This window comes from Geotrypetes seraphini, chromosome 10, assembly GCF_902459505.1.
Source record: "Geotrypetes seraphini chromosome 10, aGeoSer1.1, whole genome shotgun sequence".
NCBI lineage: Eukaryota > Metazoa > Chordata > Amphibia > Gymnophiona > Dermophiidae > Geotrypetes > Geotrypetes seraphini.
The window spans coordinates 75,274,679-75,504,875 of record NC_047093.1 but is presented as its reverse complement, the minus strand read 5'-3'; the positions used below and the strand labels follow the sequence as shown (position 1 = coordinate 75,504,875).

At 43.1% G+C, this 230,197-nt stretch overlaps 1 protein-coding gene and 1 long non-coding RNA gene across 5 annotated transcripts; one reads left to right on the top strand and one right to left on the bottom strand.

The window, feature by feature from the left end:
• Nucleotides 1–3,708: 3,708 nt before the first annotated feature.
• Nucleotides 3,709–228,960, bottom strand: NR5A1 (nuclear receptor subfamily 5 group A member 1). Of its 4 annotated transcripts, none has more exons than XM_033961132.1 (7): nucleotides 228,844–228,960; nucleotides 217,941–218,059; nucleotides 177,262–177,403; nucleotides 135,719–136,359; nucleotides 54,633–54,752; nucleotides 41,429–41,576; nucleotides 3,709–7,419 (listed from the first exon to the last, which is right to left on the bottom strand). In XM_033961132.1, the coding sequence occupies exons 2-7, from the start codon at nucleotides 218,040–218,042 to the stop codon at nucleotides 7,172–7,174; spliced, it is 1,401 nt and encodes a 466-aa protein (XP_033817023.1). In that variant the 5' UTR covers nucleotides 218,043–218,059; nucleotides 228,844–228,960; the 3' UTR covers nucleotides 3,709–7,171. The 4 variants fall into 4 exon arrangements, with proteins under 4 accessions (XP_033817023.1, XP_033817022.1, XP_033817025.1 ...); XM_033961131.1 differs by lacking the exon at nucleotides 228,844–228,960 and adding an exon at nucleotides 220,396–220,588; XM_033961134.1 differs by lacking the exons at nucleotides 41,429–41,576; nucleotides 228,844–228,960 and adding an exon at nucleotides 220,396–220,610 and having other exon boundaries at nucleotides 7,277–7,419.
• LOC117367975 lies at nucleotides 220,792–229,109 on the top strand. The gene is made up of 3 exons (XR_004540889.1): nucleotides 220,792–220,947; nucleotides 223,529–223,631; nucleotides 228,870–229,109. It is a non-coding gene; the product is annotated as an uncharacterized LOC117367975 (long non-coding RNA).
• Nucleotides 229,110–230,197: the final 1,088 nt, after the last annotated feature.

The window sequence follows — 230,197 nt, the reverse complement described above, 5'->3', positions numbered from 1 at the left end:
GATCTATTTGCATGCACTGCTTTCAATGCATTTTCATTGGGGAAATCCTGAAAACCCAACTGGATTCCGGCCCTTGAGGACTGGAGTTGCCCACCCCTGGGGTTAGACACTACTATCTGTCGTTTTCAATCATTTTAAAATGTCACCCCCACAGTATTTTTTCCCAGATAGTAAGTCATATGTATACCAAGTTTGGTTGAAATCTCTCCATGCATTTCAGAGTTATGCTGGAAAATCATCTCAGCGAGGCCAAAAACTATGGGATAGAGACAGTAATATCTGTCGTTTTTGAGAATTTTTACATGTCACCCCATTCCCACCCCCACAGTGTTTTTTTCCCAGCTAGTAAGTGATATGTATACCAAGTTTGGTTGAAATCTCTCAATGCATTTCAGGTTATGCTGGAACATACATACACACATCCGATTATATACTGTATATATAGATTTGGCCAATACAGAACAGTAGCTTATCACTCAGTTTTTTGGCACAAATTATAGAATCTCTCCCTTCCTCATACCAAAAATATTTCATATAATGGTGTCTTTAGCAAATCGGTAAATCATTCGCCAAACAATCATGTTGGTAAAGGAACTGGCCAGAAAGTTAAATACCCTTCATCCATGCTATACAGAAATGCTTCCATTTTACTACCAAATAAGGGCTCTTTTTTATTAAGCTGTGGTAGAGGTTTCTACTCTGACACTCCTAGAAATTCTAAGAGTGTCAGAGCAGTTACCTCGCCGGGCCACAGTAGAAACCTCTACTGTGGCTCAGTAAAACCCAGCGTAAATGTTATTTTCTTCTGTTTCCTTTCACCTGCTCATGGGATTCACTGCACCTTCAGCACAAGCATCCACCAAGGAGGGAAGAAATACAGTCAAACCTTGGTTTGCGAGCATAATTTGTTCCAGAAGCATGTTTGTAATCCAAAACACTCATATAATAAGGTGAATTTCCCCATAGGAAACAATGGAAACTCAGACGATTTGTTCCACATCCTAAAAAGTTTAATACAAAATACTATACTTGTATTGCAAGACCTCGCTCAGTTAGAACAGTCACTACACTCCTGCAGTGTCAGAGACAGAAGAACCATCGGCTCAGTTGTGATGTGACGCTTGTATACTGTATGTACTTGTATTGCAATTTAGGGAATACTAGCCTTAAAAAAACCTATGTAAAGTTCAACGGGTGACACATGTTGGTGTAACTATCCCTGTAAGAGAGCGAGACCGTACAGCTAAGTACTTTCAGTACATAAATATTAAGTAAATGAAAGTAAATAATTGAAAACATTATATAAATAGATCCAATGACGAGTTGGTGCATAAAGCCACATACTATGAGATTCATTTGAATGTGTACAGTGAAAGATTAGAGAAACTGGGCCTCTTCTCCCTCGAACAGAGGAGATTGAGAGGGGACATGATCGAAACATTCAAGGTACTGAAGGGGATAGACTTAGTAGATAAGGACAGGTTGTTCACCCTCTCCAAGGTAGGGAGAACAAGAGGGCACTCTCTAAAGTTGAAAGGGGATAGATTCCATACGAACGTAAGAAAGTTCTTCTTCACTCAGAGAGTGTCAGAGAGGAAAACACCCTCCAGGGATTCAAGACAAAGTTAGACAAGTTCCTGTGAAATAAGTACATACGCTGGTAGGGCTGGTCTCAGTTAGGGCGCTGGTCTTTGACCAGATGGCCGCCGGGTGAGCGGACTGCTGGGCATGATGGACCACTGGTCTGACCCAGCAATGGCAATTTTTATGTTCTTATGTGTGGTGAGGATCTGGGAGACTGTTATTGATGATAATAAGGAGTAGGATGAATGTGTGATGACATCAAGCATTTCTACGTGGGTTATAAACATTGCCCTTATTAAAGTTTATGATTTAAGAGTTAGAGTCACCAGCCAATTAATTATAGAATAAGGGCATTCATTCTTAAATTTAGGAGTGTCACAAACATTTCCATAGATTACTCCTGACCCTATCACCACTTAACTTCATCCTATGCCCTATGCTTCCTTTCAAATGAAGGAAACTCTTCTCATGCACATTTATGCCACGTAGGTATGGACATAAGTTCTATCCCATAAACTGTACCTAAATTTACATGCAGCTTATAGAATAACACTTTTTTCAGCTGAATTTTTGGCACCATATAAAGAATTTAGCCTTTTGTACATACTTAGATGACATATAAAGCATGATGACCACCTTTGCCCTATTTACACATGGCGTGGTATTTGCTATTTTTTCTTCCTTTAGCATACCTTGATTTGTGCATTCACTGTTGTTTTATGGAGAGCTTTAAATTGCATATCAGTTGCTGATACTGAAAGTAATATATGCACTGTGCCTTAGCTTCTTACAGTTCAAAAGGGTCATGGTACTGACATCCACAAAATGTTTTTTAGAACATTAATTAAGGATACTCCCTGCACAAGCTTAGTTCATGCCAATGTCATAACATTTTCTCCAGCATAATATCTGATACTCACGTGCAGAATCAAAACCAGAAATGTCAACAATATCACTCGAAGACCACCTACTGTTTTCATAGTTTCCACCTTTGATATCCACTGAAGCAAAGGACATGCAAAAACTTCAAGGTCAAACTCAAAACAGATGAGTCTCAGCCTGGTTTAGGTTCAATAGATTGCCTCTCGGATTCAGTGGGGAAATTTGGTGAGATTTGCCCTAGTAAATAAAGAAAAATCTGAACTAATTCATTGCAGATTTACAAGCAATTGCAACAAACTTCTTTGCCCTGGTCCCTGCAAATTGGGCAGATCTGTTCAATCTCTGGAGGCTGATTTTTGATTCAAGGAATCAACATTTGAGTTATTTAGTATGGGGAGAGGGTCAATATTTGCCGAGCAAACTGAATGTACAACCTTTTTATGGGTTCACTGATTCAGTACTCAAACTGGGAAATTATTATGGACATATTGAATGCCTCTTGGTCACAGTTTCACATATTACAACCTGCCTTTGCCCCTTCAAAATAAATTAAAAAGGTAAGACCTGTCAGTTTATTTTATATAAGCTATTGGACTTACTATAACAGGTTTATGGAAATACAAAGATTGTACAAAAAGGATTCAAAGGGGACCCAATTTATGAAGAATATTCTTTACTTATGTGGGGGAAGAAATCTTTGATAAGCCTCGGTAAGGCATAATCAGAGCTGAATTTAGTAATAATAGAAGATTTATGTGCAATAGGCTAGGCTTCTCCCTTTCTTTAAGTAAGTGACAAACTGCATTCTCCTAAACACAAGAGAGTAACTATTGAATAACCTATTTTTCAAGACACAGACTCATTAGAGCTGGAAATTTGCATTAGCGGGAGGGATATTGTCTTCCTCACTAGCAGTTACTAAAGAGGACAGACATAGTATGTGCTGCTCTACAAAACATATATATTACAGTCCTTATGGCAGATTATGTTATCAAGCTCCTTTTGCTTTAGAAATGCTAGGAGTATTTTTAGATAATTTGCTTACAGGTGAAAGAAAATCCAAACCACTGTTTTACCCCAATCCATAATCTGTGTGTGCATTAAGATATGCCTAGCTCAGCTTGATGATAGAAGCATTGCTCTTGAAAACAATTCACAGGTGGGTTCAGTTAGTCTAACAAAATTTTATCTACAACTCATTTGTTGGTTTTTATTTTCTGTGCATCCAAGAGGACTAAGATAGTAGATAGAATTCTTTATTGTGCCAGATTCAATTTTTACATTCATGCCAATCAAAAAGAGGTGGGTTACTTGTCACTTTTACCCATATGCATCAGATACAGTCAGCATTTTTCTGATTCTTTGACACGGCACCCACATTCATACACCGCTTGGGCACATGAGTGTACAGAATACTGTCACTTTCACAGGCACATCCTGTAGGCAGTCAGTCGGCCCTGACGACTCTCCTCCTCGCCGGCATCTCTTCTCCTCTCCCCGTACCTCCCCTCCTCCAGGATCCCCCACCGAAGTGTCAGGTTCAGGATCGCGGCCAGATGGGCCTCTGTACATGCATGGATGCTGACATGATGACATCACGCATGCATGTGACATCATCACATCGACATCCGCGCACTTCTGGGTGCCTTCCGGCTGGGGCACTGGGTTTAGTGTGCTGCCAGCCGAAAGGTTTGCGGGACACTGCCGTAGAGAGAAGGAGCGGCCTTGGCCTATGACTCAGCACCTGCTCTGAACCATAATTTTTAGTTCTCCGATAGTTGCGGCAGTGAGTGTTTTGCTGCCCCACTGCCAGCATTGCTCTTGGATTTTCAATGACAGGCCCTGTATGGGCTTTGGCACTGACTATCCATTCTTTTGAGAAATAGTCCAGAGTTTGTTAGCTATAGTTTAACGCTAAAAATGCAAAGTCATATACTTGGGCTGCAACAACCAAAGAGACTGGTATAATAAAACAAAGGCACAGTTTTTCTATGTAGAAAACTAGGACAGGTTCTAGGGAGTGATTGAATACAATGATCTTAAGGTGCTTAAAAAGGTAGCTAAGGTGGCAGCAAAAGTGAGAAGGATGTTTGGGTGCATAGGAGACATAATGGTGGGGGTGGGGTGAGTGTCAAGTGGTGATATTGTCTATGTTTAAGTTTCTGGTGATAATTAATTTTGGAGTACTATGTGCAACGCTGGAGGATGAACCCTCAAAAGGATATCAATTATCGTAGATGGAATCAGCCCAGAGGGCACCTACTAAAATGATCAATGGCCTTAGTTATTTAAAAAAAAAAAAAAAAAAAAAAATTAAGGATAGACTTAAAAGATCTAAATGTGTATAGTTTGGAAAAAGGCAAGAGAAGGGAGCTACAATAGAGATTTAAATACTCCAAAGGTGTAAATACACAGGAGATTGGTCTAGAAACTCTAGAAGGAGAGGGTCATAGGATGAGGTGAAAGGAGATCGACTCAGGAGTAATCTAAGGAAATATTTCTTTATGGGATGAGTAAGATAGTGGAGATAGTACTGGTAATGACATTGTGGATAGGCAGATTAGATTGGCTGTTATGGTCCTTTTCTGCCATCATTCCCTATAACAGGGGTAGGCAATTCAGGTCCTCGAGAGCCGGAGCCAGGTTAGGTTTTCGGGATATCCACAATAAATATGCATGAGATAGATTTGCATCTTAAGGAGGCAGTGCATGCAAATCCTTCTCATACATATTCATTGTGGATATCCTGAAAATCTGACCTGGCTCTTGAGGACTGGAATTGCCTACTCCTGCCCTATAACATGAGAAATGGTAAGGTACTGCACATATTCACTCCCAAACTGGTACAGTGCCTCTTGTTATAGAGCAATTTCATGGCCAAATGCATGAACATTACAAATACCCTTTACTCTGTGTTTCTTACTGTGATCCTTGCACCACCTCTTCAGTGACAAATGTGTGATTGCATATTACATAAGCGGATCAAAAGGCCACCACAAACACAGTCTGGGAACAAACGCTGCCAAGATGTGACATGTTTTACTAAAGAAATATTAACATTTAACCTCCAACTTTCACTCGAGACACATTTCACGACCGCACTGTGGTTCAAAACAACAAACCTTCACATTAATATTCTGGAAGTCAACATAGTGACCTCACACATAAACATGTCTGGGTAGAAGGGAGGAGTGGAAACGCTTGAGCCACAGGGCAGATTAAGAAGGCCATGGTATCAATAAAGATTTTCCAAGTAGCTGGACTCCAGGAATGTATTTACCTTCCTCAAAACATCCGCTTTCTGTTCTTTGTATTCTTTATATAGACATCTTTCTTCTTTCTTGTTCAACAATTAAATTTCTCATATCTTTACAGTTTGGTAAGTTAAAGCTGAGCACGCTCTATTGCAGCCTTATGTCCATTTTGGAAAGTTCAACACCCTTGTCGGGTTGATTCAGGGCGGTAAAAGAATAGATAAGTGTCAAGTTGTATAAAAAACCCCACCCTGAGCTACTGAAATTCAGAGGGCATGGAGGAAAGAGTTAAATAAGCTAACACTTTACAAACTGCAAATGGCGACTTAGAACATAAGTACATAAGACTTGTCGTACTGGGACAGACCAAAGGTCCATCAAGCCCAGTATCCTGTTTCCAACACTGGCCAACCCAGGTCCTAAGTACCTGGCAAGATCCCAAGGAGTAAGACTTTCCCTCCACAGTCAAATGGATCCCTCAGAGGAAAAGCAAGGATGATAAAGTTTTCTTTTGTTCACAGTGTAAATGATATTAAACAGATTAGAATAAACACAGAGGTTGCCTAGTAGCCAAGTGGTGAAGGAGAACTTCAGAGATCAGTTGGAGTTTATAGCATTACAACAGGAAGTAAAGCAGATTGAGTAGGTAGGCCTTACACACCTTGTCTGCCATCATAGTCTGTCTCTATTGGAAAAAACATAGGAGGCAATATTCAACCCACAGAGGTCAACAGTTTGGCTAATGCTAACTGCCACAGGCTGAATTAGACCCGAATATTAAATGCTAGCATCTATGGGTACCAACCCTGAATATCTGGGTATTTTGCAGCACTGGATATTATGCCATACTCAGATAACTAACTGGGAATAGTTTGGACAGCATTATATGTGGTCCAACGTACCCAGTTAGTTACTCAAGCACTGAATATCTAGGGTGTTCTGATCACTTTGGGTTCCCCATCCCCCAACTCCACCTCTAGGCTGCCCTGGAATTAGCCAAATAGTGCCATGACTATCATTGCTAATATTCAGTGGCACTATCTGGTTAAGTGCTCCTCCTGCCAATTTACATCATGTGAATATCGACCCCGCAGAGTTTTACCATTGTGGGAGTTATTTTTCGATCTAGTATATTGCCAATCTAGTATATATTGTTACCAGTAAAGTTGCTATCATGTGGACAGATTACAAACCAAAGGCATGAAAATAATGCAGACATATTTAAAGATCAGTATATATATAACATAGTCATCTCAGAGCAGTAAAATCAGTTATATTAAAATAAATCATCTGAAACTTTTCAATAGTACAGGTTAAATACAACACAGAGAAAACTCTTTCATGGATGGGCAGCCATAATAAACCATCTTATAAATCTGTAAGAGTTCGCATAGGCGATGCTCTATGTCTCTAACAAGCTATATTAAGGGAGTCAATGGTTTGTGCTCCATTCACGCACGTTTAGCATGAAGCATTTCAATGAGCAGGTTATTACATGGCACCTCCCCACTCAGATGCTTTTGGTACAGGTACTCCTCTGCTTGCATACTGATGGAACGGACATCTGTCAGCCTCAACAAGAGTTGCCGGAACTTGTCCACACAGTGAGGGTAGTGGCACATGGTGTATTCAAGAAGGGCTGCATTGATTTTCTCCTGAGCGCTCTTAGCTAAATTGTGATTTTCAAGAAATTTCACATCTGAAATGAAAGAAAGTTTTATATTATGTGAGTATCAGTTCAACATTAACACATCTAGAGCAAGAAGATTCAAATTGACACCATTCTATATATTGTTAATGGTGCCAAAAGTAGAAGTTCTCTTTCTCCAGGATATAAGGATGCAAGATATATTTTCTTGCTTCTCTCCATCAAGTCAGGGAGGGAGCATAAGAACTCTTGATAGGAACACAATATTTGGTTGCAATTGACCTGTTTTACCTCAGGCATAAATCTGTTAAGTTAAACCAGAGAAATGGTATGATCCTTCCAACAGTAAATGTACCAGGATCCTAGACAGCATTCTAGGTACTTCCAAGGGCAGAAAGAGTCACCACATGTAAGTATGCCTGAGGAGTTAGGAAGACATTTGAGAGTCTCCAGTTTTAGTGGGTCTATGGACATTTGCAAAATTTGGTTGGAAGAACATGGAACATGGGTATTGATTAAGCATGGGTTTTATAAGAACCATAGAAAAAGATGATAGACCTGGTGTAGTATCTTAGCTAAGACCATAGCCTAGTAAGGCGGCACAGAAGACACTAGGCCAGCCTTGCACACAGCCCATGTGAATTGCCACAGCATCAGATGCATAAGGAGGAATCAAGTTGAAGCAGTGAGTTAAGGCACAAAGGCATTGTTCCAGGATTCTGTAGTGAGAGGCAAATTCTGTAGTAATTTCTATAGCTATAGAAATCATGATTAACTGGGGGCCAAAACCAAAGTGATTGTGGGTGTAAAAGATTTAACTGGTGAGCATTCAGATCCTCTCTCAATCTCTCATTGCACATCTATATTTCTAGTTCTTTCTTTAGAAAAGCAAAATCTCATTTGGCCAACATCATTATTTTTCATGCTTTTCACCTATATAAAAGGTTCTTCTACTTCAATGTATTTTGACAGAAGGTTGGCCCATCTTTTCTATCACCTGCATCTCTTAAACCTTCTTAATTTCTACACATTGGTGGATCCAGAGACTGAAAATTTGTTCATATAGTTATTATTGTTTACATACAAACTTTCAATTCAAAATTTGTTATTTTTGGTCTAGACTCATTGCTACTTGTGTTCACATTCAAAGGAAGGATGGAGACAGTCCTAAAGTAATTGATTTCACTTCAGGGCACTGTTTCATTCCTAGATTAGCAAGGCTTCTGATATTCTCGATGAAGGAATCAGTACCAGAATTCAGCTTGAACACAACCAAAAGTAAATTAACATTCAGGCCCTGATTCTAGCACAGGTGCTTTAAATTATGAGGTGGCAGGCATCCTACTACCATCTAACTTAATTGTTTTAATTTAACAGGAATTGACCACGTCATTTAACACCAATTAAAAGCTGATTTTTTTAAAAATGGAGGAACCTAAGATCACCTCCAAAATAGCCGTCATTCTCCCATCTATGGAGGCACTTTACGAAATCTAATGCCACTGTAGGCATGGCTAATGCTGGATGAGGTGTTGTTGCAAGTATCAAGCTAAAGATAAATGCATGATTACAAAACAAAAATATTTAAAACGAAGAAAAATTGAAAACACATGGGTGTACTATAAAAAAAAATAAAAAAAGTAAAACATAAATTCAGTTCACTTCAGTGTTTGGATCTACGATGATTCCAGCCAGCCGAAGTTACACCACTTTGCAGGCATTCTGAGGACCCAGCTGAAGTCGAACCAACAGTTGCACTGATATTTTAGAAGGTGGAATTGCTTGCATTGATTGAGTAATGGTAGAAGTGGCATTAGGCATTGTAAAGTGCATTTGTAACCGTGATTCTCGCAAAAGGTAGGCATCGTAAATATAGGCCTTTAAAACCCTGGCCTACATTTCTGGCACCTATCCTTCACGAAGCCACGATTCTAGAAACGGCACAGGTGTGTGATGGACATGCGATTGGCAGCCGTTTTTTTAGGCGGCTGCTGGCAATGGCACTGTTTATAGAATCCAGCTCTCCATGAAAAGTCAAAGCTTTGGAACTCATTACCAGAGGATTTGGTAACAGCGGTTAGCACATCTGAGTTTAAAAAAGGTTAGACAAGTTCCTGGGAGAAAAGTCCATAGTTTTCTATTCAGATAGAAATGGGGAAAGCCACTGCTGCCTCTGGGACTGGTTATATGGAAACTTGGAATTATTTGGGATTCTGCCAGGTATTTGTGTCAAGAACTGGTCACTGCTGAAAGCAGGAAACTGGGCTAGATAGACCATTGGCCTGCCCTAGTATGTCTAGCCTTATGTTCATATGTAACAATGGATTAATTTACCAGTATGACCAGAATTCAGGCTTTTTATTCCAGAACTGAACATTGGCCTAATTAATCCAGGAATAGGAAGCTTTCGTTCAAAATCAGCTCAAATATTTTATGTTATTTATTAGGATTTATTTATCTCCTTTTTGAAGAAGTTTACTAAAGGTGGTGTACAGCAAATATAATATGGCCATAGGCAATGAAAATAAAACCCAAAGAGTAGCAAAAGTCCATGCTACCAATCCAGGGCAAGCAGTGGCTTCCCCCATGTCTGTCTCAATAACAGACTATGGACTTTTCCTCCAAACCTTTCTTAAAACCAGCTACGCTATTCGCCCTGACCATAACCTCTGGCAACGCGTTCCAGAGCTTAACTATTCTCTGAGTGGAAAAAAAAAAATATTTCCTCCTAAATAGTTTTTAAACCAATAGGAGGAAATATTTTTTCACTCAGAGAATAGTTAAGCTCTGGAACGCATTGCCAGAGGTTGTGGTAAGAGCATAGCTGGTTTTAAGAAAGGTTTAGACAATTTTCCTATTTCTCCTACTGTAAACCACGTCGAGCTCTACGAACGTGGAGATGATGCGGTATACAAACCTAAGGATTAGATTAGATTAGTCTGTTATTGAGAAAGACATGAGGGAAGCCACTGTTTGCCCTGGATCAGTAGCATGGAATGTTGCTACTCTTTGGGTTTTTGCCAGGTACTAGTGACCTGGATTGGCCACCATGAGGACGAGCTACTGGGCTAGATGGACCATTGGTCTGACCCAGTAAGGCTATTTTTATGTTCTTATGTACATAAATATAACTATTTACACAAGAGTACACATGATGACATAGTACACTACTTACAATGTTAACACAATACACATTAAAATATCTTAGTAGACAGCATAGATTTGGTAAAGGTGCACGTTGCTAATTCAACCATTACAAAGCAGGATAACTAACAGGCAGTCTCAGCAGAGAAACAAATAGAACGGATGTGAAAAACAAATTAGCTGCTATCCTCTAAACGATTCTTCTACAAGAGGGAATTAATCGTGTTTTTCCACTACTCAGGTCCCCTAGATTCAAGTTTAGGAATCCAGCATCTTTTACAAGCAATGAATTTGCTAGGAAATATGTGTTAAAAGAAATAAAAGGGCTCCTTTTACGAAGCCACGTTAGCGGTTTAGCGCACGCAGCTTTTTGGCGCGCGCTAAACCCGCGCTACACGGCTAGAACTAACGCCAGCTCAATGCTGGCGTTAGCGTTTAGCACGGACGGCAGTTTAGCGCGCATTAAAACGCTAACGCGGCTTCGTCAAAGGAGCCCAAAATGCGGGAAAAAAATTGCACAGGAACTGAAAACAGGTTCTAACAGTCTGCGGCACTTTCTAATACTAAAGCAATTCTACAACCAGATTATAATTCTCAATACATTCTCTGCATGGTATTTCAGCAGCGATAAGACTTATCTTTATCAGCGTAAGGTTGCGATTGATGTTATACAACCAAAAAAATTGTTACATTGATAAATGGCAAAATTATAGCCCAGGTTGGATCAACAATAGCCAGATCTGCTTGATGAACTCACTAGGTTCTCAAAAAGACCCTATTCACTGTTTAATTGAATATTTGAATACACTTTATATTCTTACAAAGAATAAAGAATATTGTGCAAACAACATTGACTCACTTCATTTAGCGACACACAAGCAGTTGTAAAGATTCCCTCCTGTGACAAAGCAGCCTACCACACATACAGACATGCTGGGATTATTTCTGTGCCTTCAAGTATTCTCGTTATTCAGAGCCCCTTTTGTTTGGGAGAAGCTGTTGATAAATTGCAAAACGCTTAAGGGAATGTGGGCTATAAAAGCCTTCTCTCCCCCTTCTCCCCCCGACCTCCCCAAACAGTAGCTTCTTCATGAATGGAAGTCATGAAATCAGAATAATAGGTCAATCCATTAAGGCTCTATTAGGGCCTCCTGTAGAACAAAAGTAACCTGTGCCATCTTCATAAATATTGCTATTTTGAGGTGCTCTAATTTTAATTAAAACCCTTTACCTGCTCAGGAAAGAAATCTATTTAGAACACAGATAGAAAGCTCTTTTATGCATGCATTTTCTTCCATTGTGTTGAGCCAAAGTGATAAATGTGGAAATTCTCCTGCTAAAGGCAATTACATCCTACATATAATATGGAATCCAGTTCTGCACAGCTGAGCCTATGACTAGATATTACTTCAAGTGACATTCTTATTATGGATAATAGAGAAGAGTTGCCGACATGAGCAAAAACAGCACAAATATATAAAAGACAGTCTATCATCTGCTCCTTCCACACACATATACACCCTCCCCCCCTTCCTCAAAAACATTTCAGTGAAGATGGAGGAGAAATTGAATTTGTCATGCACCTGATTAAGTGATACCTCTTTCAGTAATCCAGGTGAGAGGTTTTTTTTTAAACGTGATGAAATAATGTGAGTTTAAAAAATTTCAAGGTAGAAAAAGAAGAAAAAATTTAAAAAGCAGCCTTCCCAAAGAAGTTGATGGTTCCTTAGCTGGAAGGTGAACTAACTATCATTTCATTTATATTCCATTAATAAATTAGGGAAGATCAACAATTTCAACTGATCCGTGGTATAGCTTTGGTATCTCAATATTCACACGTTCAGTAGCCCTATTGTAGCCAATAGTCATTGAGTAAACAGAGATCATACCAGGCAACACATGTACAGTTCTTTTACAGCCAACCACTGCATTGGGTATATCATACCCATCTCCTCTCTTGGTACTGCTAAAGAAACTAGAGTGTGTTTAATGTCTCCAACGTGTAAACTCAGCCTCACTCACTGCAAGAATATCTCATTTTTGAAGAGTCATTTGTTTGACTTTGGTGTACACTATTTAAAAAGTTCTACCTAGGAGCAGGTGTGTGTAAACTTAAGGATTTTTATTTTGTTGTGCAATGGGAGGGAAAGAGGCAAGAGCAAGGAAGTAATGATACGTCTGTAATAGATAGGAACTTAGAAAGAAGAAATAAAACAGGGGAAACAAAACCACAAACTCAAATACACAAAATAAGGAGTGAAATTGTCCTAATAAGATTGGTGAACACAAGCTTATTGCGAAAATGTCCTTTTATTCATCCAATGGTTCAAAGACTCGACATGTACATGTTTCAGCCAAACAGGCCTGCTTCAGGAGTCTTGAGAGTCTTCTATGTTATACCAAATGATGTTTTGAATAATAAATAAATACTCAAGTCAGTGCATCGGTATGGAGTCTTCTGCAACAGGACTTTTCGGCTCTGAGCACTGTTGCAGAAGACTCCATACCGTTGGTCGGAATTTGATCGGTGGGCTTAATGAATCTAGCCCAAAGAGTAGTGTTTTCAGTTTCTTTCGGAAGAGGGTGTGCTTGGCTTCTGTTCTTATTGTCTCTGTGAGTTCGTTCCAAATCTTGACTCCTAGGAAGGTGAACATGGATTGGAAGATTCTTCTGTACTTGAGGTTTTTTGTGGAGGGGAGGTATAGCTGTATCCTGTTGAGAATTCTGCGTGAGGCGGACCATGCATTTGAGAAGAGATTGATAAGAGGGGCAGGAGAGGTACCATAGATTATGTGATGCATGATACATGTTGTTTTGAATTTTATTCGGGAAACGATGGGTAGCCAGGGAAGTTGCAAGCTGAAAATGAGTGTTTTGAATAATCTGCATTTTGTGCATTAGGGTGGTGTTGATTCCCATGTAGGCAAAATTACAGTAATCCATCTGTGAGACTGTATCATCATCATAATATATCACTCCTCCCTCCCAACCAGGTTTTACATTACAGGAAGCACCTCCCATAGATTGAAGAGTTTTGTCTGCTCCTATTTCTCTCAGCCATGCAACCAAATTATCAGTGATTATTTCTGCACGAGTCTTCTTTTTAATTGCTTTTGCAGGAACAAAATGCCACAGATATCTGCCTCCTGGCTCCAAACTAACTGTGTAATGTTCCTCTTTTACCATACTTGAATACATTTGCCACTCTCTTTTCCCTTTAACATGACTCTGGTATCATGTGGGATCACTTAGGGAGTAGAGGAGATGGTGGATGCTACGGATGGGCCAATGAATGGGCCATTTGATCTTTATATGCTTTCATGTTTCTAGCATGACAACCATCAAATAAAATGCAACTGATTCCACTCTGCTGCACTTCTTCTTCAAACTGTGCATACAATTTTTTCATGGTTCTCAACTGAGCTCTCTTCACCTTGTGAGCAATCACCAAAGCAGTGTTCAAGTGAGTGGCGAGTCCTGCATCAATCCAGGCAGCAGTAGCAATCTCTGTTGTCTCAGTCCAGTATGGTGTCTTAAACTGGCAAGGGCTCTTTTGGTTATATCCTCAGTATTATATTTTGGCCTCTCCCTAGCTTTCTCTAGGGCAACAAGAGCTTCCTCCATTGGTTCTTGCAACACATCATCTGATTCTCACTGTTCCACTTCAAGCACGGATCTCTCCATCATCTTTTGCTCTTCTGCTGGGGTGGGTTTTTTTTTCCACTCTTCATTATACACATTTCTTCATCCTCCTTGCATTGTGCCTGCCTGTAATTCTCGTCTTGATGACATCCAACTCTCCCAACTTTTTCTCATTGACCTTTTATAACTCAATCACAGGAATATTCTCTCTGCTGAAGTCACAAAGTAAGTGCATTCCACTGACACATGCAGAATTGCATCCCACATCAGTTCAACTCTTTATTTCACACTTGCAGGTACATATGTATGTTTATCAGTGCGTCAGGTTTCTCCATAAATCTTTCTGTCTCCTCCAGTTTTGCTCTGCCCACAGAAGCTTTGCTGACTTGTTCCTCCATGGATTTCAACTCTGCTTTAATCCTAACATGGCTGTTTATAACAGGACCACTGAATTTGAATTTGCTTTGCATCACTGAGCAAGTATCCAGTTGTTAGGTCATTGAATAGTGCTTGTTTTTGCCCGACAGTTGTTCTTGCACATACAGACCATTTCTGTGTATGAATTTATACACCCAGTTTATAATTTGAAATCAGTTGTCTTCATTTCCTGAGCCATTGTCTTAGCCTTTTGCTTAATGGAGATGATGGAAACAACCCGTTGATTTTCCCTTTGTGAGAGAGGATCCAGCTTTTCACGTTTTCCTCCAATTTCGTCCATTTTGCAGTCTTACCTCTTCACGCTCTTTTACGGGGATGTAAAGCATTCAGACTTCTTCTTTGCGCCACTTGTAAACAGATTTCTATCAATCGAAAATTTTCATCCAACTGCTCGGTTCCTGTGTTCTGTTGCATACTCTACAACAGTAAGCTTGAAATCCACAGTATAGAACTTGTGCTTTCACATCTTACAAATATTACATCAGTTCTATCGTTCACTTGATAAATTTTGAGGTCAAATGAGGACAAATGGATTTTGTACACTCTTCTGGCTTTCCTTTGTGCATAAGAACATAAGAAGCGCCATCTCCGGATCAGACCTTTGGTCTATCAAGTCCGGCGATCCGCACACATGGAGGCCCAGCCAGGGGTACACTTGGCATAATTTTTAGTCACCCATATCCCTCTATGCCTCTTGTAAGGAGATGTGCATCTAGTTTGCTTTTAAATCCTAGGATGGTCGATTCCGCTATAACCTCCTTTGGGAGAGCATTCTAGGGGTCAACCACTCTTTGCGTGAAGCAGAACTTCCTGATATTTGTCCCCCTTTAGCTTCATTCCATGTCCTCTTGTCCGTGTCAAATTGGACATTGTAAATAATTTTTTTTCTGCTCTATTTTGTCGATTCCTTTCAGTATTTTGAAGGTCTCGATCATATCCCCTCGCAGTATCCTTTTCTCAAGGGGAATATACAGGTGCAGGCTATCCATAAACATTTTTACTAAACAGCTTGATTTTTGCAGGTTATACATAGGAGCAGGTTATACCTGTATGTAGGGTATATATGCAATAATGCAGTACCTGGACAAATTGGTAGGTGCATAGCACAAAACCATGGCCATGATCCACTCCTAACCATGCCCCCTTTTAGATACATTCATTGGACATAATGCATAACACTATAACCTCAAGGTCCCTCTCCCCATCCGTGCATATCAGCCTCTCACTTCCTAGAACATATGGCTTCTTTCGATTTCTAATCCCCAAATGCATTACTCTGCACTTCCTTGCATTGCATTTTAGTTGCCAGATATTAGACTTCAATCATATCAACTTATTGTCCATGATGACACCCAGATCTTTTTCTTGAGCGCTGACCCCCAAAGGTAGACCCTAGCATCCAGTAACTATGATTTGGATTATTCTTCCCAATGTGCATCACTTTGCATTAGTCTACAATAAATTTCATCTGCCATTTGGACACTGGGCAGTGGAAGTTATCTGAGTACCACTGATATTTAAGGGTTCAGGACTTAGATTGCTATCCAGGTAAATTAGGACAGGAATCAGAACAGGAAATAGGACAGGAATATCTGCAGTTACCCAAATAATTTCTTATTTCACTTTGGCTCTACCCCCAGACTGGATAATGTCATGTCACTTAAAATTCAGGTATGACTCCAATGAGTGGCATTTATCTGGCTATGAACTGTTTTGTGCTTCAGTGTCCAGTGTCGAGCCAATTTTTTTTTAGGGTCTGGAAACAGCATTGTTATTATTTATTAAAATTTGATATACAGTACTGTCATCTTCTGACTAGCAGGTTGATGTGATATACAAGTCAGTAAAAATAAGAAAAAGATCATAAAGAGCTCCGTGCATGTATCCCTATGTGATGTTATTATGAATGTCAAATTGTAACCTGTTCTGAGCTCTTTGGGGAAGACAGGATATAGAGTTAAATGAATCAAATAAAATATAGGAACGACATCCATTCATAACAAATGGTAAATTATATCACAAACAACAAGGAAGAAGGTACCAAGCCTCAGGGCAAAACAGAACAGAGAAAGAAGAGGCACCGGAGACGTCAATACCAACCTTCAGTTACATGCACTTTATTGATAATTTTTCAAAGTCCAAAAAAGTCCTATGCATTTAATTTGTATGCTTAGGACTTTTTTGAACTTTGAAAACTTAACAATAAAGTACATGTAACTGAAGTTTGTTCTTGACGTCTCCAGTGCCTCTTCTTTCTTGGTTCTAGATTATATTACAAAGCAGGCCACATCCCAACATGAAATAAAAGGAATATTGCTGGCATTTTCAAAGCTGTCATGAACAATTTCATATCCTTCGTGCTTGGCTTCATGCCTTTCTCTTTTTAGTGCCAATGTCTATGCCTCATGACATTTGATTTCTAATTCTTGAATGGCCTATTATAAGCTTCATCAGGGTCATCGTGTTGCGTGTCAGATGACCCCTTGCCTCAGCAATCCAAAAGCCTAGGGATCAGTCATTACTCGCATCGACTGTCTACTAAATCAAAGATACTATGCCATGCTGTTTTGACCCAGCCATTTATGGAATATAATTAAGTGTTAAATTAAATGAAATAAAAAGATAAGGTAGCAGTGTTTAATGCCTAGATGAAAACCTGATATTCAACAAGCGAAAGCCTTCCAGCTGTCCTCCAGCCATTAGTGTAAAAACAATCAGAGCTCCCAGAACAGAAATGTCCTCCTAGACTTCTTAAAGTGACAGCACATTGACAGTCAAGTGAAATTCATTGATCCTTTACCACCTACAGGTGCTCTATTTGCAGGCTGTCATTTAGTCATCAGTTGAATGCTCTCAACCTGAGCAAAGCACCTCTTAGAAACTGGATGTTATCCCCGTATAATTTTCTCCTGTTACCTTGCCTATTTCTGCTTAATGTGGAAAACAAAACTACAAACCTATACTTTAAACCCCATATACAGCATTTTTAAAAATGCCAGCCATGGCGTTCACATATATTCAATGCTTCTAAACATATAACATACATAACTTACATAACTGAATAAATTAGCAGCTGGATTACACATGGAAAGTGATCTTATTGTGGTTTAGAAAACTACAGTATTAAGGCCTTTGCATTTAACATGCATTTAACATGGATGCTAGCATACCTCACCCTTCTCAATCGTTCCCAGGCAAAAATTGTGAGGCAAAACCCTTACATCCCAAAACTACCTTAACAAGAAGCTTGTACATATTAAACCCATAAACCCGTAAACCATACACAATATCTCATAATCTGTAGGGAAAGCACAGTTACTTACCGTAACAGGTGTTATCCAGGGACAGCAGGCAGATATTCTTAACGCATGGGTGACGTCACCGACGGAGCCCTCGGTACGGACCTTTTAACTAGAAGTTTCTAGTTGGCCGCACCGCGCGTGCGCGAGTGCCTTCCCGCCCGACGGAGGAGTGCGTGGTCCCCAGTTAGGATAAGCCAGCTAAGAAGCCAACCCGGGGAGGTGGGTGGGACGTAAGAATATCTGCCTGCTGTCCCTGGATAACACCTGTTACGGTAAGTAACTGTGCTTTATCCCAGGACAAGCAGGCAGCATATTCTTAACGCATGGGTGACCTCCAAGCTAACAAAGAGGGAGGGGGGATGGTTGGCCATTATGAAAATAAATTTTGTAACACAGATTGGCCGAAGTGTCCATCCCGTCTGGAGAAAGCATCCAGACAGTAGTGAGTAGTGAACGTGTGAACTGAGGACCAAGTGGCTGCCTTGCAAATTTCCTCGATGGGCGTGGAACAGAGGAAAGCTACAGAAGCAGCCATAGCTCGGACTCTGTGGGCTGTGACAGCTCCTTCCAGTGAGAGACCGGCCCGAGCATAGCAGAATGCAATACAGGCAGCAAGCCAATTAGAAAGCGTCCGTTTGGAGACAGGACGACCCAAACGGTTAGGATCGAAAGACAAAAAGAGCTGAGGGGATGTTCGGTGAGCTCTGGTACGATCAAGGTAGTAAGCAAGGGCACGCTTACAATCCAGCGTGTGTAACGCCTGTTCCCCAGGATGCGAGTGAGGTTTAGGGAAGAAGACGGGCAACACAATGGACTGGTTGAGGTGAAAAGCCGAGACCACCTTGGGAAGGAATTTAGGGTGGGTACGCAGAACAACCTTGTCATGGTGAAAAACAGTGAACGGTGGGTCAGCAACCAGTGCATGCAGTTCGCTAACTCTCCTGGCAGAGGTGATGGCGATGAGGAAAAGCACCTTCCAGGTAAGAAGCCTGAGCGAAGTTGTGGCAAGAGGCTCAAACGGAGGTTTCATGAGTGCAGATAAAACCACATTCAGGTCCCAGACGACAGGAGGAGGCTTTAGAGGTGGCTTGATATTGAAGAGACCTCTCATAAATCTGGAAACCAGAGGATGAGCCGTGAGGGGTTTTCCGAGGATAGGCTCATGGAACGCCGTGATGGCACTGAGGTGGACTCTGATGGAGGTAGACTTGAGGCCCGCATTGGACAGCGAGAGCAAATAATCTAATACAAGTTCCACCGCTAAAGAGGTGGGTTCATGATGATGCCGGAGACACCACGAGGAGAATCTGGTCCACTTCTGATGGTAACATTGGAGGGTGGCCGGTTTCCTGGAGGCGTCCAAAATGAGGCGGACCGGTTGAGATAGATTCTCTGGAGAGGTCAGCTCGAGAGAAACCAAGCTGTCAGGTGGAGGGAAGACAGATTGGGATGCAGTAGAGACTGATGCTGCTGTGTAAGTAGAGTAGGAAACACAGGAAGAGGAATGGGTTCCCTGGAGCTGAGTTGGAGCAGGAGGGAGAACCAGTGTTGACGAGGCCACCGAGGGGCGATGAGAATCATGGTGGCTTTGTCCTTGCGGAGCTTGGACAAGGTCCGCAACATCAGAGGAAGTGGAGGGAAGTCATACAGGAATCGATCCCTCCAATCGAGTAGGAATGCATCCGGGGCCAGACGGTGAGGAGAGAAGAGTCTGGAGCAGAAGTGGGGCAGCTGATGATTGTGAGGTGCTGCAAAGAGGTCCACCTGTGGAGTGCCCCATCGAGCAAAGATGGAGAGTAGAGTCGGAGGGTCCAACGTCCACTCGTGAGGTTGAAGGATGCGGCTGAGATTGTCGGCCAGGGAGTTCTGTTCGCCCTGGATATAGACCGCCTTGAGGAAGAGATTGCGGTCCGTGGCCCAGGTCCAGATGCGTAGAGCCTCCAAACAAAGGGGGCGAGATCCGGTGCCGCCTTGCTTGTTTATGTAGTACATGGCGACTTGATTGTCTGTGCACAGGAGGAGAACCTGAGGGCAGAGAAGATGTTGGAAAGCCTTGAGGGCGTAGAACATGGCTCTGAGTTCCAGGAAATTGATGTGATGTCGACGCTCCTGTGGGGTCCAAAGCCCCTGGGTGCGTAGATCTCCTAGGTGAGCTCCCCACGCATAGGGGGACGCATCCGTGGTGATGATCATAGAGTGAGGGGGCAGATGAAAGAGCAGACCCCTGGAAAGATTTGAGGAGTTCAACCACCATTGGAGAGATTGCTGAAGAGATGATGTCACAGAGATGGGATGAGAAAGAAGATCCGTAGTCTGTGACCATTGGTTGGCGAGAGTCCATTGAGGCGTGCGGAGGTGGAGACGTGCCAGAGGAAGGACATGTACTGTCGAGGCCATGTGTCCCAGGAGGACCATCATTTGTCGAGCAGGAATGGAGGGGTGTTTGAGCACCTGACGACAGAGGTGGAGCAGAGTCCACTGACGATCGGAGGGAAGAAAAGCCCTCATTAGAGTGGTGTCCAGAACAGCTCCGATGAATTGAAGTCGCTGGGTGGGAAGTAAGTGCGACTTGGGGTAGTTGATCTCGAACCCCAGGAGGTGGAGGAGAGAGATGGTGTGATGAGTAGCCTGTAGCACAAGTTGAGATGAAGGTGCTTTCACCAACCAATCGTCCAAGTAGGGGAACACCTGGAGGTTGTGAGACCTGAGGAAGGCCGCAACTACTATGAGGCATTTGGTGAAGACTCTGGGTGAGGAAGCGAGGCCAAACGGTAGCACCTTGTACTGATAGTGGTGGTGCAGTACTTGGAACCGCAGATAGCGGCGAGAAGTCGGATTGATGGAGATGTGAGTGTAGGCCTCTTTGAGGTCCAGGGAACATAGCCAGTCGTGCTGAGAAAGAAGAGGGTAGAGTGTGGCAAGGGAGAGCATTCTGAACTTCTCCTTTACCAGACACTTGTTGAGGTCCCTGAGATCGAGAATTGGACGGAGGTCTCCCGTCTTTTTGGGTACCAGGAAGTAGCGGGAGTAGAATCCCTGACCCCATTGATCCGGAGGTACTTCTTCGATGGCATTGAGAAGGAGGAGGGATTGAACCTCCCTCAGGAGGAGGGGGGTTTGAGATGAGTGTGAAGCAGACTCTACGGGAGGGTTGTCTGATGGAAGAGTCTGGAAGTTGAGAGAGTAGCCGTGGCGGATGATGTTGAGGACCCACTGGTCCGATGTGATGACCTCCCAACGGCTGGAGAATATGGTGAGACGACCTCCGATTGGTTGTGGAAGAGGTAGCGAAGGTGGAAGACTGGCTATGCCCTGGAGAGAAGAGTCAAAAGGGCTGAGACTGCTTGGCAGGCTGAAGAGGCTTGGAGGGTTGAGTGGCCTGAGAACGAGCCTGGGCATGGTGCTGTTGTTGACGGGGCCGCCGAGGTTGTTGAGGAGGCGGATTGAGTGGCCTGGCTGAGAACCTGCGCTGATAAGACGACTGAGGTCGATAAGGTCGGGCAGGCGGAGCCTTCTTCTTTGGTTTGATCAGGGTGTCCCACCTGGTTTCATGGGCGGAGAGTTTCTGGGTGGTGGAATCCAGTGACTCTCCAAAAAGTTCATCCCCGAGACAGGGGGCGTTGGCTAGACGATCCTGGTGGTTGATGTCCAGGTCGGAGACTCTCAGCCAGGCCAGGCGGCGCATGGCTACGGCCATGGCAGAGGCACGGGAGGTGAGCTCGAATGAGTCGTATATCGAGCGGACCATAAACTTGCGCAATTGAAGAAGGCCAGAGATGTGCTGTTGGAACAGTGGAACCTTGCGCTCCGGCAGGTACTTTTGGAGGGCGGACAGCTGTTGGACCAAATGTTTCATATAAAAAGAAAAATGGAATGAATAGTTGTTCGCCCTGTTGGCCAGCATGGCATTCTGGTAGAGCCTCTTGCCAAACTTGTCCATGGTCTTACCCTCTCTGCCAGGAGGGGTAGAGGCATAGACACTGGAGCCCTGAGTCTTTTTTAAGGTGGATTCAACAAGAAGGGACTCATGGGGCAATTGAGACTTGTCGAACCCTGGGATAGGGATGACACGATAGAGGTTATCCAGTTTACGGGGGGCCCCCGGTACTGTAAGGGGGTTCTCCCAGTTTTTGTAAAAAGTCTCCCGTAGGATGTCATGTACGGGAAGCTTGAGGAACTCCTTAGGAGGTTGTTCAAAATCTAAAGCCTCCAGGAAGGCTTGAGATTTTTTTGAGTCAGATTCTAGAGGAAGGGATAGGGCTGCAGACATCTCCCTAAGAAATTTCGAAAAGGAGGACTGCTCCGGTTTGGAGGTGGCATCGGGTGCCGACGGGTCCTCATCAGATGAGGAGGGATCCTCCTCGGTACCGGGAGGGGACTCCTCCCATAAGTCAGGGTCCCGGACCTCTGGTGCATGCCGAGACACCGGGGTGGAAGGTGCGGTATGGCGGGTCTTAGATAAAGATTTTCCAGAGCGCACCGAAACGGTACCAGGAGAAGAGGACCGGCGTCGATCCCGGTCCCGGGAAATATGACGCTCTGCCTGGTGCCGAGGAGGATCCGTCGTGGTATGGGAGTGGACCACCGGATGGGTATGAAGTTTCTCGGCCGAAAGAATTGGCATGGAGGTGTTGATAGGTACCGATGGGGTGGATACCGGGGGCTCGGTACGGGGCTCGGGCCGGTCTGGTACCGGAAGGAGCGGTGCCAGGATAGTGGGCAACAGGTGCTCGAGTTGTCGCTGTAACTGTTCCTGGAGTTGAACTTTTAAGATGGCCGAAATACGGTCATCTAAGGGTGGCATCGGAACCGCTTTCTTTTGCTTCGGTTCCTTAGATGCCGCTCCACGCCCCGGCAATGAGGAGGCCGATGATGAGGCACTCACCGAAATCGGGGCGGAGCGCTTGCGGGGTCGGCGCGAGGCCGGCAAGGTCGGTGTCGCCACCATAGTTGGAGGGCGCTCGAGGGAAGAGGGAGGCTTCTTAGCCGGCTTACCTGGCGCCAGAGACGCCGATGCGGGGTCGGGCGGTGTCGAAGTAGACGGTGCCGATTTCTGTGGTACCGCTGTCGATGTCGAGGAGTCCATCGCCGACCCGGTGCCGAACAAAAGAGTTTGTTGAATTTTTCGGTTTTTAAGTGTTCTCTTTTTAAGAGTGGCACAGCGGGTGCAGGAGTCCGCCCGATGCTCCGGACCCAAACACTGCAAACACCAATTGTGTGGGTCAGTGAGGGAGATCGGGCGTGCACACCGCTGGCACTTTTTAAAACCGACCTGCGGGGGCATGAAGGGGAAAACAGCCTCCGCAAAATCGAACCCCGAGGCCTGTATAATGGCAACAGGCCCCGCCGGGGCAAAATCGAAAAAAGGGGAAAAAAAGCAAAGTTTTTTTATTTTTTTTTTTTTTACAAATCAAAGGAAAAAGAAACCCGAAGGCAAAAGAAGAAAAAATAGGAAAAAAAGCGCGAGCGGGAAGGCAAAAAAGTGGTTTCAACGGCCGTTGAAAAAACACACGCGTCTTCTTCGCTCCGCGGAAACGAAGAAACTGGGGACCACGCACTCCTCCGTCGGGCGGGAAGGCACTCGCGCACGCGCGGTGCGGCCAACTAGAAACTTCTAGTTAAAAGGTCCGTACCGAGGGCTCCGTCGGTGACGTCACCCATGCGTTAAGAATATGCTGCCTGCTTGTCCTGGGATAAAAGGGGATCTGAGAGTATTTCTCCTACCCAGCGTGCCTCCCGTCTCTCGCCTCCTGGCACTCCATTGGCATACCCCTTCTCCCTGTGACCCCCTCCCCCTTTTCCCTTAGCCTGCCTCAATTCCCAACCCGCTTCTACCCCTCCCCTCCCCCAGCCCTCGTTGGCCCGTCCTCAGCCGTTTTGTCGCCGCTGCCCACCTCACGTGGGGGGGGGGGGGGTGTTAGGGCACTCTACCTTATTAAACCCATAAACCATACACAATATCTGGATAGTTAGTTATGATCTACCCAGATGATGGAGACCAATGCCTCCTTTGTGGATATCTTCACACCTGCCAGTAAAGCGGTTCCTACCAGATCTGACATTTGACTTCCACCCTTATTCCAAGTATTTGGGCCCCAATTTTCCCCAAATAGTATAGAATACTTGTACAATTCCTCATATTAAGGTCAATAAACATGGGATCAATCTTAAATATCTCCAACTCTGACAAAACCACCCTAACTCAACCCAAAATGCTATAAAATTAAACCAAATTTGGGAGGGAGAGCAGGCAATGCGTTCCTCCCATCAGGGTTCAGCGAAAGAATGCTAAAAGAAAGATTCCTGCGCATCGAAGTTCCTGTTGGTTCAGAACTGATTGGCTGAACCTAACTCTAAACTCCAATCAGTTCTGAACAGGCACTGTGTTAGCCTACTAATTAGCCCTTAAATAGCTAGACCTCTCACACAAACTTAACCCTGCTGACCATGTCCATAAAGGTTGGATAATTGGCTTGGCCATGTTAATAAGCTCCACTGGTAACATTGATTCATTCATTTTAAAACTAATCGTAAAACACAATGAATGAAGCATTTTCAGCGTATGCACTTTTAAATTAAATAAATGCCCGTGAGGCTGGAATAAACAGAATCCCTATTAGTTTTAGTTACCCTGTTATCCTGCATAATCACTCTGTTCCTCCTCCAAGTTTCCTTGCATCACTCTGTTCACATTTACATTAATAGGAAAAGATTATTCAGTGTACAAGTTCCTTCCTCGTGGAACTTTATTCCGTTAGATCTCCATCTGGAGCTGTTTTTATAACTAAGGAGTCCTTTTACAAAGGTGCGCTACGCGTTTTAGCGCACGCACCGGATTAGCGCACGCTATAGCCAAAAATGTACCACCTGCTTAAAAGGAGGCGGTAGCGGCTAGCGCGCACGGCAATTTAGTGCACGCTATTCCGCGCGTTAAGGCCCTAACGCGCCTTCGTAAAAGGAGCCCTAAACTTAAAACATATTTGTTTTGCAAGGCATATGGGTCTTAGGAGCCAAGTGCTGCCATTGTACAAAGATTTGGCCATTTGCACTATGTAGTGTCAGTAGTTTCTATTCTTGTATTTTCTTTTTTTTGTTCTGCTCTGCCTTGGCTCTCCTTTTCTTGCCTTTCTGTTTTTTGAATTTGGTTGTGAACTGATTTGACAGCGTTACTCTAAAGTGGTATATTAAGTTTGAAACTTGAAAGTTATCTGTTTTACGTGCTGTACTGAATATTTGTATGCAATTCAGTTCAGCCTCGACAAGTGTCCTGAATACATGACTTGTATTTGGTGAAAAAGTGATTTAAATTTAAGTGCAAATAATCCAAGGCTCTACTGTGCTGCATCGTACTGAAATAAATTTAAGAATATCGGAATACAGAATGGGTCAAACCAATGGCCCATCTTGCCCAGTATCCTGGTTTCCAACAATGGCTAATCCAGGTCACAAATACCTGGTCACAAATAAACGACTGATCTCTAATTTCATGTTGCTTCTTTTATTATTTTGCTATGTTATAGCCGAATGTCCATTATTCGTATTTGGTATTCGTATTGAGACAAATAATATTTTTCATTATTCATATACAGCCATATAATAAAATATGTTATTCAGTACAACCCTATCTGTTATGTTAATTGCACTGATTGATGTTTTGTATGTTTAACGTGAGGGCTGCTTAGGAATTTTATTGTTTGCAGCATAAAATTGTTAAATATTAAATAATAAATATGGCTGCTGAGTTGTATGTTCAACAGCAATATTCAGCCGTTATCGACAGTGGCGCAGCAAGGGTAGGAGGTGCCCCCGCCTACTTCTATACCCCTTGCTCCTTCCCTGCTTCCTGCCGCGTGAGCACTTTCCCTTCCCCAATACCTCTTTAACTCTTTGCCGGCACAATCAGCTTCTACAACCTGTTACCCATGCCGGCCTCGGCTCTCCTTCTGCGCTAAATTATTAGTTACCACATGGTAAACTGCGCTTTGGATGCTTTTTGTGTCAGGGAGCATGGGCATGAGTGGAGAGTGGATGAGCACGCTGTCTGGTAGTCAAGGTGTCGCACTTGCAATGTGCCTAATGCAGAGTTAATGTGGGACCACTTACCACTTCCTAAATAAGAGGCACTAACACCCAAATTCTATATACGGCGGTTAAAACATCTGCACCAATCAGAACAGCACTTTGTACGATTCCATAAAAGTCACCTGCTATATACAGAATCATGCCATGTTGGTGGGGTGTTGGCAACCCTCCTCCTCTCTACCCCAGCCTCTTCCCACTCTTCCCTCACCATGTGCACTCCCCTTCCCTTCCCCCGTATCTGTAATTATTTGCCACCATGAGCAACATCTTCAACGTGTTCCTCGCGACAGCGTTGTCTCTCTGACTGACGACAGAGGGAGAGCCAACGGAGTCACGAGGAGCACATCGAAATTCTTGTTGTTTGCGGTGGTGAACAACTAGAATTTATGGGGAAAGGGAAGGGGGTGCACAAGTGGCAAGGGGAGACTGGGGGAGGAGTGGGGACGGAGACGAGAGCGGGGTGCCACTGCCCCAGGCACCTCTCACCCTCACTACGCCATTGCTTAGCGGTCGAACACAACGTAACATTTAGGTGCGTTGATTTAGGCTAAGAGAAAGCCAGGCCTAAATACCTGCACCTAACTGCGCGGATTGGACATAGTCTAACAGTGTGCCTAACTTTTAGGAACACCCACTATCCACCCATGCTCCTCCCCTGGCAATGCCCTATTTTAAGATTTGTGCACTAGAAGACACGCACACCACTTTATAGAATGTGCCTACAAAGGGCTAGGTTCACGAACCTGCCCGATCGGGACCGATCTATATCCGATCTGGGCAGGTCCAATGTATTCTTCAATTTCCAATATGCAGATGGAGCGATCGGAGGAACGCCCCCATCTGCCGACATGGATCGCTGGTGTGTGATCCGGAATCATGTGCAGACCATCTTTTTTTACTTTTTAGCCCAGCGAGCCCATGGTTTTAACCCACTTTAAACCCGCAGGTTAAAACCACAGGCTCGCAGTGCGGGGAAGGGCAGGAGAGATTCATGGCAGCAGGCAGGAGAGATCTGGGGACTAGCAGGGTGGCGATTTGGGAGAGAGCAGGGTGACAGTTTGAGGGCAGAGCAGGCAGGAGAGATCGGGGAAGAGCAGTGGGGCGATTCGGGGAGGAGCATTGTGGCGGCAGGCAGGAGAGATTCGGGGCAGCAGAGAGCAGGTGTGAAGCAAGCAGGGCAGAGAGCAGGGCCTCAATGGAGCTGGAGAGTCGGAAAGACGTTTGCGACTGGTCCCCAGCAGTCACTTCTTGGGTTGATCAGCCAAGGTTTTAAAAATTTTGTTGGTGAATCGCGTCCCTGTCTACTTTGCATGCATTTCCCCTCATTTGCATGCACGGATTGGAAGAGGATCGCAGGAGAGATTAGTGAATCGGGCTGGAAGGAAATCTGTTTTCAAAGGGGTCGCAAACCGATCGGTTTGCTTTGTGAATCTAGCCCAAAGTCGTGTGCGTAACTTTCAATGAGTGCCAATGAGAATCAATTATTAGATGTTAATTGCCAAATATTGGCACTAATTGGCTTCTTAAACAATTAAATTGTGCATTCAAATTGGCTTTGCACATTGATTTGTGCATACAACTTAGGACGCCATTTACAGAATTTGGGCCTAAGTGCTTCTGCGTTAACTGGGAACAGATACCACACATTAATATGAATGTTAACACATGACTTGCAATAGAATATACTGGGCTCCCCTAATAGATTCCAAATTATCAAACCTCGTTAGTTTTTTTTATCACCAGCCACTGCGGTAAAAGCTCCGATGCTCATAGGAATTCTATGAGCATCGGAGCTTTTACTGTAGCAGGCGACAAATAAAAACCCCTAATGCGACTTGATTAAAGGGGGCCTAAATTTGCAGACACCTGGGGTAATGTTCCATGTGACTGGATCTTTTTTCTTAAAGTATGAATAAGCATCTAGATTTTCAGAATTCATTTGATAAAGACCTTCATGAAGGTGTCCTTAAAGTCATGAGACATGATGCATTGCTTTACTGTGGATAGGTAACTGGATAAAAGATAGAAAGCAAAAACCAGAGCTAAATGTTCCATTTTCTCAGTGGAAAAAGGTGAAGAGTGGACTGATGTCGCTTAATTTATTCATTAACCATCTGGAAACGGAGGCAATGAGTTAATTGATCAAATCACCCAAAAATATTAACTCCCAATGCCTCTTTTAAATCCCTATGGGCTTTGGGGCAGTTACCACAGGGGCAGCTGCTAGTGCAGCTTTGTTAAAGGGGGAGTAAAGTAGTTAGAATTCAACTATACTGTGAGGAGGTGCTAAACTGAAGGATTGGGCATGCGAGGGTTAATTTTATAAAAAAAAATGCCCATGAGAGATGTCCAAAAAAGACATTTAACCCTTGCAGATTGTTCTGCTTGTTTTGCTCAACATATGTCGATCCATGGACAATATTTGCCAATACACAAGACAGATACAGTATTGGCTAGAATTGTAACTCCTGAGGCAGCTGTTTATCAGCGACATACAGATCTGTGTCGAGTATGGTGACATTTTCATATGTAGAAAATTTTTAGCATCATTGATTTTTAGTCTGTTAATAAATAAAATACTACTTTATGTCTATTCCTAAACCTCAGTAGTTTGTTGGATTTTACTTGGTCCTCTCCTACTCCCTTCCCTGAGACTTGAATACATTCATATGGATTTTTCTCTTTCTTTCTTTTGCTTTTTACCTATCTCATAAAGGCAAGATATGCCCTTAGATGCCTTTAAAAACAGTTCCAATAGTGTGCAAATCCCAATTCACATAGGGGTGGGGTTTTGGAGGGCTGGGGGATTTCTTGAAGGGAGGGGGCGTTGGCGGTTTCAGCAGGAGGGAGTGAGCATCCCTCCTGCTGGGGGATTTGTCGGGGGGGGGGGGGGGGGGGGGGGTTCTGGGGTTCCGGAGGGAGGGAATAGGAATCCCTCCTGCCAGCCAACTTTGCGATTGGGGATGGGGGGTTCCTTCTGTGGCTACTCAGCTGATCGTGGCAGGGAGATTTCCTTGCCTCTAGCAGCTCAGTAACCTTGTTTATCTGAAATGTGGGCTATGTATAGAAGTAAGGGGATGGTGTCCGGTTGTGCCTTTTTTATAGGATTGTTGTAGGAATATACGGATGATCAGGATTGTTGGGTTTAATTATGAAAGTCTTGGTGGCAGGAATCTAGGGGCCTGGAAGTTAATTGAAAGGGGAAGCAATAAAGCTGAAGGTTCACCTGGAGCGCGCAACACATTTGTACTTGCCCTGGTAGAATTATGGAGTCAACATTACGTATGAATTAACCATTTAGGAGGGCTCCTACATTGTTAAATCACACTACCTGGTTCCAGCACTGATATTCAGCTGCACTGAACCAAAGAGTGTCACTAAATATCAGCAAAGAACACCAACACACTCTCTGGTTAGTGCCAGGGCAAATCAGAGGTGGAACCAGAAATTATCCAGGCACCAGCGCTGGTGCAGGACTATGTACTTGCTTACTTGCCCAGATAGCTATATTGTACCAGTACTCAATATTACTGGTATATGGAAGTGTCCAGGAGCTACTGAAGACCCAAATATTCTGACACTACATATCTAGATTTATTTCAGGCAGCAGTCACCAGCATTAACAAAAACACTGCCTAGCATAGGCTCAATATTGCCTGATATTTTGTCGTGATTGAGATGACTCAGCAGAATATCTGCTCACCAAAATAATGTGCAGAATGGGAAATATGCTGCAGTACGTCTGAAATGAAAAAAACAACTGGAAATTTAGGTGCTGCAGAAGTTATCTCCTTGCTGGGGATGAGGGAAGCCACTATTTCTACAGTTGTAGCAAATGGCAAGGTGGTAATTAGACACCTGTCTAAATTAAAGTGGCAGGATCAATACCTGGCACTCACAGAGCTGCCTCATCTGTGCAGATGCTATCAAAGTCATGCATCTAGTGGCCATCACTATAGCAACTTAGATTAGGGATTTAAGAAGATCAGGATGGGGAGGAGGAGGAGTGAAAAAAGGGAAGGATCAAGGCTATATAAGCTAGATAGCTTTCTTAACTAGGGTGAGGACCTAAAAAAGTGTGATACACAGAAACCCAAATCATCACTGTTGAAAGACTCAGAAAGTTGGCAAAGGGACTCCTCATGGCCCCCCCTCTGGTGTGAAGCCCACTTTTATTTTGTCTATGTGGGAAGCAAATGTGTGAAACAGCCAAAGTTGCTTTTACCACAGACTCTGCGGCAGTGCACAGTCATGAGAATTTGGGGGTTACATGAATTGGCAGCCTTAATTGCATTCCAATGACGCAAATTCAATTTGATATCACCGGTCAGGTTGTGGAATCTTTGTCAACACAAGTGTTTTGCAGGAGAACCTATCAGTGATTCTGTTCCCGTGCCTATTGCCTATTGGAAATTATATAAACATGTGCTATTTTTAAACCCTATTGGGCCTCTTTATTTTGTGTCCTGTGTGGAGAAAAACAGTTCTAGCAACCAGTCAAAGAAAATGTTTAAAATATAATAAAAAGGTTAACACTAAACCAAGGCGATATAACCATTAGGCAAGACTAGGTGGTTGCCTAGGGCAGCAGCTTCTTCGGTGGCAGCAAAAGGCAACAAGTTTAATATTTAATGAAGCTTGATATCCAATTATGTATTTTAACAGGGTGAAATGATCATGATTGTTGAGTTTAATTATCACATTCTTAGGGAAGGGGAAATGGGTTAAAGGCTGGAGATTTAACTGATGGAGGCTCAAGGCTGAAAGTTTGCCTAGAGTGCCTAAGAGAGAATAGCATGGGGACAAAGTTTGTTCCTCCCCACCCCATCCCTGCATGTTCTGTTCCTGTCTGCTCCCCATTCCCGTGGACTCTGTCCTCATTTGGACAAACCTCAAACACTTATGATTTTATACTTAAATCTTTTTAATAAAGTAAAAAAAGGGACAATATTCTGTACAACTGTTTTATAAATCACAAACAGAGCCTTCCATTTCAATTTAATTTTGGTACAACCTTGCAAAGATTCAGTTGCATGGGTTTCTACATCATCTATGACAGTGGTTCTCAACCCTGTCCTGCCCAGCCAGTCAGGTTTTCAGGATATCCCTAATAAATATGCATCAAATATAATTTACTTAATAGCTCCAAATTTATCAATATCTAAATATTCATGCAGTTTTTTTTAATTCTTTCAACGTGCATACTTATTTGTTAATAAATTATGAAATATCAGACATATATATTCACCACACACTATAGACTCCTTTTACGAAGGCGCATTAGGGCCTTAATGCGCGGAATAGCAGGCGGTAGTTTTTCAGTTAGCGCACACTGTAGCACGCGCTAATCCAGTGTGTGCGCTAAAAATTCTAGCGTACCTTCATAAAAGGAGCCCTATATATCAAAATATATACCAACCAGAGCCCCCCACATGATAAATTTCAATTCAATTCATACATACGACAAATGCCCATTAATTTCCTCTTGTGCTCAAGGCCTGAAAGAAGAAATTAATGGATATATGTCTTATTTATCAACTGGATTGCAATTTATCATGTGGGGGGCTCTGGTTGGTATGTATTTTGATATATAGTGTGTGGTGAATATACAGGTATATGCCTGATATCTGATAATTTGTTAATAAATAAGTGTGAACATTGAAAGAATTTTTTAAAAAAAACTAAATATCATAGCTTCTGGAATATTTAGCTATTGATAATAAATATGCATGAGATATATTTGCATGCATGCCTCCTCCATTACATGCAAATCGCTCACATGCATATTCATTAGGGGTATCCTGAAAACCCAACTGACTAGGGGTCCTCCAGGACCGAGTTGAGAACCACTGATCTAGGAAGGTAATTGGTTTGTCTTTCAGACACGGATGTAGAAGAGAACCTACACTGTATAGTGGATGAACAGGAAAATCTATGTCTTTAAAATGTTGGAAGTGCTCCTTCATGCCAGAAATGATGATGAATCTGTTGCAATAACATTAAGATGCTTGAGCAGCTGGGCACATGATGGAAGGATGTTGCAGATGGTAGGAGTCTGATCACCAGATAGACTCTTGTTGCCACCTCAATGGCAGACAAGAAACAAATGATGCTATTCAACAGTAGTTCATTTAAATCCAAAAGCAGCTTCTGCAGTTTTTCTTTACCGTATTTCCCCACATATAGGCCGCCCCCATGCACAGGCCGCAGAAAAGGGTGGCTTATGTTTAAAAACTGGAAGATAAGCCGCCCCATGGTATTAGCCGCGGCCAGTGGCGCACCAAGGGGGGGGCGGGAGGAGCGGTCCGCCCCGGGTGCCAGCCCTGAGGGGGTGCTCCCGGCCTTGCCGTTCAGTCTCCCCCCCACCCCCGAAGGACCGCTCGCCCCATTGACCTTCCTGCACCACCTGTGAAGCAGCCCGCAGCAGGATCGCGACGTCAGCGATACCTGAGCTGCTTGGGCGCTGCTTCCTGCGCCGCGGTCCCGCCCCTCCTCTGACATCAGAGGAGGGGCGGGACCGCGGCGCAGGAAGCAGCGCCTAAGCAGCGCAGGGATAGCTGACGTCGCAATCCTGCTGCGGCTGCTTCATAGGTGGTGCAGGAAGGTCAATGGGGCGAGCGGTCTTTCGGGGGTGGGGGGACTGAACGGCAAGGCCGGGAGCATAGGTAGTGCTGCTTCATAGGTGGTGCGAGGAGGCCAGGGGGGCGAGCGGTCCTTCGGGGTGGGGCGGGCGGGCAGGCAGGCAGGCTTTCAAGGGGGAGGGGGTGACAGGCAGGCAGGCAAGCCTTCAAGGGGGGACAGGCCATCAAGGGAGGGGGCAGGCAGACCTTCAAGGGGGAGGGACAGGCCTACAAGGGGGGGGCAGGCAGACCTTCAAGGGGGAGGGACAGGCCTTCAAGGGGGGGCAGGCAGGCCTTCAAGGGGGGGCAGGCAGGCCTTCAAGGGGGGGACAGGTCTACAAGGGGGTGGGACAGGCCTACAAGGGGGTGGGACAGGCCTTCAGGGGGGGACAGGCCTTCAAGGGGGGGGACAGGCAGGCAGGCCTTCAATGGGGGGGACAGGCCTACAAGGGGGAGGGACAGGCCTTCAAGGGGGGGGACAGGCCTTCAAGGGGGGGACAGGCCTTCAAGGGGGGGACAGGCAGACCTTTAAGGGGGGACAGGCAGACCTTTAAGTGGGGACAGGCAGACCTTTAAGGGGGGACAGGCCTTTGGGGGGACCCTGGTTTAGAAGTACACGGAGGGAAGGGGGTGTTCAAAGAGACGTGCATATGCCAAACTTTTGGGGGGGGGGGAGGAAGAAATAATGGGTCTGAAAATAGAGGAGAGGGAGAGAGATGATGGACCATGGGATTTAGGGAGGGAAGTAACTGAAAGGGAGAGAAATTGGACACAAGGGATGGTGTGGAGGAGGGATAGAGATACTGGATAGGAGGGTAATTGGGAAAAGAAAGGGAGAGATGGTAGACTCTGGGGTGGTGGGGAAGAAGGGAGAGATGCCGGATGAAAGGGTAGTTAAGAAAAGGTGGATCTGTGGAGGGAGATGAAAAAAAGGAAAGATACCAGACTTCCTGGGGAGGGAAGGGAAATGGAAAGGGAGGACAGAGTTGGCAGATGGATGGTTAGCACGCAGAAAGAAGAAAGAAGGAGACCCTGGCAAGCAAGTTATCAGAAGAAAACCAGAGCCTTGGACCAACAAGATTTGAAATATAACCAGACAACAAAAGGTAGAAAAATTAATTTTATTTTCTGTTTTGTGATTATAATATGTCAGATTTGAAATGTGTATCCTGACAGAGCTGGTGTTGGACTGCTAACGTGAGCTAGGATTTAACAGAGAGAGGAAAAGTCCTTTTTGTTTCTTTATTTTATTTACACCACAGCGCCAGTGTGGTTAGGAGAAGCCAAAGGGGGTGAAAAAGCTATAAAACCCACCAGGAGTTTTGAAAAAAATCACCCAACTGGGCAGGAAAATCGAATTGAAAAACCAATTCAATAGGCTGAATCGAATCAAAATTTTTTTTCCTGAATCTGGCAGCATTAGTTTGCGCTACTGTCTTAGACTTTAGGACCTGGGATTGGGGAGAGATGGCATCCTCAGTACTTTATAATGCAAGTGAAACGAGGATTTGGTCAGACTTTTGAAGGGTCTGCAGAAAAAAAATATTGTATAGGCCGGGGACATGAAACAGCAGGAAATGGGAACTTTTCTTCCTTCTATTTTTGTGAATGGAAAGGCTGAGGATGTCAGAGAGTTCAGTTAAAATATGTGCTTTATAAGAAAATATAATAATGTGTTTTATAAAGTTTATAGCATAGCTGGCCTACCCAGTGAGGTGTTTCTAGTGGTGGTGGTGGCAGCGTGTCAATGTGTTGAGAGGAAGAGGTGGTCTGGGAAATTCTGCTGAGCAAACTCCGGGCCCATTTCCACCCCCCAGTTAGTCCACTCCACTCAACTGGTTCACACACTGAGTGGGTCTTTGGGTGTTGTGTTGGGATCTCTTCCAGTGGTTTATCAGTATCTCCTTCTGGTCCAAGGAAGGAAACTTTGTTATCCTTAGCATTGACCTACAGAATATGTTTGTAACAGCGCTGCTTGTGTGGCATTAGGCTATGTAGTGATCGAAAGAAAAAAAACAGACCTTTGCACATTTTTGCATTATATGGTGGGTGTATGAGGAGATTCACATTTCCTGCACAGCTAAGTCCATGTGAAGTTACCTTGTGCTGTATTTGACATCTAGCAAGGTCTCTGTTTGAAAGGAAAGATCTAAACTTAAAAATGAAGTGGCCAGAAGTTATGGTAAAAGCAGATAGTGTAGCTGGTTTTAAGAAAGATTTGGACAAATTCCTGGAGGAAAAGTCCATAATCTGTTATTAAGACATGAGGGAAGTGTATGCTTGCCCTGGATCGGTAGCATGGAATGTTGCTACTCTTTGGGTTTTGACCAGGTATTAGTATCCTGGATTGGCTACCATGAGAATGGGCTACTGGGCATGATGGACCATTGGTCTGACCCAGTTAGGCTATTCTTATGTTATGTTCTCATCTGTAGGGGCCTTTGTTTTCACTTCTTATTTTAATGTATTTTTTTTCTGGGAACTTATCAGTGTTTTGTATAATGGGAACAAAAATGGAAGAGAATTAATGTGTGTGGGATGAGGGGGTAACTAATTTCTTCAGCTAAATAATTCAATCCACTTCAAACAGACATAGGAGAACTCACGCACCATTCACACACCCTCCAACCAAAAACGTCAAAAGAAAAAAACTGTTCGACAACCTCCTAGCCATTCGAGCTGCAACACTCGACCCCCAACTCTACAACCAATTGACATCGACCACAGACTGCAAAACCTTCAAAAAGAAATAAAAACCCTTCTATTCAAAAAACACATAAAAACCGAACTAACACAATCAGAACTGTCCCAAGCATCACCTGCAACTACTCCATATGTACTTCTGATGTCATGACAATTCAGACATAATTTATGTTATGTTATGTTTGGAATATAAGAAAATTTTCACTGCCTGTTTCTATTCTGACCATTTATTCCGTTTCATGGTCATTACAAAAAATATTTTTTTGCATGGGGGGGTGTCAAAAAATGATGGGCCCCGGATGCCACATACCCTAGGTACGCCACTGGCCCCGGCTTATCTTCCAGTACCTCCCCTGTCTTTTTCAATCATCCCCCCTCCCCCATACCTTTGTTGGAGCCCCCTCGATGGACAGCGCGTGACTCGGGTCTCCAGCGGTGCAGGGCAGGCAGCGACGATCACTTTGGCATCCGGCCTGCCCCTGCACAGCTTGCTGAATGGCCGACGTCAGCTCACGCGGGACTCGTGAGAACTGACGTCAGCCACTCAGCAAGCGGTGCAGGCCGGATATCGAAGAGATCGCAATTGCCTGCCCTGCACCGCTGGAGATTTGAACCATGTGCCATCCGCTGTCCAGTGAGGGGGCTCCGAAAAAGGTACGGGGGAGGGAGGGATGATTGAAAAAGGTACCGGGGAGATGATTTAAAATTGCTGCATAGGCCACCCCATTTAACTAGGCCGCACCCCATAAAACCCATGTAAAACCCATGTATAGGCTGCGGCCTATATATGGGGAAATACAGTAATCATTGAATTCAGTTGCCAGTCATCTAAGATGTGTTAATTTTTTTACATATTAATACTAGTCTCAAGTTAGAGAATGACATGAGGACAAAGTTTGTCCTTGTCCCCGCAGTCTTTGCCCCTGTCCCCATCTCCACGCTATATATAAGAACATAAGAATTGCTGCTGCTGGGTCAGACCAGTGGTCCATCGTGCCCAGCAGTCCGCTCCCGCGGTGGCCCCCAGGTCCCACGGGCTCTGTCCCCATCCCCGCCCTGATGAGCAACATAAGTGCTAGAAACCATAAGGGGAGATAAATGAGGAGAGATATTGAGGGGCAGGACTAGCTTGCCACATACACTAACTGAATCAGTACCTTATACCTTGTTTAACCGTATAAACAACTTGTCTTGAGTTTAGCCTCCCATCTGTTTATCCCACCTCACTCTCTACTATACATCCTGTTCCTATCTAATATTTACATTTGACCCCTCAGCTACAAGATAAGTAATATTACAGAAAAGCATTAATGTCATGTCATATCTATGCTATTTGAATGTTCTGATTTGTGCTTATTAGATGCTTATTTGAACCTCAGTGCTGTTAATAAGTATATATTTGAAACGGTTTCATGATAGTCCTATTATTGTTTCAATTGACTGATTTTGACTTTACCTCATTCATTGTATTTATGTTTATATTTGGTCTTTTTACTACTCTTATGCTGTTAACAAAATTGTAAGTTTTATGTTGAATTACACCTGCTCTTCACCACCTTGGGTGAATCTCTTCATAAAGGCGGTTAATACATCCCAATAAATCAATTTGTTCCTGTCTCACAGATCAGGCTAGTGAGCTGGGAGTGTGCAGCTTTTACACTAGAATACAGTGAACCTTATATTCTCTGCAGAAATCTGGAATAGCTCATTGTCAGTCATAAACTTTGGGTCCTTTTACTAAGCTGCAGGAAAAAGTGGCCTTAGTACACCCTTACACAGGTTTGTCCTGCCTGTTAAGGTCATTTTTACCACAGCAGCAAAATGGCCAATTTTCCTATTATTGAATTAATGACCATGAACCAATGTTGTCATTAGTGCACAACCATTTACAAAAAATAGTGTGTGTGCACTTACCAATCCCTATTTTGTATGCCTAGAGGCTCACACAGTAATGTAGCTGAGCTGAGCAGCACAGAAACACCCACTGTCTGCCCCCAGATACCCCCTCCCAGCAAAACATTAATATTTTATAGCACACAGTTAGATTTGTAACTTTCTGCAGGATGCCTGCAATAAAAGCATTTTAAGCTGCAATAAGTGTGTGCTAGCTCATTCCATAGCTTAATAACTTCACATATAACGATATTATAACAATTTTAGTCTCTCCTTTGTATAGTCTGACCGAGCTGGCATTACTGTCAAACTTATATGTGGAGGAGCATTTTCAATATGATATCTAAATCCAATTTTGGACATTTTGGGGAACAAAAATCCAGTAGAAAAAAATGACAATTTTCAAACCAGAAAAACATCTTTGTTTTTTTCAAAAATGGCCATTTCCTAGATGTTTTTGTCCTCAGTGTATCTATCTTTTTAAATCAAAAAAAGATCGCCCAAATGAAAAAATGCACAAAAAAAACCCAACCAGTGGGAAGTAGGAGAGGTCAAAATTCTTAGCAGATGGCCACACAGACATCCCAGCAGTGCAGTGGTGCACCCTAGGGGGCACTGTGGTGAATTTCACATAAAAGGTCCCAGGTGCACATCTCACCATAATCCCCTTAAATTTGGGGTGAGTTTTGGAAGACTCGCCATACAATTTACTGTGCCCAACTGTACATCACAATAATAGCCCTTATGCCTGCAGGTGTCACCTGAATGTCAGTACAGTCATTTTTTGATGTGTTTTGGTGGGTTCCCACTTTCAACCACAAATGTACTGGCTCAATTAGCATCAGTTAGCTATGGGAACACCTTCCCTCTTCCCTTACCTGCTCCTCTCTCTCTTCACCTTGCAATCTTCCACCAAAACTCTACTGAATGTATCAAGTATGTAATTCTATGTCCCTTTCTGTACTCTGTGTGTAAATTGGAACCAATAAGTTTTCTGCTATATCTCTCTGAATTATGTATGCAATACTGTAACCCATTATGAGCTCCTCCGAGAGGATGGGATATAAAACTAACTAAATAATTAATTAAAGTGGAATATGGGCTTTGGACCCCTTCTTTGTAGTCCACTGCACTGACCACCAGGATAACTATATAGACTTATGCCTCTTTCTATCTGGCGTAAGTTTGGCTTCTAAAGTTAGGTGGAACCTGCAAATTATGCTGGTATTCTATAAAGTAGCGATACAACAAAGAATAGAGTTAAATGGTTATTCTATAGATAAATATACATACATCAAAAACCATTAAACAATCAAACTGGTTAGTAGACTATAGATTAGAGTCATGTGTTGATTAAATTCAAATTTTATCTGTGGGGGCCCCCACAGATAAAATTTGAATTTAATCATCACATGACTCTAATCTATAGTCTACTAAACCAGTTTGATTGTTTAATGGTTTTTGATGGGCATTCTATAAAGGCCATTGACTACCTTTCAGGTAAGTCTTAGGGGTGTTGAAAGGGCTGGGAGTTGGGGGGAATGTTTCCAGTGACAGATGTGGGCAAGGCTTGGGTTCAAGAAAGAGCATATCAGAATGATGGGATCAGGGAGGAGAGGGCTAGAACAAGGGGTGTCAGGGAAAAGGTAAACGAAGCCTTTGAACCTCCACTATTTGCTGTGTGATGAACTAATGGACTGCCAGTAAATGACTTCAGTTAGTGTCTCCTCTCGAGTGCAATAAGTAGGGTTACCAGATGCCCAGATTCCCCTGTTCATGTCTTCATTTTCGAAGGCACTTTGTCCAGGTTTTGAAAAGCTTCCAGCTAGCAGCGTCATTGGGCAGCAACTGTGCATGCGCCGATGCAACACAGTGATGTCACGCACACCTGCGCATGCGTGTGACATCATCGTGTCACGCCAGCGCATGTGCAGATGCCCTCCCAAGTGAACAGGTTGATGGGGCAGGGCTGGGGACGGAACGGAGCGTGACTCGAGCGGAATGGGGCGGGGCCAGGCAGAACTAGGCGGACCTGGGGGTGGGGACGTGGGTCCGATTTTCATTCTGTAAAATCTGGTAACCCTAGCAATAAGGGCATCTGTTTCATTGGCAGTCATGACAGCCAGCAAATATACCGACCTATGTCACAACCAACTCCCGCCCCTACCGACCAGCTAAGACAAGGTGTTGTTATCATGCTGCTGGTTATAACATGTGATAGACATTAGCTTGGATTTATCTTAAAGTCTAATGTTTGATAAAATCCAAGCAAGCTGTTTAACACAACTTAGTAAAAGACTCCCTCAGGGTCTTTATGAAATCGACTGGAAGACTGTTGTAAAAGTATGTAAATAGGATGCAGTTTCATCTTAACGTTTGAACTGATTTAGAATCATCAGAGTTTTCCATAGACCTATGTGCATTGCATTCTAACGTTCATTCTGGATGCATGTGAAGTCTCAAAACCAAATCCTTCCTGACAGACGTCACCAGACATATCGGCTGTATTTCTGTTTTCCCCTTGTTCTTGATAAAACTACAAGCTACTTCAGAAAGGTTTTGCCTAATTAACTTTTTAGTGACTCTGCTATCACAGACTTCACAGATCTCTTTAAGCCTGTTTGTCTTGAGAACTTAGTTTAGACTCTACAGCCTAATCGTTAGTCTTAACTCCCACCAAGTCCAAGAGATAAATTGAGGGTCCATTTTCTAAAAAGTCTCCTTCTGAGCAGGGTGATTTGTTTTTACTTTTCTCGCTGTATAAACGTAGCCAGGGGCAGGTCCTACAGTTTGATATATTCAGAGGCTACTTTAACACTCATATCAGGAGAGATTTTCTTCCCAAATGGATCAATTACATAAATGTTAGCAGTAGCATCCCCAACATCTTAACACTATCTGCATTCTGTTTTGGATAAATGGAGTAAAGGAAAATAGAAAGAAGCACTTTTATTTTAGTGGATTTGAAATTTATTATTGAAACCTGTAAGGAGTTTTGTGATTCACAAACCTGATCAAAATAAAGCAGCATGGACAGCTAGTGCAGAGATTCATTAACTACAATTAACAGACCTGAATATCAGACAATATCAATCAAATTACCACTCAGAGGGGAGGAAAAAGCCTGTGAGGGGTTCCGAGGCTTTTTCCTCCCCTCTGTACTTTTTATATATCTCTAAGCGTTTGCACTGTCAGAGACCATTGTAATGTTTGTCCATTGGACATTACAATGTCTGGTCATTACAGCTGTTTAAGGAGTGTGCTATTTGATATAAGGGAGTTATATATATTCAGAAATATCTAAGGTCAGACTGAATAACTGTGAATAATTATCATTTGTGAAGTTTTAGAGGAAATGTAAATGAAGTGTATGGAATTGTTTGACTCTGTCCATGATTTAATTTTATGTTTTATTATGTGATGCGCCTTGAACTGAAAGGTAAAGCAGAATAGAAATGCATACATTAATGTTAATATAACATGTAATCCCTTAACTATGGGGTCCTTTTACTAAGACGCACTAGCTGTTTTAACGCAAGCTGCTAAACGCTAATGCGTCCATAGACTATAATGGACGTGTTAACATTTAGCACGCGCTTAAATAACTAGCACGCCTTAGTAAAAGAATCCCTATGTCTGTAATATTGATGTGAGGAAGGAGTGGCCTAGTAGTTAGAGCTATAGCCTCAGCACCCTGCGGCTGTGGGTTCAAGCCCCATGCTGCTCCTTGTGATCCCAGGTAAGTCACCTAATCCTCCGTTGTCCCCGGTACATTACATAGATTGTGAGCCTGTTAGGACAGATATACAGTACATCTCACCTTGAACGTAAACCAATTGGACAACCTCCATTGATAGGGAGTTATATAAATAATTTAAAAATTAAATTATACATTGATCCAGTTCCGTAATCCACTTGAAACTTGTTTGGTAAAATGGAATATACATATTTACTATTAATTACTTTGCAACTATTGCAAAAATTGTTTTAAAGGTGATGCTGCTATTATGGAATAGGCAATGCATTTGAAAAATCTGAAGGACCCTGGCCCTTGTTTATGATGAGAGGACAAATTTTGGGGATCATGGTAATTAAACACTTGCACCTGTTATTCTCTAGTTCTCAGGGATGGTTCTTAGGGATTTACATCATGAAAACCAGCCACAGATAGGGAGAATAAGACAAAAGGCGTTAGGACATGAGGGGAAAGAAATTTGCATTGTAGGATGTACTTACCAAGGCTGAAGAGTATAAGAAACTTCAGGCAAACAAATTCTTGTCTATCTACCTGCAGCGAATGTAGCTGAATAACCAGGTCTCGTGCCCTCAATACCAAGTTATTCAGAGTGGCTCCAGCCTGTGTGGCAATTGCTGACACTTCAATCTAAAATCCAAGGAACACAAGAGAATGTAGCACTATAGTCAGAATTAGAGAATTTTGTACTGTTATTGTTAGTTTAAATATAATTTTACTCAGTCTAATGCTGTTTTTTCATGTGACATTTGCCTACGGTGAACTAGGCCTCAGTTGGATGTGGATTTTTTAGCCAGCTTTTTTTTGCCCATAAGAACATAAGAATATCCTTACTGGGTCAGACCAATGGTCCATCAAGCCCAGTAGCCCGTTCTCACAGTGGCCAATCCAGGTCACTAGTACCTGGCCAAAACCCAAGGAGTAGCAATATTCCATGCTACCGATACAGGGCAAGTAGTGGCTTCCCCCATGTCTTTCTCAGTAACAGATTATGTACTTTTCCTCCAGGAACTTGTCCAAACCCTTCTTAAAACCAGCTACGGTATCCACTCTTACCACATCCTCTGGCAACGCGTTCCAGAGCTTAACTATTCTCTAAGTGAAAAAAAGATTTCCTCCTATTGGTTTTAAAAGTATTTCCCTGTAACTTCATTGAGTGTCCCCATTGGAAACAGAACTATGAATCCCAGAATACTTTGAGATGGAACATCAGAAACCAAGACTGGATTACACTATCTCCAGGGACATACCCTCAAATTCAGCATAGGTCACCCAAATTTTTGGCACAAATCACAGATAATGTGTGTAAAGTAATTGCCTAAATTGGTTATATCAAATTGGCCTTAACAAGTGCTAATTGGTACTAATTACTAGTTACGTGCATATCTGCTCTGCACCCTATTCTATAACTTGCATGCTTAATTAATCTCACGCTAAACTCCAAAGGGGATATGGCCAAGGGAGGGGCATGTGTGGGGTATGGTGCAGATTTACAGAATACCACCGCACTCTGCACCACTCTACTTTCATTTTTGTACCTAACTTACAGCAGTCACTTATACCAGTCTTTGGCAGGCATGAATGCTCATGCCTTCAGTTACTCATAGGTGCAAAAATGGCTTAAATTAGTATTACTACTATTACTATTTATTATTTCTATAGCGCTGAAAGGCATACGCAGTGCTGTACATTTTGACATACAATAGACAGTCCCTGCTCAGAAGAGCTTACAATCAAATTTAGACAGGACATTTTAGGGTTGGGGAGATTATAGTAGGTAAAGGTGTCTGACAGCAGTGAGGGGGAGTTAAGAGTTGAAAGCAGTTAAAAAAGTGGGCCTTTAGCTTGGATTTGAACACTGCCAGGGATGGAGCACGATGTATTGATTCAGGCAACCTGTTCCAGGCATACGGCGCCGAAAGAAAGAAGTGACGGAGTCCGGAGTTGGCACTGGAAGAGAAGGGTACAGATAAGAGGGGCTTGACCAATGAGCGGAGATCACGGGGGGAGCATAGGGGGAGATGAGTGAGGAGAGATATCGGGGGGCTTCAGAGCGAATGCACTTGTAGGTCAGCAAGAGGAGTTCTATAAAGACAGTCCTATATGGAGCTGCCTCTATAGAATTCATGCTTAGCACACATTATTCTGGCACTTAACCTTGGGCGTCCTATATAGAATTCCCCCTTTATTGTTAGATGCATGGAATAGTCTCCCAGTAGAGGCAGTGGAGACATAGACTGTGTCTGAATTTAAGAAAGCATGGGACAGGCACATGGGATCTCTTAGGAAAAGGAGGAGATAGTGGATGCTGCGAATGGGTAGACTGGATGGGCCATTTGGCCTTTATCTGCTGTTATGTTTCTATGTTTCTAAAATGTTCTAAGAAAGCTTGGTCATTGCATGAATAGTGCCGCCAAGTTAGCCAGTCCTTGAAGGGAGATTTTCAGCCATTCCTAATTTTGAAATTACATCCCAAAACAGCCTGCTATTTGTAGTCCTTCATTCTTTCCTTTGAAATCAGTGCTTCAGGTCTCATAATGCACCAGGATAAGATGTTCAAAAATCCAGGATCAACCTAGAATCTCTCCTGGAACTGGATAACCTGAGAGCTCTGCAAGAAGCAATCAGGTAGCTCCTCTATGTTACAGCTTCCACATCCTGTTCTCTGCCTTTCTCCATCTGGTATTCAAAATCCAAGGTTGGAGGAGTTTTGATCATTCTGATCTGAATGGGAAGATGTCATGCTGGTCAACCAAAAATTGTTGACCATGCATTTATCAGGGGTCTCAAAGTCCCTCCTTGAGGGCCGCAATCCAGTCGGGTTTTCAGGATTTCCCCACTGAATATGGATGAGATCTATGTGCATGCACTGCTTTCAATGCATATTCATTGGGGAAATCCTGAAAACCTGACTGGATTGCAGCCCTCAAGGAGGGACTTTGAGATCCCTGATTTAAATGAAGCATCTAATACTGATCTAAAGCCAGGTACAGGAGTAAGAGTTATAAAATTTTTGTATGTAGTAGAGCTGTACTGAACAGTGTATTCCACTATTTGGATGAAAATGAATAACGAAAAATATAATTTGGCTGACTATGAATACCGAATACTGAGTTTTAACATAAAAATTAATTAAAATAAGAAATATGAAATCAGAGATCAACCTGCTCATATGTTACTCTCAGTTTTTAATGTTTTCTCCCTTACAGAAATCAACTCCTGCTCTTTCCCTCTTTGCTAAGCAATATTCTAGTCCAAGAGTGGGCAACTCCGGTCCTCGAGGGCCGGAATCCAGTCAGGTTTTCAGGATTTCCCCAATGAATATATATATAAGATCTATTTGCATGCACTGCTTTCAATGCATATTCATTGGGGAAATCCTGAAAACACGACTGGATTCTGGCCCTCGAGGACTGGAGTTGCCCACCCCTGTTCTAGTAGGTTCTGATGTTTTTGGGGCGCAATATATAGAATATAGCCCTAAGACAGTTGTGGAGCAGTCACGCATGTAAGTGCAGAATTCTGTAACTTCTGTGCATAACTGGTGTCTAACTTATGCAAGCTGTTACTGAATGAGAGGTATACATGACTGTCTGGGAAAACATGTCTAAAGTCGTGGATCCAATGGACGTTAATACTCAATTCCTCCAAAACTTTCTAAGCATGTTTGAACAACTGTATATTTTTCCCAAAAATATGATCATGTTACTCCCCTTCTCCGGAAAGCTCATTGGCTGCCTATCTCTCACCGTTCTACCTATAAAATATTATTTCTTGCTTTCAAAATAAAAAACACGCATAAACCAGCCTTCATTGATAAACTTTTAATTCCTTATGCATCTTACAAAACTCTCCGATCTAGTAATCAAATCCTGCTCACTATTCCTCCAATAAGAGAACTCTTTTACGACACTACACACAAATCCATCTTCTCTGTCACAGCTCCCACACTGTGGAATGCTTTTCCCACTGATCTTCATCTAGAAAATTCCTTTGATAAATTCAAATCCAAACTTAAAACATTCCTCTTTAAAGACGCCTTTACCTTGTAAATGCAATTCCCTTTGAAATTCGATTATCCTTTTCAGAAATTTTAAGACAACCAAAACGCTTTTTTAGAAGCGATCTCCCCAGCCTAATTGTAACTCCCATTTCTTTTTTTTAATCTCGATGTATTTATTAATCTTTCCTTCCCATCCTTTCCTAATGTATCATGTATGTTTATGCGTAAATGTCTCCCCCCCTTTTTTTTTTTAGTTTAGATAAGTTTTTATTCTTTTAATTTTTACTACATACCTGTATGATAAACAGTATATCAAAAATAAAGAAACTTGAAACCTGTAAAAGGTTGGGGGTTTGAACTGCTGCATTATAAATTACTTGCTCTAATGGAATTCATTAAAACCTCATTTATGTTTCTGGTGATAAGTTTTTGGATTAATACTATTTGGACATTTGTTTCTAATAACACCATTTGAACATTATTGTTTTTGTGGACATTGATATTTTTTTTGTACTTTTTGATTTTCTGATTAGCTTTTCACTAGGGGATGGGTTTTTGAACCGTCTTTTTTCCTTCTTTTCCCCTTTCAATATTGATTGAAGTTTTCACTGGCAGTTCGTATGCATTTTTGCACAGGACTAGATGATGTACAGGGCAGGACTTATTTAGGTTATTAACCTGGTGCTGGTCACCTATGAGTTTCCTTCCTGGAGCTGTAAGTACTATGCATTTATTATTTAACCTTTTGGGCCCGTAATATTAAATAATGATTCTCTGATTGAGTGTCGGTTTTGAGAGGGGATTTGAAGTTTTCCTGCCAAATTCCAGTTGTATAGCATCTGGTGACTTTAGTCATGTTTTCCCAGAGAAAGTCATATATGTCTACTGCATGCATAGAGCATATAAGCATTTCTGTAATGGATGATACTGCAAATCAAGAGTACAGTATACCCAAATGGACAACAGAACTATAATGCAATATATGTGCTTGCAACTTTTCTCTATTAATTAAATAAAAATATGCTCACAAACGGATTCTAAGGGTGTATCCTGGAAACTGGTGTGGAAAAAATGAACTTTTGGGTCTCCTAGAAGAGGGCGACTGTAGCATTGTGTGGGATACAACTTCTCCCGTCCCCCAGCTGGGCAGAGAAAGGTGCCAGGTGGCAGTAAAAATCAACAGCAAAGGAATGAAAGGGAACATGCCCAAGAGAAAGATCTCACGAATAGAGTGTGTTCCTATTTTAGGAAGATGCAATGAAGGAGTCCCTGTTCCCAGAACCGATTAATCCTTTGGTGGGCCCCTCATCTGTTTTCCCTCCTCTAGGCCTCCCCCCCTCCTTATTAATTCTTGATCTCGTTAGCACCAACATAAACTCTCTCCACTTCCAAGCTCAACATACAGCCCTGCTAGAAACACATTCAGGGTAGCAAATCTGCCACAACATATCATCATTAACAAGGACTTAGAGCTGCCACCTTTGCTTTGAAAAGGTGGCATTATACAGTTTCAACAGACCCCAGAGCACCAATATACCTCTTATTGGTCCTATACAGATACTGCACACATGGGATTCAGACTGACCACTGATTGGTCCTATACAGATACTGCACACATGGACTGCAGACTGACCGCTTATTGGTCCTATACAGATACTGTACACATGGGATGCAGACTGACCCTCACCAAATAACAGAAAAAAGAGACCATAAATAAGAAATGAAAACAGACAAAACCTGAGTTGGAAACACCAAAAAGTTTGAATTCTAGTTTTCCCGGGAATTAATTCGGAGGTCAGATTCCTGTACATTTCCCTTTCTATCAACCTTCCTCGCCCCAGGAAAAAACACTGGGATTCTTTCCCTTCCATCTCCGGGACATCAACATTCTTCACTTCCCACCAAATCCCTTCCCCAGGTTGGACATCAGCACAATTCCCTTTCTAGCCCTAGCTCCCTAGGAAGGACGCTAATGCTTTCCCCCTTCTCACACTCGATCCCCAGGATAGACCCCCCCAACATTCTCCCCTCACCCAGGAAGACCTAAACACTCTCCACCATTGCCCCTTTCCCAGCATCCCCTTAGTACAGAGCAAAACTGTCTCAGTATTCCCAGCTGACACTGTAAAATAGATTCCTACTCATGTTGCCTTTAAAACTTTGAGTGACTGGAGCAGCACAAGAGGACTTGGATAACTGTGCTGAGATCAAATTAGGGAAATAGAAGAAGCAAGGAGTTGATGCTCTGCCCTCTGTGTAGCTCAGCAAATGAGGGAACATTCGCACCTCTGGTGCCTTGCGCTACCACCACACAGTACAGTCCACCTACAGCCAATGAGGACTGGCACAGGGGATATGAGGCAGGGGGGACCCAGAGGTAGAATGGGAGGGCCATGCATTTCCCGGCTTTTCTCTACCCTCTCCACACCCCATCTGGGTCCAACATCTATCTCTGCTGCTGCTTACTTGTGCTCCTTAACCCCCCCCACCACCTCCCAAATGTAACCAGTGTTTCTCTGCTTTGAATGCCCCACCCCACCGGTTCTCCAGTCCTGGCTTGTGAATGGCCGAAACAGTGAAACAGACTACGACTGGTCCTGCCAGGGCATTTCCTCTCTTGTGTCTCCCTCATGTGATATAACGTTCTGTGGATGGACATGAAAGAAGAAAGGTCCTGGCAGGACCAGTCACAGGCAATCTGTTTTACTGCCTCTGCTGATCACACTGTGACTAGAGGACTAACTGCTGGGGGAGTGGGGGATTCAGAGACCTGAATCCACATGGTGGGGGGAGTGAGAATCTGCAGACATCAATGCTCAACCTGCATGAAAGGAGAAACGGAGAAGCTGTTATTTTGGAGGGGTCCTGAGCCAAGGCCCCCTAAGCCCCCCTCCTATTCCCATAGCTGCACCACTGGTACAAGGTGATGCTAAAAGCAGGTACGACCCAAGGATAATGTAGAAGATGAGTTACTCTAGCAGCACTTAGCTGAGGCAGGAGAGGGGGCAGCCTCTCCTCCTTTTCCAGGCTTAGGATGGCAGGACAATGTCCTCAACATGAAGGTAGCTCCCGAGTTGCCTGCAGTAGTACATGCACATGCAATGGAAAGGCAGAGCCAATCAATGGAGGTGCAGGGCTGCAATGCTGTGCTGGTAGCAGGCAATTGGACTTGCTGTAGCTGCTAGTGACACGCTGAGGGTGGGCAGGATTGACTCGCTCACAATGGAGGAGGTCTGGAATGCTGAAGATACACGTAGATGGATGCTTTTCAGATTTCTTAACCTTCTGTTTGGCTTCCAGGCTTTAAAGAAAAATCTGCACAGTCTAGAAAAAAAATCAGGGGAATTGGCAGACAATTGTCTAAGTCAGTGTCTCTCAAACTTTTTTAGCTCTGGCACACTAAACAGAGCAAATATTTTTTCGTGGTACATTATAATCAAAATTATAAAATTGCAAAACCAACAAAAAAATTAAATTTGAGAGTTATTTAAAGTTATTTAAGCTACGTATGTATGGGTAACTGTAACAACGGTGAAACTAAAGTACGAGAGAATAGAATTGCTAATCTCCGAGATGGATGTGCTTGTTTTTGAGTTCAAATTAACTCAAAACGCAGCTCCAAAGTTGACAAGCAAACACGCATTTCATCATCCACCATTTGTAGTCATTTTTTATTTTTAAATTTAATTTCTGTCAGAGCTGAAAATCCAAGTTTGCAAAGATAAGATCCAAATGGTAACAAAGCCTTAAATGCTTTGCTGCTCAAGTTGGGATAACTACTGCATAAAAAATAAAACTATAATTACTTGCTGTTAGTTTTCAATGACCAATCACATCAAAGAATGATGCTTATCTAGGCAGTTGTATCCTTACGCACACAGATGCTCATAAGGTTGACAGACTCTTGTGTACATGACATACATGTCATCTATTTTAGTGTATTCTAATGAAGGGAATTTTTAAAAATAAAGTAAAATTCTGGAATTTCTCGTGGCACACCGGGAATCTCTTTGGGGTACATCACTGTGTCGTGGCACACAGTTTGAGAGACTCTGGCCTAAGTATATCTGACAGGGTCCTCTAAATAGCTGGACCATAGGCATGCTGTTTATATCTTAATGTATCCTACTTAGTCATACCACACTTCACTGAAAAAAACCCCACCTGCAGTCATTAATTGCAAATGACAGAGTCAAATCTAACTTGAATCTATGGCCTGTTCTTAGTGGGCCATTTGTTACCACAGTCTCTCATTCATTTTTGTAAATACAGACGAGAAACAGCTCAAGAAACAAAAATTATCCTGTCACTGCTTGTGAAAGCCTGTGTTTTATGGATTCATTGTATTTATCTACAGATCACTGTTGCTCCCCCTTTATGCATCAACAATCCTGAAACCCAACGAATCAAAGCAAAACAAAAAGCATCTGCTTGGGTCACTTTTCGTTCATGCAAGAGGTGCCAGCAGAACACCTAGACACAAATCACACTACAGATCGTCCTTCTTAAACAGAGCTTTAGGAGTTGGCACGGAACCAAATTGGAGAACTGGATTTGATTCCTTAACATGGATTCTGCTCCTAGGCCTAGAAATGCTGCAAAGGAGAGAGGGTCCCAATCACTGCACAACAGCAACATCTAATGGTTAGACTCACAGATTCAGAAAGGATCCCTTGACTAAGGACAATCACTGTGATTACATTACATTACATTAGAGATTTCTGGTTCGCCATTACCTTGCGGTTCAAGGTGGATTACAAAAGAGTTATAGAAGGTGGGTTACAAAAGAAGATGTCTGGTCATTTTTAGTGAAGGTAAAGAGTAGATCAGGTAGTTTCGGGGAGTCAGGAAGAAGATGGGAAGACGGAAGGTACTCGTGGTGTTAAGACTTTTTCAGGGATTTCTTGAAGAGTATACTCTTTATTTCTTTTCTAAACATCTTGTAGTCTGGGGTTGTCATCAGTAGATTGGAGATTTGGTTGTCTAGTTTTGCTGCTTGAGTGGCTAGGAGGCCATGATATAGTTTTAGCGTGAGGGTTAGATAAACAGGGCAAAATGCAGGAGAAAACCCAAATAAGTGGGCCTAGCACCATAGCCCAGGGGATGCTAATTCTGATTGAACTGGTAGCCCTAAGAAGAACTGCTGAATGAACAAAATTACAAAGAGTTCAGTGAATTCACTTGTGAGCTCACATGAATGAAAGAATACACAACATGCACTCCAGCACCATGGTACATTCTAGACATTGACATCTTTACTTGCTATTAAGCTATAAAGATATTTCATTTATTTTGTGGCATTTTACAGGGAATGAAGTCTTATTCCCAGCGCTCACTCCTCATGCTGCTTTCAAAGCACACCTTCATCATGCCCTCGAAATACCTTCACAGACTGAATGAGAGCTAAAGTAACAAGCCAAACTCAACTGGCATCCTTCCAGAAATTACTTTTAGTCAGAGTAAAGCCAAACATCTACATAAGACTGGCCCTTGAAATTGCAAAGAAGCACGGAATCCACATCCACTCCTTCGCGGATGATATACAACTCTACATCCCACTGGGCAGGCATAGGTTACACATTCTGAAGACCTGCCTTGAGGATATTAAAACATGGATGACAGCCAACAAACTCCAAATGAACCCATCTAAGACTGAACTATTATGGATTCGATGAGAGCCTAGCCTCTCACCCATACATCTCCTGGGACAGCACCACTCTGGAATCCAAAGACCAAGTATCCGGCTTGAGTATCACACTGGATGCTAGCCTGACACTATCAGCCCAAATCTCCAAGGTAGTAAGTATCCTTCTCCTTCTACTACCTATGACAACTAAAACCCATCCGCCGCTACTTCTCCAAAACTGACTTCACCCAGCTCTTGTATGCCTTTGTTCTGTCCCATCTGGACTACTGCAATGACCTCTACATTGGTCTACCAGCCAAGGGGCAACATCAACTACAGAGAGTCCAGAATGCAGCAGTGAGACTCCTAAAGAACCTCAGCCCTTTTGACCACATCTCCTCTGCACTGAATCAGGCCCATTAGCTTCCAATACACCAGCGCACCAACTTCAGATAACTAATGCTAGCCTTTAAACGCTTCCATGGCATGACCCCCAACTTTATAGTGAGGAAGCTTCCAATCTACCACCCTCAGTGGCTTCTCCAATCTCAACTTGAACCCAGGCTGTACAATCCTCCAGCAAATTGCTTCCATCTGTAAGGTGCCCCACATCTGGGAGGCCAGTCCATCACTTTGCTGGTCCCTTCCATGTCTAAAAGGTCTTTGTTTAGGCGTTTTACACTTGGATGATTTTTGGCTGAGAATGGGGTATAAAGATAGACAACTTAGTGGTCTGGACTATCAAACGGCTGGACGCAGAAGTAGACTATTCTCCAAAAAAATATTTTGGACGTATTTTTTCGAGAATCGACGCTGCCAACTTTAGATGACTAGCGACTTAGGCCCAAAATGGACTTAGATGGTTTTTTTTTATTATGCCGCTCTATGTATATTGGTATTAGATCCCTAGCATGTGTTAAATTAGGATAAAAATTGCATCAAAAAACTTGTACTGTACTATGGCAAATTGTAACCTGTTAACTGCATATTATGTATGTTAATCTGTAACCTACTGAGTTCTTTGGGGAGAAAGGGATAGAAAATTAATTAAATAAATAAACAATAAATGACAATACATCTGACCCTCAATATTCGCAGGGGTTAGATGCAGAGCCGGCCCGTGAACAGGGAAAATTGCAAATAATTTGGGGGGCTGGCTCTGATCCACTCCCGCCTCTCTCCTGCCTCCCTCCTGAGGCCCCGACCTTACCTGGTAGTCTAACGGCAATGCGGGGCAGGAGCGATCTTCCTATGCTCCTGCCCCATGCAGGGCCTTGCACCTGTGCTGCGCATTCCCGTGGTCTCATGAGACTGTCTCCTGAGACCACAGGAACGCGCAGCATGGCTCTGCACGGAGCAGGAGCGTAGGAAAATCGCTCCTGCCCTGAGTCGCCACTAGACCACCAGGTAAGGTCTGGGGGATGTCCAGGGCAGCGTTTCTCAATTAAAAATCAAGGCGCAAAAAAATTGTGAATAACCAAATTCACGATTGGAGAAACCGCGAGTCGGGAGGGGTTGCTGTACAAGAATCCCTTCCCATATATTTGAAATGCAATAAAGAAAAAAAAAAGTGCACAGGAGGATGTATGCATAAAATGTAGGTGCAAAAAAACAAAGTAGGGACGGATAAATACCACCACTGGGGATCACATAGTTTTACAACTAGGTTTATTCATGTACATAAACAGGAAAATAGACTCTACATGGCCAGTATTTTGGCCCTGAAAAGTGCCTTCTTCAAGCAGTGGCATAATGAGGAAGGTCGGTGCCTGGAGCAGTGGTATCCAGCATCATTGTTCCGTGTGCCCCCCCCCCCCCACTCTTTTCTGCTGCTCGAGTGCCCTCCTAATCTTCCCTGCTGTTCCACTGCCTCCCCGTGTACCTCTTGAAATGTTTGCCAGCTTACACCTGGCTGCTCACACTGGCCTCGGCTCCCTTCTGACGTCAAGTCCTGGGTCCCATGACCAGGAAGCGGCATCAGAGAGGAGCCCAGGCCGGCATGGATGCTCACACCGGCGAACATTTAAAGAGGTATGCAAGGGGCGGGGAGGAGGAGAGGCGCCGGCCACTCCTCGTGAAGACAGCGCCCGGGGCGGTCTGCCTCCCCAATCCCTTTACCACGCCACTGTATTCAAAGGTCAGGACGTGAATGCTGTACAGTTCTTTGAATGATTCCCATTATAACAGGGAATCATTCAAAAAGCTGTACAGCATTCACAGCCTGACTCCTGAAGAAGGCATTTTTCAGTGCCAAAACATTGGCCGTGCAGTCTATTTTCCTGTTGTATATGCACATAAACAAACATCATTGTGAAATTACATGATCCCGAGTTTTGGCATCTATCTGGCCCTGCTTTGTTGTTGTTGTTTTTTACTTTCTTCAGCATGGGGATTGTTTTCCATGGTTTAAAATGTAAATGCAACAAAAGACTGTGCCTATAATTAAATGATCTGCACAGGAACATAACTTGTAAAGAACTGCAATGCATGATCATGTGGGTTGTATTTTTTTTAAATAAAATACACATGTATGCACAGTACATGCATCCATTTACACCTTCTTCAGAGCAGGTATAAACTCCCGTGCTACTGGATAACATTGTAAGAATCTATTTTATAAAGGCACATAGGCACCTATGTTGAATCTGTGATTGGGGGAAAGTTAAATAGAATGCTTTCACAATTATTGGCACCCTGAAGCAGGGCCAGTGCTTGAAATGCGATTGTGTTGGTGCTTCTTCCCTTTTTCAAGATAGGTGGACAGCAGGAGGGGTTAATCATTTTGTTCTATGGACACATAAATCATAAATGAATCACTCGGCACTAAATTTGCATGGTGATTTTAGGATTGTTTTTGCAGATGGCAGCTCCTTAGTAGAATTATTACTTTGATATCTGAAGGCCTTTGCTTGGAAGATCCCACTCACCATATTTTAGCAATTTATTTGGTGAGAGGGTGTTTTGTTGTTGTCTTTTATGTATTTTACCCTATAATTGGGTGGTTTTGGATTGCCTTTATACACAGGCATAAAATACTTGCTTTATTGACTTTTAACTATTTTAAATGAGTTTCAAAAACAAGAGAACAGAGTGTATTCTCCATTAAGCCTGCATTCCAATTGGTTGAGGCTTCTGACTACTCAACACATGGCCAATCAATCCTATTTGGTACAATACTATGCTTACCTTGTAAGCCATGTTCTACTTTGTCTTTAATCCAGTGGGTCTACTTTATCAAATATTTTCCTCAGTCGAAAAGACTCCAAGGTGGTCTCAAAAGCTTATGTGCAGTATTCATTTCTGGACAAATATTTGCTAAAATAAAAAGTATTTATCTTTGTTTGTAAGATTGTATGCACAGATTGAGAGAGAACCTGGGAACCCACAGTCCTTGTGTGTGTGTGGTCATTGCCAACAACTAAATGAAACCTAGTTTCAGTCTTCTGCATCATCATTTCAAAATGATTAGAGTGCCATATATAATACATACTATCCATCCAGGTACTTTAGATAGATTGTGAGCCCACCAGGACAGCTAGAGAAAAATGCTTGAGTAACCAATTGTAAACCGCTTTGATAACTTTGATAGGCGGCATATAAATACCTACATACAAATACATCCTTGGACAAAACTGAGGGAGGTTGCTCAATATTGGAGTGGCTCTTATGGTTTCAGTTATTATTTTAATGTGCAAATACACCCTCTTTTGCTAAGGTGCGCTAATCGATTTAGCACGCGCTAAATGCTAATGCGTCCATTATATTCTATGGATGCGTTAGCGTTTAGTGCACGCTAAATTGATTAGTGTGCACTAATCAGTTAGTGCACCTTAGTAAAAGAGGGGGTAAGTGAATCTGTAAATGCAATAAAGCTTTAGAGCCTATCAAACTTGATAGCTTCTTTGAGGGACAGGAGGAGGAGATAATGGTCCTTTAAAGAAGGCTACTTCTACCCAGATTGAGTTCTCCTACTGCATTCTGTACAGGCACAATTGCCTGGGGCAATGATTTCACTAAGCAAAATGGAGACTGTCTAAAATGAAAGTAAGACAGTTACCTCTTGCCCTGTAACCAGGAGTATGCTGTTCTCCTTCCCGTGCTGCAGCTGTCTAAAGATGTGGTCAAATACCAGGAGCTCACTCCAACAATTCTGCAGCAAGATCATTTGGTCACCTACCTAGAACAGAATGAAAAGGAGATCACCACCTGATGAGGGATTGCCAATGCAAAATTAAACATCCTCAGAAAGGAAGGCTCTGATTGGAATATCATCTCTATAATGTAGGAAATTTCTTCAAAATGAGCAAAGACATTACTGAATTTTATATAATAAAGAAAATTCTATGAGCAGGTGCCTACAGTTAGACCCAAAGGGGTGAATTCTGCAAACGACACCTAGGTTAGGCGCTACTAGGCACCTGGATACAACCAAATTTCCACAAACAACCAAATTTTTTTATAAAATGTAAAAGCCATTAATTTAAGTTGCATGTGCATATCAGTGCAGTACCAACCGACACCCACACTGAGGTGCCTACCTGCATCTACCTGAAAAGTACGCATGGTTAGGTGCGGAGTGTCGGCATGGTATGTGTTAGGTGCCAGTAGGCATCTGAGTTAGGCGCCAGAATATTAGGCCAGGGATTTCCTGGCCTAACATACTGGCACCTAACTCAATGTAGGCACGCAATTCTGCAAATGGCACCTACATTTGACTGGCATGTGGCAGACACCATTTTGTTAGGTACCTGCTGATGAAGGCACCGTTTATTTATTTATTTAAGATTTTTCTATCCCCTCAAATAGTGCATCAAGTAGCACTCATGAGAATAACTGGCATTTACAAACATAAGTGCTAGACATTCTATAAACAGTAGCCTTGATTTTCAGCCATGGGAGGCAGCCCGGCTACCTCCCACGGTTGGCAGCAAACATAGATATTTAATGCCAGAGCTGTATCCAGCTACCGGCATTGAATTTTTGGGTTAAGGTTTAGTACCACGGACCTAGCTGGCCAAAATTAAATTCATCGGCTGTCTGGCTAAGGCCTAGCAACCAAAGATAGACCTGCTTTTTAGGTGGGTCTATCCGACTGCATGTCTTAGCCAGTGAACCAATGAATATTGGTGGTAACTGGATATTTCTTCACTCAACGTGTAATTAAACTCCGGAATTTTTTGCCTCAGAATGTGGTAAAATCAGTTAGCTTAGCAGGGTTTAAAAAAGGGTTGGATAATTTCCTAAAAGAGATGTCTATAGGCCATTATTGAGATGGCTTGGGGAAATCCACTGCTCATTCTTAGGATATGCAGCATATAATCTGTTTTACTACTTGGGATCTTGCTAGGTTCGTGGGACCTGGGTTGGCCACTGTTGAAAACAGGATACTGGGCTTGATGAACCTTTGGTCTTTCCCAGCATGGCAATTCTTATGTTCTTATGTTGTGTGACATAGCCAGTCACCAGCCAATCTGCTGAATGGTATATTCAGTGAGAGACAGCCAGCTATCTCCTGTTGAATCTCCCGCTGGCTTAATGGTACTTAACCATCTGGGAGCTATTCCCAGCAGGCTGAATATTAGGCAGAGCATACCTAGATAGCGTAGCATGTAACTGTAAGGTGGGGGGGGGGGGAGGGCATATTGCTTAGCAACACTGCTTATAAAATAATATCAATTGGATGTGTTGCATAGCACGTTTATCAGTGCAACAATCGCATATGTCCTTCCAATTCAAAAGGAGTTCATTTAGGCATACCCACTTACACCAGCCATTGACCTGTTATAACTTGGCGCACCTAACCTTTGGCACACCACTGTGGCTTTGCGCCAGTACGCTAGAACAGCTAAGCTGCATCTTTAAGCCATCACAGAATTAGAACTAAGCACATACCATTGTGGTACCCGCATCTTGGTAGCAGTTCACTGACTAGCCACCAATCTATTCTAAACTATTTTTAGCACAGAGGGAACAAAGATGGATTTATAAATTAAATACTCTGACACCAAAAGGCCTAGGCCCTAAACGCTGAAAGCAGAAGCAGGGAAAATGAGAATTTTTTTTAGAATGGCCTAACTCTACGTTCAGCTGTTTAAACACCCAGACCACTACTACGTCTACACTTACAACACATTACCAACCAAAAAACAGCCTAAGTCCCAAACGCCCAAAACCAGACCTTTTAGGCGAAGGAGGGGCCAGTCCTTCGCCTAAAAGCTGGATTCTGTAACAGGTTTCTGTCAAAAAGAACACCTGTTACATAATCCACACACACCCCCAGCAATAATCACGGCCCACAGGAGGAGCCTAAGGCAACTGGGCCAATTCCGGTTAGCCCAGGTGCCTAAGGCCCATCCTGTGGGCATGGCCTTAGGCGCCTCGCCCAATCAGGCCCTAAGGCCCACCATTCAGAGGATGGCGGGCCTGCTGGGCAGACGGGCTTGGGAACTGTCCATCTGTCTAACGGATTTTAGATAAAGGGGGTGGGAGGGGGTTGCCGGGTCACAAGGTGGGGGAGGTGTCACGGGGTTCAGTGGGGCTGATCAGGGGTTCGGGGGCTGTCGTGGGGGAAGGCTCATCGTGAGGAGGAGGGGATGGGCTCCCTCCTGCCTGAATCGGTTCGAGGGGGGGGGGGAGAGTCGCCAGGGCAGGAGGGGTTGGGCTCCCTCCTGCCCGTATTTTAGTGGGGGTGGGGGGTTGCGTCTCCGCAAGAGAGATTGGCTATCTCTTCTGCCGCGATAGCAATCCCCCACCGCCCCGAACCGCAGCACTTCGGGGGGAGGATCGCGGTAGGGGAGATGAAGCATCTCTCCTGCAGCGATCGTTGCGGTGGGAGGTGGGCAGGTTGCCGGGGCTGCTGAGCTGATTGCAGCAGCTGTGATCAGCTCAGTGGCCCCTTTTTCGGCACTTATACCTGTTTTGACTTGGTCTAAGTCAAAACATATAAGTGCAGACTAGGCAACCTGTTCAAACTTTTGGTTATACCTGCTGTACGACTATGTCTAGTTCGGCCCACATCCTGCCCACCTCCCACCCGTTCCCCTCCTCTAAAAATGCCTCTTTTCGCTCTATGCGTTTAGAGGCAGGGGAAAAGCCTAAGCTGGTTTTAGATCCATCTAAAACCAGCTTTGATTATCGGTACTTGGCAATCTTGCTTTTTGGTCGTCTAAGTACCGATTTAGGCCACTTTTTAGACCTTTTTTTGTTTTGATTATGAGCCCCAGAATATTGAAAGGCAACATTTTTATTAAATTAATTTAAACAACTAGAGAGAGTTTATACTTTTTTTGTGAAAGGGATAATGCCAAAGGAGAAAACTGAATGGTTGAATCTGACTGAATGATTCTAGAACGCCAGAGATGCTGATGAAAGTAATGGATACAGATATTGGAGTAATGATTTGATTGGTTAGTGGTACTATGATACCACACATCTAGGATACGCATTGGTGCCATTTTGTAGCTATGCGTGGAAATGAGCAGTTGAAATTTGAAAAGACGGTAAACGCTTTAAAGATTTTAATGTAAAAAAGATAGCCCCAATGGCAATTTTATATGGATGTATATGTATAGGGTCAGATTCTACAAACAGCGCTCACAAATGGATGCAGGAAAAGATTGGCGCTACATGCAGCTCTATAAAGGGCACGCATTCTTCTTAGCCCAGATTCCCATGCGGCAGATTGAATTCCACGACGGACAAATCTGAAGCAGCCTGTTTAGAGTGCTGCCAGCCTGACGCTGCTTTGGATGAAGGTAGGACTCGCTCGCGGTTGGCGGGGAGGGAAGGATGGAGGGTCAGCAGGAGTTCGGCTGCGCGGTGGGGGTGCTGCACAAGGGATGGGAGGGAGGGAAGGATAGAAGTTGGGCAAGGGTTATGCTGAACGAGGGATGGGAGGGAGGGAAGGATAGAAGCTGGGCAAACCTGCTGCACAGGGGGATGGGAGGGAGGGAGGGGAGGAAAGATGCTGTACATGTGGGGGAGAGAAAGGAAAGAGGAAGAATTGGGATGGAAGGAGAGGAAGGGAAAGAAGATCATGTGCATACCCCAAAAATAAGACCTAGTGCGTTTTTTGGGCCCCAAATTAATATAAGACACTGTCTTATTTTCGGGGAAACATGGTATATAATTCATAACTTCTGGAATACAACCAGTACATAGCATTCCTTTTCTATAAGAATCCAGAGAATGCTTCAGAAACAATGGCCCAGATTTTATAAAGTCCGCCTTAAGTTAGGTACCCATATCGATGCCTAACTTAATTGATGAATAGGCTTAATTGGTGCCCATATTGGCACTTGATACCTCACAATGGGCTTTAATTGGACTTAATTGAAAATTAGGCACCTAGCTCAAAACTCTACTTTTTATAGATGCGAGGCCCAAAGTGCCTACACCAAATCCCTCTTTTACAAAGGCGCGCTAAGCATTATAGCACGGATTTAGCACGTGCTAAATCACAGGTGTCAAAGTCGGTCCTCGAGGGCCAGAATCCAGTCGGGTTTTCAGGATTTCCCCAATGAATCTGCATGAGATCTATTTGCATGCACTGCTTTCAATGCATATTCATTGGGGAAATCCAGAAAACCCGACTGGATTCCGGCCCTCGAGGAGGGACTTTGACACCCCTGTGCTAAATCAACACATGCGCTAACCGCTAACGCGTCCATAGAATAACATGGATGCGTTAGTGTTTAGCGCGTTCCAATGCTTAGCGCACCTTTGGAAAAGAGGGGGTAAAAGTGGGCATGGTGAGGGACAGATCATGGACGTTCCTTTAGGTTCCAGTATTGGTGCCTAACTTAAGGTGAAGAAAACCCTGGAATAAACTGGGGATTCCTAAATGTTAGGACACTGAGCTCCACCGAAGCGCACTTAGGTAATGCTATGCGGGATTTTATAATGGCACCTAAGTTTTATAGAATCAGTACCGATATCAGCGCCCAACTTTAGGTGGACTTTATAGAATCAGGGCCAATATGCCCAAAGTGAACACCAGGTTACCTCAGATGGTTGAAGGAGTGAACATGGTGTACTAGAGAGACAGCAAAATATGGTAAGCAGATAAAAGCAAATCCAGTGAAGAAAGAAATTAGCCCTAGAAAAACTACTGGGAAAAGATTCAATTTATGGTTTTTTTTTTTTTTCAAATATTGTCATTTTTCCGTTCTCAGGTTGTTTTTAGCGGTAACTAGTGTAATTATTTTCTACAGAACACACACACATAGTATCATGTGGGAAGCAGAACTGAGCACTGGGAATCCTGGTAGTGAAATAAATAATACTCTATTGTCTTTTTGAACATTTGGCAGCTGCAAAAAATTCTTTTCACAACTTTCTGAGCTTTTTCATCAGCCTCCCACTGCTGTCTGATAACAGCTGACAAAGCTGCCTGTGATCTTTGGTTTGAAACCTTCTTTTCTGATTTTTATAGTACAGCTGTATTCTCTTCTCTAGCTATTTTTTTTTCTCTTTTCCTTTGATTTCTCTTTCTATTTTCTCCCATCCTTCTTCTTTCCTTTCCCTTTCTTCTTCATCTCTCCTTTTCTTATTTTCTTTCCCTCCTCTCCATTCTATTTTCTCTTCTTTTTAAAAAATTTTTTCCTCCCTTCTTGCCACACTCAGAGGCACATAATAACTTAAAAAAAAACAACAACAAACATCTAAAAACCTGCCTAAATTGGCACTTGGATGATCAAAACAACAGGTCTTCCAAGTACCAATAATCAAATAGAGTTTTAGAAGTATCTAAAACCAGCTTAGGCCTTTTCCCTGCTTCTGTGTGCCCAGGGCATTTTTGGAGGAGTGGGTAGGGCGGGAGGTGGGCGGGATGTGGGCCGACCTAGACTTAGTCATCCGGCAGTCATAATCAAAAAGTTTGACAGGTTGCCTGAACAGAACTTCAGCAGCCCAGGCAACCCACCCTCCCTTCCCCCCGTAATGATCGCGGCAGGAGAAAAGCCCAGCCCCTCCTGCTCTCCCCTACCCCTGCATTCTTAATTGACAGGAGAGATGCCCAGTCCCTCCTTCTGGCACCTGAGAACCCCCCACAATCTTTGCTGGCAGGAGAGATGCCGAAACTCTCCTGCCAGCACCCACAACCCCCCCCCCCTCCATCTTCACCAGCAGGAGAGATGTCCAATCTCTCCTAATGGCACCTGTGAACCTACCCCAAATGATCGCACCAGGAGACATGCCTAATCTCTCCTGCAGGCACCCCCACCCCCCAAAAAAGTTTGCTGACAGGAGGGATGCCACGTCCCTCCTGACAACACCCCCACCCCCTGAAAGTTTGCAGCAGAAGGGATGCCCAATTCCTCCTGCCAACATCCTCCACCCCCAAAATTTTACCCCCATCCCCACCCCTGAAAATTTCACCTCCCACCCCACCAGGACCCCCCTAACCTCACCTGGACCCCCTAACCTGGTTTAGTTGGCCAGATGGACAGCTCCTGCCTGTGTACGGCTGGCCCACCTTCACTGGAATGGCTGGGGAATGGTTGGAATACACTGGGGAGGGCCTAAGGGCCTGATTGGCTCAGGTGCTTAAGGCCCCTCCTGTAGGAGGGGCCTTAGGCACTTGGGCCAACTAGAATCCTAGGTCCATCTAGGCCTAAGATTCTGGTTGTCCAGTTCCCTTAGCCGCCCCCCCCCCCCTTATAGGAGGCCCTCTGAGAGCAGAACTGGAGGCAGAGTCATCATCCAACCCTGCCTTGTGCATCCATCCATGTCAACCTCAGACATTGTCAAAACAATCACTCAACCCATCCCTTTACTGAAAGTTTGAAAGGCTGATTTTTACCAAAAGTTAAGAATAGTGAAGAAAGAAGCCAGGTTTGTTGACTAGCTTATCCATGTTCTGTATTAAGGTATATTATGGTACTTTCCATATAAAGACAACCAGTGTTTGAACAATGAACATAGCATAATTTCATTGTTTCTTTTCTCTCCACAGTATAAATCGTATTCATGAGCTCAAATGCACTCAGCCCATAATAACTCTACTCACAGCTGTTAGGAAAATTATATTCTAGATAATTGTACCATCAGATTGTTTTTTGTTTTGTTTTTTTTTTACTAGTGAAGAACTCAAGGTCATAAAAAGTCCATTTATGATTGTAAAATGTGAAATATGTCATACTTCAGCTACTCATGTTATATATATATATGTACACACACATGAGGGGGTGCTGAAAAGTTCTCAGCCCAATCAAGAAGAGAATGATGTGGATATGGTTCAATCAATGATCTGAAATAATGTCAAAAGCAAAGAATTTTGTTTCTGCAAATTGGCACTTACCAAAATAAGATAACACTCTTTTCAGCTACAATGGCAAAATAACACTCAAAATTTAGGAAGTTGGTTGATTGGGCTGAGATAGAGAGAAGCTTTTTTTTATTTTAGAAGAAAGTTCAGAAACTGGTAAGGAATTCAAAAGGAGTGGGACAAAAATAGAGGATCCATATATAGAAATAGAAAAACACCAAAATGGCATTGATCATAGGGATGTCAGACCCAAGCAATTTCTTTATGAATGATGTAGAAAGAAAAGATCCTCAGCTACCAAGAGACCACAAAAATGTGGCTTGATTAAAAGGAATTTTCAAGTATTCTGGAGTAAGTTACATCTTATGAGCTGTAGAAGGAAGTTCTCTTTGGCACAATGCAGGTATTATGGGGAGTAATTATCAGCAAATCTGAGATTGATTCACATAAACTGGTCATGGTAACAAGGTAAATGAAGGCAAAAAAAACCCTCAAGGTACATCCAGTCTGCCCAAGAAGATGACCAGAACCTCATCCACCACTCTATGTAGGCCCGGGTCATCCATTTTAAAATTCTGGTTGTGAAGTTACCACCATGCCAACCATGATGGGGATGATATGTGGTGTATTGCTTATAGTATTCAACTTACACCAGTCAAGATGCCTTCCCCTCCTCCAAAGCTGCATAGTTCCTCCATTCTCAGTATGTGATAATAAAGAGATCAACACACTGCAGTTGTTGAACCTCCACTTGTCTCTCACCACGCGCAAAACAAAGACCGCACAAGTCTGTCCATCATTGGACTCCACTCCCCATGCTGGATTTGGCTATTCTTTTTGGCTTTGTTCTGTGTTCTTGCGATGTCAGTTATTAGACCATTTTATGTCTCCTATCTCCCTTGGTTTATCTCTGGAATTCATAGGTTGCATACGCAGGAGCTTCGTCAGCTGTAAGCCTGAAGTCATTATGCCATTGTATAGATCCATGGTGAGGCCCCACCTGGAATACTGTGTGCAATTCTGGAGACTGCATTACCGTAAGGATGTGCTGAGACTGGAGTCGGTCCAGAGAATGGCCACCCGGATGGTCTCGGGACTCAAGGATCTCCCATACGAGGAACGGCTGGATAAATTACAGCTATACTCACTCGAGGAACACAGAGAGAGGGGTGACATGATCGAGACATTCAAGTATCTCACGGGCCGCATCGAGGTGGAAGAAGATATCTTCTTTTTCAAGGGTCCCGCGGCAACAAGGGGGCATCCGTGGAAAATCAGGGGCGGGAAACTGCATGGGGACATCAGGAAATTATTTTTCACTGAAAGGGTAGTTGATCGCTGGAATAGTCTTCCACTTCAGGTTATTGAGGCCAGCAGCGTGCCTGATTTTAAGGCCAAATGGGATAGACAAGTGGGATCTATTCACAGAAAAAGGTAGGGGAGGGTCATTAGGTGGGCAGACTAGATGGGCCGTGGCCCTTATCTGCCATCTATTTCTATGTTTCTATGACCGGATTCACTGCCTGATCTGCTGATGTTTATCTCTGGAATTCATTAGTGTGACCTGATTTCCCACCTGATTGTTCACTGCCTGATCTGCTGACATAAGGGCTAACCTGGAAGTTGCTCGATTTATTCATTCACCATGGTGGCGTTTTGCACCACAACCTGTGCCTTGGGCATGTGCCAAAAAATCACCCCCAAAAGAGCAAGTCATGCTCCTTGGGCAAGCTCCTTAGTGTGAACTCCTGGGATGAATTTGCAGCCAATCTCCTCACTCTGTAAGTAATCTTTGGCTATTTTTACTGTTTGTATTTTCTATTGCCATAAGAATTTTTTCATGAACCCTCATGGCTATCCATCGCTGCCTCTGAGGCCTATCCCAGTTTATTTGGGATGGCGTTCTCAGGGTCATCTTCCAACTCCTAGACCATATCGCTGTCTGTCAAAAGCATCTTCTTTGTATGCTGTCTTTAATATGGCCCTTTTGAATTGTTGCTCACTTCTTACAAAATCAGCCCTTCTTCAAAATTTAATGCTAATCTCTTCTTTAAATCTTCTTGGTCTTACAGAAACTTGTATTTGCTCAGGAGAAGAGTCATATTTGTTTCAATGCCTACCACCTGGTTTCCCCTGTTTCCACTCCTCACGTTTCTCTGGGAAAGGAGGAGGCTTCGCCATCCTTATCCCTGACTCTCAGCGACGGAGGTCTCAAACTCCACATTTAGTTATTCTGAACTGCTAGTAATTCACATCTCCTCCCCAAATCAACTTCATATTCTATTAGTCTATTGTTTACCCTCTGCTACTGCTGCTCTCTGGGACTCACTCTCTCAAGTCTCTGATCGATGCAATATTTCACTATTCTAATCTAGTGATTTTGGATGACTTCAACATTCATGCTGATATTCCCTGCAATCCTAGAGCTTCCTCATTTCTCTCTTTAATGTCAGCCCTTGAATGCAAGTAGCTGGTCAATCTTCCTATTCACAATGCAGGTCATACCTTGGATCTTATTTATATTAGATCCGCTTTTTCTTATACAATAAGTTCAATCTCCACAACTGCTCTTTTGTGGTCTGATCACGTTGGTCACCTTTAACCTTTACCCTCATGGAGGTCCTTCTACTATTCCTCCAACAACCTCAGTCATCTCTTTACAAAAATTGTCTAGAAATCTTTCCAAGCTAGTTTATAATTCATCTCCAGCTTTGGTCAATTTTTTTAACCCAGATTTTGAAACCCATTCACTGGAAGATAAAGCCCTCCTTTAGGACAATTCAATTTGGTTGAGATTAGACGTTATAGCTCTCCTGGTACCAGTTCACAAAAATCCTCAGACAAAGATGCCTTGGTAGAATGAGAAACTTCATCAAGCACTTTTGGTGTAAAAGCTGCACCCCTGATCTATATGTACAATGTAAAAAGGAAAATCAAAATTATAATTTCCTGCTCAAACAAGCCAAATCCTCTCATTTCTCCTACCTAGTGAGTTCTTCTATCAATCCAGCCTGCGGGCTATTTCAGTTTGTTTCTACTGTAAACAAGCTTTCTTCAGAATCATTCGATCAGAGTTCCCTGCTGTCTGCAGGTCGCCTTGCAGAATCTTTTTCTTTAAAAGTACGCAAGCTAAGAGAAGCCTTACCCACCTCCTCTTCAATCCAATCTAACCTAAACATGGTCCCATCAAGCATTCCCCTAATTTCAATTTGAAGCCCTGTGGGTTAATCTATTGGATCCTCATTTGATCTCCCATCTCTAACCTCACTTTCTTTGATCTTGCAACATATGCAACCTATATTTTGTACACTCAAATTGCTACCAGTACTTTGGCTGAAATCCCCTTCACAGAAGCTGCTTCCATGTGTCCTATCCATGATTCAAGATAGTTTAACACAGATTTGGAAAAAGGATATGGTAAACCCCCTTAAAAAAAAACAAAACCCCAACAACTTTCCCTAGATTCTTCAATACCTAGTAACTATTGCCCAGTCTCAATTTTAATTTCTTTTTTATAATCCTTGAAAAGGTTGCTTTACAACAGCTCACCTCTCATACCAAACAGTCACTAGTCCTGCATCCAAATCAAGCAGGCTTCCACCCAATACACAGCACAGAAACAGTAACAACTACTCTTAAGCAATCTCCATGCCACTCAATGTGAACAAAATCACCTTACTGGTGTCTTTAGACCTATCTGCAGCCTTCAACCTGGTCGATCACCATCTCCTTCTATCACGTCTAGAAGAAAAATCCCAGTTTCAGCACGTGAAACATTGGTTTTGCTTCAGAGTACAACACGCCGACAAGTATCTCACTAGTCCCCTGAGGAAGGGACCACTACAAATGAGAGTGTTTCTTTTGTTGGACTAATAAACGTGTCTCATCCGGTTGCTTTCAGACATCTTGCCTCTTTTTTTGTGTGTGTATTTTGGTATTGATTTTATCGAGGCTAGTTTTGTGCTTTTTTCACATTTCAGAAAAGGCATAGAGCCTTTAAACTTTTCTTGTGGAGTCGGATGACAGCGGCCAACCGGGAGACCCTTGATACAGCGCCATAGCGCGAAACATGTCGGGTCTGGCTCCCAGGTTTTGGCAGGATGCAGAGATAAGTGCACAATTATTATCAAATGCATATATGAATATATAAAAAAACAAAAATACCAAAAAATGAATGTATAACAAAGCGTACTAGAAAGCTATATAGAAACTAAGAATTGACAAATGCGGAACGGCCAATGATGATAGTGGCCACGTAATTCTTCCCGCAGTTGCAAGGATTAACAGCGGTGAAGTGGTGGGACTGAGGCGTTCACATTTACTCATTTGAAAACGTTCTGATGAAAATTTGTTATTACCCGGTCCTATATTTAGATGCCCCTATGACTCAGAAGCTCTTCTACCTCTTCTCAGGTAGCTCATCTCTCAGCTGCTGACCTCAGTGCATCCTGGGGGTTGTAGTTCTTACATTACTGAGCCAGCGCCCTCTGCTGCCCAGTGATAAAATAACATCATTATTGAGGGAGAATCCCTGACTCTTATACACTTATACTAAAACAATTTCATATTCTGTGTTCAAGCCATGAGAAATCTACAGAAATAAAATGGAGGATCACAATTCATAGAACTAAGAGGTCAGTTCTATATGTAGGCATGCCCATTTAGGCAATCTGATGCTAAATGGTGAGAGCACATTCTATGAATATTTGGATGCCCAGAGTCCATTATAGAAAACTAGTGTAAACTGGCATTGGCATACCTAAAATCTAGTTGCCTGCAGGTATACCAGCTATAGACCTGCGGTAACTACAGTATATGCCCAACAAAGAAAAATGGGGAAACCCAATGATCCACAGTGAAAACAATCCACCGATGAAAACAAAAATAAAAACTGTGGATACAGATGTTCTGGAGATAATTTATTAAACACTGACATATAAAACCATGAAAATTCAATTAAAAAAGTACAATGATAAAAAATACTGTGATAAAAATCCAACCGGACCCTACACGGTTCATGTTTCGGCGACCATGCCTTCCTCAGGGGTCCAATGGTTTGCAACCTCACATATAAAGAATTGGACTGAAAACAGTCTATTGTCTTTAAACATGTGAGCAAAGAACACCGCAGACAAGCTGAAGTAGCAAAAAAAATGCTTAGCACATGTTTAAAGACAATAGACTGTTTTCAATCCAATTCTTTATATGTGAGGTTGCAAACCATTGGACCCCTGAGGAAGGCGTGTTCGCCGAAACACGGACCGTGTAGGGTCCAGTTGGATTTTTATCACAGTATTTTTTATCATTGTACTTTTTAAATTGAATTTTCATGGTTTTATATGTCAGTGTTTAATAAATTATCTCCAGAACATCTGTATCAACCGTTTTTGTTTACTACAGTATATGCAGCAAAGATGCATGCAGCTTACTGTATTCTACTTTGCCCATGTTCATCTCATGATCTACCCATGAAAATGTGCCCTTGCAGTTATGTGATCTGCTGCTTATGCATGCCCTTACAGAATCACACTTAGGTGATTTGCTGTCTCCTGTGTGCATAAGTGTGCATGCACCCAATGACGTTCTGGTATTATATACATTTATGTGAATGTAAGTGTGAGCACCCAGTTATTGAATTGTTCTTTAATTTTAGACTAACATCTGATTCTATTCTGTCATCTTAGAGGAAATAAATGTTCCATTGACATGATGCACCAGTCAATAGCTTTATTATAGCTTGGGTTTACTGGTATAGTGGCACTATTATCCAACTATATCAGGCTAAGACTTCAACTACTGAAAACTTCCACACAAAGTCAAAAATAAGTCTTGAATTAAATCAACAGATATTTACTATTAATGTGCAGAGAAGGAAACAATTTCAGATGTGCCTTTCTGACATTGCTAACAAAATTAATGTGAGATATGAAAGATGTTCTAATGAATCAGAATCACAATTGAATGAGACAACAATTTTAAGGTTGGTGGGATCAGGCTCCTGATGAAATATTATATGAAATAGAGTGTCCGTGGAGCTGAGTTAGTAAGCTGTTTTAAGCTAAGTAACTGCCTATTATACTAATAAAATAAGCACACATCATTGGTTTTTGAAAGATGAACTGCAATGAATTGTAATCAGTATATTTATAAAAGTATAAAAGACATACAAGAAGATTTTTCTGATTTATGATGGATATGGTGAGTTGACATTAGCAACCCATCTCAGTACGGCATACCTGAAATTGTTTCCTTCCCTGTATGTATCTGTTGATTTAATTCAAGACTTATTTTTTGACTTACGGGTATAGTGGAACATTTGACAAGCACATGCATCTTCTCAAGAGGGCCCGCAAATATCACTATTCATTCAGGCTATGTGAGTACTGTCACCATATTTGCTACAATAAAAATGTAGACAATTGAGTTCCTGACAATTATCTTCCCATTTTCTGAGAGGTGTGTGTGTGTTTGGGGGGGGGGTATTTGTGGTAGGAGGAGAGTGTGGAAGAAGTGACATGAACTGGGACTTTATGTGAATCATGGTTTACCATTGTTTTCATGAAACATATTCTACTTGGTATCTCATGCTCAATGTATGAGTAGTCACAGGGTCAAGGAGAACAGATTACACATCTCATTCCATAGATCAGTATACAAGATCATTAAGGTAGGCCTATGTGGCTGACTAACATTCAAAGGACTAGAATAATATTCCAAACAAGTATAGGAGGCAGCCGTCATAAACACATAAATACCAAGTAAAACAATAAATACCTTTTTCCCCATCATAACTGAACCATTTTGTATCCAGGTTTGGGGATAATAATGGTATACAAAATTTATATTAGATTATGATAGATTAGGTATTTATTCATGCCTGTGGAATTCTATGAGCATTGGAGCTTTTACCGCAGAGGCCGGCGATTAAAAAAAAAACCCTAATGAGACTTGGTAAAAGGGGGGCCTATATGCATTGACATGTCCTTACCCATGTATAACCCACAGAAAACTGTTATATTTACATGATACAATTAAAATACATTTCTCATAGATTTCAATTATAGTTGTTAAAGGACAGTTTTGATAGGACAGCAGGAATAGACCCCCAAGGAAATGAAATACATCAGAAAAGTCCTGTAAAGTCAGTGCAAGTATGGCTCTTGGAGAAAAATATATAGAGAGTGATTGGAAGCCAACTTAATTTAAAGGATAGATTTATTTATATTTGGATTTGGTTCATGCCTTTTCATTAATAGCTCAAGGCATAGTAAGTTACATCCCTGACTCTAGAGAGCTTACAGTCTAATTTTTTGTATCTGAAGCAAAGGAGGGTTTTATTGTGGCTTGATATACCGCTTTAATTTCCAAAGCAGTTTAGATCAAACAATTAAAAATTAAAAAAACTGGGGTAGTGACTTACACACTAAAAGTTTCTATTGACTAGACATGGTACAAGAGGGAAATGGGTAGGATTACATCACATAAAATAAAATGAGATCGTAGAGGAGAAAACGTTAGGGAGAAAGGGATTGACTGGGATAAACCCTTTGTCTAAATCATCTCATATGCATCTTTAAAGAGAAAGGTTTTCAGGTTGGACTTGAAATTTTCCAAGATCACAAGGAGCATTAGTAAGATTTGAACCACTAAACATGGGCAACCAGTTGTTTATCTACATAAAAATATATTTATCACCACCAACAAAAAAAATTTAGGAAAAAAGTATACATGTCCTTCAGGGAAAAGGTCAGTGCCAACAGCTAACAGAATGACAAAAATGAGAAAGGTATAGAACAGCTCCCCTATAGAGAAAGGCTAAAGAAGTGAGGTTTCGTCAGCTTGGAGAAGAGATGGTTGAAGGCAAATAGGACAGTGGTCTATAAAATCAGGAGTGGAATGGGATGGGAAAATAGGAATGGTCATTTACACTTACAAAGACCAGGAGACACACCCCAGAATTTTAAAACTAACTGGAAGAAGCGCTTTCTCTTTCATCGCACAGTTATGCTGTGGAGTTTGGTGCCGGAAAATGTGGTGAGAAATGTAGATAGACTTGGGAATGCTATGCTGATCCCTGGGTGTAAATCAGTGGTTCCCAACCCTGTCCTGGAGGACCATTAGGCCAGTCGGGTTTTCAGGATAGCCCTAATGAATATGCATGGAGCAGATTTGCATGCCTGGCACCTCCATTATATGGAGGCCACATTACCAAAAGGATGTGAAGAGAATTGAGTCAGTTCAGAGAATGGCCACAAGGATGGTCTCAGGACTTAAAGATTTTTCATATGAAGATCGTCTGAGCAGTCTGCGCTTATACTTGCTCGAGGAGCGCAGAGAAAGGGGGGACATGATAGAAACTTTCAAGTACATAACGGGCCGCATCGAGGAGGAGGAGGAATTCTTCACTCTTACAAGAGGACATCCACTAAAACTTAGGGGAGGAAGATTTCATAGGGACACCAGAAAATACTTCTTTACCGAGAGGGTGATTGGTAGATGGAAAGGTCTTCCACGTCAGGTAGTTGAGGCTAGTATCACGCTCGACTTCAAGAGATGATGGGACAAACATGTGGGGTCGCTACAGAGGTATGATAGAAGATAGTTTCTCGAGGGTGGAAGGGATCATGAATGGGCAGACTTGTTGGGCCTTTGGCCCTTTTCTGCCGTCATATTCTATGTTTCTATCTCTCATGCATATTCATCAGGGCTATCCTGAAAACCCGACTGGCCTTGTGGTCCTCCAGGAGAGAGTTGGGAACCACTGGTGTAAATAACAACAAATGGGATCATGCCATTTACTCGTGTCCTGGATTATTCACTGTTGGAAACAAGATGTGGGGCTCGACAGGTGGCTTTCTTTGACCCATTACATTTCCAACTGAAAGTCAACCCTGTAGGGAATATAAAAATTTCAGGGAGGGCAATGTATATAAACAAAGATAAGCACCAGCCCAATTCAGTCCTATGGATGCACCTTAGGGCAAGCTTTGGATAAAAGATTGCTCATTTGTTAAAACAAATCACATAAATTATTGGAATGTGATTCAGAAAATAATCCACTACCCAAATGGAAGGCAACACCGAATCCACTGTGATTTGAATACAAAATATAACCCATTTGTACAAGTATATGCTACTTGTAAGAAAAACAGAAGGCCCATGCATATCACAGTTTCATTGTCTGTTGGTCCTAAAGCACAGATTTACGGTTAGAAAGTGGAAATTAATTAACCAGTGAAAGGGAACAACAGAGGCATGTCTGAATAACTTCCAGACTGCATCTCCAAATCTGAGAACAATTTGCAAGCTATAAGAATTACAGTGTTGAAACAGTTTTGTTTCATTTCTATATACTTATCAGGCCCAACTTCCCCACCCCTCAGAAGATTCATGCCAAGAGAGAACAAAAAGCACTAGCCCAAATCTCAACATTCAGCAGGAAAAAAATCAAATCAATTGTTGACTTATTTGCACAAAGAACATCTGTTTTTTGCAACAAGGTGTTTGATACAGTTGGAAATAGAGAGCAAATTCTTCTGTTTGTAGAACTGTTCATGTATTGTACAGCTTGGGGAGGGAGGGTAATTTCTGATCCATGCTTCCAAAAAGTATCACTGGGAAAATTAATCCAAAAATATTGACTTCAGGTTATAGTGAATATTTCAGAGGTGGGGATTGAAAGCTACTTCAATATACCAGTGATATATTTTATCACCCTGCAAAATGATATTATATTACAGAATGGAGAAGTATCCTAGTGCTTAGAGCAGTGGGCTGAGAGCCAGGGTTCAAATTCTGCATCTCCCTCTGCAGCTCTTTCTGACCTGATCCCCTCACTTAACCCCTCATTGTGAGCCCTCTGAGGAAAAGCAAATGTGTTATGTAATTCTGAATTGTGTATGCTATGATAGATGAATGGGAGGTAACATTTTATACGTAAATGAAATTGACAGGAGAGAAATACTGTCTCTGCTATTCCTTTCCATATCTGGTTCCTTTTCTGTCTACACAAATTACTCTGCAATTTTTTTAAATTAAGTTTTCCTCTGCTCCTTGGCTTTTCTTCTTTTTTTCTGAGTATCTTCCCTTGGTGGTCAGTATGGGCTTTTTATAAATTCATCTTTATAAATGGGTCTCTGCAAGAGCCTTTAATGTAAATATAAAACATAAATATTGTAGCTGATGATGATTCTTAAGCTCTGTCAGCTGAGGACTTCCTCCGAGGGTGGCCAGGCCTCCCTTTTACCAGGGTTGGAGGGCAGCGTCAGCGTCACCTCAGTGATTTGGGGATGCTGACACCTCAGTGATTTGGGGATGCTGCAGATGGCTGTCATGCTTGGTGGGAGGGAGATCCAGCCACCTTTATGAGGAGGTTCTCAGCTGGCGGCGTTTGGTGATCCCACCAGCTACAGCAAGGGTCAGGGTCAGTGTTGGACATGCTGGTGCCTAGCACAGAAAATAAAAATGAGGCCCCATTATCCCCTTTCCTCCAAGCTCCCCACTTGTCATTACTCACAGATCCTCACCAAATGCAGAACAAGGGGTTCCAAATTAGAAACAAAAATTGAACTCGGAGCTGCAAAAAGTTAAACTCAGCAATACTTCAACACTGGAGACATAAAATTAGAAATGCATTTCACTCTTCTAATGCAATCCTTGAGAGCTAACCTAGACCTCGCACAAATAAAACGTTTCACCTAGGCAGACAACATAACAATCATGCTACCTGTAATGGTTGCATTAGCCAACACCATCATCATTGTCATATAATGTGTCCACATCATAGAAAACTGGACCTCAATCCACTGCCTCAAACTAAATAAGAACAGAGCCAAATTCCTTTGGCTAGGACCCTCAACTGACCCATGCTACACTCCAGTGATTACAGTAGATGACGGATTTTCCATTAAAACTACAATCCCAAATCTTAGGTGTAGAAATTGATAACCACCTATCCATGAAGAGCCACATATAATTAATAATATAACAATCTTTCCTTGTGATGAGAAAGCTAAGATCCATCAGAAAATAGTTTGAAACAGAGGATTTCCATATTTTAATGCAATCCCTATCTTGACTAGACTACTGTAATGTAACACTAGTTCTTTGCTCTACAACTAGTTGCATCTACAACTAGTTCAAAATGCAGCAGTAAAGATTCATATACGGACTATGGAAATTGGAACACCTGCAGCCCTACTATATGAAACTACATTGGCTGCCCATAACCACAAGGATCATGTTTAAATTAGGCATCACTGCCTTTAAGAACCTGACAGGTAATGTTCCCGACTACCTAACAGAGTTGGTCATCCTACTCTAGGGCACCTCCAACAGATATAACACCAGAAATCTTTTTGACTTAAAACTCCCAGCATGCAACAATATAAAGTCTACCAGGCGAATTACTTTATCCATCCAATATCAATTAGCAAAGTGCTAGAACCAACTACTACTTACACTATGATCTTGTGATCATTATCTTAGATTCAAAAACTTTTATAAACATTTCTGTACCAAGACAGGGAGCCAACTGTGAAGTAACTGAAATGTTAATTGTAAAAGCCCATTTCTAAACTTTCTAAAACAATTCCCAGAGCAACAAAATCAAAGAAGAAGGGAGGTCCAACCTTGTCTACAGTGAAAAAACCAACCAGGAACAAACAAAACAAAAACTGCAGATATGTACAACGATGTAGGCAAAATTTATTGTGACAAAACAAAGTATATCTAAAAACCTTTTTACCAAACAGGGGACCCAACGCGGTCCGTGTTTCGGACAACCTTCATCAGGGGTCCATGGTAAAAAAGGAAAGAAAAATGTGTCACAAAAAAATTTTCATAAAAAAAACAACCAGATTGTATATATCGCCGAGGATCACCGATAATTGTGAAATCTCGCTAAAATAAAACAATTCCCAGGACATAACGATGAGCCACCGATGACCTACTTGAACTTGTAACTATGTATTTGTAACTATGACCTAACCCAGTGTATCTCAAACTGTGTGCCAAGGCACACTAGTGTGCCTCCTGAGATTTCAAGTATGCCGCAGTATACTGGGGAGGAGGAGAGGCGCCAGCGCCAGCTGACTGTCTAAAGGACATGCCTCTCACCAGTGGGCAGAACAAAAGTGGAATTGTCCCAATCAGAATGGTGCCTTTATTCATCCAAAATTCATAAAATGACTCTGCGACTCGACATGCGCATGTTTCGGCCCAAATGGCCTGCCTCACATTCTTTTGCAGCAACGTCGCACCATTTCACTACGTGACACGTCTCTCCAAAGCAGCATTTTGTGAGTTTGAGCACTTTTTTACACATTTGAAGACTCATAAGAATCCTGAGGCAGGCCATTTGGGCCGAAACATGCGCATGTCGAGTCGCAGAGTCATTTTATGAATTTTGGATGAATAAAGGCATTTGGATTTATCAGATGAGTTGAAAGACACTTTTTGTTGTGCACCATTCTGATTGGGACAATTCCACTCTTGTTCTGTACTTTTGTGGCTGTGGTTTTGTTTCCCCTGTTTTATCCTCTTGCTCTCACCAGTGGGCACCAGCAGCTATCCTTCTCTCTGCCCTCTTCCCTTTTGGCATCCCCCACTGGCATCTCAGGGCCTGCCTGGAGGGCCTTCACACACACGCGGACATCAACATGATGATGTCACGCATGCACATGATGTCATCACGGCGATATCCGCACACTTCCAAGTGCCTCGAGCCATGGCCACTACCTTTAATGTGCCGCAGCTCGAGAAAGTTTGTGGGACACTGACCATATTAACAACTGTACTGATCTACCTGTACTAGCAACTCTATTGAATGTCTATGTCAAACTGTTCATTGTAACCTCCTGGGTAACTGACACAACCTCTTGTAATGTAATACGACCTTGAACTGAATAAGTAAAGGCAGAATAGAAAACCTGAGAAGTTTCTTAAAATTTGATATACCGCTTATAAATTGTACATAATTTAAAAAACTAAAATTATAAAATTAAAAAGTAATCACAATACCAGAGACGGACAAATACGTTCGTAGGAAGAAAAGGGGAAAGAAAGACATTAAAAGGGAAACACAAGAGGGAGGGTATTAAAATCCTGTTGAATAGTAAAATCTTAGAACAATATTAGTAGTCAAAAGCATCCTTAAATAGAAATGATGTAAATTTGATTTAAATTTTGTAAGAGAGTAATCTTCTCAAATGTGCGAGAGCATACTGTTCCATAGCGATGGCAGAAAATAGCGATGACAGCAAGTGACAGAAAAGATTGATTTTCTGGTCTTATCATATACTATATGTCGAGTTGATGGGATCTCTAATAAATTTTTGAGTGATCGTGAGGGTATATATAGAGTAAGATATCTGTTAATGAATCTTGGGGATTGTGTCGTTCTTGTTTTAAAGGTTAGGAGCAGTGGCGTCCTAGTATATGTGACACCCAGGGCCCATCATTTTTTGACACCCCCCCAACCCCGTATAAAAAAACATGATTTTTAGTAACAATCCACACATCGCACAAGAGTGTACCTAGGAAAATGCAGCATCTTACATACTGTAGTGAGCAGTAGAACATCAATACACCCATTGTAAAACTAAACAAGCCAGACCAGTACAGATCAATCCTGCACAGTCAATGCTAACAGAAAAACATGTCTTTCGAAAACACAGAACACCTTCGCCTAGTATGTAATTTGTAATCACAAACTAACCCCTCCCTCTTTTACAAAAATGTAGTGTGGTTTTTAGCCACGGTGGTAACAGCTCAGACACTCATAGAATTCTGAGCGTCAGAGCTGTTACCACCACGGCCGGTGCTAAAAAACGCTCAACAGTTTTGTAAAAGGGGGGATAAAATAAAAATACGTAGACAAAGGTTAAACTGAACCACCAAGAAGCTGGACTCTGCATACAATGCAACACCACAGAAACAGAGAGAGTGATGCATGTCCTCTAATATTGTGCAAATATAAAGATAGCAGATGTAAATTTGAAACAAAAACAGAGAAATAGAACCCCCATTCGACGTCATTTACTTATTCCAAAGCAGAGCTGGCAGATGCAGTCATCACGAGTCCTTGTTGCACCTACCCACGGCTGCCGGTCTACTCCCTCTGACATCACTTACCTGTTCCGGAGCAGAGTCGGCAGATGCAATCATTGCGGGATCTTGCTGCACCTCCCTATGGCTGCCGACTTTGCTCTGGAACAAGTAAATGATGTTGGGAGAGGTGGGGAGGTGTAGGAAGGTCCCGCGGCAGAATAGGGCGGGAAGTTCCTGAATCAGTGTGCCGGCTGTATACCCCTTTAGGGCATGCACCCAGAGCGGACTGCCCACCCCCGCCCTTGGTACGCCATTGGTTAGGAGTAGAATTTTATAAGTCAGTCGATGTGATATGGGTAACCAGTGTGTCTTAATTAAAAGTTGGGTTATATGATCAAATTTTTTTTTTTTTTGCTTTAAATAAAAGTTGTACGGCAGTATTCTGAATTATTTGTAGTCTTCTGAGTTCTTTTGGGGTAATTCCTTGGTATAGGGTATTACAATAATCCAATTAAGACATGACTAGAGAGTGTATGAGAATATTTAGAGAAGGGGTTTCAAGGAGATTAGAGATAGAGCAGATCATGCAAAGCTTATGAAAGCATTTTTGAACTATCGTACTGATTTGTTGATGGTATGATAAGTTATTGTCTAATGTCACTCCAGGCGACCCCTCGTGCAAATAGTGCTTTGCTTATATCTATCATAACAGGAGGAAAAGCTGAGCCAGCTTTGCTGAGATTTGAATCAATTAATCTAACATTTATTTTCACCTCTGTCACCAGTGCTTTAGTAGAGTTTTACCTCCAAAACTGGAACAACTTGAAATCTAGTGGGATCTAGTTTCAATTTAGGGCTCCTTTTACGACGCCGCATTAGCGGCTTTAGTGCACGCACCTTTTTAGCGCGCGCTAACCCCCGCGCTAGCCAAAAAACTACCGCCTGCTCAAGAGGAGGCGGTAGCGGCTAACGCGGCCGGCAAATTAGCGTGCACTATTACGCACATTAAACCGCTAATGCGGATTCATAAAAGGAGCCCTTAATGTCACAACTTTGCTGAAGAATATGGCTTGACTGAAGGGCAGTTAACCTCAGCTGGACCAATGTCCATTACATTTTTTTATTAGAATTTAAATTATAAAATCTCAAAACATAATCAATTATCATACCCCCTTTATTATCAAGCTGTGCTGCCGAGCAGCACGAGCTAAATGCCAAGCCACCCGTTCTATTCCTATGGGCAGCACAGCTCAGTAGCACAACTTGACAAATGTGGGGGGGGGGGGGGGGAGGGATAGTCTTTACAGGATGAATATAGAAATAAAGGAAATACCAATAATAACTTCAAAGAAAAAACACATTCTTCTGTACATGGAGACTATTAAAGAAATGGAGAGAACAGTCAACATACAAAGCAAATTTTTTTAAAAAAATTATAAGATAAGACTCAGTTACTTGATCTCATCTGCATGAAATTTGTTTTATTTTAACTGGAAATCCGTAAAAGGATACACATAATTTTATGCTAGCACAAAACTAGCCAGAAGGGCACAAACATTTTGCTACTCAAACAGAATTTGTTGAGGTGGCAGGTCAGAAATATAAGATGTGATGAAAAAAATGACAATTATTGGGTGACAGGAGTCCATCACAGTCTCCATGATTGAGAAGCAAGCGTGTGGATCGCCTCCCCATCTATGGCAAATGATCAGATCCCTTGATGAGTGGAAGGTGTTAATTGTTAGATCAGAGAGGGTATTGTTTCTCTTTCCCTCTAATGTGATTTACTGTTCAAGGTGGGGTATAGAAATTGCTGGACAGTGCTTTAGATATTTTCAAGCAATGCATTGTTTTGTTTGGGAGTTTTTTCCCCCAGAAAATAGAGTTAGTTTTAGAGGTGAGTTGAAGACGTTATGGCTTCACCAAAGGAAAGAATTTTCATGTTTACTTTTAGAACTTATAACTTTAATAGACTCAAACAGGATGATATTGCTGAGGTGAATCCAATGATAAATAAAGGTTGTTATTTGGCTGAATTCAGGCCAGATTGCTAACCAGAAACCTTCATGAACTATGGTATATTTAAGGTGACCATACGTCCCGTTTTGAATGGGACCATCCCATTTTTAGATCCCCTGTCTTGTTGTCCCCACGCACAGCTTCGGGATGCCGAAATGTCCCGTTTTCAGGGACAGCGTGCGCGGGAACAACGGGACAGGCAATCGCTTCCCCTCCCTCCCTACAGCACCGAAGCCAAAGCCTGCCCCCCCACCGGCTGCTGCTGCCTACTACCGCTTCAAACACCCCCTGCCGCCTCTGCCGACCGCCAACCGCTGCAACTAAAGCAAAGGAAGGTCCGGGTGCTGGCCCACAAACCTTCTTCCTGACGTCAATTCTGACATTGGAGAGGAAATTCCGGGCTAGCCAATCGCTGCCTGGCTGGCCCGGAACTTCCTCTCCGACGTCAGAATTGACATCAGGAAGAAGGTTTGTGGGCCAGCACCCGGACCTTCCTTTGCTTTAGTTGTGGTGGTCGGCAGTCAGCAGCAGCAGCAGCGGTGCCGGGGGAGGGAAGGGGAGGGGGCGTTTGAAGCAGCGGTAGGCAGCAGCGGTGGGGACCGGTCCAGGGCGGTCAGGCTTCGGCTTCGGCACTGGAGGGAGGCAGGCAGGCTGGCTATAGCGCGGCAGGGAGGGAGGGAGGGATGCTGGCTAGCTTTGGGGCAGGGGGTGGGACAAAAGCTGGAAGGCAGTGAGGGGGACACAGGAAGGAGCACTGGGGGCTCTAAGGACATGGGAAGGGGAACTAAGGACATGGGAATGGTCACTGGGGGTACTAAGGACATAGGAAAGAGGTACTGGGGGCACTAAAGACATGGGAAGAGGAACTAAGGACATGGGAAGGAGGCACTGGGGGCACTAAAAACATGGGAAGGGGAACTAAGGACATGGGAAGGGGCACTAAGGACATGGGAAGGAGGCACTGGGGGCACCAAGGACATAGGAAGGAGGCACTGGGGGCATTAAGGACATAGGAAGGAGGGAGAGAATAGAAAGGGACAATTGTTAGGCTTGAGTGCAGAAAGAAAGAAAGGATGCACAGTCAGAAGGAAACACAACCAGAGACTCATGAAATCACCAGAAAGCAAAGGTAGGAAAAATGATTTTATTTTCAATTTAGTGATCAAAATGTGTCAGTTTTGAGAATTTATATCCGCTGTCTATATTTTGCACTATATTTGCCTATTTTTCTATAGTTACTGAGGTGACATTGCATATTTTAAAGTGATCTGCCTTGATATCTTTGAAAACCCTTCAAATATAAATGATAATTAACATTTTCTCTGTGTATAGTGTGCTTTGTGTTTTTTAATTTAATTTTATGGTTACCATTATGAATTAATAAGATATTATGAGTACATGAAAAATGAATGGAAGAAATTGGGGGTGGGATTGGGGGGCGGGGCTAGGGCAGGATTGGGGGCGGGACTGACAATTAATAGATGTCCCGTTTTGATGAAAAAAATAAATGGTCATGTTAGGTATATTGCTTCTTTCAATCCCTATCAGCCACTAGACTAATGCGAGACCTGACCCAATATCATGGCAAGTTCTAATTTTTAAAGGCACCAAAAGATTCCACCCCCCGCCTGGCTTGGCATGATATTCAGCCAGCGGCAGTTAGCATTTTTTTAAATATCGATCATCGCTGGCTAAATTATAACCTGACATTCAGTGCCATGCACAAGTATCATGAACTGCCTTGAGAGGTCATGGTAGCTATTTTCCAGAGGTGTATCAATGGGCAGGAGTGAGGGGGCTACACTCCTGCCCCCAACCCCCACTGGATGACCAGGGAGGGAGGTAAGCTTGGAGAGACCTACCTAGACTTTAGGGGGGTTGCTGGCAAGAGAGGGGAATTTTTGTCTTGGGCTGGGGAAGAAGGAGGTCTTGGGGTTGGGAAGGGAATCAGGGGCTCCGGGGCTGGGGGTTGTTTTGAAACAAACCAAAAGTTATGCAGGTGCCAGCACAATATTCAGTGCTGGTTCCTGCATAACTAAGCAGCCTAATTTAGGACAGCTTTTGAGCTGAATATCACCAGTTGATGGAAAGTAATTTAAGCGAGCAGGAGAGCTTCCTGCTCCTTAAATCATTTTGAATATTGACCCCTTTGTGTTTTTTTTCTGAGAAGAAATGAGTCTTGAACACCAGCTCTACAAGATTTAGTATATGGCACATAGCTTTGGGTGACAAAAATAATGCGTGCTGACTGAATGTTATTCTATAAACTGTGCTCCAAGATGGCACTTTGGACAGAATAACGCATAGTGCTGGGATCTGCACCCAGCTGTGGGAGCAAGGATTAACACCAACTGAAACCTGCTTCAAATCCTCATACATAATTAGGTGTAGATCCCCTGAATTCTATAATACTGCGTATATCATTAGTGAATGCTCCTGACCCGCTCATGCACCTCCCATGGCCACTTAGTCTAGTGATTTTCCACTTTTTTCGTCCCATATTTTCTGTAGGAATGAAAAAAAGTGGGAAAATCGCTGGACTAAGGGCTAGATGTACTAAAGTCAGTTGGTAATACCGACTGGATTGCTGTTGGCCGATTCTCTGGCTGATTGTGGAAGAGTGATCGATGCACTATCAAGTTTGCATGCAAATGATTTGCATGGAGGTGCAAATCATTTGCATGCAAGCCTGACAGTGAGCGACTGTAACGTGTGCAGAGCCCTAAAAGCAGTGACAGGGAAAGCAGCCTCCTGTCACTGCTGTTAGGACTTTTTTTTTTAATAGCACAGATGTTGTGCGTGTGTTACACATGCACAATCAGCCCCATATAAAAAAAGAAAAAAGCCCCCCTGTGCTGACCCCCCTCTCCCGCGCCACCAACTCCCCCAAACCAATCCCCTCCCCTTCCTCCAAAATAGGCAGGAGGGATGCCCACTCCCTCCTGCCATGCAGAACACCCACACACAATGCTCCCCGTACCATGCCCCCCCCAAACCACCATCCCCCATTTTATGCATCAGGTCAGTAAAAGTGATTGTTGCTAAAGCTGTGAAAATAGGTTTAGCGATGATCGCTGACTTTAGTGCATCTAGCCCTCAGTGTATAGCTCCTAATGGAGACTGCCCCAACTTTGTGGGTTAGGCTGAGAACTTTTCAGCAGCCCCTCAAACATGATAAAATACTTGGCTGTAAACTACATATAGTGGATATGTAATAATAATTATAATAATAACATGGAAATTCAATGCCAGGCCATGTGTGGGCCTTGGCACTGAATTTCCAGGTTTCCAGAGCAGGCTAATGCCTAGCCGGTTAAATGCAATGTTCAGTACATAAGCAGCTATGAGTTACCACATAAAGACAGGACTGACTTTTACGCGATCCTGTTTATGTGGTGAACCTGACCTGTTAAGTGTTGAATATCAGCGCTTAACCAGCCAAGTCTGATTCCATCTCTAGAACACCCCTAAAATAGCCAGTTTGCAGTCTGGCGCTAAATGGTTATTTTCAGCAGTACTAACTGATTACGTGCCAATGAAAATCCGTGGTTAGCCCTGAACAAGTGACTTAACAAGCCAGGTGGTGTTTCTGGCCAGTTAAATCATTTTGGATATCAGTTCCCTCGTGTATCTATACACAGATGTCCACACTATTGGGGGGATTTTATATATGGTGCCAAATGTTAGGTAAACAAGAAAGAACACCTTAGCAAGATGAAGCATGCAGAAAAACGGCTCATAGACAACACCGCGAAAGACAAAGGCGCGCGCCGACAACTGAGCGCAAGACGGAGGCGCGCGCCAAAGAAAATTACTGTTTTTAGGGGCTCCGACGGGGGGTTTGTTGGAGAGCCCCCCCCCAGTTTACTTAATAGAGATCGCGCCGGTGTTGTGGGGGGTTTGGGGGGTTGTAACCCCCCACATTTTACTGTAAACTTAACTTTTTCCCTAAAAACAGGGAAAAAGTGAAGTTTTCATTAAAATGTGGGGGGGGTTACAACCCTCCAAACCCCCCACAACGCCCCCACAACACGGCGCGATCTCTATTAAGTAAAGTGGGGGGGTTCCCCCCCACACACACCCCGTCGGAGCCCTAAAAACAGTAATTTTCTGCGGTGCGTGTCTCCACGCTGCGCTCAATTGTCTGGGCGCGCCTTTGTCCCGGCGCGCTTTTGACCTGACACCCAGAAAAAGACAGTGAAGATGACCAATGGTGCTGTGAACTTTATTGACTCAAAAGGACCTGAATGTTAGGTGTTACTTCTGTGCTAAAAATGCAAGCTGCCAAAACAGGGCAGAAACAGCAGCTACACATGAAAACCCACTTATGTGCCCATGTATAGAACATAAGAATAGCCTTATTGGGTCAGACCAATGGACTACCTAGCCCAGTAGCCTGTCTTCACAGTAGCCAATCCAGGTCACTAGTTCCTGGCAAAACCCCAAATAGTAGCAACATTCCATGCTACTGATCCAGGACAAGCAGTGGCTTCCTCCATGGCTGTCTCAATAACAGACTATGGACTTTTCCTCCAGGAAATTGTCCAAACCTTTCTTAAAAACCATCTATGCTAACTGCTCTTACCACAACTTCTGGCAACGCATTCCAGAGCTTAACTATTATCTGAGTGAAAAAATATTTTCTCCTATTGGTTTTAAAAGTATCTCCCTATAACTTCATCGAGTGCCCCCTAGTCTTTGTAATTTTTGACGGAGTGAAAAATTGATCCACTTGTACCCATTCTACACTACTCAGGATTTTGTAGACTTCAGTCATATCTCCCCTCAGCCATCTCTTTTCCAAGCTGACATATCACAGGAGGTCTTAGTGCCCCCTAAATAAGAGTCAGTAAGGGCCTGATCCAATAAATAGTGCCTAGCGGCACAGTTGTCAGTCAACCGCTAGGCACTGCTTCTAGAATCACACTTAGCGGTGCCTAGGTGTGTATAAGCGTCACTAGGCATCCCTGTGGTAGGCGCCGGTATATGAGGTCATGCCTACTTTTCAGGAAGGCGTCATTAGGCATTGCAGGGCGCTTTGACATAGTTGTCGCTAGGCGTCATGCAGTATTCCACATGAAACTTAAATTAATCAAGCTGAAGAAGCCTAACCTCTTTAGTCTTTCGTCATACGAGAGGAGTTCCATCCACTTTATCAACTTGGTCGCTCTTCTTTGAACCTTTTCTAGTTTCACTATAAATATTTTTTTGAGATTCGGTGACCAGAATTGAACGCAATTCTCAAGGTGAGGTCTAACCGTGGAGAGATAGAGAGGCATTATAAAACTGTTAACCATCCCTTTTTGAATAATTCCTAGCATCTTGTTTACTTTTTTGGCCACCGCCACACTTTGGATGGGAGGTTTCAGCACGTGTACAATGACACCCAGATCTTTTTCTTGGATCTGCAAGAAGAGCATGGGCGGGTCAGGAGAGTTCTCTTATAATATGTGCAGTGTTACAGAATAGTGCAGATCTGTGCCAAACTTGCATACTGGGATTTACACCTGGTTTCAGATGATATAAATTCTCATGCCCAAAGGTCAGCATGGATCCTTGCATAAGAACATAAGAAGCGCCATCTCCGGAACAGACCCTAGGTCCATCAAGTCCGGCGATCCGCACACGCGGAGGCCCCGCCAGGTGTACCCTGGCATAGTTTTGGTCCCCATATCGCTCCACGCTTCTCGTAAAGAGAAGTGCATCTAGCCTACCCCTACCCATGTCACTTCATGCCACTCATAAGGAGATGTACATCTAACTTACCCTTAAATCCTAGAATGGTGGATTCTGCAATTACCTCTTCTGGGAGAGCATTCCAGGTGTCCACCACTCGTTGTGTGAAGCAGAACTTCCTGATATTTGTCTTGAACTTGTCCCCCCTTAGCTTCAGCCCATGTCCTCTTGTCCGTGCCACATTGGACATTGTAAATAATGTTTTTTCCTGCTCTATTTTGTCGATTCCTTTCAGTATTTTGAATGTCTCGATCATATCCCCTCGTAGTCTCCTTTTCTCAAGGGAGAACAACCCCAGTCTCTTAAGTCTTTCCTCGTAATCCAGGTTCTCCATACCTTTCACCAGCTTTGTTGCATTACAAACTATTCTATCAAACACTTTCACATCACCCTACGGTGTCCCTCAGGGCTCCATATTAGCCCCTATCTTGTTTAATCTCTTCCTTTTCCCGCTTCTGACATTGGCCCAGTCTATAGGATTCACAATATTTGCAAGCGCGGACAACATCTAACTCCTTTACCCTTTAAATCTGAGAAATACTCTTGAGATCCAAGAAATCAATTACAATTTGAAATTGATGACATTGTGCCTCTAGGACAATTGATTGTCCTTAAACAAATCTCTAAATCAAAAGCACTCCTATTGGCCTGTGATGAGAGTTAGTCACCCCTGTACTTCTCCTAAACACTCCCGTTTCTTCAGTACCAGCGATCAAAGTATTTAGTGCAATCCTCAATAATAAACTCAATTTTTGTCAACAAATTGCCTTAGCAATGCAAATATGCTTCCACAAACTGCACATGATTCATTCCGTATCCTCACTGTCGAACCTTCGTCCATTTATAATGTATACTAATCCACTTTCTTGTCATGAAGTGGAGGAGTGGCCTAGTGGTTAGAGCAGCTGCCTCAGCACCCTGAAGTTGTGAGTTTGATTCCAGTTGCAGCTCCTTGTGACTCTAGGCAAGTCACATAACATTTCATTGCCCCAGGTACAAAATAAGTACCTGTATAAAATATGTAAACCACTTTGATTGTGTAAACCACAAAGAAAAAGCAGTTTATCAAGTCATATTCCCTTTAGGAAACACGTTGATTGCTGTAACTCACTGAACCAAGGAGTAAGACAGAAGGACCTTTGTAGGTTACAACTAATCTAGAACATCTCAGTTAAACTCATTTCAAGAGCCAAAAGATATGATCATGTCACACCACTGCTGAAATCTGTTCACTGGTTACACACAGACTGACATACAAGAGCAGACCCCAGTATTCTTAGATCAATTACTTATTCCATATGCCCCTACCAGAACTCTTCGCTCCAGTCAACAGTTGTGTATTTAGATTTTAGCAAAGCCTTTGACAATGTTCCACACAGACGTCAAATAAACTGAGTGCCCTTGGGATAGGTCCCAAATTGACGGGCTGGGTCAGGAACTGGTTGAGTGGAAGGCAACAGAGGGTAGTGATCAATGGAGATTACTTTGAGGAAAGGGATGTTACCATTGGTGTGCCTCAAGGTTCTGTTCTTGGGCCTGTTCTTTTAAACATTTTTATAAGCGATATTGCTGAAGGGTTGTCAGGTACAGGTAAGATCTGCCTCTTTGTGGATGATACCAAAATCTGCAATAGATTAGACACCCAGGATGGTGTGAATAATATAAAGAAAAACCTGGAAAAGCTTGAAGAATGGTCTGAAATTTGGCAGCTAAAATTGAATGCTAAGAAATGCTTGGCCATGCATTTGGAATGCAGAAACCCGAGGGAAAGGTACAGTTTAGGGGGTGAAGAACTTATGTGCACGACGGAAGAGCGGGACTTGGTTGTGATTGTATGTGATGATCTTAAGGTGGCCAAACAGGTTGAAAAGGTGATGGTGAAAGCTAGAAGGATGCTAGGTTGCATAGGGAGAGGTATGGCCAGTAGAAAAAAGGAGGGATTGATGCCCCTGTATAAGACTCTGGTGAGACCTCATTTAGAATATTGTGTACAATTCTGGAGGCTGCACTTTCAAAAAGATATAAAAAGGATGGAGTCGGTCTAGAGGAAGGCTTCTAAAATGGTGTGTTGTCTTCATGATAAGGCATATGGGGAAAGAATTAAAGATCTCAATCTGTATACTTTGGAGGAAAAATGGGAGGGGGAGATATGATAGAGATGTTTAAATTCAAAATATAACCAAAAATGTTATTAGCCAGATGGTGGGAATACCATATGAAAAACCATTTATAATCAGTGGAGAATAAGCCTCAACCATCAACTATATACGGACAGTAACCCAATGAGTTTTTTGGCCAATTCTGGTCTGTATCATAGGCAAAAAACTCCACTACTTTTTCAATGTTTAAATACCTACGCAATATAAATGTGCATGAGTTGAGTCTCTTTCATTTGAAAGGAAACTCTGAAATGAGAGGGCATAGGATGAAATTAAGAGGTGATAGGCTCCGGAGTAATCTGAGGAAATACTTTTTTACAAAAAGGGTGGCATATGTGTGGAACAGTCCCCCGGAAGAGGTGGTGGAAACAGAGACTGTGTCTGAATTCAAGAGGGCCTGGGATAGGCACATGGGATCTCTCAGAGAGAGTAAAGAGATAATGGTTACTGCGGCTGGGCAGACTAGATGGGTCATTTGGCCTTTATCTGCCATCATGTTTCTATGTTCTCATCTCTATGCCATATCATCTATGACATAACATACCACACCATCTTCTCCGTGATTGCACCCACTCTATGGAATGCTCTTCCGTCATCCCTGCACCTAGAACCATCTTTAGCCAAATTCAAGGCAGGCCTTGAAATCTTCCAGTTTAAAAATGCCTATGACATTACCGCTCCCTGACCTAGAAGACAAGCATGGGTATTCTTATGTTCTTATATATTTTTTCACTCAGATAATAGTTAAGCTCTGGAATACATTGTCATTCGTTGTGGTAAAAGCAGATAGCGTAGCTGGTTTTAGAAAGGATTTGAACAACTTCCTGGAGGAAAAGTCCACAGTCTGTTATTGAGAAAGGCATGGGACAAGCCACTACTTGCCCTGGATCAGTAGCATGGAATGTTGCTACTATTTGGGTTTTAGCCAGGTACTAGTGACCTAGATTGGCCACTCTGAGAATGGGCTACTGCGCTTGATGGACCTTTGATCTGACCCAGTAAGGCTATTCTTATGTTCTTATTGTCTCTTGCCTAGAGTCATTGCCTCTCCGGCCCCTATCATGTGAGACAAATCCCCTTCCATCCTTTCCCTTTTATCCCCTACTCTTTCCTATCAAATATTGTAGTTCTTCCCTTTCTATTCTACCCCTTCTGTGTGTACTATCCATTCTGTTTTCTGCACCTCCTTCTGTGTTTCCTCCCCTCCCTTCATATGAATTGTTTTAACTGTACATCGCTCAGACGCCTTGATGGGCAGTAAATCAAAACTAGAATAAACTTGAAAGGCACTGATCCCAGAATGCCCATAGAATACTGTTCAGTGCTGATTTTTTTTCTGCAGATTTCTGAGTGCCATTAATTGAATCCAAGATTATATGCATGATTCCCTCTCTCACCTTCCAAGTGATATTGTTGTGAGACAGTCCAAATGTTTCAGAACCTGATTATCACATGAAGAAAAATATTCTCACTCCACATGATGACTGGCATGATAAATTAAAGAAAACTAATTTGCATAATATAATCTAATTGTATATGAATCAATAGCTACAAAAAAAAGCTTCACAGACTGTAGACTTGCAATAAAACCTCTACAAATGTACATAGAGCATGATGGCTGACAAAGACCAGCTGGTCTGGTTATCCACATCTCCTTATCTCCCTGTACTTCTCGTCTACAAAGTACTAGTAATATATACAGTAAATCACTATATAACGTTATACAGCACTGCACAAAACCCAGTAAATATTCCTTTTTATCAGCTGTGGCCTTTATAGCTCCACATAAGCCAAAGGGTTCATTATGTAAAAATTGGAAAGGCTAGTCTGGATTCTATATTGGTCAGGATCATGTATCTATCTTTATATTTATGGATCAATATTCAGCTCACTGCTGATAGTGTTATTCCCACATATTCAAAGCCAGAACCTGTGTAGACTTCAGCTTTAAATATCTGGTAAATTTTAAGCCACTTAAGTCAAATATGAGCCGCTTAAGTCAAATATCAGTCCTTAAGGACATGATTCTACAAACACGCATCCCGACAGTAGGCAGCGGTAGTTAAGCTCCTACCACCATTTCACAGCCAATTGGGATGCACTTTTAAAAAAAAAAGGGGGAAGGATGCCTACATTGTAGGCGTATGTTGCATGCCTATGAAGATGCGTAGAGATGCCAAGGTGTGATATGGGTGTGGTTTCCATGGAAGTAGCTATGGGCATTGGTAAGCATCACTATGCATCTCTGTAGGCGCGAGACAGACACCTTAAATGTAGTCATTAAATTCTGGCCTACATTTAAGGTGAGCAAACTAGACATGATTCTCCATAGGATGCTGATGCGTGATTGAAACGAGATCGGCAGCCTATAGGGAATCAGGCTCATAACGGCCATGTGCTGACTCCACTCCTGAATGCCCCCAACATACCTGGCTTTGTTTTTGGTGCTAACCGAGATATTTTGCAGCATTTAACCTGTTAAGTGCAGCTGAATATTACTGGCTAGCCCTGACCAAGTGATTTAAACAGTCAGCAGCTGGCTAAATCACTTTGAATATCAAGCCTTTGATATACATTTTATAGTGAATGCAATTGAAGCCACCCAAATCTGTTCAGCTTCACATTTAAAGGGTTAAAACTCACCATAAACCTTCTGTAGCTTGTCTTAAGCTTGAGCCTGCGAGCCTGCTATCTATACTTCACATTTAACAAATTGCAGCCAAAAGAAAAAAAAAGTTGCCTGAACCTCAAGCCTTGGCAAAAAATATATTTCACAACCCTGCCTCTATTTTTCTCTGCATGTGGAGATGTTGCCAATCTTCTCTTGACACATTTCATCTAGCCTCAGTTAAAGTTTGTATTTATGAGTGTCACTTCTGACCTCTTCAACCTCTGTTCCTTCACCAGTGTTCAGTGTCCCCCTCGCACAGCCACTATAAACAAGCAAAGTCCCCAAACCCCCTTTGCAGAGCACTGATATTAGTCTTGCCTCTGAAGGCCAGTGTAGTCCGTAATTCTCCATCTGATGACAGAAGATGAATGCCAGCGTCTCTCCAGATTGGCAGGTGTGCCCCCATTTGTCAGTGGTGGAGTGACAGAATTACTGGCCCTTAAATGAAACGATATATCTGGGGAAGTTAAATCTGTTTTCAATCTGACTGCTCCGTGCCTTGAGCGGGATGTGGCCCGTCAACTGATGTCAAGAGGTCCATTAACCCACTGCTTGCTTGCCTCGTCCTTCACGATAACAGAACAGCTTGGCCTGAGGAAATCTGTCAAAGCCACCCTCCCAGGCTGTGTGCCACAAAACCAAACAGTGGAGGTTAAAGGCTTGAAAAATACTAGAGCTCCTAGGGAACTGAGAAATTAAATTGGAGTTTTGTTGGTAGATAAGGAACAAGAGAAAGATTCAGCCCTCGACACTTGCATGCCATAAATCTCACAACTAGAGTAGAAAAAGTAATAGACCAAAACAGAGCATCATCTTTAAATAATCCTAAGTGACAAGGAAGGCTCAAGGTGCAATTGGATTGGCTGGCATATAAAAGCAGTTCCTCAGTGATGCCTCTTTATTGATTAATTATAAAATGATTCATTTCCACATCTACCATATATGGCTAACTATGCATCCAGGACAGGGCCAGATTTCTGTACAAACTAGGCAGGCTAAAGCTTAGGGCCTCCACACATCACTAAAAAAAAAAAAATTCTTGCATTTGTAAATCATGCAAATTACAATATGAAATAACCCTATTTATTGTTTTAATTATCAACTATGTCTGTTTATATTTTTTACTGTCTATTAAACCTAAAATTTTCTTCCTGCCTAATCGGCGGAGGCCTCATAAATATTACTGCCCAGTGGTCACAATACACATAAAACCGGCCCTGATCGAGGTCCTCACACTCCATACATAATCTGACTTAGAATAAATAATTTATTTGGAGGAGGTTGGTTGAAAAATTAAAATACTTTAAATCAACTTTAAATCTCGCCTTCAGGGTGTAAAGTTTCATACACACATGTCTAATTCAATAGCAAGTCCAGTGGGCATCTCCTGTCCCCACTTCTCGAGATAGAACGCAAGAATTGAAAATATTCCCAGAGCAGTACTTTCTAGCTCCTTTCAGGATAAAAGTAGCTGGAAGGCTCTATACACAGGTCCAAAGTAATCAACAACATAATAGAGAATGATTCGGTGACTGTTACCTGCGGCTAGCCGCGGGTAACCTGCTGAAATGGGGATGAAAAAAACTTGGTCGCCACAAGTACGGGGACAAGGCTATTCATCGCCCCGTGGAGTGGTGAATGGCCTTGTCCCCGCAGTTAATTGAGGGAACATGTGCAAAATACTTAAAATCCTATCGCGTGGTCTGAGCATCTTCTCCCTCCCTTGCCTTTACCTTTGCTGGCGATTTTTCTCTTAACAAGCAGCTGGAGCATTTCCTGAAGTTGCGTGCGGCTGGCTGCCTGAAACTTCTCTTCTAACGCAACTGGAAACAGGAAGTTGCGTCAGAGCAGAGGAGAAGTTTCAGGCAGCCAGCCAGCCACACGTGACTTCAGGAAATGCTCTGGCTGCTTGTTAAGAGAAAAATCACCAGTGAAGGTAAGGGCAAGGGAGATGCACGGACCATGCCACAAAATGATTATCTTAAGGAAGCGGCAACGATATTGATAAATAGCAAGAGGTGCTTTGGGATTTGATGCCTCACACTTTTTTTTGCTTATATATGCTCACTTCAGAATGGCTCTGTAGATGTGCCACATTCTGCCTGCAATTGTAAATTTCATAGGACAAACAGCATCTCATCACAGCAAGAGACACAACTTAGAATGTAAAATAGTTCATAGAGAATGATTTTACAGAGCACATGGACATTGGTATCCACAATGGCAGTTATTTCTCTTTTATGATCTCAACAGGCTGATGTATGAGAGAGTGCTGTATATGGACATGGGGGGGGGGGGGGGCAATGCCAGACACAGGAGAGAGTATACAGATACAGAGGGGAGATATTAGAAATGGGGAAATAGGAACACAGAAGGGAGATGGTTTTTGCGGATGGGATCAGATGGTTTGCGGGGATAGGGCAAGGGACCGAGCTCGCGGGGACGGGGCGGAGACGGGGACAAATGTTTTTCCCCGTGTCATTCTCTACAATATAACACTTTCTTTTTTGATGTATCTTGCTTTCCTATCACCCTTCTTCCTCCCCTCTCTCCCAGAACTTCAGTTCTTTCAGTAATCTACAGATAGGGAAAAATACTTAAGAGTGCCTGATTACCATTCAATATATTATAAACTGTCACGAAAAGGTAGTTAAAAAATCCCAGTCAATTTTCCTTTTATTATATATTTGGTTTAAATCCTTGATTCCCACAAGGAGGTTTCTTAAAGCTTTTTCTCCCCTCAACAGGTGGACTATATTTAAGAGATTTTCTTCCTTTTTTGTTGCATATTCATTTGTTTAATGATGAATTGAAAAAGATATATTCAGTATTTCTTGTACAATTTTGTATGTAATTATTTGAAAATTTTAAATAAATAAAAAATCCCAGTCAAAATAGATAAATTGTAAACCATATTGAATCCCTTCTAGGATATATTAGTGAGACGTAAACACTAATGTAAGGTTCATAATGATCAAAGAATTCTTCCTCCGAAGAAAATATGGTACTTCCTGGACCTCCACAGAGAGAGACAGATATTATGTTCTCCTGTTTGGAGTTATCCTGTGATTACTGTGTACCAGTAGAAGTGAGAGAGTTACGAACCCAGAAAACAAAAAGAAGGGTGTTGCACTCACTCAACAAGAACCAGCCCACTAAGGCCCTCTTTTACAAAGGCGCACTAAGCGTTTTAGCGCGCGTTTAGCACGCACTAAATCAACGCGTGTGCTAACCGCTAATGCGTCCACAGGATAACATGCATGTGTTAGCGTTTAGCGCATGAGTAGCACGCGCTAATATTTACCACATGCTAAAAAGTATAGCGCACCTTAGTAAAAGAGGGGGGATAAGTCTCTTTTTGTGTCGCTGGAATAGTCTTCCACTACAGTTGATTGAGGCCAGCAGCGTGCCTGATTTTAAGGCCAAATGGGATCGGCACATGGGATCTATTCACAGGGCAAAGGTAGGGGAGGGACATTAGGGTGGGCAGACTAGATGGGCCGTGGGCCCTTATCTGCCGTCTATTTCTATGTTTCTATGTTTCTATTTGCTCCCCTCCTTAATTGGCCAATTATTCAAAATAAATGCTTACTTGGAGCTATTTAACTGCTAAATTTGCTTCACCCTACCCCTTTAGTTTTTTTTCTCCAAAATCTGTGGAGTCCTGTAATCTGTCAACCTCCCCCCTCCCCCTCTCATCTCTAGCCCCAAAATGCTTGGCCTGGTTTTTGCCCACATCGTACACATGAAGATGTAGTCCTATATTTCTTAGGCAGATGAGCATGGCACCACCATGCCATGCATGCAGCAGCTTGGCAAACCTAGAACAGATTAGCCTCATTGGGCTGACTTGGGAGTTTGGCAAGCCTAAGTGTTAGCCTAGGGCTTTCCAAAGCTGCCCTCGGAACCCTACAACGTGTTGGTTTTGCAATATAATCCACAAAGAATGTACGGTATATGGGATAAATTTGCATGTGCTGGGTTTCAAATGCATGCAGGTTTATCTCCTGCACCTTTTTATTGTGGATATCCTGAAAACCTGACTACCTATAGAGACTCCAGGATACGTTTGAGAAGCAGTTCAGTAACCATTAAGAAACAAAGGGGTGCTTTTACTAAGCTGTGCTCAGAAATGTACTTAGTTTCAAGTTTATTTAAATTATTTGATTTACTCGCATACTCCAAATCCAATGCGATTTACATAAGTTAAGAGTTAGGTTAAAACAAAAAACAAACATAACAATTAATATTAATTACAATAATACATTTAAGGAAATAGGGGCCGACAACAATTGGCTTAAATACAATTCTAAAAAAATAATAAACAAAAAAGGAAGGTCTAATGACACAAAAGGTTGGGGAACAAATACCTGCTTGATTTTACTAGATCATCTTCCTAATCTATTGTAACTTAGAATGAATCCATTAAAAAGCGTCCTTAAATAACCAACTCTTTAGGAGACTTTTAAACTTGCTCAGTAAATTTTCTTCTCTTATATTAAGTGGAAGTGAGTTCCAAATTTGAGGGGCTGTAACAGAAAAGATCATATCTCTCCTAGAATATATAAATTTTAATGAAGGAACTACTAATAAAGATTTATCTTCAGATCTTAAAGATTTTATGGGGGCATACGGTATTAGATATCTTTTTAAGAATGTAGGGGCTTTGTTTATAAGTATTTTATGTGTAAGTAATGCTATTTTATAAGTGATTCTGTAGTTTACCGATAACCAATGAAATGGGTGAGCTGGCCGAATGTCATGGCAAATGCACACACATACTCCTGCACTTCCTTATATCGGATTTACGAAAGGCTCACATTATGCAGAGCCTTTTGTAAAATACTGTGGGAAATGTTAATGTCCCATTCTGGATGTCCAGTTTCCCACATAGAAAGATGGGGCTTCACTTGTTATCTGAGACTTATAACATTAAGGCAATATTTGATTGGTTAACCTGCATTATGTAATTAAAAAAAAAAATTAGTAACAGAAAAGGACATATCTATTGTGATTTCAAGAGGCTTTTTAAAATGTGATCTATTTCTTATTTTTAAACAACATTCAGGGTTTTTTGTAGATCACATTAGTACTATTATTATTCACACTGTTCCAAGTTCCACTAGATAAAATCAGTGCACTCTCCTTTTACTTGCATCGACAGATGTGACTTAATGAATGCTGGCATTAAACACTCGAGTGTCACTGGTGGGTCAGTATATCAGATGAGGGATTTTCTAGGAAGAACAATGCACACTATATCTCTTGCTTTGAAATTGTGCTAAATGTGAAGGACCACAGGCTTACAAATGTCTCAAAGGAAGCAGTACATGGAGTCTGTACCTGCTCCCAAATCTTGAAAACCATTGCAAAATTTCACCTTTGAAAAGAAAATTAATTTTGATATCAGGTGCTCAGTAAAGCATTGGGAAAATATAAGTCTAAAAGGGTGCCACAGGAGTGGAACAGAAACACAGTTCACCTCACTTAGGTACCTGCTTCAATTCTCTACTGGCAAGGAGGATGTCTTAACAACCAAATCAAGTCTCTTTTAGAAACAGTAGGGCCCAACAAGGATCCCAGTTTCGGGTAGTCAATTCAGAGCGGTTTACCTAAGCTTATATAATGGTGTTATGATACATGAGCTTCAGTAATAGTGTTACTTTCCCTGAGGTACAATTTATGAGCTTCTATACTGATGTTACAATACCTGTGCTACAATTTATGAGCTTTTATAATAATGTTACGATACACGGGCTTCAGTAATGATGTTAATGCAATCATATTGCAAAACACGGTTACAATAAGGAGATTGCAGAGGGCCTGCAAAATAAATTTATTCCATGTAGATTCATCATATATCTTGTCATAGGAATATAAATAGCTAGGGGGCTGTTGGACATTAAAATTGCTTGGTAACTTGATAGCGTCATGTGAAGGCAGTGGATTTTACCCCTCATCAAGATAGGATTTTACTCAGTGATGGGGAGGAGCTAGATGTCAAGGTATGAGTACCGATGAGATAGGTAGATTTGGGGCAAGGTTCGGAAACCAAGGGGCCCTTTCACTAAACTGTGGTAAGAAATGGGCTTAGTGCGGTAAGGGACTTCCTTGCATGCTAAACCCATTTTTAGTGTAACTATCAAAAAGGTCTTTTTCGCTGTTTGTTGAATATATGACTGTGCACTGTTAACATTTGCACGCAGCCATTTAGGGCCTGGTTCTATAAATGGTGCCTAGGCTAGACACCACTAGGTGCCCTAATCGTGGATGCTTAACAACACCTAATTTAGCTCTGTGTGGAACTCATTTGTTTTTAATTGGTTTTTAAACGGCATGGTAATTGACTACGCCATTAAAAATTAGTTTAAAACATTATTTTAATGATTAATTTAAGTTTCATGTGGAATACTGCATGACGCCTAGCGACAACTATGTCAAAGCACCCTGCAATGCCTAATGATGCCTTCCTGAAAAGTAGGCATGACCTCATATACCGGTGCCTACCACTGGGATGCCTAGTGACGCCTATACACACCTAGGCACAGCTAAGTATGATTCTAGAAGCAGTGCCTAGCGGTTGACTGACAACTGTGCCGTTAGGCACTATTTATTGGATCAGGCCCTTACTGACTCTTATTTAGGGGGCACTAAGACCTCCTGTGATAAGTCAGCATTATTCAGTGAGGGCCAAATTTTATATATGGCACCTAAAAAACTGGTGTCGATCAGAATGGCACTTACTGCGATTCTGTAAGTGGCTCCCACTATATATAGAACTTCATGCTTGGTGGACATATATGACATAACATTAGATGCATCCCTTTAGGCCAAAGAAAACCAGACCTAAATACCTGTGCTTAAGTTCTGAATGGATCAGGCATATTCTGTAAAAGTGTGCATATCCCTGGCCATACCCATTTGAGATTTACACACTAGAAGTGATATGCACTAGTGCTGCCCAATTTGCCGATTTGAATCGATGAATCAATTCACTCTGGTGAATCGATTCTAATTGATTCATTTTGTTGTTGTTGTTATTTTTATCGGGCTCACCAATTCGACCAGGTCTCCTAAAGCAGGAGTGGCAGTGCTGCCTCTTGCTGGCTGTCCACTGACACTGCTGCTCCTGCTTTAGGGTGCTCCTCAGGTCAGTTGGGAAGTGCTGCAGTGCATAGGCGCTCTTTGTAGCATCCTCTGGCTTCCCCCCTGGCCTCCCGGTCTTAACTTTAGCTAATTACGGCAGCCTGCAGAGAGGATCATCGGAGCTGTAGTGATCCTTGCTGGCTGCTGTCGTCCTCCGTAGCACATTCCCTCTGCCATGATCCTGCCCCTGACATCAGAGGAGGGGCAGGACTGAAGAAGAGGGAGCATGCTGCGGAGGCCGATGGCAGCCTGAAAGGATCGCTACAGCACTGGCAATCCTCTCTGCATGCTGCTGTAATTAGCTAAAGGTAAGGCCAGGAGGGAAGCCGAAGGATGCTACAAAGAAGGGGGGGGGGAACATGCAGGCCTTCAGGGGGGGAGGGACCCTGGACCCTGGAGTAGAAGTACAAGGAGGGAGAGAAGGGGGAGGTCCAAAGACACGTGCATATGCTGGACCGGGGGGGAGGGAGGAACAAATAATGGATCTACAAACAGGGGAGAGAGAGAGAGATGGTGGACAATGAGATTTATGGAGGGAAGGAACAGAAAGGGAGAGAAGCTGGACACAAGGGATGGTGTGGAGGAAGGGATAGAAATACTGGATAGGAGGGTAGTTGGGAAGAGAAAAGAGCTGGTGGACCCTGGGGTGGTGGGGAAAGAGGGAGAGATGCTGAATGAAAGGATAGTTGAGAAAAGGAGAGATAGTAGATCTGGGGATGGTGGGGTCCACTGCTGCAACTTCAGGGTTGGAGACGAAAAAAAGGAAAGATACCAGACCTCTGGGGGAGGGAAGGGAAATGGAAGGGGAGGATAGAGATGGAAGATGGATAGTTAGCACAGAAAAAGAAGAAAACGACAAATGGGAAGTAGAGCCTGGCAAGCGAGTTACTAGAAGATGTGTGTTGCAGAGCCTGGGCCCAACATGATTTGAATAATGACCAGACAACACAAGGGAGAAAAAATAATTTTATTTTCTGTTTTGTGATTACAATGTGTCAGATTTGAAATGTGTATCCTGCCAGAGCTGGTATTAAACCGCAAACGTGAGCTAGGATTTAACAGAGAGAAGAAAGTCTTTTTTGTTTATTTTGTTTACACCACAGCACCAGTGTGGGTAGGTTAGGGCAAAGGGGGAGGGATGGGTGAAGAGACTATAAAATAAACCCACCAGGATGTTTGAAAAAAAAATAAAAAAAACACCCAATTGGGCAGGAAAATCAAATCGAATAAAAAAATCAGTTCAATAGGCTGAATCCAATCCAATCAAAATTTTTTTTCCTGAATCGGGAAGTACTAATACGCACCACTTTATAGAATGAGCCTACAAAGTTGTACACACAGGCCCGGATTCTATAAACAGTGCCGTTGTTGGCAGCTGCCTTAAAAGCAGCCATTGATCAGGTGCCAATCACACAATGGTACCATTTAGAGAACTGCGCCTTCGCGAAAGGTAAGCGACAGAAATGTAGGCCAGAGTTTCTAAGACCTACATTTCTGGCGCCTACCTTTAACGGCAATCATGCTTACAGAGGCGCTTTATAGTGCTTAATGCCACTTCCAATGTTATTGAATATAATTTAGTTCTCAAAATTTGAATTTATCACACAAAAAGTTTTTATATATCAAAGTGCAAACTTTTTTTTGCCAGCAATTGTGCAAACTTGCTAATGTTCAACCTCGGGGTCTTCAGAATGCCAGCTGGGTCAACAGACTCAGGCCGGCTAGACTCCTCATTAGTCCCATTGGTTTATTTTATATTCTTGTATATACTTCTAATCAATTTATTCAATCTTTTTTATACTTAGTTATTCATAATTATTTCTTTTATAAATATGTGTTGTTCAATTCATTAATAAAACAGCTAAATGCACTCGATTTTAACCATCGTCTACTTAGCTTGCTTAGCAGCAACACCTCTCCGACGGAGTATCCGTTTCAACCCTTTCTTCAGGGTGCAGGTGAGCTTTTTAAAGCAAAATGCTGCGAAGCCAAAGTGAAAATCATATTAGTATTTTTATTGCTAACAATCACGAAGAATTATTGTTCCATTTTTTTCAACTAAACCACCACCTTCTTTTTAAATATGTGTGCCTATTGGATATCAAGTTAAGTCAAATACAGTGGAACCTTGGTTTATGAGCATAATTCGTTCCAGAAGCATGCTCGTAAACCAAAGTGCTTGTATATCAAAGAGAGTTTCCCCATAGGAAGTAAGGGAAACTCGCTTGATTCGTTCCCCCCCACCCTCCATGGCCACCAGCGCTGTTCCACCTCATCCCGAGGCCACTGGCGCACTTCCATCACCCCCCGAGAACCAGCATCGCCCCCCCCTCCGTTCACGAATGCCTTCCCCGTGAACTGGCATACCCCCCACTCACGAAAGCTCCCCCATGAACTGGCATCACCCCCCCCCCGGCTAGTGATCGCCACCACCACCGTGAACTGGCACCCCCCGGAGAGAGTGGGAGCCAGAAGACCTTGAGCATGTGCGTGCCAGATCGGGGTAAGGGCTTGTGTTTGGGTGGGCGGGGAATGCCGGTTTGGGTGGGTGGGGAGCGATGCCGGTTCTCAGGGGGGGCTCACAAATCAAGTCAACGCTCGGTTTGCGAGGCACAATTTGCTCGAGTGTTTTGCTCGTCTTGCCAAACACTCGCAAACCGCGTTACTCGCAAACCGAGGTTTGACTGTACTAAGTACTAAGCCACTCACCAGGTAAACGCTGCCTAAAACATATTGTTGCGAGTCTGAATAGACATGGCCGCGACATCTCTCCCTCTTATCAGGAAAACCCCGCCCTCATTGTACTTGATCATGTATTCAACAGCTGAAGCACATCGCCAGCTGGACAATGCCACGTTCTATGAACATCTCTCTACCAATCCTACCAGTGACATGATGCAGAAGATTAACTCTCTGATAAACTACGCTTATAAAGAAAAAATAATCACATGTAAGGAATTAAATTTTCTCAGGAATCTGTCCCCTGTTACTCCGAAGATACACTTCCTTCCCAAAGTGCATAAACGACTGAACCAACCACCTGGACGACCTATAGTTTCAATGAGAAATTCAATCCTTGAGTCTCTCTCAAAATTTATTGATTTATTTCTACAATCAGAAGTACTTAAATCTCATATCAAGGATACTAAACTAAACTAAACTAAACCTTAGGTTTATATACCGCACCATCTCCGTAGACGCAGAGCTCGGCACGGTTTACAGGATTTAGGATTAGAAAGGAACTCCAGTGGAGGATTTAAGGATTAGGTGTAAGAGGGTGGGGATGGGTGGGAGAGGCCAAAGAGGGGGAAGTGTTACAGTTTTGAGAATAGCCAGGTTTTTAGGTGTTTGCAGAAGAGTTGGAGGGAGCTTGAGGTTCGGAGCGGGGAGGTAAGGTTATTCCAGAGCTCAGTGATTCTAAAGGGGAGGGATGACCCTAGTTTGCCTGCATGCGAAATACCTTTTGTGAAGAGAAAGATAGTTTAAGAGTTTGGGAGGATCTGGAGGAGGTAGGAGTTGTGGAGTTCCAGGAAAGAGGAATAACGGCAGGAAGGATGCCATGTAGGATCTTGAAAGCTAGGCATGCACATTTGAAGTGGATCCTGGGGATTATTGGGAGCCAATGGAGCTTAGACAGGAGTGGCGAGACGTGATCAAATTTGCTTTTTGCAAAAATAAGCTTAGCCACGGCGTTCTGAATCCGCTGAAGTCTATGGAGGCTTTTCTTGGTTAGGCTGAGGAAGATAGAATTGCAATAGTCCAATCTGGAAAGGATGATGGATTGTACTAGGACGGCAAAGTGTTTTTGATGAAAGTAGGGTCTGACTTTCCTTAGCATATGAAGGCTGAAGAAGCATTTTTTTTACCAAGGAGTGGAGATGGTCGTTGAAGGATAGAGAGGAGTCCAAGGGGACACCCAGAACTTTGTTTGAGAACTCGAGCTGTAGTGAGGAGCTGGAGGACAATGGGATGGAGGAGGGTAAATGGTCTAATTTTGGGCCGAGCCAAAGGAGTTTTGTTTTGGACTCGTTCAGTTTCATTTGTACTGTGAGTGCCCAGGATTGGAGGTTTGTTATGCATGAGGATATGTTGCAGATACTATCGGACTTGGACCAGGTTGAACCTCACTGGCTATTAGTTACACTTGATGTAACATCCTTATACATGAATTAATTAATCAATCTTCGATCAACAAACAGTGACCTCCAGAGTGAATACCTCATTTTTGATGGAATTAGCCAAATTGGTTCTAAAAAGGAATTTCTTCTGGTTCAAAGGCGAGTTTTATCAACAACACCATGGGATCGCCATGGGGATCTTTGGCACCATCTTTAGCACCATCTTTGGCCACACTATATATGGCAGACCTAGAAGAACAAAACTTTTATTATTCCCACTGGTCCTCCAACATAATAGTATGGAAAAGGCTCCTTGATGACGTGCTTTGTATTTGGTCATCCACATTAGATGAATTCAATAATTTTCTACAATGGCTCAATGATTTGGATCCTTGTATTAAATTTACAGCCACCACCAGCTACACTGAAATGTCATTTTTTGATTTAAAAATAACTAAATGTGAAAATGCTCTGCTCACATCTTTGTTCAGAAAAGCAACGGACAGGAACAGCATTCCATAGTTTTCACCCTGTATGTTTAAAAAAAAAAGCCTCCCAACAAGTCAATTTCTGAGGCTGCGAAGAATCTGTTACTCTTTAGAGGAATATCGGTATCAAGAGAAGGAGATGAAAAGAAGATTTTTAAACCGAGGATACCCTAAAGATGTGATTAACCAGGCTTACAGGAGGGCAAAGTATGCTCAACGCCATCTATTACTTCAATATCAACCTGAATTTACTGAGCATGAAGTGATAGCTTTTGTACAAAAATTCTTTCCTCTCTCTCATCAAATTAATCAAATTGTATTGAAGTACTGGCATTTGTCTAAGTTGGGAATGAATACACTTGATGATAAACCTTTGATGTCATATCAACGTACCAAAAATATTAGCGGAATGATCAAACATCCACTATTAGAACAAAATTTAAGACCATATTCAGACAGCCATACAATATGTAGTACATGTCAATGGTGGCCATACGCCATGACAGGCAACAGTTGGACTCATCCAACAACAGTTAAAAGATATTATGCCTGCCACAACTCCACCTGCAATAGTGCAGAAGTCATCTATATGATACAATGCCCCTGTAACAAAATCTATATAGGGCGCACAAGAAGAACCATCAAAATAAGACTCACAGAACATAAATCCAGAGTTCATACACTGAAGGAAAACGCTCCTCTAGTCAGACATTGGCAATTGAGTCAATATACTCTACAGGATTTATGTTTGAGAGTTATTGGTGTAATTGAAATAGGATGGGAGGGAGGTGATATAGATAGACTGTTCGCACACAGAGAATTAAAGTGGATATTTAAAGTGAACACTATAGCCCCTGCAGGTTTAAATGAGGACGCAGATTAACGCAGTACAATTGAAAGTTAGTCTGCTGTTGAATACGTGATCACGAGGGCGGGGTTTTCCTGATAAGAGGGAGAGATGCCGCGGCCATGTCTATTCAGACTCGCAGCAATATGTTTTAGGCAGCGTTTACTCGGTGAGTGGCTTAGTACGTAGTATTTGACTTTACTTGATATCCAATAGGCACACATATTTAAAAAGAAGGTGGTGGTTTAGTTGAAAAAATTGAACAATAATTCTTCATAGATTGTTAGCAATAAGAATACTAATATGATTTTCACTTTGGCTTCGCAGCACTTTGCTTTAAAAAGCTCACCTGCTCCTTGAAGAAAGGGTTGAAACGGATACTCCGTCGGAGAGGTGTTGCTGCTAAGCAAGCTAAGTAGACGATGGTTAAAATCGAGTGCATTTAGCTGTTTTATTAATGATTTGAACAACACATATTTATAAAAGAAATAATTATGAATAACTAAGTATAAAAAAGATTGAATAAATTGATTAGAAGTATATACAAGAATATAAAATAAACCAATGGGACTAATGAGGAGTCTAGCCGGCCTGAGTCTATTGACCCATCTGGCATTCTGAAGACCCCGAGGTTGAACATTAGCAAGTTTGCACAATTGCTGGCAAAAAAGTTTGCAATTTGATATATAAAAACTTCCAATGTTAGACATGCCTTCAGTGGCATTAGGCGTCATAAAGCACCCCCATAGGTGCAATTTCTGTTCCTTTTTTTAGTTGCCAGTAAGCACCTTGAAATTTGTTTCAAAAGCTCTTTTAAACAATGTTTTGGACTTAACTTAGGTGCCAGTAAGATGCCCACCGGCGCCTAAAATAAGGCGCTGTTTACAGAATATGGGCCATAATTTCTAATTAGAGCCAATTAGCATCAGTTATTAGTTGTTAATTGCCAGTTAGCACTGATTGGTGTTAGTTGAGTGCGCAAATCAGCTATGCGCACCAAATTGTGTGCACAACGTAGGACGCCATATACAGAATTTGGTCCTTGGTGAGCACGAATGTCCGCACACTAGTTGAATAGTGCTTTCATGCCCATTCTTCCCCCCCCCCAAAAAAAATATATTTTTTAAAATAAATACCACAAGTTTAGTGCACGCAGATGACAAAAGTAATGCAGCTTTTAAACTGTTGTGCTTTATGTTAAAGAGGGCATTGAGTCAAATATGATGAAAGTTCGGCCTATGTGTAAAGGACAAGAGAATGGCAGTTGGTTAGAATGAACAGCCAGCTAATGAAATGCTAACAGAAAATAGGGAAACTAAACTACTAGATTTGGTAACACAATAATAATGGACAATTTCACTTATCCCATCTAATATTGGCAAGATAACTGTTACATCAGGAGATACAAGGGAAGTAAGAAGGTAGACAAAATAAATGACTGTTTTAAGAAACAGATGGTTAGGACCCAACAAAAATAGAAAATGAATAGATATGAAGAAAAATAGGCAAAAGTATGCGAAGAGGCAAGTTAAGATGTAAAGAATTAATAAAACAGGCTAAAAGAGAATTTGAAAGAAGCTTGCTGTACTGGTAAAAATTCACTAAATTTTTGTTTAGGTACATTTCAAGCAAAAAGCTTGTGAGGGAGTTGGTTGTACTAATAGATGATCAACGGGGCAAAAGGAACACTCAAGAGAGGACAAAGAAAAAACTGAGAGGCTAAATGAATTTTGTGCTTTGTTTTTTTACTGAGGAAGATGTAAAATATATACCCATGCTCAAAACAATATTTAATGGTAACAAATCAAAAGAATTGAAACAAACCTCAATGAATCGAGAAGTTGTAACAGAAAAACTTGTCTATACAGAATAGAAGATCACCTGGACTAGATGGTATACATCCTGGAGTATAATGAAACTTTAGGCATACTAATATTAATTTGTAATTTATCTCTAAAAATGACTAACTTAAAGGTAGGAGAGTCACCAAAATGATGCCATTTTTAAAAAATAGGTTCCAGAGCTGGTCCAGGAAAACTACAGACTGGAGCCTACTTCAACATCAGGGAAATGGCAGAAATTATTATAAGGAAGAAATCACAAGCAGATTGTGAGAAATTGCAGAAAGACCTGGGAGACTGGGCATACAAATGGCAGAAGAAATTTAGGCCCCCTTTTATCAAGCTACGTTAGATATTTTTTTTTTAATCACCGACTGCTGTGGTAAAAGCTCTGATGCTCACTATGATGGTTGGAGCTTTTACTGCAACAGCCAGTGATAAAAAAAACTAATGCGGTTTGATAAAAGAAAGCCTAAATTGAAATTCTATGTTTTTGACATTGTTTCAGATCATTGATTGAACCATAGCCACGTCATTCTCTTCTTGTTTGAGCTACAAACTTTTCTGCACCCCCCTCATAACCCCCCACCCCTCCTTTTACTAAACCACAATAGCGGTTATTAGCACGCTGAATGCTCTGCGCTGCTCCTGATGCTCATAGGAACTCTATGAGTGTTGGGAGCAGCACGGAGCATTCAGCGCGGCTCCCTGCGCTAATAACCACTATCGTGGTTTAGTAAATGGGGGGGAGAAAGTTTCTATCAGCATAATTTTTAAAAATGCAGAATATTGCAAGGAAGACGAAATCCCAGCAAGAAGGTTGAGAAAAACACCATTTCAATAGAGAATGGAGAAGCCACAATAGGAAGAAATTAAATTCCATTTCTATAGAAGTCTGTAGACTAAAAGTAGCCATATTTTTCATGGCCGTGTGCTATAATTCTTCATATTGAAAAGGTTCTGTTCATATTAATATTTGACCCAGAAAGGCTCTATCATTATTTCAATATGAATATACACATATTTCTCTTTCTTTCTTTTTTTTCTGTTGTCCAATTTAGGTGACATTTCCTACGTGTTCTTGTTTGTTGCAATTACTCTGTTACATAACTATATATAAAGGAAACCTTTTACCCTGGCAATAAATGACATATCACCTGAAAATCAAAGTCATAAAGGGGCTCATTTTCAAAAGAGAAAAACATCCAAAAGATGGCATAAAGTAGGACTTAGACGTCTGAATCGCCAAAGCGTCCAAATCACTATTTTTTTAAACCTACTTTCTAGATGGTTTTCTAGGATGTTTGTCTGCAGGGATGAAAGCACGACCACCCGACATTCACCCAATGGTCATTGACCCCCCCCCCTCTCCCATCCCCAATGATGTGAAGAAAACAGTACATATCTGTTTCTATGACAGCTGCAGATGTTATGACCAGTCCTATTAGAGCAGCACACAGATGTCTGGAGTAGCCTGGTAGTCAGTACAGTGGACTCCAGAGAGGGGGACCTAAGGCTAGATGCACAAAATATGGTTGTTAAGACCATGTGAATTGCTGTTGGCTGATTTTTTGGCCGACTCTGGAACAGTGATTGATGCACCAACAAACCTCCAAACAAATTATTTGCACAGGAGGTTTGTGGTAATTCCCGCTGATCAATTGCTCTGAGAGTGACTAACACATGCACATTGCTGGTTTGGGGAAGCCCTAACAGCTGAGTGGCAGGGGAAGCACCTCAGCTGTTGGGTCTTCTTCTTTTTTTTTAATGGCACAGATGTTGTGCGTGTGTTACACACGCACAATATCTGCCCCATTTTAAAAAATGCCATGCGGGCCTCGGAGCAGTAGAGACCAAGCATCTCTCCTGCTCTCACAAAGGTACAAAGGGGGAGGGTCAGGGGATAAGGGAAGATTTGGGAGAGCATCAGGTGGCAGGAGGGAGTGGTCATTCTTCCTGCCTTTTTGGGGCTGGAAAGGAGGATGGTAGGGGATCGTTTGGGAATACCTAGCGTGGGGGGGACCTCCTTTGGTAGGAGGGAGTGGACATCCCTCCTGCCAGTTTTCATTTGCACAGGGGGGGGGCTCTGTTGGCAGGAGGGAGTAGGCATCCCATCTGCCAATTTTCTCTTACACGGGGGGTTGCCATGGCAGGAGGGAGTGAGTATCCCTCCTGCCGATTTTTACTAGTGTGGGGGGATTCCTGGTGCCAGTTCGTCGGGGGGTCATCAGGGAGGGCCGTCATCAGCGGTGTATGTGTGGCTTTTTTCTTTAGTTTTTAAATGGGCAGATATTGTGTGTGTGTGTGTAACACATGCACAGTATCTGTGCCATTTAAAAAAATAAAGAAAACCCCCCAAACAGGCAGACCTGTTGGTTTATTTAGGTCGGTTAGGAGTGATCGCTATTTTTTGTGAAATGTTAAAGCATAGGTCGTTGAACTAGTTTGCATGACATTTTACTATTAATGACCCTTTTACATGCCCAGATTGGAGAATGTGCAATCGCAAAGTAAAACACGTAGTGGGCCATTTTGAACATCGGATCGGCAAATACGATTGGTCGCTAAACTGGTTTAGCGACGATCTTTAGGCAATTGGCGACTTTTTTACATCTAGCCCCTAGGCCCATAGCCCACACTAATTTGTCCACTTGTGGTGGAAAGTGTGAGCTCACCAAAACCCACCTAAAACCTACTGGGTGACACCTGCAGTCTTTAGGGTTATTGGAGTGGCAGACATTTTTTTGAAAATGGTAAAAAATTAATAGATGCACTAAGGTCTAAAGGGCAAATTCTACAAATGGCGTCCCGATTGTAGGCAGTGGTAGGTATCCTACCACTGTCTAACCAGCCAATCAAGATGCATGTTTTCCCCCAAAAAACCCGAGGCAGGTCACCTACACTGTAGGCGTTTGTTGCAGATGCAGGGAGGCGCCTAGGGATGCTTTCCCCCCCTCTTTTATTTATCAATTTTCAAATTAAATACAAGAATTAACTCTTGTCACAGTAATACAGCATGAATTTAAACTAAGGAAATCTTTATACAAAAGAAAATATTCAAAAGCTCCTTAGACCTCAATCAATGAGAGAGGAATCCTTAATAAGTGAAGAGAAACTTGAATTCAAATAATTAATTAATCAAGAAAAAGAATCCCATTAACTAACTACTGTTCACAATTGCTAGACTAAACATTCCCTGTGGCCAACTTCTTCAAATCCAAGAAAGCTCGGAGCTGTTCAGGAGAATAAAACACATATTTAACTCCTAGATATTTAACTAGGGATGCTTGAGCTCGCTCAAGGCTGTATGTGGGCATGTTTTTCACCCGAAGTGGTCTTGGGTGAACTTAAGTAGCTCTAGGCATCTCCCTAGGGTCGTGATAGGCACCTGAAATGTATACCATTGAAATGCTGGCCTACATTTCAATAGACACAGCCGCTAAACTGATTGCAGCAAGGAAATCTCCATACCATGATCAGCTGGGAGGCCGTGGCAGAGAAACCCTGCCCCCTTGAACATCCCTGGCAGAAGGGACACCCAATTCCTCTTGCTGCCATCTCCGAAACAATCCCCAGCAAGAGGAATGCCCAATCCCTTCTGCCGGCACCCCTCTATCATCCCCAGCAGGAGAAATGCCTATTCCCTCCTGCCGGCACCCCTCATACATATGACCCCAAACCCTCTAAAACCCCACCCCCATAAACCCCCACTACAACCCCCCAAACTCTGACCCCTGCACCCCAAAGCCCACCCAGACCCTTGGACCTTTTTCTGCAAGGCAGGCTGGAGAGATGCCTACTCCCTCTGGCTGGTAGGCTTGCCTCTTCAGAATTGCAGGCCTTCCCCTTCTCTGTGCATCCTAGGATGCACCAGAGAGGGGCCTAAGGCCCTGATTGTCCCAGACATCTAAGGCCCCTCCCATAGGAGGGGCCTTAGGCACCTGGGCCAACCGGAGTCTTATGGAGTCTTTGGCTACTCCCAGTGCATCCCAGAATGCACTGGGAAGGAGGCCTATGACTCTGATTGACCCAGGCTCCTAAGGCCCCCTCCCATTGGAGGGGCTATAGGCACCTGGGCCAATCAAGGCTTTAGTCCCCTTCTTGGTGCATTCCAGAATGCACCGGGAAAGGGAAGGCCCACCATTCTGAAGAGGCGGGCCTGTCAGCCGGAGGAAGTAGGCATCCCTCCAGCCGGCCTTGGAGAAAAAGGTCCAAGTGGGCTTCGGGGGGTGGGAGTTTGGGGTTTGGGGTGGGGGTTTTGAGAATTCAGGGGATTTGGGGGGTCATGTGTTCAAGGAGGGGTGGTGCCGGCAGGAGTGAGTGAGCATCCTTCCTGCTGGGGATGTTGTTGCTTAGCAGCGACGCGATTCTCTAACCGGTGCCTGTGACATAGGCAGGTTAGGCGGGGTTAGGTACAATTCTGTATAGGACGCTGGTGTGCAATTCGCAGCCGTCGTTTAAGCGGCTGCTGAGACTGACGTCCTATACAGAATCAGCCCTAAAACATCTAGAAATGGTCATATTAAAAACAAGATAAATGTTTTCTGGTTTTGAAAATGGACATTTTCTCCACCCAATTTTTAAATGCACTTCACAAAACGTCCAAAGTTGGACTTAGACGACAAATCAAAATGGCCTTCCACATAACAAACCGTACGGTTCAAATTGGAAATGCACACATTTTATCAGCCGGCATAAACCCTGGTGCCCAAATCTGTGCTCCGAAATCCCACTATTTAATGCGAACAGCATTCTCAAAAGGTCAATGAAATTTAGGCAGTGGGATGTTGTGTGCTAAGGACAAATTCTATAACAGCACAATCACATAGACCAGCTCAATGACTGCTGTAAACACTCACATCTATCTCCAGGCAGTGAGGCACATAAATGCTAGTATTCACTGACGAGCTTCTGATCTGCCCATGCCACTCCCAGGTCCATGCTCCCTTAGAAAGTGAACACTTTGGATTTTGAGTGTGAAACTTATAAAATAATGACTTTGGCTAGATTCACTAAGCCCACCGATCAACTTCCGACCACTTAGCGACCCCTTTACGACCCGATTTCCCTCCGACCCAATTCACTAATGTCTGTCCCGATCATCCTCCGATCCATGCATGCGAATGAGGAGGAACGGCATTCAAATGCAAGCAGGAAGCGATTCACTTAAATAAAAAAGCAACACCGACTGGGCTGGCTGATCCAAAAATAAGAGACTGCTGATGACCAGTCGCTGAGGTCCTTTCTGACTGCCCTGCCTTCTGCCGCCCTGCTCTCTGCCCTACTTCTCTGCTCTCAGCCCCGATCTCCTGCTCTCTCCTGCCTGCTCTGAATCTCTCCTGCCGCCCCGACTTGCTGCCCTGCTCTCGCCCCAAATCTCTCCTGCCACCCCGACTGGCCGCCCTGCTCTCGCCCTGACTCTCCTGCCCTTCCCTGCACTATGAACCCATGGTTTTAACCTGCAGGTTTAAAGCAGGTTAGAGAATGACACGGGGAGCGATCCCCGCAGGGAGCCGCGGCGTGGCTGCGGTTTGGCTCGGGTTATGGAGACTCCATAGCCAAATCGCCGCAGACACGGGGACAAAAGTTTTCACCGCCCGCAAAAACGGTGAAAAGATTTGTCCCCGCAGGCAAATGTACCCCCTTCTATGTACCGCTATTTACCTTGTCTTCACCGTGTGTCTTTGGTTCGGGACCGGGCGTCAGATTTTTTCCGGCGGCCATGTTTGTCTCCGCCATGTGGTCTGTCTCCTCCAACTCTCTCTACCCGACTTGCACGTTGCCGCATTGACTCCGCCCCCTAATATACAGGCTCTTCATTGGTCAGTTCTTTTTGCTGGATTGGATTCACTTTTCACTCATTTCACTGGGAGGAGCTGAAAGCCTGAAAACTTCGTCAGGTACAAGTAAGTGTTCTCCCCGGCTAATTTAGATGACCGCCCAGCTAATCCTGCACCTTCCCGGGCTGACTCGCGCCGAAAATTTTGTTTGACGCCTGCCTATTTTTTTTTTTTTTGCCAGCATGCTTTTACTTGCTTCGGGCCTTCCTCGTTGCCGGGACCTGCCTACTTTCGGTTTCCGCGAAGGCAGGACCTGGCAGCGAGGAAGGCCCGAAGCAAGTAAAAGCAGCAAGTTGTAAGCTTCCCTCCGGGGCTCTATCGTGTGCGTGCCGGTGCCGGCTTCCCTTCTCTTCCCCCCCGGGACGCTACTTCTGGTTTCAGAGGGAAGAGAAGGGAAGCCAGCACGCACACAATAGAGCCCCGGAGGGAAGCTTATAACTTGCTGCTTTTACTTGCTTCGGGCCTTCCTCGCTGCCGTGTCCTGCCTTTGCGGAAACAGAAAGTAGGCAGGTCCCGGCAACGAGGAAGGCCCGAAGCAAGTAAAAGCAGCAAGTGTAGTGGTATACCATTTGAGAAAAAAAAAACGCACGGACGTCGGACCTGATTCTGCTTGCTCTCGCCACGGACACGGACCGACACGGACCTCAGATTTTTAAGGCGGTACAGGTTTAGATCCGCGAGGTCCGTGAGGTCCGCGTTTTACCCCTTCCCCAACCTTGGTGCTTATTGTGGTCAGCCAGGAAGAATGAAATAAAAAAAGTTCGAGTTTAGTCAAGCTGTGATTTGAACTTTATAGGCTTTTTTTTTTTCATCCTTTAACTGGCAGGCAGAAGAATGCTCCATTTATTAATCTTGCAAAGTCTGATACAGGAAAAGCTAGAAGTACATCAAGATTTAAGGAGCTTGGGGTGTGCAAATCTACTTAATGCAGAGATTACAGTAAAACAAAATCACTTTTCTATTTCACTGCAGCTCTATGAGGTTCTTTTGCCCTTAGCTATAGTCAAATGATGGATAGGAATATGTTTATTTCATTTAAGTTAAGGGAAAACAATATTTTTTCTGAGTATCCTTTAAATAATGGTTCACAAATTAATTCAGCCTGTTTTAAGGCTGGATTTTGTTTTTCACATTATTGCTTCTGTTTTTATAATCCTTAAAAAAAATAAGGGGCAATTCTCCAAGTGGGTTCTTCCTCGTAGGCACCCTGAGACTGTATAGGGAACGCCTATTCTATAGCAGTGAATGGGCTCCCAGGTTCCATTACAGAATGGTAGCATATAGCCTTAGATTCAGGCACCTTACAGTTAAAGCAGCCATAGAGCTGACGTAACTAAGCATGTCCACTTGTGGGAGAAATGATTTTATTTTCAGTTTAGTGATCAAAATGTGTCTGTTTTGAGAATTTATATCTGCTGTCTATATTTTGCACGATGGCCCCCTTTTACTAAATCGCAATAGCGGTTTTTATCACAGGGAGCCTATGAGCATCGAAAGCAGTGCAGGGCATTCAGCGCATCTCCCTGTGCTAAAAACCGCTATTGCGATTTAGTAAAAGGGGAGGGGGTATATTTGTCTATTTTTGTATAGTTGTTCCTGGGGTGACATTGCATAAAATCATCTGTCTTGACCTCTTTGAAAAATGAAACAAATATTAATTAATATTTTCTCTGCATACAGTGTGCTTTGTGTTTCTTTTAATTTTGTGGTTACCATAATGAATTAATATTTTATACAGTAGTGTACATGAAAAATGAATGGAAGAAATTGCATTACAATTAGTACTATTTACTATTATGATGGGGATGGGGGTCAGGGGTGTGCATTCCAGCTACCAGCACATCTTCAGAGAGGGCATTCTCTATTGCAGGAAGGACTGTGGAAGAAAGGAGAACTAGACTGAATCCAAAGATTGTAGATGATTTGTTGTTCATCCACGGGTTAAAAAATAAGGACAATTAAAAGTACAGGTTGTGTTTTGTTTTTGTATAGTTAACTAAGTTGTAAAGTTGTAAAGAATGTTTCCTTTATACGTTAATAAAGATAAGTATATAAAATCATACCTGTTTGAGGCTTTTATGCATGCTGCGGTGACGGTGACGGGGCGGTGAATGGGATGGCAGTGGCGGTGACGGGGCGGTGAAAGGGATGGCAGTGACGGTGATGGGGCGGTGAAGGGAATGGCGGTGACGGGGCGGTGCAGAGGATAGTCGGCCGGGGACGGGGCGTTGACGGGGACAAATTTTTTCCCCGTGTCATTCTCTAAAGCAGGTTAAAACCACGGGTTCGCAAAGAAAAAGTATAAATATTTAAAAAAAAGTTAAAAAAAAAAAAAGGTTCACTGCTCTTAAGCATCTACAGATGGTCTGTGCATGCGTCGGGATCGCTTGGATGGGGGCATGATTCTGATCGCCCTCATTTGCATGAGGGCGATTCGTGAATCAGCTCCCCGGACACGGATCCGATCCGATCCATGCCCTTTGTGAATTTAGCCCTAAGGGCAGTTACATGCAAAAATGCTAACTGGTTTCAGTTGGTGCTAATTAAGGACAATTATAACCTATTACTACTCATTAACACCAGTTATCAACATAAGAACATAAGAATAGCCTTACTGGGTCAGACCAATGTTTCAACTAGCCCAGTAGCCTGTCTTCACGGTGGCCAATCCAGGTTACAAGTATCTGGCAAAAACCCAAATAGAAGCCACATTCCATGCTACTGATCCAGGACAAGCAGTGGCTTTTCCCCGGTCTGATTCCCGGGTCTAGGGGGAGTACACACTGTAGTTCTGGGTATATGGGGAGTACACATTGTGGTTCTGAGCCTCAGGAAAGCACAAATAACACAAACAATGCTAAAGGTGTTCAAATAGCTCAAACACGAATATCCCCACTGAGACATAACAAAAATATAACATGGAGGGCTATGTACGTCAACGCACACAGTTTAGGAAACAAGATCCTGGAATTGGAAACAGAAATAAGGAATGCCGACCTGGATGTGGTGGCGATATCCGAAACCTGGCTCACAGACTCCCACGGGTGGGACATGGTCATACCGGGTTACAACTTGCTTCGCCGGGACAGAGAGGGTAGGAAGGGAGGGGGTGTAGCATTATATACTAAAGATGACATTAAGGTCACGAGAATCTCAGATGTCCAGTATACTGGGGAATCCCTTTGGGTTAATTTGGCCAGAGGGAAGGACAAATGCTTGTATCTTTGCGTAATTTACAGACCCCCAAGACAACAGGATGACCTGGATATGGAAATAATCGAAGATATAGAAAATATCACCTTGCGTGGGGACACAGTATTGCTAGGTGACTTCAACATGCCTGATGTGGATTGGGTTACACTTACCTCTGCTTCCGGCAGCAGCAGGAGGCTATTAAACTCTATGAAAGGAGCAGGCCTCAGGCAACTGGTGTTGGAACCGACAAGGGATCAGGCAATACTGGACCTGATACTTACCAATGGAGAAAGTGTCACAGAGGTCTCGGTGGGCGACACATTGGCCTCCAGTGACCACAACATGGTATGGTTCAATATCAGGAAAGGTTTCACTAAATCTACTACACTAACCAAAGTCCTCAAATTCAAGGACACAAATTTCAAAGAAATGGGAGACTTCGTTCACCAGGCGCTACAAAGCCAAGAAGAAACCGATAACGTGGAAGACATGTGGTCGACTTTGAAAGCAACCATACAAGAAGCAACAAACCGCTATGTAAAATCAGTAAGTAAACGGCGAAGGAACAATAAGCCACAGTGGTTTACTGCGGAGATCTCAGACCTGATCAAGGAGAAGAAAAAAGCATTCATCTCTTACAAACAATCAGGGAAGCAGGACTCTAGAGCAGACTACCTGGCCAAATCAAAAGCCGTCAAAACAGCAGTCAGGGAGGCTAAATTCCTCATGGAGGAGTCTCTAGCAAAGAACATCCAGAAGGGAGATAAATCCTTCTTCAGGTATATCAGTGATAGAAGAAAAAACTCAGGCGGGATTGTACGTCTTAGGAAACCAGACGGAGACTATGTGGAAAAGGATTCGGAAAAAGCCCAACTATTAAATGAATACTTCTGCTCAGACTTCACCCGAGAAGCGCCAGGGCTCGGCCCTCAGCTACAGACAAGGGTTGGCTCAGTTGACCCGTTTAGTAACTTTGAGTTTACGCCCAGCAGTGTCTACGGTGAGCTGTCAAAGCTCAAGGTTAACAAAGCAATGGGGCCGGACAACATGCACCCCAGGGTGCTTAGGGAGCTGAGTGATGTCTTGGCGGAGCCACTGTCCGTGCTCTTCAACCTCTCCCTTAGTACAGGCAGCGTCCCGTTGGACTGGAGGATGGCTAACGTCGTTCCACTCCACAAGAAAGGCTCAAAGATGGAGACAGCAAACTACAGACCAGTGAGTCTAACATCGATAGTGAGCAAACTAATGGAAATTCTAATCAAACACCAATTAGATAAGATCCTGGATGAGGAGAATCTACGGGATCCCCGACAACATGGATTTACTAAGGGGAGATCCTGCCAATCCAACCTGATCAGCTTCTTTGACTGGGTAACGGGGAAGCTGGATATTGGGGAGTCCCTGGACATCGTGTACCTGGACTTTAGCAAAGCATTCGATAGCGTACCACACCGCAGGTTACTGAGCAAGATGAGTTCTATAGGATTAGGTAGCACATTGACGAAATGGGTTGGGAGCTGGCTTGGAGGTAGGCTTCAAAGGGTGGTGGCAAACGGCACCCCCTCCGAAATGACGGAGGTGATTAGTGGAGTACCACAGGGCTCAGTCTTGGGCCCAATCCTATTCAACATCTTTATAAGAGACTTGGCAGAAGGGCTTCGAGGTAAAATAACATTATTCGCCGATGACGCCAAACTGAGTAATGTAGTGGGCAAATGCACAACAGACGAAGATTCAGTGCCCGACAACATGATGCACGACCTACTCCTACTGGAGCGATGGTCTAGGACATGGCAACTCAACTTCAATGCCAAAAAATGCAAAGTTATGCACCTGGGCAGCCAGAATCCATGCAAGTCTTATACCCTTAATGGCGAGATCCTAGCAAAAACGGTAGCAGAACGAGACTTGGGGGTAATCGTCAGTGAGGACATGAAGTCTGCCAAATCAAGTGGAGCAGGCTTCGTCCAAGGCAAGACAAATCATGGGCTGCATACGAAAGGGTTTCGTCAGTCGTAAGGCGGAAGTCATTATGCCATTGTATAGATCCATGGTGAGGCCCCACCTGGAATACTGTGTGCAATTCTGGAGGCCGCATTATCGCAAGGATGTGCTGAGACTGGAGTCGGTGCAAAGAATGGCCACCCGGATGGTCTTGGGACTCAAGGATCTACCATACGAAAAACGGCTTGACAAATTACAGCTATACTCGCTCGAGGAGCGCAGAGAGAGGGGGGACATGATCGAGACGTTCAAGTATCTTACGGGCCACATCGAGGCGGAGGAAGATATCTTCTTTTTCAAGGGTCCCACGACAACAAGAGGGCATCCGTTGAAAATCAGGGGCGGGAAACTACGAGGTGACACCAGGAAATTCTTTTTCACTGAAAGAGTGGTTGATCGCTGGAATAGTCTTCCACTACAGGTGATTGAGGCCAGCAGCGTGCCTGATTTTAAGGCCAAATGGGATCGGCACATGGGATCTATTCACAGGGCAAAGGTAGGGGAGGGACATTAAGGTGGGCAGACTAGATGGGCCGTGGGCCCTTATCTGCCGTCTATTGTTTCTATGTTTCTATGTTTCTATGATTAAGTTACATGCACAACTAACCTTATTCTAAAACTTGTGTGTGCAAATTTGGGCATGCAGCTTTCTAGAATTAGGGGGTTAGTGTGTAACTGCGATGAGATATACATGTGGGCAAAGTATTCAGTGAGTTTTCACGTTTATTTGTGACGCTCGGCGATAAATACAGTCCGTTTTTTTCTACTGAACTTTGTCCATTGCAATTTTTTGTGACATTTGTTTTTTTCCTTTTCTACCATGGACCCCTGATGAAGGTTGTCCGAAACACAGACCGTGTTGGGTCCCCTGTTTGGTAAAAAGGTTTTATATATTTTTTTGTTTGTCACAATAAATTTTGCCTACGTTGTTGTACACGTCTGCAGTTCTGTTTGTTTGTTCCTGGTCGGTTTTCTCACTGCAGATAGAGTTGGACCTCCCCCTTCTTTGGTTGTTGCTCTTGCAAAGTATTGGCAGGCTATGGGTGTGTTGCCAAGTGAGACACTCAACTTATAGAATACTATAGGATGCCATGTTGTATGGCGCATTAGGTGAACCAATTTCGAACAACCTGTCCTAAGTGGGCATGCCTATATTGTGGTATATCAGAGCTACTCTGCATTAGAGTTCTATAGCAGCATAGATGTGCCCTGAAGTCATTACAGAATTGTTGCTATGTATAACCCCATTGTGGCACCTACCCAAAATTTTGGCATCAAGTTATGCAATGGCTCCCATTATGTACATATAGGCCTGAATTTTATACTGTATATTGTACCTATAAATTTGGCGCTGAAAAAAGTTCTATTCTACAAACAGCGCTTAAAGTTAAGCATGGTTTACCAAATAGTGCTTTTGTCTGGGAACCGTGACTAAATTTAGGCATGGCCATTTGCACCAATGAAAATGTAGTGAAAATGCTTGCAACCTAAATTTAGTCACAGATGCTTTTAATTCTATAATTATGCGCTTAACTTAAAGTAACGCCCCTGAGCCCCCAATAAACACCCTTGACCCATACATTTCCATGCCCCCTTTTTTGACTCATGTGCCTAAATTTATACACATACTGTAACTTGTAATTGATTTTAATTAGCTCCAATAATTGCTTGTTAAAATGCCAATTATCAGTGTTAATTAGTGTTTCTAATTAGCTTATTATTTAATTAAATTGCACATGGATTTAATTAAATTGCACATTGGGTACATGACCAAGGGCTAGATTCACTAAGGGCACGTATTGGATCTGATCTGTGAGGGATCCTATCCGTGTCCGGGGGGGCTGAGTCATGAATTGCCCTCATGCAAATTAGGACGATTGGCATCACGCCCCCAACTGAGCGCCCAGATCGCTCTATAGCGATCCTGACGCATGCGCAGACCATCTGAAGATGGTCTGCGCATGCTTAAAGCAGCAGCGACCTTTTTTTTTTTTATTCTTAACTTTTCTAACTTTTGCAAGACAAGCGAGCTCATGGTTTTAACCCTCTTTAAACCCAGCGGGTTAAAACCACGGGCTCGCGCTACGGGGAAGGCGATTGGGGCAGAGCGCTGGAAAGTTGGGGGGAGAGAGCAGGAGAGTCGGGGCAGACAGAGCTGGAAAGTCGGGGGCTGAGAGCAGGAGATTGGGGCAGAGAGCAGGGCAGCAGAAGGCAGGGCAGTCAGAAAGGACCTGAGTGACTGGTTCTCAGCAGTTGCTTATTTTTGGATCGGTCATCCCAGTCAGTGTCCCTTATTTTTTTTGTGTGACTTGCTGCCTGCCTACATTTGAATGCCGTTCCCCCTCCTTTGCATGCATGGATCAGTGGATGATCGGGACAGAGGTGAGTGAATCGGGTCAGAGGGAAATCGGGTTGCAAAGGGGTCGCAAACCGATCGGTACACAATCAGTTTGCTTAGTGAATCTAGCTCCAAAACTGTGCATACAATTTATAGTGCATTTTATAGAATTAAGGGGATAGTACACACATTTCTTTAAAAGTGTGCATTGGTTTACACAGAGTGCGCTTTTTTTCCTAATAGGGGGACAGTGCACCTGTATATGTTACTACTATAAACTTGCAATCTCAAATTTCTGAGTAGTGTTTCTCAACTCGGTCCTGGAGCACCCCCTTACCAGTCAGGTTTTCAAGATATCCACCATGAATATGCATGAACTAAATTTGCATATAATGGAGGCAGTGTATGCAAATCAAGTTTATGCAAATTCGGTGTGGATATCCTGAAAACCTGACTGGCAAGGGGGTGCTCCAGGAGTGAGTTGAGAAACACTGATCTAAAGGATGCCAATCTCGGTGGCCGCCTAAGAAGCGGCCGCTGATCAACTGTCAATCACGCATCGGTGTCCTTTAGAGAATCCTGTCTATTTTTTTTCCTAGCAGGTACCTTAAATGTAGGCCAGCATTTTACAGGCCTACATTTAAGGCATCTGCCTCACACCTACAGAGATGCTTAGTGATGCTTACGGATGCCCATAGACACTACCGTGGAAACCACACCGCCGGCTTTGGGCGTCTGTAAGCATCCCTATGCATCTCTGTAGGCACAAGGCAGACACCTACAATATAGGCTGCAAAGACCACATCACAACATTAACATGGCTGAATTGGCTTAGTGGTTCAGGTTTGATCCCTAAATCAGACCTTCTGTACTCTTGGTCAGCCAAGTACTGAGGATACTGTGGGGGGCAGCATTTACAGCCTCAGGGTGGGTGGGGGAATTAAGGACTTCAGTATTATTCTTTTCTTTTTCCCTCTCTCTATATAAAATAGCGCCAAGCTGATTGATAAAAAGTTTGTTTAAACTGATTTAATAACATTTCTGCATCATATTTGACTAACTTTATCTCATCCAGGCAGGACAAGCAATTTTTAGCACATTGATGACTACCTTGTACATATTGCATCCAGAGTTCATGCCCGGCTGGGTCACAGTATTTACATGGAGGAAACAAATGGTTCTCGGAAGTAGTTTTGCTGACAATAGAAGACCAAGGCTAGTGCAGCGCTCTTAACGGAGAAACAAATCCTCTGTTTACAATACTTTCCAAATCACAACAATCAGCACATTCCCAAAATTGCAATGGAACACTGATATGATTCAATGCAGGACATGAAGAGAACAAAACCTTCTACCACAATGCTGCTTCCTGCTACTACTTCGTGTGTACTTCGCGTGCACGCATGCGTGTGTGTGTGTAATTTTATTTTAAGTAAGTCAGATATCCTGCTAAGGTTTGCTTTCCCAAGTATACACTGCTGGCACAGTGGAAGAGCAGTCTGGTTAGGGCAAGGGAGTGAGAACCAGGGAAGCCACTGCTGCACCTTGTGACTTCACCTTCCATTGTTTCGGATCGGGGGGCACTTTTACTAAGCTGTGGTAAAAAGAGGACGCCCTTATGCAGGTTTTTACCACAGCCACATAAATAGCCTTTCTGTATGTTTTGTGTTAATGGCATGCACTAATGTTTCCTTTAGCAACAGCCATTTTGTAGGTGGTAAAGGCTCACCTGGTATCCGTGAACTAACCATTTAGCACATGCTAATCTAGCTGTGCTAACTGGTTAGCGCAGGAACATCCACTCTCCACCCCCAGATATGCCCCTCCCAAAAATCTATAGATAGATACCGTATATACTCCCGGTGAGTCTGACCTCGGTACCGGGAAAGATGGTAGAGGTGCTGATAAAGGACCATTGATCACCTTGACGGACACAATCTGATGATCAGCAAAAGCAGATCCTATTTGACGAACTTGCTGCACTTCTTCAAGGGAGTAAACAGACAGATAGATAAGGGTGACCCGGTCAACATTGTACATCTGGATTTTCAGAAGGTGTTCGACAAGGTTCCGCATGAACGACTACTTCGGAAAATTGAGAGCCATGGAATCGAGGGTGAAATACGTGGATTAAAAACTAGCTGGAGGATAGGAAACAGAGAGTGGGGGTAAATGAACAATACTCGGACTGGAAGAGTGTCACCAGTGGGGTGCTGCAAGTCTCGGTGCTTGGACCTGTGCTCTTCAACATCTTTATAAATGATCTGGACATTGGTACAACGCGTGAGGTGATTAAATTTGCGAACGATACGAAGTTATTCAGAGTAGTGAAGACACAGGGGGATTGTGAAGATCTGCAACGTGACATAATCAAGCTCGAGAAATGGGCGACATGACAAATGAGATTCTATGTGGATAAGTATAAAGTGATGCATGTCGGTAACAAAAATCTCATGTCGGGGGCAGTACTTGGGAGTTCTGATCGACAAGTCGATGAAGCCGTCCGCGGAATGTGCGATGGCGGTGAAAAGGGTGAACAGAATGCTAGGAATGATTAAGAAGGGGATCACAAAAAGATCAGAGAAGGTTATCATGCCACTGTATCGGGCCATGGTGTGCCCTCACCTGGAGTGCTGCGTCCAGCGCTGGTCGCCATACATGAAGAAGGACACGGTACTACTCAAAAGGGTCCAGAGAAGAGCGACTAAAATGGTTAAGGGGCTGGAGGAGTAGCCATACAGTGAGAGATTGGAGAAACTGGGCCTCTTCTCCCTTGAAAAGAGGAGACTGAGAGGGATATGATCAAAACATTCAAAATACTGAAGGGAATAGACTTAGTAGATAAAGACAGGCTGTTCACCCTCTCCAAGGTAGGGAGAACAAGAGGGCACTCTCTAAAGTTAAAAGGGGATAGATTCTGCACAAACATAAGGAAGTTCTTCACCCAGAGAGTGGTAGAAAATGGGAACGCTCTTCCGGAAAACATCCTCCAGGGATTCAAGACAAAGTTAGACAAGTTCCTGCTAAATAAGTACATACGCTGGTAGGGCTGGTCTCAGTTAGGACACTGGTCTTTGACCAGAGGGCCGCCGCGTGAGTGGACTGCTGGGCATGATGGACCACTGGTCTGACCCAGCAAAGGCAATTTTTATGTTCTTATGTTTGGTGGTACCCTCCAGGGATTCAAGACAAAATTGGACAAGTTCCTGCTAAACCAGAACGTACGCAGATGAGGCTGGACTCATTTAGAGCACTGGTCTTTGACTTGGGGGCCGCCGCCTGAGCGGACTGCTGGGCACGATGGACCACTGATCTGACCCAGCAGCAGCAATTCTTATGTTCTTATGACTGCTGAGAACTTTCCGACTGCCCTGCCTGATTCCACCCTGCTCTCTGCCCCGAACTCCTGCAGCACCGACTCTCCCACTTGCCCCAATCTCCAGCACAGTGGAGGTAAACTTCAGACACAATCTTGTTAACAGCTGGCTAGGCTAGATTACTACAGCTACTGAGCTGGAAAATGAACTGAGCAATCCGGCTTTGGCCTTGCTCTCTTTGAGCCCAAGATTGGCTACTTCAAGGTGTCTACTTTTATGTCCCAAACTCCTGCAGCCCCCTACTTTCCCACCCTTCCCCACAGTGTAAGCCCATGGTTTTAACCCGTAGGCTTAAAGCGGGTTAAAACCACCGGATTGCAAAAACAAAAAAAAAGTTCCTAATGAGAGCATGTGCAGACCATCTCCAGGCAAGGAAGATAGTCTGCGCATGCTCAAGGATTGCTTTCTAGTAATCCGTGCTGGGGGGGGGGGAGAAACGTGTCAACGATCATCCCCATTTGCATGCAGGCCTTTTGTGAATTTGTCAGCCTGCATGCAATCAGGCATGGGTCGAACAGGGAATTGGGGGTTAGTGAATCTAGCCCTAAGTCACGCTCAGCGTTCGGTGTGATTTGGGCGCCCTTTATAGAATCATGGCCTAAGTGTGCCTGAGAACTTCAATGCTCCTTACAAATTAGTACTGTGGGAACATTTAGATCATAATATTCAAGGTCATCCAGAGCAGCAGCAAGCTGTTTCAGTATTCTGACCACTGGACCTCATTACATTTATTAACCAAACACAATTTCTAACTCTGGAGACTTTATATTAGCCTAGAGAGAAGTCTAGCAGGAGATACATGTCCTGGTCATGCTCTATTAGGCTAAAACTTTACGTATCCTAGTGACCCACCGCCAGCCAAGGATTCATACAATGAATATGCACAAGATACTTACATAGGTTGGAAACCTAGTATACATAATTTATCGTGCAAATCTCACCAGCTGTAGGGTTACCTGGACAGGTTTGGGAGTCCTGCATTAGACTTTCTCCTCCTAGGAAGTATTCACAGCTTAAAAACAACACCCTCCTTGGTAACATATGCAGAATTCTTTCTATTGACTGCTTGATTGTTATAGCTGGCTAAAGTTTACAGACAGGCACTTTCTCAGACGAGAGGGAAGCACACGGTTTGACCTTATATGAGTCCATCCACTACCAATATGCAGCTACCCAACCACATCGATTTTCTTCCCAATGGCTGTGGAAAGAATTGTCTCAACTATAATTTCTCAATGTTCCATCTTTCAATTATATCTTTGGCTTGACACGGCAGCTCGCTCGACCAGTTATTGCATTGACACCTGGCCCCTGACACTGATGAATCTTAAATCATTACCCGAAAGGAGACAGACTGGATTGCTTTGTCACCTCAATTCTGTGTTGGCTGTGCAGGCTCTATCTCCTAGTCTGTAATGATCCCAGCTGGCTGCTGTATAGCAGCCGAGTAAAACTATTGTGCAGACAAGACTCAGTAGGAGGTTAGGGGCAGGGAAAGAAAAGGAATTAGATGTGCTTAAGGAGACGAAAAATGAGAAAAGACAGGATGGCATAACAGTGCACAAGCTAGAAGGCGTAGCTAGAATGGTTGATTTTAAGGCACACTGATTCATTAGGTCTACTTGGCATGCACTTAGCCAAATACAATGAGATTGCCATGACCGACTGGTGTACCAAAGGTGTGTACACTGCAATGATTAATAAAGAATGGTACACTAAGGGTGCACACATTGCAATGAGACTGGAAAAGAAAATGCACTAAAGGGCATGTACAAGGCAATGACCTTGAAAAGCTGCTGATTTACCACCGGAAGACCATTTCGGCTCCAACTAGAGCAGCTGAAAGTCTGAGAGCCAAGGAATAAGACAGCAGTTTGTTGATGGTGATTTACAAACGCTGCAGTCCTTTCTTCCTTATTTTCCTTTTCTTCAAGCCTTTTTTTGCCCTACAGTAATAGAAGAACTGAAAGAGATGGTGATCTGTACATTCAAAATGCAGCTGTTTAAGATATTTACTGAATCAGATTACTGGACTGATAGTTCTGTCATGAGATTACTTTTTCAGCTTCAGGACACTTATTTATTCTATTTTATTGCTTATTTGAGGTTACTGGGGGTTTTCTGATTACTTTTAATATGTTGAGGGTTTTTTTTAGGTTTATGACCTCCCATTTGCCTATTATATTTATTTTATTATATTTTATGTATCTCCCTCCTTCCTCAGAAGACGTGATTTAAACCAAAGTACAGATTTTCAATGATGTTACTCACCCTTTTGGATGTGGTAAGAGTGGTTAACATAGCTGGTTTTAAAAAGGTTTGGACAAAGTTCCTTGAGGAAAAGTTCATAGTCTGCTATTGAGAGAGACATAGGGGAAGCCACTGCTTGCCTTGGGATTGGTAGTATGGAATGTTTCTACTATTTGGGTTTTTGACACATACTTGTGACCTGGATTGGTCACTGTGAAGACAGGATACTGGGTTAGATGGGGGTTATGGATTTTGGGGATTATATTAGATCGTCACTTAATGTTTGAAGAGCATATGGATTTTATGGTTAAGAAATGTTTTCTGATCCTCTGGAAGCTTCGAACTATTAAAAGATATTTTGATTTTGCCTCTTTTAGACTTCTGGCACGGTCTTTAATTCTGTCTGTTCTCGACTACTGTAATATTATTTATTTGGCATCCTATAAGAAAAACTCAAAACGCATTCGCTTAATACAGAATACGGTGGTGCGCCTGATTTTTGGCCTAAAGAAATATGACCACATCAGTCTTTTTTATCGGCAATTGCAATGGTTACCTTTCGAGGCACACATCCTTTTTAAATTAGGCTGTCTTTGCTTTAAAGCTCTTTTTGGTTTGGCTCCGGGATACCTATCCTCTGAATTCAATTTTTATAGATCATTAAAAAATACTCATAATAATGTTATGTTTATTATGTTCAGTCTTGTCATTATAAGAGATTTTTAAGACATTTGCCTTTTAATTAGGAAATATAAACTCTTGGTTAAGCCCCTTGATCTTTCAAATGTATTCTAATAATTTTTTTGAAAGTTTTTTAAAACACACTTGTTTGATAAGTTTGTTACATAACTTTGTTCTTAACCGTATATTTTTATTATGTTTTTTTCTGAACGTATGTATATTTCACTGATTGTACAGTTCTTCTTCTTTGTGAACCACCCAGAACTTTTATGGATGGGCGGTATACAAGAATAAAAATTATTATTATTATTATTGGTCTGACCCAGTAAGGCTATTCTTATGTTCTTATGATAAAGATGGTTAGGCATATATCCATTCCCAGCTGCAATGTGGCATAAGATCCTTAAGTTACTTATGCACAAGATTTCAAACCCTTCAACTTGTCCTAAACACAGAGAAGCTGAACTAAATCCACTTTTCTAAATAGGGTGCAATATCCACTTGTTGGAGGTCATTTTACAAACCTTTTTGGCATGTAAAATACTGATTTATACGAGATCTTTTCAAAAAGTTCCAGGACTGATTTTATAAAAAATTTATTAAACAATCTTACAACTTATTCCACTGGGTCCCTTTCAAAATACTCCCTTCCTTATGTATATACTTTTACCAACGTCGTTTCCAATTCTGGAAACAGTCCTTAAGTGCAACTTCAGGAATTGCCAGAAGTTGCTGCACCTAATTTTGCTTTATATTTTCAATGGTGTCGAATCATTTTCCTTTCAGCGTGGATTTAAGTTTAGAAAACAAGAAAAAGTCAGCAGGGGCCAAGTCAGGAGAGTAACGTGGCTGGGGAAGAACTGTCATCACATTTTTTGAGGTTGTTCTTCTGGTCGTCAGTCATCAATTGTGAAACAAACTCTGCCACAAAGCAAGACATCTCCAACTTCTCTGTTAGAATGTTGTGGCATGAACCAATGGAGATGTTGCATTCCACTGCCAATTCTCTAATAGTTAATCACCGATTAGCGCACACAAGAACCCTCACTTGATCAACATGATCATCATCAGTTGATGTTGATTGTCTTCCAGTTCGCGAACCATCTTTCACTGATTCACAACCACTTTTGAAGCATGAATGTCATTCAAAATACCTTCTACAGCTCATGACATGATCCCCATAAGTCACTTTCAACATTTCATAAGTTTATGTAGCAGTCTTATCCAATTTAAAACAGAGCTTCATGCTATAGTGCTGCTCATTGAAGTTGCACATGATGAAAAATAGCTGATCACGAAAAAACACTTTCACAAAAACTGCTGTAGCTTGGAGACGAAAACGGATATCAACAAATGGAAAAAAGGAGGTTATTTATGAGGTTTCATAAATGTCGCCTAGCACATCTCAAAAGAACTTCCCATTGGCACACAATTCAAACTGTCCTGGAACTTTTTGAACAAGGTCTCATAAAATTATGACACACCTAAGCATTCAAAGGATACAAGATGTGTTCAGAGAAGGAGTTCAAAAAGAAGGGGGTGTAATGGATAATTTATATAGTACTTACTTTGAAACTTTACTGACACAACAGTGTCTTCCTTTCATTTATACTTAATATATCATTATTATTAACCCACTATTTTTATGATTCAAATGATGCCCTATTTTAACAATAAAGCTCACCCCCCCAGCGAATCAATTAAGAGGTTGAAGTATCATAAAAATGCATTGTTCTCAGTAAAGAGACGTCTTATAACTTGGATGTTATTTCAAGTCTTCATCCTGAATGCATGTGGTTTAATCATTTACTCCAAACCTCCTTCTTAATCTCAATTTTAATTAATTATTTATTTAATGTAAAGACTAAAAACCCTCAGTTGGTTTTTAGTTTTTACATTAAATAAATAAATAATTAAAATTGAGATTAGGAAGGAGGTTTGGAGTAAATGATTATACCACATGCATTCAGGATGAAGACTTGCTTTTGTTTTACTATTTTTGCTTCGCACACTCTAAGTCAGTGGTCTCAAACTTGCGGCCCGGGGGCCACATGCGGCCCGCCAGGTACTATTTTGAGGCCCTCGGTATGTTTATCATAATCATAAAGGTAAAATAAAAGTTTCTTGATCATATGTCTCTTTAGCTATAAATTACAATATTATTATTATTAAGACTTAGCCAAAAAGAAAGATTTATAAACTATAAAGAGTTTTACCTCATGCAAAATTGTCATTTCTTTAATAAGACATTAACTATTTTTTTTTCTGAGGCCCTCCAAGAACCTACAAATCCAAAATGTGGCCCTGCAAAGGGTCTGAGTTTGAGACCACTGCTCTAAGTGGAGAAGGATACCATACAGACGGCTGGACCTCTGAGGAAGGAGTGTCAGGTCCCTTGGTTTGTTATAAGGTGGTATTTTCAACTGCATAAAATATTTGGCATAATAAACATTGCCTGCATCTGGTACATAGGAGTCTGCAGTTTGTTTTTTGTTTTTGCTTTGGCTTCTTAACAAGCAATGATTGTGCTAATTAAAATTACAAGTTACACATGTAAATTTAGGCATAGGATCTACACCTAAATTTTATGCACAAGTCAAAAAAGGGTGTGTGGAAATGAGCAGATCATAGGCAGACTGGGGCATTACTTTCAGTTATGCCTGTAATTATAGAATATGGGCATTCCTGCCTAAATGTAGGTGCAGACATTTGCAGTATGTTTTCCTTAGTGCAAATGGACGCAACCAAATTTAGCCACAGTTCCTGGGCATAAGTGCACTTCTATAAACTGCACCTAGCTTTAAGCATGGCTTATAGAATAGTGCTTTTTTCAGCACCAATTTGGGCGCCACATATAGATTTTTGCAGTTTTCACACAGAAATACCAGCATTTACATGCATACTGCACATCATATATATGTATAAAAATTGATTTCAGTGTGTCATGATTCGCTATCCTGCCAAAAACTTCCAACCATCCACTGCCTCAGATACAAACAGACTGTGAGCCTTCTGAGGACAGAGAAATACCTAGTGCACCTGAATGTACCTCTTTTTCAACAGATGGTACCCTCGTAGGAAGGCAATCACTAATTAGCATAACATTTGCTCACATAGACTTCTCTGGTGTTACACTTTTAATATCAGAATGTCGCCAAAAGTTTTTTTATTAGCAACTCGAGTTAAAAGACATATAGATACTATCCAGTGGTACAGCCATACAGCCAATTCTGAGCGTGCCTGAGTCCAAAGTGAGTAAGCCTGAGCCCAAAGTGAGCTGCCATCTCTCCTTCTTTCCTATCCCAACCCCAGCTTATGCAGTAGCCCCTCTCTTTCCCTCCCTTCCCCTCAGCCCATGGAGCAGACTCTCCCTCCCTTCCCACCCCACCCCCCTAACCTATGTACCTTTTCTTCAGATCACTGGCAGTAGTTCCAGCACACTGCCCATGGCTTCCCTTTGACACATAATGAAAACATGTTAGAGGGAAGGCTTCCAGGTCAGCCGGTGGCAGCACGTAGAAACCGCTGCCAGTGGCCTGTGATTGCTGGGTTGATGGGCCGGAGTCCAAACTTTGCAGGCAAGGCCCGTCTAGGTCCGCCCATGGCTATGCTCCTGAAACTACCATTCTAGCGCCTTCTCTGTTGTATGAGGTCTGTGGTAGAACCCTTCTTAAATGTTTGCTCTCTGACTTCTGCATTTTAACTTCCTGGGTAACTAACCTAGTCTCTTGTAATGTAATCCGACCTTAAACTGAATAGGTAAAGGCAGAATAGAAAACGTGATTAACATAACATTTCAAAGAGAAGAGGTTGGATAGGACTTGGATCAGTCTGGAATCTACACTATATTCCCCATTTACCAAAGGGAATACAAAATATCCATGCCAGCTTCTACATCTTCTCAAAAGCACATATAGGTTATAAAATAATTATCATTGATCCAAGCTTGGGGAAGGGACGGTTAGTTGAGCGTCCTGGCATAGACGTTCGACTGAGCACTGGCTTATTTGTTTATGAGAACAATTTTTCTTGCATTGCAATGCCAAAAAGAAGAGGCCGAAGCGCCGCTGCAGCCTCGCAGTGTCCCGGCCCAGCAAAATTCGGCAACATCGACAAACTTCTTCGTCGGATGCAGGAAGTGTCGGTGGAAGCGTCGGTATCCCCATTGGAAACACTCGGCAGCGAGTCAGAGATGGTTTCCCTGGGATTGGAGATCTCGCTGAGCCCTGACGCTAGAGCACCTCCCCCTCTTCCTCAGACTGCCAGCTCCCCGCGGGTGGAGGAGCAATCGGAAGGCGGTGAGCTCTTCTCCCGGGAGGCTTTGGACATCAGAGGAGGGAGTTTGGAGCTGGATTCCCGTTTGGAGAGTCCTGTGGAGCCTGAGGTTTCCAACAATAAGAGGGCGTGCTGCGAACAGGAGAGTCGCCAACAGGAGGAGAGGTCAGTTGAACTGAGTGTAAAAACTGAGCCTGAAAAACTTTCTATAATAGAGAAGCCCCGAGAAGTAACCCTATCTGCTATTTGGGATCTAGTGGCGGATCTGGCTAAATCTATTAAGCCACAATTGTGTCAAGTGGAACAAAAATTAAATACTCATGAAACATATATTAAAAATCTTCAAATTGATGTGCAAGACCTTAAAAATTCAAATGTTGCCTCTAAATAGATTACAGAAACATTAATGAGAGATAATATAAATCTGAGAAGGGAATTAGAGGCATTAGACAATATTTCTCGTAACAATAATCTCAGATTAATTAACTTTCCTAGAGTTGCATCAATACCTCCGAGAGATATGTTAAAACGTTATATGATGGAAATATTTGAAATTTCAGAAGAATTGTTGCCACCGTTTACCCAGGTTTATTATCTACCTATACAAAAAGAAGAAGGACAACACCAAAAACCACAAAAATTACAAGATGACCAACATGGTCGCCGTACCTTAAGAAGGTAAGATACTCGAGAGGGTTCAGAGGAGAGCGACACGTCTGATAAAAGGGATGGAAAACCTTTCATACGCTGAGAGATTGGAAAAACTGGGACTTTTTTCCCTGGAGAAGAGAAGACTTAGAGGAGATATGATAGAGACTTACAAGATCATGAAGGGCATAGAGAGAGTACAGAGGGACAGATTCTTCACACTTTCAGAAAATAAAAGAACAAGAGGGCATTCAGAAAAGTTGAAAGGGGACAGATTCAGAACGAATGCTAGGAAGTTCTTCTTTACCCAGCGTGTGGTGGACACCTGGAATGCGCTTCCAGAGGGCGTGATAGGGCAGAGTACGGTACTGGGGTTCAAGAGGGAATTGGACAACTTTCTGCTGGAAAAGGGAATAGAGGGGTATAGATAGAGGATTACTGCACAGGTCCTGGACCTGTTGGGCCGCCGCATGAGCGGACTGCTGGGCACGATGGACCTCAGGTCTGACCCAGTAGAGGCATTTCTTATGTTCTTATGTTCTTAACAGCCACTAAACATTTTGATGATGTTGGAACATTCAGATAGGGAAATGGCGACACCAGCAACATTACTTCTTACAGTTGCCTTAGCACCAGATAAAAACTGGTTGCTGAGACTTTTCTTTAAAAATAAATTAAAAGAATTCTTGGGATATAGAATACAAATGTTTCCAGATCTGGCACGAGATACTCAAAAACGTCGCTGTGAATTTTTGATCTTAAAACCGGGAGTTATTGCTCTTGCAGCATCTTTTTTTCTGCGTCACCCATGTAAATGTGTGATATTGTATCAAAGGCAAAAATATGTTTTCTTTGATCCTACTCAACTGACAACCTTTTTGTCGGCTGCACGCCTGAAAGCAGGGACAACATGAATGCTTAGTGTTTAATTTGGACACTTTCTTCAGTTGATTGAATTCCTTGTTTTCCTTTCTATGATTTATTTTTTAGCATGCTCGCTGATCACACTTCTTGGATCTATGATTTGAGGACTTGAGCTGGAGTTAAGCTTTATTTTTCTTGATTGTGGTTATATATATAACTGGAAATGTCTTGTTCTTTAATTAGCTTCATCTTTCTGTACAAGTGGATACTTGATATGTTTATGGAAAATATGATAAATAAATAATAAATAAATTATCATTTTGGGCAGGGCTTTACATGAGAGATTAAGGAAATCTCTTCAGTATTAATTTCCACCTCCAAAATAAAGCCAGATTAAAATTCGGATTCATTGTATAATTGGTGGCACTTCCATGGACACATTTATAAAATAGGACAGCAATGTTTGGAATTTTCAAAATCACTACTTCCACATATAGTTGCAGACACCTCCAAGTCAGTCTTCGAGGTCCTCAACCCAATGTGGTTTACATGATTTTTCCATGATGATTATGTACGAGATCTATTTGCACATAATAGAAGCAGTGAATGCAAATAGATCTCATATATATTCATTATGAACATCCTGAAAACCAGGCTGGATTGTGGACCTCAAGGACTAGATTTGAGAACCTCTGGTTTTAACTGCTCATAGGACGGTAGGACAGGGAACAAAACACATGATGTTTCATAAACAAGAAACATTTAGGAAACATTATCAAGTTCACAACCAGAGCTAAACTGTGGGATTCAGCCCAAAGGATACTCATCCCACTAGTCCTGAGAAGGAACATTCATTCATCCCACGCCACAGGCTTACCAGGTGGAAACTCTCCTTTTTACTGTTATAGATATCTTAACTTTTAGCTGAATGACTAGTCAGTTAGGGAAAGAGAGAAAAGAACTCTTGTCTTCCAGCTTATTTTCTCTAACACTTAGGACTATGGGCACAAACATTCTCATTATGCCCTCACTAGAGGCAGTCTTGGTCATGCAGAAGCTCTAGGGCAATTCCGGTCCTCGAGAGCCGAAGCCAAGTCAGGTTTTCAGGACATCCACAATGAATATGTATGAGATGGATTTGCATGCACTTCCTCCTTGAGATGTAAATCTATCTCATGCATATTTATTGTGGATATCCTGAACACTTGACCTGGCTCTGGCTCTCGAGGACCGGAATTGCCTACCCCTGCTCTAGGGCAGTGTTTCTCAACTCGGTCCTGGAGTACCCCCTTGCCAGTCAGGTTTTCAGGATATCCACAATGAATATGCATGAAATAAATTTGCATATAATAATAATAACAGTTTATATATACCACAGGACCGTGAAGTTCTATGTGGTTTACAATGATTAAAAATGCTACAAATTGAGTAGAACTAACAAAGTTAAAAAATAGTGACTAACAGCTCTTGAGATCAGTTATTGTGGGAAAGATTGTACAAATCAGCTACCTAAGTACTTCAGGAACAGATATGTTTTTAAGTGTCTCCTAAACTCCCCATAAGTATTAGCAAGCATAAGTAGTTGTTCCAGATATTTACCCCATAATGCTGCCTGATATGAGAAAAGATGTTGATGATGTCTTTTAAATTTCCATCCTCTAACTGGTGGAGAAACAAAATTCAAGTATGAGTTTCTCTTATGTCTATTGGTTGAGCAAGAGAAAAGGTCAGCTATATATTTAGGGGCTAAACCAAATAGTACCTTAAAGCAAAACCATCCAAACTTAAACTTCACATGTGCCTCCATCGGCAACCAATGCAGGAGTCAGTAGGAAGGAGTTACATGGTCAAACTTCTTCAACCCAAAAATCAGCTTGACCGCCGCATTTTGCACCAGTTGTAATCACTGCATATTCTTCTGGGAAATGCCAGATAGGCGATATTACAGTAATCAAGTTGGCTCAGTATAAGGGATTGAACCAAAATTCTAAATGATAAAGCATCAAAATATGCTCTAATGGACCAAAGCTTCCAGAGAGTAAAAAAAAACCCTTTCTAACCAAAGAGTCTACCTGGTCTTTCATAGTTAGGCCCTGGTCCAGCATTACACCCAAAACCTTCATAGTATAATGGAGGCAGTGGATGCAAATCAAGTTTATGCATATTCAGTGTGGATATCCTGAAAACCTGACTGGCTAGGGGGTACTCCAGGACCAAGCTGAGAAACACTGCTCCTGGGTATTCATTGGTTAGTGCATGGAAAATGTATTTAATGCTTATTAACTGGCCTCTTGTTAATAAGCATTAAATTTAATTAAAATTTACTGGCAACACATATACTGTCAATTTGCGTACATTTTTAATGTGTTTCAGAGCATTTTAAATTTTATTAATCTGAATCTGAATGAACAAAAGAATCCCTAAAATTGGGAGAAGCATGAAAATTGTTCAAAAACTAACAAAATATTTTTTTTTCCATGAACACCCTTGCCATACTCCCATAGCAACTTCTTGGAGGCCTAGCAGTGCAAGGGGAGAAACGCTGACATGTCTCAGAATACAGTTTCAAAAGTAGAATTGTATTACTCTGCTGGTGTACTGTTAAGGGGAACAAGCTGAGCTAGGCCTGGTTTTGCCCCATTTAATGAATGAACCCCTAGCACACAATACAGTAAATCCATGAATGGCCTGTTCGTTCCCTTTTGGCTTAGAGCTATGCATTCACCTAGAACTATGCATTCTGTAATGTTGCATGCCCAAACTTTCAACAAGTGCATATGTTATAGAATAGTGCCTAAGTTAATTGTGGTGTTAACTGGTGCTAATTGACAGTAATTTGTAGGTACACGTGTAACAGCACTTAGAAGCTATTCTAGAAAACTAAGAGGTCAATATTCAGCCAGTAGTGCTTAATGTTTTGCTGATCATCGCCTTTGCCGTTATTTCCAGATATACAATGCCAAGCCCTGTCTAAGCTTCAGCACTGAATATCTGATTTTGAGGAGTTTGCTAGTGCATAGCCAGTTAAAAGCGATATTAAGCACTTTCCCAGCTATGAGTTACTCCATAAAGATTGCTCAGCCAGTATAGAAATAAGGGCAAAATATATCATATTCAAAAATAAACTTGATTCATGCATCAATTGGGTTGTCAAATATTTATCATGTAAGAGATTTCAATTCAGTCCCCAAAAATCTGTTTTCAAAAAATTATTTCCACAGGTGACCTTCCTGCATGGGTAGTTGATGGTCACTTGTGGAAATAATTTTTTGGAAACAGATTTTTTTTGGGGGGGACTGAATTGAAATCTCTTAAATAATAAATATTTGACATCACAATTGATGCATGATTCAAGTTTATTTTTTGAGTATGATGTATTTTGCCCTTATTTCTATACTGGTTGAGTGATTTTTGTGGGCCAGATTTTTTATTGAACCCATTCTTCTGTTCCTAGGACTGCAAACAGATAGCCTTTTAAGAGCTGAATACTGGCACTTCACCAAGTGCCAGTTCCACTCCTAAAGTGCCTCCAAATTAGCCAGTTTTCAGTTTGGGGCTAACTGGTTGTTTTCAGAGTGGAGAAGAAATGAGAGTGGAGGAGGCAGCCTGGTGGTTAGAGCTGCTGCCTCGGCACCCTGAGGTTCTGAGTTTGATCCCATCCTGCTGCTTGTGAGTTTGAGCAAGTCACTTAACCCTCCATTGCCCCCAGGTACCACAGTTAGATTGCGAACCTGTCAGGACAGATAGGGAAAATACTTATTACTATTCAATAAATGGTAAACCACTTTGGCTGAATCTCTTCATGAAAAGATAGTTAATAAATCTAAAATAATAAATAAATTTAGAGACACTAACCAGTTAAATGTCATCGAAAATTAGCAGTTAGCCCCAAACTGGCAATTTAACCAGAAAGGAGGCATTTTTAGCTGGTTAAATTTCTTTAAACATTGACCCTTTAATGCCTTAATATTATAGCACTCCACTACAAATGGGGTGTGCACATGGGTGCATCTTGCAGGTGTGTGTGTAAATTAGAGAATACTATCACTTACACACCCAATTGCCAACTTTAGGCGCAACCATTTGCATCAGGTTTTGATGTGGTCATACGTGCTTTAGGCGTGAGCATGCTAACTTACACTCTGTTCTGTAATGGCAAATTTGCGCGCATTCGCTGTTACGAAATTGGTGCTCAGCACTCATAGTTTTTGGTGCCTAATTTTTAACGCTCTTTCTTGAATCTACACCCTAATGTACAGTGGCATATTTTAGCGTTAGAGCAGCCATTCTCAACCCAGTCCTTGGAGCATACCTAGTCCCCGACAGGGTAGTGAGAGAGGGAGGCACCTGGGGCAGTGGCACCCAGTATCGCTGTGCTGTATGCTTCCCGTAATTCTTTCCCACTGTGTGCCCCCCCCCCAAAAAAAAAAAAATACTTCTTCAAAATCTTTGCTGGCAGCAAGGAGCTCCTAGATACTACTCACACCAGCCTCAGCTGTCCCTCTGATGTCACTTCCTTCTGATGCTCATACTCATGTGTCTAATAATAACCACTTAATAATATACTCTGTATCACACTGAGGCCTCAGATTCGGAGCATACGCGAAGTCCTATCACGGACTAGACGATCAGCGTATTCCAAGCTCCACACTCCAGTCATAGGCCTCCTAACTGCACTAGTTTATTAACTTCTATTATATCAAAACGTCTTTTTTCTTATACTTTTTTTCTTTATTTTCTTTACTTATTTTCAAAACAGCACTACTCTTATAATCTAAAAATTTTCTAAGTGCGTCCTAAAATGTTTATACTATATATATCTTCAAGTGAAATACAAAGCATCTGAATTTTTAATAGGCAGACAGATCACTTATCTTAATTGAAACTTGAATGTTAAAGCCTTAGCCTTCGTCTATCTGGGCCGATGCGGCCAGCGTTTCGTGGAAATCAATTACACGCCACTGCGTCAGGGCCACTAGCCACAGGCATTAAGGCATAGCGTGCTTTTAGACCTGCCAATTTTCTCAAGGAGAAAATTGGCAGGTCTAAAAGCACGCTATGCCTTAATGCCCAGATAGACGAAGGCTAAGGCTTTAACATTCAAGTTTCAATTAAGATAAGTGATCTGTCTGCCTGTTAAAAATTCAGATGCTTTGTATTTCACTTGAAGATATATATAGTATAAACATTTTAGGACGCACTTAGAAAATTTTTAGATTATAAGAGTAGTGCTGTTTTGAAAATAAGTAAAGAAAATAAAGAAAAAAAGTATAAGAAAAAAGACGTTTTGATATAATAGAAGTTAATAAACTAGTGCAGTTAGGAGGCCTATGACTGGAGTGTGGAGCTTGGAATACGCTGATCGTCTAGTCCGTGATAGGACTTCGCGTATGCTCCGAATCTGAGGCCTCAGTGTGATACAGAGTATATTATTAAGTGGTTATTATTAGACACATGAGTATGAGTTTTTGTTAAAAACCACTTGGGTTTGGTTATTTAGTTTGTATACTTCCTTCTGATGGCCAGGAAGTGCCATCAGAAGGAAAGTTGATGCCGACGCTAAGGATGGGCTATCATTTGCAATGGCACAGGAATTGCCAATAATATAATTGCATGTCATTAACAAGCAAAAATGAACAGAAAACACACATTGGGGCAGATAATCAGAGTGAAGCTCTCCTGCTCCCTTAAATCGCTTCTTGCCACCTAAGAGGAGATATTCAGCAGCACTTAACTAGTGACGCTTAATATCCCCTCAGACCACCCAACTAAAAAAGTTGGCAGATAGAGGGTGGTTCTGGGGGTGGCACTTGGGAGTAGCCCCGGGTTATACGGGTGCCAGCAGTTTTCAGTGCTGGCACCTGCTTAGCTGAGTGGTCTAATTTAGGACAAATCAAAAAGCTGTCCTAAATCAGGCCACATACCTATGCAGGTGCTGGCACTGAATATCAGGCTGGCACCCATATAACATTTTTTTTTAAAAAACAAACCCTGCTTATGTTTCCCTCGACCACTGCCCCCTTTGCCTGACCCCTCCCCCAGCTCACAACATCAACCCGTCCCAAAGTCCAGGTAGGAACCCCCGGGGCTACCTTTGTCCCTGGTGGTTTAGTAAGGGTCGGTGGGTGCAGGAGCGCAGCCTCCTTGCTCCAGCCTCTTTCAGCGGTTCTTCAAAATGGCTGCCATGAACTCTCATGGCAGCTCGCAGTGCTTCCTCTAGGAGTGGAGGGGCCTTCAGAGGGGTTGTTGTCACAGGCTGGGGAAAGAGCAAGGGGGGGCCATGGTCAGGAGGAGGGCATGATTGGGAAAGTTGTAAGGGTGGTTTTACAAAAATTTTTATTAAAAAAACAAATTATGTGGGCCCGGCCCCATATTCAGTCAGGTCTACATAAACTCTGGGCAGCCAGGTCACCCAGATTTATACAGTAATATTCAGGGTCTGTGCCCAGACATGACCGGGCACTAAATATCAGTGTATAATTTAGTCAGTAACGATCAGCATTTTAAAAAACGCTGACCATCGCTGGCTGAATATCAGGGGGATTATCTGTCTTTTTATTTGCCAATGAGTATACTCTTTTGAAAGAGAGTGCTTTCTTTTCCAAATAGCCCACCCTCTCAAACCATGCATGCATCAGGAAACGAGTATGCCCTTTTCACACATACTCCCCTCAAATCTGTAAACTGTGACTAAATTTGCATGCAAATTTGTGTGTATTCTAATTTGTGCAGGCAACTTAATTAATCCAATCAGCAGTGATTATTGGCACTAATTAAAATTTAAATGCACAACTTTCTAAGCGTATTCTAGGCATGCACATAAATTCTAGTGTGTGGATCTCGAAAGGAGGCATGGTTAGGGAAGGGGCATGGATGGATCATAGGCGCTCATAAAAGTTAGGCACACTGTTATGGAATACGCCCGATCCACACACAATTTACGCGCAGACATTTATGCCAGGTTTTAGTTGGCGTAAATGGATGTGCCTAAATATTAGCCATAGGGACAAGTGATACACATATTTTCTAAGCTACACCTAACTCTGGATGTGGTTTATAGAATAGCCCTAAGCGTGGATTTTTTGGGTGCCAATGTTTTAGACAACACAAATAGAATTTAGTCCACTGTCTGGAGAGAACATGTACGCAACAATTTTCTCCCATGATGACAAAATGATCAAAGGAAAATGAATACAATAAACATTACCAGAAACACACATGAATTGACATGAGATGAAAAATATCCAGCTGCTATCCCTAATTTCTAATCACATTTTTCTCTTTTTAGAAAAGTAACACTGAAAATAACAAAGCCTATACCCACCCCTTACCTCCAGTTCTTTGAAGAAAATGCAGCTTCTTGCCCATTCCACTATGGAGAAGAGCGTCTGATCCGCCATCTTGCACATAAGACCAAAGGTGTTTAGTTTCTCTGTCCGATTTTTACCCTGCTCCTGCTGTAAGCAAGTTATTATCCGTGCTTTCACCTGAGGTTCATCTGGTTCTAGCTGCAGTAGCTTGAGAATCACCTCTGGAATATCTGGCGGTGGACTGTTTGGATAGGCATCCGAGTATGCATAGCTGGGTATGGGCTCATGTGAATTTGTGTAATGATCAGGGTACTCAGATTTAATGGTGCGATTAGGAAAGGAGGAATAGTGGTAACCTGACAATGCCCCGTGGTTTGGCATGGTCATTCCCAGTGATGGTGCACCATATGGACTTCTGTCATAGTCTACAGGTGTCATGGTGGCAGGGTTTGGGGGCAAGTTCTTAGACACAGAATGGATGCCATGGATGTTGGAGGAGAGGGTGTAGTCAGTTTGCACAGGGGACACCATCTGAGGCACAGTCTCTAACTTAAAGCCATTGGCACGTATCAGGGCTTTCTTCTGTTGCTTTAAGGCACGATCGCGCTTGTACATGGGTCCAAATTTATTTCGTCCTCCTCTCATACGGTCTGCACGCACCGCTAGTTAAAAAAGAAAAATCAGTTCAAGAAGAAATCCTGGAGGGAGATGCTACAGTTAGTTTTAACATATAAACAAATTAATTAATACATGTAGACTGATTCCTGCATGCAATCTTACTTCTCTTTAGAAAAAAAAAAAAAAAAAGCAACTAAGCACTCTGGGCTAGATTCACTAAGCAAACCGATCGTGTACCGATCAGTTTGCGACCCCTTTGCAACACGATTGTACTCTGGCCCGATTCACTTACCTCTCTGCCGATCCAATTCCGATCCGCGCATGCAAATGAGGGGAATGGCTTGCAAAGTAGGCAGGAACCCGATTCACTAAAAAAATCTTGCAAACCGACTGGGCTGGCCGATCAACACAAGAAGCGACTGCTGGGGACCAGTCGCAAATGGCCTTTCCAACTCACCAGCTCCATTGCCACCCTGCTCTCTTGCACGCCCTGCTCTCTGTTGCCCCGACAATATTTATCTCTCTGCCCCGATCTCGTGCTCTGCCCCCAATCTCTCCTGCCTGCCATCCCGAATCGCTGCCCAGCTCTGCCCTGAATCTCTCCTGCCTGCCGCCCCAAATCGCCACCCTGCTCTGCCCCAAATCTCTCCTGCCTGCCGCCCTGAATGTCTCCTGCCCTTCCCTGCACTGCGAGCCCGTGGTTTTAACCTGCAGGTTTAAAGCGGGTTAAAACCACGGGCTCGCTAGGCTAGTAAAAGTAAAGTAAAAGTTTTTTTTTTAAAAGTCCCAGCTCAGACGGTCTACAGATGGTCTGCGCATGCGGCGGGATCACACACTAGCAATCCATGTAGTCAGAGGACGTTCCTCCGATCGCCCTCATTTACATTTTTTTGTTTTGGGAATTCGTCGGGCCTGCACGGATCGGCCATGGATCGAGAACGCAGTGGAGGTTAGTGAATCTAGCCCCCTGTCACAATTTATACTATCAAGTTCTACATTAATAATACAAAAATGTAGTTTCAAAATTTAGGAGCCCTTTTTCAAAGCTGTATTGGGCACTAACATGCGCCTAGCACAGCAAAAAGAATGGACTAATGTGGAATGTGTTATAGCATCACCCAGTAATTTTTGAATGTGCACACGCTAACCATATGCCAATTTTTATTTATTTTTTTTTTAGGGGGAATATCAGGATTGGAGAGTAGGCATTCCTGTATAAACCAGTTAATGCATCTACATTACTATACGATAACTGATTCGCGTTATGAATAATGTAGGAGGCCTTAGGGACAGATTCTATAAATAATACTTAACTCGGTAGGTGCCTAGGAAAACAACATCTACCACATGTCAACCATAGGCATCATTTATAGAATTGTGCCTAGCCGCGCCTATATTGGCTTTGAGGTGTGGCCTAGTAGTAGAGCTAATGCCTCAGGACCCTGCAGTTGTGGGATCAAATCCCAGTGCTTCTCCTTGTGACCCAGGACAAGTCACTTAATCTTCCATTACCCCAGGTACAAAATAAGTACCTGTATATATGTAACCACTTTGAATATTTAACCACAATACAGTGGTATACAAATCTCATTCCGTTCCCTTAGGCATCAGTACATTAAGCCAGTTTTTTCTTGGGCTAATATGCCACCACAAACTATGCCTACTTGCTAGTAGGTACATCAGTGTAGACAGCTACATCAAACTGATAGGCACCTACCAGCAAATTGGTTTTTAATGATGCTTTCAAATAGCACCAATTTTTAAAAAAATTAACACCCTCCCCCCCTTTTACTAACTACGGTAGAGGTTTCTACTGCAACCCGAAGCACCAAATGCTCCAATGCTCATAGAATTCTTTGAGTGTTAGAGCAGCGTTGGAGCATTTAGCGCCCCAGGCCTTGGTAGAAAACTCTACCGCAGCTTAGTAAAAAAAAGGCCTAAGTTACCTACCCTGATCTAGGTGCATAATTATAGGTGCCTTTCATAGAATCAAGGCCTTATTGCCTACAAAACAGGTGTCGGTAGGTGCTCCCACAGTAATTTTTAAAAACAGCTGCGTGCTAATGACCATATTAGCACATGGCCATTAAAGCAAAAAAAAATAGAAAATAAGGGTCTTTGTGGCCTCGGTAAAGATGGCTTTAGTGGGAAAGACCTGCGTAAGGGTACACTAAGGCCTATTTTTACTGCAGCTTAGTAAAAGGACCCCTTGCTTAGAAAAGAAAATGTGTGTTCAACCTAAAGATTCCCTACAGACAATTTTTTTCAAACATCAGGACTGCCCCTACCCCCAGGGCCGGCTTACAAAGAATCTGGCGGCTCTCCACTCTCTTACCTCCTCGACGCTGCTATTCTATTTTCTTCAGACTGCCAACAGCTCAGCAACCTGAGCCTGCTGCCATCAGTCTGCCCCGGAAGCCACCATTCTGCAGCAACTTCCTGTTCCCGCAGAGGTGGGACCTGCAGAGAAGTAGCTTCCAGGGCAGGCCAATGGCAGCAAACTCACTTTGCTGAGCTGCAGGTGGCCCGAGGAAAATAGAATTGCAGTGCCGAGGGAGAAAGCCACCAGATTCTTTGCAAGCCGGCCCTGCCACACCCGGACAGACTCCACAATTTTTTTAAAAACATGTCCAGACACACGGACAGTTCTCTACAAAGAGGACATGTCCAGGTTTTCCCGGATGTATGGTAACCCTAATTTCAGTCCTCTGTCTGTACTTGATCTTGGCTTTCTTTCTGTCCTCAGGTTCCTACTTTTAAGGATTCTCTTCCAGTCTTCCTCCATCATTTCTCTTTCTGCCATATATACAGTATTTGTCTTTTCATGGTTTCTCTCTACTTCTCTCAAATCACTTTCTTCTAGTCTTACTCCTTCCTCCTTTTCTCACCTTCATTTCTTTTTTTTTTAAATATCATGTTTATTAAGACAAGAAACTCTGGGACAGCCACCGCCGTCTACAATACAGAGGTAAGACTAGTACATAAGAAAACACATTAGAGATCATGTAGTGCCATACATCGTAACACTGTGCAGAGGCATAAGCACACAGGGTCAGGGGATTGCAAAGTAAGTTGATGTAACGCACTCCCGCTGAGAACTTAGAACTGGCTGTGAGAGAGAGCGGTACGCCACCCAGCGCCCCTCGCCTATATTTCCAATTAAGAGAAACCTCAACGTCTCGGATCCCCAAACGATCCATTGCATCCTGCTGATCAATCACACCCCAGACAAATCAGTCAAACCGTCAATCACTCCACATTCATCTCAACAGACTCACATACTCGCACTCACTATTCAAATACACACGGCAAGGGCATAGTGGTATACAAAATGCAAAAACGCAAATACTCATAAGCTCTGATACTCGAACCCGTGGCAGAACAAACAAATGGAACAAAATACAAGATAGAAAAGAAGCGTAAACATGAACATCCAGTGCATGAGCCAAACCTACAGAGTATCTAAGCAACCTGGGTTAAGGTCGTCCTCCAGAATGAGCAATAAAGTTTCCAGTGGGCCTGGGGTCGGGAGGCATAAGTGTCCAGTTCAAAGCTTGTCTGCAAGTGCATCCGGGACATCCACATATTATATGTCGGTACCTCCTCAGCTGTCCAATATTTCAGGATGAGTTGTTTGCCCACAAGGATCGCGTGCTGCAGGTACTTATGAGCAGGAAAGTCCAGGCCCTGCTGTTTGAGGTCAGTAACATCTCCTATCAGCAGTGCAATAGGGTTCCAAGGCACTGTGCACTTTAGGATGTGCGCCAAACAGAGCTTCACAGAGTCCCAGAAATGCAGTTTGGTACAAGTAAAGAACGAGTGGAGATAATCACCCCTATGAGAGTTACATTTAGAACAGATATCATCACGCCACAGTCCCATATGACAGCCCCGGGCTCTAGTGATATAAGACCGATGCAATATTTTATATTGTGTTTCCTGCAGGCCCGCGGCCTTCACATGCATGTAAAGTGTTTGAAAGAGGAGCCTGAGATCATGTATGGAAACAGACATCCCCAACTCAGTAGACCATTCTCCCCCCAGAATGTGGAGACATCCCTTCCCAAAGCTATCTCTCCCCACCTTGTACCAGGTAGATATTTTGTTAGAAGCAGTAGGGGTGGAAAGGAAAACCAGATCCAAAGGGCCATATCTCCAACGATCCCCATGAGCACGCTCTAAAGAGTGAAAATAGTGATGAATTTGTAAAAAAGTATACATGTGCATGGGTGGGATTCGCCAAGCCGTCCGCATTTGCGCAAAGGATGGGAACCCCCCCCCTCCCAGTTCCAAGACATCACCCACAGTCGTGTCACGTGCATTGCGGTCCCCCAGTCCCGCCAGGCCCCCCGTTCCAGGAGCAAAATCGGGGTTACGTAAAAGAGAAAGAAACGGGGACACTGTGGGCAACCGGTTCTGGAGAGTACGCCACCAGCGCCACGCCCGTTTGAAAGGAAGGAGGAAAGGCAAAATAGCGGGACGTGGCCTCGCTTCCCTCCCCCCCCCCCGTGCCCCATGAAGAAAGGAGGAGAAGGACCAAGGCAGGCAGCAGTCCTCGAGTAAAGATGCAGGGGAATATCGGCGCGAAGATACCAATTGCTCATGAATCCAACGAAGGAGCGCTGCAACGTTGTAAATTCGTAGAGCGGGCAGACCTAAGCCCCCTCGGTCTCGGCTCTGGGACAATTTGATTGAGTTGATACGGGATTTCTTCCCCCTCCACACGAAGGTGCAGATAATGGATTGGTAGGCGCGTTCGTCCGAGCGGGAAATCCAAACAGGTATAGTTTGCAGTGGATAGAGTAATTTCGGAAACATCACCATTTTAACCAAGGCGACACGCCCTAAGAGTGAGAGAGGCAGCGATTGCCATTTAAGACAGAGAGTTTTGATCCGTCCGATGGTGGCAGAGATGTTAGCCTCGTAGAGCTTGCGCGGGTCACGGTAAAGCATGATGCCGAGATATTTCAATTTTCCGGGGGCGAAACCCACGCCAAGGCTTGTACACCAAGGCTCCGCTGGCGAACCCCCTAACAGAAGCGCCTCCGTCTTATCGAAATTAATTTTCAAACCTGAGAAGACACCATAGGCTCGAATTATGGACATCAGAGCAGGCATATTCCTATCTGCATTATTAACATATAAGAGCATGTCATCAGCGAACATACTTATGTGAAATTCATTGTTATCCACCCTAAGACCCTCCAACCGAGCATCCTGACGAATGCGAGCTGCCAAAGGTTCAAGCGAGAGAAGGAAAAGTAGGGGCGAAAGGGGGCAGCCCTGACGCGTGCCCCTACCCAAAGGGAAGGGGTCAGAAATTCTGCCATTCAACAAGAGTTGCGATGTGGGGTAATGATACAGAGCCAGCAACCACGCGAGAAAGTCCCCCTGGATCCCGAAGCGGCCAAGCGTCCTAAAGAGATGTGGCCAAGAGACCATGTCGAACGCCTTTTCTACGTCCAGGCTAGTGATGAGCGCTCTGTCAGAGACCGCTCGAGGGTGTTGTAACACTGCGAGTACTCTCAGTAAGTTCATGGACGCGTGTCTGCCGGGTACGAAGCCGACTTGGTCTTCGTGGATGAGTGTGGGCAAGAATTTATTGAGCCGCGCCGCCAGAATACTAGCCAAAAGTTTCACATCTTGGTTAAGAAGAGAAATTGGGCGGTATGACCCTAGAGCATCTAGCGGACGCCCGGGCTTGGGAAGAACAATAACATGTGCTCTATTATGGGAATCACCTGGGGGAGTAAAGCTACGCAGTCCCATAAAGTATTGTTGTAAGGAGGATAAAGCTGGTGGATCTAGTAACTTATAGAATTCCGGCCCGAAGCCATCGGGGCCCGGCGTTTTAGCTAGCTTAAGCTTTTTGATAGCAACCTGCAGTTCCTCTCCCAAGATAGGTTCATTAAGAGCAAGACTTTGGTCCTCCGTCAAGGAGGAGAGACAAAGACCCTGAAAGAACTTATCGCTAGCATCCTCGTCATAGGGTTGTGCTGCGTACAGATCGGAGTAGAATTGCACAAACTGCTCCGTGACAGCTGAATGAGTGACATCAGTGGCGTACCAAGGGGGGGGCGGGAGGGGCGGTCCGCCCCGGGTGCCAGCCCTGAAGGGGTGCTCCCGGCCTTGCCGTTCAGTCCCCCCCCACCCCCGAAGGACCGCTCGCCCCACTGACCTTCCTGCACCACCTGTGAAGCAGCAAGCAGCAGGATCGCGAGGTCAGCTATCTCCAAGCTGCTTGGGCGCTGCTTCCTGCGCCGCGGTCCCGCCCCTCCTCTGACGTCAGAGGAGGGGCGGGAACGCGGCGCAGGAAGCAGCGCAGGGATAGCTAACGTCGCGATCCTGCTGCGGCTGCTTCATAGGTGGTGCAGGAAGGTCAGTGGGGCGAGCGGTCCTTCGGGGGTGGAGGTGGTGGTGGGGACTGAAAGGCAAGGCCGGGAGCATAGGTAGTGCTGCTTCATAGGTGGTGCGGGGAGGCCAGGGGGGCGAGCGGTCCTTTGGGGTGGGGCGGGTGGGCAGACAGGCAGGCATTCAAGGGGGAGGGGGGGTGACAGGCAGGCAGGCCTTCAAGGGGGGGGACAGGCCTTCGGGGGGGTGTGCAGACCTTCAAGGGGGAGGGACAGGCCTTCAAGGGGGGGGCAGGCTGGCCTTCAAGGGGGGAGAGGTCTACAAGGGGGGACAGGCCTACAAGGGGGTGGGCAGGCCTACAAGGGGGTGGGACAGGCCTTCAGGGGGGGTGCAGGCCTTCAGGGGGGGTGCAGGACTTCGGGGGGGTGCAGGCCTTCAAGGGGGGGACAGGCCTTCAAGGGGGGGACAGGCAGGCAGGCCTTCAAGGGGGGGGGACAGGCCTACAAGGGGGTGGGACAGGCCTTCAAGGGGGGGACAGGCCTTCAGGGGGGTGCAGGCCTTCGGGGGGTGCAGACCTTCAAGGGGGGGGACAGGCCTTCAAGGGGGGACAGGCAGGCAGGTCTTCAAGGTGGGGGGACAGGCCTACAAGGGGGAGGGACAGGCTTTAAAGGGGGGGGACAGGCCTACAAGGGGGTGGGACATGCCTTCAAGGGGGGTGCAGGCCTTCAAGGGGGGACAGGCAGACCTTTAAGGGGGGACAGGCCTTTGGGGGGGGACCCTGGTTTAGAAGTACACAGAGGGAAGGAGGTGTTCAAAGAGACGTGCATATGCCAAACTTTGGGGGCGGGATGAAGAAATAATGGGTCTGAAAATAGAGGAGAGGGAGAGAAATGATGGACCATGGGATTTAGGGAGGGAAGGAACTGAAAGGGAGAGAAATTGGACACAAGGGATGGTGTGGAGGAGGGATAGAGATACTGGATAGGAGGGTAATTGGGAAAAGAAAGGGAGAGATGGTGGACTCTGGGGTGGTGGGGAAGGAGGGAGAGATGCCGGATGAAAGGGTAGTTAAGAAAAGGTGGATCTGTGGAGGGAGATGAAAAAAAGGAAAGATACCAGACTTCCTGGGGAGGGAAGGGAAATGGAAAGGGAGGACAGAGTTGGCAGATGGATGGTTAGCACGCAGAAAGAAGAAAGAAGGAAACCCTGGCAAGCAAGTTATCAGAAGAAAACCAGAGCCTTGGACCAACAAGATTTGAAATATAACCAGACAACAAAAGGTAGAAAAATTAATTTTATTTTCTGTTTTGTGATTATAATATGTCAGATTTGAAATGTATATCCTGACAGAGCTGGTGTTGGACTGCAAACGTGAGCTAGGATTTAACAGAGAGAGGAAAAGTCCTTTTTGTTTCTTTATTTTATTTACACCACAGCGCCAGTGTGGTAGGAGAAGCCAAAGGGGGTGAAAAAGCTATAAAACCCACCAGGATTTTGAAAAAAATCACCCAACTGGGCAGGAAAATCGAATTGAAAAACCAATTCAATAGGCTGAATCGAATCGAAATTTTTTTTCCTGAATCTGGCAGCATTAGTTTGCGCTACTGTCTTAGACTTTAGGACCTGGGATTGGGGAGAGATGGCATCCTCAGTACTTTATATGCAAGTGAAACGAGGATTTGGTCAGACTTTTGAAGGGTCTGCAGAAAAAAAATATTGTATAGGCCGGGGACATGAAACAGCAGGAAATGGGAACTTTTCTTCCTTCTATTTTTGTGAATGGAAAGGCTGAGGATGTCAGAGAGTTCAGTTAAAATATGTGCTTTATAAGAAAATATAATAATGTGTTTTATAAAGTTTATAGCATAGCTGGCCTACCCAGTGAGGTGTTTCTAGTGGTGGTGGTGGCAGCGTGTCAATGTGTTGAGAGGAAGAGGTGGTCTGGGAAATTCTGCTGAGCAAACTCCAGGCCCATTTCCACCCCCCAGTTAGTCAACTCCACTCAACTGGTTCACACACTGAGTGGGTCATTGGGTGTTGTGTTGGGATCTCTTCCAGTGGTTTATCAGTATCTCCTTCTGGTCCAAGGAAGGAAACTTTGTTATCCTTAGCATTGACCTACAGAATATGTTTGTAACAGCGCTGCTTGTGTGGCATTAGGCTATGTAGTGATCGAAAGAAAAAAACAGACCTTTGCACATTTTTGCACTATATGGTGGGTGTATGAGGAGATTCACATTTCCTGCACAACTAAGTCCATGTGAAGATACCTTGTGCTGTATTTGACATCTAGCAAGGTCTCTGTTTGAAAGGAAAGATCTAAACTTAAAAATGAAGTGGCCAGAAGTTATGGTAAAAGCAGATAGTGTAGCTGGTTTTAAGAAAGATTTGGACAAATTCCTGGAGGAAAAGTCCATAATCTGTTATTAAGACATGGGGGAAGTGTCTGCTTGCCCTGGATCGGTAGCATGGAATGTTGCTACTCTTTGGGTTTTGACCAGGTATTAGTATCCTGGATTGGCTACCATGAGAATGGGCTACTGGGCATGATGGACCATTGGTCTGACCCAGTTAGGCTATTCTTATGTTATGTTCTCATCTGTAGGGGCCTTTGTTTTCACTTCTTATTTTAATGTATTTTTTTTTCTGGGAACTTATCAGTGTTTTTTATAATGGGAACAAAAATGGAAGAGAATTAATGTGTGTGGGATGAGGGGGTAACTAATTTCTTCAGCTAAATAATTCAATCCACTTCAAACAGACATAGGAGAACTCACGCACCATTCACACACCCTCCAACCAAAAACGTCAAAAGAAAAAAACTGTTCGACAACCTCCTAGCCATTCGAGCTGCAACACTCGACCCCCAACTCTACAACCAATTGACATCGACCACAGACTGCAAAACCTTCAAAAAGAAATAAAAACCCTTCTATTCAAAAAACACATAAAACCGAACTAACACAATCAGAACTGTCCCAAGCATCACCTGCAACTACTCCATATGTACTTCTGATGTCATGACAATTCAGACATAATTTATGTTATGTTATGTTATGTTTGGAATATAAGAAAATTTTCACTGCCTGTTTCTATTCTGACCATTTATTCCGTTTCATGGTCATTACAAAAAATATTTTTTTACATGGGGGGGGGGTGTCAAAAAATGATGGGCCCCGGGTGCCACATACCCTAGGTACGCCACTGAGTGACATGCATGACGCCCCGTTTATCTTTAATGGAAGTAATAGTATGTCGAGTTTTATGCGGGCGCACCAGGTTAGCCAGCAACCTCCCCGTCTTATCTCCCCAGTGGTAAAGTTTGTATTTGTAACAGTATATATTGCGTCTGGCTCTTTGCTCCAAGAGGAGATTAATCTTTTCTTTAACGGCGTACATGGCCTGTTTAGAGTCATTATCGAGTCGGGAGATGTGAAGAGATCGGAAGCCAGCAAGGTCCCGTGACAGAGCAAGCAGCTCCCCGTCTCTCTTTTTATTCAGGGACGCCGAGTAAGCCAGAACATGTCCTCGCATAACCGCTTTAGCCGCCTCCCAATAGACAACGGGGTTCACGTCTGTCACTGAGTTAGTGTTATGGAAGTCATCCCACCACTTTTGAAAGAATTCACGAAACTCTGCGTCCTTATAAAGGAAAGGGGACATCCGCCAGACCTGTCCCGCGGCTGGGGGACCCGAATTGTAAGTCAAGGCTCAGAAGAGCATGGTCCGATACTAATGGTGGCGACAGGCTCGCAGCCGACAGGTTCGGAAAGAGAGAAGCAGAAATGAGAAAATAATCAATGCGGGAGTGAGACGAGTGAGGGTGAGAGTAGAAAGAGAAGTCAAGTTCGGTAGGATGCAGTGTGCACCAGGAGTCCAACAGTCCCAACTCCTTAATGAGGAAGTGTACCCCCTTGTTGAAATGGCCCCTTGGCACCGGCTTAGCTGGCCTGCGGTCCCACTGAGGGTGTGCTACGAAATTAAAGTCGCCTCCCAGTATAACCGGTTGAGGCAGGAGGGGCGCCAAATGGCCCACCACTGATGTAAAGAAAGCATGTGAGTAAGTGTTGGGGGCGTAAATGTTGCACAAGACTAGTGGTTTGCCCCATAGTTCACCCACCAGAATAAGAAACCTCCCATTGGGGTCAGTAATTTGGTTATGCAGATGGAAGGGTATGTTCTTGTGGATGAGAATAGCCACCCCACATTTCCGAGCTGTGAATAAAGCCGAATATACCTGACCCACCCAGCCTCTACGCAGTTTCCCATGTTCCGTAGTGCTGAGATGGGTTTCCTGTAGGAATGCTATGTCAGTGTGTTCACGCTTAAGATATGCTAAAATTTTTGTGCGTTTGATGGGAGAATGTATCCCATCAACATTTAGAGATTTAACATGCAGTTGCACCATTTAACAGAGCAGTGATACATAGAAAAATCAAGGAATAGAACCAGAACCAAAGTGGGGGAAGCCGTCCCAGCCAATGCCTCCACCCACTCAAAAAATATAATAATATATAAGTATACTTAAGCCCTTTAAGAAAAGACTCATACATACAAAGATACATACCCCAGTCATACACACCGCACATACCCCAGTCATACCAGCAATCATGCACGCATATGGTCCCTGCCATCCCCCCCTCCCGGGTCCCTTCCCATTCCCAATCCCAGCACAGAAACCCATGCTATCCCAAATGTACAAAAAACAAAGTACAGAGTACAACGTACAACGCACAACTCCGGGCCAAGCCCTCATAATACATAACAGAAACAGTGGAAAGTGCACAATGATCAAAGCTCACACTGTAGGGGTGTATACACTACAGGGGGAAGAGAGCAGCAAACCGCTGGTAGTTCTCCAGCCCCTGCAGTATCCCATGCCACTCGGTCTGCAGGCCGAGGGGAATTCAATGCCTAAAGGCACAATGGGCCATGGTCGGAAGAGGCCAAGGGCGCTGGCTCCAGAAGCATGTCAACAGACTAGCCGCTAAGAGGCACCACATGGTCTCAGCACGCCAGCGCCCGCCACACCCCGGCTTCCAGATGTATCCGCTCCACGGTCAGGGAGAGAAAAAGAGTGAGTGAGTCTCCCTGAGCAACCAGCACCCGTTCACACCTCTGCCGGGTTCGCAAAGGCTGAAACTCCAGCAAACCAGCGTGCAGTAAGGTGCCAGGTAGGTGAGAAGTCAAAGCGCCCCCACGACCAGCGCTGGTATCGCCGAGTCCCTCTCATTGAAGCAGGTAAATCCAGGAGGAACTTCAGCAAAAGGAGGGACACTCAATGTTCGTGGAAGATGGAAGATGGTGGGGTGAATCCAGAGAGAAAACACCCCACAGGCACCCCAACTCACCGTCGCATGGAACATTACACGCTCCCCCCATCAAGAGCCAGGATATTGTAGGTGAAAACAGAAGGCTGGTGGTCAGGCATTCCCAGGTCCCGCTCTCGGAGGCGCCGGCAGATCTTGAATAAAGCGCTCAAGCTCACCTGGGGTGTCAAAGTAGTGGACCTTGTTAAAGGACACACGAGCTCTGGCGGGATACAGCAGGGACACCCGGATGTTTCGCTGGTAAAGGGTGTTATAGTGAGGCACCATGGCCTTGCGCTTGGATGAAACCTGGGGAGAGAAGTCCTGGAAGACTAAAATCTTCTGCCCCTCATATTGGAAACCATTCCCTCGCCGAAAGTGAGCGAGGACCCGCTCCTTCGTGGCAAAATTCAAAAATCGGGCAAGGACTGGTCGGGGCCGCTGTTCATTTTCTCTCTGACTTCCCACTCGGTGAGCGCGTTCAATGAGCACTTGCTCCCCCGAGGCGCCCAACTCCAGAATGTCTGGCAACCATTTTTCAAGGCAGGCTCTCAGGTCAACGTCCCGGATAGTGCTGGGCAGACCAATAAATTGTAAATTATTTCTTCGGTTTCTGTTCTCATGGTCATCCAAGCGGTCGAGGCAGGCAGTTTTAGCGGTCTCCAAGACTCGGAGACGTTCTTCAAAGTTCGCTGCACAGTCTTCCTGCTGGGCCACACGGTCTTCCACTCTTTGCAGCCTACCTGCATGAGTCTCAAGCGTCTCCCTGAAGTCTTCCATGAAGGCTTGTATTTTTGCCAGTTTGTCCTCCATAACCAAGGTTAGTGACTTGGTGAGCTCCTGGATCGCTGCCGCTTGAATGGTGAATACAGGCACCTTGTGGCCCTCCGCCATCTTGGACTCGGTATTCTTCACCTTCCCTCGCGTGTCCCGCGGCATTTTCGCCGTCATACCGCGTGCAGGGCCCTAAAAAAAGAAGCTCCGTTTGCACCCTGCAACTTCGGGAGGTCAGCGGCGAAAGATTTAGAAGCGCCTGACTGTGTGCATGTGCTTAGCTACGGGATTTAACGCCGCCCGGCCCGGAGCTGTGCAGAGGCACGTCCGCTTAGTAGCGCGGCATCACGTGACCCCCCTCTCACCTTCATTTCTATTTCTATTCCTCCCCCACAGCTCCACTATGATCCCTTTACAGTTCCTTTCTGCCTCTTCCAATATTGCAGAGCAGCATCCATTCTCCTAACCAGTGATCCCTTTCCATTCCATTCCAGTCCCTTCACCTTTTCCTTGCTCCCTTTATTCCTCTCTGTATTTTTTTAAACCTTAGATTAGGGTTACCATATTTGTGAAGACATAAAAAGAGAACACATGACCCCACGCACACTCCATCCACAGCCCACCCAATGCCCCCTTTCCAAACACACACATTTCACCCATTTCCTTGGTTCTCCTTCCCATCTTCTGTACCCTTTTAGTGCTTCTCTCTCTCTGTCCTTCCAACTCCCCTCTCCTATTGGTGCTTGTTTCTTTCTTCCTTCTCTCTTTCTCTCTCCTTCCAACCTCCTCTCCTGCTGTTTCTGTCTCTCCCTTTGCATCCAGCACTACTCCATGCTTTTTTCTCCAGCACACTCCTGTTTTGAAATTAATCCCTTTGTGTTTCTCTCATGTATGCTTGGATTCAGCTAGTATGTTGCTCTAGACAACTTTCCAAGGGCGTACAACTCTCCCGCTAAAAAGTTCTCACATTCCTTTTGAGCTTTCCACCATCCAATCCATCCTCTATGAGCTTTTATTTTTATAGAAATTCCACATTCTGGTACTTTATTGAAGCTTCTTAGAAATGAATGGTTTTATAGTTGTGCTATCTGGAAAGAATATAGCACTCTAGGTGGATCTCATCAGATGCATGCGCCAACTTCACCCATTAATCTAGGCATAGCACAGGTCCCTCAGAGAATCTGCTTTTGTGAAACTACATCTTCCTTCCAAAGTACTTTCCAGCAAGTAAACAGCAGGAAAAGTTAACTTCTATTGCAAACTATGAACCAAAGCAACAAGTGGCCGTAACTTTCCAAAAGTGAAGTTCTGAAAGCGCAGTTGGAGAGCAAGTGACTGGGGCGGGGAGGCTGACGGCGCTGGAAGGGACACGAAGAGCGTCGCAGGCAGAGAGGGGCAGCCATGACATCTCCCCACCCCTCATACTCCCTCAAGCTCCCCTGCCTGAAGTTGTGCTGCTTTTTCTGCTGGCAGCGGCAATGAGGGGAGCCTGCTGCCACTGGCCTGCCCCAGAAGCCGCCTCTCTGCAGTGACTTCTTGTTCCCGTGTAGGTGGGGCCTGCAGAGAGGCAGCTTCTGGGGCAGGCCGGTGGCTGCAGGCTCCCCTCACTGCCACTGCCAGCTACCCAAAGATTCAAAATTGCAGCGGCCAGGGAAGAGTTAGGTGGGGAAGTCGGGAGAGCTGGATAAACCCAGACAGTCTCCCCCATTAAAAAAAAAAAAAATCCTACCTGTATTGCATGGGGGGAGGGGACTTCGGGGGAAGAGGCATATAGATGACAAATGTCAACCACAGACAAACTTGAGAGGGAGGATGAAGGGTAGAATTACAATTTTCAAGAAAAAGAACATAAATGGGGAAAAAACATTAGGGAAAGGATTAAAAACTGCCTAACATGTGACCGTATTTAAATGAGGCAGGACAGTTATTGTGATGAGCAGGGTTAATCTGTCAATTTAATTCTTGTTATGTATCAAAAGTGTCTATATTATTGGCATGGTTTCTTTGAAATGGCTCCCAATCAACAAAAATCTGTTTCTTCCCAGACCAACAAGGCAACTTGAACATTAAACTACATACTCCCTAGCCAATCAGGTGAATCCACATCTTTCTAGCACAGTGTTCTTCAACCACCGGTCCATGGACCAGTGCCGGTCCACAGAAATTTCCTGCCGGTCCACAGGGCCAGCACGTGCATCAGGCCCAAAACAGTGTTCTTCAACCGCCGGTCCACTGTGCGATCGATGCGGCGTTATCTTTGAGCCAGCTCCCTCTTCCTCACTGATTCAGTGAACAAAGCCACGGGCAGTGGCTCCTACGGGCATCCTGCGCCTGAACTGGAAGCCTTCCCTCTGATGTTGCAACGTCAGAGGGAAGGCTTCCAGATGAGGCACAGGACTTGCAAGGTGCAATTAGTACTGTTATGGGGGTGGGGTCTGGGGTGGAGATTGGGTAGAGATGGGCGGGGTCTGGCCCAAGACTTAGCCCAGTGTTCTTCAACCGCCGGTCTACGGACCGATGCCGGTCCACAGAATAATTCTTTTATTTCTGCCAGTCCATAGGTGTAAAAAGGTTGAAAAACAGTGTTCTAGCATATATATATATTTTTTTTTTTAATACAGGGGCATAGCCCATGTAATGTCAGCAAATGAGGATGTAGCCGAAGTATTCCTGCTCACTTTAAAATCTGTTCGACTACGTTCATTGTACTCCAGCCCTGCAGAATAGCCCTTTGGCCTCAAACAGAGCAGATGGTCTCAAAATGCTAAAGAAGCCCAGGAATGTGTCATCTTGCAAGGAAACAGGTGCTAGTCCTCCGGAGCATTTTGAAGAAGCAGCCAGCTTTTAACATTTTTATTTTCTTTTGGCAATTCCCAAGGGCAGTGGTTTCAGAACAGAACAAAAATGGAAGAAAACTGAAACGTTTCAAGTAGTTTGAAGAACCCACCAAGCCAGATTTACAGACACAATTACATGAGACAAGCATGCGTGCTTCCTCAGTCCAATGGATGAGAAACCATAAGGTATGTGAGATATAAAAGACATCTTTGATGTCACTCCCCATATGACCCTGCCTTACACTCCAATAATTATTGCTCTTTTGTTACTTCTTTTTTTCTGATACTTTGTTTTAAATAGAATAAGCTTACTGTGGACTCCCCAAGCATATCCAGAAGCCAACATTTTTTCAATGTAGTTGCAGTAGCCAGATATAATAACAGAAAGGTTTCTCTTTTTTAATTTGCATGGAAAACAATTTGCTTTAGAAACGTTTTGTCAGGTTTTTTTAATTCACAAGAAACTTGCTGCTGCTCCCTATTTTCAGATGGGCTTGCCCCATTTTATTCTGCAAATGACTTGGGTCTCTAGAGGATTTTTTTTTTTTTTTTTTTTGGGGGGGCTGGGGAAGCTTGAAAGGTTTCCTTCTGCTTAATTGGATTTCCAGCTCAGCCTTCAAGCTGCTTAGATTTCTGCTTCTCTGTTACTCCTCTGAACTGAGCACCAGAGAGCTGTACGGGAATCCTGCAGAGCCTGTGGGAAACCAGTGGAGGTTGTGGGAATCCTGTGGGGATGGAATAAGTTACTGCAGGATTTTCACAGGGACAAGAGGCTGACTGACCAGTCACAGCATAAAAACCAGCCCAAAATCTTTTTTTTCTGTCTGGTTTCGGTTTCAGGCAAAAAGGTTATTTTAATTCTTGGTTGTGTTTCAGTTTTGGCCAAAAATGACCCTGTGTTTCCAATGGAAGTTGAAAATGCGTGCTTTGTCTTCCTCCTTCCCTCCAAAAAAGAGTTGCTCCTCCTCCCAGACCCCTCTGAGTGCCTCATTCCACCTGTTTGTCTCCTGGTGGTCTAAGACTGGAGTTGAGGCAGGGGCAATCCTCAGTTACTCCTGCCCATTCCAGCTCTGCTCTCAAAATGTCTGCCATGACGGGGGCATTGCTTCTGCTCTAACTACATCACTAGACTACCGAACTCTTTGCATTCCTTTCTGGGGTTGTTTTATTTTTTTGTACTGCAATTACATGTAATGCAGTTATGATCTTGCACAATAGTTTATAAGGTAAATAGAGTGATCCAAATAAATTCTTTTAATATGATATTTTAGCAGGAATTTAAGTCTATAAATGTGGAATGATAAACTCTCTGTGGAGTTATGATGTCTGTTTTCATTCCGAGTGTAGCACAAAGTCAGCCACTGTAAAAGCGCTATGGCTTTTAACTTCAGTTTTCATTAGCTGTGGTTCACGTTTGTGAAGGCTATTTTGCTTAGAGGTGAAAAATGCTTTTTTATTATTTAAGTTATATTCTAGCTTGGATGCTGTGACCCCGATGCACAAAAGGCTTCCATGCCAGTAAGACTCATTAAAGCAGTCTTACTGGCAAGGAAACCTTCTTCCCCGATGTTCAAAAGGGTTCTCCGTGATAGCTATTGATCCTCGTAGCAGCCACCGAGAACCCTATGCAAATATATCAGAAGGAGCTTATTAGCGTTTTAATGAGCTCTCCTTGCAATGCACAAAATGGAACACCTTTTGTAATTTTTGTTTTCCAGCAGCTCTGGAGATGCCAGTAACTGTTGTGCATTTGCTGGGCCCGATTAATGGATAAGCTTCAGGGGGGGACAGGCCTTCAGGGGATGGGGGCCCTGGTATAGAAGTATACAGAGGGAGGGAAGGGGGGGTTCAAAGAGACGTGTATATACCAGACTAGAGGGGGAAGAAATAATGGGTCTAAAAACAGAGGAGAGGGAGAGAGATGGTGGACAATGGGATTTAGGGAGGGAAGGAACAGAAAGGGAGAGAAGTTGGACACATGGGATGGTGTGGAGGGGGGTGGGGAATAGAGATACTGGATAGGAGGATAGTTGGGAAGAGAAAGGGAGAGCTGGTGGACCCTGGGGTGGTGGAGAAGGAGGGAGAGATGCTGGATGAAAGGGTAGTTAAGAAAAGGAGAGATGGTGGATCTGGGGATGGTGGAGTCCATCGCTGCACCTGCGGGGATGGAGACAAAAAAAAAAAAAAAAGAAAGATGCCAGACCTCTGGGGGAGGGAAGGGAAATAGACAGGGAGGACAGAGATGGAAGATGGATGGTTAGCACCGAGAAAGAAGAAAATGAAAAATCGGCAGGAGACCCTGGCAAGCAAGTTATCGGAAGACAACCAGAGCATGGGACCAACATGATTTGAATAATTACCATTGTGATTACAATGTGTCAGATTTGAAATGTGTATCCTGCCAGAGCTGGTGTTAGACCGCATATGTGAGCTAGAATTTAACAGAGAGAGGAAAAATCTCTTGTTTGTTTATTTTGTTTACAGTATGGGTAGGAGAGGGTAAAGGGGGTGAAGAGGCTATAAAAGGGGTGAAAAGGCTGCCAGATGCTGCTTAAAGTATATGTTTTTTGTCATGTCTATATTGTAAATTATGTCACCTTTGTCCTGTCTCCATATATAGTGGATGTCCTTATAACCCGTTCTGGGCAATTAAAGCTACCAGGATGTTTGAAAAAAAATACAGTTGGGTAGGAAAATCGAATTAAATTGAAAAATCGATTTAATATGCTGAATCGAATCAGATCAAATTTTTTTTCCCTGAATCGGGCAGCACTACTCTCTACTGAGCACCAGCCAATCACTGATGCTTAGGGGAGTGGCTTTGGGGCATATCTGGCACAGTGTTAATCTTTGCACCTAGGGGGCAATTCTATAATTGGGTATCACAAGTTGGGCAGCTAGATGCAGTGTGTTGAACACAAATTCTCTAACAGCATCTAGTTACTAAGATTCCATTATAAAATACTGGTGTTAATTGACATCTATGTGTCTACAATTGGGAATTCTGCACAACTGCACAATGCAGAATTTGCTCAGAATTCCCCCATCTCTGCAGACTGCACAGAATTCTGCCTTTCCCACGCAAAATTCTGTGCAGTCTACTGTTGCAGTGCAGCATGGCACAGATGTTCAGTTTCTGGCTTCCTCCTCCTTCCCTTCCCCTCCCTTGAACACAACACTTCAATGCAGCAAGAGGAGATTCTGCACAGCTGTGCATTGGTGCTGCTTCTGCCTTCTCTGCTGTCTTACATAAGAACATACAAGTTGCCATATTAGGACAGACTGAAGGTCCATCGAGCCCAGTATCCTGTTTCCAGCAGTGGCAATCCAGATCGCAAGTACCTGGCAAGATCACAAAAAAAGTAAAAGAGATTGTAAGCTGCTTATCCTAGATATAAGCAGTGGATTTTCCGAAAGTCCAACTTAATTGTGTTGGATCTCAGAAGTAGAGAATTTGTCCACATTCCTGTAGGAATTCAATTTCCCCGTCCAGTCCCCATGAGTTTTGTCACTGTTCCTGTTCCGTTCCTGTAAGCTCTACCTTAACAGCATAAGCCTCAAACACGTATGGTTTCAATGTGTTTGAGGCTTGTGCAGATGAGAACAGAGCTTGCAGGAATGGGGCAGGAATAGGAAAAGAACTTGCTGGGACAGGAAAATGCGTGCCCGCAAGGACGGGAAAAAATTTGGCCCGTGTCATTCTCTACTCAGAAGTTCCTTTAAGCCATGCAGCTGTATAGAGGCTCTTGCAGCCAGGTCCGGAATCAAATGGAATTTTAAAAATAATTTTAGCATACAATGATATACACATATATGTGATGCTAACAAAATTAGTAATTTGGATCATTTTTATTATTATAAGTAATAATGAACTTGTTTGCAAAATCAGAAAACTGATAAGGCTGAAAACAGAAAATTTATGCTTAAAATAACTTAACGCCCCCCCCCCCCTCCACTTTTATCAAGCTGCACTAGAGGTTTTTAGAGTGGGTCAGTGAGGTAAGTGCTCCAAAGCTCATAGGAATTATATGAGCATCGGAGCATTTACCGTGCTAAAAACCTATAGTGGCAGCTTGATAAAAGAGGTCCTAAATTCATTATGTATGAAGCCATTTTTAAAGTACAGATGAAAGTAATTCCACCTCTTGAACATTTAAATAAGTTTTATAAAAAGACACATACAATTTTTTGAGTCCCCAGCCCCCAAAATTCTGAACTTTTGTGAGGCCCCTGCAGATTATAAGCTGTAGCTTATTTAGCGTATAGATAAATCTGGTACTGCTTGCATAGAAACAGCTGAACAGAGGAGGAGATAAGCAGTTGTGTTTCAGTTCTTCTTGCTTCACTGGAGTATACTTGCAGGGAAGGGGAGGTGCCTAGAAAAAAAAGTGAATGGATTGTGTGAGCAGGGAGACTGGAAAAAGGTGGATGGAGTGCAGGGGCAGGCCTAATAAAAGGCGAATGAGGTGGGTGGGTGTCATGGAAAGGGGGTGGAGGGTTGCAAGAAAGTGGATGTGGTTGTGTATGCAATGAGGATGAGGTGGTCTGTGCCATGGGGAAGGGATGGAGAAAAGTGGATAGTGTGTGTGTCATGATTGTGAGGAGCAGGAGAAAAGTGGATAGTGAGTGTGCCTCATGGGGGGACTAGTGAAAGGTCAATGGTGTATGTGCATGTGATGGGATGGAGGGCTAGAAAAGTGTGAATGGAATGTGTAAGCCGTCGGGATTGGGGCATAGAAAAATAAGGTGGAGGGAGATCTTGCTGAGGGTTAGGGCACGAGCACAGGAAGGCAGAGTGCTTCAAGAGGGCGGAGAACAGGTAAACAGAAAGAGGGTGGCAGGGGAGAAAAATTGGAAGCATTCACTCTGGAGAAGAGGTAAAGAAAGCTGGGGAGTGAGCTTACCAGGGGAAGAGATAGAAGCTAAGAGAGAAATGGAGAACGTGGAACCTGAGGCGGCAAACTGCTTTGATAGTGGTGGTATTTCATGGCTGGGAAAGAAGCCAGCCCTTACAATGGGAGAATTCTGTACAAGAATGTTACACATAAAGTTTGCAGAATTTTCTTTTGCACACAATTCACCCAGGAGTATACAATTAGGCATGCACACTTACACCATGCCACTAGCAGGCATAAATATATGCGCCTAAATGCATAAGTTACAGTGTTCTGTAAGTAATCTAATATAATAAAATGATAGGCTGCGCATGCGCACTAAAAAAAAAGTGTTCCCTGATCTGTCGCGAAAATACGAGTGCGCATGCGCGGGTTTTACGTCACCACCTACTCGCTTTGTACTCACGGCGGCGGCTTTCAAATAAAAAAAAACAACTTACACATCTGTGGCGGCCTTCCTCACTCCCGCCTCTCACTCTGCATGCTACCGGCTCCTCTCTCAAAATGCACAAAACTCTGCTGTTCTTCGGTCTGCCCTGCTCCTTGCCTTACTATATTTTTAAGTTGAAAGACGAGGCAGCGGCTCCTCTCAGGATCCCCACCTGCATCGGAAGTCCAATGCAGTCGGGGATCTTGAGAGGAGCCGCCGCCACCGTGTCTTTCAAATTAAAAATATACTAAGGCAAGGAGCAGGGTAGAACGATCTTCAAAATGGCGGCAACTCGATCTCAAAAGCATGCATCCCGTCCTCGCGCCTGCCTACCCCCCCCAACACAGCACTTGAGGCAGTCCCCGGCTCTCGCCAACTCGCACAATTTCCTGCAACACGGAGCGGAGGCTGCCGGGAGGAGGGCTTTGAGGCAAGCGGCTGTCGGCTGAGGGCAGACGCAGGGCCAGGAGGGGCTTACAGGAAGAGTCGGTTTCGGCCGCGAGCGGCAGCTGCCAGGAGGAGGCCTTCACAGAGCGGCGCTGGCGGCCCTCCTTCAAGGCAGCACAGCTAAAGCACTCAGGTAGGAAGGGAGGCCTACTACTGGACAGGGGGAGCAGGAAGAGGTGCTGATGGACAGGGAGGGCAGAAAAATGAAGGGAGGCCTACTGCTGGACAGGGGGAGCAGGAAGAGGTGCTGATGGACAGGGGGGGGGGCAGAAAAATGAAGGGAGGCCTACTGCTGGACAGGGGGAGCAGGAAGAGGTGCTGATGGACAGGGGGGGGGGGCAGAAAAATGAAGGGAGGCCTACTGCTGGACAGGGGGAGCAGGAAGAGGTGCTGATGGACAGGGGGGGCAGAAAAATGAAGGGAGGCCTACTGCTGGACAGGGGGAGCAGGAAGAGGTGCTGATGGACAGGGGGGCAGAAAAATGAAGGGAGGCCTACTGCTGGACAGGGGGAGCAGGAAGAGGTGCTGATGGACAGGGGGGAGGTAAAACAAAGGGAGAAGGGCTGCTGCTGGATAAGGGGAGCAGTGAACGGGTGGTGGTGGACACAGGGGAGGTAAAAATAAGGGAGAAAGGACAGGGGGAGCACGCAAGGGGTGGTGGTGGACAGCCAAAAGAAAGACAGAAAGAAAAAAAGAAAGACAGAAATACAGAAAGCGGCTAAGGAGACAGAGAGAGAAAGAAATAAAGACACACACACATATATATTCTAGCACCCGTTAATGTAACGGGCTTAAAGACTAGTACACACATAAGTGGGAGCTCTGCCTCTTCCCCACCCCCACCCATGCTCCGCCCACACATATGCCTCCTTGTATTTACCTGTAACTATACACCTAAATTAGGGAATAATGCTGAGTACTCAAGTAACACTAATGTGCACAAATATACGTTCTCTTGTGTAAGTTCTAGAATTCTATCATTTTAGTGTATAAATGGTGCTTACATTTAGGGAGGAATTCAACAAAGAGCGCTCAGTGCATTAACATGCACTAACCACTACAGATGCCCATAGGAATATAATAGGCGTCTTTAGCAGTTAGCCCATGCTAACATGCTTAGCGCCCTTTGATGAATTCAACCCCTTAGGCACTAAAATTAATGAATGAGGAGTTTTGTGCATTTTTCTTCAACTTCTTTGCTGAGTTGTATTCTGTCCTGTTCAATATGATTTGGTGTTCCTTTGTTTAATATTTTGAGTTGTAAAGCACTTGTGACAGATAAGACAGTATATCAAGTCCAAGTAAAGATAAACATACTTTTTTGCACACTCTTTAATCTTCTCCCTGCTGTCTTCTAGCCCTCCCCATAGGCTTGACAACAAGGGTCAGAATCTGTTCTAATGTATGTGCACCCTGAGTCTGGTCACTAGATGAATCCAATGTACATGGACAAAAGAAGTTATCCTGCCATTGTATCGGGCGATGGTGCGCCCACATCTGGAATACTGCGTCCAATATTGGTCTCCATACCTTAGGAAGGATATGGCGTTACTCGAGAGGGTTCAGAGGAGAGCGACACGCTTGATAAAAGGGATGGAAAACCTCTCATACGCTGAGAGATTGAAGAAACTGGGTCTCTTTTCCCTGGAGAAGAGGAGACTTAGAGGGGATATGATAGAGACTTATAAGATCATGAAGGGCATAGAGAGAGTAGAGAAGGACAGATTCTTCAAACTTTCGAAAAATAAAAGAACAAGAGGACACTTGGAAAAGTTGAAAGGGGACAGATTTAAAACGAATGCTAGGAAGTTCTTCTTTACCCAACGAGTGGTGGACACCTGGAATGCGCTTCCAGAGGGAGTAATAGGGCAGAGTACAGTACAGGGGTTTAAGAAAGGATTGGACAATTTCCTGCTGGAAAAGGGGATAGAGGGGTATAAATAGAGGATTACTGCACAGGTCCTGGACCTGTTGGGCCGCCGCGTGAGCATGCTGGGCATGATGGACCTCAGGTCTGACCCAGCAGAGGCATTGCTTATGTTCTTATGTTCTTATGAGTCTGTGTCCACTAACCGTCTCTGGGCTCTGAACACTGCATCCTCAGCCCTGGATGAACCAGGAATCAGATGCTAAATTCAGTAATCCAGTCCAAGTGCCATGCCTGGCTGCATGCAATACTGCCACTATGAGACTAGGGTAGTTTTTCAAATATTGCAGTTAATCACGAAAGTCTTTGTACGGTGCCCAAATGCTCTCAGATCTCTTCTTAGAAGGCTTCTATATAGCTATGTGTTTTGGTTTTCAAACAAAGGAAAATAATATTTATCAAGTCATTTCCATCCAGCATAAACCACACAAAAGCATGGTTTCTGTTTCAGATTTTAAAACGTTTGTGGGGGTCCAGAGAGATCTCATCCCTATTAAATCCCCTCTACCACCCACCATTTAAAAATTTGATTGATTTGCGTCAGAACCAGAAACACAGTAGGGAGAGCTATACTGCTGGTTCGGTATAAGGAAGAGGGAAAACTCCAGATTATTCTGTGGGACATAAGCAGATGAGTGCATGTAGAGAGTGAAGCTGAGCCCAACTAAACTATTTTTAAAGGGGTGCATGAGAATGAAAGAGGACACCGACCTGACCAAAAATAAACTCAGGAGAAAAAAAAACCACAGAGATCAATATGACATGAACAAAAAGCGCATAAATGAAAAGAAAATGTAACACTGACCTCAAAAAAGATTTTTGTGCACAGCTAACATTTAGAAAGGACAGTCTTGTTCAGAGCAGTGTCACTATCTGATTACAGACTGAGATTTGAGCAGGCTAAGCAATGTCTGGTGTTGCCTGTGACATCACAAACATGTACCAATAAGATACAGTCAGCATGAGGTCATTTGTAATGTGTCCTAAAATGCTTGCCCGCAGAAAATGAAAGGGACTGTGGCTGAGCTGCTAAAATAATTTCAGAACCATTGACTGCAGAGTTCTGTGTAACTGCTCTGGGTACCTTTACAACATTGCATAGCACACAAGGGCTGCAGTTCTCATTTAGACCCCCCCCCCCCCCAAACTGAAAAGGTTTAGATACAATTACTACAGACACTATTGCTGAAAACTTATGCTGCATTTACATATGTAAATGCTCTAACCATGTAAATCAGGGGTGTCCAACCTGTGGCCCGAGGGCCACATGCGGCCCAGTGAAGTATTTTGTGTGGCCCCGGTCGAGGGCAATGCAGTGTTTTCCTTTGCTGCCCCTGGGTGTTTACCGTCTTGCCGGCTCCCTCCTGTGTCTTACTGCAGCTTTGTGCGGCCCCAGGAACATTTTTTTCGGCCAATGCGGCCCAGTGAAGCCAAAAGGTTGGACACCCCTGATATAAATAGTGATTTTTAAAGAGGTTTGGAGCCATAGTAAACACAAAATGGAAGAAGTATATTGAGGCATGGTTTGAACAGCAAAGCAAATATAAATAGCAGGATGCCACAATCTGCCTTCTTATGCAGAGTAGGGTCCGTCAGTAGGAGTGATCTATTCTAGCCTAGGAAAGCCCCTGAACAAGTAGGTGTGCTTAAGATTTTGGAGGGAAGAGTAAGAGCTGGGTTTAGGGAGTTTCCCAGAGACTTCCTGTCTTTCCTCCCACAGAAATCTCCAGTGGGTTTTTCCAAATAAGGACCCACCACAACCTTAGTCTTCTAGCCTAGAGACCATGGAAAGGAAGAGGAGGAGAACAAAGAGAGAGGAAAAGCCGGGGCGCTGTTTCCCTAGGCAAAAAATGTTGAGGAGAAACGGTTTTAAGCCTGAACTACAACAAAATCCTAGGGCACAGCATGCCTTAATGGTGGAGAAGGGATCTTCAAGGAGATCCTATCTCCAGAAGCAGTAAGGAGAATGAAGCCGATGCTAGCTCTGCAGTCCAAGTCAGAAAAAAGATTGAAGCTCAAGTGCAAGATGCTTAAGTGATACAAGGTAAGACCCAAACTGGGTATAAATCCTTCCTGCCTAGACAAGAAAGGCTGAGCATGTGCTAAATGAAAGGAAATGCAGAGTCCCCCCCCCCCCCCCCTGTACAAGGCAGACAGGATTGGACTGAGCAGGCATCCAGCATCTCTCCTACACTCCTTTGCACTTTCTTCTTTGTGTTCCCCTTCTGCCCTTCCTTTCTTTCCCCTAGGTATCCAGCATTTGCCCTTCCTTTTCACACTCCACCCCTTGTTGTTCAGCATCTGCCTTTCCTCCTGTCTCCCCCCAGTGTCCAGCGTTTGCCCTTTGCATACTCCCCCCCCATTTGTGTTCAGCATCTGCCTTTCCTTTTCAGAACTCCCCTATTTTTCTAGCATCTCCCTGCTTCCCCCTGCCAGGCTTGCCTCACCACTCCTCCCGCTCATGGTTGGTATTGCTGCTGCTGTGCCATCACCAAGTCCACATGGGTCTGGGGCACTAAATAAAGTATGCTATGTTCTGTCCCTCCAAATGTCCTGTTTTGGACAAGTTCCTGGAGGAAAAGTCCATAGTCTGTTATTAAGAAAGACATGGGGGAAGCCACTGATTGCCCTATATTGGTAGCATGGAATATTGCTACACCTTGGGTTTTGGCCAGGTACTAGTGATCTGGATTGGCCACCATGAGAACAGGCTACTGGGCTTGATGTACCATTGGTCTGACCCAGTAAAGCTATTCTTATATTCTTATGTTGTTTAATGGAAATGACTGCTATTCCAGTGCCACCCCCAAACTGTGCCGCTCACACCCTAGGCAAAATTGGCCTTCACATCTATTAGTGCCTCAGTTGTATAATACTTGCGGGCAGGGTTTTATTCTGGAAGGGCATTCAATAGACTTATAAATTAAATTAAACTACATAAACATAACAATGTGTGAAAAGAAAGGAGATAACCCCTAGCACCTGCCTTTTCCCTTTGCACAGGTAGAAGGAATGTTCTAGTTTAATTTAAGAATTGCCTTCACATTTACCATATTCACAGGGATACATGATGACAAACAAATGCCATACAAAAACCACAAAACATAGCATAACCAATGTAACAGCAAACAAAAATAATAAAACACACAAAAATCAAAGTTCTACTTGCACTTGCAATGCTCTTCCTAGATAAAACCAAGGAGACTGGGCAAGTTTCTACCATAAACTGACTCAGCTATGGTTCCTACCTAAGAAGGAAAGGAAAAGGAGCAATATCCTGCAGTCAACTGTTGACCACAGTAGCGTAGCCAGACCTCAATTTCTGGATGGGCCTGGGGGTGGTCTAGGTGGGCACAGTCCATGCATTTCCTTTCTGCTTACTTGCCCCCCCTCAAGGTGGTAAAAATATTAATACCATCCCTAAAGCCCTGTGAGCTGAACCGTCTTTTCTAGATGCACCCCTCAGCTGTCTGAACCCCATGGCAGTCAGTAGCACATTAACAGACACCAAAAGCCCCTCTCCTTCTCACGCATGCTCAGTTCAACCAACATCCTGTAATGTGTATGTGTGGAGGGAGGAGATGAGATGAGTGTTGGCGGCTGCATATGAGTTGCTGACTTCCTCAGGGGTGACACAGCTCAGCAGACTCAGGAGAGGAATCTTCAACTAGCAGGATTTGGGGATCCCCCCCCCCCAAGCAATACTAATGATATGCGCTGCTGCTGGTTGGGCTCAAACCTACCTGAACCGATCCATGGATACACCACTGGGACAACTGACAGCTGGGAGATACCCTACAGCCAGCAAGCAGGGCCAGAAAAAGTGATAAGCAGACCAACAGCTGGAAGGGGCAAACTGGCAGACTGTGGGGACCAAATTATACTTATCTGCTGATTCTACAATGTTACCACATATCTACCCTGCAGCTTTTAGAGGGTTCTGCATGTTCTTTCAGCTCTTGTATCACGTGAATCCTGCTTATATAAAGAACACAAACTGTTACAATCATAACATTAGGAAGAATTAAGTCATGTCTGCTGTTAGTTATTTTCTGTGCATCCAGTACCGCATTGAGAAGCAGTGCTGGACTTCTGGAAAATACAGTTTAAAGTAGGTATTACATACAGCAGTCAAAGTGTAACTTATAGCACTTTTCCTTGAATGTCAAGAAAAACCAATGTCAGATATCAGACCTGCCCTCAAATCAATAATTTCTGGCTGATTCTGCTGCCTAGATTTGAAGTGTCTCCTATTAAATGTCACCTTGCATTTTCTGCCCAGTAACTACCGATTTTGAAGGAATCAGGACTTTTCAATTTTCTCTAGAAGTAACAAGACTGTCAGATCAGGGCATCATTTGTCCTCATGATGTTCCTGGTTTTGACACGCCAGTTCCCATTACCATGTTCACGGACAGAAAGTCTTCTCCATCAAATGCCTGAAGATTTTTACAGGGCACAATCTTGTGGCCTCAACTCTTTCTTCCTGGTTTCCTAATCATATGCTTCCCCTTGTTTATCTCCAGCTTTTCTCTTAAATGATTAAACTCCGAAATATTCTCATTGTTGTTTTCTTTCAACGTTTAAGGTTTCCTTTCCCCCTTTTTATTATTGTTATTTTTTAAATTTAATCTCCACTGTTCGTGGCGTCATGAGGACATTGATCTCTGCTCAGTACATACAGTGCACCATTTTATAAAGTATCAGCCTAAGAAACTTCCTGTACAGTGGTACCTCGGTTTACGAGTGCACTGTTTTGCGAGTGTTTTGCAAGACGAGGAAAACATTTGCAAAATCGGTGCCTCGGAAACCGAGCATGGCTTGATTTACGAGTGCCCCCCCCCCCCCGACGCGATCCGGCATCCATCCGCCAAGATCCGGCACCCCCCCGACACGATTGGGCACCCTCCCGCCACGATCCGACACCCCCCCCCTCCGCCACGATTAGCACCCCCGCCACTTCTTACCCTCATCCTGGCACCCCGAAGATCGGCCTCCTCGTCTGCTGGGCCTTGAGCATCTGCGCATGCTCAAGGCCTGCGAGTTCACGTTCAGAACGAGTTTCCATTATTTCCTATGGGGAAACTCGCTTTGATAAACGAGCATTTTGGATTACGAGCATGCTCCTGGAACGGATTATGCTCTTAATCCAAGGTACCACTGTATTTCATTGTTGTGAATATATCTATGGAAATTATCCTCCTCTTAGCATTTAGCTAGCACGCCTTAGTAAAAGGACCCCTATGTTAATCTGTTGCAGGAAAGCAATGCAGACGCTGGTGGTGAATACCTCACTTACAGTAGCACTATTTTGAGGACATGTCGGGGGGGTCCGGACAGCTTTTCAAAACCCGGCCCTTTGTCCAGGTTTTGAAATGCTTCCGACATCGGGCCGGCATCCGCGAACGCGCAGATGCAACGCAGTGACATCGCAAACACACACGCAACGTCATCGTGTCTCATCCGCGCATTTGCAGATGCCGTCCCAACGCACAAACAGGTTAAGGGGTGGGGCCGGGGGCAGGACAGGGCATGATGCAGGTGGAACTGGGCGGGCCTGGTGGGCGTGGCCATGGGTCCAGATTTTCTTTCAGGAAAATCTAGTAACCCTAATATCAAGTAAATGGATTTGCTTTACTAACCCCCCTTTTACTAAGCCACGGCCCGGAGCACTAAATGCGCCGATGCTACTCCAACGCTCATAGGAATTCTATGAGTGTCGGAGCAGCTTCAGAGCATTTAGCGCTCTGGGCCGCAGGGGGGAAATGTTGTGCAGAGCTTCTATTAAAATGACATTATTAATGCTTTGGATAGGGATGAGCTGTTTGCAATGTTGTGAAGTCCTGATTCCCAAGGGCTTAATAAATAACAGATTTATTAAAGCATAAGCCTTAGCTTGTCTAAAATGCAAGACTGCATTGTCAATTTAAAGTGAAATAAAAGCATCAGTAACATTTTCTACGTCATTTTGGCCCCTTTTATGAAGCTGCGTTATTAGCCCCGACCGCGTTATTAGTGACCGCCCTTTCTTAGCAAGCAGAAACCCAAGTAGTAGCAAAATTCTATGCTACCAATTAGAGAATGACACGGGGAAAAAATCTGTCCCCGTCACCGCCCCGTCACCGGCCCACCATCCTCTGCACCGCCCCGTCACCGCCGATCCCTTCACCGCCCCGTCACCGTCACCGCCATCCCTTTCACCGCCCCGTCACCGCCACTGCCATCCCATTCACCGCCCCGTCACCGTCCCCGCTGCATCCTTTTCCCTTTCACTCCCTCCTTACAGTCTGAGCCGGGAACACGGGTGATCGCACGGTCCTCGCAGCCCCCACCCGCCTGCCCAATCGATCCTAGTGTTTAGCCAGCTCTCTCCCTTCTCCTCACCTTAATTTGCAGGCTTTCTTTTTCAGCGACCTGCACGCTTTCACAAAGAGCCGCACACGCGCGGATGCTCAGTGTTCAATCTTCTGCTCTGCTGCAACTTCCTGTTTCCGGTTGCGTCAGAGCAGAAGATCGAAACTGAGCAGCAGCTGGTGCGCGGCTCTCTGATAGCGTGCGGGTCGCCGAAAAAGAAAATCTACAAACTAAGGTGAGGAGAAGGGAGAGAGCTGGCTAAACACTAGAATCGATTGGGCAGGCGGGTGTGAGCTGCGGGGACCGCGCGATCCTTCATGCCTCACTGCGGGGACAAGACCCATTCACCGCCCCGCGGGCGGTGAATGGCCTTGTCCCCGTCGCCGCAGCGACTGCTAGTTTTCTTCCCCGTTTTCGGCGGGTGACCCGCGGCTAAAATGCGGTGGCCGCGGGTAAACCGCCACCGTGTCATTCTCTACTACCAATCCCAGGCACCTACCGTTAACTTTTAGCACTCTTTATAGAGTTTCCCCATGTATAAAAAGGATACACAGTTTCCCAGATACTGGGTGTATGCGCAAGCATGTATGAAGGTTTGCGTTTGCTTACATTATTGGACGAGTGTGCCCTCTTTGCATATAGGAAGAATTCTATAAATAGCACTCAAATTTTAGTGCTGGGAAAAGTCAATGCTAGACATGATTCTATAAAGGGCACATGCCCTTTAGGCATCTGATTTCCGCCTGCTGAAACTCAAGTTAGGCACATAACAACACGTATAACTTTTCAGAATGGCCTTGATACGCCCCTTTTTGAGCTACACACTGTTAGAGTTAGGCAACATGACTTAACAGTGCACAGTTAGATGCATTTGCAGATTTTAATAAGTGCCAATTAACCTTAATAATTGGTTGTTGGCACCCAATTATTGACACTAATTGGCTCATTATCCAATTAATTTGTGTGCATCTCTTGGGAGTGCAAGGGGCTAGATTCATCAACCTGCCCGATCGGGCAGATGGGGGCGATCAGAGGAACGCCCCTATCTGTCTGCATGGATCGCTGTTGTGCGATCCGCGTGCATGCGCAGACCCTCTGTAGATGGTCTGCACATGTCCGTCCGAGATGCGACCCTTTTTTTTTAACTTTTTAGTTTTTAGCCCTGTGAGCCCGTGGTTAAAACCAAAGGCTCGCAGGGCAGGGAGGGCAGGAGAGATTCGGGGAAGATCGAGGCAGAGCAGGGCAGCATTCGTGGGGAAGATCCGGGCAAAGCAGGACATCATTCGGGGCGAGCAAACAGGAGCGATTGCAGAGCAGGGCAGAGAGCAGGGCTTCCAGTTGGAAAGACGTTTTCAACTGGTCCCCAGCAGTCGCTTCTTCAGTTGATCTGCCAGCCCAGTCGGATCGGCTTGATTAATTCATATAAATAATATGAATTAATAAGAGAGGAGAATTTAAAGGAACCAATGATAGCTTGCATTGAGGCTATTATGATAAGACTAGTTCTAACGTCATAATTAGCTGTAGGCACTTGAGGTATCCCTTCTCCATCAGCAAGGCTGTTGAATGAATAATCTACAATATTAATTATTAGAACAAGGAACACACTCAAGCACAGTACATCTATTTTTTGGATAAAGCATTTAATCCATTGTGAATCGCGTCCCTGCCTACTTTGCATGCGTTTCACCTTATTTGCATGCATGGATTCCAGGCGGATCGCAGGAGAGGTAAGTGAATCATGCCGGAGGGAAATTTGCTCGTAAAGGGGTCGCAAACCAATCGGTACGCAATCGGTTTGCTTTGTGAATCTAGTCCAAGGTACCATAGATATAGTCTAAAGCAGTGATTCTTAATCTTTTTTGAGTCACGGACCCCTTTAAAAATCTGATGAAAGCTATGGGCCCCTTCCCCAGAAATATTCACATAAACACAACTTTGTATACAATGAATATAATGTACTTTATCGAGATTTGATTGTCTCATATATATATGAGTATTATTAAATTTTAAAGTAAACAATCTAAAAAAATCACACTCCTCTTTTATGCAAAAAGTAATGGCCACTCATTATAATTATGAAATACAACCCTTTTGTGCAAATTAAAACAGATCTACTGCTACTATGTTTTCTACTATCATTACTATCTTCTATCTACCAAAAAAAAATTTAATTCAATGCTGTCTTGTTAAAATGTTTACTTCTATCTTTATTTTAATTAATTTATTAATCCACAGGTACTTTAGTTAGATTGTGAGCCTTCGGGACAGAAAGGGAATTTTTTAAGTACCTTTATTATTTTCATATCTTTATTTTTAATGTATATTTTCTGTAAACCGCTTAGAACTTAACGGATGTAGCGGTATATAAGAAATAAATTACATTACATTACATTACTACTACATATACTCTCTCGTTATCTGCGAGAAAAATCAACAGTACCGGGCTGTATAGTGAATATAATTTTTATCTGACCCTCATGGATCCACTGAAAACCATCCATGGACCCGTGGTTAAGAACCCCTGCTCTAATGGATAGTGCACCCTCTTTTCACATAAGGGGCAATTCTTTAACTTAGCACTTCAAGTTAAGCACCTCTGTGCCATGTGTTGAATGCTAATTTTATAATGACTCTTGGAAGTTGGCATGCCTACAACTTGTATGATGTTCTATAAGTGTATGTGTATAGGTAGGTGACTTGCATGTACAGTCAAACCTTGGTTTGCGAGCATAATTCATTCCAGAAGCATGCTTGTAATCCAAAGCACTCGTATATCAAAGCGAATTTCCCCATAGGAAATAATGGAAACTCAGATGATTTGTTCCACAACCCAAAAACTAGAATATAAAATACTATGTACTTGAATTGCAAGACCTCGCTCATTTAGACCTGTCACTACACTCCTGCAGCGTCAGAGAGAGAAGAACCATCAGCTCAGTTGTGATGATGTGACGCATGTATACTGTATGTACCGTATTTTCACGCATATAACGCGCGCGTTATACACAATTTTACAAACCGTGCATAACCGTGCGCGTTATACGTGTGAGCGCGTTGTACAAATATTTTTTTTCATTCCGATCCGGCATCCCCCCTGCGAACCGGCATCCTCCCCCCCCGCTCACGTCACCCCCCCTCCCCCGCGATCCTACATGCCCCCAGCACAGCAAAACATCTCTTACCCGATTGGGCACCGGCACCAGCACCAATGCACAGGACGTGCCAGTGCCAGTGCCCGAAGATCCTCCCTCGTTGGGCTGGGCTGGGCTGGGCGGTGTGAGGGAGATCCTCCTTCTGCCCTGTGCCGGGCTGGACTGGGCTTTGAGCATTTGCGCATGCTCAAAGCCTTCTGGTCTCGCTCTCTCCGAGATTCTCAGATTGAGAATCTCGGAGAGAGCGAGACCAGAAGGCTTTGAGCATGCGCAAATGCTCAAAGCTCAGTCCAGCCCGGCACAGGGAAGAAGGAGGATCTCCCTCACACCGCCCAGCCCAGCCCAGCCCAACGAGGGAGGATCTTCAGCACTGGCACTGGCACGTCCTGTGCATTGGTGCTGGTGCCGGTGCCCAATCGGGTAAGAGATGTTTTGCGGTGCTGGGGGGGATGTAGGATCGCGGGGGAAGGGGGGTGACGCGAGCAGGGGGGAGGATGCCGGTTCGCAGGCCAGAAGAGTAAGCGGAAGTGGGAGGAGGTTATAGCAGCATGCGCGGTATACGCGTGTGTGTGCTATATAAAAAAATTTTTTACAGACATGCTTTGGACCCACGCGCTATATGCGTATGCGTGTTATACACATATGCACGTTATATGAGTGAAAATACGGTACTTGTGTTGCAAGACATTGCTTATATATCGTTAAAATTTAATAAAAAGTTTTGCTTGGCTTGCAAAACACTTGCAAACCAAGTTACTTGCAATCCAAGGTTTTACTGTATTCTAATCATGCTCCTACACCTACTCCTTGCAGTTATGCACTAGGGCACTGGTTCCCAAGTCGTTCCTGGAGTACCCCCTTGACAGTCAGGTTTTCAGGGTATTTACAATGAAAATACATGAGAGATTTGCATTAGAGAATGACACGGGGAAAAATCTGTCCCCGTCACCGCCCCGTCACCGGCCCACCATCCTCTGCACCGCCCCGTCACCGCCGTTCCCTTCACCGCCCCGTCACCGTCACCGCCATCCCTTTCACCGCCCCGTCACCACCACTGCCATCCCATTCACCGCCCCGTCACCGTCCCCGCTGCATCCATATAAGCCTTAGTACTGTAATATTTAGCTTATTCCTTTCTTATAAATCAAAGTTCCTGCTGCTGAACTAGAGAAAGAGATGTTCAGCTGGCAGGGCTTTGTTTATAAATTTTTATCAACACAACTAATATACTACTTTATCCTAAAGCAAAAAATAAATAAATAGAATTTTTTTTCTACCTTTGTTGTCTGGTTTCTGCTTTCCACATCTTCTCATTCAATTCCTTCCATCCACTGTGTGTCTTCTCTCTGCGTCTTCCACTTGCTGTTACTGTGCCTCTCCCTTCACCCCCCCCCCAATTGGTCTAGCACCCATCTTCTTCCCTCCGCTCCCCCATAGTCTTGCATCTGTCTTCTTCCCACTCTGTCTTCCACATTTCCCTTTGGGGTCTGTTCCTCTCCACCCTCCTTCAATGTCTGTCCTATTCCTTTCCACCACCACCCTTCCCTCCCTCCTTTACCATCTGTTCCTTTCTACTACCCTTCAGCTCCTCTCGCGTGGCCTATCTATCTACCTTCCTCCCTCTTATTTTCATGGCACGTTACAATGTAATTTGTGCAAGCCACTGGAGCCTGCAAGCTCAGTCCCTGTCCCATCCCCACAAACCATCTCGCTTCTGTGCTATTTTCCCCATTTCTAATATCTCCCCTATGTATCTGCCATTGCACCCCCCCTGTGTCCATATACCATCCCCATGGCATGTCCCCTTTATGTCACTGTCCCTATGCCCCATGCACATAATTTCCCCTCTTTCTGTTACCTTCCTGTGTCCAGATTTCCCCTATCTTCCTCTTCCATACCAGTGTGTCTCTTCTTTTCAACCCCTTCTAGCTTTTTTCCCTCTTTCTTCCCCTCCCCCCCTTGCTTCTGCGCATGCGCGGCTGCTCAGTGTTCAATCTTCTGCTCTGCTACAACTTCCTGTTTCCGGTTGCGTCAGAGCAGAAGATCGAAACTGAGCAGCAGAGGGTGCACGGCTCTCTGATAGCGTGCGGGTCGCCGAAAAAGAAAACCTACAAACTAAGGTGAGGAGAAGGGAGAGAGCTGGCTAAACACTAGGATCGATTGGGCAGGCGGGTGTGTGCGGCGGGGACAAGACCATTCACAGCCCCACGGCTAAAATGCGGTGGCCGCGGGTAAACCGCCACCGTGTCATTCTCTAATTTGCATATATTGGAAGCAGTGTATGCAACTCAATCTCATGCATATTCACTGTGCATATTCTAAAAACCTGACTGGCAAAAGGGTACTCCAGGAATGACTTGGGTCCCCTGCACTATGGCATTTATGGTGCCTAAAAGTTAGGTGTGCAATTCTATAAAACTTAGGCGCACTTTATAGAATTGTGCTTAACAGTGCCTAAAGTGGATTTAGGTATCAATAAGTGTCCTAACCTTAGGCTCACCCCATTTATGCCAGGGTTTTCTTGGGCTAAATGAGTGCTAGGTGCAGTAAACATGGTCTTTAAGACCATGCGAGTCCCTATTGGCCGAAATTTTGGCCAATTGTGGAACAGCAATCAATGTTCCAACAAGTTTCCATACAAATGATTTGCACGGAGGTTTGTCATAATCCTGACCAACCAATCGCTCTGAAAGCGACTTTGACACACGCACAGAGCCGGTTTGGGGAAGCCCAAACAGCTAAGTGGCAGGGGAAGCCCCAAAGCAGCCTCCTGTCACTCAGTTGTTGGGGCTTTTTTCTTTTTTTTTTTTAATGGCATGCAAAGTTAGGGCATCAGTCAGATGGCTGGTTTCTTGGTTTTTTTTTAATCTTTATTGATTTTTAATCTAAAATAGTGTCATACAAATGAACAAACAGTAGGTATTACATAGATTACACTAATATCTGTACAGGTAACATATATATATCATTCAAGATTTTCAGTTTTCCTACATATAACAATAACATAATATATAGTATAAATGAAGAATAAAGTTACCCAGATGTCACCATCAATATTTATTCCCCTCCCTCCAACCCCCCACCCCCATTAATGCCCTAATTTGCATGTCAGAATTGGAAAACGAGTGATCGTACGGAAAACCACCCGGTGAGCCGATTTGTGTATCGGGTCAGCAAATACGAGAACAGAAGGCTTTGAGCATGCGCAAATGCTCAAAGCCCAGTCCAGCCGGCACAGGGAAGAAGGAGGATCTCCCTCAAACCGCACCGCCCAGCCCAGCCCAGCCCAGCCCAACGAGGGAGGATCTTCGGGCACTGGCACTGGCACGTCCTGTGCATTGGTGCTGGTGCCGGTGCCCAATCGGGTAAGAGATGTTTTGCGGTGCTGGGGGGGATGTAGGATCGCAGGGGAGGGGGGTGACGCAAGCGGGGGGAGGGGGGAAGGATGCCAGTTCGCAGGGGGGATGCCGGATCGGAATGAAAAAAAATATTTGTACAACGCGCTCACACGTATAACGCGCACGGTTATGCACGGTTTGTAAAAATTGTGTATAACGCACGCGTTATATGCGTGAAAATACGGTAATTAAACTCTGGAATTCGTTGCTGGAAAATGTGGTGAAATCAGTTAGCTTAGTAGGGTTTTTAAAAGGTTTGGATAATTTCTTAAAAGAGAAGTTCATAGACCATTATTGAGATGGCTTGGGGAAATCCACTGCTTATTCCTAGGATAAGCAGCATAAAATCTGTTTTACTACTTGGGATCTAGCTAGGTACGTGGGACCTGGCTTGGCCACTGTTGGAAACAGGATGCTGGACTTGGTGGACCATCAGTCTGTCCCAGTATGGCAATTCTTATGTTTTTATGTTTATTTTGGCTTGATATACCACCTTTCAAATTAAAATCAAAGTGGTTCACCATATTTTTTTTTAAAAACCTAAAATTGCAAAAATTAGAAACAACTACAAACTTGGTAAAACAGAAAAGAATAAGGCAATCCCTCAGAGAAAGCCTTAATAAAAAGACAGGTCTTCAAGAACGACTAAAATTGAATACATGATTCCTCAGAATAAATAGCTTCAGATAGAGAATTCTATAGGTGAGGAGCAATACAGAAACACATAGAGGTTGATACAAGGTGTGAACAATGAACCAAAAGCACTAAGATGATGCTGTGAGAAAGAATGGAGGGCGGGCATATGCAGGTACATAAGGAGTGATGATACACACAAGATAAGACAGACAACCCAAGTGAAGAACTTTATATGCAAAGGTCAGAATCTTATGCTGAATATGAGATGAAATTGGAAACCAGTGATAACAAGCACGATCATACCAGCATGCATGAGTAAGCAGACAAACTGTTCTAAGTACATCCGGATAAGCTATCCAGACAGTGACCAAATATTCAGATATTAGCAGCCACTCCCCACAAAATCCAGATATTCAGCAACAGCCATTATCTAGGTTTTGCCATGGAATATCTGGATATTCATGCCCATAACTGCTGGCATTTAAAAGCAAAATACCGACTCTAGCTCAATATTGTGCCCTAAATTACAGATGTCCGGGTTGTTCAAAATTTGCAATGCATTTTATAAAAGTCTTGCTGAATAGGAGCTTTGTAGGACCATGGGAACAAATGTTTATTTAGCAGAATAAACACCAGAAGAAACCATTTTACGAAAGAAAAGATACCAAAAAGAATGGCATCTTCTGAGGCTTTGTACATTGAAGTTGCTGCTTATATGTAAATGATGTTAATTTCCTACTTAAACTTCAATCTGTGTGCCAAAAGTGCGGCAAAAAGTTTAGCGTCCTGATTAAGGAGGGAAATAGGTCGATAAGATCCCACCCGGGCCGGATCCTTGCCAAGCTTAGGCAAAAGCACAATGTGGGCCATATTAGGGGTCCCCAAACCCCGCTCTTCGGAGACATAATATATAATTAAAAAAAATAAACTTGTAAAAAGCAGATTTGTATAAGACTGCACAACTGAGGGAAGTCAGAAAGCCAAGCTGCGAAACTCAAACTTGAAGCAGGTGTAAATGTCAGAAACAAAGCTATCCCAGATATGCGAGTACTGCTATTTTAAAATACAAAGCACATGTATACTTCTATGGTCTATCCAAACCACGTCAACAACATGTTGCCTTTAAATCTGTGTGTTTTCCTAGTATACAAGGGGCCGCTGAAAACTTCTCAGCCCTCCCAAGAAAGTTGGGGCAGTCTCCATCGAGGGCTATACACTCAGTCCAGCGATTTTCTAATTTTTTTTTGTTCCGCATTTTTCTGATATATGTGGAAGGTAATTTCATAAATGGGCCACCCAGCTAGTGAAGCAGAAACACACATAATGTATAAAACAGGCATAGTCATAACTTATGGGCCTACCTGTCTTTATAAAATAACCCGCTCGGAAGTACCACGTACACACCTGCTCTCAACCTTCACACAAACCTTTTGATCAAATTTAAAGCAACTCGGTGTATATTTAACAACTTCGCTAGGAAGTTCTTTTTTACCCAGAGGGTGGTGAATACATGGAACACGCTTCCGGAGGCTGTGATAGGCAGGAGCACGTTACAGGGCTTCAAAGAAGGTTTGGATAGGTTCCTAGAGGACAAAGGGATTGAGGGGTACAGATAGGAGTAGAGGTAGGTTATAGGGATAGGAGCAAGAGGTAGTTATAGAAATAGTCAGGGACCACTGCTCAGGCAATAGGCCTGATGGGCCGCCACAGGAGCAGACCGCTGGGCGAGATGGACCTCTGGTCTGCCTCAGCGGAGGCAACTTCTTATGTTCACCACAAACTACACTCATGATCACCTCTGCTAATGCAGCAGTGGGATTTCAGTCAGGCTTCCCTGGTTCTCAGATCATTGTTCTAATCATTAGGCCTACTCCTCCACTCCAACTGCCTTTGAAAATCACCCTCCTAGAGAAATTTTAGTCCTTGTAACAATTTTTAGGGACGAGCTGTCATTTGCAACAACACCGGAAATGTCAATGACATATCCCATGTCGTTAATAAAAACAAGCACAAACTTAAAGATCTCAATCGGTATACTTTGGAGGAAAGGCGGGAGAGGGGAGATATGATAGAGACATTTAAATATCTGCGTAATATAAATGCACACAAGTCGAGTCTCTTTCATTTGAAAGGAGACTCTGCAATGAGAGGGCATAGGATGAAGTTAAGAGGTGATAGGCTCCGGAGTAATCTAAGGAAATACTTTTTCACAGAAAGGGTGATAGATACGTGGAACAGTCTCCCTGAAGAGGTGGTGGAGATGGAGACTGTGTCTGAATTCAAGAGGGCCTGGGATAGGCACGTGGGATCTCTTAGAGAGAGGAAGATATAATGGTTACTACAGATGGGCAGACTGGATGGGCCATTTAGCCTTTATCTGTCATCATGTTTCTATGTACATGTGCGCATTACCAGAAAAGAATGAGCCTTTGTACCAAAGAGCACTCATCATGATATTTCTACTTTAACAAAAAAATAGCCAAGAAAACCCAAATAAAATGACAATTTCCATAAATCACATAACATGAAAATCTCCAGCAATTTTCAAGGCCAGACATCAGTTTTCTTCCATCAATATTTAGACTTGGTTACTGATTTCCAGTCTGTCTTTCCAATTCTATAACTAACCAGAATACAGGAGGAGTAAAAATAAACCTAGTTTAGATCATTTTTCCCTCTTTCCACCTGAGATATACTGTATTTATGTCACTTCACCATGTTAAAAATTGTACCTTCCTTAAAGGACATAGTCCTGGGCTGACCCTGTTGTTCAATCCATATGAACAAAGCAGCACAGATAGCTCAAGACAAAATCTCTACTGTGACTGGGCCAGAAAGTTCCCTCCCCTCTCCTTCAGTTCCTTCCCGCTCTCCACTAAGAAGCAATGCAATTAAACTCACAGAGTTCGAATAAGTAGCCATTGAACAGTATTTAGAGCAGACATGGGCAACTCCAGTCCTCGAGGGCCGGAATCCAATCGGGTTTTCAGGATTTCCGCAATGCATGCAAATAGATCTCATGCATATTCATTGGGGGAATCCTGAAAACCCGACTGGATTCCGGCCCTCGAGGACCGGAGTTGCCCATGTCTGATTTAGAGTATGGATCTCAGGCTAGTGAGGGTCAATGTGTCATACAAGTTTCCTGGTGTAGGAGGTTATGGGTAAAATGCAATGGGGATGTATATATCCAGCATATTATTTTTTCTTATTTCACACAAACACGTTTTCCGCAACTAATGTTCTTTAGACTTTGCTGACTGGTTGAAAACACATCTACCCTACATTCTGGAAATGAAGAATGCTACATATTCATATCTTAATAGTCCATTCAAATTTCCCATGTAGAAGGGAGGAGGGGAGAGAAAAAGATTGAATTGGTCAATCAACAATATAAAACAATTGGTCAATCAATATATAAAACTTTTGCAGCAACCACAGATGCAGAACGGTATGGGATGATTCATCGTGGCCATTTTATCGTGGCCTAGACCAGTCTCCGGGGCCGGAGGATCGCTAAAGGTGACAGAAAGAGGGAGAGTGTCACAAACTGTCATTGCACTGAGGAGAAGAACAGCACAAGAACAAGCACTGCTAGTGCTAGTACAATCCCTCCGGAGGGCTCAGGACTTGGAGGGACAGAAGTTGTTCCCTAATCTCCAGCTGTCCAGTGAACGCAACACAGCAGCTCTGGTGGCAGCTTCTCCCCTCAGGGTCTGGGCTCTCCACCAGCCACCACTGCCTGCTTCCCGGCCTCACACTGTAGCTTGCTACTAGGTCTAATTTTTGCGGGTTGTGGGGGGCATCACATCCCCCCCCCATTCCGAATCAGATTCATTGCGGCCTGTTCATTGTGCTGAAATGGCCGCAATAAATCATCCTAGACCCTCTGTATCCCTATCTCTTCCGTTGTGTCCAGTATTGCCCCATACATCCATGTCCCTAAGGAACATAGATCTGAAGTTAACTATAAGAAATTCAAGACTCAGCTAAAAACTTCTTATTTTAAACAAGTCTTTAAAGTAACATACTAGTGCACGGAATAGAGGGGATGCGGTGACTTACTGGGAGCTTTTTTTGAAATAGTACTATAAACAAGTTATCAAAATACAGATGGGTTTTTTGGTATGATTGTGGTAGGTCTGTCTTTTTTTTTTTTTTTTTTTGGAGTTCCTTTTTTAATACTATTTCAATGTTTAATCTTATATTGTGAACCGGTTTGATCTCCAAAAAAATGTAAACATAAAGGTCTAAATTAAATCCTTAGGCTTTCCAGGTATCACAGCAGTGCCATATCAGTCCAACTGACTGGAAACACCATGGTTTATCCATTTATTCTCCTACTCCCAGTCCCTCTTCCAGTAGAGAAGCAGAAAATCCTAGGGCATAAAGGGAAAGGAAAGAGGAAGGGGCGGGGGGGGGGGGGTTCTTACCTTCTAATCGCATTCCTACGGTCAAACACTTCTGAAATCGACAGTAAGGGCACCGCTTCCTCTGCGTTTTGTCAATTTTGCAGTTCTGGTTTTCTGTACAGGTATACCGCTTGTTGTTCTGAACCGTCCTTTTAAAAAAACCCTGATGGCAAACAGAAAGCCATTTCAACAAATTACTTTAGAGACAGGAAAAAAATGTCTACATTAATAGATAGAATTTCCCTCTCTAGATATTGTTTGGCATTACTTCTTAAATTATGTAAACAACAACAAAAATAAGCCATCTTGTGAGCATCTTAGTAAGATTTAAACAGGGGCAACATGATACAAGGCATTCTTAATGGGATTGCTCCTTGAAAAAGCCTATTAGTAAAACGTGGATTCATGGCAAAGCTTCCGTTTCAGCTTTTATACATAAAAAAAATGAAAGATAAGTTATAGTTTTTTTCTGCTATTTAAAACTACAAAAAATAATTTTAAAAACTTAAAAAACTGAAAAGTTTAAAAATATATATGGATGGTGGAGGCCAGCCAATGAGGAGGTTAGCTACATTAAGCCTGAACTAAAATGAAATAATAAGTTCAGGTGTAGCTGCTGAGGTTATTCCTCCACTATTAACATTTACATATGTTGATAGTATTTATATAAATTATGACTGCGAAGCAAATTTGATAAGAATATATGAAGATCTGTGGAAGAATATTTGATGATAAAAATATATACACAAAGAAAATGTATTTGCCCTGAAGCAAAGACTGTATATTGATGACTGATCTGGAGGTTGAGCATGACCAAGCAGAGACACTTCGGTTTACTTATTTCATTTATAAGCTTACCTATAACTAAGCAGCAGTACATCTAAAACATTCATAATCATAACACACAGGACAAGATTTAGTAAATGGTACTCAAAACCTGTGCAAATTGCTATGATATAAAGGCCTCTGGGCTGAGTGCCCTTTATAGAACAGCATTTAATACAGATTCCTGAACTCAGCTTTGGGCATGAGGACATACACTTGCTGAGACTTGGTATAAATCCTGACACAAGTTGGGTGTATAATACTGGGCCAAAATTTTTGCAATGCCCTTGACCTGTCCATGGCCAGGAATTTAAAGGCTTACATCATAGGCACATAGGTACTCTAGATCAGTGTTCTTCAACCACCGGTCTGTGGACCGGTGCCGGTCCACAGAAATTTCCTGCCGGTCCACAGGGCCAGCACGTGCATCAGGCCCATAACAGTGTTCTTCAACCGCCGGTCCACGGTGCAATTGATGAGGTGTTATCTTCGAGCCAGCTCCCTCTTCCTCAATGATTCAGTGCACAAAGCCACAGGCAGTGGCTCCTACCCGCGTCCTGCGCCTGAACTGGAAGCCTTCTCTCTGACGTTGCAACGTCAGAGGGAAGGATTCCAGATGAGGCACAGGATGTGCAAGGAGCCGCTGCCCACAGCTTTGTGCACTGTATCAGTGAGGAAGATAACACCGGGGCGGGAGCAGGCCAGAAGGTAAGGCATAGCATGGAGGGAGGGAGACAACAAAGGCAGGGGGAATGATTTTATTTCTCAATTTAGTGATTGAATAATGTCAATTTTGAGAATTTACATCTGCTTTGTGTAGTTTAATTTTGTGGTTAACCATTATGTGTTGTTAAAAAGATTATATTGTGTATCTTTGAAAAATGAATGGAAAAAATAGTGTTACAATTAGTACTATTATGGGGGCGGGGTCTGGGGTGGAGATTGGCTAGAGATGGGTGGGGTCTGGCCCATGACTTAGCCCAGTGTTCTTCAACCACCAGTCCATGGACCGCTGCCGGTCCACAAAATAATTATTTTATTTCTGCCTGTCCATAAGTGTAAAAAGGTTGAAGAACACTGCTCTAGATAATCCTGCCTATTAGCGCCTAAGTAATTCTCCATCCCAAAACATGCCGACTTTAGTAGACGCCTATCTTTTCTAGAATCACGCCTAAGAAGATAGACAACCCAATGAATTTTTTATTTTTGTTACAATTATGAGCTTGTTAAAGCTCAAAATTGAAGCCAGTAGTAATAATAGTCATTTTGTAATCAGAAGGCCCAATTCTATACATAGTGCCTAAAATTTAGGCACCAAGTAGTGTGGTGCTAAGTGCAATTCTGTAAAACTTAGGCACCACTTTATAGAATCAAGCAGCACTGCCTAAGTGGCTTTAGGCATCACTAAGCATCCTAGAGTAACAGGGTTTCATTGACTTAAATGCATGCACCTAAGTCTACAACAGTTGCCTATATATAAAATGCATCCGTTATCTGCCCCCTAACCACATCTACTTTATGATAGGCGCCTAACATCCAATTAAATGTAATTTATGTCAATTACAAGGTGCTAATTGGCAATTATCAGTGCCAATTAAGTCTATTAAACAATTAAGTTAGGTGCATACATTGGCTAGGCGTCTAACTTTAAGTGCCATAGGACGAGATATAAAACCAAATGAATAAATAAATGTATAGAATTCCCCAGTTTGTGTCTACAGTGTTATAGTCTAGCATGTAGGCAGATTTATACATAAGGCTAACTTAGCGCCAATTAATGTCAATAATTGACCATTAGTGACTTGATAACTAATTAGGTTGCACGCAGATCTCGGATCTGCACTCAAATATGGGTGTCATATACAGTATAGAATCCAAAGGATAGCACACATCATAGTAACAAAAACAATTAAACATACCGTACATTTTATCCTACAGCTTCACAATTCACTCCTCTCACTAAAATCAATAAAACAGCAACAACTGGCTTTTTATTTTTGGGGTTGAAATTGTCAAAATCTGTTGTACATCTAGAAATCATAGATTGTTCGCAAAAAGCCCAAAAACGTTAACACTCCTTTTGTTATGCTCTTATTTAGTTAACCTATTTGTATTTTGGATTGGCAAGTTTTTACTTTGTACTATGTTCTTGAGTTACAATAAAGGATTTCTAAAAATTTTAAAAAATGACAAAAATTGGAATACAGCATATTAAGCAACTGAAGCATATGCTTGTATATATAGATAGGACTTAAGATGCTTTCTAAAAATCAATGTATCAAACAGTATTCTTAAATACACTGGGAGATGACTCTTGATTTGGATTGTGGGGATGAAAAAAGAGCCAGTCACTGTGCAATATTAAAACCCAGCAGATGGGCTTAGGGTTCACGGTTGCAGGATTTGTGGCATTTGCAGGATTTGCAGGATTTGTGGTCTCCAGGATTTGGGCTGCTGCTGCAATGATTGGCCTGGGCAAAATTCAGAGGGGAGCAAAATAACAGTAAAAAAAATGTTGGAATCAATATTCAGCCGGTGGCAGTGAGTATTTTGCTCATGTATTCCTGGATATTCAAGGCTGAACCGTGTCCGGGCTTTGGCTTTGAATATTCAAGGTTTTGGAGTTTTTTTTCAAATATCTTTATTGAAATTCAATTTTGAGCTAGCTAACACATAGCCACTTAAGTCAATATTCAACACTTAAGTTGTTACGGGTTAGTGGACAGACTTTTATGCAGCCCCACTTACATGCTAAACTTGGCTGCTTAAGGGTTGAATATTAGCACTTAAGCACCCATATGCTGACTCTGCCTCCAGAATGCACCCAGCATTCAATGTATCAATTACCGTTCATCGGCATTTAGCCTGATAAGAGTCAATGAAAATTAGCAGATAGTCCTGAATATTGACTTGCTCCAGGTATCTGAAAATGAAAACTATCGGTGCTAGCTCCCAGTCCTGTTTCTGACTCAGCTGAAGACCAGGAGTGAAAGAAAACTGTCAAGTTAAATAAATAAAGGAAGAACAAAAAACTGGTAGAAGTCCCTGAAGTCCTTTTGGCCCTTTCATGACTGCTGGGAAAGAGACATCAGCCAATACTTTCTGCTGACCCGACAAACCTGTCCTCTGTCCTGTCATTTCTGCAAACATGAGAGAGGAAATGATTGTGCTTGTGTTCGAATAACAGGGAAAGCCACATCAAGGTCTTAGACAAAATTCTGAGAGTACATTCAACCTGAGTTATAATCAAAGCTGGTTAATCTATAACAGTGAATTGCAAACTCTGTGCTGTGGCACAATAGTGTGCCACGGCGAGATTCTGGGTATGCAGTGGTGAGATTCTAGGTATGCAGCGGTGAGATTCTGGGTATGCAGTGGTGAGATTCTGGGTATGTTGCAGTGAGAACATAAGCAGTGCCTCCGTTGGGTCAAACCCGAGGTCCATTGTGACCAGCATTCCGCTCACGCGGCGGCCCAACAGGTCCAGGACCTGTGTAATAATTCTCTATCTATACCCCTCTATCCCCTTTTCTAGCAGAAAATTGTCCAATCCCTTCTTGAACCCCAATACTGTACTTTGTCCTATCACGCCCTCCGGAAACTCATTCCAGGTGTCCACCACATGTTGGGTGAAGAAGAACTTCCTAGCATTTGTTTTGAAACTGTCCCCTTTCAACTTTTCTGAATGCCCTCTCGTTCTTGTAGTTTTCGAAAGTTTGAAGAATCTGTCCCTCTCCACTTTCTCTATGCCCTTCATGATTTTGTAAGTCTCTATCATGTCCCATCTAAGTCTCCTCTTCTCCAGGGAAAAGAGCCCCAGTTTCTCCAATCTTTCAGCGTATGAAAGGTTTTCCATACCTTTTATCAAACATGTCGCTCTCCTCTGAACCCTCTCGAGTATCGCCATATCCTTCTTAAGGTAAGGCGACCAATATTGGACACAGTAGTCCAGATGCAGATGCACCATCGCCCGATACAACAGCAGGATAACTTATTTCGTTCTGGTTGTAATACCCCTCTTGATTATACCTAGCATTCTATTCGCTCTCTTAGCGACTGCTGCGCACTTTGCCATCAGCTTCATTGTCTTGTCCACCATTACTCCCAAGTCCCTTTCTTGGGTACTCTCACTCAATAACATCCCTCCCATCGTACAGCTGTACCCCAGGTTTCTGCTTCCTACATGCAATACTATACATTTCTCTATGTTGAACTCCATCTGCCATCTCGTCGCCCATCCCCCTAGTTTGTTCAAGTCCCTTTGTAATTCTTCGCAGTCCTCTTTAGTCCAAGCACCACTAAATAGTTTGGTGTCATTTGCAAATTTTATTATTTCACACTTCGTCCCTGTTTCTAGATCATTTATAAATATATTAAATAGCAGCGGTCCGAGCACCGACCCCTGCAGAACACCACTTGTGACCTTCCTCCAGTCCAAGAAGTGACCCTTCACTCCTACTCTCCGCTTCCTACCCACCAACCAATTTCTGATCCATCTATGTATGTCTCCTTCCACCCCATGGTTCTTCAGCTTCCGAAGTAGGCGTTCATGGGGTACCTTGTCGAAGGCTTTTTGGAAATCTAAATATACGATGTCTATGGGGTCCCCTTTGTCCATCCATTTGTTAATTCCTTCGAAGAAGTGCAATAAGCTCGTTAGCACGATCTCTCCTTGCAGAAGCCATGTTGGCTAGTTATTAGAAGTTTATTTTTTTCAAAATGCTCATCGATGTTGTCTTAAATCAGCGCTTCTGCCATTTTCCACGGAACCGAGGTCACCTCGTGATCCCTTTTTAAAGATGGGCGCAACATTGGCTATCTTCCAATCCTCCGGGATCATGCCTGTTTTTAGGGACAGATTGCAAATTTGCTGCAGTACCGTATTTTCACGCAAATAACACGCACCCGTATAAAACGCGCACACGTGTATAGCGCGCAGAAATCACGATGATAAGCACAAAAACTTTGATATAACGCGCTCACGATTATACCGCGCATGCTGCCCGACTCTCCGTTCACCCCCCTGACTTCCGTGCACTGCCCCGCCTCTCCGTGCGCTGTCCCGACTCTCCGTTCACCCCCCCTGACTTCCGTGCACTGCCCCGACTTTCCGTGCGCTGTCCCGACTCTCCGTTCACCCCCCCTGACTTCCGTGCACTGCCCTGACTTTCCGTGCGCTGTCCCGACTCTCCGTTCACCCCCCCCTGACTTCCGTGCACTGCCCTGACTTTCCGTGCGCTGTCCCGACTCTCCGTTCACCCCCCCTGACTTCCGTGCACTGTCCCCCCTTGAAGGTCTGTCCCCATCCTGAAAGCCTGATGCCCCCCCCCCCGACGTCCGATACATCCCTCCCCCCGAAGGACCGCCGATTCCCCAACAATATCGGGCCAGGAGGGAGCCCAAATCCTCCTGGCCACGGCGACCCCCTAACCCCACCCCGCACTACATTACGGGCAGGAGGGATCCCAGGCCCTCCTGCCCTCGACGCAAACCCCCCTCCCCCCAACGACCGCCCCCCCAGCCGACCCGCGACCACCCTGGCGACCCCCACGACCCCCCCACCCCCCTTCCCCGTACCTTTGGTAGTTGGGCCAGAAGGGAGCCCAAACCCTCCTGGCCACGGCGACCCCCTAACCCCACCCCGCACTACATTACGGGCAGGAGGGATCCCAGGCCCTCCTGCCCTCGACGCAAACCCCCCTCCCCCCCAACGACCGCCCCCCCCAAGAACCTCCGACCGCCCCCCCAGCCGACCCGCGACCCCCCTGGCGACCCCCACGACCCCCCCACCCCCCTTCCCCGTACCTTTGGTAGTTGGCCGGACAGACGGGAGCCAAACCCGCCTGTCCGGCAGGCAGCCAACGAAGGAATGAGGCCGGATTGGCCCATCCATCCTAAAGCTCCGCCTACTGGTGGGGCCTAAGGCGCGTGGGCCAATCAGAATAGGCCCTGGAGCCTTAGGTCCCACCTGGGGGCGCGGCCTGAGGCACATGGTCGGGTTGGGCCCATGTGCCTCAGGCCGCGCCCCCAGGTGGGACCTAAGGCTCCAGGGCCTATTCTGATTGGCCCACGCGCCTTAGGCCCCACCAGTAGGCGGAGCTTTAGGATGGATGGGCCAATCCGGCCTCATTCCTTCGTTGGCTGCCTGCCGGACAGGCGGGTTTGGCTCCCGTCTGTCCGGCCAACTACCAAAGGTACGGGGAAGGGGGGTGGGGGGGTCGTGGGGGTCGCCAGGGGGATCGCGGGTCGGCTGGGGGGCGGTCGGAGGTTCTTGGGGGGGGACGGTCGTTGGGGGGGAGGGGGGTTTGCGTCGAGGGCAGGAGGGCCTGGGATCCCTCCTGCCCGTAATGTAGTGCGGGGTGGGGTTAGGGGGTCGCCGTGGCCAGGAGGGTTTGGGCTCCCTTCTGGCCCGATATTGTCGGGAAGTCGGCGGTCCTTCGGGGTGGGGGTGCGAGTGGTCCTGCCGGGGGGGGGATGTATCGGACGTCGGGGAGTCGGCCGGGCAAGAGGGCTTGGGCTCCCTCTTGCTCCGATCGTGGATGCGGGTGCGGGTGGGAGCGCGTGCGAGTGGTCGTTCGGGGTGGGGGTGCGAGTGGTCCTGCTGGGAGGGTGAATCGGGCGTCGGGCGGGGTGGGAACTATGTTTTAAAACTTTTGTATACCGCGCTCACGCATATAACGCGCGAGGGGTATGCGCGGTAGGTAAAAACGCGTATAACGCGCGCGCGTTATATGCGTGAAAATACGGTAGTCTCACTATTTCCTCCTTTAGTTCTTTCAGAACCCTTGGGTGAATTCCATCCGGGCCCGGTGATTTGTCAGTTTTTAATTTTTCTATCTGCCTGCATGTCTTCAAGGCTTACTTCCATGGATGTTAATTTTTCTGCTTGGTCTCCTTTGAAGATTTGCTCAGGTTCTGATATGTTGGATGTGTCCTCTTTTGTAAATACAGACGGGTCTTTTGTTCGACTCTTTTTGCACCCCTTTCTGAATCTGGGGATATACAGATTTTGCGCCTCGCTCACTGTGTCCTTGAAAAAAAGATCAGGCTTGCTCTACCATCTGCCATTTCTTGGAAGTGTTCCTAAGTTTCTTCCTTACCATTCCCCTCATCGCTTCATAGCTTCCTTTCTTGAAGTTGAAAGTTGTCGCTATGGTTCTCTTTCCCTTTGGTATTCCTACTTCAACTTTGAACTTGATTATATTATGATCGCTATTTCCCAAAGGTCCCACTACTTTCACTTCCTTCGCAGGTCCTCATAACCCATTTAGAATTAGATCCAGAGTGGTATTCCCTCTCGTCGGTTCTCTGACAAGCTGCTCCATGAAGAAATCCTGTGTAGCCTCCAGGAATCCTGTTTCCCTAGCGCATTTTGAGCTTCCAAGACTCCAGTCTATCCCAGGATAGTTGAAGTCTCCCATAATAATCGTGTTACCGCTTTTGCTTTCTCGCTTCATCTCGGCTTCCATTTCTTCATCGATTTCTTCGGTTTGCCCAGGTGGACGATAGTACAGGCCCATCCTCATCTCAGGCCCTTTCCTTCCCATTATTTTAACCCATAGCGATTCCAGTTTGTTGGTCTTCTCTGCTGTGTCCACTCTGGTTGAATGTGTGCTTTCTTTTATGTATAGGGCTATTCCACCTCCTTTCTGTCCTGACCTGTCCTGGCGATAGAGCTTGTACCCCAGCAGTGCTGTATCCCATTTGTTCTCTTCATTCCACCATGTTTCGGAGACCCCAGTGATGTCTATGTCCTCAGCTTTGACCATGACTTCTAATTCCCCCATTTTGTTCCTTAGACCCCTTGCATTGATATATATGCAATTTAAATCCTGGTACTTCCTTATCTTCATTTCCTTTCCCTGTGCTTCGATCTTCAGTTTCTTCTCTTGTGATACAATCCTCCTAACCTCCTCTTCTGGGTTAGTCAACTCCTGTAATTTGCCCGTTGTTTCTTCCTAGTCTTTTTCCCCCTTAGTATCTTCGCTGAATACCTTCTTCCGAATTGTTGACACTTGGTCGACTGTCGGCTTTCCCCTTCTTCTTAGTTTAAAGCCTGTTCTATTCCTCTCCTGATGTTGTTTGCTAGAAGTCTAGTTCGCGCCATGCTCAAGTGCAGTCCATCTCTCCTAAAGAGCTTGCTCTTGCCCCAGAACATTGTCCAGTTCCTCACAAAGTGGAACCCCTCTTCCTCACACCATCTCCTCATCCATGCATTTATTGATTGTAGTTCCTCCTGCCTCTTCACATCTGCCCTCGGTACCGGTAGGATCTATGAGAACGCTATCTTCTGAGTCATCTTCAACTTCCTTCCCAGAATCTTGAACTGTTCTATCAGTGCACTTCTTCTGTAGTCTCTCCTGCTGACATTGTTTGTCCCAATGTGGATCATTACTGTAGTCTCTTCCGTCTCCGCTCCTTCTAGGATCTTTCCAATTTTGTCAACGATGTCCTTTGTTCTTGCTCCTGGGAGGCAGGTCACTAGTCGATCCTCTCTCCCTCTTGCTATGTGGCTGTCCACATGCCTCAGGACTGAGCCTCCCACTAGGATCGCAGACTTCCCCTTCTTCAATTTTCGCTTCAGTCTCAGGTCTATGTCCTTGGAGTGCTTTGCTGCTGCTGCTTCTGTGTCCTTGGTGTGTACCGCAAATACCATTAAGTTCTATGCGGTTCACAGAGATTAGCAATACAAATGAATGAACATCCAATGTCTAGCTTCCAAAAGATTCTATAAAAAGATGCATCTTTAAAGCACGTCAAAATTGTTGATATGAGTTTGAAAGTGTAAATATGTGAGTCAAATCCCTAATCCATGAGGCTACCTGAAAGGACAGCAATAGTTCCTGGAATTTCTTATATTTGCATCCCTTTGCAGAAGGAAATGAAAATAGTGAATGATATTTTCTAGAATGTTTGGAATTTGTAATAATGAAAGATTCCATAAAATACTCTGGGATTAGACCTGTTAATGCCTTAAAACAAATACAGCTGAACTTAAATTTAACCTGTGCTTCAACCGAAAGCCAATGCAATCGACGATAGAAATCAGTGACATGATCATACTTCTTTAAATCAAAAATCAGTCTAACTGCTGCATTCTGAATTATGCGCAGTCTTTGAAGATTTTTTTGAGCACCAGCAAGATGAACGATGTTACAATAGTCCAACTGACTAAGGACCAATGATTGAACTAACAGTCGAAAGGAGTTAATATCAAAATATGCTCTCCTCTCTGCCCCCTGGTAATGGAGGGATTTCCAAAACCCAGCAGTTTGTCCAGGTTTTGGAAGGCCCCTGAGCTCAGGGCCTTGTCTACAGGGCCTCTGAGCAAGTGCGAATGTTGACGTGACGACATCATGCACATGTGAGACATCACCAGTCGATGTCCATGCATGCTCAGAGGCCCTGTAGACGTGGCCCTGAGTTTAGTGCGCTGTGACGGAAAAAGTTTGTGACACACTGATCTATAGATACTGCACATAGGGCCTGTTTTTATAAATGGCACCCAGGTTAGAAGCCACTAGGCGCACTAATCACGGATGCCTAGCAAGGTCTAACTTAGAATTAATAATTAAAAAACATAATTCTGAATTTTTGAATGAATCCTCAATACTTTCGGCCGTTTATACAACTGAAACGTTATTACTTTCTCTTATTCCTCAGATTCAAAATATACTGAATAAAAAGCGCTTTGCTGTCTTTTTACAATTTGATCCCTGTCAGCTGCATTTGACATAGTTGACCAAAATATCTTACTATCTCTCCTCTCACAAACTGGTGTAGGAGGTAATATTTTAAAATGGTTTGGGGGCTTTTTGTCTTTGAGATCTTATGTAGTACAATTTGGCGGAAGAACATCTGCTGCTTGGTTTCCTGATTGTGGTGTACCCCAGGGATCCCTTTTGTACCCCATTCTTTTTAATGTTTATATGACATCTTTAAATTCTTTATTTCCGAATTCAAGTGAAACTCTTTTCACTTGTGTAGATGTTATTTTTATTTTACAAGAAGATAGCCCAGATTTACGTAATTTTGCTTCTACTATTCGTCCCTGTATTTACCAGATTATTGCACTGGTCATCTCGTTCTTTGATTAAGCTAGATCTTATAAAGACAAAATTATTGCGGTTTGGGCCTGATTGCCCACAAATTCCCAATAAAAGGGTCCTTTGACTAAGGCATGCTGATTTAGCGCGCGCTAAATGCTAAGGTGCCCATTATATTCTATGGGTGCCTTAGCAGTCAGTACGACCGAGCTCTATTTTTCCAACATCATTTTGCTATCATTGTTGTCTATTGTTTAAGCCCAACTGGATTATTGCAATTCAGTATATTGTAATATCAGTAAAGGAAATTTGAGACGTTTGCAGTTAATACAGAATACGTCAGCTCGCTTGATGTTAAAAAAAAAAAAATTTGAACATGTTATGCCTCTTTTGAAATCTTTACATTGGCTTCCCATGCAATCTAAAGTGAAGTTTAAATGTGTCTGTTTAGCCTTTAAAATAGTTTATGGTCAAATGAGTGATTTAGTTGTACCTCTGACCAGTGACGTAGCGAGGCTGAAGGCGCCCAGGGAGGTGGTGCCCTCTTCACCCCTTGCTATGCACACTCCCCTTCCCTTCTCCCTTCCCTGCTTAGCCTCCCCAGCACAAGCAGCATCTCTAACTTGCTGCCCGCGTCAGCATCAGTTCTCCTTCTTATGTCATTTCCTAGTTGTAGGACCCGGAAGTGACATCAGAGGGGGGGCGCCAAGGCTGGTGTGAGGAGCAGGTTGGAGCTGCTGCTCACGCCAATGTAGAGACAGAGGTGGGGATGAATTGAAGGCGCGCACTTGGTGGGGAAGGAGCGGGAAGGAATGAGGAGGCGGAGAGGAAAAGAGGTGCCAGAGCCCCCATCAAGACGGTGCCCAGGTTGATTTCCCCCCACCCCCCTTACTATGCCACTGCCTCTGACATTATGTTCTTGTCAACAAAATTGTTCTACATCTTCTACTGCCTGTAAGTTGTCATTTCCATCTTTCAAAGGTGTTCATTCTAGGAATCAAATACTGTATCCCATTCTCCTTCTTTTCATTTTACCATCTTTTGGAACAAATTATCTATCATTTTAAGATTATGTACTACCTCTCCAGTGGCGTAGGAGGGTAGGAGGCACCCAGAGTGGTAACACCCCCTCCACTCCTTCTGCACTCCCCTTCCACACTCACGCTCCCTCATTTCTCACCCCCGTACCTCTTTAAATTTTCACCAGCATGAGCAGCTTCTCCGACCTGCTGCTCACACCGGCGTTGGCTTTTTCTCTGATGTCACTTTCTGGCCCTGCGATCCGGAAATGATTTCAGAGGAAGCTAGGCCGGTGCGAGCAGCAGGCCAGAATAATTGCTCATGCTGGTGAAGATTTAAAGAGATAAATGGTGGGAAAGGTAGGATGTGAGTGTGGCAAGTGGGGAGGGGGGGGCGGAGAGATGCCAGTGTACCCACCAAGATGGTATCTAGGGTGGTCCGCCACCCACCCCTTACTACGCACTGTTTCTATCTAATATTTCAGAAAAAAATGAAAACCTTTTTTGTTTTCTATTTCCTTGGATTAATATTTTAATGAAGTGTGTTGTACAACACATTTAGATGTGTTGTAGCAACTCTTATTTAAGTCTTAATGTAAACCGCATCGAGTCCTATCAATTAAGGTTACACATGGATATCTGCGTGGTCCCTAGTGATGCCTAAGTTGAGGGGCCCTCTGATGCCTGAGGCCTAACTGAAAAGTAGGTGTTGTTAAGGGTGGAAAATAGGCATGGTAAACTTAGGCATTGCTTGGTATGAGTTAGGTGCCGCTAAATTAGGCCAGGTAAAACGGGCCTAAAATACCAGCACCTACCTCTACAATGCCTAGTGACACCTAAGGCGTGATTCTGCTAGGCGTGATTCTATAAATGAAACCTAGCAGTTGAATGACAACCTAGCATTTGAATGACAACCATGCTGAGCGGCGCCTACAATCTAGGCACTTTTAGGCACTGTTTATAGAATCAGGCCCATAGTGTTGTAGGTTTGTAAACTGCCTATCTGCAAAGGAGCCAGTAATCTGGGCAACATTAAACACTGATAGAAGACAATGCTTGTTATCTGACACAGTATCCATTTTAATCTTATGAGCTCTGCATCAGATAACATGCACTAATGTTTAGTACCACAACTGATAGATTACAAAGCAATCCTCGATATATGTTCTGTTAGGATAAAAACTTGTATTGAAAAATATTGCACTTTATCTATGACTAATTTAACCTGTAAACTGTATATTATGGATATTGGTATTAGATCCCTAGTATGTGTTGAGTTAGGATAAAAACTTGTAGCTGAAAAAACTTATACTGTAATTATGGCAAATTGTAATAATAATAATAATAAATTTATATACCTACCGCAAGGCCGTAAAGTTCTATACGGTTTACAGTAGATGAAAAAAACCAATATAAGAAGTTGAATAGAACTTAAAAATGTTAAAAGCCAATAATTAGAGACACTAAGATGATCAAAATAATGCATAATAAAATTGTAATCTGTTAACTCTATATTGTGTATGTTGGCCTGTAACCCATCCTGGGCTCTTTGGGGAGGAAGGGATAGAAAATGAATTAAAGAAAAAAATAAAAATAGTATTAGATCCCTAGTATGTGTCGAGTTAGGATAAAAACTTGAACTTGAAAAACCTTGCACAATAACTATGGCAAATTGTAACCTGTTAATTGTATATTATGTACAGTATATTAGTATTAGATCCCTAATATGTGTTGAGTTAGGATAAAAATTTCTACTGGAAAAAGATTTGTACTGTAACTATGGCAAAATGTAACCCGTTCTGAGCTCTTTAGGAAGGATGAGATCAAAAACGAATTTAATAAATTAATAAAGGATCCCTATATTGATGCCTCACATGCATTCTAGGCTGTACATTTCAAGAACAAAATTTTAAAGAATTAGAAATTGTGAATGTGACTCCTCTGGTGTTGAATAATCTATTAGCAGGACAGAGGTTCTTAAGATAATTCACTGCTCATGAAGTTTTAACATCTAGTATGTGGCACAGTCATAAGCTCAAAAAGTAGGCAGTTCATGTTAACAGAAAAAAAGAACTTAAGCATCATACTGGTCCACCATCTTGTTTCTGACAGTGGCCAATCAACATCACTTGGAAGTAAGCATCAGACGAATCATTACGGGAAACTTGCTTGCTTCCAGAAGAAGTGATGATCATCATGTCTGCCTAGCTAATAATACTTAACGAACCTGTCCTCCAAAAACTTGTTAAAATCTTTCTTAAACCCAGCTATGCTACTTGACCTTAGCACATCATCCAGTAACAAATTTCACAGCTTGATCATGCATCAACTTGAACATTTGGGGCCAGATTCTGTAATCAGTGCCTAAATCGACAGCCACCTACAAGAAAGGCACCAGCCACACGTCAATTGTGATTTGGTGTCCAAAATCACACCAAGAGAATGAATAGACACCTTAAATGGCAAAAAAAAACCCCACAAAACACCATTAAGAGATGGAGAAGTAGGTGGTGTTGCATGAGGAAGAACCAGATAGCCTCACAATTCTGCGGGTTCAAAAACAACTAGGATCTCACAATCCATAATGTAGATCAATTAAGATTAGGTATTCAAAGACTTCTTAAAAATATAATTTTAACTTTCCTACAAAAAATCATGTAATTGTGTTGAGATTTTAGTATGACAAGAAACTCATTCCAACCTAAAGCAACTTGGTACGCAAATAATTGTGGGCTCCTTTTACAAAGCTGAGGGAATGAATCACCCACAACAAATGCACCAAAGCCCATTTAATTCCAATGGGCTTTGGTGCATTTGCCGAAAGAATTGCTACTGCGACATTGTAAAAGGGGCCCTGTGTTAACATTTTCTTAACTCTTACCTCCTTATCATTTGGAAAATGCCTCTTGAGTCATAAAAGGGCATTCTCAAAACGACATCCAAGTCAGAATAGATATCCAGCTCATAATGTCCAAAACGGACATCCATCTCACATGTATTTTCTAACAGAAAATACATAACATGAACAGCCATTTTACAAACTGGAATGTACAACTTCTAAATGGCAAAAAAGTAGAGACAATGACGTCTGTCTGGCAGCATTTTTAGACAAAAAAAAACACACAAACATCTCCACAGAGGAGAAGGGCAGCCTATTGGTTATTGCATTGAGCATTAAACCAAGAAACGCAGGTTCAGTTTAGTACATTGAATATTAAATCAAGTAACGCAGGTTCAAATCCCTCTTGGAAAATACCTATTGTACTTGTATGTACACCCACTTCAATAGCTTTCAGGCTTACAGGTGGCTTATTTATTTAGGTACAATAGATATTTTTTAGTTTCTGGAGAATCACAATAAAAAAAATAAAAGAGTTAAAATAGAATTTAAACATGGGTCCTTTGGTTTACAGACCATTGTACTAACCATTAGGCTACTCCTCAGATTTGCTTTCTGCTTTGCTAAGAATACCCATAATACCTGATGCTGTCATAGAGCCTGGTATCCCCTTTCAGAGTAGAGGGCGGGGGACAACAACAACTGGAGGATTAAGGCGATATCATGCCTTAATCTCTCCAGTGGTCAACTGCTCAATCACACCTTTTTGTTCCCTGGACGTGACCGAAACAGGTCTAACATAGGAAATTTTATGTGCCTTTATAAAATAGGCTTCTACAATTGTTTCCAGTAGCGCACAAATTCTCACACTCAAATTTATACCTGTTCCAAAAAAATAAATCTGCTTATATGCATGCATATGTGTCCATCATATCATAACAGCACTCCAGCGCTGTCCAAACTAAGGGGCAGATGTTCAAAAGCTTACCAGGCAAGAAATTCTAGTTGTAGCCAGTCTAACTTGCACATTAGTAGAGAATGACACGGTGACAAAATTTATCATCGTTCCCATCCCCGCGGATAACCGCGGGAAATAATCCCATGTCATTTTCTAGTGTCTATTTCAACCTTAGTCCTTCTACACCAGTATTCTTCAAAGCAAAACTTGTGGGTCAGTGGCTGTGGCCATTCATACTCTGATTCTTCCCTCTCTCCTTAAAGAATGACATGAAGATGGTTTCCTGCGGTTATCCGCGGGGACGGGAACGGTGATGAATTTTGTCTCCGTGTCATTCTCTACACATTAGTTCAACCTTGAATGCACAAAAGGTTTTTTGGTGGCTTTTACCGATAGTGGTATTAGCCACCGAAAATCCTACACAAATGCAGTGGATACCCTCATGACCTTCCCCCCAAGACTTAATAAATACCTCCCAACCCCCTCACTTACAAAGCCCCTGGTGATCCAGCATACTCCTCCAGAACCCCCCCGGGCTGGATCCCCAGCTCAATACCCCTCCTTGCTCCCTCCCCCCCCCCATTGGTGGGAGGGTGGGCTGGCCGGCTAGTCATCTGGGACACAAGTTAAGCACTCCTTCCCCTTCCTCCCCTTCCTGTACCTTTTCTAATGTGACAGGATGGAGGGGTGCCTATTCCCTCCTGTCTCAGGCCCCGTTTCTTCAAAATGGCAGTGCCCTTCCCCAGTCTGGTGCATCCTAGGTTGCACTGGAGGGGCCTTTGTACCATATAAGGAGTTTTTCAAAATATTTCCCCCTCCCATCTTAAGGACCCAGGAAAAGAATTCCAGATCTGTGTTGTGATCTTGGTAGTACACATTTCCAGGTTGAAATCAATTTAAAATGCATGGCAGCCAGAATTGCCAAACAAGAGACATTATTGTGATCTCAGTGCTCACAAGAGAACACATTTTTGAAAGTATGACAAATATTTTAGCCTATTTCTATTAAGGGGGAAATCATGAGCCTACATTCTACTGCCATTAATCAATCTAGCTACAGTATATTGAACTAGATGAAGACCAGACATCATTTTAGAGAAATCCAAATACTTAATATTGCAAAAGTCTAAAAGAAATAAAACTATAGCTTGCAAATCAGACCCTTTTATCCACATTACCAGTGCCCCATCCACTCCCTCTTCAATAGCCCATATCCTAATTTAAACTTCTTAAGAAAATCATGGTGACACCTGATGACAAAGAAATAATTTTCATCTCAAATCGAGAAACCCGATCTAGTGAATAATACCAGCCATCAGCCAACACTTGGAGAGAACTTATTGTGGCAAAAGGAACCGACATCTAAAGATGACATGTGAATCAGTTTTACCATGGCCCAATATTTTAGAAACAGTGAGATTCTCAGCCACAAGTGTGACATTTAAAATCACAAATTCAGAACCAAATGAGGAGACCATATAGCAGGAGCACAAACACTCTGTCACCGACTCCTGGACTGGTCTTTTTCCTAATGGTGCTAACAGAAGGTCCAGTGTGTGATCCACAATGAGAGGCCACAGTTACCTTGCCAAAAGGTCTGGCAAATTCAAAGTGGAAATGGAATACCCCACAAATCCATCATTCATATCCCTTACAAAGATAAATCATATGTTACTATGATTTATCTTTGTAAGGGATATGAATGATGGATTTGTGGGGTATTTCGTCCACAAACCATCATTCATATGTTTCTATGTTATGTTACTATAGAGTTCCTATGAGTGTTGGGAGCAGCGCAGAGCATTCAGCATGCCAGCCTGCGATAAAAACTTCTATTGCGGTTTTGTAAAAGGGGGGGTTCTATTAGAGCAGTAAATTAAAATACCCACACTGGAGCCAGCATCAGGGTAAATAAAAGTTCCACAGCAAGGAGGTGAAGAAGTCTAAATTACAGAAATATTCAGATTATTCCCAAAAATAATCATCCATCTACCTCCTTCCCGTCCTGCCCAGGGAGAAGAAAGTCATCAGAAACCCAGCGGCATCAACCCGTTATTAAAACAGGGGTCTCAAGTTGTACTAACCAAGTTTCAGATAATTGCATTAAACTTTCCTTATCAATGATTAGATCGTAAACCATTTGTCTTATTAGTTAAAGAATTATACATAGGTAAGTATAAACAGCGACAGCCTTCTCAGCCTCTGTTGAGGCCCTGAATAGAGAATGACACGGTGACAAAATTTATCACCGTTCCCATCCACGCGGATAACCGCGGGAAATAATCCCATGTCATTTTTTAGTGTCTATTTCAACCTCAGTCCTTCTACACCAGCATTCTTCAAAGCAAAACTTGTGGGTCGGTGGTTGTGGCCATTCATACTCTGATTCTTTCCTCTCTCCTTAAAGAATGACATGAAGATGGTTTCCTGCGGTTATCCGCGGGGACGGGAACGGTGATGAATTTTGTCACCGTGTCATTCTCTAGCCCTGAACATAAATACCTCTCCTGTCTTCCCCTACCAATCGCAACCAGAATTTGGGAAGATAAAGGCTTTATTACTGTACTAGATTTCAGAGTCTGATCATCACAACCCAGTATGTTGTGTGCACTGGCAAGATCATTTTAGTCGCAATGGAAAGGGACCTCATCATCCCATGAAGCATAACTGACAGTGACCCAGTCTATCAGGCTATAAACTGTAGCTCATTCAGAAGAAGCTATCATTCCTTTAGATTCTTAAGCTTGATGACCACCAGAGCCCAGTTAGCAGGGCAGGCAGAAGCAAGTCGGGAGGCAGGCGAAGAGGAGCTGAGAGAGGAGAAAAGAAGGTAGAAGGAAGGAATCGGAGAAGCAGGGCAGGCGAGAGTGAGGGGCAGAGGCGAGAGCTAGCTCCGCCCACCCCTCTGACGTCAGCCAGGCACCGATCCGAAGCTCCCCCTTAAAAGGGGAGGAGCCAACGGCGCGATAACACCAGAGCCCAGTTAGCAGGGCAGGCAGAAGCAAGTCGGGAGGCAGGCGAAGAGGAGCTGAGAGAGGAGAAAAGAAGGTAGAAGGAAGGAATCGGAGAAGCAGGGCAGGCGAGAGTGAGGGGCAGAGGCGAGAGCTAGCTCCGCCCACCCCTCTGACGTCAGCCAGGCACCGATCCGAAGCTCCCCCTTAAAAGGGGAGGAGCCAACGGCGCGATAACACCAGAGCCCAGTTAGCAGGGCAGGCAGAAGCAAGTCGGGAGGCAGGCGAAGAGGAGCTGAGAGAGGAGAAAAGAAGGTAGAAGGAAGGAATCGGAGAAGCAGGGCAGGCGAGAGTGAGGGGCAGAGGCGAGAGCTAGCTCCGCCCACCCCTCTGACGTCAGCCAGGCACCGATCCGAAGCTCCCCCTTAAAAGGGGAGGAGCCAACGGCGCGATAACACCAGAGCCCAGTTAGCAGGGCAGGCAGAAGCAAGTCGGGAGGCAGGCGAAGAGGAGCTGAGAGAGGAGAAAAGAAGGTAGAAGGAAGGAATCGGAGAAGCAGGGCAGGCGAGAGTGAGGGGCAGAGGCGAGAGCTAGCTCCGCCCACCCCTCTGACATCAGCCAGGCACCGATCCGAAGCTCCCCCTTAAAAGGGGAGGAGCCAACGGCGCGATAACACCAGAGCCCAGTTAGCAGGGCAGGCAGAAGCAAGTCGGGAGGCAGGCGAAGAGGAGCTGAGAGAGGAGAAAAGAAGGTAGAAGGAAGGAATCGGAGAAGCAGGGCAGGCGAGAGTGAGGGGCAGAGGCGAGAGCTAGCTCCGCCCACCCCTCTGACGTCAGCCAGGCACCGATCCGAAGCTCCCCCTTAAAAGGGGAGGAGCCAATGGCGCGATAACACCAGAGCCCAGTTAGCAGGGCAGGCAGAAGCAAGTCGGGAGGCAGGCGAAGAGGAGCCGAGAGAGGAGAAAAGAAGGTAGAAGGAAGGAATCGGAGAAGCAGGGCAGGCGAGAGTGAGGGGCAGAGGCGAGAGCTAGCTCCGCCCACCCCTCTGACGTCAGCCAGGCACCGATCCGAAGCTCCCCCTTAAAAGGGGAGGAGCCAACGGCGCGATAACACCAGAGCCCAGTTAGCAGGGCAGGCAGAAGCAAGTCGGGAGGCAGGCGAAGAGGAGCTGAGAGAGGAGAAAAGAAGGTAGAAGGAAGGAATCGGAGAAGCAGGGCAGGCGAGAGTGAGGGGCAGAGGCGAGAGCTAGCTCCGCCCACCCCTCTGACGTCAGCCAGGCACCGATCCGAAGCTCCCCCTTAAAAGGGGAGGAGCCAACGGCGCCCAGCCGTTTGGCGCGCGGCGAAGGCGAGCGGTAAAGGCGCTCGCCTTAGCGAGACCGCCTTTGCGAAGGGCCTTGCAAGGGACGAGTATCTACTATCAAGAACACCGAGGAGGACTGAACGGTAAGGAAGCGACAAACACAGAAGGTAAGGAAGAGACAGACGCCAAGGGAATAAACCCACACATACAATCAAGGTGAGGTAGAGCGGAGACAGCACACACAAAAGTGAGAGCAAGGCAAGCAACATAAGGAAGCAGCAGGCAAGGGACACAAGCACACACGAGGGAAGCAAGAAATGGAAGCCCAAGGAAGTCAGAAGGTGAGCTTTCCGGTCTTCTGTATCGGCTGCAATATGTATGACTACCTCCCTTCGGGGATCCAGGCATACATTTGCAATCGATGCATGGAGATGGATAGCTTGAAATGTCAGGTAAGACTATTGGAAGGAACAGTGATGGAACTCGAAGACAGAATCCGAGCACAGGAGAAGATTATAGTGGAGTACAGCCCAAACGACGAGGTCAAGGAACTAGAAATGTTCATAGAGGAAGCTCATCAGCACCATGTAGAGATCCCAGGGCTGGAAAACTGTACTCAGGAAACCCATGTGAGGAGAGAACACACCCATGCAAACACAGAAGAAACCGAAGACGAGGTAGGAGACAACCGCACACCAGGAGGAATAGTGAGAGCACAGGAAGACATCCCCCCACCCAAAGAACAGGAAACAATTTCAAGAGTATCATTGGAGGAAGAAGACTGGCCCTACTCCAAGGACGTGGACCTACGCCCCCCAAGGAACTCCCGAATAAAGAAGATGGGGATCATCGTAGGCGACTCCATTATACGACATGTGGACAGCCACACCGCAGGAGGAAGAGAGGACAGAGTTGTCACCTGTCTGCCTGGAGCAAGAGTGAAGGATGTGACCAACAGGATCTCCAGGATCATAGATGGCGCAGGGGGAGAGGACACCGCTGTGGAACAAATGGTAAAAGAGCCGACAAGAGGCAACGCCACCTTGGACTTGGTCCTAAATGGCCTCACGGGACCGATAACAGAAGTGGAAGTCGTGGTTCCACTGGGAACGAGTGATCACAATGTAATCAACTTTAAACTTGACATCGGGAAAGGGAAACATGCCAAAACCTTAACCACCACCTTAAACTTTAAAAAGGGTAAATACGATCGCATGAGAGCCATGGTAGAAAAACGACTCGAGAAGATGGTGGACAAACTTGAAACGGTAGATCAGGCATGGTCCCTACTGAAAAATACTATCACAGAAGCACAAGATCTCTACATTCCGAGGATTTCCAAAGATCGGAGAACAAAGAGCAAAAGAGAACCGGCATGGCTTACCATACAGGTGAAGGAAGCCATAAAAGAAAAGAAGGACTCTTTCAAAAAATGGAAATGCATAAAGACAACCGAAGCCTGGAACAAACATAAAGATGATCAGAAGAAATGTCACAAGGCGGTGAGGGATGCCAAACAGGAGTATGAGGAAAAAATAGCCCAGGAGGCCAAAAACTTCAAGCCCTTCTTTAGATATGTGAAAGGGAAAAAACCTGCAAAAGAGGCAGTGGGACCCCTGGACGACCAGGGAAGAAAAGGGTACATCAAGGAAGATAAACAAATCGCAGACAAACTAAATTCCTTCTTTGCGTCCGTCTTTACGAAGGAGGACACCTCAACAATACCTGAAGCGGAGAAAGTGTTTGCAGGAGAAATAGAAGACAGCCTCACCACAGTTGAAGTGGACTTAGACCAGATATACTATCAGATCGACAAACTTAAAAGTGACAAATCCCCTGGACCGGATGGAATTCACCCGAGAGTCTTAAAGGAATTGAAGGTTGAAATCGGAGAGTTATTGCAAAAACTTGCAAACCTGACAATCAGAACTGGACAGATACCGGACGACTGGAGGATAGCGAACGTCACGCCAATTTTTAAAAAAGGATCGAGAGGGGAACCGGGCAACTATAGGCCTGTGAGTCTTACGTCTGTCCCCGGCAAGATGGTTGAAGCACTGATCAAGGATAGCATAGTCTGGCACTTGGACGCACACGACTTGATGAAACCCAGTCAACATGGATTCAGGAAAGGGAAATCATGTTTGACGAATTTACTCCAATTTTTTTGAGACTGTGAACGAGCAAATTGATAGTGGGAAGCCGGTGGACATAATATACTTGGACTTTCAGAAAGCGTTCGACAAAGTTCCACATGAAAGACTTCTCAGGAAACTACAAAGCCATGGCATAGAGGGGGATATACAAAGGTGGATAGGCAAATGGCTGGAAAACCGAAAGCAGAGAGTGGGCATAAATGGGAAGTTCTCCGACTGGGAGAAAGTGACTAGTGGTGTACCCCAGGGCTCGGTACTTGGGCCGATCCTTTTTAATATTTATATCAATGACCTGGAGGAAGGAACAATCAGTGAGATCATCAAGTTTGCAGATGATACAAAACTATGCCGGGCAATCAGATCGCTGGAGGATAGAGAGGAACTCCAGAGCGACTTGTGTCGGTTAGAAACATGGGCGGAGAAATGGCAGATGAAGTTCAATGTGGAGAAATGCAAGGTAATGCATTTAGGCAATAAGAATAAGGAATACGAGTATACAATGTCAGGTGCAACTCTGGGGAAGAGTGAACAAGAAAAGGACCTGGGTGTACTGATAGATAGGACCCTGAAGCCGTCGGCACAATGCGCGGCAGCGGCAAAGAAGGCAAATAGAATGTTGGGCATGATAAAGAAAGGAATCTCGAGTAGATCGGAGAAAGTTATAATGCCGCTTTATAGGGCAATGGTCAGACCACACTTGGAATACTGCGTCCAACATTGGTCTCCCTACCTAAAGAAGGATATAAAACTGCTGGAGAGGGTGCAGAGACGAGCAACAAAACTGGTGAAGGGTATGGAGAAACTGGAATACGAGGATAGACTTATAACACTAGGATTGTTCTCCCTAGAGAAAAGGAGACTGCGTGGGGATATGATCGAGACCTTCAAAATACTGAAAGGAATCGACAAAATAGAGCAGAGAAGATTATTTACATTGTCCAATTTGACACGGACTAGAGGACATGAAATGAAGCTAAGGGGGGACAGGTTCAGGACTAATGTCAGGAAGTTCTGCTTCACTCAGAGAGTGGTTGACACCTGGAATGCCCTCCCAGAGGAGATTATTGCGGAATCGACCGTCCTAGGCTTCAAGAGCAAACTAGATGCATATCTCCTTAAGAGAGGCATATAAAGATATGATGGACTATAAATTACGCCAGGGTACACTTGGCAGGGCCTCCGCGTGCGCGGATCGCCGGACTTGATGGACCAAAGGTCTGATCCGGAGATGGCAGTTCTTATGTTCTTATGTTCTTATGAAGAGATGACTGTGACGGGATATGAAAGGTTGACAAAATTGTGAGTGGGGTTGAACATATACTTAGGGAATGTTTATTCAAACTGTATAAAAACCATGGGACATTTCATGAAACTGATCAGTAGCAGATTTAAAAAGCATCGGAAAACTCAGGAGTACATTTTATATATGTCACCTAAAACATTGGTGCCGAAAAGATTGACGCTTGGCGCATTTCTATAAACTGCCTCTGGAGTTAGGAGCAGGGGGAATGGCAGTTCCCAACTTACACTGGTACTATCAAGCAGCCAACTTACAGTTCTTATTAGATTGGGTTGGTTCTGAACAAAATCAGGGGGTGCAATTAGAACATGTTTTTGTAGGTGAGCAGCCTCTGAGATACTGGCTATGGGCTTCATATGCTCAGAGGGACAGATTGAGAGCAATGCCAAATCCCTTTGTTTGTTATTTGGTGCGATTGAGAGGAAAACTACAACATAAATGGGAAAGAGAGGGGGGTGATGTCTACTCTGGCAGCTATTACCACAGAGAATTAAAACAGAAATGTCGGGCCCTGGAACGGAGATGGAAAAAAACAAAATCACCCCTAGATAAGCAATCCTGGAGAGAAAATATCAAATCCTACAACTCCGTACTAAAAAAAGCTAGGAAGAATTACTATGGAGACAAAATCTCCAGGTCAAAAAACCAAAACAGTACACTGTTCCACATCTGGCGGAACCTAACTTCTAAAAATGACTCCGCCCCCTCCCCCCCTCCCATCTCCAAATGACCTAGCCAAATTTTTCAACGAGAAGATCACTACCATAAAGAGCTCGTTTCCCTCAGCTATCTCCTACAACTCTCTCCCCCCGAAAGACTCCGACACTATCCCTGCCAACAGATCATGGACTACATTCGAACTTGTATCCGAGACCCAGATCTCTAAACTTTGCCTCAAACTTAAATCCTGCAAGTCCATCCTAGATCCCTTCCCATCCTACCTTTATGAAAAAATCCCTACACAGGCCATCTTTTCCCTTACTAACCTCATAAACAAAGTCTTACTATCGGGCCTGTTCTCCACCGAAATGGGACACATTGCCTTATCCCCTCTTCTGAAAAAACCCGATCTTGACCCTTCCTCACCATCGAACTATCGCCCCATAGCAAACATCCCTCTTTTAACAAAACTCCTAGAGACCATAGTCGCCACTCAGCTCTCCTCTTACCTAGAGAGATTCTCCATTCTCCAACACTACCAATACGGATTTAGGCCCAATTTCAGCACCGAGTCCCTCCTAGTTTTCCTCATCTCAAAGGTGCAACAACTACACGCCCGAAACAAATTTGCTGTTCTCCTACAGTTTGATCTCTCCGCGGCTTTCGACGTCGTGCATCACGACATACTAATCTACCAACTTTCAGAGATTGGGATAGACTCTTCTGTCCTAAAGTGGTTCTCAAACTTCCTTCGCGATCGTTCCTACATTGTCAACACAAACGGCTCCAAATCCACTTCATGGACACCATCCTGTGGTGTTCCACAGGGCTCTCCCCTATACCCTATTCTCTTCAACATATATATGACCTCCCTGAAGCTCCTTAAACTATCCCCCCTTGAAACAATTTACACATATGCAGACGATATCCTCATCCTCCGTGAAACAAATCCAAACCTTACAAACCTCCAAGAGAACATCACATCATGCATAATGAGACTTCACGCCTGGTCCCTCTCAGTACAGATGAAATTAAATGAATCAAAAACAAAATTACTCTGGCTCGGCCCAAAATTAGCTCACCTGCCCGCCCTCTTCACCCTACCCACAGGCCCTGCTCTACACCTTGAGTTCTCAAGCAAGGTCCTTGGCATCACTATCGACTCCTCCCTTTCCCTCAATGATCACCTGAATTCCCTGGCAAAATCTTGTTTTTTTCAGCCTCCACATGCTGAGGAAAGTTAGATCCTATTTTCACCAAAAGCATTTCACCGTCCTTGTACAATCCATCATCCTAACCAAACTCGATTATTGTAACGCCATCTACTTAGGCCAGGGGTGTCCAATGTCGGTCCTTGAGGGCCGCAATCCAGTCGGGTTTTCAGGATTTCCCCAATGAATATGTATGAGATCTATTAGCATACAATGAAAGCAGTGCATGCAAATAGATCTCATGCATATTCATTGGGGAAATCCTGAAAACCCAACTGGATTGCGGCCCTCGAGGACCGACATTGGACACCCCTGACTTAGGCCTAACGAAAAATAGTCTTCGTAGACTCCAGCTTATCCAGAACACTGCGGCTAAGCTGATTTTTGCTAAACGCAAATATGACCACGTCTCCCCTCTACTTACCAATCTTCACTGGCTCCCAGTACTTTCCAGAATTCATTTCAAATGCTCCTGCCTGGCTTTCAAGGTCATTCACGGCATCCTTCCGCCCCTAATCCCTCTATCCTTCCTTGCCCCGACACCAACTACCACCAGATCTGCCCACAGACGTAAACTATCCTTCCCCTCTGTACATGGCATCCTCCACGCAGGTAAACTGGGTAGATCCCTCCTCTCCAAAATCACCGGCCTCTGGAATGACCTCACTGTCCCGCTGCGGAAACTGGACTCCCTCCAACTATTCCGAAAACAACTGAAAACATGGCTTTTCTCTAGCATATAATAATCTCTTCTCCTGATTACATCCCCTCTTTTTATGCTTTGTAAACTTTTTCTCTTCTCTCTTCCCATATTTTTTAAACTCTGTAAACCATGTCGAGCTCCACTTCAGTGGAGAAGATGCGGTATATAAACCTAAGGCTTAGTTTAGTTTATTAGAGGAGAACTGAGATTTGCAGTGGCGATGCAGGGTTCTTAGTTTGGTGGGAAGGTTTGGGACTGAAGATCTTGTGAGATTTCTTATATGGTACTGAGATGATATTGTTTGCCACATTACAGGAAAGATAGTCTCTTCCTTTAAGCGATTTCCTGGCAATTATGCAGCTGACACATTTTGTTCATACCCAGGGTTGGTTAGGGATAACCCCAGTACAACATGAACACTTAGAAAATTTATGGTTATTGTTGTGGAGGGTTCTCCGACCAATCTCAGTCTAATATACATATATGAGAGGCTGGGAAAAGCCAGAATGTCTATATATGTGCAGATGGGAGGAAGATTTGGGATGTACCTTTTTGGGAAAAGAATAGGAGCATCAGGAGGTACAGAAGGCATCTGCTTGTATTTTGATACAAGAGAATGCATATAAAGTACTTTTGAGGTGGTATTATACTCCTGAGAGGCTACATGTTCTTTTCCCCACTGTTTCAGATAAGTGTTGAAGATATGGAAATCAGGTAGGAACATTTATGCATATCTGGTGGTCCTACAATTCAATACAAGTATTTTGGAAAGCTGTAACTTCTTGCCTGACACACTAGATTGGAGACCTTTTAAGTAGAATAGTTGAATACTCAGGCTTGGTCTCTCAGCAACTGAGGGGAAGATTCTCAAAACTTAACAGTAAAATCTTGGAGGATGAGGTGTACGTTGTCGGCATCTATGAGACAAACTTGGTTTTTCTTGTAACATAGAGCATTTTAGACCCCAGTTCATTTACAAAAATTAGACAGCTCTAAGTCTAATAGATGCTGGCATTGTCATCTTGAAGCTGGAACATTAGATCATTTACTGTTCTATTGTCCATTGATACATATTTTTTGGAAATCCATATGGAGTCAAGTAAATAATTTATTGGAAAATCCGGTGGCTTTATCATATGATACTGTGTTATTTGGTACATCAATGAGAGCGAAGAGCCAAATTTCGTCTAAGTTATAATTTTTGGTGGAATTCTTTATGGCACATCTTTAAAATGGAGCATGCTATAGCTATTCAACAGGGGAGCCATTAACAAAATGAATATTACTTTTTCCCTTTGAACATACACGTCCAAGATGGGGGTGGGGGTGGGGATCATTTTTGTTTTCTTATAATTGAAGATAATTGTTGGGTATTTGGGGGGTGGGATATTTGATTTGAATTACAGTCAAACCTCGGTTTGCGAGAAACCCGGTTTGCAAGTGTTTTGCAAGACGAGCAAAACATTCTCGCAAAACTTGTCTCACAAACCAAGTGTTGACTCGATTTGCGAGCACCCACCCCGAGAACCGGTATCGCTCCATTATTTCCTATGGGGAAACTTGCTTTGATATACGAGTATTTTGGTTTACAAGCATGCTTCTGGAATGAATTATGCTTGTAAACCAAGGTTCCACTGTAGTTTCTGATAGAATATTAAGTGATCTTAAAATGTAAAATGTTTTTATCTTGTATTGCACTTATTGAAAATTTTAATAATGAATAAAGAATTTAAAATAAAATAGTAAAATACGATGGGCTGCTACCAAGGTCACTATTGTAACAATTTCAAAAAGGTGAGTCAGTCTCAAAAGGCCCTGCATGCAAATTCACGGTTTGCGGATCTGTGGTTCGCAGATGTTCACATAGGCTTGCTAAATTTACTTGTGATGAGTCGCTGGTGGTAGCAATCAGCACATAAAAGGACAGCATCTGTGAGCACATCGAAAAAAATGGGCTGATGAAAGCGAGCCAACATGGCTTCTGCAAGGGAAGATCGTGCCAAACAAACTTACTGCACTTCTTTGAGGGGGTAAACAGCCAGTTGGACAAAGGGGAACCCACAGACATCATTTACCTCGACTTCCAAAAGGCCTTTGACAAGGTACCCCATGAGCGGCTAAATAGGAAGCTGTGGAACCACGGGGGTGGAAGGGGAAGTACACAGATGGGTCAAACACTGGTTGGCAGGCAGAAGACAGAGGGTTGGAGTGAAGGGTCACTACTCTGGCTGGAGGAAGGTCACGAGCGGAGTTCCGCAGGGGTCTGTACTCAGACCGCTGCTGTTCAATGTATTTATTAATGACCTGGAAATGGGGACGAAATGTGAAGTTATAAAATTTGCGGATGACACTAAACTCTGTAGAAGGGCTAGAACTATGGAAGAGTGTGAGGACCTACAAAGGGACCTAAACAAACTGGAGGAATGGGCGAATAAATGGCAGATGAACTTCAATGTAGGGAAATGCAAGGTCATGCATATAGGGAGAAAGAACCCGATGTTCAGCTACCAAATGGGGGGATTAGTATTAGAGGGAAGTAACCTTGAAAGAGATTTGGGTGTACTGGTGGACACAACAATGAAGTCAACGGCACAACGCGCAGCAGCCGCGAAGAAGGCAAACAGAATGTTGGGTATTATTAAGAAGGGTATTACGACCAGAACAAAAGAAGTCATCCTGCCGTTGTATCGGGCAATGATGCGCCCTCACCTGGAGTACTGTGTTCAGTATTGGTCACCGCGCCTTAAGAAGGATATGGCAATACTTGAGAGGGTCCAGAGGAGAGCGACACGAATGATTAAGGGCATGGAAAACCTTTCATACACTGAAAGATTGGAGAGACTGGGGCTCTTCTCCCTGGAAAAGCGGAGACTCAGAGGAGACATGATAGAGACCTACAAGATCATGAAGGGCATAGAGAAAGTAGAGAGGGATAGATTCTTCAAACTTTCAAAACATAAAAGAACAAGAGGGCATTCGGAAAAATTGGAAGGGGACAGATTCAAAACAAATGCTAGGAAGTTTTTCTTTACCCAGCGTGTGGTGGACACCTGGAATGCACTTCCAGAGGACGTAATAGGACAGAGTACGGTACTGGAGTTCAAGAAAGGATTGGACAATTTCCTGCTGGAAAAAGGGATAGAGGGATATAGATAGGGGGCTACTGCGCAGGTCCTGGACCTGTTGGGCCACCGCGTGAGTGGACTGCTGGGTACGATGGACCTTGGGTCTGACCCAGTGGAGGCATTGCTTATGTTCTTATGTTCTTATACGCAGAATATACCTCCATATTTTTAAAAAATACAAAAACAAATTGAAGATCAGCAGGAGAGATACCCGCTCTCTCCCACCGTGCTCGCACAACCTCTGGACACCCACCCCTGGCAGCAGGATAGATGCCCACTCTCTCCCGCCATGTTGCACAATTCCCCAACACTACTACAACCTCCCACCACCAGCACAACCACAGTGGGAGGGATGCCCACTCCCTCCCACCATCGCCCAACCCCCCTAACTTCCCCATGCCATGATGACCCCTCCCCCCCCCGCACTTCCCTACCTTATTGATGAAGTCCGGTCAGAGAGTCACCTACCCGCTCTGGCTGGCAGGCCCAACTCTTACAAAATGGCTGGCCTGTCCCTTCCAGGTGCATCCTGGGAAGCATAGGGGCGATGCCTAAGGCTCTGATTGGCCCTAGGAAGGGCCTTAAGCACCTGGGATAATCAGGATGCACCAGGAAAGGAAAGGATCGCCATTTTATAAGAGGCAGGCCTGTTTATAGTAACTTCAGGTGGCCAATACTACAATAACATGGTAGTTCCTGAAATTATTTCAGTCCATCTAATTTCAATGGAAGAAAAAAGTAAACAAATAAAAAGCATAATAAGAAAATCATTTTAATTTACCGTAAATTTAAGATGCAAGAGAGTAACATATAAATAGATAACAATACACTACATGCAGCCTATTTCCTGTTTTAATATTTTTCATAGGTATCAGTTACAGCTGACAAAAAGACTTTCTCCTGACTTCCTTCAAGGCTAATCAGTAGAACAATTTTCTTTTTCAGGAAAATGGTAAAACTACCGGTAAATCCTACTTGAGTAGGATTTCCCACAAGTTTTCCTGCCCACGAACTTTCACATAACAACACTGATTTTACTGAAACACTATACAATCATCAGGACTTGTTCAGGACTTTGTTCAGTGCTTTTTATATATCATAAAGCAGCAAAGCTCAGCACACTTCCTAATAGCCAAATGAGAAAAAATGCTTTATCAGTGTTACAGAGAATAAGAGACATAAGGAGATATACACATGCTACAGATTTCAAGATGTGCATATATGCATATGTACACAAGGGGGTGCTGAAAATTTCTCAGCCCAACCAAGAAAAGAATTATGTGGATATGGTTCAATCGATGCTCTGAAACAATGTCAAAAACATAGAATTTCACTTTTGCAAATTGGCATTTAATGAAATAAGATAACACTCTTCAGCTACAGTGGCAAAATAATGCTTAGAATTTAGGAAGTTGGTTAGTGAACTTTTCAGCATCCCCTTGTACTGTATGTAATAAAAGTGAGCCAATAAAGGGCAATCCAGATATTGTGAAATCACTGATGAGGTTGGCTCTTATTGGTGGAATGAGGCATTATGACATCACAATCTCAGCTCTGGTTACCAGAGACTGAAACTCTTCATACTATGAGGGGGTGCTAAAAAGTTCTCAGTCCACCCAAGAAGAGATTGACTTGGATATGGTTCAATCAATAATCTGAAACAATGTCAAAACATAGAATTTCGTTTCTGCAAATTGAAATTTAATGAAATAAGATAACACTCTTTTCAGCTACAGTGGCAATGCTCAGAATTTAGGAAGTTGGTTGGTTGGGCTGAGAACTTTTCGCTTGGGAAAGAGGAACTCTCAAGTTTTCCCTAGAGATAGGCAGAGGCAGGCCTTGGGAAAACAGACTGGTGCTTGTATGTGCTTGGCTGAGAGCCCTGAGGAAACAATATGATTATCGTGAAACGTTGACCATCGTCGGCAACCTACGACTGTGGCAATTTACAGTAAGCTTTAGCACTCGGCTTGTGCACTTCAAACTATGGGACTGCAGAGAGAGCAACGGGCTTAATCAGGAATACCACAGCTTCAGAAAGATAAGTCCGGTTTGCTTTTTGTTACCTTGAAAGTCCTTTGAAGTATTTAGTCTGCATATAATACAATTGGCTGAAATAGCCAATACTGATAGCCACAAGTTATTCCACATTTTTCTTGACACTTTTCATTTCAATGATATGAAATGAAAAATGTCAAGAAAAGTGGAATAACGTGTAAGTTTCATGGCTCCACATCATTGTGTTCTTGGTTAGACTGAGAACTTTTCTGCGGCCCCTCATGTATATTTATATATATACATACATACACAAGGGTAAATAAAAAAAATAAAGGCAAAATATATTTAACAGCTTTAATAGAAGTAACTGTGAGCAATTGAACATATCCACATAGTCCCTATGCAAGATGACACATTTGATCTATTGTTCAACTAGATTCTGCATTCCTGCAAAGAAGATGTTTTTTGGCTGCTCCCGAAGCCAGGTGACCACCGCTTTCTTTCTTCATCATGCTTTGCCTTTTGCTCTCTGGGTCGCAATAATGCACCCATGTCTCGTCGCCGGTGATAATTCTCTCTTGAATACTTGGATCTTATTCATACAGTCTCAGGAACTGGGTCGCAATCTCCAAACGCTGTGCAGATCAGAAAGCTGTTTGGGAACCCATCATGTACAGACTTTCCTGGATCCCAAGTCATCATGCATTATGGCAAATTCAGATCTACAGCTGATAGCCAAATCTGCAACCTATTGAGACACCGTTATCTGTTGGTCTTCTTTAATCAAGGCATCCATCCTGTCAATGGGCTCTTGTGTGCAGGATGTTGATGGGTGATCACAATGACCCTCGTCGCTTACATCTGTTCTTCCCACTTTAAACCTTTTTACCCACTCATAAACCTTTTTGTTGATTCATGGTGCTATGTCCATACTGAGTCAATATCCAATGGTGAATTTCCACAGGTTTCACTCCCTCTGCCCAAAGAAAGCACACTGCTGCATGTGGTTCTTCAATGGTGCAGTCTTGCCATGGAGTGTCCATATTTCTTTCCTCATGGCTACCACACAACTAAAGGCCGAGCGCTGCTGCCCTATGGACAAACTATCCAACAGGCAATGTACAAGTACATATGTTGCATTTCATCAGCTCTGTTTCAGTTATCACATAATTTAACAATTGCCTTTAATTTTTAATTCGCCCTCATAGATAAATAGATAGATTTATTTATTTACTCATACTCATATATACACACACGCACACACACACAAAATCCTGTATGTGTTTGTGTGTGTTCATGAGTGTACATGGCTTTGTGTGAACAAGCATATTTTATAAAATTACTGCCAATATTATGGCTTCATAATTATTCTGTCAACATCCAATTAACACTAACAGCTCTCACACATGTGATGGCACCTCTGACCTGTCAATATGACTTGGACCCTTAAATGGTCCTTCAAATATTACTTTAGGTCCTTAGCAGTGATATAATAACTACTCGACTTTTACATCATCAAGATTTACTCTTCCACTTCCTCAATGGCCCTTTAAATCACTTCTTAAAATATTTACATGCACTATAATGTTAATCAACAGAAAAGTCCTATAACTTTGAGATTTCACTGTGGCTGATATAAGGTGAAGATGCAGTTGATATTTTTTCTTCTGCTAAGGTCTCTCAAAACATGATAGCAATTATTGGTAAGTTTCCAGTGCAGCAAAGAAAGTCCCTGAATGAAAAAAAAATATGCTGTTTTGTTTTTTGGTTTTTTTGGGGTTTTTTTACCAATGTAGAAAATTATTTCTAGAAGTTATTGAAGAGATCTTCCAAATGTTAGATCCCTCCTTCCTCTTTCATAACAAGATTAGAACCTGGATTTGTTTTAACATGGGAATGAGGTGATTGATTGGGGGGGGGGGTTGTTTTGTTTTGTTTGTGTTTATTTTTTGTTTTGTTATTTTGGGTTTTTTACTAATTGCAAAGTTTGCAGTATTTACAGAGAGAATACTGAAGCAAAGTTATTGGTATAATAAAGAACAGATTTGTCAACTTCCCTTCTATTTTTTAGTTTTCTAGACAGAACTTTAACAAAAAAAACAAAGTTTAACTAAAAACCACAGGCATGGTTGTTACCTCTTCCCTTTAACACCCTAAAACAGGGCAAGGGTGTACAACTTCAGACTTTGGGAGCCACTATCCAGTGGATTTTCAGGATTTTCTCCATGATTTTCAGGATTTTCTCCATGATTTCCTCAATGAATATGCATGAAATCTATTTGCATAAACTGCCTCCATTTTATGCAAATAGATCTCATGCATATTCATTGTGGACATTCTGAAAACCTGACTGGGCAAGAGCTGAGGTTGGACACCCCTACCCTTAAGAGAATTCATGAATGTTCAAGTATTAAACCTAATGGCTTCTGTTCTGCAGAATTCAGGTGTGCCACATATACTGTGAAGAACTTAAATGCCTGCAGGCCAGAGTCATAAAACCCATTCTAGGCCAAAGCAACAACTTTATAAGCTATTCAGAAGTGCAAGATAACCCTGTCCAGATATCTGACCATTCACACATTTCAGCAGCTTCTCAAAATTGAGGTCAGTTATTCTAACTTTTTTAATGAAATAAAGTTATTTGTAAGTATTTTGCCCGGTGAACTGTATAATGTTCTGTCTCTCTCTCTTTCTAAATGTGTGTACAAATAATTACACATACATACATAACTTAGAGGCCCTTTTAATAATTTGCACTAATAAATGGTTTAGTACGAGTGGCCACTGAAAAGTTCCCAACCCAACCAAGAAGAGAATGATGTGGAGCCATGAAACTTACAAATTATTCCACAGTTTTCTTGACACTTTTCATTTCAATGATTTGTGGTTATTATTGGGGAAGGTCCCCTGACCAGTCAGTCCGAGAAGCTGGAAACACCAGAATATCTATATATGCGCAGATGGGCGGAAGATTTGGGATGCAACGAAAAGTGGCATGAAAAGTATGGAATAACTTGTAAATTTCATAGCCCCATATAATTCTCTTCTTCGTTGGGCTGAAAACCTTTCAGCGATCCCTCGTATGTACTTATGCGGACTTTTCCTGTGAGCTAACTCCATTTTAAGCATAGCTGTCAAAAAGAACTTTTCTTCTTTTGTTACATTTTTGCCTATGTGCTAATCTTTATTTTGTAGAAAAGTCACTACATATACAGTGTACATATAATAGTGTTGTACTAATCACCTTTGTTTTACTTCAAACACAAATTACAACACAAGTTGATGTGGTTAAGTGAACACTCAGACCCGCAGCTGAGGTCCGGTGAAACAAGTTCACGGAGCAGCTGTTAAGGAGACCATCATTGTTGTTCACAGTCTCCTCCACCAAACAAAGACTAGATAACAACACATAAACTTGAAGAAAATAAAATGATTTATAAGTGATTTATAAATAACAGTGATTTATAAGTATCACCTTGGATAAATATATTCCCTTGCTGTTTTTTGATTATATCTTAACATTGGGACAATGACAGCTCTGGGATGGACCTCCAAATCGGGGCTCACAGACAATTGGATCTCTGCTTTACTGGCCAGCTCTAGGCTATTTGATGAAGCTAATTCAGATCCTATTTGCTCCTGGGAAGAAGTTAAATCATTGAATAAAGCTCTGATCAGGGCTGAATTGAATTCAGCAACATTGGTAGAATACTGCCATGCCCAGAGGGTACCCAGAGGACTTAGGATTCGGAAAGAACCTAGATTTATGGATAACACACAGTATGTTCAAAATTGGAATTTAACTCTAACACGCTGCTCTATAGACCTGATGCTGCTCACTGTTGATGCTTTAGCTCCTATTATTCAAGAACAGAGGAATAAATTAGCTGACAAATTAGAACAGTTAAAAGGTCAACACTCTGAGGAAGTGTTTGTACAAAACGTACAAGAGTTGGAAGCACAGATGAAGAACTATACCAGTGAACAAAGAGCCATAAAGGTCAAAAAATATAATCGGGATCACCTTGACTACACACGTGGATATGTATATCCTTGGATGAATAAAAAAGTTAACACACGGAGGAGTCGACAGACGGGAAAAAAGGTGCTGTTTAAAATGTCCACTAGTGGGTCCTCTACAGATACAGATGAGCAAGCAACATCTCAAGGAAAGATTCCAGTTAAATCAGTAGAATTTCAACCTACACTATCGGATTCTTTTTTACGATTACCCACTCAACTACCTGCAGAGGCGACGGAGATAGTGGATCCAGCAGTGAGACCCAAGGTCAATCGACCCAAAGAGAAGAAATCAACACGCAAATAAACACAGGCGTGTTTAACTTGTCCTCGAGAGTCCTTACTACGGCGGAGGAGGACTTGTTAACTAAAGGACTATCGTTTGTGCCTGTCAACAAGTATGACGCCTTTCAGACCCGAGCATCCCTATATCGATTCTTCCGGGTCCTAAGGTTAAAAACTTTTTTTGCAGACAAGTCATCCACAACAGACCCTATAGAAGCAAGAGGAATGAAATCTAAATCTAAGTGGATTCCTCCAGGAGCACCTGATGTTTCTGTAGCAGCTTTCGAGAGAGCAGTATTAAGAGACGTTGAGCTTGCTGAAAAATCACAATTAAAATGTGGCTCTAACTTATCATTACAACAGTTCAGCTTGCTTCGGTCATTACAACAGGATCCTACTATCATTATCCAACGCGCCGATAAAGGCGGTGGGATAGTGATACAGGACCATGATCAATACTGTATGGAAGCCTTAAGGCAATTATTAGATGTTAGCTTCTATAGGGAAGTCGATGTGGATCCCACTAAGGATATCAAGATGGCAATTGATATCATATTAAATTCAGCACGTCAAGCTGATGTTATCACAGCTAAAGAGTTTAAATGTCTGAATGTGGAATTTCCGTAAATTCCATATATATACTTCATCCCCAAAATCCATAAGTCCTCTACGTGCCCTCCGGGCCGTCCGATTGTGGCTGGTATTGGTTCAGTGCTGGAACCTCTGTCAAGGTTTATAGATAGCTTTATCTATAAACATGTTGGCACTGTTCAGTCCTACGTACGGGACTCTTCTCACTTCCTGCAATGTTTGCAGAGTTGTGAGGGTCAAGATTGTAAACTGCTAGTAACTGCAGATGTTTCTGCCCTGTATACCAACGTGCCACAATCAGCGGCCCTGGCAATTATCAAGCAGGTAGTTAGTAAATCTAATATTTCAATTCAAAAGAAGGATCTAGTAGGAACTTTAGCTGAATTTGTGGTGTGTCAAAACTATTTCCAATTCACAAATAGGTTCTTCTTTCAGACTAAGGGGGTGGCCATGGGGGCCATGGTGGCCCCGTCCGTCGCCTGCCTATACATGTCTGAATATGAAGACAAATATGTCTACACTTCTAGATGGTTTAGTAAAGTTGGTCTATGGAGAAGGTATATAGACGATGTCTTCTTCTTGTGGAATGGGGAGTGTGACGAATTGGAAGAATTCTTAAAAGAGTTGAATCAGGCAGATCCTAATATAACTCTTACTCATGAAGTAAGTAGTGACAGGGTATCCTTTTTGGATATCCAAGTAGTAAAATCTCAGATCAACTCTCAAGTATGTTAGGATACTACTCTGTATAGGAAACCTTCCGATCGAAACACTCTCCTACACTATCATAGTCATCATCCAAAACCCTCAGGGACAGCATCCCGGTGGGACAATTTTTAAGGTTGCGGAGGATCTGCTCTGACGAGTGGGACTTTCAACAGCAGGCCACGCTTTTATACACAAAGTTTTTGGAGAGAGGTTACCCTCCCCGGGTAGTCAAACGGACATGGAAGAGAGTCCGTAACTGCCAGCGGGAGTGGCTATTTCATCCCCAACAAAGGGAGAACAGTGGGACCGTGGTATGTGTATTGCCTTATTCCAATCGAAGTCAACAAATTAGAAAAGTTATTTTGAAACACTGGCCAGTGCTGCAGGTACATGAGAGCTTGAATGACATCCCTTTATTTGCTCACACTAGGGGCCGGAATTTAGGTCAGATTTTGAAACACCGTGACCCTGTCCAACAGAATAGAGAGGGTCCTCATGTACGTTGTCATCAGTGTGTGTATTGCCCTCATGTCCTCAACACTGACCAAGTGATAATTCCTCAAACAGGGGGCAAGAAATTCTATTTAAGAACAGGTACTAATTGTTTGTCATCTGCAGTAATATATTGTATTATTTGCCCTTGTAGGCTATATTATATAGGACACACTCGGCGTGCTATTAAAATTCGCATTGCCAAACATTTGAGCAATATAAGATGCAAACGTGTTACTGCCCCCCTAGTTAGCCATTGGATTGAACAACAGCACTCCATTGAGGAATTACAATATACTGTTCTTATGTGTGCTCATAAAAAATCTGGAAATATTACTCAACATCTTCTTTATTTAGAGCAGAAGTTTATATTTCAATGGCATACCTTGGCCCCAGCAGGATTAAACAATGATATTGAATGGTTTCATCTATAATCTTTCACTCATGATGTAAGGAGTGATGATGTAATAGGTAGTAAAGGGGAGTGTATTTAAAGCATGGCCTGCTGGGAAGTTCCTCTTGTCAGCAGTGCGTGTGTGTGCAGTATGGAGTGTTTGTGCCGGTAAGTTGCAGAGAGAGTGCTTATATTGAGTATTTCAAAATGTATTGCTTATTAAGTTAGCAAGCTGTGTGGTGCAGTGCTGATTTGAGTCATCTTGTAATTGTAGTACCCCTCCTGAAGAAGTCAGCGGGTGAAACCTAGGTTGGGGGGGGTCGGTATTGTGAATAAATGGAGGAGCCCGGAGCAGCTATGTGTATCATCCACACCATTCAAAGTTAAGTTGCTGTTAAATTTATTATTTTATTTTCTTCAAGTTTATGTGTTGTTATCTAGTCTTTGTTTGGTGGAGGAGACTGTGAACAACAATGATGGTCTCCTTAACAGCTGCTCCGTGAACTTGTTTCACCGGACCTCAGCTGTGGGTCTGAGTGTTCACTTAACCACATCAACTTGTGTTGTTATTTTGAGTTTGAAGTAAAACAAAGGTGATTAGTACAACAGTGATTTATAAGTATCACCTTGGATAAATATATTCCCTTGCTGTTTTTTGTACATATAATAGTGAACATGAATTTTTAATTCACTATTGCTCAATCTGCATATTCAATAGAACTCTGCTCAGAGACATGAAGGCTAAATTTTCCGCCTCACCACCCAATCATTGCAGTGTTCAATATGTGCTAATCTTAGCATTAGCGTATGGCCATTTAAAAAAAATGAACACAGGAGCACTTACCACCTCCTATCTAGGAAGCGGTAAGGGCTACCACGTTATGGACATGCTAACCAGTTAGCATGTCAGCAATGTCAATGTGCTAGCTGAATAATGCATCCATGCCCATTATCTACCTCTGGCATGCCCCTCCCAGAAAAATAAGAATGAATAAATACCGCATGCTTAGAGTGTGTAGAACACAGAACACTTTAGTGCATCGCATGTTAGCATCTAATGCAGCTTAGGGCTCCTTTTACAAAGGTGCGCTAGCATTTTTCAATGCACGCACCGGATTGGCATGCGCTATAGCGCACGCTACCCGAAAAACTACCGCCTGCTCAAGAGGAGGCGGTAGCAACTAGTGTGCATGGTATTTTAGCGTGCAGGCCCTAACGCACCTTTGTAAAAGGAGCCCTTAGTAAAGGGACCCGTTACTTTCTTATATACCTCAATCTCAGTTTCACAACTGCTCAGTTTCCACCCATAAAACAAACAAACATGCACACAAACATTGAAACGTCATCAATAAGCCCAAATTCCACAGAGACCTGATCTCTACCACTAACTCTCTTCCTTGGAAGAAACAATCAGTGCACATTCATTAGCTAACAATAAAGCTAGAAGAAATATGCAGTTCAAAGGTATATCAATTGCATTGCTTTGCTTTGTCTGACTCGGTATGTGAAGCTCCATCTCTTGCAGTATTCAAATCCATGCTCAAAGCCCACTTCTTTGAAGCTGTCTTCAATTCCTAACTCCAACTCACCTGCTAAGCATCCATATCATCTTATCATTCCCTCTGTAATTCCCCACCTGAGCACTGTGTATAGGTGCATCTTTTTGTCCAGTATGTTTGTCATAACTAGATTATAAGCTCTTAGGAGCAGGGACTGTCTCTTCACTGTTTGGTGTACAGCGCTGTTTATGCCTGGTAGCACTTTAGAAATGATAAGTAGGTGTAGTTGTACTTTATTGCAATTTTAGCAGTGATATCTGTATTATTACATCTCTAAGACTATATGCAAGGGGGTGCTGAAAAGTTCTCAGCCCAGCCAACCAACTTCCTAAATTCTGAGCATTATTTTGCCACTGTGGCTGAAAAAAGTGTTGCCTTCTCTTGTAGTGACAATTTGCAAAAAAAAAAAAATTCTACGTTTTGACATTGTTTCAGATCACTGATTGAACCATATCCATGTCATTCTCTTCTTGGTTGGGCTGAGAATTTTTCAGCGCACCCCCTGTAACAGAAAAGCTTATTATGTAGGATCAAGCCCACTTAAAGCATATGCTAAACTACTATTAATTAAGCTAGTGATGTGCATTTCGCTCACTAACCAGAATAGTAATTCATGAATAGGGATTGCTATTTTTTCTACATAATCTGTGACCACAACGCAATTTTTTTCCCCATGTAGCAATTAAAAGTAGATCTTTGATGTTGGAAAATGAGGCATTTCATATGGAAGATTTATTTTAAAATGTTTACTACTTATAGCACACCATACAAATCCCTATTAGGACAATCACTAAAGAGAACACGAGTTCAAATGGTTTTCCATCATGTTTCACATACAATTTCTATTTCAAAGCATATGTAGCTTTCTAAGTGATGTTTTTAAGGTTTGTGAGCTTACAGAGTCACATAATATGTTCCAATATTTACCTTCACCTGTTAGATACTGTTACTTATGTGTTAATGTTACCATTTTTATTGTTTTATATTGATTGTGTATGATATTTGTTATATTTAGTTAATTTCTTATGTTACCATGTAATTTTGTTTGGAACCATTGAATCAGCCAAAGGAAAAATAATTGTAAATATGTATATTCCCATTGAATCATGTACTTGGATAGAAAAATCAGATATAAAATGAAACAATACATATAAATGAAATTTTCTTGCCACTAGTCTACCTGTTTACATATAAAGCATAAAAAGCAACCTAGTAGAGTGTCACGCTATAATAAATTTATCACAGTGCAAATGAACATGAACTCCAAAATAAATATCGCACACTAGATCAATTTTTGGGAAGAGAAAATTAGAGGCAAATTCACCAATATTCAGAAAACGGAAAGGTTCCACACAGATCCAGGCAATTACCCAAATGAATACAGTGAAGTGCTGGGGAGTATGGAATGGTGGAAAACAGCACAAACGAAAAGCCAAACATACAGATTTTCTTTCAACAACTTGCTGACTGCCAACACTGTCATAACAAAATAACTAGGATGTTTTTCTTTTAATTTCATCAGCTATCTTTTTTTTTTTTTTTTAATGCAAATGACCCACCTTACAGCTTTCACAGGTAAGCAGCCCATAGTGGTATCCAGACACTTTGTCCCCACAGACTGGACACAGTTCGTCTAAATCATCATCATAAGAATAGTCCATCACCTTAAACTGACTGCCTGGTTGAAATAACAAAAAAAAAAAAAAAAAGTATATAATGAATATTTATTGAACAAGAAACAAAACCTGAAAGTTTTACACAGCTAAAATATGTATTTCCTCTTCCCTCTGCAAGTAGACAATATACAGAGAACTATGTTTATTAATGAAGACAAGTATATTTACTAAATCCTTAATACTGCTCCGTGTTTATTTAAAAAAAAAAAAAAAAAAAGCGACCAACCCACAGAGCCCGGAAAGTCCTCCTATTCGTAGGAAAAAAAATTGCAGAAATGATGCCTGCAGCAAGTAGTGACGCCCAATAGAAAGAATATTAACGCCCTGCTCTTCTAGATCTTATCTGTAGTCCATAAATCTTGGGGAGGAGGGGGTTACCCTGTTAACAGACTCTTAGAAATTACTTTTAAGCCAAATTTAAACTCCTTCCTCTGATAGTCACTCACACAAATATTTTTTCATATCATGAAAATTACAGACCTGTTCTAAATAAGCACGTGTTCCCAACTATTACTGGATCAATATCTTATTTGATTACACTGCATGTGAAGGGATTTCCAACTCCCCATCCCCCCACACCATTAAACTACATTATTTAATTGCAATGTTGTTTGCCAGAACCAAACTATTTTGCTTACAAAAGTCATTCTGAATTTAGACACAAATATTTAAAAAAGTTTAATATTTGGAATAGGAGATTCGGGTGAAAATGACTTATGTCTATATACAAATTACTATTTAAATTATATTTCATCATTCATTTTTTAATCTCAAATGATGTTATATGTTCTAGCTGCTGATTTTGTTTTCAAAGATACAATTTCCATCTCAAAAATGTTGCTTAAAGCTATTACAATATAAAGCAGACATTTGTAAATTTAAATCACAAATAAGCTAAGCTGGCTTTAATCAAATAATAGTCTATTTTGAAACCCGCAAAGGACGAAATCTATCCAATTATATTTTTTTAGTCGAACTGAGATACATATATCTTTGTGGAGAAAACTAGATTATTTCTACAAATCATTAATTATAAATTTAATAAAAAGGATCATTTCCAGTAGTTAAAAGGCATTTAGTTTTTCTTTTGCTATAAGTTGCGTTTGGAACAAAAACCTGGAATATCTGCCGAAATATCAATAAAATCCCTCTTAAGTCCATATAATGTACAGAAAAGAGAATCATCAAGTTAAAGATTTTCTTACCTTAATAAATTAGTGGGAAAAAATAGGTTTTGACATAATTGATTTGAACAGATTTGCGAATTACCCAACTGCACTTATTTCTTCTTTCTGTTTGCCGTAAACATATTTTCTACACAATATTTGCAGAATAAACTAAACCACAACTTTTGGATGTTTACAGCCATGTACTGAACTGTCACTGCAGACTATGCAGGTGGATTTGGCTTAGCAGAGGACTACTAAGCATCTGTGCTGGACTCACTCCTTGGGAAGTCACTGCACTCCCTTCAGAACAACTTTTCCTTCTGGTCTGCAACAGCAACTATGTCTCAAATTAATAGCCAGAATTATTTTTTGTATCTTTCATCATATTATTGTAGTCAACATAAACGAGACTGCTCAGCCCCAATCTACAGGAGAGTTGACAGATGAAGCTTGGAATATATAATGACGCTTAATATGTGTGTGGAAAATAAGTGAATAAAATAATTCAGAAAAGGGTTTAGTATATTTTTTTTTATCTATATTTATCACGCAGAACCTTCCATGCGCTTCATCTGTATAAACCATTTGACAGTCAGGCAGGGGAAAAAACAAGTTTATATAACAATATTACACACAACAAACGCAACCGATAACTTCCCAGCAACAAGATACTTTTGGGGCGGTTGTTTCTTTCAGCTCTGTTTTGCTTGGCTTGGCATTGTCGTGCAATTAGTAAAGACCTCTAACCATCCAGCTTCAGTTTTATCTTGTTTTAGACGAAGAGAGATCTTCTCAGAGGTTATTCCAATGGAAGTTAACTATTTCCTAGTATTACTTCAATAATAGAATTTTGTTGGCAGCAAGGGAAAATCGTATACCACGGGATATTCTCTTTTTTCTTTCACCTTCATCACCTGTGATCTAGTCAGTTTTAGTCTATCTTTATAATATATAAGATATCCCATGCCATCAGTTCGAAGTTATGAATTAATGCATTTAAATAAAAATGGATGTTTAAAGACAACTGGTATCATTTTGCCACTAACAAGTCCTTCATCGCCACAAAATTCATTTTTGTAAGATCTCATTCGGTTACTCACATCTGGGAAAGCCTTGCAATTTGTGGCAGCGTGAGCACACACACAAAACAACAACTGTCAACAGCTTACCACTGGAGTTTTCCAGCGTCTGATCCTGGCTAAGACAGCTGCAATCCACTTCCCCTTTGGACAGCATTTAACCTTATTCTGAAGAATTATCTCCTTTTCTTTACGAATTTGAGTCAGGAGAGAAAGAAACGCAAGCAGACACAGCACCTTCTATATCACCCTCCCGCCCTTGCAACTATTTGAGGCACCATGTGCAGCTTTCACCGCAGCTTCCTATTTACACCCTTCTCAAGTCGCATTGGGGGAGCAGCTGCAAATGGACAATTAGGGGAACCAATCGGCGCCATAGCCCCGCCTATGATGGGCAAGGAGTACAGCTGGATACTATGTTCTTGCTAGAAGCCTATCGGCTCAGGTTGGGCGGAGGATGGCCAAGAGAGAAGCAAGTGATTGGTCACAGAGGAGCCAATCAACGCAGGCCAAAAAGAATCCGTGGTTTATTGATGGCGCCTGCAGCTCTTCCGTCTCTTCTCTAGAAGTGTGAACGCCTCCCCTTTGAGGCTGGTTTGCATCGGAAGTGGATCTTCACGACTCGGAACAGTTTAGGCACCAGTAAGGGGGGGAAAAAAAGAATCACACACCAAAGCTTGGCATCCTTTAAGGGAATAGGCTAACCGAGCTGGAAAATGCGCTTTTTTTCTGGGGTTATAACAGGGTGCTGAAAAGTTCTCAGCCCAACCAACCAATTTCCTATATTCTGAGCTTTATTTTGTCACTGTAGCTGAAAAGAGTGTTTTCTTATTTCGGCAAGTGCCAATTTGCAGAAACGAAATTCTTTGGGGTTTTTTTTGTTGTTGTTGTACTTTTTACATTGTTTCAGATCATTGAACTATATCCACGTCATTTTCTTCTTGGTTGGGATGAGAACTTTTCAGCACCCCCTCGTATATTACTGTTTTTCTGCAGATTCACTACTTTTTAGAAATCTACATTAATGCACTCCTTTCATCCCCGACCTGCACTCATACCCACGCATCCAAAACACAGCTTTAGACATAAACACTTAAGAGTATTTCAGTGCTTTCTTCTCCCCCCGCCCCTCTTTAAATCTCACTGTGACAGATGATACATTAAACGTTACTATTAAGTTCGCCTGAATGTGTACAAAAATGAAGCTTCTAGAAGATGAATTGAACGTATAATATAAATTTTTAAAAAACACGCATAAGAACATAAGAAGCGCCATCCCCGGAACAGACCCTAGGTCCATCAAGTCCGGCGATCCGCACACGCAGAGGCCCCGCCAGGTGTATCCTGGCATAGTTTTGGTCCCCATATCGCTCTAAGCTTCTATATATTTATGGAAGGTCGTGTTAAATCTTTGATATTTTCTTCTTTTAAGGTCTGGAAAGCAGGCATTGAAAAGAGAAGTTTTCCCTACCGATGTTAAACAAAACTAAATTGACCTTACATTCAATAAAATGCTGATAAATAAAATGTAAAAAAAATAAAAATAAAAATCAATGATTATCATATTGAATGTTTTGGAAATTAACAGTCACTGTTAATTTTGTTTCCGATTATATAAAGAGAAAATTATTAATTATACCTTCCGACTCCCTTCCTTCCCCCCCCCCCCCATATCCCATGCAAGTATCTTAGAAAGACTGAAGACATATAAGTCCCAAGAATTAAATTTAAATGAACGTTTGCACTAAGATTTTTTTTAATTTTTTTTTTAAACCCAACACTAGGGGAGGGAATATAGGTTATTTAAAGAATGAGAAACACCATAGTTAACGAACCCTTGACACTACATTTCTTATATTTCGTTAAATAAAATGCAAAACCATTAGACAACTTTAATTATGTAAGCAGAGATGTGTATGTTTGCATTAAACATTTTTGTTAATGATAAAAGTAATAGACGTACCCAATAATATTTCATTTACTTGGCTGTAAAGAAATTATTTATGCTTTGCTTACATATATATTCCATCTCCCATAATACGCTAAGAGCAATGCTCTATCAAATCCTGAATCTTGCAGATAACTATTTTTAGACGCCCTTTTGAAAAGCATACTTCATATTTTAAGAAATTTGCCAGTTTTGGACAATTACTGTCATGACTATACAGCTTCGCAAATGGAATCTAATCCAGTCAGATACACTTTTTGCAGCACAAAGTGCCACACTTCCAAGTTCACTATTGAGCAATGCAAATTTCCTTTGAAAATTGAATTAAAGTAAATTATGTTATGGAACCATTCTATGGAGAGGTATTGCTTAATGTAAGAAAATTAGAAGTAATGTGCATCTTTGACAGAATATTCAGCACACTGAAAATAATATTTTGGAAATACTTTATTCTAAGAACCGTACCTTTTTTTTTAATATATCTAATTTTGTATAGTTGATAAATAATATGCATAATTTAGTGTTAAAGAAACAGTAAGAAGAATGCCAAATTATTAAGGGACGTTTCAATTGTATAAAAGAAAATTTCTTTTCCGATAACATTTCATTATTTTGAACCAGATTAGAGAGAGAGAGAGTGTGTGTGTGTGTGTGTGTGTTTAGGCAACCAAATACTATATTTATTATAAAGAATTCTAGGAGATAAACAGCACAACAAATTGATACTAAGTACTGAATTTGTAATTTACTAATTCCAAATTGGCCAATTTAAGAAATGGTGGCGTTTATATATTTGAAAAATGTATTTGAGAATTGACAGGTTTTCTTTTATTTTCTAAAATAACATTTCATTGTTCGATGATGCAAAGATCTATTTTACAGTAGTCAAATACTGAAGCCACACTTGCACATAATTATAAATTAACAGAAAAAAATAGAAGTCCACAGGTGTAACTTAACCATTATATTTTACAGTGTATTTGATCTTACACTCATTAAGGATAATAAATTTTCTAAATGCAACTGTGAAAGGTGTAGAATTGAGTGTTGGCGTACTGAGGTAAAAAGAAATCTGTCCATTTAGAGTTCTTTTTGAAGGGGAAAATTAGGCATTGTATTCTGTCCCATCCCATATAGAAAAGTAGCGAAAGTAGGTTTTAAAGACTGTATATCACTTCCAGAAGGCAGAAAATCTATAGAAAATTAAACAATAGAGTGATTAAGCAGACAGTTTCTAAATTGAAAGCATTTTGTGTTCATCCACTTCTTTTGTAGAAGCTCAAAGACTTCAAGCTGTTCACAAACCAGGGGAAAAAAAGAGTGAAACCTGAAAAGAGACACGTCAGGAGCCCTGGATGTTAGGTTTCAAGGGACTACGGTACCATTATTTTCTTCAGTTCAGACTTAGATTTAAGGACTTTTTTCCCTTGCCTCCCTCAACAAAACGAAAATGCATGAAAGCCGTTGTATCGAAAGTGGATTTACTGTAACATTTAAAATAATGTACTTTTAAAAAGAATGCGAGTCCTACACTCCTTTGAAATTTTTTTTGTTGTTGTTATTAATTTGCATGAGCACATAATCTAATAGAAATATTACAATGTTATATCATACCCGAATCAAGAAAATCAGTTCTCTGGATTGCTGTGACGGGCTAAAGATGGGAAAGGTAGGTTGTATGTCTTGCAGTGGAATTTGTCCCCAAAATTAAAGTTGTTTTTCTGACTGTGTTTTGTCGTATTTATTGAACTGAAAAGCCAATTCCATTACAAGTTAAATTCTGACATACTGATGGAAGCTTCCTATATTTTATATTTGATATATTGCCTTAAATATTTAACAGTCAGCACTGAAATTGAGAGCTTACGTTATATAGCCACCGGTGTAGAGGAACGTACAGTATTTTTCTTATTTTACTATATGCTTAAACTGTAATCAGGATTTGTATGTAAAATAATGAAAGACGCTTTCGATATATTTTTTTTAAAAGAAATTCAAAGTTTTCTGCTGTTTCAAAAGTGCGTCCTACTGCACGTGAAAGTTTAAGGGCAAAGCTAAAATCAAAAGGTGCGTTTTCTTTTTGGGAGCCAGGCAAAATTTCTAAGAAAATCAGTCATGAATACATAAACATTGAAAAGGCATAAAACTGGATAAGTAACCACAAGTTATGCTTCCCTTTTTACATTATTTGTATTTATATATATTTTTGTTTTGATATATATATGTCTCTCAAAACAAAATTGATTATTCCACCTGTAACAGCAGGCTGAATGAAAGACCAAAAAAATGATTATGTTTCTATAAGCTACTTATGTAAATATATATACTTACTCTAACGGTATGTGAATTTAAACATAAACCCTCATAAGCAATATATATGCAGAAAGGATGGGTTCTGTAGCAACCGCCTAATGTCTTGATTTTGTGCCTTTGAACCCCAATTTTCTCATCTTTATTTAAAGTAGATTTCCTTTGATCCCCCCCCCCCCACTGGCCTTGGTTACACAAAAACGGATACCTACACGAACTGTCGAGCCGGAATTATGAAGTTATAGACTAGTGCCCACTTATGGGATCATTGGCTAATTACAAAGAGATATCCGTTGTCTAAAAGGGGAAGGAAATATTCCCTTACTAGTCGTGTGATGCAGAAATGAGGGAACAGGAGAGAAAGTTCTGATTAAAATCCCGTAAGGAGGGGCGAATAGTTTCTGGGACAGGCTGCGAATTGGAACTTGAATACAATGCTCGTTAACACTTTCAGCAGGCTCTTTTCACCCACCTCCATGCTAATATTTGGAGGTTTGCATTCACTTCTTGCTCTTTCTTTCTTTTTTTTTTTTTTTTTTAACCATCTTCCAGTGTTTTGAATAGTATCATTTTAAAACTGGCCAAGTCTCAGACTCACACCCACCCATTAAATTCCACCCGGCTGGAGTTGGTTTTCGTAAGTTGAAATAGAGTTCGGTCAATCCATAGTGGATAGGCATCAAAAAATATGTGTGAGGTTGATGGTTGTGCATTTAACTGATCTGTTAACTTGCTTAAAACTGGCACATTTTAACAAAATATTTAATTCAGAGAAGTTACTGGTTTTGTTATATAACATCGTGGCTATATATATATAGCTATATATATATATATATATATATATCTCGAGGTTTTATATATAGAGATCGTGGCTAAGTATTAATAATACTAATTAGCTTGCCCATCATAATGCACATGAGGGAATAAGAAACAAAACTTTGAAAAGCAGGTATTTAAATAGAACTTATTAAAACTCGCAAAATCAAACAAAACATACAACTTACCTGCACATAAAGGATATTAAAAGCAATTCATGCAAAACGTATTTGCATGTTATTAATAAGGGCTGTTAACTAAGAGGTAATTAATATGATTTAGTAAGTTGGTTTCAGAGTCTTAGGTGTAGCTTTTCTTTCAGTGACCCTGTCTTAAGGCAGCAAACTTTGAGGCAGTTGCAAGAATTGTGCTGAGTTTTGCACCAGTTTCTTCATGTTAATGAAACTGAGTTGATAAATATGATGCTGCTGGAATTGTTGCATGAGGTGGGGCAAGCAGGGCGACTGCCTTTAGATGTCAACCTGGCGGGGTTTGGGGTGCCATCTTGTCATTTTCAGTCAGCTTGGGAACACACAAGCCCAAAATTTAGAGGCACCAAAGGTAAGCCTTACCAGTGTCTCTGTATACTTATTTTTTTTCAGGCCACTACCCTCAATATCATTGTATTACTTTCTGGCAATTCGCATATGGTGTGTAACTGTTCAGTGATTTTAAAGTCCGTAGCTGTGATATATGCTGTTTATTGGTTTAAATCCCTCTTGTGGAGGAAACCTAGGTTCACCTTCTGTACCCAGTTTCTACTTCTTAGAAGAGGCCCGATGGTGACTGAAATGGGGGTAGCTACAAATTTCACAACCCTTGGAGCAGGAGGCAAGGAAATCTCAGATATTGCATAACAGTGACGCCTACTGGCCATTTGTATCTAGTGGTTCGAGACTCTGGGCCAGAGGACTACTCATGGAATGCTAAGGTAGACCAGAAGTTCTGCGAAAGAAAACCTTATGGAAACATAGCTCCAGCTTGAGTGGGAAGATCAGAGGAATAACATACGGAGCCCTCCTGATATACTTAAGACCTGATTTATAATGGGGGGGTTTCCCCCGCTGTGTTTTACCTTAGCAGATCAAAACCTTAGTCACTGTACAGTGAAAAGAAATTATAAATAGGACTTATTTTCTTGGATATTTATGAACTATAATTGTAGGTGTTTACGTTTCAGCTAATTAGGAGTTCTTCGAGGGAATAAAATACTGTGTTTTATCCTGTTTTGTGATTTGTTTGGTAGAATCAAATATGTGGATTTGTAGTGCTTAGGAATTATCGGGGCAGTAAAACTGAATAGACTAAGCAAGATCAGACAGGGGAGGGCTAAGAGAAAACCAGGGGAAGTGAGGCTTTCTCTGGTTTTAAGCCAAGAAACACATCTTTTAAATTTGTTTTCTTTGTCAGTAGTGCCTTGTGAGTGTTTATTACCTAAAACATAAAAACATCAGTCTGAAGTATAAATCTCAGGCTACTTTTCTATTAGGAAGGTTGGATACCTCCTATTTACAGGTTTTTAAAAAAAAAAAAAATTAACATGAATTCTTCATTCTATTCATGTTATCACGGAAAGTCACATTCAGATTTATTTGTTTATGTCTGATAAAGCACCTTAAGAAAAGAAAAGCTAGATGAGACCAAAATTATAATATCCTCCCCATGTTTAATTTATATACTGGTTAATTTGCCTATTTCTCCAATCATAGTCTTTATGTACAATGAAACTTATAGCAGCTGCAGGATTGCATTCTGATCTACTCTCATTCTATGTACTGATCAATTGGTGTGCTATTATTGGATTGCTGTAATTATTTTATATTACTGTAATCTGCTCTGAAAAAAAAACCCCTTTTGATTCTGGGAATCTAAATTCCAGGTATTACTCATAACTCAACTTTCTATGTCACACATGCTAAATCTCTATATTCAAGCTAGGAAGATTTCCAAAATTACTACCATTTTGCAAAGTGCACAAGCCTGTGTGCATCACATAGGCCGGGCACACGGAAGGAACCCAGTATGACAGTCATATTTTGGCCTGATGTGCTAAACTTCATTTTCCTAATAAAGGTAATAAAAAAAACCTCCAACACCACCATCACACATTTATGCACACAAAATAGAAGATGAGGTAGAGAAATGGCCTCTCTTAAAACTGGCCAGATTCTGTGTGGGTGAAACTATGTTCATATAACCTTAATGTGCATAAGTTTATCTAAACCAGTGGTCTCAAACTCGCAGCCCAGGGGCCACATGCGGCCCGCCAGGTACTAGTTTGAGGCCCTCGGTATGTTTATCATGATCACAAAAGTAAAATAAAACAGTTTCTTGATCATATGTCTCTTTAGCTATAAATTACAATATTATTATTAAGACTTAGTCAAAAGGAAAGATTTATAAACTATAAAGAATTTTACCTCATGCAAAATTGTCATTTCTTTAATAAGACATTAACTATTTTTTTTCTGAGGCCCTCCAAGTACCTACAAATCCAAAATGTGGCCCTGCAAAGGGTTTGAGTTTGAGACCACTGATCTAAACTGAGTTGGAGGCATTCTTGAAGGTGGGGGTAGGGAATGGAACGCATTTATATGCATTCCTTATAAACTGGGAAATTTGTGAAGACTACATTAGTATAAATGCATGTTTGCTTGCTGTGGGGTCAATTTCCAAGTGAAATTATGAGGCAATTTCTTTGAAAGTTGGTGCAATTTTTACACATGCCACAGAAGTTTGGTAGTCTGTTATAAAATAATCCTCAAAATGAGAAAATCTCTAGTTCATCAGATCCCCTTATTTGAAGTAAAGAATCACAGAGGTTATTTTTTTTTTTTTTTTTTTGGGGGGGGGGTTACATTTCTTCATTTCTTGCTATACTATAATTCAGTGTCTCCAAGTAAAGCAGGAGTAAAAGTCTGTTCATAGAATAAGGCAAAATAAGGACCAGCACACCCCTTTCCCTTATGACAGGAACTTTGTCCGTGCTCTCTTAATCCAAAAAAAGCATGCTCAGTAGACTAGAAGGCAAGAAAATATTAGCTATAAAGCACACCCCTCCTGAACAAAGAGTTATCGTCTACAGATTTGATCCAACAGGATTTGTTGTTGTTGCTTTTAAAAGAGGAAAAAGACAAATTGATTTTGGAGATAGGGGGGGGGGGAGTTCAGCGTTCCTCCCTAGAAGGTTGTGTTTGTTATTCCTAACACCCCAAAAGCAAACTTAAATGCAGATACCACCGCTATGTAGAACTGCAGGGGGAAAATGGTCCAGATCACAGGACGTTGCTGTTTTATGCAGTATGTTAGGGATCCTGGCTCTTTCCACAGTAGGCCTAAGTATAACAAATTATCCTTACCCTGAAAAATATTTATTAATAATTAAATACAAATTGTTATTTAAATGCACCTGGAGAGAAAATAAAAGAAAAACTGAATTATGAAGATTTCATGTCATTACTTACCTCGGATGTGACTTTCTTCTTTGCAGGAGCTGTAATGGGGCCGTGAGACTCGCTATTACTCGCCTGTAAACTCCAGACCACTCAACCTTGAATGTAGCTACTAAGCTGGATTGTCCCACAAGGAGAAAGCAGATGGATTTATGCTGGCATAGGATTGTATCATACTGAAATATCCAGATCTGTGTTTCTTGCCTGGTAAAGTGTACTCTGGCCTAGTGCAAGCTCGTTACTCTTGCACACAATAAAAAAAAAATAATAATAAAAAAAAGGGCAAACCGAGACCCAAATTAGTAGCCTCATTGGTTTCTATGGCCACGTGATTTCGGCAAAAGCGGATGCATAAAAAAACATGGTAGTTATAAAGCAGCATTAAGAAGTGACAGAATTAAGATAAGACAGGACCTTTCCAACAGATAATGCCAAAAGAAAAAAGGGGAAGAAAATGAAACTCATCTTTAAAAAGGGAGGAATGGGATAGAGGCAGTTTATCATTCATCTAGAACTAGGCAAAACAAGAGCCCAGTATATAAAGATTTAGTTGAACTTTTTAGCAAGAGCAGGAACGCTCATTAAGGAATGACCAACTGAACCGAGCATAAATTATTTAAAGCCATGCTATACTTTTTCAAACTGCGTTTGCCCCCTTAAATCATGTCTCTTTTGCCAGAACATTAGAAAAGGAAGGATGTTTCTAGCTTGTATCAGAAAATGCAAGGAACATAACTGGTCAGATAGCTGAGGCTAGCTGTTACCTCCCACAGAGGAGGATAGATCCACAGTTTGTGTTTTCTAGGATTAAGCATCTGTAACCCACCCAAGTTTCTATTCCAATCTTCTACAGATTCTGTGACTGACCTTGGTCAAGTCACTGCTTTGTAACAAGAGCTCAGTAGTAATGCAATTCTTTTTTTTTTTTTTAATTCAATCATCTTTATTGAAAGTTTTTGAATATTTACAATACAATTGGGCAACAATGACCAATATATGAAACAGAGAATAACAGAATTCAGTTGTGTTTAGGTTGTTAAAGCACTCGGAGGGCTGGTGTCCATAACAAATTGTATGAAAAGTAGCATTTATTTTATTTATTAAGATTTATTAACCACTTTTATAAAGAAGTTCATACAGGGCAATGTACAACAGGTGTAACAATATCAGCAACTTATAGTTTAGTTACAGTTTATAATGAAATCACCAAATATCAGCAAAATACACAAGCAGAACAGTGAGGTAAACTTGGTAAAGGGAAATTAAATTATAACAGAAGCAATAATATGATTTAATATCAGCACCATACATGACAAAACAGTACAACAGAACAATGCTAAGATACTCAGAACATCAGTACAACTCA

Coding starts and splice junctions, on each gene's coding strand:
- NR5A1 (XM_033961131.1), bottom strand. CDS start 220,462: ATGCTGTCCAAAGGGGAAGTGGATTGCAGCTGTCTTAGCCAGGATCAG. Junction 136,360..177,261: donor CGTAGGAATGCGATTAGAAG/GTAAGAACCCCC, acceptor TTTTTTAACTAG/CGGTGCGTGCAGACCGTATG. Junction 54,753..135,718: donor TTTTCTTCAAAGAACTGGAG/GTAAGGGGTGGG, acceptor ATTCTGTTCTAG/GTAGGTGACCAAATGATCTT.